The sequence below is a fragment of the Lissotriton vulgaris genome, chromosome 3_1, assembly GCF_964263255.1.
Source record: "Lissotriton vulgaris chromosome 3_1, aLisVul1.2, whole genome shotgun sequence".
Classification (NCBI taxonomy): domain Eukaryota; kingdom Metazoa; phylum Chordata; class Amphibia; order Caudata; family Salamandridae; genus Lissotriton; species Lissotriton vulgaris.
The window spans coordinates 1,424,919,316-1,425,187,286 of NC_141689.1; the positions used below are offsets into that span (position 1 = coordinate 1,424,919,316).

Below are 267,971 nucleotides of genomic sequence, written 5' to 3' on the forward strand. Positions count from 1 at the left end.
CCAGTCCCCAAAGCACTTGGATGAGGTTACCTCAGAAGTCGTGCTGGAGCGAAGTGCTGCTTCTTTCAAGATGGCCGATCCCACATGTCTCGTCGCACCCACGGATCTCAGCTGTGCTGCAGATGTAGGTAGAGGTCGGAGAGGTCTGGGAATCCAGGTCTCGTCGGGCTCTGAAGTCTGGATCCTCGAGGGAAGACGACGAAGGGAAGCCGCTGGACGCTGATGGTGCCTGCTTGTGCAGGGTGGACACTCCTTGCCCACAAGGGAGATTTCTTCAGTCTTCTGTGGAGCAGAACGTCGAAGTCCAGAGTTTCTTCTTGTAAAGTTGTTCAGGATAATCTAATCTGAAATGGGACCAGCTCCTACCTTTATCCTGCTAAGGGGGGCTGTACTACGACTAGGCCCCACCTCTGGGTGGGACCAGGAAGGGGGGTGGTTACACCCCCTACCCTTTGTCCGGTCTTGCACCAGAGCTGGGGCTGGAGATCCCCAGGAACTGGTTTAGACCAGTGTATGCACAGGGACACCTTGTGTGCCCCAGGCATGTCTCATTCCTTTCAGCCCTGTCCTACCCAATACACAAAATCCTGTCTGGGCTGGTGCTAGCACCTCCCAAGGCAGGAAACCCTTTGTCCAAGCCTCCCTCGCTGGAAGGACTCCCAGCAGCAGGAGGTTAGACATGTGTCTGTGGTGGCAGCATCCATTTTGTGATGCTGAGGCTCGAGTTAACTTTAACCGGGGTTCGCAGTTGCATACATGTCGTGTCCTTCTAGAAGGGTGGAATGCTACCCCCGTCGCCAGAATTGGCGAGGGGGTAGTATTCCAATTTGTATGACACCTTACTCGACATGTTTTGATAATGCTATACCAAAGTTAGCAATAACCACAAGGATTATAATGCACTTGAGAGTATATGGTATAGCGTTATCATGGAAACAGCTAAAGGACTTGGTTCCGAAAGCTGTAGACAGGCTCAGCTCATGCCAGAGCACTATCTCACATAATTCCAAGCACTCTGCCTCCAGGATTGTTAAGGCCTGCCATAGGAGTGACTTATAGGAGTATATGTGTCCATTTTAGGGTTAGATATAGGTATACTATATCTAAAGCAAAGGGTGATTACACCACCTTGCCCCAGCTGATTTATCAGCCAGTTGTGTCAGATTTGGATGGCCAGCCAGGGGTGGCATAATACATGCTGCAGCCCCTGATAGGCCCTGAGTGCACCTATGCCCTGGGTACCTAAGGTACACTGTACAGAGGCTGATAAGGTGACTCAGTATCCAATTAGATATGTACCTATAGTACATGGAATCCATTTTACAGTGACAGCAGTGGGCCTGGGGTCCTGAATAGCAGGGCCCCAGGTCAACTAAGTCGAAAAACCAGCTAAACACCAGGCAAAAAGTTGGGGGCAACCATAGTCAGATATCCACCTTCCTACAGTTACTACCCAACTGCAGCACTTATTTCTTGTCTTATCTAACATTGAAGTATAACAGTATGGCCAGTGGAAAACCTAATAGAAAGCCTTTGTTTACACAAGTAGTAGGGAACACTCAACCTTCGGTCAATTCTACTACTGTCCCACAAGATACTGCTTCTATGGACCTTATTTTAAAAGAGATCTCTGCTGTGGGACAACGATTGGGCTCTATAGATGTCAAAATCTCAGATCTTGCGACAGAAATGAAGTTAATAAGGATGGACCTAAACTCTTTTCCAACCAAAGTGGAAACTCTAGATAAATGAACCACCCTTTTGGAAGAAAGATTATATAATGCAGAGAGTTGGGGTCCAGAATATCTGGCATTTAAAACAAAAAGTAATAGATTTGGAAGACAGAGCCCGAAGAAATAATGTTTGGTTTTATGGAATTCCAGAAAAAATGGAAATGAATAATGATGTGAAGAGCTTGCTACTAACCTGGATACCGCGGCTACTGAACATATCTTTTGCGCATCCCCTTGAGTTAGAGAGCTCACAGGATTCGGTCAAGAACTTCAACCCTTGAATCTAGACCTAGACAATAATTGCGTGTCTCCTGCGTTATGAACAGGTCTGTCAAATATTAACAGCTGCTCGTAAACATGGTCCTTACGACTTGGAAGGCCATAAAGTATTGCTGCAAACTTCAATCAAACAATCAGGGGTTTGTATAGTGCACTACTCACCCGTGAGTCTCAAGGCGCTGGGGGGAAGGGCCAGGGCTTCGGATCAGTTGAAGAGCCAGGTCTTGAGGTCCTACCTGAATGTGTGCAGGGTTAAGGAGAGTCTGATGTTCATGGGGAGCTCATTCCAGGTCTTGGCTGCGATGTGGGAGAAGGCTCTCTCACCTGATCTGTTTCTGCGGATGTGGGTGACCTCGGCCAGGGCCAGGTCGGCGGAGCGGAGGTTTCTCTTGGGTACGTGGAAGGATAACCTCTCATTGAGGTATTTGTGTTCGATGTTGTTGAGGGATTTGTAGGCGTGAGTACAAGGCAAGGGGGGGCCCAGAGGCAGCAACGGATCACAGGAGCTGTCAGGGAGAGTGCAGGCCTGTGACCTTACAATGAAACCAATGCAACCAATGCCAAATGAAAAGCATTCCTGCAATTCAGGCCAAGACTTAGGAACCGGAATATTAAATATGGTCTTTTAGAACCTGCTACAATGTGGATCACATTGGATGGGAAATCAAGAGATTACACAGAGCCTGAGGACCTGGTACACTTCCTGGACAGTTTAGATGACCAACACATAAACTTAACAACTCCACCCCTACCGAAACAACTATGAACAGTCAACTGCAATTACAGAATGATCCTTAAAGCCATCGTACTGGTAGATTACACGTCTGTACCTTTAAGAAACAGTCTGACAGAGATAAAGTGGCCCACTGTGTAGAAGTACTCACACAGGAAAATACCAGAGGCAAATCAAGATCACCTCTGAAGTCATTCTTAGTCGTCTTTAGCCTTTTCCATGCGTCAGACGTCTCGGTGGGCGTATGCGAAGGACGGCAAGGGCTGTCAAACTGCGCATGCGTCATTTTTTTGCACACCGCGGCGGACGAAGCGGTTAGATAAAGTATTTGATGCTAAACCTTCCACTGTTGCTTCTTCTACCTAGATGAGTATATATGTTTGCTAAGTGTTAATATAATTTTATTACTGTTTTACTCCAGCTATTACCTCTGATGGATATGATTAATTTCTTTTATTCCTACATTGTTCAATATACCATGTATATCTCATACTGTATTTGTATTTACAAATCTCCTAGATGAACTTTATAACTCAATGGCTTAGTTTTTTTCATAATCTGTTACCACGTGTGGTTGTCTCCCCTGCGGAGTGTGCGTCTTGCATTGAGGTTTAGACCCACCAATGAAAGATATACATTGGTTGATCTGTAGTGTTCTTTTCCTTTCTAGCAGGTATAACGTGTACTTACACCAATTAAAGTTTAGTATTAACAATATTTTGTGATCATATTTGCACATATTGGTTTTAGGTTAATTATACTTTTTTCTCTCGCTTCAGTAATTTTCCATTACATTCCCACATCATTTATCAACCTTCCTTTCCCTTTTTACCCTCTTTGATACATTCTCACACAATGCAAACATACTCTAACATTTTCAATCAGCATCATAACAACTAGTCCTATGCATACATTGTGTCCATCAATGTCAATGGCTTTACTAATTACATTAAAAGGAAGAAAATTCTTTCCTATTTAGCGTCCAATCATACAGATATAGCTCTCATTCAAGAGACACATCTAGCCGGTATAGATTCAGCAAAATTTAAACGAGATTGGGTAGGCCAGATTCTTTACAGCTGCAGACCTCCTTCTCACACGTCAGGAGATCCTATATCACATACTATACTAGAAAATGTGGTGCAGCCATTCTGATACGGAAAACGCTGCAATGTCAAATGCTACAGTCCTGGTCAGATGAAGATGGTCAGTTGATAACAACATATTAGGAGTGGGATCTATTTATGCCCCCTTTGGGAACAAACCTCCTTTTTTCCTTCATCTAAACAGAATTCTAACTGAGACGGGAATTCCCAAAATAGCTCTAGGGGGTGACTGGAATTTTGCCCTGGATGTGATCTTAGACAGAACAGGCCCCCTAGACACAACACATGGCAGAGATAGAGCAATAGTGGAAGACATCCGTGAAGATCATGGGTTGACTGACATTTGGCGTTTACTACATCCTTCAGATAAGGGGTTTACATATCACTCTGCATTACACGATTCCTATTCTAGAATAGTCTATTTCCTTATTTTACATTCGATCATACCACATGTACATGATTGTGAAATTTTTTAAATTGTACTTTCAGATCATGCTCCTATCAGTCTACAGCTTGATACGGGTCTGAATAGCCCTTTTAGGAAACCATGGCGTTTAAACATATCCCGATACAAACTACTGATGGAAAAATCTCAATTACATCCACATTTGTCTACTTATATAAAAGACAACAAAGGTTCAGTTTCTTCTCCACAAATGTTATGGGCAGCTGCAAAAGCCACCATTAGGGGGGCAAATTACGAGAGATACTGCCATAGCCAATAAACGTAGAATAGAACAGACATTTTTAGAAAATGATATCAAAACCCTGACATGCTCATTTCACTAATTCAACCGAAGCTTCCAGATGTAGATTCGAAAAGGCTAAAATGGAGCTTAATACACTATATACTTCGAAAGCAGAATATATGTTATATACACTTAAAGCTCGAAATTACGAACAAGGAGAAAAAGCTGCTCTTTACTAGTTGCACGATTAAAACAGAGAGAAGCTATGACAGCTATTCCAGCTATTTATAATTCTGACGGTAAGCTAATATCTGAGACTAGGGAAATAGCCAATACATTTGCAGATTTTTATGAGAAGGTATATAGCTCAACAGTTGATGATCACCACCACAAACATCAGGAATTTTTTGATAAAATAACACTACCCCGCCTCAATGAACAGGATCAGCTCATACTGGCAGGCACCGTTGGATAAAAACAGAAGCAATAGACGCCCTTTATGAGGCCTATAAAGAAGCAGAGGAAACTGGTAGCCTCTCCTCTCTCACAAATAAAGCTATCATAACGGTCCTTCCCAAACCTGAGAAAGATCCATTATACCGCAGTAACTATCTTCCAATTTCCCTTCTGAATACAGATTCAAAAATATTAGCCACCATTCTTGCCAAAACTCATGCAGAATTCTCAAGTGGGATTCATGTTAGGCAGAAACTCTCGTAACCATCTACGCACTTTGGCTCGCATACTCTGGCTTTCCAAGGATGCTGCAAAAGATAGAGTAGCCTTATCCTTAGATGCCAAGAAGGCCTTTGACCGTATTGAATGGAGCTATATGTTCCGTACAATACATAGGCTGGGATTAGGCAATGAAATGGATATATGAGACACCATCCGCCCAAGTGAATTGTGGGGGTTTTCTTTCCAAGGAACCCGCCAGGGTTGCCCTTTATCACCCCTTTTGTTCGTTCTAGCACTTAAACCGCTGGCTGCGGCAATAAGACAGTGTTTACAAATACCAGGTATTCCTACACCAGCAGGGATCTCAAAAATACTTCTTTATGCAGAAGACATACTGCTCACACTTACTTATCTGCCTACTTCACTCCCGAGACTCATGTCTACCATTTCTTGCTGCTTTATCATTTCTGACTACACAATTAATTGGAATAAGAGTGAAGCTCTCCCATTGTACAGGGCTTCAATGAAAGAAGCTATTTTGGGCTATAATTTTCAATGGTATGTGGACTGCCTGTAGTATTTAGGTATTTATATCAACACAGGTTTAGAACTTGTGATTCAAGATAGCTTAGACCCACTTATTGCCAAAACGAAGTCAGAGTATGAAAATGGTCCCATCTTAACTTGTCTTTTTGGGGTAGAGTACAGGCAGTGAAAATGATTATAGTGCCCTGTTTCACTTATGTTTTAGGAATGTTGCCTTCGACAGTTACAATATCAATATTGCAAAATATTGACAAAGGTATTAAAACCTTTATTTTGGGATCCCTGAGACCTAGACTTAAAATCTCAAAATTGATTGCTCACAGGCGATATGGGGGTCTTAGTTTACCGTGTATTGAGCATTACTACACAACCCTCCATTTATCTCAATTGGTTTATCTGTGGCCCAGACAGGATGATCCCCCACTATGGTTTCTCATTGAAAGACAAACTGTACAGGCAGCTTCAGGTTTGTACATGTTTAACACTCATAAGTCACCTGCTTTACAAACTTCCAACCCTATTATTCAATCAATGCTAAAGGTTTGGATACATGCCACAAACTCCTTAAGAGTAACCCAAGACTGCATTGAAAGGCCCCCATTTGGCATAACGCCGATATTAGAATAGGTAAACAGACTATATCCTGGGATATATGGGAGAGAGCAGCTATTCTAACGTTGGATCACTTACTCACCTTAGAAATGCTTCAGATACAATTTCAACTCCCTACCTGACAAGAGGGTAAATACCTACAATTAAAACAAGCCCTATTTCGTAGACTAGGACCATTTCCTTGGATAGTTGAGGATTCCCCAGTGTTACAATACTTAAACATTGGGTGGAAATTCAAAGGCGCAATCTCTGGATTTTATAATCTCATAGTGCATAAATTACACTCACACCCATTACTAGCATAACTTCATGTCAAATGGTAAGGGTTAATTACTGTAGCTTATTCCAATGAGGAATGGGAGGATCTTAATATGAACATGCATAAGGGAATCAGAGAGGCATGGGCATCCCCGTCCTTTATACACTGTTTTTTCAGCAACCATGGCATGGTCCACATCTTTAGCCCAAACTCTTAGCAGTGGTACAGTATCTACACCCCATTTCTGAGAAATATTGAGTTTTGCTATACTCCATGCCATTGTGACCCATGCCTGTTCAGCTTGTGTGAGGTCTGTTGCTTCCCATTGAGGAGACATAGTGTAGGGGTTGGGAGGATAGTTTTATCACAGGCTCTAGTCAACTGTCTGGTGACATCAGTCCAGTATTGTTGTATGTGCGGGCAGTGCCATATGATTTGTAAGAACGTTCCTGTTTGGTTACAGTGCCGGAGGCAGTGATCATCAGTTTGTCTGCCTAGTTTGTGTAGCAGTGTGGCATCAAAGTATACTCGGTGGAGAATTTTGAGTTGCACCAGGCGAAGCCGCATCGGGATGGCCACATCCCATAGCAAAGACAGCGCCTCCAGACAGTCCTCATCGGGTAGCTCCCCCAGCTCCACCTCCCAGGACGCCCTCAGTCTCAACATTGGATCTGCGCGGTTAATAATCAGCTTCTGAAGATAGCGAAATCTCTCTGTCTGCGCTAACTGGTACTTAGTTTGGAGATCGGAGAACGATGCCTTCTTTCCATTAACCCACAAATCCTCCACTGTGGATATCCCTATCATATCCCACTTATCAAAACCAGCACAGGTGCTAAGTCGTCCCAGAATGTCCGGTTCCCATAGGGGGGTAGCTTTTGTTAGGCGGCCCTGCCATCCCATACGCCTCTGCGCTCCATGCCACACTTCCACAGGGCACGCGTAGGACCAGTCAAATGCAATTTCTTATGGTTCGTATACAGTGCTCTTTTGTAGCCCCCTTTCCCCAGTATCCAGTGGTCTGTGCGAAAGCTGGGGTCGTCATGGCACCCAAAGACCCACTGGTTGATGGCCGTCAGTTGTGAGGCCTGATAGTAGAGGCGCACATCCGGCAGACCTATCCCTCCATCGTACCATCCCATAGTAAGCTTAGCCATGGCAATTCGAGGAGGTCTGTTGCACCACAATAAATCCCGCACTGTAGCTTCAATCTGTGAAAAGTAGGAATCTGGTACCCGGATGGGCGTGTTCTGTAACGCGTACAGAAACCATGGTAGAGCAAGCATTTTAAATAAGGATGCACGCCCCAAGAAGGTAAGGGGGAGCATTTTCCAATGTGTTTCGTCTGAGTGAAACCTCTTCAACGGTTCAAGCAGGTTTCTTTCAAAGAAAAGTGTGGCGTTGGTGGTGATGAAAATTCCTAAGTAACGGAACCCCAGTGAGGCCACAGGAATGTCGTACCCTCGGGGACTCCGGGGTGGTGCTCCCCAGGGGGAAATACATCTGGTACCCGGAGTGCGCAGCAAATATGTGAAAATGTGGAGCGCAAGTAGCGCGATGGCGAAGCGAGATAGAGCAAAATATCATCTGCGTACAGTGATATGCGGTCTTCGTGGTCGTTCGTCCATCGAATGCCTCTAATACCCGGGTCACCCCTTATCCAAACCGCCAGTGGCTCTAGGACCAGGGCAAACAGGAGTGGCGACAACGTGCAGCCTTGCCTTGTGCCCCGACCGAGGGGAAACGGAGCAGACCGGTGATTGTTCACCGAAACATGGGCCAAGGGCTGTGCGTAGAGCAATTTAACCCATCCCATGAATTTGGGATTGAACCCGAAGCGGCCAAGTGCTGCGAACAGGTATTCCCACGGTACCGTATCAAACGCCATTTTGGCGTTGAGTGCCAATAGAACCGCTTCCTCTTCCAGCGTGTGTACCCGGCCTAGTGCACCATGCATACGACATAGACTGCGCACAGTATTCCGTCCTGGCATAAATCCCGACTGATCCGAAAGGATCAAGTTCGTGAGATAGGGGAGTAGGCGATTCGCCAAAATCTTGGCCAAGATCTTGGCCTCTGCTGTAATCAAGGAAATAGGCCTATATGAGGCACATTCATCTATTGGCTTACCAGGTTTGTGGATGACTACTATGATAGCCTCGCGAATATCATTCAGGAGGAGGGCATTATCGTAACTTTCATTATATAAATTCAGTAGATGTGGTACTAGTTTGGAGGCCATGGATTTGAATAGTTCAATCTGGAGGCCATTAGGGCCCATCGCCTTACCCACCCGAATATCCTGAATTGCTTTTCGAATTTCTTCAACTGACAAGTCCATTTCTAAGGCCTCCGTATCTTGCTCCGAGAGGCCAGTCACTTCAATAGTGGCCAGGATTTCTGCCGCTAGTGAAGCTTGAGACTCTTGTGGGCAATCATATATTGTCTTAAAGTGGCTCGCAAAGGCCTCCGCAATATTCCCGAGGGTCCATAATGAGAATATTCTCGGATCCCTTAAAAGCACGCACCCACCACACAGATTGCTTCTTACGTTCCAGCCACGCCAGGAGCTTGCCTGTGCGTTCCCCCTGTTCATATATACGATGTTGGGTGGCCAGAGCACGTCTATTGGCGTCCTCTAGGAGCAGTTGTTTGTAATGCTGCCGTTTAATGTCACGTCTGTGCTGGGTGTTAGGGTCTGGGGCTCTAGAAATATCAGCATCTAGACGGAGGATCTCGGCCTCTAATTCTAAGACTCGTCGGCCACGCTCTGCTCTGTGGCCAACCATCAGTGATAGTGTGCACCCTTTGATTACTGCACCGTAGCAAGATGGCGACTCGACAGAGCCAATATTTTCATGAAAATAGTACTCGGTATCCTTGTGCAAGGTGTCTTTAATATGCAGGACTTTTAGTGCCCAAAGCTGGATCCGTATCGGACCAGGTTGCAGTGGGCGTTGTACGCCAAGTGTAGCCAGCACTGGAGAGTGATCGGACACCCCCCGCGCCAAACATCCAGGGTCGGTGAAGTCATGTATGTGTTGTGCATGTTTAAACAAATAGTCAATCCGAGATTGACTGCTGTGTGCACTAGAATGAAATGTACAGTGTGTGTCATGAGGGTGCAACCATCTCCAGATATCTACCATCCCCAGGACTTCGATAAAGTCTCGTAATTGGGAGCAGTGCGTTGGGTCCTGTCTGGGCGGGGATCTGTCTAGATGACAGTCAATTGTCAGGTTAAAATCACCTCCCATGATTAGGGTGCGCACTGTCAATGTCAGTCTCTGCAGACCCGGTGGAGCATATACAGAAATTACATTCAGAACTCTGCCCTCCCACATGCCCGTGCACGCTGCATACCTGCCCTGTGGATCCATCCAAGTGTCTTGTATTACGTATGGACATCCTTTTCGAAGGAGGAATCCCACCCCTCTGGATCCCGTGGTGAAACCCGGATGCACAATCATACAATACTCCCACCTGTCGAGGGCCTTACACGAGTTACCAATCAGGTGAGTTTCTTGTACTAGTATCTAATCAAGGCCATGGCGGTGGATACACTGTGTCACAATTCCTCTCTTAATTTTGTCCCCTAACCCGTTAACATTCCAGGGGGCAAACCTAAGTCCCTGACCCTTCGCCATTTGTCAAGATGATCGTAGAATGGTATTTGTGGCGACCCCGGGGCATCTCTGATACTCCCCTTCTCCCACAAGTGCGACCCTCTGAGTGTCAATGAGCACCTTATAGTACGGAACCTTCCCTGCTGTCCTGCAAAAATAGAACAAAATCAAGCTGTACATACCTAAGCAATCACTTCGTCCCACTGCATGAAACCCCCCAGAAGCATCCTCCCACCATTGTAAATGCAAATGTACCCCTGAACCACCCAATTCACCCCCCTACCTGCCTCCCTCCTTAGCTTGTATAGAACCACCCACCACCCCCAACATGCAGAGTGCCTGTCGCCCACTCATAAACAACTCCAGGAAACGTGAGCAACCACACTCCCAATCAGCTCGTCTTATCATTTACTCCAGTCCCAGCTCCCGACCCGACCCCTACCCCACCAACAGTGTATCACATAATGTAACTCGTATGGTCCATTTCAGGAGCAGCGCAGTGGTCCCTCGCTCTCTAGTAGTGCCTCGACCAATTCCATCAGAAACAACTGGACCCGTGTAAGATGTACAAGGCTTCTCTAACTAGGGATGATAGAAGCTACTTTTCCCAACAGCAGAGCAATCTTAGGAGTCTAGACCAAACCCGCAGTAAAGTTCTGTCCCTGTATCCCTTCCTGCATCAGAGGTTTAGGCTCTCATACTCTTGAGTATTGCATCTTTTGATATCTGTATTATCCTTTTTGTATTTAGAAATCTGAGAAGTTAATATTTCACAGTAATTTATTGTGTGGCCATAATTTGATTTGTTTATACTCTTTTTTTAATGTATTGTTTATAAACTGACATGCATTTCTCAATAAAAATATACAACAAAAACAAAAAAAACACATGGAATCACCAATCCAGAAACACAATTTACAGGAAAAGCGTATGCACTTTAGCACTAATCAGCAGTGGTAAAGAGCCCAGAGTCATAAAACCAACAAAAACAGGAGACCAAAAAGCCTTAAAGTATGGGGATAACCCCACTGGACAAGCCAAGTATAACAGGTTGCAACCACTGCCATGAAGACCCGAGGTGTAGAAGTGAGACCAAACAGAAGGACTACAAATTGGTAATATGCGGATCCGATCATGAAGCTTAGGAACCTCTGGTGCGACTGCAGAATTGAGATGTGAAAATAAGAACCATAGATGTCGACCAACACCATCCAATCCTCCAATTCCAGTACCAGCTGAAGCGAATTACAGCATCTTTAACTTTTCCTTTTTGAGGAAGCTGTTAAAAACCCTTAAATCTTGAATCGGACGAAGACAAAATAACATCTTTGCCCAGGTCCTGCCCTGGAACAAACTGTACTGTGTCCTTTTGGAGCAAGGATTGAACTTCCTTTTGAAGGATTTTCAGATGATCTTGTGGGAGTGCATCTGGATGGGGAGGAATGAGAGATGGCAGTTGTTGGAAATCATAGGGCATACCTCCTTCCCACAATTTGCAAGACCCAAAGTTCTGAAGTGACTGCCCTCCATGCTTGTGGAAAAGAAGATATTTGTTCTTGAATAGACAGTATGTGCTCCGAAAAGGCGGAATTAGGGCTGCAACCCTGTAGTGGCTGGGGAAGAGGAGGAAGGAAGGGCTAGGACATCTTTTTCTGTGCCACACCCTATGTAATGCCCGAGCTGGTCCTCGAGCCAGCTCCCCCTGTAACAGTGGTATCGTTCTGCAGCGCTTTGCTTTGCTTTGAAAACTGCCTCGTATTCATTGCATACTGTTTGCCTTGATTGCCGCTTTATTTGTATGCACTTTGAATTTACCTGTGTCAATTTCACGCTGATTGCGCGTTTTCCCCCTAGCGCTCCGCTCTGCTCACCCCTCCGCCTCCATTTTGTTTGTTGTGCTCCTCTGTAGCCCGCCCCGCCTCCCAGCTGAGACGCCCTCCCACTGACTACAAACAGCGCTCCACTCCGTGGAAACGCTGTGATTCACTCTTCGCTTTTGGGCTGAGTGGTCGCTCCCCAGCGTGGTATCGTTCTGCAGTGCTTTGCTTTGCTTTGAAAACTGCCTCGTATTCATTGCATACTGTTTGCCTTGATTGCCGCTTTATTTGTATGCACTTTGAATTTACCTGTGTCAATTTCACGCTGATTGCGCGTTTTCCCCCTAGCGCTCCGCTCTGCTCACCCCTCCGCCTCCATTTTGTTTGTTGTGCTCCTCTGTAGCCCGCCCCGCCTCCCAGCTGAGACGCCCTCCCACTGACTACAAACAGCGCTCCACTCCGTGGAAACGCTGTGATTCACTCTTCGCTTTTGGGCTGAGTGGTCGCTCCCCAGCGTGGTATCGTTCTGCAGCGCTTTGCTTTGCTTTGAAAACTGCCTCGTATTCATTGCATACTGTTTGCCTTGATTGCCGCTTTATTTGTATGCACTTTGAATTTACCTGTGTCAATTTCACGCTGATTGCGCGTTTTCCCCCTAGCGCTCCGCTCTGCTCACCCCTCCGCCTCCATTTTGTTTGTTGTGCTCCTCTGTAGCCCGCCCCGCCTCCCAGCTGAGACGCCCTCGCCCCTCCCCCTCCACCATCCATATATGACAGGAGTTCCCGCGCGCAGCATCCACGCGCAGCGACCGCGCCCAATCCGCGCCGAAGGTGCGCCAAAGGTAAGCCCGTCTACGCCCGTCCGCGCCTGGACCGCGCCCAGCGCCAGACCCCCTGCCCCTCGCGCTGCCCTGCCCTCCCGCATTACCTACGATGCCGCCACCCTCCTAACCCTTGACCCCGGTCGCGCCCCCGACTGCGTCCAAGCCGCTCCTGGACACACCCATGGACCTTTCTCCTGCTACTCCTGCAAATTCTCCGGTTCCGCCACCAACTCCGCTACGATCACACCTCAGATTCCCGACCCCACCCACCTACAATGCATCCTGCTCAACACCCGATCGGTCCACAAGGACGCCATTGACCTATGGAACCTACTAGACACCATCTCTCCAGACATCGCCTTCCTAACAGAAACATGGATGAACGCTTCCTCTGCCCCAGACATCACCATCGCCATCCCTGAAGACTATAAGATCACACGCAAGGACCGCACCGGCCACACAGGAGGAGGAATCGCTATCGTCCATAAAAAATCAATCCGCATCTCAACCAGCTCTGACGCCAACCTCGCCAACTCCGAACACCTTCACTTCCAGATCCACATCGACCCCAAGACCACACTCAAAGGCACCCTCCTCTACAGACCACCAGGACCCAGCGCAAAATTCAGTGAAGACATCACGGACTTCATCACTCCACACGCGCTCCCCTCCAAAGACTACATCCTTCTGGGAGACCTCAACTTCCACCTTGAAAAGATCAACGACCGCAACACCACCACCCTCTTGGACAACCTCGCCAACCTCGGACTTAAACAACTGGTCACTTCCCCAACCCACATCGCAGGTCACACACTCGACCCCATCTTCACCTCCAGCAATCATGTCTCCTTCAGCCACACTACGGATCTCCTCTGGACTGACCACAGCTGCGTTCACTTCACCTACAACAAGCCAAAACCCATCAACCACCTCCAACCAACTCTGCAAAGAAACTGGAATAAAATCACCATCGACCAGATCTCCTCATCGCTTCTTCTAAACCCCCCAGCCCACTCTTCCAACCCAGACCAAGCCGCCACCAACTTCACCCTATGGTTATCCAACACCGCCGACACCTTAGCACCACTGAAAAAACGTCAAAACAAACCTGGCAGCAAGAAGGCCTCATGGTTCAACGATGATCTCAAAAAGTCCAAGAAACTCTGCCGCTCCCTTGAAAAGGTCTGGAAAAAAGACCCAACCACCAGCACCAAGGACGCCTTCAAAAACGCCACCCGCACACACCACCAACTAATCCGAAAGGCCAAGAAAACAGCATTCAAGGATCGACTTGACAACAACGCCCACAACAGCAAGGAACTTTTCAACATCGTCAAGGAATTTACCAACCCCTCAGCCAACTCCAACGACATCACCCCCTCTCAAGCCCTCTGCGACTCCCTAGCCTCATTCTTCCACAACAAAATTGCTGACATCCACAACAGCTTCGACAACCAACCCGGAGACCAACCCACCCAACCATATGCTGAACATTCTACCTCCTTGAACACCATCAACGAATGGAACCCAATCTCCACTGAAGACACCATCCGCCTGATGAACTCCATCCACTCAGGATCCCCCACAGACCCATGTCCTCACCACATCTTCAACAAAGCAGACTCCGTCATAGCACCGCACCTCCGAGATGTCATCAACTGCTCCTTCAACTCCGCCACCTTCCCGGAAAGCTGGAAACACGCTGAACTCACCGCCCTTCTGAAAAAACCCACAGCGGACCCCACCGAACTCAAAAATTACCGCCCCATCTCGCTCCTTCCATTCCTGGCCAAAGTAATCAAGAAAGCTGTCAACAACCAGCTCGCCGCTTTCCTCGAAGCCAACAAATCCCTCGACTCCTCACAGTCCGGCTTCCGAGCAAAACACAGCACTGAAACCGCCCTCATCGCAGCAACAGACGACATATCCTCATCCTGCTTCAACATTCTCCGCATGCTCAAAAAAACATTTCGCTGGATCCCCACCGAAACCAGAAAAACAGTCACCCATGCTCTGGTCACGAGCCGACTGGACTACGGAAACACCCTCTATGCAGGTACTACCGCTAAACTCCAGAAGAAACTCCAACGAATCCAAAATGCCTCAGCCAGGATCATATTAGACATCCCGCGCAACGAACACATCTCTGGCCACCTGAAAGACCTCCACTGGCTACCCGTCAATAAGAGGATCACTTTCCGACTGCTAACCCACGCACACAAATCACTCTACGGCATCGGACCAGAATGCCTCAACTCACGACTGTCTTTGTACACCCCCTCCCGCCAACTACGCTCCTCCAGCCAAGCCCTCGCCACTGTACCTCGCATCATCAAGACCACCATGGGAGGCAGATCCTTCTCATACCTGGCTGCTAAAACATGGAACTCACTCCCCACTTACCTTCGCCTCACCCAGAACCACCTAGCCTTCAGAAAGCAACTTAAAACGTGGATATTTGACAAGTAATCCTCCTCCCCTCCCTAAGCGCCTTGAGACCCTCTGGGTATGTAGTGCGCTATATAAATTCTCTGACTTGACTTGACTTGACTCTGCTGCCTTTTTTTGGTGCCTCCTCTGCCTCGTTTTCTGCTCGCTCTGTCCTCTATTTTTCAAGTCAAGTCAAGTCAAGTCAAATAGGCTTTATTTCGACATAAAAATATCTTAAAAAGCGTACATACATGGTAAATTCATTTAAAACATTACTAGATAAAAAGCATAAAAAGCCCTTAATATACTAAGACTCAATGTTTTTTCTACCATTTCTGAAGGGGGAATTATTTAAATTAGCTAAAAAAGAAATAGGCCAGAAACAAACCATATATTAAAATCATAATTAAACAATTTGCCTAAGTCTTTTTGACCGTATTCGCCATACCCAACCTAGGTACTTCGAGGTGGCGCATGCGAAGAATGAACGAGTGTCTGTAAGTAAAATTCGTAGTGCCACATTACAATGTCTGGTGCCCAAGGTGAGGCACATTGGTTTAATCCATTTCATGCGAGGAACCTTGTAGGCAGGGCACTCGAATAACAGATGGGGGACAGATTCACGGCGTTGAGGGCAGAATGGGCACCATGGCGCAGTCTGGTATGGAATTTTCCAGTGGCATGTGAGCTCCATTACAGGGAGAAGACCTACTCTAAATTTGAAGTACAGGGATCTATCCCATGGGGCAGAAATAATGTCCAGATACAATTCTCTGATGGGGACATCTTTAAACTCCACAAAGTTTCTGGTGGACTTACAAGACGTTGAGGAAGAGTTTCTTTTGCTTGCCACCCATGACCAATAGAGTTGTTTTAGCATGGATTTAGGCGGGGCTGACTGTTGGTGCCATGCTTCTTCCAGCCCCAGATTGGCTAGTAGAGCCTTAATGTCCCTTAGCCATTTTATTTTTGCCCAACCTGTGGAATTGATTATCTCCCGTAGGCCATCCGCGTAGCTTGAGAGCTCTGGCACTCTCCAGATGCGGGCCCACAGTAGCAGGGGGCGTAATTTTGCTTGATCTTCAATCGCCCGGCATCCCATGTCCAGTTGCAAGGGTAGAATAGGGACAGAAGGACCGAGAGACATTAGGCTTCTCAGGAAGGCATTCTCAGCTCGGGTTAGCTCTTTCATGTTTGACATCCCCCAGAGCTCTGCCCCATAAAGTGCTGCACTCACTCCTCTGGCCGAGTAAATGTCCAATACTGCCGCTATTGGTCTTGTAGATGCTGCTCTCTGCTCTTTCAACAGGGCCCCAGTCACTCTTTTCAGGCTCAACCACATTTTAGTCAAATGACAGTCCCATTTCATAGACTCCACCAAGCGGATGCCCAGATAGTCAAACATCTTGGTTCTTTCTAGTGCAACGGGCCCCAATGTTGGAGGGGGGCCGAGCTTTTGTGGGGGGTTCAGAATGAGATACTTAGTTTTGTCTGTATTGATACAGAGACCTCTCTGCTTGCAGAAGTTGTCAAATCCGGAGAGAAGCTGCTGGAGGCCCATTGGAGATTTTGACAAAAGTAAAGTATCGTCAGCAAAGAGCAAGGTAGGGATTAAACGACCTGCCAGACGGGGCGCATCTGCTGGTATCTGGGTCAAGAAGTCTACCACCCCATTTACATATAGGGATTGGGGCAAGTACGCAGCCTTGCCGCACACCTCTATTCACCTCTATTCTTGAGGTCTTTTGACCATTTGGCCCCCAGCGTATTTGGGCGTAGTTATTTTCGTGGAACCTCATGATCAGATGGAGCAGGTAGGGTGGCATACCGAGGTCACACAGCACCTTCCACAAGTTGTTTCTAGGCACCAAATCAAAGGCCGTCCGGAGGTCGATGAAGGCCAGATATAAGGTACCCTTCCCAATCGTGACGACCTTCCAGTAGATCATGAGCAGCCTTAGCGATTGTTCTATTGTCCCTGTACCGGCTCTGAACCCAGCCTGAAAGTCCGAGAGTATCTTATTTTCGTCTGCCCACCGCTGGACCCTAGATAAGAGGACCTTACCCGCCACTTTTTGGGAACAATCTATTAAGCTAATCGGTCTATAATTAGCTGGGTCGTCTCTTGAGCCTTTCTTGTGCAGGGGGACCACCTCAGCTGCCATCCAAGAAGCAGGGAGGGGGGCGCCTGCCATAGCTGCGTTCAGTAGCGATGCAATTAGCGTACCCCATTCGCTTATGTCCATGCGGAGAAGGTCGCCTGGTAGGCCATCAGGTCCAGCTGCTTAGCGGGGGACCAGAGATTTTATGGCAGTTTCAGCCTCTTTCCTGGAGAATAAGCTCTCCTCATAGCTGCCATCACCTTGATGGATCTGAGGTAGTGGAAAGTCCATCGCTTCTACAGCAGATGCAGTGTACAGTTTTGAGAAGTGTGAGTGCCACAGATCTTCAGTTATGTTGCATGTAATGACAGTGTCCAAAGGTCTGTGTTTCTTTCGTAACAAGTCCCAAAAGCCTTTTGCATTTTTTTCTGCGCTAGCTGCACGAAGTTCCTGCCAGAAGGCATCTTCCCAGTCTCTCCTGGCTGCCTTTAATACAGATTTGTAGGACTTGCGTTTGGCAGCTATTGCTGATGCATCACCACTCTTTACTGCCAAGATTAGGGCTCTCTTTCCAGCACGGCATGCCGATGAGTACCAGCCTGATTTGCCCTGTCGCTTATCATGGTTTTTGTTTCCCTTAGTGTTTAGTTTAACCATGAACAAGTCCCCTATCGATGTCGAAACCTCGCTAAACATAGCTGAAATCTTGTGCGGGCTAGGAGGATGACTTTCCAAAATTTCAGAAGCTGCAACAATAACGGCTCTGATGCAGGATAGTTTTTCTTCATCAATAGCCACTTTGTCCCATTTTAAACGTCTGAGGCAATTTGAGGGGACCACCCCCCCCCGATGACCTCTGCTCAGCTGCGTCAGGAGCTCCAAGAAATGAGCCGCTGTCCCTCCACCAACGTTTTAAGGACAATGAAAGTGCATTGTGATCACTTTCCAAGGAAGGCAAAACTATCATGTCCTCCATGTAGGCCCACAAAGGAAAGTTTAAGAGGATATAATCTATCCTAGATGAGTGACCCACCCTATTATACGTGTGTGCCCCCTCTAGGTCTGACCGTGTTCTCCCGTTGGCTGCTCTCAAGCCATACTCTAGTGTGAGGGAATTCAATTGGACGATTTTAGGTGTCCATCTTTTGACAATTGGAAGATCGAGGGACGGAACGCCTCTCCTTGAATCTTCGTCATGCAGGTCCAAGGATTCATCGGCCATCAAGGGCTCGAATGGGCAGTTAAAGTCCCCCATCACCAAAATTAGAGAGTCTCCACGGCACTCCCCAAGGCTGCTTCCAGAGCCATGAGGGTTGGTGACGAGGCCCTCCCTGAAACCCCTCGTGTGTAAATATTAAAAATCTCCAGCTTCTCAACTTTATTTGGGCATTTTGCTGTGAGCCACATCAAATCTGGTGATTTTTGGGGATGATGATGTACTCGCTATCCTAGTGATATGTCGACCCAGACTAAGAGACCTCCAAATGGACGCCCTCTTCCTGATACTGGGATACCTGCCGGGACAGAGAAGGTAGCATATCCTACTCTGTGCCTTGGTTCCACACACCACGTTTCTTGGAATGCGCAGACTGCGTGGGGCTCAGTGAGCGCCACCCAATCCGGGGCATCCAACTTATTATTTAAGCCTGCCACATTCCAGCTGATAGCCTTCAGGGTAGGGCGAATCGGAGACCCAGCACATCCAGCGTCCCCACCCGGGGCCCCTGAGATTTCTACTCCTTCCATGGGCTCAGTGAACTCAGTCCGACAGCCTAAGGGAGAGGGGGTGAGGGAGGTGGGCGTGGGTTGGGACGCAGGGGGGGTAGCTAATGTCGGGGAGACCCTCCCAGCTGTGCATGGTACAATAACCTTAGGTGAGGGGGCTTTTAATACCGCTTGATCGCCAAGTCACCAACCCCATCCCTGGGGTGGGGCCGCTTGAGTCGGCGTCCATGCCCTAGCTCTAGCATCCAGGGTTGGATAATGGGGGTACCATGCACCTCTACCCCCATCCGGCAAAAACTTCTTAAACCCAGGTGACGGGAGAGGACGATAGAAGTACCCCAGGTCCCTAGTTTGTATGTCGCAGAAGTTGTGTAGCGACTGCTGGCTGCAGATCATACCTGCTGCTCTAGGATCGCTGAAATTAATCAGCACGCAGTCCCCAGTTAAATCCTTGCGTCTGTTGCCAATCCACCCCACACGGCGGACATAGGCTATTCTGCCATCAATATGCCCTGGAAGGGGTCTATTTGCTCTAAGCCAGGAGAGGGTCTTGTGTTTGAGGTCAGAATACAACTCACAAGAACCCTCTTCAAGCTCCGGGACCCCCGTGAGGATTACCACATACGGTTTGCACCCCGGGGGGAGGCTAGCATTGGGTGTATATGTTTTTGCCCTGCCTGATGATAATTTAGCTGGAGATTTAGCTAAGGGTTTAGGCGCAGCCTGACTGCCAGAAATGGGAATAGATGGAATTATATTTCCATTCGGCGCAGTTGGCGCATTTTCTGCTACTTTAGGGGTTGACGCCGTAGGCTCAGGATTGGGAGCAAAGTTAACCTTGGGGGGCCTTCGGTGCTTGGGTATTGGGTTTTTTCCTTTGGGGGCCCGAACTGGGTGTAAGATTAGGGGTTTGTGGAGCGGGGCTGGTTCCAATGTTAGATTGTAGTGTCTGTGGGGCCTCCCCAAGTACAGGCACTTTTTGACGAGACATTGGCTCCGAGGGTACTAGAGTAACAGCACCACTCCTTGACCCTCCATTGTCTTCACCCTGCATCTTGGAGTGAAATTTAACCAGTGATTTCACAGCGTAGAAATTATCCAACATTGATTGCTCAAGGGTGGCTAATTTTCGTGTGAGACAGTCGATCTTATCTGCAAGGGGCATCACCACAGACCTGATTAGGCTCTCAACATCTAGGGGTGGGGTAGCGATGTCAGTGTGCACAGCCTGGGGAACTGGGGTGGTGCTAAGAGACGCTGACGGGCCTGATATGCCTGGCGGGCAAACAGGACCCTTGGGTAGTGTAACTCTAGTGTGGGTGGTAGTGGTTTTTGGGTGTAGAATGTGATTTGAGGAGGTGCCCCCTTTGGTCACATTGTGCCTACTTACTTTGCTGTGTGGTTTTTGAGAGCCCCCCCTGCGAGGGCTAACAGGGCGCTTTCTCTTCCTGTGTGCAGCTAGTCCTGGTGCTGGTTTCCCTGATGGGGTAGTTTCTGAAGCCGCTACTAGGGAGGTACTAACTTCAATAGGTGCGGCTATGGGGGGAGGGTTTAAAGCTTCGTTGGGCGTGACAGAAGGACTTTGGGCATTGTTGATCTCACGATCAAGTTCATAGTTTTGGGCCCCCAGCAAAGGATCAATTGGATCAGGTGGGTTTGGGTATGTTGAGTCATGAGCGATGTCCAGTGCAATGGTCGATACCCTTTCTAGGCTTGCCCTGATCCGACTCACCCTCTCGTCGATGTCCGGAGAGTCAGTTACCACCAATGGTGTAGTTGGTACGTTTACTGGACTAGGGGCTAGGGCAAGGGCGCCCAGGGATGAGCGCTTGTGTGATAGGCCCTTGGAGTCCCGGGATAGTCTTCGTTCAGCTAGGATTATCTCCTTTTCTACAACGGAGACAGCCCGAGTTATAAATTGATCCATTGTACCTATGACTACGTCTCCCGCAGCTTTCCTAGATTTGCTTGCTCTAGTGCCTGTGGCCATGCTCCCGTAATTCCCGTGCCCGTTTAGCAGAGCCAAGAGATATGGCCCGGCCCGGCCTCTTCTGGCCCCTGATGGCCAAAGATGGTCCCGCCCTTGTCCCGGGCTTCTCCTGCGATGCTCCCGCGTGCTCCCGCACAGCGGGGAAGGGGCGTCCCTTTATGGGGGCGTGAAGCGAGGGGTGGGAGGGGCAACAGGTCAGCAGGTGTGCCGGGAAGCAGGGGCTCCTGGTTAGGAGAGTCCCTGCAGCGGCGCTGATGGTGTGAGCTGGATCCCTGCTCCCTCGAGTCCTCCAGTAGGCTGTGAGCAAACGTGCTCCCAACAGCCACTCAAGCCCAGAACTGCGACGCGGCACCCGCGGAGCGGGTGCGGCTAGTTGTTAGCAAAAACGGCTACAGCAGTAGCAACAGCGACCACCGGAAAATGCCGGTAAGCCCTCGGCGTGTTTGTGTCCCACTGGAGTGAGGAGTTCCGCTGCTTTTCACCCTCTGAGCGAGGGGTGGGAGGGGCAACAGGTCAGCAGGTGTGCCGGGAAGCAGGGGCTCCTGGTTAGGAGAGTCCCTGCAGCGGCGCTGATGGTGCGAGCTGGATCCCTGCTCCCTCGAGTCCTCCAGTAGGCTGTGAGCAAACGTGCTCCCAACAGCCACTCAAGCCCAGAACTGCGACGCTGCACCTCTATTTTTGCCTTCCTCCGCTCCTTTCAGTCCACTTTTCTGCCTCTACCTTTACTGCTTGTTTCTGCCTCTATTTTCACCCTCTGCCTGTTTTTGCTTTTTCTGCTTGTGTCTGCCCCTGCTTTTTTCTTTTTCTGCCTCTAAGTTCTGCCTTTTTTCAGCTCGTCTCAGCCCCCATCCCAGTTTCCCTCCTCTCACCACCCAGCACCCCATCCTCCCACAGGACCTACTTAATGGATGCTGTAGTGCAACCCCATAGAGCAGGTATTCAGTCTAACTCCGTCTGTGATAGTTTCTTGTCTAGCCTGCCCGCAGTCAGTCACCCTCTGCAGCCTTTTGTGGTGCCTCTGCTCCCTCTGCCCTCTATTTTTGCCTTTCTCTGCTCCTTTCCGCCTGCTTTTTTGCCACTCTTGGCTCGTTTCTGCCTTTATTGCTTGCTTCTGTCTCTATTTTGAACCTCGTTCTACTTTTTTGCCTTTTTCTGCTGGTTTCTGCCTCTGCTTTTTCTTTTTTCTGCTCGTTCTACCTCTAAGTGCTGCATGTTCTCCTCGCCTCCTCCCGCTACCCAGCGCCCTGCCCTCCCCCGGGACCTACTTAATGGAAGTTGTAAAGCGACCCCATTGAGCAGGTCCTCATGCCAGCTCCCACAGTGATATTCTCCTGTCCAGTCTGCCCGTAGTCTGCCACCCTCTGCTGCCTTTCATTGGTACCGCCTCTGCTTATTTTTCTGCTCGCTCTGGCCTCTATTTTCGCCTTACTCTGCTCCTTTCTACCCGATTTTTTGCCTCTCTCGGCTGCTTTCTTCTGCATCTATTTTTGGCCTCTCTAGCTGCTCTTTTCTGCTTCATTTTTTATCTCAGCCTCTGCTTTTACTGCTTGCTTCTGCCTCTATTTTTGGCCTCTCTGCTCCTTTCTGCCATTTTTTTTCTGCTAGTTTCAGATTTTTCCTATTTTCTGCCTCTTAGTTCAGCCTTATCTGCTTGCCTCAAGCCCCTTTCTGTCGATTGCCACCTAACAGTTTCCCTCCACCCAGTGTCCCGCTCACCCCCAGAACCTACTTAATGGAGGTGGCCGTGCCAGCGGCGCGCCAAAGGCAAGCCTGTCCGCACCTGGACCACGCCCAATGGCAGGACCCCAGGTCCATCCACTGCTACACCCCGAGTAACTTCGGGCCCTGGACCCTGCAACAAAAACTGCTTCAAGTCCTCTCCACGATCAACCAAAGGACCCTTCATTGCCACCACTGTCGCTTCCGGTACACTGGACCACTGGCACGCACCGGACCCCATGCCTCTTCTGCCCTGAGGGCCAGGAATCACTCCAGTGCATCCTTCCCAACACTCACTCTCTCTGCAAATACGCCACAGAAATCTGGGACACCATCAACACCCTCAATCACTTCACCTTCATCACTGAAAAGCGGCTCAAACCCTCCTCACACCAGACGTCATCATTGGCCACAAGATGATACACCGGGACCACAGCAAAATAGCGGTGGCAGTGCCATAATTTTCCAGGAAACCGTCTATTGCACCGTCAACCACCTAACGCCTCGCATGGAACACCTCAACTTCCAACTACAAATCAACGCTAAGAACACAGCAAGAGGCACCCTCACCTACAGACCCCAGGGACCCCGAACTGTCTTTCGTGACACAACCGCCAATCTCACCGCCCCTCTTGCCATCAACTCAGACCACTATATCCTGCTCTGAAAGCTCAATTTCCATGTCGATGACCCCAAAGACATCATCTCTATATCCTTGCTGCAGAACCTCAAGAACATTAGCCTCACACAACTAGTCACCGAACCCACGCACGAAGCCGGACACACTCAACATCATCTTTACTTCCAGCAACAGAATCAAATTTACTAACGCCGCAAAACACCTCCACAAAGCACCACATGCAGTCCATGCAATGTACTAGGGCACCATACAACATGAAACTTCGGGTCTCGACCACGCAGTTCAGAACTTTTCCACCTGGATCAACAATTGGGCAGACAGGATTGCCCCGATGAAACTCGCAAAAGCTAACAAGCATGCAAAACTAGCCGGATGGTACACCCCAGAGCTCAGAACCACTAAGAGCAACTGCTACTGACTAGATGAGATGGCGCATCACCAAGGACCTCTCTGATAGAGCTGCCTTCAACAAATACTACCAACAGATCAAGGAAGTCAATAGAGCATCGACTCACAGCAAACCACATGAAGGAACTCTTCAGAATTACTGAGGAATTCTCGAACCAGTCAGACACAAAATACATCATCCACCCCTCCCAAGAACTTTGAAATACCCTCTCAGACTACTTCCACAGCAAGATTGCCACCATTTAAAACTTCGATACTCCACCAACCACCGTACACTATCGCAATCAGATAACACCCACCTCGGAGCAATCCCAATCAGCACAAAACTCATCAGCATCCTCCGCACCTCCAACTCCACAGCAAACTTCCCAGACAGATGGGAACACGCAGGTCTGCCCACTTTTAAGAAGGCCCTCCACCGACCTGAGCAAACCCAAAAATTACCAACTCATCACCCTTCTCCCTGACCCAAAGTACTTGAGAAAGCCATCAGCCAACAGCTCTCAGAATACCTGCAACTCAATCCCCTACTAGACGCATCACAATTCGGATTCCACGCTAACCACAGCACCGAGACCGTGCTGATTGCTGCCACAGATGACAAACAAATCCTCCTCGACTGAAAAAACTGTGACCATGATCTCCTCGTACTCTTCTGCGTTCAACACCATACCCCACCACACCCTCGACAGACTCCACAACATCAGCATATAGTAAACCGCCCTCAAGTGGATCACCTCCTTCCTCTCAGGACGCACAGAGGATCGGATTGCCTCCCTTCACCGTGGCACTCAGGGACATCAGATGCAGCATACCCCAAGGATCATCCCTTAGCCCCACCCTTATCAACATCTACATGTTCGCCTTGCAAACGTCATTAGATCCCACAGAATCAATGATCTCATATGCAGACAACACCCAACGCATTCTCTCACTCACAGAGGACCCCTCCAACACCAAAATCAACTTCTGCAACACCATGACTAACTAAGCCAAATGGATGATGGACAGCTGCCTCAAACTCAACTCCGACAAAATGAAGTACTGATCTTTGGGAAGAACACCTCGGCATGGGACCACAGCTGGTGGCCAGCAAAACCTGGACCAACACCCATGCACAAAACCTAAGCATCATTCTCAACTGCTAAGTAACGATGAAGCAAGTCAACACAGTTGCCTCCTCTTGCTCCCACATCCTTCGCAAGCTCTGCAGAATCTTCAGATAGAACCCAATCAACACAAAAATGACAGTCCAGGCATCTTGATTATTTGTTTGTATAAGCTTTATTCGAGACAATTCTCATAAAAGCACATAAAATCAAAACAGTTATACAATAATACATTATTACAGAGTAAAAAATTAATTAAACATGGAGTACAGCTCATACTACATTTACATATAAAAACCATTTGTAGCAGATAATATTACATGAATCATTATTAAAAGGAATACCTGGTTACCTGCTTCCCCCCATGGACCGTCGTCTAATTGCCCATGCCCAACCCAGGTATTTAGCTACCCCGATGACTATCGAATCCTGAGTTGTTGTACGTAAGATTCTTAGAGCCACTGCACTGTCTCGTGTCCCCAGGTTTTTACATACCGGCGAGAGCCATTTTCTCCTCGGATTTGCGTAAGCTTGACATACGAAAAGGAAATGGCCTATGCTCTCCTCGGCATTTTCGCATGCTGGACATAAGTTATTGGTGGGTCTATGCCAACCAGATGTCAGTTTCTTAAGGGGGATAGATCCTGATCTTAACTGAAAGACAAGTTTCCTGTCCATTGGTACCGTGATATTATCCCAGTAACTTTCTAGGGCAGGAAGAATTTTTGTCTCCAGAAAGCGACCAGACATAGAGTCGGCCCTGGTATCTTTCAGCATCTTACCACCCACCCAATCCCAATATTGTTCTTTGAGGGCTTCTTTGCTAGGGAAGATTTCTCCCTCAGGGTTGTTCCAAAGATTTGAGAACCCTAAATTTACTAGCATGGACTTCAGATGTTTTAGCCATTTTATCTTATGGAAGATATCTTCCTTGATTATCCATAGAAAACCCTCCGCATATTGTCTTATTTCTGGAGTCGTCCAAAGGCGTCTCCAGTAAAGGACTGGGCGCAATCGGGCTCTGTCTACAATGGTACGTCTACCTAGCTCCAAAAACAATGGGATTAAGGGGGTGCTCTGTGGGAGTCCTGTAATCCCTCGCATGAACTTGTTCTCGGAAGTCTGGAGAGCCGCTAGACTATCCCAAGTACATAACTCTGCGCCATATAATGTGGCACCCAAAACCTTCGCGTCATACACTATTAGTGTGGGTTTTATAGGTTTTGTTTTGGATGTGCGGTGTTCCCCCCTTAAAGCACCTGAAAGCTGCTGGTGCTTTAAGACCACTTTATCCACATGATGCGTCCAGCCAATGCCCTATGCGATCTGTACACCCAGATACGTAAATTCCGTGACAATATCTAACCTACTGCTGTTTAAGGTTACCTTGGGGTAGTTCCTGCGTCCTGGGGAATAGGCCATTAGTTTTGTTTTTCCCACATTTACCTCTAGCCCATGCTCTGTGCAAAAAGCATCAAAAATGTTTAATGCACGTTGCAGCCCCATGGGGGTCTTAGACAAGATAAGAGTGTCGTCGGCGAACATCAGGATCGGAACCCTGGTGTCCGCTAACGATGGGGCGTCTACACTAGCCTTCAGCATTCTCTCGACAATTCCGTTAATGAATAACGAGAAAAGTAAAGGGGCCATGGAACAGCCTTGTCGGACACCCCTTTCCACTGGGAAGTCCGCTGTTGTCTCCCCACTTCCACCCCACTGGACTCTAGCGAAGTTGGATTTGTGCAATCGCATGATTAATGTTAACAGATCAGCAGGAATCCCCAACTTTTGCAGAACCAACCATAGCTTAAACCGGGGGACTAGGTAGAACGCTGCCCGCAGGTCGACGAACGCGACATACAGGCAGCCCCTTCCCAGTACAACGGTCTTCCACTGCAATATGGTGAAGCGGAAGACCTGTTCAATGGTACTGGTTGCTCGCCTGAATCCCGCTTGGTATGGAGAAAGGGCATTGTTGTCTTCAACCCAGTCCATAAGCTGGTTTGTTACCATTCTCCCAACTACTTTCTGTATGGTGGCTATTAAGCTTATAGGCCTGTAATTAGCAGGTAGTGAACGGTCACCCTTCTTGTGGATGGGGATAATGGTTGCACCTTTCCAGAGATCTGAGACCACTTCCCCCTTCGCTAGGGCATTTGCTACAAGGAGGGTATATCTCGCCCATCTAGTCATATCATATTTAAAAATGTCAGGGGGAATACCGTCTAGACCTGGCGCCCTCCCACATTTCACGGAGCCAATGGCAATTTCCGCTTCTCTAAGGGAGAACAGATCGTCGGTTGCATAAACCGGTGTTATATTATCAGCTGCCACGGGATGGTTAACTTCCGCATACTGTGGTCTAAAATAATCAACCCAAGCTTCCTCTGCTACATTATTATCTGGCTTCGCAGGACCAGCTCCACTGCCCCACTTGATAATTTTCCAAAATGACCAGGAGTCTTTGTTATCAGAGGCCTCTTTTAGTTCGGCCCAGTGATCTTCATCCCATTTCTTTTTGGCACGATAGATGGCCATTTTGTACAGTTTCCTATTCTTTATCACTGCAGCGCGGTCCCTATTCCTTATGGCTTGTCCCAGGTCTAGTCGTGCTGATCTACAATTACTATCAAACCACCTTCCCACTTCTTTAGATTTCTTCCCATTCCTTTTTTTAATGAAGAAACATGGTCTCAGGAGGGAGAATAACTTATTGTGGATTTCGGTGATACTACTATCCCCTGGAACCACTGGAACCGCGGCTTCCATCGCGGAAATCGCACTATCAACCACGTTATTGATGTAAGTCATAGTGGCCTCATTTGCCAGTACCTTGGGCCATTTTAACCTGGTTCATCATTACTCATAACAGGGGTTTCATCGTATGTCTCTAGAGGGTTACCCGCATCAGTATTCCACCACCTATGAGTCACACAGAGGGGGTTGTGGTCACTTTCAACCCGGGGCCTAACAGTCATATCAACAACCCCTTTCCACAGCTGGAGACTACACAATATGTAGTCGATTCGACTCCTGTTGATACCATTGTCAAATGTGTAGCTGCCCTCCTTGTCCCCAGGTGTCCTCCCATTCAGTGCTCTTAAACCATGTTCCATACAAATTCCATTCAGTAATAAGATCTCTTTTGTCCATCTCTTTACAGGTTTTAGGCATAGAGATGGTACTCCCCAGAGATTATCCTCTTGACTCTCCAAGAGGTCATTTGTGCAGTCCAAAGGTTCAAAAGTCCTGTTGAGGTCCCCTACAATTATCGTTACACTTTCCTGGGACTTGGCCTCTATGGCAGTAGACAACAGCTCAATAGTGGGTAAACTGGTTACATTGTTACCTCTCACGTAGACATTATACAAATCTATTGGTTGACCCTTGGCTACGGAGATTCTTAATACTTGCAAATCACTGTTTCCCAGGTCCAACATTTTGATGTTGATGTGCAGGTCCTGTCTAACCCAAACAGTTAGGCCTCCCTTGGGCCGCCCTCTTCCCCCTTTTAAAGCTGGTATAAAATAGTTCAAATAACCAAAACAAAAGAGGGGATCACAAGCCCAGGTTTCTTGGAAACAGCAGATGTCATACCCACGTATAAAGTTCACCCAAGATTGGGAATCCAACTTACTGGCCAACCCGGCAACATTCCAAGATAAAAGCGTACCAATGCTAGCATCTGGCCCATCTCGAGTGTTAGTGAATGGGAACACTTGGGGTAACATTGGGCTTTCAGTAGAATTAGTCAGCCTTTCTAGGTCATCTATTGGATCGACAGTCGTATTAACTGTCGCTGGGTATGTTATCATGACATTTGTATTTAGGATTCCCAGTCTAAAACCACCTTCTTCAGCCAAACTCCCCGTCTCGATATTATTGACCGATAGGTTTGTAACAATAGTATTACCATAGACATCACATAGCCCTTTTGGCTCGTTGTTATTCCCACCTATACTATCTATGCTGGTTTGTCAGTATCCCCATCCCGGGTCCTGCCATCCTACAAGAGAGTTGTAATATGTGTATGTGGTATGATTATGACCAACAGGAGGAGGTGGTAAGGGATTGACTGGCCATGATACAGTAGGGGGAATAAGGGGTTCATTGAGTAAACTGGTCGTTACACTAGTGGGTCGGGGGTAGAAAAAGGTAAGGTCTACAATTCCGATACCTCCCTTGGTTGTTCCCCATCCCTGCCTTGTTATCCATCCCGCCACCCTTGGATCTTGAAAATTGACCACTATACAATCCCCACCCAAGGTTTTTGGTGTATATCCCATCCAATCTATTCTCCTTACCCCTATGATTAGCCCGTCGATATCGCCAGGCAGAGGACGGTTTTCCTTTAACCAGTGCATGATCTTGTTTTTGAGCATCTGGAAAGTTTCTCTCTGGCCTGGGGGTAGTGGTGGTACATTTATAAGAACTGCTACATAGGGGAAGGAGTCTGGGGTGAGATTAATTGGGGGTTTTCTGTGAGGTGGCTTTGCCAAGGGCGGTGGGATAGATTTGGGAACTTGGGGGACATGTTGGGGCACAGGCTTCAGCGCCTGTTGTTTGTTATTTATTTGGGACGGTACTGGAGTTTTACCTACCAACGGACATACATTAGCCCTATTCCCTCCCACCGGAATGTTCGGAGCTATCTGCGTGTTATTAATTACATTTGCAGTTGTTGGTACTTTGCCCGCTTGGTGACGCGCTGTAGCCTCAGCACTCGTTACGGTTGGTGGATTTTGTGTCAGGGGAATTTTGGGCTGTGTAGGGTGTATTACAGTCGACTGAGGTAAGTCAGGACCAACGTTCACTCTCTCAGTTCTATCTGAGGATTTTACAATGGCTTTAGATGTAGGTTTGCTATATTTGGAAGGTAAAGGAGAGCTATTTCGGGGGTTACTTCCCTTATCCTGGGTAACAGGGTTATTAAGGACCTGAGAGTTTGTGCTTGCTTCCACCCTATTCGCTTTAATCAGTGATTTTGTAGAATAGAAATTGTCTAATGTTATCTGTTCAAAATGGTTTAGCCTATCTGCAAGCTTAGCAATTCTATCCTCAATAGGGGTGAGTAGCGATCTAAACAATTTTTCCAATTCAGGGAGTACATTTACAAGTGATAGCACCTTTTCTTTACATGGTACAATGGAGTCTGTACAAGGATTGACTTCTTTGTCCTGGCTATTCAAGGAGACAAGATTAATGGGTGTGACACTTTCTGTACTTTGAATGTCTTCGATAACTACCTCTCCAATGTTCACGGGTTTATGTAACTTCCTGAGATTTTGTGGGGGTTTGACCACCTTTTTACATTTTCCTGCAGATGCTGGTCGTTTCCTTTTGGACCCGATTTTGGGTTGGGCCAATGTAACCTGAACACCAGAGTCAGGGAGCGGTGTTAGTTGGGTTTTGCTACCACAGGGATTATTTAATTTGGTCACATCATCCTTGTTTAGTTTTAGGGCCTGAACCTCAAGATGTTCATTTGCAACTGGGAGGTTCACTGATGACAGGGGAGTTACCAGGGTGGGGTAAGCTATATTTGTAAACTTATCCGTTGAATTCTTAAGTATTTCAATTGATAATCTACGCTCTGCGCGCTTCTCTGCCAAGGTTAACTCTTTGTCTATTGACAGTGAACGGTTAAAGAAGAATTTGTCTAAGGGGCCGATTGCCAGTGGACCAGACTCTACAGGAGGAGTTATTAAGTGGCTACTTACAGAGTTTGTTGATGTGGACATTGCTATGTTAATCCCTAATCAAATCCAATGTTTCTATGCCACTTACTGGAGGAGATGCTATATGTTACTGATAAGGGGGGTGGCCCAGCCCGGCCTCCTTCGGCCCCGGACGGCCACAGACGGTCCCGCCCTTGTCCCGGGCTTCTCCTGGCGCTCCCGCGCAGCGGGAATACTAGTAGCTTAATAAGGAGTATTAACACAATAGGTGGAAGGGGTAGGAGGGGTCGGGGAGAGCGGCCCAGGTGTAGGTGTTCAGGGCTGGCGGGCGCTCCTGGGAAATGCAGTCCCAAAGGAGCTCACGCACTCGCTCGCAGCCCCGAGAAAGTACTTCCCTCAGTATCCCCTTCGAGGTGCAGCAGGCAAACACTCCTCACGCAGCGGGACCCGCGGAGCGGGTTCCGCAAGAAGTAGGCTGGTGGCAGGCAAATCCAGACGGGTAAAAGCAACAACAGCAAGGCGTCCCACTCGCCGACTCAGCGAGAGCAGTTAATAAGGACTCGGTGGAAGGGTAGGAGGGGTCGGGGAGAGCGGCCCAGGTGTAGGTGTTCAGGGCTGGCGGGCGCTCCTGGGAAATGCAGTCCCAAAGGAGCTCACGCACTCGCTCGCAGCCCCGAGAAAGTACTTCCCTCAGTATCCCCTTCGAGGTGCAGCAGGCAAACACTCCTCACGCAGCGGGACCCGCGGAGCGGGTTCCGCAAGAAGTAGGCTGGTGGCAGGCAAATCCAGACGGGTAAAAGCAACAACAGCAAGGCGTCCCACTCGCCGACTCAGCGAGAGCAGTTAATAAGGACTCGGTGGAAGGGTAGGAGGGGTCGGGGAGAGCGGCCCAGGTGTAGGTGTTCAGGGCTGGCGGGCGCTCCTGGGAAATGCAGTCCCAAAGGAGCTCACGCACTCGCTCGCAGCCCCGAGAAAGTACTTCCCTCAGTATCCCCTTCGAGGTGCAGCAGGCAAACACTCCTCACGCAGCGGGACCCGCGGAGCGGGTTCCGCAAGAAGTAGGCTGGTGGCAGGCAAATCCAGACGGGTAAAAGCAACAACAGCAAGGCGTCCCACTCGCCGACTCAGCGAGAGCAGTTAATAAGGACTCGGTGGAAGGGTAGGAGGGGTCGGGGAGAGCGGCCCAGGTGTAGGTGTTCAGGGCTGGCGGGCGCTCCTGGGAAATGCAGTCCCAAAGGAGCTCACGCACTCGCTCGCAGCCCCGAGAAAGTACTTTCCTCAGTATCCCCTTCGAGGTGCAGCAGGCAAACACTCCTCACGCAGCGGGACCCGCGGAGCGGGTTCCGCAAGAAGTAGGCTGGTGGCAGGCAAATCCAGACGGGTAAAAGCAACAACAGCAAGGCGTCTTGATTATGGCAACACGCTCGATTCCAGATTCTCCATGCACTTCAAGAGACTCCAGACCATACAGAAAACCACAGACAAACTCATACTGGACCTCCCCAGACAGATCCACATCACCCTTCACCTCAAAAACCTCCACCTGCTACCCTTCCAGAAGAGATACCAGTTCAAGATCCTCAGACCCGCAAAACCTTAGGTAACTTCAACTGATAGTTTAAAGTGCTCAATTTTTTCTCAATTTGGTAGAGAACTATAAATCTCGGTTGAAACTTCCTGACCCCTTTTAGCCTAAGATTCTTGGTGTTTAACCAGACTTGATCGACAACTTGTAACTCAGGTTCTTTCCTTCTTTTCTGATCAGCATAGTGCTTATAATTTGCCTTGGCCTTAGTTAAATTCTCTGTGGCTAAACTATGGACCCTTGTCATGTGTTCTACCAAATTTGTAACTGCAGGTACATCCACCTCCTGAAAACTTAATGAGTGAGATGGATGTCTTCCCGTATTTTAGTAAAAGGGAGAATAACCTGTAGAAACATTTCTTGAGTTGTTATGTGCAAACTCTGCTGCCCACAAATAGTCCGGCCAATCTCCCTCCTGATCTAGCAAACATAATCTCAGGTACTGTTCTAATTCCTGATTGGTCCTCTCCATTTGACCATCGGATTCCGGATGATAACTAGTGGATTATCTAGTCTCAATATTCAATCTTTTGGTGAAAGTCTTCCAAAAATGGGACAAGAATTGAGTTCTCCAGTCTGATATTAAAACCTTGGGAACTCCATGAGCTCGAACAATATTTTGACTAAAGGTACATGCAAGAGTTTTAGCTGTGTGCACCCCTTTTAAAGGTACAAAATGGGCCATTTTAGTAAAGGCATCCACACACACCAGTATCGTGTCAAAACCATGACTAGAAGGTAAGTCCACTATCAAATCTAGTGTGACCGTATGCCAGGGATAGGGGGGTGAGGGCAAGGGTTGTAATAACCCTCATGGGCCTCGCCGCTCATTCTTTCCTTTAGCACAAATCTCACATGTGGCTACATATTGACGAACATCCTTAATCACATCTGGCCACCAAAAACGTTGTCTCACTAAATCTTCTGTCTTAGTTATGCCTTTATGTCCTGCCAGTATACTATGATGACACTCTTTTAATGCCTTTTGTTGCATATCAAGCGTGGGTAGGAAAAGTGCTCCATCATGATGCGGTAGTCCTTGTCTAAGTTCCCTCCTCGAATCCTCCTTCAGCCAGTCGCACAAGTTACTACTTGTGTAACGATATATCTGTAAGAGACATTAGTTAGTGATAGATTCCTTACCTTAGAATATCCCCAGATGTCAGACTGGATCCGGAATTTTTTGCGTAGCAATACCCCTGCGCGTCGGTAGGCGTTATCCGCGGCTCCGCGTCCATCGTCGGCGTCGTTAGCGCCGGAATGGCGTCGTCGGAGTACTTAGATGCCGCCCATGCGCGCTGACGTCAGTTCTGATGCACAGTTTTTCCACGCCAGATACGAAGAGCCATGATAGAACCAACACTGGTGCCATGAAACTAGGGCCCTGAAAGGGGATGACCTTAACCCTAGATATCGGTTCGCAGAATGGGGAGGATGGATGGGTTGGTAAGGAATCTATCACTAACTAATGTCTCTTACAGATATATCGTTACACAAGTAGTAACTTGTGCATCTGAAAGAGACACGTTAGTGATAGATTCCTTACCTTAGAATAGATACCCCAGCAATACCAACCCCGGTGGTGGGTCTGCGAACCAATAATCACACCAGAAAGTCCTGGAGGACGGAACGGCCAAAGAAGCCATCCCTCCGGACTTGGCTGTCCAGGAAGTAGTGTCTTGCAAACGTGTGCAGCGAGGCACACGTAGCTGCCTGGCAAATGTCCTGCAAGGGCACCCCCCGGCCCAGGGCAGTTGTAGTCGCCTTGGCCCGAGTAGAATGAGCCCGCAATCCAACAGGGGGCTCCTTTTTGGCCAAGGAGTAGCATGCCTGGATACACAAGATGATCCACCGCGAGATGGTCCGCTTGTGCACCGCCTTTCCCTTCTTTGCGCCCACGTAACCAACAAAGAGTTGGTCATCCACCCGGAACTGGCGTGTGCGTTCCAGATAATAGGAGAGCGCACGTTTTGGGTCCAGACGGTGGAGCCTCTCTTCCTCTTTCGAGGGATGCGGAGGCGGAAAGAAGGTGGGCATGGTAATGGACTGCCCGATGTGGAAGGCCGTGACAACCTTGGGCAGGAAAGAGGGTCTCGTCCGCAACACAACCTTGTCCGGATGGACAGAGAGGAAAGGAGGTGTAGAAGAAAGAGCCTGGAGCTCACTCACTCTCCTGGCAGAGGTGATGGCCACCAGGAAAGCAGTCTTCAAAGTAAGAAGACGGAGACGACAGTTATGGAGCGGCTCAAAGGGAGCACACATTAGATAAGTAAGTACAAGATTCAAGTCCCACTGGGGCATCACGAAGGGAACAGGAGGGAAGATATGAGTGATGCCCTTCAAGAATCTGTTGACAATGGGGGACTTGAACAAAGAAGGCTGATCAGGTAGCCTTAGGATGGCGGAAAGGGCAGAAAGGTAGCCATTGAGAGGGTCCAGAGCAGAGCCCTGCTGGGCAAGAGAAAGAATGAAGAGAAGAACCTTAGAGAGAGGGGCAGAGAGAGGATCCACGGCCTTTCCTGTGCATCATACCACAAATATGTTCCACCTGCAGGCGTATACCGACTTTGTGGAGGGACACCTGGCTGCCAAAATGACATCACAGACTTCGGGAGGCAAGTCAAATGGCCTCAACTGCCGCCGCTCAATCTCCAAGCTTGTAGGTGGAGACTGGACAGGTTCGGGTGCAGAACCGTCCCCTGCTGTTGCGACAGAAAGTCCTCCAGACAAAGAGGCAGACGAATCGGGGGATAGACTGACATGCTGAGTAGCTCGGGATACCAGTATCTTCGTGCCACAGACCAGAGCCACAAGAATAACCTGGGCCCGGTCGCGCCTGATCTTCTTCAGCACTCTGGGCAGAAGTGGTATAGGCGGAAAGGCATACAATAGACCGCAACTCCACTCACGGCGAAAAGCGTCTCCGAGCGAGTGCCGCCTTGGAAATTCCAACGTGCAGAACTGATGACATTGTGCGTTCTCTTCTGTGGCGAATAGATCTAACCAAGGCTCTCCCCATTGCTGAAAGAGGCCTTGCGCCACGTCCGAGTTCAGACGCCATTCGTGATCCATCATGCACCGACGGCTGAGTTCGTCCGCCCTGGCATTCAGAGAACCTGCCAGGTGTTGAACCACCAGGGTCACGCCCTGATGTTCCAGCCACTGCCAGAGGCGGAGAGCCTCCTGGCATAGGGTCCACGACCCCACCCTGCCCTGTTTGTTGCAGTACCAAATGGCGGTGGTGTTGTCCGTGAACACCTGCACTACACTCCCTCGGACAGAGGGGAGGAATGCCTTCAGTGCTAGTCGGATCGCCCGCAGCTCCAAAAGGTTGATATGGAGCCGGGACTCCGCCGGAGACCAGAGGCCTCTGATCTCTGCCTCTCCCATGTGGCCTCCCCAGCCCTGGAGGGACGCGTCCGTAACAACCACGTGCTCCGGGTGTGGTAGGGAGAGGGATCTGCCACTGACCCAAACGCGGTCCGTGAGCCACCACTGCAACTGTCTTGCAGTGCCCTCCGAGATCAAGACATGATCGGACAAGTTGCCCTGATGCTGGGCCCACTGAAACTTCAGGTCCCACTGCAGAGCCCGCATCCGCCACCGGGCGTGATGCACCAGAAGGATGCAGGAGGCCATCAGCCCCAGAAGTCGCAGCGTCAACCTGACCGAGACTCGGGATAAAGGCTAAAAGATCAGAATCAGAGCCTGAATATCCCGAGCCCGCTGTTCGGGAGGATAAACCCGAAACTGCGCCGAGTCTAGAACTGCTCCGATGAAGAAGAGCTTCTGAGAGGGACACAGGTGCGACTTCGGAACGTTGATGGAGAACCCCAGCAAGTGCAGGAGGTCGGCCGTAGTCTGGAGGTGGCTGACGACTGTCTGGGGCGAGCCCGCCTTCAACAACCAGTCGTCGAGGTAGGGGAAGACTGACACCCCTAACCTGCGCAGATGAGCTGCGACCACCGCCATCACCTTCGTGAACACCCGTGGGGCGCTGGTAAGGCCGAAGTTGAGCACGGTAAACTGAAAGTGCTTGTGGCTACCGTGAACCGCAGGTAACGCCGGTGGGCCGGCAGGACGGGGATGTCAAAATAAGCGTCCTGCAAGTCCAACGCTACCAGCCAGTCTCCAGGGTCCAGGGCAGCTAAGACCTGAGCCAAAGTCAGCATCTTGATCTTCTCCTTCCGGAGGAAGCCGTTGACGTTCCGTAGGTCCAAGATAGGGCGTAGGCCCCCTTTGCCCTTCTTGGGTACCAGAAAGTAGTGGGAGTAACAACCATACCCTACTTCTGGCCCAGGAACGCGCTCGATGGCCCCCTTGGCCAAGAGGGCCGTGACTTCCTCTTGCAGAAGTTGCAAGTGATCCCCCGACACGCGGTAGAATTGCGGTGGCATGGCTGGAGGGGTCGCCTCGAAGGGGAGGGAGTAGCCCCTTCGGACGATCTGCAGCACCCACCTGTCCGATGTGACAGTGCGCCAGCGGGAGAGGTGATGGCAAACCCTGCCCCCACTGGCGTCACATGGGCCTGAAAACTCAGACTAGGAAGGTTTTGAGGCAGGTGTTGCGGAGGGAGGTGTGGACTAGCCTCGCCGTTGTCCCCGACCGCAGCCACCGCGCTGTTGAACATTCTGCGGTGCGTGGCTGGCAGCACGTGTGGGGGCGCCCCTTCCGTGGCCACGAAAGGAGCGAAAGGCACCCGTTTGCTGGCGTGTGGCCGAGAGGCCCAAGGACTTGGCCGTAGCCCTGGAGTCCTTAAAACGCTCAAGCGCATGGTCTGCCTTGTCGCCAAAGAGGCGACGGCCATCGAACGGCATGTCCAGAAGTGTAGCCTGGACATCGGCCGAACAGTTGGCGGATCTCAACCAGGCGTGGCGTCGAACCGCCACCATCGTTGCCATCGCCCTGCCCAGTGAGTCCGTGGTATCCAGCCCACACCGGATGGAATATTGCGCTGCATCTCGGCCCTCCACAAGGGCTTGGGCGAGTTTAGCCTGGACCTCCTCCGGACATTGTGGCAGCACGTCGCCCGGGGCTGGGCGGTAGCGTCTGGCCATAACAATAGCAAAGCTCTCGCACACAACAAGCAAGGTATAACAATGGTAGTTAAACAGTAAAAAGCATTGTAAGTCTAGAGCCAAATAACATGACAGTTGCAATTTCGTAAACTTTCTTGAAGATGGGTATATATTTAATGGTTCCACAACCAGCCGGCACGTGTTTCGTCGTGTGGGAACAACTCACAACGACTCTTCAGGGCTGGGAAAAAAAACATAAGAGGATGTGTATGGAACATTTGATCAACATCAGAGTATAAACACATTTTTTGAGAATGATTTTACATTATTCTAGCTGATTCATTCACTGATGGACCCGGGTAAAAACGACTAGTGAACGGGGTGAAGTGCTGCACGATAGAGACAGCTATATCCCACGAACCATGCATAGAGAGAATTCATCAAAAGTGAACAAAGTGGTGATTGGGAGAAAAAAGATATTGGTAGTAAAACAGTGACATGTGTCCAAACATATTATTTCTCCTATCAAGACCCGTTGGTCCTCATCATTACTGTGGGATATTGTTGCCTATTATCATAGATGTAGTATTTCATTATAACAGCGAGACAAGAACGCCACCAAAGGTCTCCTTCGAGCGCGTGGTTTACACAATGTGAAATCATAGTGACTCATTTGTGGAGTGAATACATGCAAGCCCAGGTGAATACATCATTGAAAACAGTTTATTGGTGTGTGGGCAAGAAGCCTACCTGAAGACACAAGCTACACTCATGTAGGTCTGGAGGGGAAATTATCGAATGAATTTGATATCTGTGGTAGAAATGAAGAAAAGACATCAAAGGGGACGGGGATTAAAAGACGTGGAGCAAAAGGGCAGAGAAGAAGCACCAGTGAGAAGCTAAGAGAATGAAAGAATATGTATTCATTGGTTATCCATGTCTCTGTAATGACATGGACAAAACACCCGTATGACTAGGTGTTTGGCTAGTATACAAAAGGCATGTGTGCACGCCCAATAAATATCACCATAAGGGATAGTTGTTAATAACCGTCCCGGGCGTGCGCATAAGTTAACGGCAAGGAAAAGAACACAGAATCAAGTAGGATAATGGAGTTCTAAGTGTGGTAGCAATTTGTTTTATAGATGAACAAATGAGGGGGCATATGCAAGTCAAATAGAACTAGCAGTCTGACGTGAGCCCCATTCTCTGCTTTGTGTTGACGTGCTGTAGGGTTCTCAACTCACCGTCAAATCAGAATAACAATTGTAGAGGCTTGATTAATATATTCCATTTGGTAGTATAGCGATGATAAGCACATAGAGTAAAAGTGCTGTACAGGCCGTGCTAAAAGGAAAAAAGAACTGTGTGTTACGGTATTATAGCCTAATTGCGAAGAAACAACTCATGGTGCGACATTAACTCAATCTCTCCCGTAATTACTATATAATTAGGTTTTAGTACCTTGATAAGTGTGTATATTAAGCCCAAAACCAGGAGGGGGTCCACCGACAGGTTCCTTATCATGCGGATACGGCTTGAATCGGGAAATATCTGCCGGAAAAAAGAGCCGACAAATAACCGGCATTAATGATAATGTGAGATCAATATAGTCGTTGAAGGTCAAATCCTCCAGAACTATAATTTGTAGCTACATTTATTTCGCTTACCAGCAGCGTGGCATCCATCCTATTTTGGTTCCCGGTCGCCATTTTCCAACAACGGACACGTGACCGGAAGGCGGAAGGGAATTTATGCGTTTGTTCACATAACAACTAGACCGTGACTGTCATTAGCATACGCCGCCATGGTATGGATTCCGAGTTGCCTCCTATCGAGTCCCCAGGCGGCCTGAGAAATAATACTTAAAAAGGACTCATAATTTACTTGAAGTCAGATCTGATGGAATAATCATCCTCCAAGGAGGTTTAGAATGATTGAGATGGAAATATGCCAGAACAGGTTGTTGATTATAAGATTAAGATGTGTTTGTTCACATACAGACTAGAACGTGATTATCAGTAGCATAAAAACCGCCAAGGTCTGGATCCCGAGTTGCCGCGTATCAAAATCCCAGGCGGCCAGAGAAATAATTGTTGTTAGTAAAAGAAGGAGTCGTAATTTACTAAGATCAAGAATATACGAGTGATTAGATGCCTATAGAGAAGCATCGGGTATGTAACCGAAGATGTGATATAAACGCACCTCCAAGTCGTTTCGTGACTTTCACATATTCTTATAGAGAACAATTGATCCGAAGCTTAATAAATTACAGAATCGTTCAAGTTCAATATTTCAAATTCACGAATATTACATCCTGTGGTGGTGAATACAATGCACGACCTAGTTTAAACATTATCATTCATAAACAGTGTAATCACATATGGTATCACAAATATTAAACCGACATGTTATGTGAACAACACATTTTTTGACTGTTTTAACCCCATGGCTGCTCAGCATATTCCCCTGCTGTGCTGAGATTTTCAAAATCCCATGCTTCATGACGAGCTGGGCTCGGCATCAGCGTGCGAGGAGGCTACTGTATGACGAGCCCAGCTCGTCATGAGCGTGGAAGGGGTTAAGCTCCCCAATTACGAGATTAGGTTCAGGGTAATGTCTGTACTATATCCAAATACAGTCTATATAATGTAACAAAGACCCCCTTATGATAGTAACATCACATTTCAGTCACCCAGGAAAAATTGTAATTCCGGGTCAAAGTTGAGCCCGTGTTCTATGCAGTGTAAGCGCATGATCAACATAGCTTCCTTTCGTCTCAGTGTAAGTTCGCGATTGCCACCTCTGATGTTTAGTGGAATCACATCAATACCATAGAAACGCACTTTGATTTCGTCCTCTATAGGTTGGCATTCTGCAATGTGCAATGCCAGTGGATATTTAGGGTCTCTTTTTTGTATCGCTCTGATATGTTCTGCCATTCTGTCCTTGAGAGCCCTGATAGTACTGCCTACATAATATTTTCCACAAGGGCACTCTATAATGTAGACAACAAATTTGGTCATACATGTAATGTACTGTTTGATGTTATATGTAACCTTGTCAAATCCTGTGAACGTTTTAGTCCCATGTTTACCCTATCTGCACATAGAGCAGAAGCCACATCTAAAGAAACCTGTGCTGAGTTTCGTCATCCAATTTTGGGCAGTGGTGTTGCGGGGAACCGTGGGACTCAGTCTACTCCTTAATGTTTGTCCTTTCTTATATGTAATTGCTGGCTAGTCAGGAATCCATTCTTTTATGGTAGAATCTGGTTTTAACAGGTTCCAGTGTTTGTTAAAACTTTTCCTCACCGTATGGTGTAATGCGTTATACTCTGTGATGAGTCTCACCATATTGTTGGAGGATTTAACATCTGAGCGTTTCCTGAGAGAATCTGGTCTATTGGTTCGTCTGACTCTCTTTCCCGCTCGTTTTATGGTTACCTCAGAGTATCCTCTTTTTGAAAACCTGTCATTCATGTTTGCGATGCAGTTAAATTCAGTTTGCTCGCTGCAATTGCGTCTAGCTCTAAGGAATTCGCCATATGGGATCGATTGTATTTGGTGTAGTGGATGCGAACTGGACGCGTGGAGAATAGCATTGCAAGAGGTCGGTTTCCTATAGAGTTTGCTGTTTAGTATATCATTTTTTATTTTTTTTGAAAACCTTTATTAAACAAATGCACAGTACACAGCGTCTGCCTACAACCCGAACGGGCCGGCCGCTATGACATCAAAGTGAATTATGAACCACAATAAATTGCAAAAAAAAAATCAAAAGTCGATGCAGTACGGTGTATCAGCATAGACATCATATAGAGGATAAGGATGGTTCAATTTTGTAATTTTGTTGAAATTCAAACAAACAACAGAGACACTCACATGGTGGCTACAATGGTATAGAGACAAAATATCGACTCCAAAATATCGACTGGACATAATATCGAGTTTTAAATATAGACTGGACAAAATATCGACTGGACATAATATCGACTACAAAAATATCGTTTTTCAGGTAAGTGAAGTAATATCGACTGTATAAAATATAGATAGCAAAAATATCGATTTTTTAATAATATATAATATTTTATAGTGTATTTTTATGTAATAATATGTGTGAATAGTGTGTATTAATGTTATAAAATATTTTATTACATGAATTTTGTTTTGATAATAATTGCGTAATGTAATTCTGTAGCGGGTTGTGGGTTTATAGGGGAATAGGGTGGGAAGTAATTTAATAATAATTAATTAATTAATATATGTTGTTAATATTTTTAATTAATAATTAATTGATAATTAATTAATATTAATTAGTTAATTAATTAATATAATTTTGAATATATTTTGTATTAGTAAATAATTGTTAATTAATTAATTGTAATTAGTTAATTACATTAATTAGAGTACATTTTTTATATATATAATTTTGTGTTATTTTTAAGTAATTAATTTTGAAAAAATAATATTAATTATTACAATAATTACACCCAATGTTCTAATATATTTACTTTATTGTTATTGTTAATTAATAATTAATTGGTAATTAAATAATATTGATAAATTTTGGGTAAAGGAGCATTTTTAGGGTTCAGGGTCAGTTTTCAGTTCATGGGTAAAGGGGTATTTTTAGGGTTCAGGGTCAGTTTTCAGTTCATGGGTAAAGGGGTATTTTTTAGGGTTCAGGGTCAGTTTTCAGTTCATGGGTAAAGGGGTATTTTTAGGGTTCAGGGTCAGTTTTCAGTTCATGGGTAAAGGGGTATTTTTAGGGTTCAGGGTCAGTTTTCAGGTCATGGGTAAAGGGGTATTTTTAGGGTTCAGGGTCAGTTTTCAGTTCATGGGTAAAGGGGTATTTTTAGGGTTCAGGGTCAGTTTTCAGTTCATGGGTAAAGGGGTATTTTTAGGGTTCAGGGTCAGTTTTCAGTTCATGGGTAAAGGGGTATTTTTAGGGTTCAGGGTCAGTTTTCAGTTTTTGGGTAAAGGGGTATTTTTAGGGTTCAGGGTCAGTTTTCAGTTTTTGGGTAAAGGGGCATTTTTAGGGTTCAGGGTCAGTTTTCAGTTTTTGGGTAAAGGGGTATTTTTAGGGTTCAGGGTCAGTTTTGGGTTTTTGGGTAAAGGGGTATTTTTAGGGTTCAGGGTCAGTTTTGGGTTTTTGGGTAAAGGGGTATTTTTAGGGTTCAGGGTCAACAAATAAGATTTTAAAAAATTATTTTTATTATTTTCTTTTATTATTGTATTATTATAATTTAATTTAAGTCGTTTTAAGTATATTTTAGTAATTAAAATTTAATATTAATTTAATTTAACACTGTTTTTAATAAAGTCGATATTTTTTACATCTATATTTTTGTTAACGATATTTTGTACTCGATATTTTTGTACTTACCTGTTTGTAGATACAAACTCGATATTTTGACTGTCGATATTTTGTCCACGATATTTTGGCAAGTCGATATTTTGTCAGTCGATATTATTTCAGTGATCCGGCTACAATATCCAGTTCATGGGGGGGTAGGGACAGGGGAATTAATATAAGAGAATGGGACCAGTTCTGCAGGGGGCAGGGAGACAGCGAAAGGAATGTTGAAGAAATGGATGCTGATCAAAGGGAACGCCAATTACGGAGATGAGGGAATAGTTTCAGTATAATCAAGTGGCGGGGTACAAATGTCTCCACGGTATTCATTCCACTGTGCCCAGATCCTACCCCGTTTCTTAGGACGACCTCGAGCCTCATAGACTGTCTTTTCCCGAAACATGCAGCAGTCCATGCTATCTTTCCAGGCATTTACTCCCGGTGGTCTGTGGGAGCCCCAAAGTTGCGCTATGTCTCTTTTAGCAATCATGTTGCCTAGGGTGACCCAGAAGGTTTGGGCGGTCGTACAATCCGTGGGTTCCCACACGTTAAGCAGGCAGCGTATCGCCTCAGGAAGGAGGGGGACCCCAGTAACTCGCCCCATCACATCATGCACCCTAGACCAAAAGGCGGAAATAACCGGACATTCCCACAAAATATGAAGAAAGGTGCCATTCATTCCACAGCCACGCCGACACAGTCCATCAGTTGCGAGCCCCATCCGTACCAGACGCACACCAGTCACACATACTCGGTGGAGGATCTTCAGTTGTACAAACCGAAGCTGAGCTGGAATTGCCACCTCCTTGGGAGAGGAAATCGCCATTTGCCAGTCTTCGTCATCTAATTCGAGGCCATCCGTCACCCAGGAGGCCCGAAGTTTCACTAGAAGGTCCGCCCTAGTGTTAATGAGCTTTTTGTAGATTAAAGAAATCGTGCTTTCCGGGACATGGCCATCCATAATACGGTCTTCCAGCAGGGATGACTGGGGAATGTCCGTCCCCGGGGGGAAGGTTGTGAGCAGGGCGTGTCGTACCTGGAGGTAGCAAAAGTATTCCTTGTCGTCCAGTTGATATTCTAACTTCAGGGCCTCAAAGGACTTGACTGTGCCTTTGGCCCAAAGATCCTCCACCTTGCTAATACCAATCATAGCCCATCTATCAAACCCTTTCCTACGCCACAGGTTACCCAGCCGCTCAGAATCATACAGCGGGGTCATGCGCGTCAATCTATCACTCCAACCCGTAGCCACAGTCGCGTCCTTCCAGGCACGCACGGCACACCTCGTCGGGCCAGTCAGAAGCATGAGCGGTGGCTTCGAATATAAAGCTCTGTTAAAGTTGCCGCCCGGCAGTAGGAATTTATCCATGGTGAAAGCAGGAGTGGGCCCTGGAGAATACGTCACATGGTTGATCGCACTCAAGTGCGAGGCCCAATAATAACGCCTGATATCAGGCAAAGCTATACCGCCGTCATACCATGGAAGCGTAAGTTTCGATAGGGAGATACGGGCCCGCCCGTCCCAAATTAACTGCCTCTGAAGGCCTTCCACCTCACGGAAATAACGGGAGGGAACAGGATCGAAGAAATTCTGTAAGGCATATAAAAACCTGGGGAGGGACATCATTTTAAAAAGTGCCGCTCGTCCCAGCGGGGATAAAGGCAAATCACGCCACCTTCGTACATCCTGCTTGAGGCGACGAAGGGGAGCATAGAGATTACGGTCATAGCGAACGGAGAAGTCCATAGAAATAAAAATCCCCAAATATTTAAAGCCATCCGCAGCCACTTGAATCGGAAATCTACGGGGTAGCGGAGGCAGTACCCCCGCTATAACATAGACACATGATTTGGTCCAGTTAATAACAAGCCCGGAGTTCTTTCCGAAGGAGGTGAGAACATCGAAGAGCACGTTGAGAGACTTCTGGGGTGAAATGAAATAAAGAAGCATATCGTCTGCGTATAACGAGACGCGATCCTCCAGATCCGGTGTCCACTGGATCCCTTTTATCGAGGGCTCCCAACGGAGCAGCGCAGCGAGGGGTTCCAACGCCAATGCGAAGAGAAGTGTAGAGAGCGGGCACCCCTGACGGGTGCCACGCCCCAGTGGAAACGATGCAGAAGCTCTGCCATTTACTACAACCTGGGCTAGTGGCTGTTCATACAGAAGCCGCACCCATGCAATGAAACCGGGACCAAAACCAAACTTAGAAAGGGCAGCCCATAAGTACGGCCACTCAATGGTGTCAAAAGCCATTGTGGCGTCCAAGGACGCCACTACTGCGGGTTCAGAGAGAGTTTCAGTTCTCGCGAGGACACTGTGGAGCCTGCGGAGATTGAGAGCCGTATTCCTGTGGGGGGATAAAACCGGACTGATCCGGATGGGTCAAGTCACAAATCACTGATAATAAACGATTAGCTAGAACTTCCGCCAGGATCTTAGGCTCAGCGTGAAGCAATGAAATGGGGCGATACGAGGCACAACGGTCACGGGGTTTGCCGTCCTTATGAATGACCACTTTGGTAGCCAGGCGCTGTTCGGGGGGAAGGAGGCCCTCTTCGAACGCATCAAGAAACATAGTATGCAAATAGGCGGCCATTTTGTCCGGTCGCAGTTTGTAAAGTTCAATAGGCAAACCGTTGGGTCCCATCGCTTTACCCGCTCGCAGGGATCTAATGGCGATGGCAATCTCATCTACAGTGAACGGCGCCTCCAGAGCCAATCTATCCTCCTCCGACACACAAGGGAGTGCGATGTCGCGTAAAAGCAAACAGGAATCAGCCTCATCACGATCACTCACAGACCTGTATACTGTTCGGAAATGGTCCACAAAACATTCAACAATCTCGCCCGGGTCAATCACACTTTCTCCCGTTTTGCGGATTATTTCCGGCACCACTCGATTCAGTCTATCAGCTTTGTCCAACCACGCCAGGAGCTTACTAGCTTTATCACCCACATCATATAAACGACCCAACTGATTCATACGCATCGCCTTAGCAGCGCCAGTGACCAGGGCTCTATAGTCTGCCTGTTTCAGCTCCAGGGAATGTAAGAGCGCAGGTGTATCATCTCTACCCAACCCAATTTCGAGTTCTGTTATTTCGGCCTCAAGAGCTGACACAGCTTCCCTCCTCGCCTTCCTCTCGGCAGCAATAACGGACAGCACGGAGCCCCGTATGACAGTTTTGAAGGCCTCCCACAGAATCGTAGGGGAAGAGACCGATCCCTCATTCTCATCAAAATAGCAATCGATCGCCTTAACCAAGTTTGAACGAAGCTGAGGATTCCGAAAATGCCAGGGAGGAATAGGAGGGACCCTACAGCCTGAAAAGCCGCCCACCGAGACCTCAAGTAACAGAGGGGAATGGTCAGAAATACCCCTAGGGAGATGTCGAATCCCACTAACCAAGGAGGAATTGGCAATTAACATCAAAAAGTAATCAATTCTTGAGAGGCTTCCATGTGCACCGGAGTGAAAAGTGTACTGAGTTTGTGTGGGGTGTAACATCCGCCAAACATCCACCAGCCCAAAGGTCTCAAGCAAGTCAGTCAGCCACATCTGGGGCAATGGGAGAACCCTGGGGGGCAGCCGGTCACACTCGCCAGAAATTACAGAATTAAAATCCCCACCCATAATCAGGAGACCTTCTGGAAGCCCTAGAAGAGTCCTACCAAGGTCAGCATAAGTGGTGGCCTGCAGTCCCGGGGGGATATAAACAGCAACAAGTACAACCAACCTCCCCTCCCATCTCCCGGAAACAGCAGCATATCGGCCCCGACCGTCGAGGGTGACATCATCAATTGTGAGGGCCAAAGAGGATTTCACCATTATGCCAACCCCCCGGGAGCCGGATGTAAAGCCAGCGTGAGCCACAAGTCGGTAACCTCGGCGATCAAGAGCTTTGCAAGCATTCCCTATCAAGTGGGTTTCTTGGAGGAAAACAACATCTGGGGAATGGCGTCTAATGAATTGAAGCACAATACCACGTTTAATCCTGTCTCCCAAACCATTAACGTTCCAAGATAGCACTTTCATGTCACCCCCCCCCCATTCCAGTGTGACTCCCATACCACCACCACCCAAAACTTCAGAGCAAGGATACGTATAAGCGATAAAGTACCATGTGAGAAAGAACATAGAACACAAAAACAACCAAACCCCCCCCCCCACCCCCAACCAAGAACCCCGTTACAACACCCCCCACCCTGCACCCCTGCTGACTCATGAGCCACCCCAAACTGCAGTGTGCCTGTTGCCCCTTCCAAAAATCTACACAAAGAACCCCTGAGGAGGAAGGGAGAGACTATCCCAACCCGCCCCACCCTTGGGCCTAAAAGTGAAGTATGCAAAAATACTCTGCAGTTAATTACGACCCAGAATCGGACCCCAGGACCCAAAGTCATTCTTGCGCCGATGCACCTTTGTCCGCGCCTCCGGGGCCTCTGCTCTCGGTGTCGTTCTTCGGCAATGAATCCAGCCAGTCACTAACACTGTCCGGTTGATCAAAAAAGAAAGCACGTTCTCTGTACTCAATACGTAGACGAGCAGGGAACAACATCGCATATTTGAGTCCCATGTCTCTCAGGCGGCGCTTCACTCCCAAGAATCCAGATCGTTGCCGCTGCACCTGAGGAGTAAAGTCAGGGTAGATGGAAATGGAGCTGTTCTCAAATTTCAGCGGGCCATGTCTACGAGAGGCCTGGAGAATGGCGTCCCTGTCCCGAAAGTGAAATAGCCTAGCAATATTAGGCCGTGGGGGGGCCCCCGGTTTGACTTGTCCGCCTGGGAAGCGGTACGCACGCTCCACCGCAAAGAATTTACTAAGGCCTGCGGGAGCAAGTTTGCCAACAATCAGCTCCTCGACCAGTAGATCGATCGAGGCAGCACCGCTGTCCTCCGGCACCCCGACCAGGCGAATGTTGTTCCGTCGGGCCCGGTTATCATACTCCTCCATACGTCTGGTCAAAAGATCATGTGATGACCGGAGATTCCCGATCTCCGATTGTGCTTCCGCCATGTCGGTAACCAGACTGGTAGCCTTAAGGTCCAATGCCTTGACCCTCTCATTAGTTTTAGCCAGATCTGCTCGAATGAGAGCGACATCGACCGCCACCGTGTCTATCTTGGACACAATGGCATCATATTGTTGACCCATATCCCCCTTGAGTCCTGAAATGGCGGCCATTAGATCTTGAAGGGACACCTCCGATGCAGCCACCGGGTCCGTCCGCACGTCCTCAGTACCTCGGCCAGCAGCGCGGGGGAGCCTCTTGGCTGTGTATAACGGTCTATCACGTTAGTCTGGACCGATCCCCCACGGTTGGTGACCTTCCTGCGCTTCTCCAGCTCTGGCTTCGTCGCCATGTTGGAATCGGCACCTCGTTGGGTCTTCCTGGTCGCGATAAGATGGCAGCGACCCTCTGGACTCCAAAGCCACACTTTCGTGGAAAATTACAGATCGCCGGCCAAAGACTTGGTCAGACGTATAGCTGGTCTGACCACCAGAGTCAGGAATGCAATGTAGATCCTCGGCAATCTGTTCGGCAGGGAAACAGAAACCGAAAGTGAAAGTAGCGACACCACCGGTAGAGCAAATGCCAGGCGACCGTTGTTGTTGAATTACTGCTCGGCCATTCCAAGCAGCAGAGTCCCCGGTCCCGTCCGGGGCTAGGCCTGAAAACTTAGGACGGTGTAAATTGGGTTCCCGAAGTCCGATCTCGGCCCGGAAAAGTGTAGCAGCACCAGGACGAGGAGTACTTCAAAAGCCCATCGAAGTAACCAGGATATCAGAAGGATAGATCAAGAAGGGCAGCGCGGGTCTCGGGAGCCCTCTGCTCACGCGACCATCTTGGATGCCCGCGTAGCTCCTCCCCCTAGTATATCATTTTTAACATAGAATTCTAGGTCTAGGAATTCTATAATATTCTTGCTGTATTGCATAGTAAATCTGATCTCCCAAGTATTACTATTAAGGTATTCAAAAAAGTGTTGTAATGATTCATCAGAACCAGACCACAGTAAGATACAATCGTCAATGTATCGGCCCCAATACACAATGGAGTCGATATATTGAGATCCCTTAGTTCCCCAAATGAGGTCCGACTCCAGTGCTCCCATAAAGAGGTTGGCAAAGGAGGGGGAGAATTTTGAACCCATAGCCACACCCCTTTTTTGTTGGTACCATTTACGGTCAAATAGGAAAAAATTGTTGGTAAGGATAAGGTCCATCATGGCTAGTAGCATGTTGGTATGTGCCCAAAGAGAGGCAGGTCTGTTGGATAGTATTTTGTTCATTGCTTCCGTACCCAACTTGGGGTTGACACTAGTGTACAGTGACACCACATCCATTGTAAACAATGTGGTGCCCTGTTGCCACTCCATGTCTGTCATTATGCTTAGTATATGGTTTGAATCTTGTATGTATGAGGGCAAATTTTACACAAGTGGTCCCAAAAAAAGGTCCACATATTCTGCTAACCTTTCTGTGGGGACCACTATCCCTGAGACTATAGGTCTGCCCGGAGGGAAAGGGAGATCTTTATGTATCTTAGGTAGTGTGTACAACCAGGGGAAGGATGGTCTGGATACTTTGAGGTAAAGGTACTCATCATTATTCAAAAGCCCAGATTCTTTCCAATTCAATAGTTTTTCATTAATTAGCAATTTCAGAGGACCCATGGGGTTCTGAGATAATTGTTCATAACAAGAGTCATCGCTCAACTGATTATGAATCTCATCATTGTAGTCTATGAGATTCATAACCACGATGTTGCCTCCTTTGTCTGCTACTCTGATGATAATGTTGGGGTTGTTACTCAAAATTGAAAGTGCTATGCGTTCACCCTTGGTAAGGTTGTCTTTGTATTTGAAAGTTGCATCTAGATTCTTTGTGTTAATTTTGTTAAGATCCTCTAGGATGTTTCTATGAAAGTTATCTATAGCGTTACCCCCTGGCAACGTGGGGGTTGTGAGAAGTTGGCCTGATATGCAGTGCTCACTATTCTAGTGATCACTATGTATCAGTCCAAACAACCCTTATGGTGATTAGTTGTAAGTCAACCGATAGACCAGCTATCCTAGTAGCGTGGATACGAGCAGTCTTCGGGCTAAACTCTAGAGGGCGTGTTAAGCCAGCTGTTATACCATCACATATACCCCTTGAACACCAAGTGAAAGGACACCACACAAGTGTTATGAAAATAAACAGTGTATTTATTTAGATCACAACAGCCCTGTACTCTTTATGAGGACAGGGTACTAAGCACACAACAAAACTCTTACGAAAATACTTTAAGTTGCACAATTTACACAAATGCGCGAGGGGCACGGAAAACCATATACTATGGAAGTGGAATGCGAAATTACTAGCAGGTAAGTACTGTACTAATAGGCTTTGGAATCGCTAGGACTACGTTACTGAACCATCAGATTACTAGTAGGAGGCCTAGGGGACTCGGGTGCAGAGTGTGCACTATCACGCGGGATGCGGGACAAAGTCTATGGAGGCAAGTAAAAGCAAAGTTAGTGTTCTCAGGCGAACCCGATAAGGTAGGTCAAAAACGACAGTGACTCTGGACCCTTGGATAGTGAGGCTATGCTGGGGCACCGAAATGCCGAAGTTACCTAGCCCAGGGGCTGCGGCTGCATAGGTCTGTAGAGAGGTCGGGAATACTCGTTGACGAACCAGGAGCCTGAAGAAAGGAGTTGCTGGCAGGCGACCAGTGAAGATTGTTCGAAGTGATCCAAGCCTGGATCGAAGATGGATGATACCTGAAAGCAGAGGGGACCAAGTTCGTGACCACTAGCCAGTGATCAGATGGCACCAGGAGGGCACCGGATGGTAGTCACCTCGACCAGGTGAGTGGGCGATGCTGGGCTCTGCAGTCTCACGGACCAGGAGGCGTTGTCGGCAACCAGGATGGAGGTGCGAGCTGTCCCACGATGGTTGATGCTGTCGACGTCGCTGGACCCAGGATTGGGGCAACAAGTCTTGGCAAATTCAAGCCCACGCGGTGGACCTAAAATGGCGTCTGGAGTGGACCAGGAGGGTCCGGGGTGCTCCTCTTTTGGAAGGGAGCAAGGACCAGTCTGGAGCAACCAGACTAGCAGTGGTGATGTAGTCGGTCGTCGTCGGGAAGGCCACAAGCCAGCGGGCTAGTAGCCAGACAACGCGGTGAGCAACAAAAAGCAGAAGGGCCCCACACAGATCTCGTGGATGCTGGGGGGCTGGACTTCAGGTGCTGGAGCTGCTCAGGGTCGGGGCTTCTCGGACCCCAAAGCACTCACCAGAGGATCCCTCGGCGGTCGTGCTGGATAGAATTCGTGCAGTTCTGATGATGGCCGGTCCCTCAAGGTCTCGTCGCACCTACGGTTCTCAGCTTAGCTGTAGAGGTAGGTAGAGGTCAGAGGTGCCAGGGAAGTCGGGTCTCGTCGAGCTGGTCAGTCGGATTCCGGAGGAAGGACGTGCAGCAAACCGCAGAGTTCTTAGATGGTGCCTGCGGATGCAGGGTGACTATTCCTTAGCCACAAAGGAGAAATCTTGAGAAGAAGTCGAGAGTTCCTTTCGTAGAAAGTAGTTTCTTGATTCAAAGATGATCTAATTTGGAAGGGTCCCCGCTCCTGCCTTTATCCTAAAGAAAGGGGTGGGTACGCGACTAGGTCCTGCCCTAGGGGTGGGACCAGGAAGGGGGGTGGTTACACCCCTCTCCCATGCCGGACTTTCCCCAGGCCAGGGGCTGGTGTGCCCCTGGAACTGGTTCTAGCCGGCAGATGCGTAGTGAGCACCGGGGTGCCACTTGCAGTCACCTTCCTGTAAAGCCCTGCCTACCCAGGATACACAAAACCCTGTCTGGGATGGTGCTAGCACTGCCCTTGACAGGAAACCCTTTGTCCAAGCTCCCCTCACTGGAAGGACTCCCAGCTGCAGGGGGTCAGACTCGTGTCTGTGGTGGCAGCATCCATTTTGTGATGCTGAGGCTCGAGTTAACTTTAACCGGGGTTCACAGTTACATACATGTTGTGTCCCTCTAGAAGGGTGGAATGCTAACCCCGTCACCAGAATTGGCGAGGGGTTAGTATTCCAATTCGTATGACACCTTACTCGACATGTTTTGATAAAGCGATACCAAAGATAGCATTTAACCGCGAGGATTATAATGCACTTAAGAGTATATGGTATGCGTTATCATGGAACAGCTATTAGGACTTGGTTCCGCAAGCTGCAAACGGGCTCAGCTCATGCCAGAGCACCATCTCACACGATTCCAAGCACTCTGCCTTCAGGATTGTCAAGGCCTGCCATAGGAGTGACTGATAGGAATCCGTGTGCCCATTTTAGGGTTAGATATAGGTATATTATATCTAAAGCAAAGGGTGATTACACCACCTTGCCCCAGCTGTCGTGCAGCCAGTTGTGTCAGATTTAGATGGCCAGACAGGGGTGGCATAATACATGCTTCAGCCCCTGGTAGGCCCTGGGTACACCTATGCCCTGAGTTACAGGGTCTGAGAAGGTGGCCCAGTACCAATTGGAAACGTACCTAAGGTACATGGAATCCATTTTAGAGAGAGAGCAGTAGGCCTGGGGTCCTGATTGGCAGGGTCCCAGGCCAACTAAGTCAGAAAACCAGCAAAACACCAGGCAAAAAGTTGGGGGCAACCATAGTCAGGTGTCCACCTTCCTACACAACCCCCCCCCCCCCCAAACGGAAGGAGATAAGGCTATCCTTGACCAGGTAAGCCTATATTGCCTGAGTGGCCATATGAGGTGCTACATGCACTGGCATGGTTACCCCCTGTATCATGGTCCACTAAGCAACCCCTCACCCTAAGGGTATCTGAGGGTCTCCACCATAGGGAATCACTACCTGTGGTGTGCTTTGCCAAATTAAAAGGCTGGTGTGGGAATGGAGTACTGAAGTGAGACTCCACTACTGTTGGGCTCAACTTCCTCCAATCACTATCCACCATATGTGCCTTTCTTTCCAGTACTGAGTGGCTATGAGCTCTCAGGGTCTACCTCAGGCTACCTAAAGCTGGAGGCCGAGTCCCTCTTTTTGGCTTACTGGAGGGACAGGTCAGGTTTGGGGTTTTTAGGCCCCAGGTTTGGCTGTGCCCAGCAGTGTCCAGCTGTGGGAGTTCCCCACCTAAGTTTAAGGGGGATCCCTCAGGAGTTTGTTTTATTTTCACTTGGCTAGAACTACTAGGTTCAGTGATCCAAATCTGCTGATTGGGGATTTTTGGACAGGGGGCCCTTTGGGGTCCACCACTGGCCTCCCTGACCTTTACAGCCCTGGGCTGATGGAGGCAGGGTTGAGAGGTGCAGGCTACCTGCTCCAGACTGGGTCCCACCTGGGAAGGGTCCACTGTCATCAGGGGCTCTGTCAGGCTAGGCCTGACTACCTCTGGGGCAGTTCCTTCAACAGGGGTAGAGTCAGTTCCCTGAGGATGCTGGCTCTCACCTAGTGTCTGGGAGGGGGAAGACTTTTCTTCCTCCTCAATGCTCTCAGTTTGGGTGGAGTGATCCATTGTTTCAGGCTTCACAACCCCACTATCTGTCTGAGTAGAGGCTGAGACCATTTCAACCTTGCCAACCTTTTCAGGAGGGCTCTCAGTCTGTGTTTGGGCTGTGACTGTCACAGCCCTCCTATCCTGTTCAGGAAAGTCTGTCTGAGCCTGGGCAGTGGCTACCACTGCTCTTCCAACCTTTTCAGGGAGGAATGGTGCTTGGACTGGGGCTGTAGCTATTACTGCCCCACTAACCTTTCTGGGTAGGCCTATCATCCTGGAGTGAGTTTCTTGCTCCACCTCAGCCCATGCTGAGAGTTCCAGGTCATTCCCCAGTAAGCAATCTACAGGTAGGTTATCTGTCACTGCCACTCTCATGGGCCCTGTGACATTACCCCAACTGAGCTCGACTACTGCCATGGGATGCCTTTTTTTCACTCCATGAACATCTGTCACCTGATAAAGAAAACCAGGGGTCAGTTGAGCAGAGGGGACCAGATGGTCAATCACCATGGTGATGCTGGCCCCTGTGTCTCTGTATGCCTCAACCTTCTGACCATTGATAAAGGGCTCTTGTCTATACTTTCCCAAAATGTGGGAACCAGTAGTGAAGTTGGCAAACCCCATGCCAGTCTCACAGACAAGAGTGTTGTTAGGGGACCTGGCTAGGCCATAGTCCACCTGGTTTCCCAAAGTAATGCCCACCACATTCTTGGGGGCACTATCACCACCTGGGGGATTACCACTAGTGGTAACAGGCGGTCTGGGAGTATTACCTGGGGGTATGTTCTCCTTATTGTTGTTGGCCTTGGGACAACTGCTGTCAGTTTTGTAATGGCCTACCTGTTTGCAGGTATGACAATAAGGTTTCTTTTGGGTTTTGGGAGAAGTTTGGGACCCACCCTTTTCAGAGGAATTTTGGGGCCCTGTGGTTTGATCAGAAGATTTATTCCCACCCTTCTCTTGAGGCTTGGTTGATTCCTTCTTTTGGTCACCACCCTGGTTCTTAGGCCTGACCCTGGTTCTGACCCATTTGTCTGCCCTCTTACCCAATTCTTGTGGAGAGGTCAGATCAGAGTCTATCAGGTGTTGGTGTAATAACTGGTTCTGACAATTACTTAAGATTTGCTCTCTCATAATTAGATTGTACAATCCTTTAGAATCAGTAACCTTACTTCCCAGTAGCCAGCCTTCAAAAGCCTTAGTGGCACTATCAAGAAAGTCAGTCCAATCCTGAGACTGAGTTTTCTGGGTGTCTCTGAACATCAACCTGTACTGTTCAGTGGTTAAACCAAACCCATCAACCAGTGTATTCTTCAGGACTTGGTAATTGTTAGCATCCTCAGCTCTAGTAGTGAGGAGCTTATCTCTACCTCTGCCTTCAAAGGAGAGCCACAAGATAGCTGCCCACTGACTCTGGGGGACACACTGTACAGTGCAAGCCCTCTCCAAAACAGTCATCCATTTGTGGATGTCATCACCTTGTTTAAAGGGGGGCACTATCTTACTCAGGTGTCTAGTGTCTAAACTCCTGTCTTTTTCTCTTGGGAGAATGCTGCCACCAGTGGGGTCTAGCCCACACAATCTTTGCTCTCTAGCAAAGGCAAGCCTCTCTTTGGCCAGGGCAAGTTCTTCCCTTTCAATCCTCAGATTGGCTTTCCTCATCTTAGCTTCATGCTCCCTTCTCTTAGGGGATGACATCCCTCTATGAGAAGAGGTCTGAGAGCCATTGATTTGAATGGATCTGTTAGAGCCTCTGGATAGAGACCTAACTCGTCCACTCCCAATGTTAAGTCTGCCTGAGAGTGGCCCTGGGGGTCCCCCAAATCCAGTCTCATGCCTACTTAAGTTGGTCCTAGTGAGTCTACTGACTTCTACCTGACCTTTGTCTGCCTCCTGCCCTGACAACTCATCCTCATCCTCAGCATCATCTGCCTCCTGGAGGGGATGGTCATGGTTATCAAAGGGACCCTGTAAGGTGGGCATATTCCCTTCTGGATGAGAAGGATCTGTGTTAGCAGCCTTCCTAGCATCATAAGTCTCTAAGAGACCAATCAGAAAAGGAATGGTAGGGTTTGAACCCTGTCCTAGTTTCCTGGAGGGACACACTTGTCTCATCTCCTGGAAGCTAAGTGCAGCATATCTGGAAGGGACCTGTGGAGGGCCCACAACCACGAGAGGGGTCTCTGAAGACTCTCCGAGGTTAGACATGCTTCTAGTGTGGTGTAAGTGATGCACCTACCTACACTGTTTGTTTGCCTACTGATCCCTTGCTAAGAGTTGTAGCCAAGGTGTGCTAAGCCTTGAGGAGCTACAACAGCTGGTTCAGTAGAACTCAGAGTATTCTAAGCTAAGTTATATGTACCTGGAGTACTTATGTGATCTTTCCCAAGATATTCTTAGGATACGTGTGGTAAAACAACAGCAAGCTCAAATCCCAACCGCTGCTCACCAATGTGAGAAGTTGGCCTGATATGCAGTGCTCACTATTCTAGTGATCACTATGTATCAGTCCAAACAACCCTTATGGTGATTAGTTGTAAGTCAACCGATAGACCAGCTATCCTAGTAGCGTGGATACGAGCAGTCTTCGGGCTAAACTCTAGAGGGCGTGTTAAGCCAGCTGTTATACCATCACATATACCCCTTGAACACCAAGTGAAAGGACACCACACAAGTGTTATGAAAATAAACAGTGTATTTATTTAGATCACAACAGCCCTGTACTCTTTATGAGGACAGGGTACTAAGCACACAACAAAACTCTTACGAAAATACTTTAAGTTGCACAATTTACACAAATGCCCTAGGGGCACGGAAAACCATATACTATGGAAGATGAATGCGAAATTACTAGCAGGTAAGTACTGTACTAATAGGCTTTGGAATCGCTAGGACTACGTTACTGAACCTTCAGATTACTAGTAGGAGGCCTAGGGGACTCGGGTGCAGAGTGTGCACTCTCACACGGGATGCGGGACAAAGTCTATGGAGGCTAGTTAAAGCAAAGTTAGTGTTCTCGGGCGAACCCGATAAGGTAGGTTGAAAACGACAGTGACTCTGGACCCTTGGATAGTGAGGCTATGCTGGGGCACCGAAATGCCGAAGTTACCTAGCCCAGGGGCTGCGGCTGCATAGGTCTGTAGAGACGTCGGGAATCCTCGTTGACGAACCAGGAGCCTGAAGAAAGGAGTTGCTGGCAGGCGACCAGTGAAGATTGTTCAAAGTGATCCAAGCCTGGATCGAAGATGGATGATACCTGAAAGTAGAGGGGACCAAGTTCGTGACCACTAGCCAGTGATCAGATGGCACCAGGAGGGCACCGGATGGTAGTCACCTCGACCAGGTGAGTGGGCGACGCTGGGCTCTGCAGTCTCACGGACCAGGATGGAGGTGCGAGCTGTCCCACGATGGTTGATGCTGTCGACGTCGCTGGACCCAGGATTGGGGCAACAAGTCTTGGCAAATTCAAGCCCACGCGGTGGACCTAAAATGGCATCTGGAGTGGACCAGGAGGGTCCGGGGTGCTCCTCTTTTGGAAGGGAGCAAGGGCCAGTCTGGAGCAACCAGACTAGCAGTGGTGATGTCGTCGGTCGTCGTCGGGAAGGCCACAAGCCAGCGGGCTAGTAGCCAGACAACGCGGTGAGCAACAAAAAGCAGAAGGGCCCCACGCAGATCTCGTGGATGCTGGGGGGGCTGGACTTCGGTGCTGGAGCTGCTCAGGGTCGGGGCTTCTCGGACCCCAAAGCACTCACCAGAGGATCCCTCGGCGGTCGTGCTGGATAGAAGTCGTGCAGTTCTGATGATGGCCGGTCCCTCGAGGTCTCGTCGCACCTACGGTTCTCAGCTTAGCTGTAGAGGTAGGTAGAGGTCAGAGGTGCCAGGGAAGCCGGGTCTCATCGAGCTGGTCAGTCGGATTCCGGAGGAAGGACGTGCAGCAAACCGCAGAGTTCTTAGATGGTGCCTGCGGATGCAGGGTGACTACTCCTTAGCCACAAGGGAGAAATCTTGAGAAGAAGTCGAGAGTTCCTTTCGTAGAAAGTAGTTTCTTGATTCAAAGATGATCTAATTTGGAAGGGTCCCCGCTCCTGCCTTTATCCTAAAGAAAGGGGTGGGTACGCGACTAGGTCCTGCCCTAGGGGTGGGACCAGGAAGGGGGGTGGTTACACCCCTCTCCCATGCCGGACTTTCCCCAGGCCAGGGGCTGGTGTGCCCCTGGAACTGGTTCTAGCCGGCAGATGCATAGTGAGCACCGGGGTGCCACTTGCAGTCACCTTCCTGTAAAGCCCTGACTACCCAGGATACACAAAACCCTGTCTGGGATGGTGCTAGCACCGCCCCTGACAGGAAACCCTTTGTCCAAGCTACCCTCGCTGGAAGGACTCCCAGCTGCAGGGGGTCAGACTCGTGTCTGTGGTGGCAGCATCCATTTTGTGATGCTGAGGCTCGAGTTAACTTTAACCGGGTTCACAGTTACATACATGTCGTGTCCTCTAGAAGGGTGGAATGCTAACCCCGTCGCCAGAATTGGCGAGGGGTTAGTATTCCAATTCGTATGACACCTTACTCGACATGTTTTGATAAAGCAATACCAAAGATAGCATTTAACCGCGAGGATTATAATGCACTTAAGAGTATATGGTATGTGTTATCATGGAACAGCTATTAGGACTTGGTTCCGCAAGCTGCAAACGGGCTCAGCTCATGCCAGAGCACCATCTCACACGATTCCAAGCACTCTGCCTTCAGGATTGTCAAGGCCTGCCATAGGAGTGACAAAATGTTTTTTTAATTTTAAATTACGCACAAATTTGAAAACATCGATTTTCATTTGGCAAACATCACCTGTGGAATGGGGATTGAAACTAAGGCCCTTGCTGAGTAAGGAGATCATGTCCGCAGTTAATTGAAAAGAGGAGAGGTTGATAACCTGTACTTCTTGGTTGGCTGTCATCAGTTCCTCATTGTCCCTGATCTCAATTTCTTGCAGTAGTCTTCGTTGGTTCCTACGCCTGCCCCTGTGGGTTTTGGGTCTTGTGCGTTTCTTGGGGGTGGTATCCTGTTGCCTTTCCTGATGCGCTGCATTTCTAAAAAAAAAGCTGAGCGTGTGGTATCAGTGCTGTCTGTTAGTTCAGTCTCTGGCTCACTGCGTCCTGCTGTACTTAGAGAAGTCGTGCTGGATGTAATTGAGCTATTGGTGGTGGATCTACCTGCTTGTGACCCTTGTTTGTTGCTGGGGATCATGGAATCATATTTGTGCGCGTAGGTAAAAACTCTACCGTCCCTGTAGTCAGCATCATCCCTTTTTATTTGGCGTGCCTTTCTATTTTTAATCTCAGCCTGATGTTTCAAAAGGATCTCATCAAGTAAGGTGTAATTTTTGACTGTAGCCTCTGGTAAATTGAGGTCTTTAATCTCCTGTTCTAAGATAGAAATCTCGGTCTGTAATTTTGTTGTTTTCCGTTCTGCACTTTCACTTTAGATGTCCATTAATACCATGGAATTATGATTAAGAGAGTCTTCCCATTTGATCATAAGATCCGTATCAAGGTCGTCGTATGTAGGGAAGACTTGGGAACGTAGTCCCCTAGGTAATTGTTTAAGCCCTATGTATTGTTTCAAGGTGATTCCATCCCACCAACGAGAATTGTCTTGTTTTTTGAGTTTTTCAAGCTTGATAAACTTGTCTCTAAGACCTTCTTTACGTGGCGGACCCGTACTCGCTGATGCTTGATGAGTGGGCATGCCCTTGGCCAGGTTCTCAAAAAGTTCTGCAGCTGCCTTGGCTCTGGCCATGGGTAAGTCCAACAAGGTTATATCAGTTGGATAATTATAATCTAGGAAAATCTATAGGAACAAACGTGGAGGCGCCCTAACTGAGTCACGAATGAAATACAGCAAGTGGGGTGTTTAGTATTCTCAGGGAGAGAAGGCGCACTACCTAATGTATACGTTCAGTGTGAATCCTTAGCTAAAAATGGCTTGGTGCGGAAGAGCAAGCAGAAAAGACCCCTTAACCGTTCAAAATAGGTCTGAAGACAGACCTACAGGAAATAACAATAGCAAAGCTCTCGCACACAACAAGCAAGGTATAACAATGGTAGTTAGACAGTAAAAAGCATTGTAAGTCTAGAGCCAAATAACATGACAGTTGCAATTTCATAAACTTTCTTGAAGACGGGTATATATTTAATGGTTCCACAACCAGCCGACACGTGTTTCGTCGTGTGGGAACAACTCACAACGACTCTTCAGGGCTGGGAAAAAAAACATAAGAGGATGTGTATGGAACATTTGATCAACATCAGCGTATAAACACATTTTTTGAGAATAATTTTACATTATTCTAGCTGATTCATGCACTGATGGACCGGGGGTAAAAACGACTAGTGAACGGGGTGAAGTGCTGCACGATAGAGACAGCTATATCCCACGAACCACGCATAGAGATAATTCGTCAAAAGTGAACAGAGTGGTGGTTGGGAGAAAAAAGATATTGGTAGTGAAACAGTGACATGTGTCCAAACATATTATTTCTCCTATCAAGACCCGTTGGTCCTCATCATTACTGTGGGATATTGTTGCCTATTATCATAGATGTAGTATTTCATTATAACAGCGAGACAAGAACGCCACCAAAGGTCTCCTTCGAGCGCGTGGTTTACACAATGTGAAATCATAGTGACTCATTTGTGGAATGAATACATGCAAGCCCAGGTGAATACATCATTGAAAACAGTTTATTGGTGTGTGGGCAAGAAGCCTACCTGAAGACGCAACCTACACTCATGTAGGTCTGGAGGGGAAATTATCGAATGAATTTGATATCTGTGGTAGAAATGAAGAAAAGACATCGAAGGGGACAGGGATTAAAAGACGTGGAGCAAAAGGGCAGAGAAGAAGCACCAGTGAGAAGCTAAGAGAATGAAAGAATATGTATTCATTGGTTATCCATGTCTCTGTAATGACATGGACAAAACACCCGTATGACTAGGTATTTGGCTAGTATACAAAAGGCATGTGTGCACGCCCAATAAATATCACCATAAGGGATAGTTGATTATAACCGTCCCGGTCGTGCGCATATGTTAACGGCAAGGAAAAGAACACTGAATCAAGTAGGATAATGGAGTTTTAAGTGTGGTAGCAATTTGTTTTATAGATGAACAAATAAAGGGCATATGCAAGTCAAATAGAACTAGCAGTCTGTCGTGAGCCCCATTCTCTGCTTTGTATTGACGTGCTGTAGGGTTCTCAACTCACCGTCAAATCAGAATAACAATTGTAGAGGCTTGATTAATATATTCCATTTGGTAGTATAGCGATGATAAGCACATAGAGTAAAGGTGCTGTACAGGCCGTGCTAAAAGGAAAAAAGAACTGTGTGTTACGGTATTATAGCCTAATTGCGAAGAAACAACTCATGGTGCGTCATTAACTCAATCTCTCCCGTAATTACTATATAATTAGGTTTTAGTACCTTAATAAGTGTGTATATTAAGCCCAAAAGCGGGAGGGGATCCACCAACAGGTTCCTTATCATGCGGGTACGGCTTGAATCAGGAAATATCTGCCGGAAAAAAGAGCAGACAAATTACCGGCATTAATGATAATGTGAGATCAATATAGTTGTTGAAGGTCAAATCCTCCAGAACTATCATTTGTAGCTACATTTATTTCGCTTACCAGCAGTGTGGCATCCCTCCTCTTTTGGTTTCCGGTCGCCGTTTTCCAACAACGGACACGTGACCGGAAGGCGGAAGGGAATTTATGTGTATGTTCACATAACAACTAGACCGTGACTGTCATTAGCATACGCCGCCATGGTATGGATTCCGAGTTGCCTCGTATCGAGTCCCCAAGCGGCCAGAGAAATAATACTTAAAAAGGACTCATAATTTACTTGAAGTCAGATCTGATAGAATAATCATCCTCCAAGGAGGTTTAGAATGATTGAGATGGAAATATGCCAGAACAGGTTGGTTATTATAAGATCAAGATGTGTTTGTTCATATACAGACTAGAACGTGATTATCAGTAGCATAAAAACCGCCAAGGTCTGGATCTCGAATTGCCTCGTATCAAAATCCCAGGCGGCCAGAGAAATAATCGTTGTTAGTAAAAGAAGGAGTCATAATTTACTAAGATCAAGAATATACGAGTGATTAGATGCCTATAGAGAAGCATCGGGTATGTAACCGAAGATGTGATATAAACCCACCTCCAAGTGGTTTCGTGACTTTCACATATTCTTATAGAGAACCATTGATCTGAAGCTTAATAAATTACATAATCGTTCAAGTTTAATATTTCAAAATCATGAATATTACATCCTGTGGTGGTGAATACAATGCACGACCTAGTTTAAACATTATCATTCATAAACAGTGTAATCACATATGGTATCACAAATATTAAACCGACATGTTATGTGAACAACACATTTTTTGAGTGATTTAAGCTCCCCAATTACGAGATTAGGTTCAGGGTAATGTCTGTACTATATCCAAATACAGTCTATATAATGCACCAAAGACACCCTTATGATAGTAACATCACAATTCAGTCACACAGGAAAAATTGTAATTCCGGGTCAAAGTTGAGCCCGTGTTCTATGCAGTGTAAGTGCATGATCCACATAGCTTCCTTTCGTCTCAGTGTAAGTTCGCGATTGCCACCTAGATGTTTAGTGGAATCACATCAATACCATAGAAGCGCACTTTGATTTCATCCTCCATATGTTGGCATTCTGCAATGTGCAATGCCACTGGATATTTAGGGTCTCTTTTTTGTATCGCTCTCATATGTTCTGCCATTCTGTCCTTGAGAGCCCTGATAGTACTGCCTACATAATATTTGCCACAAGGGCATTCTATAATGTAGATACAAATTTGGTCATACATGTAATGTTCTGTTTGATGTTATATGTAACCTTGTCAAATCCTGTGAACATTTTAGTCCCATGTTTACCCCATCTGCACATAGAGCAGAAGCCACATCTAAAGAAACCTGTGCTGAGTTTCGTCATCCAATTTTGGGCAGTGGTGTTGCGGGGAACCGTGGGACTCAGTCTACTCCTTAATGTTTGTCCTTTCTTATATGTAATTGCTGGCTTGTCAGGAATCCATTCTTTTATGGTAGAATCTGTTTTTAACAGGTTCCAGTGTTTGTTAAAACTTTTCCTCACAGTGTGGTGTAATGCGTTATACTCTGTGATGAGTCTCACCATATTGTTGGAGGATTTAACATCCGAGCGTTTCCTGAGACAATCTGGTCTATTGGTTCGTCTGACTCTCTTTTCCGCTCGTTTTATGGTTACCTCAGAGTATCCTCTTTTTGAAAACCTGTCATTCATGTTTGCGATCAGTTGTTAAATTCAGTTTGCTCGCTGCAATTGCGTCTAGCTCTAAGGAATTCGCCATATGGGATCAATGGTATTTGGTGTAGTGGATGCGTCCGACCCTGTTTCTATCCACAGGCGGACCTGTGGCGGGCTTGGACCAAGTGCCCACAAAAACGTCACACAAGGCCTCATTGAACGGCAGTAGAGGCTCACTGGAGCATGCCTGTGGTTTGAGTACCTCAGTGAGGAGGTTAGTACTCACGGCCGCGACGGGGTGCTCGAGGTTTAAGTCCTTGGCCGCCCTCGTCAACACTACACTTTAAGCAGCCCCCTCCTCCGAAGCCACGGTGGGAGGGGAGACAAATCCAGTGTCTGGCGAAGTGTCAATACCACTGGCCTCCCCAAGCTCATATGTCCAGTCCTCTTGAGACTGGCACTCCAGTGCCAGAGGGGCCTCAGACCCCTCCCAGTCACCCTCATCACCCGTCTCCTTTAAAACAGGTGCAACAGACGGGGCCTCCTCATGGAAATAAAAATCTCCAAAGGCCGTCGGAAGCGGCACCCAGCGGCGCGGTTCCGGCGCCAGAGTCGGACCGAAGGGAAGATTGGGGATAGCATCCACAGTGGGCGCCGGGGGCGACACCCGCGGGGCCGGCGCCGGTGAGATCGACCGGCGACGACCCGGATCCGGAAGCGGATCCGGTGAGGTCCTGCGGCGCCGGGACCGAAGTCGACAGCAGCGTCGGGTCCGAGGCACCCGACCCGCTAGGGCCTCCAGGCAGGAGGCGCCGCGGAACCCGACTGAGGAGGGAGGGACCTCATGGGCATGAGGTACCGCTCGATCTCCTGCGGCGACGCGCCGTTCCCAGGGACCCGAAGGTGTGGGGCAGGCGGCGACGCTAGCGACTCCGTCGGAGCCACGTGGGTGGGGTCACCTGAACCCCCGGCCGCATCTTCCGAGCGTCGGGGTGGGTCGGAGGAACGATGATGTCTCTCCGACGTCTCATGCCTTCTACCTGAGGACTTGGATCCTGACGACCGATGTCCACTCCCGGAGCTGCGATGACTCCGACTCCGACCCCGCGACCGGTCCCTCGACCTCCCGTGGGACCGGGACATGGAAGGGTGCGGGGCCGACTGAAGGAGCTTGAGTCGCTTGCGGGACCGCTCCCGCCTAGCTTTAGACGTCAGGGCCGGGCAGTCGGAGCAGGTGCGGTCGTCGTGGTCGAGGCCTAAACACTTCAGGCACTGGCGATGGGAGTCGGTAACCGACATCAGTCGGTCGCACTTCGAGCAGGGTTTGAACCCGGGCATTCCTACCGGCACCGTTAGAGTCGAGGACTCGAGGAGAGAAATGATCAAAAAGATCAAAAGTTTAGTCAAAAAAATGACTAGGGGTAGAGCTTCTCTGGACCTGCGCTAGCTGGCACGGAAAAAAAAAGAACTGACGTCAGCGCGCATGGGCGGCGTCTAAGTACTCCGACTACGTCATTCCGGCGCTATCGACGCCAATGATGGACGCGGAGCCGCGGACGATGCCTACCGACGCGCAGGGGTATTGCTACGCAAAAATTTCCGGATCCAGTCTGATGCCTGGGGATATTCTAAGGTAAGGAGTCTATCACTAACGTGTCTCTTTCAGATCTTCATTTCTTCTGTGGTCATTCCATCTTGATTGTCCATTTCACTAGAAGTTTCTTGTAAAATTGCTTCAAGTACCCTGTCTGCTGGAATAATCGCTTGATCTGTAATTTCTTCCATAATTCCTTCAGTGCCCAATCGAGATAAGGCATATGCCTTACCATTTTGTGCTCCAGGATGATAGGTAATGGCAAAGTCATATTCAGAGAAATACAAAGACCAGCGCAACTGCCTAGGTGTCAGAGTTCTTGCTGACTTCAAGAATTTCAAGATTCGATGATCAGTATAAACTGTGACCACATGTTTTGCACCCATTAAATAGTGCCTCCATTCTTTAAATGCATCCTTGATGGCTAGCAACTCTTTCTCTGTGATGCTATAGTTGACTTCCGCTGCTGTCAATTTTCTTGAACGAAAGGCCACAGGATGCAACTGTCCCGTCGTCTTGTGTCTCTGACAACACTCCTCACAACGCCAGATTTGATGCGTCTGTCTCGACAAAGAATGGCTCGGCCGGGTCCGGGTGCAGTAATATAGGTGCAGTGGTGAAATCTTTCTTCAGATGTACAAATGCTTCTTCAGCTTCGCATGTCCAATTAAACTGAGCTCCTTACTTTAACAGTTTGGTTATGGAAATCAATTTCTTGGAAAAATCTAGGATGAATCTCCCATAAAAATTGGCAAATCCAATAAAACTCTGAACCTCTTTTACTGACTTAGGGGACTTCCATTCAATCACGGCCCTGATCTTATTTTTGTCCATAGTGATTCCTTCAGGTGCCAACACAAACCCCAAAAACTCCACGGTGGAAACATTAAAGGCACATTTCTCTAATTTAACAAATAAACTGTTTTCACTCAATTTTCGCAAAACCTTCTTGGCATGTGGAGAAGTGTGGCTCAGGGGTTAGAGGCGGCAGACCCGGAAACTGATATCGGCCCTGGACCAGGGTTCAATTCCCCGCCTCGGCGGGTCTTGGGCTAAAAATTCCAGTGACTCGATAATTCTCGCTCCGGTGCCTTCTCGACTCATGGGTTCACACTCTGCGACTCTGGGCAATAGCTTGCTTAATCTCCACAACGGCCCCTCGCGGTGGGATGCCTGGCTTTCACCTTGTGGATACCCTGCTGGGGTTATCTCACAGGGGAATACCAGGACGGGTTCCCTAAGCAAGCGCCGTGAAACCCACTGCGGGTAGCTGTGCGCTATATAAGCTCAAATACATTTACATTTACATGTTCTTCATGTTCTTTCTCCGAGTTTGAATACATTAGTATATCATCTATGTATACTATTGCATAATGATCAATACACTCCAACACATCGTTGATAAAATGCTGAAAGGCTGCGGGAGCATTACATAAACCATAGGGCATTACTTGATATTCATAGAGCCCATGCTTGGTTCTAAATGCCGTCTTCCATTCATCTCCTTCTCTAATCCTGACAAGATGATAAGCCCCTCTCAGATCTAATTTGATGTAGATTTTTGCTCCTTTAACCTGATCCACAAGTACAGCAATCAAGGGCAGAGGGTATTGGTTCTTGATGGTTATTCGATTAATAGCTCTATAATCGATGCATGTTCTCAATTCCCCACTCTTCTTCGGAATAAAACATGGGGGGAAGAGACCGGAGATTGGGACGGCCTAATGAATCCATTCTTAAGGTATTCTTCTAGATACTTCTTCAAATGCTCATCTTCTCGTTCAGTCAACGCATAAATTCTGCTGCAAGGGAGAGTGGTACCTGGTTCCAAATCGATTTTGTAGTCAAATTCTCTGTGTGGAGGAAGTTTTTTGGCTTTTTCATTAAAAACCTCTTGAAACTCAGAATACTCTTCAGGCAGAGTTACTGTATCTATCACATAAATTGTGATAGATAGCCCTCTGCGACTCCCTAGCTTCATTCTTCCACAACAAAATTGCAGACATCCACAACAGCTTCGACAACCAACCCGGAGACCAACCCACCCAACCATCTGCTGGACCTTCACCCCCCTCGAACATCCTTAATGACTGGAACCCAATCTCCACTGAGGACACCATCCGCCTGATGAACTCCATCCACTCAGGATCCCCCACAGACCCTTGCCCTCACCACATCTTCAACAAAGCAGACTCCATCATAGCACCGCACCTCCGAGACGTCATCAACTGCTCCTTCAACTCCGCCACCTTCCCGGAAAGCTGGAAACACGCTGAACTCAGCGCCCTTCTGAAAAAACCCACAGCGGACCCCACTGAACTCAAAAATTACCGCCCCATCTCGCTCCTTCCATTCCCGGCCAAAGTCATCAAAAAAGCTGTCAACAACCAGCTCGCCGCCTTCCTCGAAGCCAACAAATCCCTCGACTCCTCACAGTCCGGCTTCCGAGCAAAACACAGCACTGAGACCGCCCTCATCGCAGCAACAGACGACATTCGAACTCTACTGGACAATGGAGACACAGTCGCCCTCATCCTCCTCGACCTCTCCGCAGCCTTCGACACAGTCTGCCATAGCACCCTTCTACAGCGCCTCAGAAACATCGGAATCCAAGGAAAAGCACTAGAATGGATCACCTCGTTCCTCACCGGAAGAACACAGAGAGTCCGCCTTCCACCATTCAAGTCAGAGGCCACTGAAGTCATCTGCGGCGTACCACGAGGATCTTCACTCAGCCCCACCCTCTTCAACGTGTACATGAGCCCCCTCGCGGTCATCGCACGCCAACACAACCTCAACATCATCTCCTACGCGGATGACACTCAACTGATCCTATCACTCACCAATGACCCTAGCACCGCCAAAACTAACCTACACGAAGGAATGAAAGAAGTAGCCGAATGGATGAAACACAGCCGTCTGAAACTGAACTCAGATAAAACAGAAGCCCTCATCTTAGGTACCTCCCCCTCCGCATGGGACGACTCTTGGTGGCCAGAAGCCCTTGGAAAAGCACCCATCCCGACAGACCACGCACGGAACCTGGGCGTCATCCTGGATTCCTCACTATCAATGAACAGACAAGTCAACGCCGTCTCCTCATCCTGCTTCAACATTCTTCGCATGCTCAAAAAAACATTTTGTTGGATCCCCACCGAAACTAGGAAAACGGTCACCCACGCTCTGGTCACGAGCCGACTGGACTATGGAAACACCCTCTACGCCGGGACTACCGCTAAACTCCAGAAAAGACTCCAACGAATCCAAAACGCCTCAGCCAGGCTCATATTAGACATCCCACGTAAAGAACATATCTCTGGTCACCTGAAAAACCTCCACTGGCTTCCCGTCAATAAGAGGATCACTTTCCGGCTCCTAACCCACGCACACAAAGCACTCTACGAAATCGGACCAGAATGCCTCAACACACGACTGTCCTTCTACACCCCCTCCCGCCAGCTACGATCATCCAACCAAGCCCTTGCCACTGTACCTCGCATCAACAAAACCACCATGGGAGGTAGATCCTTCTCCTACCTGGCAGCTAAAACCTGGAACTCACTTCCCACTTACCTTCGCCTTACCCAGAACCACCTAGCATTCAGAAAGCAACTTAAAACGTGGATTTTCGACAAGTAATTCCCCACCCCCCCTCTAGCGCCTTGAGACCCTCTGGGTATGTAGTGCGCTATACAAATTCTCTGACTTGACTTGACTTGACTCACTTAAATAGAACGCTGATGATTTCTCAAGATCATTCTGACCTTTTTTGTGACAATTCTCTTCCCAGTATTTGGAATTTAAAGTGATGGTTCGTGCCCCCCAATCTATGGTAGGGTTATGTTCCGTCAACGAAGGAAGACCCAATATTCGTTGGAATCGTGGAGCATCAATTAAGTTGGACTGTAGAATCTCTAGATGCTCTTCTTTAGTTTCCAACTCCACTGGTTCGGTATGACTTACTATGGGTCCAGACGAGAGATTTGTACCGTGTACTGCTCGAACGGCTTCACTTTTCTCCTTCTTAATTGACATCAATCCAATCTTATCAGCAAATTTCAAATCGCAAAAATGGCCTGTTGCTCCTGAATCTATCATCACTGTTACTGATTTCAAAATCTTCTCTCTAAATCACAAGGTCATCATTAACACTAAATGCGGAGATGTGGATTGTAAGGTATTTGCCAAGGTGTGGTTGTCTGGAGTTGTCTTCAGATCTGCAACCACCAGTCCAACTCCTTTTACTAGTGGTGCAAGGCGCTTTCCGCCGATGTTGACTTGGGCTTCTTTGGACAATTTCGCACAAAATGTCCACTACCTCCACAGTAAAGACATTGCTTATTTATTCTTCGTTTCTCTTTTTCTTCCTTGGAAGAGGACCCGAATTGCTCCTTTTTGCATGGGTTCTCCATTTCTAATTGAGTCATTCTCCTTATTAGCTTCATTCCGGACTATCAAATCTTGGCACACTGGGGCGATAATCCCTTCTCCCCTCTCCTTTTCTTTTGCTCTGACGAAAATCAATCTCTAACACTAGATCAATTAGTGCTGAAATTTCTGTGGGTGGATTTTGGCTCCTGCGCCAAGGCATCCTTTAATTCATCCTTTAGCCCACGATAAAACACCGCTGCTGGTTTATTTTCTGACCATTCTGTCTCCACCACTAATGTGTTTAATTGGGCCAAATAAGCAACCAAATCACGATTGCCCTCTCTTATTTCCAGCAACTTATTGTCTGTAGCTTGTGAGACCCTTCTTCTGTCAAATATCCGCAGAAATTCTTTCTTGAATTCATCCAGATCACATAAGATTGGATAATTCCTGGTGACCAGATGCATTGACCAAGATACTGCATCTCCACTTAAATACGACAAAATAAATGCCACTCTAGATTGTGCATCAGGAAAAACTGAAGGTCGGCACATGAAATGTAAAGTACATTGTGTTAAAAACACTTGAGCTTTCTGTGGATCCCCCAAATCGCTCTGGTGGTGCCAGAGGAATCACCGGGGATAAAGTGTGTATAACTTGGGCGGTAATTTTAGGTTGGGGACCCAGAACCTCTCCTGAATTCTCTTCAGAAGTAGCGGAATATCTGAAACTAGGACTGGAGACTAAATTACTCATCTTTTGGGTCAAGTCTGTTGTTTCCTTTCTAAGTTCTCTATTCTCTTCCCAAACTGAAACCAAATCCCTTTGGATTCCCTCTAAAATTTCTCCGAACTTCTTCAAATGTAAACCTTTCGTTATTCTGCTCAGGTGCTGATTATTTTGTGGGCACTTCACTCTGCCAGAGTCACTGTCTGAATGTGCCCTTCCCAAACTCACAAGAGCAGAATGTCGCAAGTTCCCATTTCACTCCTAAATCCACCCAGCTGCACACAATTATAGTATGAAAGCTGACTGAGTTCCACGGGGGAAAGGGGATGGGACAGAGAAGAGACTGCCACACTGCGCCTGAGTTTTCTCTTCAGTTTTAACTCTGGCGTCTGTCTTCTGAGATCTTTTCTGGCTAGCTGTTGTTATAGCTGCAAAAGAAACACAATTATATACAATTCTATCCCTAGAAATCTAGTAATGTTTTATTTACTATTGAATGCTGTACCTTAAACACCTACCCGCCTTTAGTGTGACCTATGCTCCTCTTCTTATGTGACTGTCTTTTCTTTCTTTTTTCTCCATGTGCTGTAACTAAATGTATTAAAAATTGTTACCTTTTAATTTGTCTCTTGTCTAACCTTAATGCTTATCTTTTATTTCTACAGGTTCTCTACCTAGCAAGTTACTGCTTCTGCCCTTGTTGGACTCCTTGTGGCAAGTATTGTATATCGTTGCTTCACCTGTAGTGTATGCTCTCTGTTTATTCTTCTTGCAAACAATAATAAATAATTGACTTGTAAATCTCTACTCTAGTGTTGCGTTAGTTACTGTTAGACCTGACATCATTGGCTTGAGTCTCTTCTCCTTTTTTTCTGTTTGCCTTCACTGTTTACGATGTTTTTGCTGGTATACTGCTTTGGGCACTGTGCCACTGCTGATCAGTGCCACAGTGCGAGTGCTCCCTATGTTAAATTACTGTATTGATTGAATTCCATGTTTAGCTTATTTGGTTTACTGTCAGTCCCTAGTCTAGTGCACCAGGAGTGCCAGGGCTTGTAAATACAAATGCTGCTCGTGGGCTTGCAGCACATGTTGTGCCACCCACAAGAGCGGCATAGTAAAAGTATGTCTACAGGTCTGCCATTGCTAGACCTATGTGCAGTCTGGTACTGTCACGCTGACTGCGCAAGTACACCTATTTGCCAGTCCCCAAACCTTCCCTTAACTTCATGTTAGTCACCCCTATGGTAGGCCTGAGGGCAGGGCGCATTGTAAGCATAAGGTAGGACAAGCCTGACCAAGTTGGCATGTCCTAATAGTGAATTACAGCCATATTCGTTTTTCACTATTGTAAGGTAACCTGCTCTCCGTTAGTTAGAATGGGCTGCCAGGATTATTAATGCTATAATCCTAGCTGGCTCGGGGAGCATGGTGCAATGTCGAGTTTGGTATCCCTGAACTCGGGGTTTAATCACGCATCCATTTGTATGGATGGTTTTTGGACTCTGGGTTTGAAAATAGCACTTTTAGAAAGTAGCTATTTTCTTGTCTAACTATTTCTGGTTTCTGCTGGTTTGGGGTGTGTGTGACAGGAGCTGGGTGGCTCCAGAGGTCTGAGTGAGTCAGTGTGGGATGAGTGGGACATTTGCATTGAGAGTAGGGGGAGAGTAGTTCCTGATAGCCTGCCCTGCCTGATACAATGCTGGCTCCACCTCCTGCCAGGCGACTGATGGCTCTGTGCCTGCCAAGGACGATCCTGGCTCCACCTCCTGCCAGGAGGCCGATAGCTCTGCTCCTGCCAGTGACAATGCTGGCTCCACCTCCTGCTGGGCGTCTGAGGACCCAGCCCTGCTCAGTGAATAGGCCAGGTGCCTCTGCCTGGCTTCACCCACAACAGACCCAGGATGTTGGGAAATTCCCCTGCATGGACAAAGGGATCAAAGCCAAAAAGGGGTATAAGAGAAGGTCCCCTGAACCAAAAATTTAGATCACTTCTGACAAGGAAACCTGAACCAAGGACAAGAAGCCTGCTGATCCAAGGACTTGCCTACCCCTTCTGCCAGTGTGCTGTTTGCTGGGGGGAATCCTGCATTGCTTCTTTATTTTTGCCAAGGAACCAGGAGAGGGGAACTGTGTGTGTACTCTCAGCCTTTGCTAAGAAAATCTCCAAGGGCTGGAAGAGTGCCAGCCTCCTGTTGAAGTCACAGGGCTAAAGGACTTCATCTGCTAAAAGTGCTTGTTGCTGGAACTTGAGAATCCAGCACCTCTGAAAGAAACCAGCAATCTCGACGCCGACTGACGTCGCCGAATCCAGCTCGACATCGTGAGTAACGGCTCCAGTGTCCCGCTTCCTCGACGCCGGCCGCCGGGCCCTATCGATGCCAGCAGCAACGCCAGTGAGTAGTGAGTTCGGCTCCAGCTCCAAGGGACCTCGTGTCTGCACCGCTGCTGATCGCATCGACTTCGTGCCCTCTCGACGCCGTGAGCGCTGCTCACTCTTGCAACTTCATCATCGACGACGACGACGTATCCTGCTTCACCTCGTGAGTGCTGCTCCTGCCTGACATCTGTCGACACCGTTGCAGGTCGCCCCGACTCCGAGGCCGGATCGACGCCAAAGACGCGACGCCGGACATCTCGACGCCGCTGATCATCGTGTGCTTCGCTTTTCAAAGGTACTGTGTTGTGGGGGTCTGTGCGACTCCGGGCTCGACGTAGCGCTCCTCGCGGTCGATGCCGAACCTTTGGATTAACTTTACCTCGACGTCGTGTGACTCCCGTGTGGGTTACATTGTTGCCAAGAACTGTGATTTTAATGAAGAAGAGTTACTTTTGTTACTAAAGACTTTGTGCTAAGAAGAAACTACACTTGAACTATTATTTTTCCTTCCAAGAGTATTTATAAGATTGTGGTATATTTTTGTCGTTATTTGGTCTTGTGCTAAGCCTTATATAAAAATACTTATTTTTATAATACTACTGTGTCGTGTCCATTTGTAGTGTATTCACTTTATTACTGTATGTGGTCATAAATGCTTAACACACAGCCTCTGAGATAAGCCTGTCTGCTCTGCCAAGCTACCAAGGGGGTGAGCAGGGGTTATCAAAGGGTGTGATCCCCTTGCCCTGACTAGAAAAGGTGTGTCCCTATTTGTCAGAAGTGCATACCTCTGCCAACTAGAGACAGCCGGTTCTAAAGGTTACTAAGATTAGAAATGCCTTATCATCTACGGAGCTTCCGAAGGGAGAGTTATTGTGCTGCTCAACTAACCAATAAACTCCTCACTCAATTCTTAACCCAAGAAACTTGCTGCCAGAAACTATTATATCACTTGTGCTGACTCTAATTACAGTTCTAATGTTGCCGTTTTTTCACTGTGAGCATGCTTGAATTTGAAACACAATCATCTTCTGAAATAGCCTTGGGTTAATTCACCACAGAGACTATGTGCGCATGCCTGTAAATATCCACTGAAACGGTCTTACTTGAATATCCAAATACTCCTCCTCGGAACCAAACTCCAGCAATCTTTTCCAAAAGACGGGAAGTGCGACGCGTAGTTTCCCTAAATAATATCCAGCACTTCAAAACGGCACGTCCTCTTCTCCTCGCTACTCAGGTGAAATGTGCCCCTCAACGGACGCTTCACCTGTTTCTTCGTGATTGGCTTCATCAACTGGAAAGCTAACCTGTCTTCCCAATGTGAGTCTTTTAGCTGCCATCTTGATGGAAGTATGTATTGTCTTCCTAAATATTCTGCATCTATTTTTATATAAATATGTGGTTAATTCCGGTTGATTTTTACCGTCATGTAGTGTTTCTTTTGATTTCTTGGTTTTCTCACGTTTGTGATCCTGACAATATCATGAACAAAGCCTGAATTTTGGAACCAGGATTTTCTTCGCTGGGAAACTGAAGTCCCCCATAGCTCTTGCCACTGAGTCTGCAGTGTCAAGGCTGTTTTGTATGCCCTGCTTTGCAGCAGCATGACCATTTATGATCTCCAGGAAATGGGTCTGCTTGACAGGTTAGGGTCGACAGCCTAAGAGACCGACCAAGCATGCAGATATCTACCCACAAGGAATGAGGTTTTTATTGATTTGAGAGCAATACTTCTACCTGAAAATACCTTTTTTGTATATTGTTAAACTTATGTGACTCCTGGTCAGTTGGTGTGGATGGACATTTTCTGGTAGTCAATGTTGAAGAATAAGAACCTTGTACTACCTGGCTTTCTGGAGATGGATGGTTGAAAAGAAGTCAGAGTCCCCAGGGACATGTTTGTAATGACAAGCTGTCTTGCCTGGATACAGCTGTAGATGTTACTCTCCAATGGCTAAGATAGGCTCAGTCACGTTTTCATTGAAAGGAAGAAGGGTTTTGAAGAGTGAGAGGTAGGATGCAGCACTTCTGTAAGGATATTAGATTTGACTTCAATTGATGGAAATTGCAGGTCAAACATTTTTGCTGTTTTGATCACTACAATGTGATATGATGTCATCTAAGGTGGAGGAAAACACCCACTCCAGGGAATTAATCAATGACACTTGCATCCTTCAAAGTCTGGGTACATCATGTTATGTTCTCAGCTCCTTCTAAAAAAGGTACATCCTCAATGGAGAACTTCACCCCACAAAAAGCTATTTTTCTACAAACTGTTGTACTTCCCTCATATAATAAGGCATAAGAGGCAGGGATTCTGGTTGTGGCAGGGCTGATGGATACTCTGGCAGAGTTTTTTGCAGTGTCGATAGTTTCGTTTGTCACCAGGGAACTGTTTTCTGATGCTCAAGAAGATGTATCTAGAATAAGTGGCAGAAACAACTTCTGACTTTGTTAGCATCGCAAACATTCAGTTTAAAGACGCCCAGTGGACTTGAGGCAATGGCAGGAAGAAAATGAAGGGTGCCGGCTAGTAGGGTGCCAGAAAACCTCTCAGGAAATATGGAATTCGTGTAAACACAAGAAGGGGTGGGGAGAACAAAGATGATATTCCCCCCTTATGCTCCGCCCTGAGCGTAGCCACGCTCAGGGTGTTTTGTAAGCAGACCCGGTGATGAAGCATGCCACACACTTATGTGTGTGAGTGAGGGCAGTTTTCAAACAGATTTGTTTTTGTCTATCTGATTGTGGTTTGCTACACGGGTATATATCATCTTTGTTCTCCCCACCCCTTTTTGAGTTTACATATTGCGTCAGGGGGTTCGGGGTGGTGGAGTTTGATTATTGTTTGACCCTCTCCCCTTGTATGTGAGTAATATGGAATTCGTCCCATGGGGCCGGTTAAGCAGTCCAGAGTGGATCATAGCCTTGTTGAAGATACTGAACATGTCATTCAAGAACAGTGATGGATCAGTCACAAGTGTTGGAAACTCTGGGTACGAGTGTTCAAACTGGGGCCTTGGAATCAGTGACACAAGTGGAACACTGGCTGGTGTGGATGCCGGGCCAGATGGAGCCGCTTGCGCCATACCCGCTGAAGTCACTACAGTCAAGGGAGAGCTGGGAGCAAGATTAGATTCAACGGGTTGCTCTTAGTCGCAGATGAGAGGTTTGAGGCTTCAGTGACTTGTTTCTTTAAGAGTAACATCTGAATTAGTGCTCTCTTTCTCATGTTTTCTCTTAAATCACTGAGGAATGAGTTGAGATTTTGATCTTTTAACAAGATTTACAATGTCCCCAACGTTCATTACACACTCTGGTCATATTGATCTTGGCTTCTCCTTCCTGGGGCATGTTGGGGTTAATTTTTTGACAGGATTCACAAGTGTCAACAATATGGCTGGGCACAAGGCACCACAGATAGACGGAGTGGGGCCCGTGATCAACATTATTATTATTATTATTATATTTATTTTTGTAGAGTGCAACAGCTACCCTAAGATTTCCCGGCGCTAAAGTGAAACTGAAACAAGTAATAAGGAGGGATAGTGAGTTAATGAAAATCAAGTTATTGGTTGAACAACCATGTTTTCAGATTCTTACGGAATTGCAAATAGCATTCATTTGTGCGAAGATGAATTGGAAGGGAGTTCCACAATGTGGGGGCCAGATAGGAGAAGGCGCGACCTCCCTGTCTGACTCGATTTATCCTAGGTACCTGGAACTTATGTTGGGTCGAGGAACGTAGGGTTCTAGGGGGGGTGTATTGCTGGACCAGAGAGCTCAAATAGGCAGGAGCCTTACCAGCCTTGATTCTATGCATAAAGCATAGAGCTTTAAATTTTGCTCGTTGTTCAATACGGAGCCAATGGAGACTCCGTAGACAAGATGACGTAGGGGATCTTTTTGGTAACATACATATCAGTCTCGCAGCTTCATTTTGTACTGTTTGCAGTTTCTTTGTAACATCCTTGCATGCTCCCAGGTATAATATGTTGCCGTAGTCCAGCCTAGATGTAATTAGGGCTTGGACTACGGTTTTTAGTGTGTTTTGTGGGAGCATCCACCTGATTTTCTTAAGCCACTTGAGTATGGTAAAACACGTGGCGGCCACTCTATCAGCTTGTTGTTTCATGGACAGGTTTTCATCAAAAATTATGCCCAGATTGCAAGCGGATTTAGAAGGGGTGGGTGTGGGTCCCATCTGGGATGGCCAATGTTGTGGGCCCCACAAGGAGGCTTGTTTTCCAAACAGCAATAGTTCAGTTTTTCCTCCGTTGAGTTTTAACTTATTCTCAAACATCCAGTTGGCAATGTTGTTAAGGCCAGAGTGGAGGGAGGACGGGTTGGAATTTGCATTTGCCGAGAGTGAATAAACAATCTGGGTGTCGTAAGCATAAGAGTCGATCGACAACCCAGATTGTTCGGCTAAGCTAGCAAGGGGACTGACCTATAGATTGAATAGTAAGGGGCTGAGTATTGAGCCCTGGGGAACTCCATAAGGTTGGTGGTGGGGTTTGGAGGAGGATGTAGCAGAGAAGACTTGAAAAGTTCTCTCCGAGAGAAAACTTTTAAGCCATGCCAGGGCCGGTCCCGTGATGCCATAGGTCCGCAAGGTGTTGAGGAGGATGGTGTGGGAGACCGTGTCAAACGCGGCACTAAGGTCGAGTAATATAAGTGCCACGGTCTCCCCATCATCAACTTGCCGGCGTATGGTTTCAGAGACCCCGGGTAGGGTAGATTCAGTTGAAAAACCTGCCCTAAAACCGGATTGGGATGTGTGAAGGAGGTGATTGGATTCTGTGAAATGGGTGAGTTGGGAAACAATATGTTTCTCAAGGATTTTGGAAAATAAAGGTAACAGCGAGATTGGGCGGAAGTTGGAAGGGTCGTTTGGATCAGCATTGGCTTTTTTAAGAAGAGGTGAGACCATAGCATGTTTCCATGCTTTAGGGACTTCAGCCTCTCTCAAGGAAGTGTTAAGAAGTTCTAAGATGAGCGTAAGGGAATGAGTGTTGAGTGAACGGAGGATTTGAGGGGGGAAAGGGTCGAGGGGTGAACCTGATTTAATAGTTGTTATAATTTCTTGTAGTGAAAGTAGGGTAAGGGGGACCCAATTTACTAGGTGCTGGGGGTGAGCATCTAGAGAAGAGTGTGGTTCTTCAGATTTGGACAGGCTTACTGACTTTACACAGCTTGAATCTGTATTGTTTCAGCAGAGACAAACTGAAGAAAACTGCCCCTAACAAGATTTTGTTTACCTGCGTGCTGATTTGTGTGAAGACGCCGTATTCCGCAAAGTTCGGGTGGAGACAAGCGGCCGGAGCTGCCCTTTCCAATGCGACGAGTACGGCTCAAAGTTGGAGGCGGAGTCCCGGCTTCAGGCGGAGTGCGCTGGCGGAGCGAAGCAGGGAAGCTATGGCGCCGAAAACAAAGACTGGGGTGAAAGCAGCGGCAGCCCGGAAGAAAGCAGAGATGGAGGACGTGGAATCAGGCAAGGTGGTGACACCGCGAAAGATACGGACACCTCCACCTCCATCAGAGCCGCAAAGAAATCAAAGCAAACTGCCGCAAGGACCAGTCAGGCAACAACGTCAATCGCTGATCTCCTAACCCGAACCGGTAATGAGAAGGGAGCTAGAACACGGGCCGAGACTGATGCAGGGGGAGCGCCCGACGGTCATGAGATCTCGGACCAGTGGCAGGAGCCAAGCCTAGGGGTGGTGCAGGGCTCTCTATCAGGAAACGAAATGAGAGCTGATCGGGACGCAACCCATACCCAGGTGAACGCCATCTCCACACCTCCCTTGACAGCGGAGTCAGCGGCATCAGTAACTAATGTAGCAGGCCTGGGAGTCTCACTTGGTAGGGAAGGGTCAGCTACGGCCCCAATGACTGATGAGGAAAACCTGGAAACTATACAACCAGATAATGGAGACAGACTGGAAAGAGGAAATTGGAAATCCAGGTCCCTTTGATGGTCTGAGCAGTAGGGAGACTCTGGATGAAGACCCCAGGGAATGCTTCTTTTCCGTCTCTGATGGAGCAGAGTGGTATGAGGAGAGGAGCTCACTATCAGGCGACAGTAATTCGGAGACGGAGAATGACCCCGAACAAGCACTCCCGGGACAGCCATAAGACATAATATGTCAGCAAAAAAGAAAGGGAAACCTCAACAAGATCTAAGCTGGGACCACTCCTCCGCAATGCCACTCCAGGGCAGTCCTAATGTGGAAACCTCTACAACTCAACCCCCGCTCCTGGAAGTAATTCATCAGGCGATCCTAGCCCACAGGGAAGAGGCTCGCCAGGATAGCTGCAAATCACAGGCGGCAATGAGAAAAATGCAGGGCGTTGTGCGTAAATTATCTAAAGCCTGTGTTAATGTGGGGTATAGGGTCACAAACCTCGAGGAGAGAATTGTTGCAACAGAGTCAGAGGCGGCGGCAGCTACCAGCAAAGTGGAGTCTCAAAGTGCCCAGGTTATTGATATTCAGTGGAACCTGGAGGACATGGAGAACAGGCTCAGAAGAAACAATCTAAGGGTGCTGGGAGTCCCGGGGGGGGGGGGACTTCAGAGCTTTTATGATTAAGCTACTCAAATCTGCCTTCCCGGAACTCTCAGGTTGGAACTGGGCGGGAGAAGTCCAGAGGACGCACAGAACTCCGTTCAAAGCACGCAACAATACAAGAGAAGGTGATAAACCCAAGGCAATCTTAATTTTTCTGGGGAATTTTATCTTGCGACAAGCTATAGCGGAAAAAGCACAACCAGATGCAAAAAGGTCGAGCGATGGGATTACGTTCTTTGTTCGCCCCGATTACTGCCACACCACGGTGAAGAGGCGCTGGAGAGTGAGGCAGCCGATTCAACCTTTTCAGGCTAAAAAAGTTCAAGTACACCCCATAAACCCAGCGCAACTCAAGATAATAAATGAAGGACGGACACTGTACTTTTCCTCGGAATTGAATGCACAAGAATACCTGGACACTCTGGGTAGTTGAAAAGATGTTTTTCTTTTACCCTAGGAAGGGGGTGAGGAGCTTGATTAGATCCATGCACTGATTCTCTCTGTCTCTCCCTCTTCCTTTGGTTTCGTTTTCTTCCCTTATCTTTGGTTTCTTTTGTGTTTGGTCACCGATCTAGGGTATTATGCTGATGTAAATGTGTTAAGGGGGGTTTGGTGGGTATTAGTAGGAGCTCGTGGGAAATTCCTCACTGTGACTGCTGCATGCGTCCCATGCACAGACCAAGGTCTGAGCACTTCAAGGGAGGGTGCAGGGGCCAGGGAAAGGTGGAAAGGGGGTGGGGCAGAGGGGTGGTGTGGGGGCTCTAAGGGCCAGGGGAGGGGTAGGGGGGTTCAAGGTGGCGGGGGAGAAAATGTAAAAAAAGATTCTCTGGCACAAAATAATTCTATTTTTAGATGTGTATTGTTCATCAAGAAAATTGTTCATCAAGAATGGAACTTGACTGCGATATGCACTCTTGGTGGTTAAAAAAGAAGGAATATAGAAAATTGACAAAACTTAGTATATGCTCTCTGAATATTGGGGGTTAAACAATTGGAAAAAGAGGGGCAGGTTGGCTGTATTTGTTAAAACAGCAGATAGAGGTCCTGTGTTTGCAGGAAACGCATCTGCCATGGGGGGAAAAAGCACCTGTTGAATATTAGGGGTACGAGATTTTGTTGTGTACATTGCAGACCTCTACAGTTAAGGGGGGGTGGCTATCTTAGGAAAGGTAGGATTAGGGGGGGTAAAGCGCGCCAGGGCAGATACATTAGGGAGATCAATACTGATCGAAATGGGTATAGGTGTCACCATTTGCGGGGTAAATGGATCTAATCAGGACAACCCGGAGGTCTTTGAATTTCTAGAAAAGGAGCTGGTTGGTTGGCCCACCCCAATGGTGCTATGTGGGGATCTTAATATTTCAGCAGACTTTGTAAATAGAAATGTATATTCAGGTAGGAAGCCTAGGGTGTTTTGTGCCCTCTCCTCGTTGATGCAATCACAGGGGCTAATAGATGTATGGGGAAATAAGGAGCCTAGCAATCCCGGATTCACCTATTACTCTTGTCCATTCCAGAAGTATACGAAATTGGACTATTTTATGATTTCAATTACGGAGATAAGTAAGGTGAAGATACGGAAATTGCCAAAAATATTGTCAAACCATAACCCGCATATTCTGAACCACGAGTGTATAATGCCAGATAGAAAATATAGGCCCTGGACTTTCGAGAGGAAGCTAATAGCAGATAGTATCTTTGTGGCACATATTAAGAAATGGACGCAGAGATACTTTGATGCAAATCGATTTAGTGCCTCAAGAAATAGTGTGTGGGATGCTTACAAGGCAGCATTTCGGGTGGAAGTCATCAGCTTCGTTGCTCAATCTAGGAAAGTAAGCTCCTTAGAGAGGCAGCTGCTCCTAGGCCAACTGATAGAAGCTGAGGAGCAACATGGGAAGGATAGTACGCAGGGTAAAGAAGGGAAAAAGCCTGTTAAAAATAAGTACCATAAAAGCAGAAATTCACAATCAAATGGCTAAGAAGGCTGCCTCTGATTATCAAGTACACAGAGGCCGATTATATGAGACGGGAGAGCAGGCTGGAAGGGTACTCGCACTACGTATTAGGCAGGCCACCGCTAAAAACATAATAACCAGAATTCAAGAACAGGGCCAGGGTTATGACGAACCCCAGGATATCCTGAAGGTTTTTAAAAACTATTATCAAAATCTATATCAGGAAGATTCAGTCCTAGAAATACCACAGGGAGTGTTGGGGGAGGAAGGTATTAAATTGGATCAAGAGGAGAGGGAAACCTTGGAAAAAGATTTGTCTATGGGTGAAATATTGGAAGCACTACACGAACTGGCCCCTGGGAAAGCATCAGGGCCTGACGGTATCCCTTAAGAAGTATACAAGTGCGTGTCGGATGAGATAGCCCCAATGCTTCTATATTTGTTTAATGGGATAATGAATATGGGTAAAATACCGGAAACATGGAGAGAGACAAATATAGTGGTCTTTCATAAGAAGGGGAAACCAAAAGAAAATCCCGGATCCTATAGACCCAGTTCCCTTATAAATGCGGATAAGATCTACTCAAAAATCCTGGCAAAACGTTTGGGGAGGATCATTGGGGGTCTGGTCTCTCCCTGGCAGCATGATTTTGTTCCAGGCCGGGGAACTACCGACCATATCAGACGAGCAATATCTCTGTTTGATGTCCATGCTGCCGGGGAGGGGGGGATGGCAATGATCCTCCTAGACGCAGAGAAGGCATTCAATCATGTCAGGTGGGAATATCTGTGGGGGGTGCTCGAAACAAGAGGGTTAAGAGTAAGGTTCCAGACTGCTATAAAAGCCATGTATTCTGACCCAGTTGCCAAAAATCCAACTGATCAGTGAAAGCTCAGAGAAAATACATATAACAAGGGGGACAAGACAGGGCTGTCCCTGCTCACCCATCTTGTTCCCATTGATACAGCGGATACTTGGCGATACAGCGATAAAGCCAGTCATTACAAACGGACTAGAAACCAAACTTTTGGCATATGCCGATCTGGCAGTTATCACTATGGAACCACACTCCACTCTACAGGCATTTGTTGGAATTACCAAGGTATATGGGGGGTATTCAGGATATAGGGAAAACCCAAGTGATATGTTCCCAGAATAATATGGTTGAATCTTATTCTAGGTATGTTAGCTCGGCAGTGTATCTAGGAATAGTGATTAATGCCTCACCCAAGCTTATTATTAGGGATAATTTTACTCCAGTACTGAATTTGATGGAGGTGGAGCGCAAAAGAATGGATTCATTACATTTGTCAGTAGTAGGGAGGTCCAACGTCCTGAAGATGACAATGTTTCCCAAAATGTTATATATTGTAATGTAATGTAACACATACTTATTGAGCGCAGCTGTCACCCAAAGGGTATCCTGGCGCTTTGACCAAAACACTACCTACATGTGACAAGCTTTACACAGCCCTTGGGAAGAGATGACTTTTAGGATCCTTTTTGAAAGAGAACAAGTCCTGCCTGCTCCTCAAAGACAGCGGTAAGGAATTCCAAAGTTTGGCGGCCGTAAAGCCGAAAGAGCGTCCGCCCATCCTCACCCTTTTTACCCTAGGAACTGTCACTAAGAATGCCAAAGAGGACCTCAGGGTTCTAGCGGCTGAGTACCAGGAAGAGAGATCTTGCAACATCACTGGACCCAAACCGTGCAGAGCTCTGAAGACCAGGCAGGAAGCCTTAAAACAGATCCGTTGCTGAACAGGCAACCAGTGAAGATCCGAAAGTGCAAGGGAAGAGGAAGCAGAACGTGGACGGGAAAGGGCCAGCTTAGCTGCCATATTTTGAACCGCTGCAGCTTCAAGACCAAGATATTAGGGGCTCCTAGAAGCAGTGCGTTACAGTAGTCTAACCTACTGAGGATGATACTACGCACTACTTCAATCCTTTTTTTCTTTCATTTTTTTTTTTATTGTCCTCATATTCGCCCTTGGTGACCATATGGTAACGAGAAGATATGGGAGATGACAGAGACACTGACCCAGATTTACTGGTAGGGGATAATACTGGTACAGGCCGGGATACCCCGCAGTGCACTACATCAACCCTTTAATCGTCACTTGGTACCATCTAGGCTAACGTTCTGCAGTATAATACCCACTTTCGTATCCGAAGCCGCCCTTGTAGGGTATGTATAGCAGAAAGGGGCCAAACAGAGGCCCCTCCAAGCAGCGTAATCATAGGACATGGGGGGAAGAAAAAAAACCCATGATGATCTAATCCATGATTACCAATTCAATAGTAGCCAAAATCTCTTATTTTGGTTCCCAGCCCTAATCATGTCCAATTTTGACGTCTGTAGCATGGAAGAACATAAGTTACTTAACTGTAAACTGTGGTTCTCCAGTATTGGTGTCTTTCATAGATTCACATGCTTGAATATTCCCCGTCATCGAAGTGGGAGTCCCACGGTACATAAAATAGCAGTAATATATGCATGTATATATGAGAAATATTATAAATAAAATATACATACATATAATGCAATAAAAATGTAAACTTAAAAAAGTACCATAGAACAGAATAGGCCCATTGAAAAGCCCAAGGGAGAATTCACTTTAGTAACTTATAGGAGTCATTATGTGTTGGTCCACATTCCAGCCAATCAGGCTGTAGCCTCCTCTAGAACCTTCTCCTCAGAAGCCCAAGTCCTCAGATTTTCGTAGCACAAGTAAGTATAAATGCTTGAGGAGAAGAGAGCCTCTGAGGGGAGGATGGGAGGGTCGCATGTGAATCTATGAAAGACACCAATACTGGAGAACCACAGTTTACAGGTAAGTAACTTATTTTCTTCTCCAGTATTAGGGGTGTCTTTCATAGATTCACATGCTTGAATAAGAATAGAAAGCAGTAAAACATACATTAGTCATAAAGGAAGATACAAATTAAGTTTAGGCATAACTTATCACTTAATAAGCATTAAAAAACCAAAACATGACAATACCTTTATGACTGGAGGCGGGTAGCAACAGAGGCTCACCTTTATTGAAAAAGATTCCGCAGCACCGCTTGACCCACTGCCGCATCCGCGGCATCTGTTGATTGCAGGCAGTAGTGCTTCGTGAAAATATGGCTGCTGGACCAAGTAGCAGCTCTGCAGATTTGTTTTAGAGGTACCCCCGCAAAGAGGGCAGCAGAAGTTGACACAGCTCTCGTGGAATGAGCTCAAGCAGGAGCAGGAAGGGGCTTGCCAGCCCGTTGATGACAATAGGATATGGCAGACGATATCCATCTGGTGATAGTCTGTTTAGTTACGGGTTGTCCTTTGCATACTGGGCCATATGCAACAAACAATTGATCAGACTTTCTGAAGGCAGCTGTGCGTTGAATGTAAAACTTAAGACAGCGCTTCACATCCAGAGTGTGTAAGGAGCGCTCCACTGCAGATTGAGGTGCAGGGAAGAAAGTCTTAAGAACAATAGGTTCATTGAGATGAGTCACTGGGAACCTTAGGAATAAAACTGGGATTTGTTCTCAAGGTAACAGCCTCGTTGGAAAATTTCAAAAACGGTGGCTGTATAGTAAAGGCTTGAATGTCGCTGACGCGTCTAGAAGAGGTCAGAGCAAGTAACAGAGCCACTTTCCACGTGAGGAACTTCAGATTGGATGGGCTCGAATGGAGGCAAAAGCAGCTGAGACAGAACAAGGTTGAGTCGCCATGAAGGTGGAGGCCGACGGATTGGAGGAAACATCCTAAAAAGGCCTTTGAAGAACTGTCTTATGATCCTGGAAGAGTACAAAGATGTTATGCCATCATGACGGAAACGAGAGATAGCAGCCAGAAAAAACCTTAAGGGTGGAGTGAGATAGTCCTGATTTTGCTAGCGACAAAAAGAATGGCAAAATTTGTTCTGGCTGAGCACGCATGGGATCTAGTGATCTAGTGGAACACCAAGCGCAGAAACGCTTCCATTTCAGCTGGTAAGTTTTGACAGTAGATTGTGCTCGAGCATTTGATAGCACTGCCCTACAATCCTTGTCGATATTCATGTGTGCAAATTCATAGTACTCAGGTTCCAAGCATGAAGTTGAAGGTACGCTGGATCCGGATGGCATACTTGACCTTGATGCATTGTGAGAAGATGTGGCAGAGGATGCAACCGTATCGGTGGTGTCAGAGAGAATAGGAGGAGATCTGAGAACCAAGGACGTCTCGGCCACTTGGGTGCGATCAGGATCATCCGACATGGTTGGAATCTCATTCTGTGTAACAGACGTGGAATGAGCGGCAGAGGAGGGAATGCATAACTGAAGGCGTTCGACCAATTTATGGAAAAGGCATTCCCACTCGACTCCTTGTGTGGATGCCGGCTCGCAAACTTTAGACATTTCCTGTTGAGAACAGTTGCAAAGAGATCCAACTGCGGTCGGCCCCACTGTCGGAAGATGTAATCCAATGTTGGTTGGTGGAGTTCCCATTCGTGGTTGTCCGAGAGGGCTCTGCTGAGCGCGTCCGCCAGCACATTGGCCACACCTGGTACATGGATAGCTTGGAGATGTATTTGACGTTGTAGAGCCCAGTCCCAAATTTCCTGTGCCAGCTGTGATAGCACGAGAGATCTTGTGCCGCCCTGTTTGTTGATGTAGTGCATGCTGGTGGTATTGTCTGTCTTCACCAACAATGTCTGTCCCTGCACTACTCTTTGAAAGGACTTCAAGGCCAAGAAAATCGCCAGTAGTTCTAAGCGATTTATGTGCCAAGTGCGCTGAGACGCCGTCCACTTGCCTCTCACGGACATTCCGTCGAGATGAGCACCCTAACCTTTTAGGGAGGCGTCTGTCGTCAGTGTCAGTGTTGGTTGTTCGTCCTTGAATGAACGACCTGTCGCTATATTTGGAGGATGAGCCCACCACTCCAAAGCTCTTTGCATGCGGGACGTTAGATGAATCTTGTCCTCGAACGACCCTGATACCTGCTTCCACTGGCTGTCGAGTTCTTCCTGAAGGACTCTCATGTGCAGTCTGCAGTTGGGAATCAGTTGAATGCACGAGGAAGCCATGCCGAGGAATGACTTGTACATTCGGACAGAAACGTACTGTCTTGACTGCAGGAACTGAACTTTCTGCAACATTCTGCTCTGACGTTCCTGTGAAACAAACACTTGCCCTAGCCGAGAATCGAGCGAGGCTCCTAGAAAATCTCGTTGTTGAGAAGGGTGAAAGTGTGACTTCAGGCAATTGATGGAGAAACCTAAAGTTTCGAACAGGGATATGCAGACTTGTGTGTGTTCTTGTGTCAGTTGGAAAGTCCTGGCTTTTATGAGGCAATCGTCCAGATACGGATAAAACTGGATGCTCTGTAAGCGCAGGTAAGCGGCCACCGGGGCTAGGATCTTGGTAAATACCCTCGGTGCCGATCGAAGGCCGAATGGAAGGACCTTGAATTGATAATGAAATTGGCCGACTGTAAAACGAAGGTATTTCCTGTGCCTGGTGTGAATAGGCACATGGAAATATGCATCTTGAAGGTCTATTGTCGAAAAGAACTCTCCTGGAATGAGGAAATTCAAGATTTGAAGCAGGGTTAGCATCTGAAAAGTCTTGGACGCGATGAACTTGTTTAGAGCCCTCAGATCCAAGATGGGGCGCCACTCTCCTGATTTTTTCTTCACTAGAAAGAAACGGGAGTAGAATCCCTTGCCGCGTTGACATTGCGGTACCAATTCTATGGCTCCCTTCCTGATCAGAAGCTGCACCTGGGCCAACAGTTCCTTGAAATGGGGAGAAGGTGGGCCCGAAGGTGGGCGAGCGGGGGGAAATTTCGTAAATTCCAGGGTGTGTCCTTTTAAAACTACATCCAAGACCCATCGGTCGTTGGTGATGTTCGACCAATTGCAGAAGAATTTCGAGATTCGACCTCCAAGATGCACAATCCTCTCACTGTTTTTTGCTGGTGTTCGCACCACCTCTGTAGTTGGACTTCCGCTGGTAAGGTCTGGAGGTGGATGAACGATTTTGGGACTGATAGGATCCTCTTTGTCTGTTGTCGTAAGTGTATCCTCTATATTGGCCCGTGCCTCGAAAAGTAGAGGTTCCTCCTCCTCTACCACGTGCCCCACGAAATGGCCTCTTTCTGTATTGAAGAGTTGTTAAGGACTTTGCTGTGTCCGTGTCCTTTTTGATGAGTTCTAAGGCATCATCAACGTGCTTACCAAACAGAGACTCGCCATCGTAGGGCAAATCAAGCACTCTGGATTGAACTTCCGGACGGAAGGTTGTTGACTTTAGCCAGCCTTGGCGACGCAAAACTGCAGCACCCGCCAATTGTCGGAATCCAGTAGAGGCTATGTCGACGGCACAGTCGATAATTTCCGTTGAAATCTTTTCTCCCTCGAGAATGATGGCCTGTGCTTCCTCCCGGATGGAGTCGGGCATTTGGGGAAGTAGACCAGCGATCTCGGACCACATTTGACGGTCGTATCGACCCAGAATGGCTAAGGCGTTGGAAGCTCTTACCGTTGTCGCTGCCATTCTGGTAAATTTCTTACCAATTGAGTCCAATTTGCGGCCATCCTGATCCGGGGGGGAAGTCAGGGGTATGGCTGGATTTCGAGACCTTTTTTGTGCCGCCTGAGTGATCACTGAGTCTGCTTTAGGCTGTGAAACTAAGCAGGCCGGGGAAGTAGGCGGCGCTTTATATTTTTTGTCCAGTCTAGGTAGAACGGCTGGAATGGAGTTAGGACGTTCCATCAACTTCAGACCCTCTTCCCATATGTGGTCAATAATAGGAATGGTATGAGTTTGGCGTTGAGGCAAGTCTTTGAAGTCATACAGAAAACATTCTGCTTGCTGCGTTTCTAACGTTAGGTGGAACCTCTTTGCTGCACGAACCATAAGGCTGTGGAAACTTGCGATATCCACTGGTGGCGAAGTTCTTGGTGATGTTGGTGGAGTAGAGGGTGTCTGTGCCCTATAATTGTCCCAATCCTGCATTTCCTCATCATCAGTGTCATTATCTCCAGTGTTTGGTGGAGTTTGACCCTCATTATCTGTATCAGGAGCAGCACCTAAAGGAGACGTAGGTGCAACAGTCGCTTGAGCTCGAGGCCTAGGTGCTGGAGACTGTGGTTGAGGCACTGGAGACGGAGGGCGTGGAGCTGGAGCCTGGGACCGCTGCACTTGGGGTGCTGGGGAAGGCGGCAGCGATGGTGGAAATCTACGATTGTAGTCATCCAGCATATGTTGTAGGTTTTTCACCATAGACATAGGAATTTGTGTAAAGCGTTCGTAATTTGGTTGTTGTGTGCTATCCAATGGAAAAAGGACATTCCCATCTTCGACGGTATTATCCGCATACTCATCCTCATCGCTGTAGTCCTGACACTTTGTGTAAATCCGATGGACTGGTTGCTGGTTGATAAAGTTGATCCACTTCTGAATCATTTCCAGATTCTTCTGCTCCAGATTGAAATAATTTCTCCGGAGGTTGCGATCCACTCCTAATAGGACTTAACTGTATAAGTGGGACAGACTTGAGGGACGAAGTAGAAACCACTTTGAAGGTGGTAGCAGATTGTAGTGGTTGCTGTGTCGTCGACGAGAGTTGCATAGCTTTAACACCCTCTAGTTGTTTTTTTGTTGGCGCCACTGCATCCGGCGTAGGAATTTTAATTTTGGTAGACGATGATTTTTTGGTCGTCGACGAGGCCGTCGACGAGGCCGTCAATAGAATCGCAGTCTTTGCTGTCGACGAGGAAGTCGTCGGCGGAGCAGCCGTCGACGGGGGGGTTCATCGTCTGCGTCGATGGTATCGTCGACGGGGCTGTCGTCGACGAGGATCCGGTCGTCGACGATGAAGCCTTGGTCTTCGTCGACGGGAGAGCCGTCGACGATGGATGCGTCGACGGTGGTTTCTTCGTCGACGGTTTGATTGACGAGTTCATAATAATGGATGAGATGGGTCTCACCTCCTGGCTGCTCGTCGACGAGATGATCATCGTCGTGGCAGAGCTAGTCGACATGGAAGAAGTAGTCGTCGACGTGGAAAATGCCAAAACAGACTTCGTAGACGCTGAAGACGTCGACGGACGCGTCGACGAGCCCGTCGACGAGCCAATGCCCGTTTTAGAAACGGAGGGCATGGTCTTGGGACGAGACGCCAGAGAACCAGGTCCCGTAGGCGCGCCCTGAAGCAAGTCTTGTGAGGAGACATCCTTGGAAGATCCCAACTTTTTACTCTTCTTAAGAAAAGGAGAGGGGACTTCAGTCTCAGACCCACGCTTCTGAGAGGTTTTCGAAAAACCAGATGACATACTCTCAGCATCGGACACAATGTTATCAGATGATTTCAACTTCTGTAGCCACAGAAGGAGACGAGTCTCTCTGTCCCTCAAAGTCTTAGGAGGAAATTTGCGACAGAGTCTGCAGGTAGAGACTACATGGTCCGGATAAAGACAGTAAATACACTTACTGTGTGGATCCTCATGAAAAAGGCGAAGTTTCCCACAGGATGGACAAGCCTTGAACAGAGTTTTCTTTGAAGAAGACATTTTGAAGAAAAAATATGAAGAAACTTGAAGAAACTGAGCAGAGCTCAGGGAGACTCCCTTCACACGACGTGCGGTAGAAAATCTGAGGATTTGGGCTTCTGAGGAGAAGGTTCTAGAGGAGGCTACAGCCTGATTGGCTGGAATGTGGACCAACACATAATGACTCCTATAAGTTACTAAAGTGAATTCTCCCTTGGGCTTTTCAATGGGCCTATTCTGTTCTATGGTACTTTTTTAAGTTTACATTTTTATTGCATTATATGTATGTATATTTTATTTATAATATTTCTCATATATACATGCATATATTACTGCTATTTTATGTACCGTGGGACTCCCACTTCGACGACGGGGAATATTCAAGCATGTGAATCTATGAAAGACACCCCTAATACTGGAGAAGCACGCCACTCTGTAAAGAGAGGAGGTGTCTTATCTTTCCAACGTTTGCAAAAAAAAATGTACGGAGCAATAACATGCATGTCGCAGTGGTTTTGTTGACAAAAGCGTCCAACTGAAGGCTGGGCCCAAACATGACACCCAGGTTACGTGCGGACTCACCAGCCGCCCCAGTGCCTAGAGTGGAAGCAGGCCAAAACTCCTCAGGTAGAGGACGAGGCAACCGATCCAAAGAACAATGGAGAACCTCCGTTTTCGATCCATTAAACTGGAGCGAATTCTGGCGCAGCCAGTCCGCTGTAGATGTCATGCAACGATGAAATGTTTCCCTAGAAAGAGCATCCCCGCCTTCAAAAGAGAAAATAAGTTGAGTGTCATCGGCATAATTGATGACCGATATGCCGAATGACTTGATCAATCTGATCAACGGGCGAAGATAAAAGTTAAATAGGATCGGGCTGATTGCCGAGCCCTGATTCACTTTTTTAACAGCTGACTGAAAAGGCGGCAGGGCCACGGCTAGTTGCCTATTGCAAAGATAGGAGGTCAACCAGTCCAAGGCCTGGCCGGTCACCCCGGCCTTCTGCAGCCTGCTTAATAGCACATCATGGTCAACCGTGTCGAACGCGGCGACATGTCGAGCAGCACAAGAAATGCCGCTCTTCCCATGTCGACACGCGAACGTAGGGCATCCAAAACGGCCACCAAAGCTGACTCAGTGCCGTGGGCCGGCCAAAAGCCAAATTGGGCCACGTCCAGACAGGTGTTGGATTCAAGGAAGCTAGACAGGACCTTTGTGACCAATTTCTCCAATATTTTTACAGAGAAAGGTAGGAGCGAGATGGGCCTGTAATTCGCCGGGCACAAAGGATCCAAGGTGGCTTTTTTTAGCAGGGGTGAGACCACTGCGAGCTTCCAGCTGTCTGGAACCGTGGCCGTAACGAGGGACTAGCAACAGATGGAATGAAGCGGGGAAAACAGCTTCGCCTGGAACAACTTATGGGGTAACAGATCTAATGGAGATCCGGAAGACATGCTGTTAGCCAGCAGACAGAAATCCTCCAAGGAAAGAGTAGGAAAGCAAGTCAGCTGGGGCTGTGCTACCTCCTCCCTGAAAGCATCAAAGGCCGCTATGCTAACAAAGTACGAGGAGGGAGGAAGTGGAGAGCTAATTGGACTAGAAACCGAAAGCCCATTCAGAATATTCCTGATTTTTTCCTCAGAGGCTAAGGAGTCACATAACTCCTGGGAAGCCGGAATGGCGTTCGAGACACAGGCAGGATTAGATAGATTGTTGACTATTTTGAACAAAGTTTGAGACTTGTTCACTGCCTTGGCCAAAGTATCCTCCAGGTACTTCGCTTTAGCACCCCTGATCAGCATTTTGTAGTCCTGAAGAGATTTTTTATAAAGCAATTTATCTGGTTCAGAATAGTGCCTTCTCCAAGCTCTCTCCGCCTGTTTACAGCGTAGTTTCTGTTGGAGGTCATTGGAAAACCAGGGAGTGACCCTCATAGGCTTGTGTTTTGCCTTACGCAGAGGAACCACCTTATCCAGTGATTCCAGAATCTGCTGGCATAGAGCAGAATAACTTTCCTCCACATTCTCCCCCAAGGTAAAAGCCCTAGGAAGTAGTGTGGGTAGACTGGAACACCTCAGGATCCGCGACCATTGCCGACTAAACTTAGGTTTACCAGGGCCGCTATTGTTCAACGAGCCCGCTGGCAGAAGAATAAAAAGTGGATCAGCACATGGTCCGTCCAGCATTGATCCACTATCTCCTTAATCGAGACCTGCGAATCATTCGCAAAAACCATGTCCAAGATGTGACCTTTTACATGGGTAGGGGAGAGCACCAGCTGCGTAAGATGTACATTACTGCAAGCCTGGCAGAGTTCTCGGTAGGCGAGGTCATGAGGACCATTAGGCCATAAATTAAAATTGCCCAAAACTAAGAACCTGGCACGTGAGTTAGACAAATCATAAATAAGATCTATCAGTTCCTGAGGGGGTGGCACAGCACTGCCGGGAGGTCTATAACAGAGTAGCCCAGCGACCAGTACACCACTCTGGCCTTTTAGGGAAACCCCCAAAAGTTCGAAGCCAGTAACCCCTTTGACTTCAAGCTGTGAGAGGGCGAGTGAGACCCTACTCCACCACCTCTCCCATTTGCTCGCGGATTATGCTTAATCGTATAGCCCGGGGGACAAGCCCATCCGGGCTCTACTCCACTATCCGCCCTTGTCCAAGTTTCGGTCAAAAAAAGTACGTTTCGTGCCATTCCCTTTTTAATAGAGGAAAAATGTATTAAATCTATAGAAGCAACATTCATGAATTTCTTACGGCAGTACGGGAAAGTCAGACGGTCGATAAAATTTATGTCCCTCCCACAGGAAATGGGAGGCTTGGGGGCCCCCAATATAAGGTGCTATCACTGGGCCTGTCTGTTAACTCAAATGGCAGTTTTATTTGACCCGGATGGGAATAAACCTAATGCTGTGTATAGGAATGGAAACCTCCCCATGATTTATAAATTGCTACTAGGACGGGAGGCGACAGGGGTCTTATTAAGGACAGAGAGGCGGTACTATAGGAAAATGAGGTACAAGACAATGGATAGTGTCTGGGGGCTCTGGAAATTAATCCAAAAACTGTTAGGAATTCCTAATATCAATTATTATACCCCTTTGTGGAACTCAGGATTATTCCCAAAAATATGCATCGATGGTATGTGGAAATACTGGGAGCGGCAGGGGATCTTAACAGTTGGAGATATCATGGAAGGAAAAAAAGTTAGAAGCCTGGGGGACAAGCAAAAGAGGTTTAACATGGACAGTAATCAAGACTTTAAATATGCCCAGGTTGTCCATACAATTAAAGCAAAAAGACCACGTATTGAATCAGGGAAAAGATGTAGCATATTGGATTATTTGAAAAAGGGAGGTTGCAGGATCAAATTTATTTATAAAGTTTTATTAGACGGGATCCAAGATGATATGGAAATAAATTAAGTCTCTTGGGCCACAAAATTAGAAGATACAGATGTGGATTTAGATAAAGCTTTGTACCTGGATAAAAGGCTATTGCGCTCCTCCAATTTAAAAGCCCAACATTTTAAAACACTTTTTAATTTATACTATACACCTGCTAAATTGTTTGACTTGGGTAAAAGGGAAGACAACAGTTGTCCTAGATGCTCGAAAGGGCCGGCTGATCTCATACATATGTTTTATACATGTGATAAGTTGGGCGCAATCAAAAGGGAGATCGAGTTATTCTGGGAGGGGCTGCTAGGCATTAAGATTTGCTTATCCCCAACTCAAATGATTTTTTGGAAGTGAAAGTAAGCTAGCCCTAAAACATGATAGAAGCCTTGGTTTTTATATCCGTTGCAGTTCTCCGCATTCTTATCTCAGCCGCATGGAATGATACTGACGTCCCGTCCTTCCAGATGTGGCTGTCCAGACTTCTGGGTATACACAATCTGGAGGCTGCTCTACACGAGCTCATGGGTAGGAATAAACGTGAGATGGGGCTAAAGATTTGGGCACCAGTTAAAAACTGGAGGAGTGCAAGGATGCAGCATTAAAATAAATTATATCCGAGCCTTTCCTTTTAAGAATGTATTTTATGTGTATTTATTATATTATGATCATGGATTAATTTGGAAACTATGAATACGTTTTTATTGTGCTTCTCTCCTTTTATACGATCAGTAGTAATATTGTTGAATAATATCTGATTTTACCCTTTGTTTTGGATGATCCTGTGCCATTTGAAATCTCAATAAAATAAATAAAAAAATAAAAAACAAAATAAAAAAAACAAGATAAAACAAACAAATTGGCAAACAATTCTCTTGAAGAGCTCCGAATTGTGTTGACTGTGTGGAAAAAGGGAAAGACTTAGCATGCCGCCAGGAGTGCTTGATGGATCCAGGGAAGTCACAGGGCACCGCAAGCAATTATGTGGTGAGCCAGTGCCCCCTACTGAATGAGAGAGCTAGCTATCGAAATGTTTCTGGATCCATATGGATGCCTGAGATATTCAAAAGATGAGAAACCTCAAGGTAGAAGTATGCATCAGAATTATAATTTACTATCACCATTAAGCAAAGGGTGGGCAACATTACACCAGAAATGGCTGCCACTGTCAGAAGACCCCTGTATGCCTTTAGGGATCAAATGATGGGAACTCCCAAACACTGTCTGCCAGACAGGAAACACTTAAATACTGAAACATATATGATGTGGTATGACTGTTCTCACAGTCAGGCACACACTTGTGCACACAAATACACATGTGCACACTCTGCACCCATCAGTAGTACGAGAGCCTGTCCTATGTATATGCCTACAACAGGTTTTTAACCCTGAAGGTTTCAGAAGCTACCTAATTTTTTTTTTTAAGCAGACAGCAAATATTCTGGAGGTTTCAGACCCCTAAAAACCTGTGTCAGCTTGTGTGGCACCTTTTATAAGGTTGCTACATCGCTTAAGTTGATGATATTGCCAACTCTTGCACTAGAAAAGTGTGCTGCTGAAAATCTATATTCAGTCTGAGGCCTTGGAAGAGTTTCAAGATTAGGAATCTGTGCTAAGTCCTATCCACTAAGAATGAGATCCCAATAACCAGTTCCGAAGATCCCGGACTACAACAAAATAAAACCAGAGAGAAGCAGCATGCATCTGTGTGAACTAAATTGCAGGCGAAAACACCCCCAGTCAACATTTGAGAACATTTTTGGTGCTGAATGTTCCACTACTTGCAATCACATAAGGAAATGGTTAGGGCGAACTATTACACCTCAAAAACGTTCTGTTGTTGCTTTTCACGTTTTTTTTTCATACACAAATGTATAGTATAACATTTTCATATTGTGTGTTTGAAAAATTTTTTTTTACCAGTTAGCAACAGCCAGTCAAATTGTGCCCCAGATTGCAGTGAGCAGAGTCCAGGAAGTGGTCAGACAGACTAGTGCTGTCTCTCTTCCCAAAACAAAAGTTGCTTAAAAAACGAAACTATTTTTCCTTTCTGTGATTACTGTATTAGCATGTGGTTGTTACAGTTTAAAATTGCAGTCTTTACCTGCCTGTGATTGCATATTTTATCACCCGGTTTGCGTTTTAAACTTGTGGTATTCCCTGCCCACGATTGCTTGCATTTAACGGGTGGAATTGTGAGATTTGCTTTCCAACCTCTGTAGTTTGTCCCTCTCATTCCTTGGTGACAAATTTGTTTCCCTCCAAATTTCTCCTTTGCTCTGTGCTAAGACCTGTGTGTTAAAACAGTGCACCCCCAGCCACCATTTTGTGTTCACAAGCCAGTGAGGACCCCCCCCCCCCCGCAACAGGGATATTCTAAATAAGAGGGTGCTTCTGTGAGCTGTTTAAACTGTATTTACTTGGGCCTGTGCACTCGTTTTTTGTCCAGCAGGGGGAGTAAAGTTTTATTCAAACAGTATTGTTAGATTTCGCGTTAGTGAAGCCTTTTCCTGCAGAAGTCTAAAGTGTGGATTGAGCCTGTCTGCCTCCTAGGAGATTCTGAACAGGAGAAGCAGCTCCCCAGCCCCCACCCCCAGGCCAGCAGACCATTGGCTATTCAGCTACCAGGCAGGTCTGAGCCCTCCTCTCACACCTGCCCAGGCCCCTTAAGGCCTTGCTGGGTGCACCCCAAATCATTCTCCTCCATCTTGTGAATTGCAGCCTACCTGTGCCCCAGATTGCAGTGAGCAGAGTCCAGGAAGTGGTAAGGAGAGACTAGTGCTGTCTCTTCCCAAAACAAAAGTAGTTTAAAACAAGCATTTACAATGCAATGGTCTCGGCATCATTAAAGGTAGAGCTATTGGCATTGCTCATGACATTTCTTTTTTTTTCTTTAAAATCATAAATAAATGGCATTGTTGTTTACATTGCCAATACACAGCACTCTGCACTCAACAGCACACAGCACTCAACAGCACACAGCACTCTGCACTCAACAGCACTCTGCACTCAACAGCACACAGCACTCTGCACTCAACAGCACACAGCACTCAAAAGCACACAGCACTCTGCACTCAAAAGCACACAGCACTCTGCACTCAAAAGCACACAGCACTCTGCACTCACTACTCTGCACTGCACTCACTACTCGGCACACTACTCTGCACTGCACTCACTACTCTGCACACTGCACTCACTACTCTGCACACTGCACTCACTACTCTGCACACTGCACTCACTACTCTTCACTCACTACTCTGCACTCACTACTCTGCACTCACTACTCTCACTCTGCACTGCACTCACTACTCTGCACTGCACTCACTACTCTGCACTGCACTCACTACTCTGCACTGCACTCACTACTCTGCACTCACTACTCTGCACTCTGCACTCACTACTCTGCACACTGCACTCACTACTCTGCACACTGCACTCACTACTCTGCACACTGCACTCACTACTCTGCACACTGCACTCACTACTCTGCACACTGCACTCACTACTCTCACACAGATCCATAGTCAAATGAGCCACCCAAGTTTTTAGCAGAATTTAACACTGTGAGCACGAGCAACACTACTATAACATCTGGCAAGCGAATAACATACCAGCCTAAACGTTTTATTTTTCATGATCAAGCACAAAAGACGTGATCGCATCTGCAGTAAGTTTTTTTAGGTTTAAAGCCAAAAAAAATCCTTACTCGTGAACCTTGAACTGTTTACTCACAATTAAAGTAATGGTTCTGTGCAAATACTCTTTAAAATAGTACATATGTATTTGTGCCATTGACAATCATTCTTGTAATCACATCTGTAGCGTGTGTATGCTTTTTCATAACCACTGCCATGCCTCCCACACACTGAGTGAGGGTGTCTTCCTGCACTAGAGCCTGTCAATAGCGACTGTTACTTTTCTCTAGCTATTTGGGAAGAAGCTGCACCCGCCCCTCGGAAATTACCTGAAAGAAGAGTACAGGTGGATTAGGAACTTGCCGAACGCTTTAATATGCCACCTCTCACGATAGACGGCCCCATGGCTCCGGCCTATGCAGGCCGAGACCTAATTCAGGAATTCATAACATCGGCCTCTTTGCTTTGTTCTCTTGTACAGCTCTAAACCAGACTTCAGTACAAGGATATTTCCTTCCAGCAGATAACACACTTTGCATTTAGGACGCATTTCCCCTTTTAATAAGAATTTGTTGAAAGTGCGGCGTACCAATCTCCGGCCGGTCAAACCACACATTATCTGGGGCACATGTGCATACTTCACCCGATTAAGCTGCGTCTGTGCATACTTCACAATAAAACGCTTTCAGAAGGAAATGAAACAAAGGCATAGAAGGTGTGCAGTGCCAGGCGGTGACTGGTGCCTTAACTGGGCTCCGGGTTCAAAGTCCTCGCCGCGGGGCGCACCGCTCCCTATCGTCTCTGGTGTCAGGCCGAGAACCAAAGTGACAGAGCGAATGAAAGATGACGCATCTTATACTTCAATCGAAAGCAAGACCGAAATAGGGATGGGCGCAAATTTGTTTTGAGCAAAGGTTGCAAATGCCCGTTTCTTTGAAGTTTGTGAAGTTTCCCAACTTTCGTTTATCTTTGCCTGTGCAAACTTGTGCTGCTTATTGCATGATAATTTTCACAATACTGCAGATAATTACCATTGTACTAAAACTCAGCCAGATAAAAAACCAGTGCAAGCTGAGAGAGCATCCTAAATGCCCCCGGAATCCCGCCGCGGCCGCCCCGGAAGTCAGGCACGGTCGCCTGTGACGGGGGCGGGGCCACGTCCAGACCGGAAGAGGAGGCAGGCGGAGTCAAATGCGTCTCGCGCCCGGGGCTCCTCTGAGCGGTGTGGAGCCCCGGGCCCGCGCCAGCAGGAGGTTGGGCGCCGCGTGCTGAGAGCAGAGTCCCCGACATTGGCCAGGTAAGTTCCAAAAGGCTGGGGGGGCTTGGTGCACTTGTGTGTGTGCGTGTATGCTCGTGTGTGTATGTTTGTGTGCGACGGTGACAGCGGGGGAGGGAGGGCCTCGGTGCACGTGTGTGTGTGTGCGCGTGTGTGTGTATGTGTCAGGGGGGGTGTCTCTGTATGTATGTATGTGCATGCATGGGCGCTTGTGTGTGTGTATGCGCATGCGTGTGTGGTGCTTGAGCTTCCCAGGAGACAGCGCCTGGCCACAGCGCGCGTTCCCGTTTCAAATCGGCTCCAAGGATGCGCGCGGCCGGAACTGTCTCCTGGGAAGCACACTCGCTAACAAAAGATCTCGGCGGAGACGCGCTTCCGCGCGGCTAGCCGAGACCTAAAAACGATTTTCCTTTTCTGTGATTACTGTCTTTGCATGTGGTTGTTACAGTTTAAAGTTGCAGTTTTGACCTGCCTGTGATTGCATATTTTATCACCTGTTATGTGTTTTAAACTTGTGGTTTTCCCTGCCCATGATTGCTTGCATTTAACGTGTTGAATTGTGGGATTTGCAGTCCAACCTCTGTAGTTTGTCCCTCTCATTCTTTGGTGACAAATATTTTGCTTCCAAATTTCTCCTTTGCTCTGTGCTAAGACCTTTCTGTTAAAACAGTGCACCCCAGCCACCATTTTGTGTTCACAAGCCAGTAAGGCCAGCCCCCCTGCCCCCCCCACCTCCCCAGCAACAGGGATATTCTACATCAGAGTGTGCTTCTGTGAGCTGTTTAAACTGTTTTTACTGGGCCCTGTGCACTTCCTTTTTTGGCCAGCAAGGATGGGGGGGGGGGGAGGTTAACGTTTCATTCAAACAGTATTGTTAGATTTCGAGTTAGTGAAGCATTTTCATGCAGAAGTCCAAAGTGTGGATTGAGCATGTCTGTCTCCTAGGAGATTCTGAACAGGAGAAGCAAACCTTATCTGAGGTTGCTGGGACCTTATATGGTCTGCTAGTTGTTGGCACATGCGTACACTGATTGGTGGTTGGATCTGTTGTTTCTATTGGGTAAGGGTTAATTTCCTCATTGGTTGGGTATTTGAGGGTTCTGATTGGTTTCTGGGTCTGTGATTCAATCATTGTAGGGTTGGGGCTAGGGTTAGGATTTCAATTGGAAGTAGGGACTAGGGCTACCTGTACCATTGGCCGCTTGGACTTGGGTTGGGACTACTGGTAGGGCTAAGGCCTTTATTGGACGTAGAGATCAGGGTTTTTGAACTGATTGGGTGCTTGCACTAGGGCTAAGATTGGCAGTAAGGTCCTGGTCTCCTATTGGTTCTAGATTTTAGGGCTAGTGTGATTGGATTGTGTTAGGGCTAGGGTTCCCATTGGCTGAAGGGGTCACCTGATTACTAGGGCTACACAAGGCCAGGGTTAGTGCGTCTCAGTCCAGGCATCGAAGCTCAGGGCGGAGAGGACAAGGGTAGTTGCCTGTTTGAGCCTGTTCAGGAGTAGGGCCAGAAATGCTGCCCTTTTCCTCATTTCTCTTCCTACTGCTAAGAACTAAAAAAAAAAAAAAAAAAACGTTCCCGCTTTTATCCCTCCACTATCCTTTTCAATCACAATTAAACTAACATGTTCACTTCTCAAATTCCATATTCAACTATACTAATACAATGCCCAAATAACTGAATACCATATCTACTACTCAAATTACTTCATATTTATACTATACTAATTTTAAACACAAATCCTTTATGGGTTCTGGAGTGGCGTGCTACTCGCCAGAAAAGCGCTTCAACACCCATCAGGGGTAACAAGTGCTATATGAATGCTAATCTTTCTTCCCCTTTTTTCCCTCCGCTATCGCTCTCACTCCAAGTAACAGACTAATATCCACCACTGAAATTACCATATTTCACCATATTGATTCACCACTAATTCTTTATAGGCTTCCGGAATAGCGTGCGTCAACAAGCGATAAATAAATACAAACCTTTGTCCTCCTCTATCCTTCTGCTATCATTTCATATCCAAATAAGTGACTAACCTATCCAGCACCTAAAATGCACTTGCATGTTTCACTATACTAATTCAACACTAATCCTCTATGGGTCAAGGAGTAGCGTGCTGCCCGCCGAAGAAGCGCTTTGACGCCTGGTCAGGGGTAGTAAGCGCTATCTAAATGCAATTACAATACAATACAATGCATTATCTGCATCGGGGCTGGAAAATAAGGGAACATCCAGAGAAAATGATCAACTTTCTGTTGTGAGACAGAGCGAGACGGACATCATGTTCCTGAATTGGCTATGCGGGCTACATTTTGAGGAAGGTTTCGAAATTACGTGAGATTTGGCTTTTTTGTTGCTACCGTAGCTCAGCGCTCTGTGCTGCAGAATTCCGAGACCACTGCTCAAACTTATTTCATAAATGCCATATGAGTTTTATGTGGCTTGCCCTTTTAACAGTCTTACAACATGATCGCAAAGTGTACAAGACCAGGCCCGCAAGCCAGTCAACCAGCTCTTAAATTGCAAACGTTTAACACTTGCAATAAAACATGTATAGATATACTTGCTTGCATGTGGGATCAAAAAACTGTATCAAAAGGGGCAGAAACAAAAACACAATGAGGACTTATATTAGTTAAAATTAGTGACAACGTTTTCGTACATCTTCGGAAGGTAGTATTGCTTATTTTCAGCTTTGGAACACATTTCTTGAGTCTCCTTGGACACAAGTGATTTTTCAAAAGACCCAAATTTAGTAAAAAGAACAGCTCATGCGAAAAAATAACAACTAACAAAAATGTATTAAATAACTTGTTTTAATACTTTAGAACTATAGCTTTCAATAAAGGATCAAAACAATATTTTAACAATTTATTTTGTACAAAAAGTAGCAGTATTTGACACAGCAATATCTGCTACACTCAGACAGTGCACATTCTGAACCTTTGCATACATTTTGAATTGTAGGCTAAATAAGCATTGATCAAAATGCTGCAAACCAAAAACTCGCTTTTCTTTAAAAAAAAAAAGTTAAAAATTAGATATCAAGTCTCGTTAATATTGCTTTCATCATTGTTGACTGAAAAAACAACCCCATAACTTTATACAGGATTAAAAAAAATATATTAACAAATCCCAAGAACAGGCTGCTACAACACTGCCGTACAGTCAAACAATCATATCCAAATCTTTGCGTACTTAATAGCAGCATTATTTTCAATGAACTGTGTGCAACTAAACATAAGAAATATCAAAGAAATTCAGGACTTACTACAATCTGGAAAGGAGAGAAAACAAGATGAAAACATTGAGTAAATGAAAAGGTAGGAAAATTTACAAATATGTACATCAGTTTCCCATTCGAGCCCCAACAAGAACGTTAACTTATGTTAACATTGTGCATTATTTTATATTTTTGGGCGGACAAAATTTCTACTTCATGGTATACTGCATGCGTGTGAAACAAAGGGTCAGAAGATATTTATCTACACAAGTATTTTTTTTTTAAGGTAGACAGCTGAAAAATAAATGTGTCACTTTGTAAACACACACAGACATAGTTGTACTTTTTTGCAGCCAGTGCAATATGTGCATTATCTTCTGTATCTTCCCCTGTCTCTATCTCTGTCCCTGTCCCTGTCCCTTATCCGCTCTCGTTCTCTTTCTCGGTCACGTCCTCGGTCACGTTCTCTCTCTCTTCTGTTTTCTCGCTCTCTGGGTCGTTCACGCTCTCTTTCTCGTTCTCTTTCCCGAGGTCGGCTCCTTCTTCCACTAACGACTGCTTGTGTACGCCTTAAAAAGTCATCCACTCTCATGTCATAGTCGTGCTTAAAAAGAAAAAAACATGTCAAATCAGACAAAAGCTTGTTACTTAATAAAAGTGTGGTTCTGAGACTATAAACCTTTCTAAACAGAGGAGAAAATGAACAATGTTGCATTACATTTCATAATAGGCTGTCAACTGTTGCTGGGCTGTTTGAATGTCATAAGGAGGAAAGTGGATAGAACCCAAGAGAATGTTTTTCTTTTTCAAGGAATATCAGATGGTAATTAAGGCAATGCATTCAACCGGGATTATTTCTGTTGGTTAAAGGATGTCTTCTCTCAATTGAATACAATCTTACTTAATCCAATGACACTTCATTATGTAGTAAAAAGTTATGAACTGTAAAACTGATTTTAAAATGTCACACTAAGAGACTGTCAAACCTAACCTTTTGCTTTCCATGTAAGTGAGAAATGTATTTAGTAGCATACAAGCAGAAGGTGCAGTCACTGAAAATTATATGAACCTCGTGTTTCTAGACTATTACCTACATATGCCGAGTTATACCACAGATCGTTTAATAAATGCAACAGTCCTGTAATTAAATAGATCTTGAAGTCACATTTCTGTTTAGCACTAGAACATTCAGGCTGTACCGTGCAATTCAGATCCAATACCTATGAAAATAAAGAATGATGGTCGATTTAAAAACCAACATAAGGAAAATTCTTGAACAGCCGAACATGTTCCTAAATAAGATACAGACGAAACAATTGAAGTGTAATCAACCTCTCTAAACATGAACAGAGAAACTGTAACAATTTCACAGCTTCAGTATGTTTACAGTAGATTTAGGGACTCCACAATATACAAGTTTAAATGTGCATACTAATAATAGGCACACTATCTTTGCTACAAATAAACAAATCTACGCTTGCATCAACATCAATAAATCAGGCTCATTAATAAGCAAGTAAAAGGTATAGATGTATTGCCCTGACTCTTGAATAAGGGAAGAGGGAATACAAGTATGCTGGTAGAGAAAATTAAGGCACTGGCAGTTCTGCTGCTACCCGTCTAAGCATCAATGAAGAACAGGAGCCAACTACACCTGTAGAAAATCGATAAAATGGAGGATGGAAAATGGACACTACCAATCTGAAAGTAACTCCCATTATCATGTTGAAGGGTGCAAGAGATAACCAGATTCACATGCTACTAATTGCACCCCTAAGGAGCAGCAACTGTGGTGTAGTCAGATGCAATCAGTCAATACTACTTAAAAATAGTAACAGAAAAATCTTCTCATAGCAGCTAATTTAGATCCTTCTTAGCTGGTACCTGCAAACTACAAATGCATTCATAGCGCAACGACCCCAAAATTCCATGAAAAGGAATTAAAGCATGACCAAGAATACCTTAGATAGGCTCTCCAAAAGCAGTATTTCAATGTTTTATTTTCTGATGCCTTTAATGAGTCCTGATCATTTGCTTTATAATTTTTGCTAGTGACAACAAATTGACTGTACTGCGTTTTACACACAAATATTGATCACACGTTTTACATAATCAAACATCTGCAGCATAATATGCAGATCTTAACCACAAACTGACTTTTTATTAAATGTTAAAAGCTATAGACATTTTGCTATAGCTAACTTTTTTTCCTTCAGTTGCTTAATGTCAGAGCCACTGGAATTATGTGGCAGGGGAGGGCCAAATGATATGGCAGGGTTGAGTAGATTATGCGGCAAGAAAAAAATGATGTGGCGTGATGTAGTACATTTTGTAATAGCATTACTTTGTCTTTTTTTTTTTTACACTTGTTAATACTGTCTGGGCATTGGTTGCAACTCAGCACCAGTTTAATATATATGAAAAAAACAACAGCAATAAGCAAAAGAAAGGTGCCCAGCCAACTTTTGCAAAGGGCCTTTACAGCATGATGACATGTCGCTGCATTTTTAATAACATCTGAACCGTTGGAGCTAGAAACAATGTGTTTGTTAAAATATAAAGATTAGGCAACAGATGCTAGATTATGTGGCAAATCCATAATTATGCACACAAATAAAACACTATGGCCACACAGTCGCTTAATTCCAGTGGCCCTGATTAAAGTACTCAGCAATTTCAAGAAACATTCAGGTCTATTTTGTATCACTGCTCAGATCTATTTTGTATCACTGCATGTGAACTATCCCATGAGGCAATATCTAATGCTGCATAATTCAGTCGCCCATGACAATTAATTTGGCCCTGACCTGCTACTGAATTCAAATGGCTCTAACTAGGCTTTAATTAAAACACAGAGGCAGCTAATTAATAAACATCTGACTAGCATGTTGATTCAGTGTCCATTTGAGTCTGATTGCAAGCCTGCCTTTTGAAAAGTGTCAGCATTTTACAGGATTACATGTTTATGTCATTCAATGTTGATAATGTTGGCACATAAATACTGCAAAATGTCCACTTTTGCAAACATCAAGTACAGGGGACTTATAACTGTTCTGAAACGCCATGCATATTCAATTTCACACAGGGTTGACTTTCAAATGTTAACATAGGTCATCATTACCTTGAACAAACGAAAGGTCACTCAAAGGTTAAATCACCAAGTACGGAACAACTAAATCCAGACACTAAATGTTCCACACATACTTCAGCGGTGATCAAGTTTTAGGTGATGCCACACTGAAAATATAACTCTCCATTATAAAACACTAAAAAAATAAATAAAAAAAAAATAAAAAAAAAGATTCTGACCATACGACTATCAGTTTCTTCACTGCTTGCGCTGACCAATTTATAGTGTAAATTAATTTGGCTCATGGATAAAATTACCATGATTCTCAAGATAAATTCAGCCACAAAATTGAGGCAAACGTTTTAGGACTGCCAGTTTGTTAAAAAAGCCTTAAATCAAAATATGTACAATTTATTTCTGCAGTCCTTTTGTTGACACTCCATAAAGTACAACGTTAACAGAAGGCCTTTGTGCGCTCCCTTTCCTGCTGCTCCCTTGTGACTATCAACAAGCAAAGTTAAGAAAAGCTACTCTAAATGTTTTATCGCACAAGTTACTACTTGTGTAACGATATATCTGTAAGAGACATTAGTTAGTGATAGATTCCTTACCTTAGAATATCCCCAGGCGTCAGACTGGATCCGGAAACTTTTGCGTAGCAATACCCCTGCGCGCTGGTAGGCGTCGTCTGCGGCTCCGCGTCCGTCGTCGTGAGCGCCGGGATGACGTCGGAGTACTTAGACGGCGCCCATGCGCGCTGACGTCAGTTCTGATAACAGCTTTTCCACGCCAGATACGCAGAGCCATGATAGAACTAACACTGGTGCCATGAAACTAGGGCCCTGAAAGGGGATGACCTTAACCCTAGATATCGGTTCGCAGAACGGGGAGGATGGGTGGGCGGTAAGGAATCTATCACTAACTAATGTCTCTTACAGATATATCGTTACACAAGTAGTAACTTGTGCATCTGAAAGAGACACGTTAGTGATAGATTCCTTACCTTAGAATAGATACCCCAGCAATACCAACCCCGGTGGTGGGTCTGCGAACCAATATCACACCAGAAAGTCCTAGAGGACGGAACGGCCAAAGAAGCCATCCCTCCGGACTTGACTGTCCAGGCAGTAGTGTCTTGCGAACGTGTGCAGCGAGGCCCACGTGGCTGCCTGACAGATGTCCTGCAGGGGGACACCGCGGCCCAGGGCAGTTGTCGTTGCCGTGGCCCGAGTGGAGTGAGCCCGCAATCCAGCCGGGGGCTCCTTCCTCGCCATGGAGTAACATGCTTGGATACACAAGATGATCCACCGAGAGATGGTCCTCTTGTGCACAGCCTTACCCTTCTTTGCGCCCACGTAACCAACAAAGAGTTGGTCATCCACCCGGAATTGGCGTGTGCGATCTAAGTAGTAGGAGAGCGCACGTTTTGGATCCAGACGGTGGAGCCTCTCCTCCTCTTTCGAGGGATGCGGAGGCGGAAAGAAGGTGGGCAAAGTGATGGACTGCCCGGTGTGGAAGGCCGTGACAACCTTGGGCAGAAAGGAAGGTCGTGTACGTAACACCACCTTATCAGGATGAACAGACAGGAAAGGTGGAGAAGAAGAAAGAGCCTGGAGCTCACTCACCCTCCTGGCAGAGGTGATGGCAACCAGGAAGGCCGTCTTTAGAGTAAGGAGACAAAGAGGGCAGTTATGAAGCGGCTCAAAGGGAGCACACATCAGATAGGTGAGAACCAGATTCAAGTCCCACTGGGGCATCACGAAGGGAACAGGAGGGAACATGTGCGTGATGCCCTTCAGAAATCTACTCACAATAGGGGACTTGAATAAAGAAGGCTGATCTGGTAGCCTCAAGAAGGCTGATAGAGCAGAAAGGTACCCTTTAAGAGTGCCCAGAGCAGAGCCCTGCTGGGCAAGGGAAAGAAGAAAGAGCAGCACTTCCGAAAGGGGTGCAGAGAGAGGATCCACAGCCTTTGCTGTGCACCATGCCACAAATCTGTTCCACCGGCAGGCGTATACCGACTTTGTGGAGGGACGCCTGGCTGCCAGAATGATATCACAGACTTCGGGAGGCAAGTCAAATGGCCTCAACTGCCGCCGCTCAATCTCCAAGCTTGTAGGTGGAGACTGGACAGGTTCGGGTGCAGGACCGTCCCCTGCTGCTGCGACAGAAGGTCCTCCCGAAGAGGCAGACGAATCGGGGGATCGACTGACATGCTGAGTAGCTCGGGATACCAGTATCTTCGTGCCCAGTCCGGAGCCACAAGGACGACCTGGGCCCGGTCGCGCCTGATCTTCTTCAGCACTCTGGGCAGAAGTGGTATAGGCGGAAAGGCGTACAACAGACCGCAGCTCCACTCGCGACGAAAAGCGTCTCCGAGCGAGTGCCGCCTTGGAAACTCTAACGCGCAGAACTGCTGACATTGCGCGTTCTCTTCTGTGGCGAATAGATCTAACCAAGGCTCTCCCCACTGTCGAAAGAGACCTTGCGCCACGTCCGAGTTCAGACGCCATTCGTGATCCATCATGCACCGGCGGCTGAGTTCGTCCGCCCTGGCATTCAGAGAGCCTGCCAGGTGTTGAACCACCAGGGTCACGCCCTGATGTTCCAGCCACTGCCAGAGGCGCAGAGCCTCCTGGCAGAGGGTCCACGACCCCACACCGCCCTGTTTGTTGCAGTACCACATGGCGGTGGTGTTGTCGGTGAACACTTGCACTACGCTCCCCTTGACAGAGGGGAGGAATGCCTTCAGTGCAAGACGAATTGCCCGCAGCTCCAGAAGGTTGATGTGGAGCCGGGACTCCGCCGGAGACAAGAGGCCTCTGATCTCCGCCTCTCCCATGTGGCCTCCCCAGCCCTGGAGGGACGCGTCCGTCACAACTACGTGCTCCGGCTGGGGTAGGGAGAGGGGTCTGCCACTGACCCAGTCGCGGTCCGTGAGCCACCACTGCAGTTGCTTCGCAGTGCCCTCTGAGATCAGGACATGATCGGACAGGTTGCCCTGATGCTGGGCCCACTGAAACTTCAGGTCCCACTGCAGAGCCCGCATCCGCCACCTGGCGTGACGCACCAGAAGGATGCAGGAGGCCATCAGCCCCAGAAGCCGCAGCGTCAACCTGACCGAGACCCGGGATAACGGCCTGAAGACAGGAATCAGAGCCTGAATATCCCGAACCCGCTGTTCGGGTGGGTAAACCCGAAACTGCGCCGAGTCGAGAACCGCTCCGATGAAGAGGAGCTTTTGAGAGGGACACAGGTGTGACTTCGGCACATTGATGGAGAACCCCAGCAAGTGCAGGAGGTCGGCCGTAGTCTGGAGGTGGCTGACGACTGACTGGGGCGAGCCCGCCTTCAACAACCAGTCGTCGAGGTAGGGGAAGACTGATACCCCCTGCCTGCGCAGATGGGCTGCGACCACCGCCATCACCTTCGTGAACACCCGTGGGGCGCTGGCAAGGCCGAAGGGGAGCACGGTAAACTGAAAGTGCTCTTGGCCTACCATGAACCGTAGGTAACGCCGGTGGGCCGGCAGGACGGGGATGTGGAAATAAGCGTCCTGCAAGTCCAACGCTACCATCCAGTCTCCCGGGTCCAGGGCAGCCAGGACCTGAGCCAAAGTGAGCATCTTGAACTTCTCCGTCCGGAGGAAGCCGTTGACGTTCCGCAGATCCAAGATAGGGCGTAGGCCCCCTTTGCCCTTCTTGGGTACCAGAAAGTAGTGGGAGTAACAACCACGTCCTACTTCTGGCCCAGGACCGCGCTCAATGGCCCTCTTGGCCAAGAGGGCCGAAACCTCCTCTTGCAGAAGTTGCAAGTGATCCCCCGACACACGGTGGTATTGAGGTGGCATGGATGGAGGGGAAGACTCGAAGGGGAGGGAGAAACCCCTTCGGACAATTTGCAGCACCCACCTGTCTGAAGTGACTGCATGCCAGTGGGAGAGGTGATGGCGAACCCTGCCTCCCACAGGCGTCACATGGGCCTGAAAACTCGGAAGGTTTTGAGGCTGGGGCTGCTGAGGGAGGTGTGGACTGGCCTCGCCGCTGGCCCCGACCACCGCCACGGCGGTTCCCACGTCCGCCACCGCGTTGCTGAACATTCTGCGGCGCGTGGCTGACGGTCCGTGGTGGGGCGCCCCTTCCGTGGCCACGAAAGGAGCGAAAGGCACCCGATTGCTGGCGTGGGGCCGTAAGGCCCAAGGACTTGGCCGTGGCCCTGGAGTCCTTGAAACGTTCCAGCGCATGGTCTGCCTTGTCGCCGAAGAGGCGACGGCCATCAAACGGCATGTCCAGGAGGGTGGCCTGGACATCGGCCGAGAAGTTGGCGGACCTCAACCAGGCGTGGCGTCGAACCGCCACCGTCGTTGCCATCGCCCTGCCCAGTGAGTCCGTGGTATCCAGCCCACACCGGATAGAAAAGCGTGCCGCATCTCGGCCGTCCGCAAGGGTTTGGCTGAGTTTAGCCCTGACCTCCTCAGGGCATTGTGGCAGCACCTCCGCAACCGTGTCCCACAGAGTGTGGGTGTAGCGGCCCAAGAGACAGTTGGTGTTCACAGACCGTAGCCCTAGGCTCACAGACGAGAAGACCTTCTTCCTGAACTGCTCATATCTCTTGGATTCCCTGTCGGGCGGGGCCGACGGGAATGCGGTTTGGGAGTTAGAGGCCTGGATGACCAGGCTCTCGGGGGTGGGATGGGCGGACAAAAAGCATGGGTTGCCCGGTGCCGGGCGGTAGCGTCTGGCCACGTTCCTGTCCACAGGGGGGCCTGTGGCGGGCTTGGACCAAGTGCCCAACAGAACGTCACACAAGGCCTCATTGAACGGCAGGAGGGGCTCCGCGGAGCCGGACTGCTGTTTGAGGACCTCAGTGAGGAGATTAGTCCTCACGGCCGCGACGGGGAGCTGAAGGTTTAAGGCCTTAGCTGCCTTCGTCAACACTACGCTGTAAGCAGAACCCGCCTCCGAAGCCACAGTCGGGGGCGACGTAAATCCAGTGTCTGGCGAGGTGTCAATACCACTGGCCTCCCCAAGCTCATATGTCCAGTCCTGATGCGACTGGCAATCACGTGCCAGAGGGTCCTCGGACCCCTCCCATTGCTCCTCGTCACCTGGCTCCTGGAGACCAGGATTAACAGCCAGGGCCTCCTCGTGGAGATAGAAGTCTCCAAAGGCCGATGGAATCGGCGCCCAGCGGCGCCCCTCCGACTCCTGAGTAGGACCGTAGGAAACATTGGGGTCGGCAACCACATCGGCTGCCGGGGACGACACCTGAAGGGACGGCGCCGGCGAGGTCGTAAGGTCGACCGGCGAGGTCCCGGATCCGGATCCAGCGAGGTCGCGCGGCGCCGGGACCGAAGTCGCCAGCGGCGCCGGGCCCGAAGCGCCCGACCCGGAAGGACCTCCAGACGGAGCCGATCGGCCCGAAGGCGCCACGGGAACCGACTGAGGAGGGAGGGCCCTCATGGCCATGAGGTACCTCTTGACCTCCTCCTGCGACGCGCCGTGCCCAGGGACCCGAAGGTGTGGGGCAGGCGGCGACGCTTGCGACTCCCGCGGAGCCGCGTGGGCGGTGTCGCCCGAGTCCCCGGCCGCATCGAGCGAGCGTCGGGGCGGGTCGGAGGACCGATGGTGTCGCTCCGACCTCTCATGCCTCTTACCTGAGGACTTGGAACCAGACGATCGGTGTCCACTTCCGGAACGTCGATGACTCCGACCTCGCGACCTGTCCCTCGACCTCCTGTGGGACCGGGACCGGGACCTGGAGCGGCGCGGGGCCGAGTGCCTCAGATCGAGACGCTTGCGGGACCGCTCCCGCCTAGCCTTCGACGTCAGGGCCCGGCATGAGTCGGACGCACTTCGAACAAGGCTTGAACCCGGGCATCCCTGGCACCGATAGTCGAGACAGTCGACTAAAGAGAAGATCAAAAAGGATCAAAATTTCAGTCAAAAAGTGACTGGGGGTAGAGCTTCTTCCGGATCTGCGCTAGCTGGCGCGGAAAAAAGAAGAACTGACGTCAGCGCGCATGGGCGCCGTCTAAGTACTCCGACGACGTCATCCCGGCGCTCACGACGCAGACGACGGACGCGGAGCCGCAGACGACGCCTACCAGCGCGCAGGGGTATTGCTACGCAAAAGTTTCCGGATCCAGTCTGACGCCTGGGGATATTCTAAGGTAAGGAATCTATCACTAACGTGTCTCTTTCAGATAATTCCTTCAGATCTCTATTGGTTAAGTCAACGTATCCCATGTACTTTTAGAAACCAACTTCATACTTCAGAGGAAAACATTTTCTAGTGCTTTGAGAACTCATAACAGGACGATGCTCAAAATGTAAGCTATGCTTTATCCATTATGGAGCATCAATGAGAGAACCGAAGTAAAATATTAACATTAATTTAATAAATAACGATACTGAATCAGGTATTGGAGAATTATATAGCTACATGGATATACCTGTTTTGCATACTGTGAGCTGTTGAAATGGAAATCTTCATGTTGCCTGCTGTGGCCCCCCTGTACCTAGACGTACAGATTATGAAAAAGAATTTAGTGGACCACAGAGTCCGTTGCATTCATCAGGACCTATCTTAAACTGAAGCTACTGCAATAATGTGAAGTAATAAAAAAGTGACTACAAATATTAATCTGCGACCTTAGTGGAGATCACCTGGATCCTTTAGGTGTCATCTGATTCCGCAGTTGTTGTATGTCACATTGTAGACAAAGTGGAAGGCTGCGCCTCGCCTGGCAACGGCTCAGGATACGAGGGAAGCACCGCTCTGTCCGTCGGTACCTCGCCGCCTTCCTCTGGGCCGATGGGGAGGCCACAGTCTATATGTTGACGAATATATGACTCTCGTGGATTAAAAAATTTACTTTGATGAACTTGCAGCAGCAACTGAACTTTATTACTGTTGATTAACTTTGAGGTTGTTACCTCATTTGGAGCACCACAGGATTTAGGGTGGGAAGCCCCCACTTTCTCCTGCCATTTGCCACTAATTGCAGAAACATGTTGACCAATACATCTGGGTGAATATTTGTTTAATTTACCCCACTGCTTTTTAACATTGGAGGAGCAGGCATAACATGGAATAAAGACATTTTTTTGCCCTCTCACCCAATTTTAGTTTCACTTTTCACTCTCACCACATGCACTGCACATTCAGTCACTCTCACTCTTGTTTCCAGCTTCAAAATAGCCTGTGAGACCCAGACCATACAGGACGGCATTAGTAACATCAGAGATTCAACATCCCCTCTACTGTGCTGTTCCTAACAAATGGCTATACAGGAATCCCAAATGATGAAGGGCGGTTCCGAGTGGTGACTGATGGGTACCCTGTTAAGGCTCACAAGGTGCCTACCTAACCTTACAAACACATAGATGTAAGTACACTCACATACTGTTAGTAGTACCACATTTTTGTTTAGACCCAGTGACATAATTTGTACTTCTAGCATACATTACAGTACCATTTTCTCCACCGGGGAGGAGGGCGGGCGCTTATGACTATAACAGAGATACCCCTACTACAGAACTGGAGTTACAGGTAAGAAACTACTCCTTCTGTAGTAGGGGGTCTCTGTGTATAGTCATAATCTAGTGAATAGAATGGCAAGCCCATCCCAACAAACTAACCGGCGGTGGAGAAAAATAGATACCACTACTGTGCAAACAGATTTCTTAACGAAGCCTGCCCAACCTGCGCATCTGCTCTGGCATCAGAGTCCAGACAGTAATGCTTAGCAAAGGTATGGACCGACTTCCACGTGGCAGCCCTGCAGATCTCTGCAATGGGAACATTACGTAGCAAAGCCGTTGTAGCCGCTTTGCCCCTGGTGAAATGTGCCTTAAGCTTACCCCCTAAAGTCTTATTAGCCTTCTGGTAACATAACTGGATACAGGATACAATCCACCTAGGACTGTTTAGAGGTAGCAAGACCAGTCCTGACCGACCCATAGTTGACAAACAGTTGGTCTGACCTACGAATATCCTTGGTCTTATCCAGACAGAATTTCAATACCCTTCTCACATCCAGGGAATGAAGAGACCTTTCCACTGGAGCGGAAGGGTTCTGGAAAAACGTAGGTAAAGTTATAGTCTGATTAACATGAAAATCAGAGATCACCTTTGGAAGGAACTTAGGGTGAGTACACATCACAACCTTAGCAGCATGAAAAAGAGTATAAGGTTCTTTTTTCAAAATTTTTATTGACAGATCATAATTACAGTACAGTGTATATACAGCGAGGGTAGTACAGCTGTTCAAACAACGCAGTTATGGTTACATTGGGCGTATCTTAGGAACATGGTGCTGGGCTGTTTTGTGCCCCTTCGCGGTGAGCTGACTGGCGAGTTATGGCGATTTACAGTACTACCCCCAGGTAGGAAAGGAAGAAAGATAGAAAGAAAAGTATAAGGTTCTTGACAACATAATGCCTGAATCTCACTCACCCTTGGGGCCGATGTAATGGCCACAAGGAAAGCCGCCCTCCACGATAAGTGCTGCAGTGAAGTCTTATGAATGGTTTCAAAAGGTTCTTTCATCAATCTGGACAGCACCAGATTAAACTCCCAGGAAGAAATGCGTTACTTACCTGTAACAGCAGTTATCCAGTATTGGTGTCTTTCATAGATTCACATGCCTGAATCATTCCCCGTCGTCGAGACGGGAGCCTCCGGTAAATAAAAAAGTAATGTCCATAGACATACATAGAGAGAAAGGGTCCAAGGGTCTCCCCTTAGCAGCCTTTCCTTGTCCTTATGTAAAAAGGACCAAACTGACCTAGTCAGCCAATCAGCTCCGACCTCCCTCTAGAACCTTCCCGGGAGGAGCCTCAGTCCCTCAGATTTTCGTACGCACCCAGCTAGGTTTGGCGTAATATAGTTCCGAGAGGGAGGTGAGTCCTTCCCGGGGAGGCGGGAGGGTTGCATGTGAATCTATGAAAGACACCAATACTGGATAACTGCTGTTACAGGTAAGTAACGCATTTCTTATCCAGTATTAGGGGTGTCTTTCATAGATTCACATGCCTGAATCAGAGTAGCTAGCAATCACAGTAGCACATTTGTAAAACAGAGTTGCTCTGCCGTCATAGTAGATAATGCATATAATATCATACAATAAAGAGACAGCTTAGATAGAATATCATCAGAGCAATAATGTGCATACCTGGAAGGCGGGATGTAGGAAGGCTCACCTTACTGAAAGAGATGGCGAAGCACCGCCTGGCCCACTGCCGCATCCTTCTGGAGTTCGATATCCAGGCAGTAGTGTCTGGAGAAAGTATGCGGTGACTTCCAGGTCGCCGCCCTGCAGATGTCCAGGATTGGCACTCCTGCAAACAGCGCCGCTGACGTGGACATCGCCCTGGTGGAATGAGCGGTAACATGATCATTCAGAGGCCGGCCGGCCTGTTCGTGGCAGAAGGAAATCGCCGAGGAGATCCATCTGGATATGCTTTGCTTCGTGAGTGGTAGGCCCATTCTTGGCCTGCTGTATGCCACGAACAGCTGTGAGGATTTCCTTAGATCCTTAGTCTTCTCCAGGTAGAACTTCAGGCACCTCATAAGGTCCAAAGAATGCAGTGACCTTTCCGCTGCTGTGGAAGGGTTGGCGAAGAAAGATCTAAGGACCAAAGGTTCGTTGAGATGGAAGTCCGACGGTACCTTTGGAATGAACTTAGGGTTTGGTCGCAGTATCACCCTATCATGTCTGAATTGTAGATAAGGTTCTTGAATGGACAAGGCTTGCAGCTCGCTAACCCTTCTGGCCGAAGTTAGAGCGAGCAAGAGTGCAGTTTTCCATGAAAGGTGTTGAAGCGATGCCCTGTGAATGGGTTCAAACGGGTGTCGCATGAGCTGGTTGAGTACCAGGTTAAGCTGCCAGGTGGGGGGTACCTTCCGAGGCCTCGGGAAGGATCTGTATAGTCCTTTGAGGAATTGTTTACTAGCCGACTAGACCACAGAGAAGGTCCTGTGATCGTTCTGGTGAACCTCGAGATTGCTGCCAGGTGGACTTTGATGGACGCATGCGCCAGTCCCGACTGGGCCAAATGCAGGAGGTATGGTAGTATTTGTTCTGGTGTGATGGTGAGTGGCCGTAAGCCCTGTTCCGAGCACCATATGCAGAACCTCTTCCATTTGAGACAGTAGGTCTTGTTCGTACTGTCCGCTCTTGCTTTGGCTAGCACATCCCTGCAGTCTTGTGGGATATTCAGGCCCCCGAATTCTCTGTGCTCAGGAGCCAGGCTGATAATTTGAGCGATTGGAGGTTCGGGTGTTGCACTTGCCCGTTGGACATCGTCAGTAGGGCTGGGTGTTGGTTCAGTCGGATCGGTGATTTGATGGATAGTCGAAGCAGATCCGAGAACCAGTGTTGCCTCGGCCAGGACGGGGCGATCAGGATCAGGGTGCATGGTTCCGCTTTCATTTTCCTCAGGAGCCGTGAAATCATCGGGAATGGAGGAAAGGCGTATGCAAAGACGCTGTACCATCCGATGGAGAACGCATTTCCTAGTGATCCTGGTTGGGGATGCCAACTTGCGTAGCACGGGCATTTTGCGTTCCTCCTGGTGGCAAAGAGGTCGATGTTTGGGACTCCCCAAAGAGAGAAGATGTGAGTGAGGGCGCTGTCCGATAGTTCCCACTCGTGGGAGAGGGAGTTTTGCCTGCTCAGGGCGTCCGCGATGGTATTGTCCCTTCCCGGCACGTATTCCGCTTTGAGTTGGATGTCGTGTAGTACCAGCCAGTTCCAGATCGTCTGTGATTCGCGTGAGAGCGAGAGTGAACGCGTTCCCCCTTGTTTGTTCAAATAGTGCATCGTCGTGGTGTTGTCCGTCCTGACGAGCACTGGGGATTTCTGGATGCGGGGTAGGAAGGCTTGTAGAGCCAGAAACACTGCTCTCAGCTCCAAGAGGTTGATATGGAGCAATTGCTCTTGAGAGTCCCATTTGCCGCTGATCTGTAGGTCCTGGAGCACCGCGCCCCATCCCTCTAGGGAGGCGTCTGTTGTTATCACCAGCGGTGATGCTGGGAGGAGAAACGGTAAGCCCACCATCAGATTGTGACGACTTGTCCACCATTGTAGAGCTTTTGAAATCTTCGGTGTGATCCGAAGGATGTCTTCGAATGAGCCAGTGCTTTGGGTCCATTGGCTCGCGAGTGCCTCCTGCAAGGGCCGCATTGTGAGCCTGCAGTGCGGTATGAGGAGTATGCAGGAAGACATCATCCCCAGGAGGGAGGAGTAAGTCCGAACTTTCAGGTGCTTTTTCTTTGCCACAGCCGTGGCCAGAGATAAGATCCTGTCCGCTCTTTCTTTTGAGGGGAAGGCCTTCGTGCAGCCTGTGTCTAACATGGCCCCTAGGAAGGTAATTTTTGTTGCGGGCACCATGCATGATTTCTTGATATTGAGCGTCAATCCCAGATTTTGAAAGAGATTGGTGCAGGCGTTGGAGGACGTGACCGCGTCCCCAGGTGAGGGTGCTTTCACCAGCCAGTCGTCTAGGTAGGGGAAGACTTGGTGGCCCAGTTGGCGCAGGAATGCCGCCACAGGCGCAAGGCATTTCGTGAATATGCGCGGTGCGGACTTGAGGCCGAACGGCAGTACTTTGAACTGATAGTGACGGTCCGCCACCTCGAATCTTAGGAACTTCCGGTGAGTTTTGAGGATAGGGATGTGGTAGTATGCATCCTGGAGATCCATAAAATCTCCTTTCTCTAGAATGCCCAGGATTTCCTGAATTGTCACCATCCTGAATGATTGGCTTCGTAGGAAGGTGTTGAGCCCCCGGAGATCCAGGATGGGTCTCCACTTGTTTTCTTTTTGTTGTACAAGAAAGAAGTGGGAGTAAAATCCTTTCCCCCTCGAGGATGCCGGAACCCTTTCGATTGCTCCTTTTTGTAGCATTGTCGAAAGTTCCTTTAGAAGCAGGCGTGGATGTTTGTGTGTCCGTCTGCGTGGAGGGGTATTGGGAGGGATGGAGGTGAACTCGAGAGAGTGGCCAAATCGAATAATTTGAAGAACCCACCGGTCCGTGGTGATGTACTGCCAATTGTGAAGGAAATGGGTCAGCTTTCCTCCAATTTGAAAGGACGGAGATGGTGTTCGGACTGGCTGGAGTAGGTGGTCACTGGCGGCCGCCAGCGCCCCTTTTGGTGTTTTTACCTCTGTAGGACGATCTTCCGAATGAGGACTGTCTGCCCTGTTGTTGCTTGCTTTGGTACTGGCCTTTTTGATTGTACGAGAATGAGGACGAGGACCTGTTTTGATATGAGCCTCGATAGGAGGATTGACCCCTGGGCTTGTTGCCCCGAAAGGACTGGTTTCTGAACTGTAGAGATCCCAGGGCCCTTGCCGTGTCTGTGTCCTTTTTAATGGCCTGTAGGGCCTCGTCGACCTGTACTCCAAACAGGTGCTGGCCGTCGAAGGGCATGTCTAGAACCTTTGCCTGAACTTCTTGGCGGAATGAAGTGGCTTTGAGCCATCCCTGTCGTCTCAGTACAGCCGCTCCCGCAAGTTGACGGAAGCCTGTCATGGCTGCGTCGATAGCACAGTCTATGAGCTCCGCTGCAGAAGATTGACCCTCCACGAGGAGCGCTTTCACCTCACCCTGGACGTCATCAGGTAGTTCCTTTATGTAAGGGGCAATGTCCTCCCATAATTGTCGATTGTAACGCCCTAGCAAGGCAATGGAGTTGGCCACCTTGATGGACATGGCCGATGTGGAAGTGAAGCGCTTGCCTATCGTGTCCAGTTTCCTGCCCTCTTTGTCCGGGGGAGCGGACAGTGGTGATGAAGGGTTGCGGGAGTTTTTCTGGGCCGCCTGCGTCACTACCGAGTCCGGTTTGGGGTGACCATTTAGGCAAGCCGCTGCAGTGAGTGGTGCCCTGTATTTTTTATCAAGGCGTGGGACCACCGCTGGCACAGAAGCAGGAGTGAGCATTAGCTTCTTTCCCTGTTCCCACAAAAAGTCTATGATTGGAACAGCTTTTGCAGATTTTTGAGGCTGTTCCTTGAAGTCGTGGAGGAAACAGTCCGTTTCCGTGGATTCCACCACCATGTGGAATCTCTTCGCCGCTCTCTCCACCAGCTTGTGGAAACCCGCAATGTCCACCGGTGGGGAGTCCGCTTGGCGTGGTTGTGGTGAAGCTGGGGATGATGTAATATATTCGTCCTCATCAGCCTGGTCCGAGTGGTCTGAGTGAACCTCCTGGACCTCTCCTTCCTCCAGTTCTTCCTCTTCCTCTTCTTCGTCCGAAGAGACCACCACTTGAGGATGAACATCCTGGTGGGGTTGATGGTGAGGATGAGGGCGTTCCGGTGCGGACACGTGAACATGCACTGGAGGTGTCTGATCTTCTTTGTCCCCTGGTGCGGGACTCTCAGGTGCTTGACCGCCTTTGCTAGGCTCCGGAAAGCGCCGCTTGTAGTCTTGCACAAGAAGTTTCAAGTCATCCACCAGGGTCGCCGGCAGGCATATCATGGGGGTGACTTCGGTGTGGACACTGGCTTGGACCGAGTGTTCCTGATATGTGAATTCGTCCTGTTCCTCATCAGTGCTTTGGCATTTTATGTGAAGGTCTGTGAGTGAAGTAGCGGGATTCAGATGGTCATCCTCTTCGGATTCCTCGCTTTGGAAAATTTCTTGAGGTGGTTGTTTTTCCACCTTGCTAGGAGACGTCGTTTCCGGGGTAATTATTGACTTGCCCTGTTTGGTAGACTGAATGGTAGAGCTTGTAGTCGTCGAGGGGGCCGTCGACGGTGGTAGCATCATGTACGGCGTCTCCACCAGCTTTGATTTTTTCCATGTTTCGTTCGTCGTCGAATCGCCCGTCGACGGTGTCGTCGTCGAGCCCGTCGTCGACGGTGTCTTCGTCGACGGTGTCTTCGTCGACGGTGTCTTCGTCGACGGTGTCTTCGTCGACGGGCTCGTCGCCGACGAGCCGGGCGTCGACGAGGTCTTCGTCGACGGAGGGGTGGACGAAGGGATCTTGGTCGTCGACGACTGCGCAGCCGTCGTCGTCATCGACGGTGCCTTCGTAGACGATTGTCTCGTCGACGAGTCTCTCGTCGACACTCTCGTCAACGACGGTTTTGACGACGATGTGCTCGTCGCTGTTGACGGCGTCGTCGACGGTGTAGTCTTCGTGGTCGACATGGTCAGGGGAATAATTGAAGAAACAGGCCTACCTGTAGATGAAGAGGAAGTAGTCATCGTCGTTGAAGCTGAGGGCGACGATGCCGATGTGGTAGACACCGTGGTTTTTACTGAAGTAGTCCTCTGGCTTTGTCTGGAGGACGGAGCAGGCATTTTGAAGGTTTTATCTTCCTTCGCCGACACTGAGGATGACGCCGATCTCGCCTCAGAAGACTTTTTGTGAGTCTTCGCAGGAGGAGTGTCTGAGTGGCCCGGGGAAGCGTCCCTTGGCCTCTTGCTCGAGACAGCAGAAGTTCTGGAAACGCTGCTCACAGAGGACTCTGGATTGTCCCTGTTCTTAAGCCTGTCCAGCCAGATCAGAAGGCGACCTTCTCTGTCTCTCACGGTCTTTTTGGGAAAAGACCGACAGATTGCGCATTTTTCCGAATTATGATCCGGGTAAAGGCAATACAGGCACAGGTCGTGTTTGTCATCCACATGAATCCTTTTCTTGCTGCAGGAAGAGCAGGCCCTGAACAGGGCTTTCTTCCCCGAGTCAGACATGAAAAAGGCAGTATAAACACACACTTACTTCAGGGGTAGTGTGTTGAGGAAGTCCTTGAAGAGTTTTTAGGTTCAGAGAAACTTCCAAGAGAGTTTGTTGATTTTTAGAATAATCCTGAGGAGAGCTCAGGCTGGAGACTCCCTAGCACAACGTGCGGTAGAAAATCTGAGGGACTGAGGCTCCTCCCGGGAAGGTTCTAGAGGGAGGTCGGAGCTGATTGGCTGACTAGGTCAGTTTGGTCCTTTTTACATAAGGACAAGGAAAGGCTGCTAAGGGGAGACCCTTGGACCCTTTCTCTCTATGTATGTCTATGGACATTACTTTTTTATTTACCGGAGGCTCCCGTCTCGACGACGGGGAATGATTCAGGCATGTGAATCTATGAAAGACACCCCTAATACTGGATAAGGTGATGGACTCTGAACAGGAGGAAAAACTTTCTTCAATCCTTCCAAAAAATCCTTAATCACAGGAACCTGGAAAAAGGAAGTCTGATAAGGACATTTCCTGTACGCAGTTAACGCTGCGATGTGAACCTTAATAGACTGAAAATGAAGACCAGACTGAGCCAAATGCAGGAGATATGGAAGGACCACATCTTCCTTGCATGTCGGATCATAGTTCTTGGAAGTACACCAGATGCAGAACCTCTTCCACTTGTAGGCATAAGACGTCCAAGTGGAAGGCTGCTTAGCCTTCTCGAGAATGTTCATATTGCACTCAGGAGCCATGCCGCCAAACTCAACGATGAGAGGTTGGGGTGCACCATCTGCCCCCGAACTTCATGAGAAGGTCCGGCCAACACGGCAGTCGTAGGTGAGGCTGAAGAGACCAGTGGAGCAGATCCGTGAACCACCACTGTCGGGGCCACTCGAGAGCAATGAGGATCATCCGTGCTCTGGACCGGGACAGCTTGATGAGCACCGCCGGAATCAGGGGAATGGGTGGAAAAGGGTACAGAAAGCTGTTCGACCAGCTGATCCATAGCACATTCCCCAGAGTCCCCGGTTGGTAATACCTGGAGGTGAAGTCTCTGCATTTTCTATTTTCGGCAGTGGCGAACAGATCTACGTATGGAGTGCCCCACCTTTCGAAGATGTCTCCTAGTACCTCATCGTTCAGAACCCACTAACTGTTTTCTTGCACGAGTCTGCCGAGTGCGTCCGCCTGAGCATTCTGCACACCTGGCAGATGGGTGGCCGTTATCGTCAGTCCTCTGGCTAGCAGCCAGTGCCAGATCGCCTGCGCTTCCTGAGTCAGCGTGCGCGATCTCGAGCCTCCCTGCTTGTTGAGGTAATACATTGTGGTCGTATCGTCCGTCTGCACAAGCAAGGAGTTGGTCTGAAGGACGGATGAAAGGCTTTCAGTGCCAAGTGAACCACTCTTAGTTCCAGGAAATTGATGTGGTACGTGGATTCCGCTGGGGACCACAGTCCCTGAATCTGTAGCTGGTCTGAATGCGCTCCCCACCCGAGAAGCATCCGTGACGATAGTCTGTCTCGGAATGCCCTTGTGGAATGGAACCCCCTTGAGGAGATTCTCAGCTGAACACCACCATTACAGGGACTGTAGGCAGCCTGATCCTGTCGTCCCAGCTCCCCTGCTTCTGGTCCCACTGATCCTCCAGACCTTCCTGCAGCGGCCTCATGTGGAGCCGAGCATGTGGTGTGAGGAAGATGCAAGAGGCCATCGACCCCAGTAGAGAAGACACCGTCCTCACTGTCGTAGATGGAACCGCCATGAGAGCCTGAGCCTTCCGAAGGATCGATAAGCGTCTGTCTTTAGAAGGAGACACGCTTGCTGAAAGAGTATCAATGGAGGCCCCCAAGTACTGTAGGCACTGGACAGGAGTCGGAACAGACTTGGACATGTTTATGCGCAACCCCAGTTGGTTCAGCAGAACGACCGTCCTGTTGAAGTGCAATCGCGCTTCCTGGAAGGTGGAGGCTTTGATCAGCCAGTTGTCCAGGTACGGATAGACAAACACCTTGTTCTTTCTTAGGTGCGCTGCCACCACCGCCATGCACTTTGAGAAAGTCCTGGGAGCAGACTTCAGTCCAAACGGTAGTATGGTGTATTGATAGTGATTGGTGCCGACCAGGAACCGGAGGTACTTCCGATTTTTCCATGCAATGGGCACACGAAAGTACGCATCTTGCAGTTCTATTGTGCAAAGCCAGTCTCCCCTCTGCAGCTGAGGATAATTCTGGTGCAAAGACAGCATGCAAACCTTTTCTCTGCAAATCCATTTGTTTGCTTGTCGCAAATCCAGAATGGGCCTGAACTCGTTCTTGTCTTTCTTGCGTACCAGAAAGAACCGTGAGTAAAGACCCTTTCCCCTTTGAGACAGAGGGACATCTTCTAAAACCCTTTTTCTTAACAGGGTATCAGCCTCCACTTGGAGTTCGCGCAGTTGGAACTGTGAGCAAACCGGTGGAATAGCTGGAGGCGGGCTGACGAAACGAAGACTGTATCCATTGCAAGCAATATTTAGCACCCACTTGTCCGGAGTAATTTTTCTCCACTCTGCCAAGTGATTTTGTATGCTTTCCCCGACCGGAGCGGGTAACGGATGAGGAGGAAGTAACACCACAGGGCCTAGACCCGGCCGGGCCTTTAGGCGTCGCTGAGGCTTGCTGGCCGCCCCTGCCCTCTGGCGCTTCTGGAAGGGCCTTCGCTGGTACTGCTGCTGCTGTTGTTGCTGGCCAGCTTGACGACCTTGGCCTCTTCCCTGGGCACCAAAACGTCTCTGGAAGGGACGGAAGGCCCTCTTCTGCTCTTTCGGCTTTTCCAACCCGACAGCCGTCAGGGTTTTCGCCTCCGCCTTCACGCGGGCCATCTCATCATCCGCATGCTTCCCAAAGAGCGTCGAGCCAGAGAACGGTAGATTGGCGACTCTCTGTTGTGCCTCTGGTTTCAGCGATGTTAGGCACAACCAGGCATGGCGTCTTTCATTAATCCCGCGGCAGTATCCATGAGCCACCAAGAGAGGAATCTGCAGCTGAGCTGATAACCTAGTTGGATACCATCATGCCCTCTGATGATTTCCTGGAAGTCCTCCCTCCTGTCCCTAGGAAGGTGTTCCAAAAAGTGCTGCAGTGACTCCCATAAAGACCGGTCATACCGACCCAAGAGAGCCGTGGCACTAGCGGCTTTCATGGACGTAGCCGCCGTACCGCAGATTTTTTGTCCTGCTGAATCAAGCAGGCGGCTCTCCTTATCCGGAGGCACCGTCGATGACGGGGCAGTAGCGTGCTGCTTCCTGGCCGCAGTGACGATCACCGAATCCGGTGCCGGGTCCGATCAAAAGAAACGCCGGATGGGAGTCTGGGGCCCTATACTTTTTCTGCAGCGTGGAAGGAGCGGACTTTGATGACGCCGGAGTCAAGAAGAGCTCCATCGCCGGTTCCTCCAGCCCCGGCAACAAGGGTCGAGACAGCTGCTGCTTGTGTAGGGGCTCGATAATCACAGACTTAGACGGTGTGGGAACTGTCACATTGATCCCCAGCTTCGCTGCCCCTCTCAGTAACACCTCTTGGAACGAGACTATGTCATCGACCGGCGACACCCACGTATGGGGGGAATCCGATAATGTGGGTGAGTACTCCCTGACGCTGGAAGAGTCCGTATGACGGGTGGTGACGCATAGACCGCATCGACGAGCAACGGTCACTCATTGACCGGTGTCTCCGTCTGGATCGTGACCTAGACCTCCTAGGCCTCGGGCGCTCCACTGGCCGTAAAGGAGGCAGCAACTGCGGAGGCAGAACCGGAACAAACTATTGCGGAGGCCTCGTAGGCGTTGACGGGTGGTTGGGCAGATATAAGAGACCGCGGAGCAGGCCGCGGTGGAGGAGGGGGAGGTTGATGAGGGGGAACCGGAGGAGGAGGTATAGGAGGACGAAGAGGGGTCTCCTTAGGTAACGGAGGAGGCGTAGGAGTCCTGGGCCTCGAAGGTGAGTAGGCCTGAGAGTATTCAGAGTCCGAAGACCTCATCATTCTCCTCTTTTTCTTCTGCGCAGGCCTTGACGAAGATGTCCTAGAGGCCTACCTTTTGGAGGCTGAGCGCCGGCGCCGCCACTACCGTGGGCTCTTAGATGCAGAAGACAGGTTTACCACAGAGGCAGAGGGCACAGTCCTGGCCCTTGATCGCCCCCTCGACGCCAACCTATCTCTCCTTGACATCGATCTCTTATTCAACGTAGAACGTCTCTACGTCGACTCTCGTCTCTTCGACGTCGACTCTCTTTTCCTCAACGTCGAACGCCGATGTCGCCTCGACGGCGAATGGCGGCAGCGCCTCGACGGCTAGCGCCGGTGCCTCTTGGACCCATCTCGGCGTCTATGTCCTTAACGTCGACCTCGTCCAAGGTCTCGACGTCAGTCCCCTCGACGTCGAAGTCGCTTCCCCCCCAGAGCCCTGGGACGACGAGGAGCAGATGGTGGTCATCCCTCTCGACGCCGAGGCCATCTACGTTGACCTGTGCCTTTTTCTGGCCTTATCTTGACTGGGGGGCCCCCCAGAGGCCGAAGCACGGGCAGAGGACGAAGTCTCTACATGCCCAGACCCACCTTGGTCCTTGTGTCTCCTTACCTCCAGGCCTTGGAGTCGAATTTTCTCCCTGTCCCTAAGGGTCCTTTTGGAGAAAGATTGGCAAATCTCACAATCTTCAGAGACATGAGATGATGGTAGACAGAGGATACACACTTTGTGAGAGTCTGACTTAGCTTTCTTCATGGAACACTCAGGGCACTTGTCGAACAAAGCTGGCATATTCGACAGAAAAAATGGCCAAAACTGGCCAAAAACCCCAGCAGAAGGAAGAAGAAGCAGTCAGACGTCGAGTGAAACCCTCACAACACTTGAAAAGTGCCAAAAAAATGAAAAATACCCAAAAAGGGAGAGCTCAATGCAGTCCTGCATAGACACTTAAGAGAAAATTAAAGACAATAATGCAGCCTGTACCTAAAAAGGCTACACTGTCCAGTACTTCAACTAGAAATGCCAAGGATATAACACCAATAACACAATCAACACAATCTGTCAAGTTTCACCCATAGAGAAACTTTCCCCTCACCAAATCCTTGGAATGATAGAGAGGAAGGCAAGGACAGACAAGCCTGCCATTATTTGTCTGGAAAAGGGATACCGTGCCTTTAAGGAACTCTCTGGAGACCACCGGTATCCCAGCATGCTCAGCCCCTGCTTAGACGACCTTGGCTTTTCGTGTGCCTGGGAGTCCTTTTTGAAGGTTCCGCCGCCCCTGGATGCAGCTGCGGCCGTCAAAATTTTCGGCACTAGTGCTCCTTTCCTGGACTTAGACTAGTTTTCTTATCGATCTCCACGACCGTGAAGTCATCTGGTCCCTTGGCGATGTTGTCCTCTTTGTCACTGGAGAGGCCCAAGTCCCGCAGCGACGGAGGTTGGCCTTTTCCTTGCATGCTGTGGTTGGCTATCCTCTGCCTCTCTCTAATCCCGAGAGAGGTGAAGACGGAGCAGGCGTTCCAATCCTTGCTTTCGTGGTCAACCGGCAGGCAGAGGTTGCAAACCGGATGCTGGTCCTTCGGCGCGTACTTGTGGTGGCAATTGCAGCAGAATTTGAATAGGGTCTTGGCCATTCCTGCGCTCAGGGGGCCCCTTGTGTGCGCATTCTCCGTTGGACGTCGAAGTATTCGAAGTTCTCCTCCTCCTTCATCGTCCCGGCTCAGTGGTCTTGTTCCTGGATGTATTCTCCAAACTTTTTCGGTACATTTCAACTTATTCCTTCTTTTCTCTAAAAACTCTGGAACCTCTTGGTGACAATCCAGACCCAACGTGGAAAAAAAGAATCTGAAGATGGCGCCCAAAGGTGGGAGCTTCCGCAGGAAGGGTGCCGACATCACAGGAAGCACAGGAAGTACTCCAGAAGGTGGGACGTAGACGCCCACCTGGGCTACGGAAAAAAAATTGTAAATAGAAAGAAAAGACTACAATTCCGGACCCACAGACTACAATTCCGGACCCAACCACTAGACCGCAGAATAATGCACAGCATAGTGAATCCAGCAAGATTCACGTTGCAAAACTAATACAATGTGTGTGTGTATTTGGGGGGTTGGGGGGGGGGGGGTACTGTAGGAAGGGGAGGTGCGGCGTTTGAAACTAAGCAGATAGTGGCAATCAGGGAAAGCGTGCTGATTAAAGAAATCAACTGCACTCCGGTGGAAATCTACAAAGGGAAGCCCAGCTGGGGCAGAGTTCCTTGCAGGTCAGTCTCATAAGCAGCCATGTTTTAGGCATAGTTCAGATTTCCAGGGTGGTTGTAGGGCCTTCTCTTGTCAGTGGATCTGAGCATTCCCCTGATCCCCTCTCTGGATATCTCCTGAGCTTGGCACTGCGGAAGGGGTTCCCTATCTGCCGATGGCAAGTCACTGTCAGTGGGCTGAATATTGCTCAAGCTTTGCTTGGTGGCTAAGGCCTGTCCATTCAGGGCTCTGAACATTGTCGAGTTTTGCCCTGGTGGTTTCCTCCTTGGCTCTGAATCACTCGTAGTAGAGCTGCCTCTTCCTGCTGCACCCTTCTGACTCACAGCCTAAGAAGGACAGCACAGCTATCAGGCCTGCTTTACAGGGCGCTTCCAACTCCACTACGTTCTCCACCTGTGTACATTAGATGTAATTAAAAAACATTGAAAATGCAATAGGTCTCGCCTTTGATTAAGTTAAAAGTCATCTGCTTTATTATTATTATTATATAGCAAAGCAAATGGCTTTAACTTAATAAAAGGCGAGACCTATTGCATTTTTTATGCTTTTCTTTTTTAGTGGTCCAGATGGGCATCGACATACCACCATTTGGTATCCTTCGTTACGTAGATGTGCTTCCTCCAGAAGCTCCCACCTTTGGTGCCCATCTTCAGGTCTTTTTTTTCTTGTATCTTTTAAATTCTTTCTCCAGTTTAAATCCCTTTCCTCCCGTCTCATCTTTCTGATGGAGAAGGGTGGGATCGCTAGTGAATCCAGAAAGTCTTCAAGCTGCAAAACTACACCAACAGTTAAGAAACTATACGTTTTGCAGCGTGAATCTTTCTGGATTCACTATGCTGTGCATTGACTTTGTAGTGGTTTGTAGTTATTGTGGCGGCTGGGTGAAAGTTGAGCCCTGGTTCTGAATGTGTTGTCCCATTTATGCTTCCTTGTTAATTTGAATATCTACGCAGTAGTGCTTAGTGAACGTGTGCGCTGAAGACCATGTTGCGGCTTGGCAAATGTCTTGAATAGGTGTGTTTGCTAGAAACGCAATTGTTGCGCCTCTCTTCCCTGTTGAGTGAGCATGAGCTGCTCCTTGTAACTGTTGCCCTGCTTGTTCGTGGCAGAGTTGTATGGTTTGTGCAAACCACCGTGCAATGGTATTTTTGGTAACTGGTCGTCTCATAAACTGCTGGCAAAGGATACAAATAACTGCTTTGTCTTTCTGCACTCCTTTGTCCGTTCTATGTAGTGCATTACTGCCCTCCTGGAGTCTAGTGTGTGTAGCGCCCTTTCTGTGTTTGTGGTTGTTTTTTGGATAAAAACTTGGTATTTGAATTGTCTGATTGATGTGGAATCGTGACACCACCTTTGGCATGAAATGCGGGTCTGTTCGCATTACAATCCTATCATTGTGTATTTGTAGGGAGGGCTCTTAAGTGTTAGCACTTGCAGTTCACTCACTCTTCGTAGTGAATCGATAGCTACTAAGAAAGCTGTCTTTAGCGTGAGCATGTGCAGTGTAGCTTTGTGAATAGGCTCAAAGGGTACTTTTATCAATTGAGTTAACACTACGTTGAGGTTCCATGCCAGTGCTGGCATCCTGTTTGGAGGTACGATTCTATTTGCCCCTTCTAGAAATCTTTTTACTAATTGGGCGGTGAAGAAACTCTTTCCTGTTTCTCCTCTTGTGTAAGCCACTATCGCCGCTAAGCGCACCCTTAGGGATGTGTAGTTTAGTTTACTTTATAGTAGATGCATTAAGTATTTGAGTACTGTTGATTCCTTTGTAATTTTGCTTTGTGATTTCTCCCTAATGCACCATTCGGAGAATTTTTTCCACTTTGCTACGTAGCACTTTCTTGTGGTAGGTCTCCTTACCTTCCTGAGCACCGCCATTGTGCTTGCTGGTAGTTTAAGGTGTGCAAATTCTAGGTCTTCAGGAGCAATGCTGCTAGGCTAAGGCACTCTGGCTCTGGGTGCAGCACCCTGCTGTTCTGCATGTTAACAGGTCCCTTCTTTTTGGGAATGTGTGTGCTGGTGCTTGTGCCATTTCCACTATGTCAACAGTGTTTACTCCTGCTGCTTTAACACACTCTGAATGCTCCGCAAGATCTACAGATGGATCCCTGCCGAAACCAGGAGAACGGTCACCCAAGCACGCAGCAGCAGGCGGGAGTACGGCAACGTCTTCTACACAGGAACCAAAACTACACTCCAGAAGAGACTCCAACGCATACAAAACGCCTTTGCACGCCTCATCCTCGGACTCCCTCGCCAGAGCCACATCACCACCCTCGTAAGAGATCTGCACTGGCTCCCGGTCAACAAGAGGATCACCTTTGAACTCCTCACCCACGCTCACAAAGCACTCCACAACACCGGACCAGCATACCTCAACGAACGACTGTCTTTCAACACCCCGAACCGCCAGATTGCTCCGCCGACCTCACCTCACACATCTGCCAAACAACGACCAGCGGCAGGTCATTCTCCTACCTCGCTGCAAACACATGGAACACCCTCACCTCCCACCTGCAGCAGACCCAGGACCAGCTGACTATCAGGAGAATCATAAAGACCTGGCTGTTCGAACAATAGCTGCCTCCCCTAGCGTCTTGAGAACCTCACGGTTGAGTAGTGCACTCTACAAATGGTTGATTGATACTATTTGTGAGAACCAGGACTGTCTGGCCCACTGAGGTGCTTTTAGTATTAGCGTCATGTTGCTGATCCTGCATTTGTTGAGTACCCTGTGCATCAGTGGTATCGAGCGAAAATCGTATGCAAATGTCTTTGACCAACTTATCCATAGCGCATTCCCTTGGGACCGATGTTCCGGTTGTCTGGATGCGAAGTGTTGGCATTTTGGTGTGTTGAAAATAGGTCTATTTGCAGTGTACCCCATTTCTGGGATAGTTTCTCTATTTCCTGTTGGTGGGGCTCCCATTCGTGGGAGGCAGACGACTGCCTGCTGAGTGTCTGCTTCCCATTGTCCTTCCCTGGGAGATGTATTGCTGGTAGGTCTATTCTTAGTGGAATGGCCCATGTAAATATTTCCTGTGCTAGTCCCGATAGTGCCACTGAATGTGTTCCTCCTTGTTTGTTGATGTACAACATGGCGATTGTGTTGTCTGTTTGGATCAACACCCTGTTTCCGTACAGCTCCTTCTGGAAGACTTTTAAGGCTAGGAACACTGTTTTTAGCTCTAGGTAGTTGATGTGTGTGACCGCATCGCGCTGCGTCCATAACCCCTTCACCTTGAGTTTGTTCATGCGTGCGCCCCACCCTAGCTGGGAGGCATCTGTTGTGATGGTCACTGCTGGAGTTGGCTGTGTGACAGATTTCCCCTGTGATAGGTTTTCCTTGTTCCACCATGCTACTTCCTGATGCACTGCGTGTGATAACCACTGGATCTTCCCAACTCCCTGTTGCCTCTGACCATTGCTGCTGTATCCATTCCTGAAACCGGTCTCATGTAGAGGCGAATATTTGGGACCAGGTGTAGGCATGACGCCATCATTCCCATTAGCTTGCTCACTGTCTTCACTGTCAGAGCTTGCCCCTTGTGGTAAAGACGTGTCTCCTTCAGTATTGCCAAAGTTCTCTTTGTGCTGGGGTACATCTTGCCCTGTATGGTGTTAATTTCTGCCCCAAAGAATATCTTCACCTGTTCCGGCTCTATTGACAACTTTCCCCAATGGATTGAAAACCCCAGTTGGATTAGCATTTTTATCACCTGCTGATGTGTTGCTCGCATTGGCTGTAAGACTTTGCCTTTACTAGCCAGTCGCCGAGTTAGGGGTATACACTTATTCTTTGTCTCCTTAGGTGCGCTGTTACTGCTGCTAGGAATTTTGTAAACACCCTAGGAGCTGATTTGAGCCTGAATGCGAGCATTGTGAACTGGTAGTGTTTGTGTCCTTTGTTGATGGGGATGTGTAAGTACACGTCCTTTAAGTCTATAGTTGCCATGTAATCCCCTTCCTGCACCTGGGGTATTACTTCTTGCAGAGCTGTAATTTTGAATCTTTGTGTCCTTATGAACTTGTTTAAGATCCTTATGTCCAGGATAGGCCTTAGCGTTTCGTCCACTTTCAGTACGAGGAAGTAGTTCGAATAACCCACTTGTTGCTTTCCTTGTACTGTACTATCTCTATTGCCTCCTTGTTGAGCAGTTCCTGTGCCTTTTGTAGTAAGAATGAAAGTTCTTTTGCCGAGTGCACCTTGTTTGTAGGTTGTTTTAGTAGTTCTATACAGTAGCCGTACTGTATGAGGTTTAGTATCCATTTGTCCATTGTTACCTTCCATTCCTGGAGGAAGTTCCTTATTCTGCCTCCTACTGGTGTTATATGTTCGGGGAACTGTTTGTTTTGTGAAATCTGGAGAGTTAGAAGAAGGCAATGCGGTGGAATGGAACTACACGCGTTTCGGCCAGTGGCCTTCGTCAGGTAACCGTCATTCGCATGTTACAAACATGGTAATGTGCAACAAAGACATCCGTAGTATATAGTGGTGCTTCACTTAAGTATTCCCCAAAACTATTGTTCCTGATGACAATGTTTCATTTATACTTATAGAATTCTTTTATAAGTCCTTGTAGTTAGTGGATTTCTGCGTACTGGATAGGATTTTTTATTCTTCAGGGGAAATAACTGATGATTTTTCCTAATTTTACTGCTGTGTGTCGACCTTTCAAAATGCCTTGATTTGGTTGCAGGGGACTCGTTCTTTTATCGCAACATTCTTATTTCTTGTTTGAAGCCAAAACCACCCGTCTAGTTGTTTCTCACTCAATAGAATGGTCTGTATTTTCAATCTTGTCAGTCGGTTTGTCTTCACTTTTATATGGCTTTTCGTAACACGGGGGTTCTCTTCTGGCATCAGCTTGTCTTCACATCTGAATATTCTGAGCTGGTACTGCCAGTTCAGCTGCTGCTGGCCCTGGCCATTTCCCTGATAACCTTGTTGGAAGGTTTGGTGCAAGGTACTCTGTTGGTTGCCTCCCCTTCCATTTGGCCTGCCTGCTGGACGGCTCTGTTGCGTCCAAGGCCGACTTTAAACATGTGTTTGTCATGTTTTTCCCCTCCTCCATCAGGTGGGTTGCCCTTTGCTGGTACTGATCCGGTAGGTGCTTCAGGAGTTGCCCTACTTCCTCCAAGTGTTGGTATACATGTCTGTTGATTAGGGCTTTAAGTTGGAGATGCACCATTGAATTGCCACACTCCGTTCTACTTTCCTCCCCGTGAGGTCCATTCTCCAACTCTCCTTGTCAGGAGGTGGTCCGGCATTTGTGGGCACATTGGCCCATTTCCTAGCTGTTGCAGTAATTATTGCATCAGCTTGCACTGATCCCTGAATGTATGCAGGGTCCTTCGAGGAGTGCGTGTACTTCTTTTCTGTTCTCAGGGTCACTGATTTACATACAGCTGGCTCTCTGAAAGCCCCTTTGCCCTGGTCTAGCACACTAGGGAGCATGGGTAGGAATGGGCTCCTTGTTTGTGTAGGTAAAAGTCTCCAGGAGAACACAAGCTTTGGGCTTCTCCTCCTCCAATATTACTCCATATGTCTATGCAGCACTCTTGAACACCATATTATAGATCCCTATATAGTCTGGTGGTGAAGTCCTCGAAGGGTATGTGTCTTCCTCTGGTATTTGGCAAGAATAATTCTTACGGGGTAACCCAGTATCCCTGAGAACCTGGGCAATACAATACTAGTTTCAACAATGGTTCCTTCGGGTTTACCAACAATTGCTTTAGGTCATGCGATCGTCTACCACAGTAGTCAAAACATAACTTTGTTAATTATTATGCAACGTTAATTACCTTTATATCTAAGGTGTCAGTCAAAAATGAAAAATAACTGAATAATTAAAATCACCCTGACCCTTTTTCTTGGTTTGGTTTTGCATTCTAAAGGTAATTAACGTAGCATAATAATTAACAAAGTTATGTTTCGACTACTGTGGTAGACGATCGCATGACCTAAAGCAATTGTTGGTAAACCCGAAGGAACCATTGTTGAAACTACTATTCCTCTGGTATTTCGGCATCGAGGTCATGCCACTAAGTCTTGGGTCTCTGAGGACATAGAGTCCTGGTAGGTTCGCTGTTACTCCTCGCCTTCTCCCTCAAAGTAGTACCAGGCCTCTTCCTCGTGTTCTTCGACTGGTTCAGGCGTTTTCGGCGGTTCAGGGTCTTCGAAGCCCCTTCCGACCTCCGCTGTGGGCTTCGGCAGGATGGTGTACTGGCTCATCTGGTCGAAGTACACTTTCCACTGCAAGATGCTCGCCATTTCAACCTCGAGCCTCCTCTTCTTCCTCTCCACCTTGGCAGCTTGTTCAGCGTGGAGCGCTTGGAGGTTGTCGAAGTAGTTGTTGAGCCTTCTTTTCTCTGCATCGAGGAGTCTTTTTCGGGGGCTTCCTTCGATGACCTTGATTTTTTATGGGTTTTCGCCGTCTGGGAGTCTTTTTTTAATGAGCCGCTGGGCTGTTTGTCCCTGGGTGCTGTTGCTTTAGTTGAGTGCTTCAATGGCAATGCTCCCTTTGAAGACTTTGTTTCACTCTTTCGAGTGTCGGTCGAGTGTCTGGGGGTCGTCAATTCTTACCTCCTGCGACGTTTTCTTTTGAACTTTAACAGTGCAGTACTCTAGTCCTTCGGCGATGTTGTCCTCCTCTCCACTGGAGAGGCCCAAGTGTCGGAGCAATGGGGGTGGCCCCTGCATGGTGTAGTTCTCGCTTCTCTGCCTCTCCTACTCTGAGGGTCTTGGTTGTGAACGCCGAGCATGTGTTGCAGTCCTCGCTGTTGTGGTCGAGTGGCAGGCAGAGGTTGCAGATTGGATGCTGGTCCTTCTGGGTGTACTTGTGGTGGCAATTGGTGCAAAACTTGAAGGGAGTAAATAAAGACCACAATTCCATACCCAACCACTAGATGGTGGAATAATGCACAGCATAGTGAATCAAGAAAGATTCACCCTGCAAAAATGAATGCATTCAAGCCATCATTCCTAGCAGTTTCCTTACTGTCCTCACTGTCAGAGCTTGCCCTTTGTGTCTCCTTCATTAGTGCTAATGTGTTTTTCCTACTCGAGAATACCTTCCCTAGTACTGTGTTGATTTCTGCCCCAAATAACAGCTTTATTTGTTCTGGTTGTGGTGAAGATTTGTCCCAGTGTATTGAGAAACCAAGTTGAACCAGTGTCTGTATGACTTGCTGTATATACTTTTTGCAGAGATTGTATGAGCTTGCTCTTACTAACCAGTCGTCCAGGTAAACATGAATTCCTTGCCTTCTTAGGTGGGGAGCAACAGCAGCTAGGCATTTTGTGAAGACTCTTGGTGCCGATTTCAGTCCCAATGCTAGCACCTTGATTTGGTAGTGTGTTCTGTTGATCACAAATCTTAGTAGACCTTTGTGTTTTCTGTTCATGGGAATGTGCAAGTATGCATCCTTTAAGTCTATAGTTGCCATGTAGTGTCCTATTTGTATCTGAGGTATTAACTCTTTCAAAGTTGTCATTTTGAATTGGAGTCTTTTTTGTTGAGGAACATTAGGTCTAGTATTGGGTGTAAAGTTCTGTATACCTTTAGAATGAGGAAGTGTGTGCTTTGCATGTGGCAGGTTCTTTAAAGGCTTCCTTACCCTGGTCCAGTACACTTGGCAGCACAGGAAGGAATTGACTCCTTGTCTGGGTAGGCAGCAAGGTTTTTAGTAGAAAGCATGATTGGGGCTTTTATTCTTCCAATTGCATTCCATAAGTGTCTGCTGCTTTCTTTATGACTTGGTTGAAATCCCAATGTCATCTGGTGGTTAAGGCCTCGATAGATATGTATCCACCACTTCTTTTGATTCGGTGTCGAGATCTTGCCACTGTAGGTCTTGAGCCTCCGCTGTTGGCGAACCTTCATAGGTTTGTCCTCGTCATCACCTACGGCTTCGAAGTAGTATTCTTCTTAGTCTTCTTCAACAGGTTCTGGGGTTGTTGGCGGCTGTAGTTCATTGACCTTTTTTAACGGTCAAACTTTCTGCGGAATTCTGAATTTCAGTTTTTTGTCGAAATCTTTCTTGCGTTGCAAGGTACTTGCAATTTCGGCTTCAAGCCTCTTCCTTTTCTTTTGCATATGAGACGTGCATCCTTCGGCGACAAGATTTTCCGCCGTTCGTTTTGAGCTTGACGCAGCCGGCAAAACTTGTTTAACCCTCTCTTTTTTGACGTAGAAGAGTCCTTTTCGTGACTGTCTTTCGAAGTCTTCGTTTTTTATAGGGTTTTTGCAGTCTCTGAGACCTTGTCGAAGGAACCGACGGACTGTTTGTCCTTGGACGCGCTTGCGTCCGTCGAATGCTTCAGAGCCTAGGCTTTTTTTGAGGACTTAAAATCACTCTTTTGTGTGTCGCCTTAATTTTTCGAAGTCGTGGTTCTCTTTCCTCTTTTGGCATTTTCTTTTCGATGACTGGGACGTGCGTGTCCTCTTCGCCTTCAGGCCCTTCTGCGACGTTGCCCTCCGCTTCGCTGGAGAGGCCCAGGTCTCGAAGTGATGGTGGTGGCCCTTGACCCTGCATATTTTAATTTGCTCTTCTCTGTCTCGCTCTTACCCTCAAAGTTTTTGGGGAGAAAGCCGAGCAAATATTGCAGTTGGTGGTCCGGTGGGAGGCAAAGTTTGCAGACCAGATGCTGATCCTTCTGTGAGTACTTGTAGTGACAATTGCTGCAGAACTTGAATGGTGCCTTGTCCATTACAGAGCACAGGGAGCACATTCTTCGTGTTGTTGAAGTCTTCTCCTGTTCTGTAGATTGTTTTCATCCATTCTTCTCTTTAATCTTCATGAGCTCCTTCCGTATCTATCCAGACCTAAAGGCAGAAAAAAAGAATCTGAAGATGGCGACCAAAGGTGGGAGCTTCAGGAGTAAGCACGTCAATGTCAGAGGGACACCAAATAGTGGTATGTAGACGCCCACCAACGAAAAAAAGAGTAGAAATACCACAATTCTGGACCCAACCACTAGATGGCGGAATAATGCACAACATGTGAATCCAGAAAAGATTCACGCTGCAAAACTATTTCACTGCTTTCTTTAGGGTTAAGAACCCCAACTCCGCCTTATGCATTTGTATTCAAATGGTCCTGGTATCAGCTGTGAGCGTACCGTGTTCAGGTTCCACACTTGCATCGGTGCAGTCTTGGTATCATTCTTTGATCCCTTCAGTAATATTGCTACTACCAGTAGTGTGAATAGACTGTACCCTGTTCTTCTGGTGGATGAGACTATGGCTGCCAGGGGGACCCTTAAGTGATGTGTAGGTCAGGCCGTGCAGGTGGGTGAGATCTGTTCGCACTGTGCAGTGCTAGGCCCTTGTTTCTAGTTTTCCGTGGTCCATGGACCAGCAGATGGGTTATATCTTATCTACTTGGCCATATAGCACTTCCTAGTGCTTGGCTTTCTAGCCTCCTTCAAGATCTCCATTTGCTTGTGGGGCAGCTGCAGGTTCCAGATTCTAGGCATCAAAGAGCCACCCTATTAGGTTGAAGCAGGCTGGTTCAGGATGACACTCCTTTTTGCATTAACAGGTCTTGTGTCACTTTGGTATGACTTGTCCTCTGGACATCTCTAGCAAGTCCACATCTGTCTGGCAATGAGTAGGAGTGATGTCCCTGGCTGACTCGCCTTGCCCAATACCCTTGGAATCAGGGAAATCAATGCAAAAGTGTATGCAAACCTTTTTGACCAGTCACTCAACAGGACATTCCCCTTGGACTGGTGATGTGGAAATCTGGACCTGAACTCTTCTCATTTTGCGTTTTCTGGACTTGAGAATGGGTCTATTCTTGGTGTGCCCCAGCGTCTGAAGAGAATGTCCAGTATTTCCTGCTTTATATCCCATTTGTAAGATGTGTTATGCCTGCTTAATCAGATTGTCTGTTTTGCTTCCCTGGATGGTGTATTACAAGGGCCGCTTATTTCCATATATCCTGCACTAGTCCCGACATTGGGAATGACTTTGTTCCCTGCATCATATTGCATGTTTGGATAAGCACTGTCTGCACACTCATGTGCCTGGAATACCTTACAAACTAGGAAAAGGGTCTTTAGTTCCAGATAGATTATGTGCTTAAAGGCATCCACTGGGCTCCACAGTCCCCCTACCTTCAGATTGTCCATGTGTGCTCTCCAGGTCTTTTGGGGTGCATCCGTGGTTATGGTCACCCTGGAAATAAGTGATTTGAAAAGTATCCCCATTCTTGCATTCATTGGTTTTAACTATTCTATTTCCATTTGAACCCTTGCTGTGACAACCACTAGATCGTGCAACCTCATTGTGGCTTGTGACCATTTGTTGCAGAGCCATCCTTGTATGGGTCACATATGCAGTCTTTCTTGCATTATGAGGAGATACATTGATGCCAAGAAGCCCATCAATTTCATGACGCTCTCTCTGGGACTAGATATGCAACTGTTCTTGAGTTCAGTGTCACTCCTTAGGAACACCTTCACCTACTTCGGGTATGGTGATAATTTCTTGTGGTTTAAGGTGACCCGGGGCATTGTGGTGTGGTGATGACTGTTTGCATGTCTTGGTCATATTTTCATTTTGAGTTTGCCTTCACGAGACAATACTCCAGGTAGATGTGCATACCTTGTCTTCTCAGGTGTGCTGCACTGCCAGCAATGTATTTAGTACACACCACTGGTGCTGTTATGCACAAGGGTAGCACCCTGAACGAGAAATTAATTTTATCCAGAATGAATCGGAGGTACTTTGTGCCTGTGGTTCATTGGTATGTGTTGGGAGGCGTCCTTTGTGTAAGCGGGCCACAATTTATCTTCCTTAAAAGTGGGATAAATTCTTGTTGCATTGTCATTTTGCAGTGTTGAGTTCGTATGTACTTTTTGTTTTAGATAGCTGAGGTCTAGAATAAGTTTCAAAGTCAAGTTTTGTTGTGGTGCCAGGATGTATCCTTGGTGGACTCTCTCTAGGGCTCATTTTTTGAAAAGTTCCTTCACCTCTTCTTGCAACTGTATGAGATCCTGTATTCTTGAAGGTTTTTATCTTTGAAGGGAACATGTGGCACTGATCTGGTGCGTTCTATGCATTAACCATGTCTTATGATCCTATTGTCTGAGGTGACTGACCTAGACTCCAGGAGGAATGCTCCTAAATTACCACTCAGCTGGCCTTATGCGGTAAAAGCGTGGGCAAAGGAGTCACTTGCTTGGTGGTTCCCCCTTTGCAGGTTGACCTCTTACTCTGGGTTTCCAGTGAAAGGGCTGACTCGCTAAGTGTTACCAATGTTGCTGAGCAGGCTGGTCTGTGGTTTGCTGTGGGCTGGCAAGAAACCTGCAGTGCCCTGCATGTTCGGAGGTTCCACCTCTCCAGAAGGATCCTCTCAATTGCAAGGTACCCATGCTGTTTTGATCTATTTGCTGGAGTGCTCGTTTAAGGCAGTCCCGAAAAGGGCCTCACCTGTGACAGGAATCTGCACCATTGCCTTGAATTCAGAGACCCTGAGCAATGCATTTCTGCAATGCCAGAGGGTGGTGCCCATGCACATCTGCCTGCTAGCGGTATCTGCTGTGCTCAGTGCCGATTTGAGGAAGGTGCTACAATGATCTTGCCCTCTTCCATCACTGCCATTGCCACTGAGGAGTGCACTGGAATTCACAAAGCTCTATTGTGTTGCAGCTTCCCTTTCCATTTTCCTGCTCAATAGGTCCATGCTTTTGCTCTCCTTCTCTGGTGGTCATCCAGTTGATGTCACTATGATGACATCTGCCGGTACTTTCCCTTTAATATATTGGGGATCTTGAGTGGAATGCTTATATATTTTCTCCACTTAAGGAGTAACTTTGCTTAGCTGTGCCTGGTTCTTGAAAGCTTCCTTACCCTGGCCCAGTAGGCTTGGAAGCTTTAGTAGGTACCGATTTGCTTTGTGATAGCATCAGGGTAGGAAGCATGATTACGCAGGCTCCTCCTCGAGCTGGACCCGATACAGGTCTGCCACTCTGTTGATCAGCCCATTGTCCATAGACCAGTCGTCTGGGGGCGAGGGCCCCGAGGAATAGATGCAGACACCCTTCTTGGCGGTTTCCGAGTGGGGTACTACCATTCTCTGTTGGCCCTCCCTCTCCTTGTGGTTTTGTCTTACTCATAATCGAAGAGGTCTTCTTTCTCCTATTCATGCGACTCCTGCATAGAGGGCACCTCTATGTCGGATAGGTCATCTTCCAATTCTCTAGACTATTTTGTGGGAATGCAGAATGCCTGCAAGGAGTCAAACTCCTTTTTGCGCAGGAATCACTGCTTCGTACTACTGTCTTTCTCTCAACCTTGTTATATTCCCAAGTTAGGCACATGTAGCGAAGCAGCTTATTTCTTACATTGTCCTCACAAATAACATCTCCAGTTGTGACCTTTTGCACACATTTGCAAGCACGACAATGTTGGACTAGTTTCTCTGAAATTAAACTTGTTTTTACATCTATCTTTGCACATTATCACAACGCCCTGAACATCATGTACAAGGTCTCAATTTGCACTAAGTACAAATGTCATCATTATCTTCATCCATGGGGCGATGGGGCTATCTATATAACCTAACATCACTTATCTATGCGCACATTGCAAGGCTGCTTCTAGTATAAAAGATGAGCATCCTCAGATTAGTAGAGGAAGCACTTCTGCTGACAAAGGGTCCTTGCATGCTGAGAAATCAACACACAGCAGTCCAACATCTTGTGAGGGGTGTCGAGTTCGTGACCAAGAGTGGGTCCTTCACTCTATCCTATCAGGTAATGGGGTAAGATCGTCCCTTGGGGTGATTTTTGGCGCTACACCTACACACACTAGGTACGCTTAGACTTTGGTTCGGATAGTAGCAGTACACTAGCTTACCACCTTGTTTATATGCCTGCATATATACATTGTTTAGCAAGATAGAACTATATCTACTATTTACGCTTTAGGTGCTTGTAATCACGTTATCTGCTTCTGTCTATTAATCATTGCAGCACACGTATTTTATGCAAGAATAACGCTGGTTCAATAATTATTGAAAATGCCCCACTGTGTATTCTCTGTATATTTCTCCGAGAGTAAGTAAGCATGAGTGACTGAACAAAAAGTTCTGTACTGTTTCCATGATCCCTGAGGGATCATGGAAACAGTAGGTTCCTCTCTAGTAGTTCCTCTCTAGGTTCTGGTTGCACAGCCCGTGGAACCACGGTCGTTACTATGAGTGCCGGAGCAGGAGGTCGAACAGGTGAAGGAGGGCGCTCCTGCTGTGGAATAGGTGGAGTTGGAAACCTGCTCCTGTAAACCTGCAACATCAGTTGTAAGTCCGATATTAGAGACGATGGCATGGCCACCATGTCCTGCCCTAAGGTTGGAGGAGGTGTGCTTTGTTGGACATATTGTTGTTCATAATGCTCCTCAGTGTCCGTATCCTGACACTTCACATTTTAGTCCGAGAGACTGTAGGCATCCCCATATGGATTCTCATCCTCATCGTCAGACTCCTCATCAAACAACATAGTTGGGAGTAAGGGTGTTGCTCTTCTAGGAGAAGTAATCTCCGGAGTGATCTGCTGCTTTCGCATGGAAATGTGTATTTTCTGAATCGTCGACGGAGTTATCGTCTAAGGAACCGCCGATGGAACCGTCGACGGAGGATGGATCGTCGACGGAGCTTTCATCGACGGCGGATGGATCGTCGACGGAGCTTTCATTGTCGACGGTGGATTGATCGTCAACGGCGTAGTCTTCATCGTCGAAGCAGCCGTCGACACCACTCTCGTCATGATCGCAGACGTCTAGAACACAGCTATTGTAGACTAGCAGGAAGGCACCATAAACGTCGACGATGGTATCAATGGAGTCGACGTCGACAGAGCTACAGTCGACGGTCCTGTCGACGGAGCCACAATAGAAATCAAGGCTTTCTGAGAAGAAGTCGTCTGCGTACCTGTCGATTTCGTCGACGGACGCTGCTTCTTGTCAGGTTTTCCATCCTGAGAGGCAGCAGCCAATTTCTTGCTCTCCTTCACTTTTAGAGATGGTTGTGAAGGAACAGAAACATCCTTTTTTTATTTTTTTGGCTGTGTCCACCTCAGCAGCCTGTCCCAGCCTCTCCTTTTCACCTCGGTGAGGAGATTTAATGGGACTAGCCCTCTCAGACCTATCAGATCTTTTGTTGGGCTTTGACAGGGATTTCTGAAGAAGTAGAGGGAGGTGACCTACCCCTCTTTCTGGACCTTCTGGAAGATGAAGCAGATGAAGAGTCCTCCTCATCCGAAGACAGCACTTCCTTCTGTGACTTCATTTTCTGTAGCCAAGTTAGTAATCGGCCCTCTCTGTCTCTCAATGTCTTTGTAGAAAAAGTCCTACAGATTTTGCAATCTGTGGCCTTGTGGTCTGGATACAAGCAATAGATACAATCATCATGCTTGTCCTCCACAAAAAGTCTATTTTTTGCACAGGTAGCACAGGCCCTGAAGCACAAGTTACTACTTGTGTAACGATATATCTGTAAGAGACATTAGTTAGTGATAGATTCCTTACCTTAGAATATCCCCAGGCGTCAGACTGGATCCGGAAACTTTTGCGTAGCAATACCCCTGCGCGCCGGTAGGCGTCTTCTGCGGCTCCGCGTCCGTCGTCTGCGTCGTGAGCGCCGGGATAACGTCGTCGGAGTACTTAAACGGCGCCCATGCGCGCTGACGTCAGTTCTGACACACAGCTTTTCCGCGCCAGATACGCAGAGCCATGATAGAACTAAAACACTGGTGCCATGAAACTAGGGCCCTGAAAGGGGATGACCTTAACCCTAGATATCGGTTCGCAGAACGGGGAGGATGGGTGGGTCGGTAAGGAATCTATCACTAACTAATGTCTCTTACAGATATATCGTTACACAAGTAGTAACTTGTGCATCTGAAAGAGACACGTTAGTGATAGATTCCTTACCTTAGAATAGATACCCCAGCAATACCAACCCCGGTGGTGGGTCTGCGAACCAATATCACACCAGAAAGTCCTGGAGGACGGAACGGCCAAAGAAGCCATCCCTCCGGACTAGACTGTCCAGGCAGTAGTGCCTTGCGAACGTGTGCAGCGAGGCCCATGCAGCTGCCTGGCAAATGTCCTGCAGGGGGACACCGCGGCCCAGGGCAGTTGTCGTTGCCGTGGCCCGAGTGGAGTGAGCCCGCAATCCAGCCGGGGGCTCCTTCCTCGCCATGGAGTAACATGCTTGGATACACAAGATGATCCACCTAGAGATGGTCCTCTTGTGCACAGCCTTACCCTTCTTTGCGCCCACGTAACCAACAAAGAGTTGGTCATCCACCCGGAATTGGCGTGTGCGATCTAGGTAGTAGGAGAGCGCACGTTTTGGATCCAGACGGTGGAGCCTCTCTTCCTCCTTCGAGGGATGCGGAGGCGGAAAGAAAGTGGGCAAGGTAATGGACTGCCCGATGTGGAAGGCCGTAACAACCTTGGGCAGAAAGGAAGGTCGTGTACATAACACCACCTTGTCAGGATGAACAGACAGGAAAGGTGGAGAAGAAGAAAGAGCCTGGAGCTCACTCACTCTCCTGGCAGAGGTGATGGCAACCAGGAAGGCAGTTTTCAGAGTAAGGAGACGAAGAGGACAGTTATGCAGTGGCTCAAAGGGAGCACACATCAGATAAGTGAGAACAAGATTCAAGTCCCACTGGGGCATCACGAAGGGAACAGGAGGGAACATGTGCGTGATGCCCTTCAGAAATCTACTTACAATAGGGGACTTGAATAAAGAAGGCTGATCTGGTAGCCTCAAGAAGGCTGATAGAGCAGAAAGGTACCCTTTAAGAGTGCCCAGAGCAGAGCCCTGCTGGGCAAGGGAAAGAAGAAAGAGCAGCACTTCCGAAAGGGGTGCCGAGAGAGGATCCACAGCCTTTGCTGTGCACCATGCCACAAATCTGTTCCACCGGCAGGCGTATACAGACTTTGTGGAGGGACGCCTGGCTGCCAGAATGATATCACAGACTTCAGGAGGCAAGTCAAATGGCCTCAACTGCCGCCGCTCAATCTCCAAGCTTGTAGGTGGAGACTGGACAGGTTCGGGTGCAGGACCGTCCCCTGCTGCTGCGACAGAAGGTCCTCCCGAAGAGGCAGACGAATCGGGGGATCGACTGACATGCTGAGTAGCTCGGGATACCAGTATCTTCGTGCCCAGTCCGGAGCCACAAGGATGACCTGGGCCCGGTCGCGCCTGATCTTCTTCAGCACTCTGGGCAGAAGTGGTATAGGCGGAAAGGCGTACAACAGACCGCAGCTCCACTCGCGACGAAAAGCGTCTCCGAGCGAGTGCCGCCTTGGAAATTCCAACGCGCAGAACTGATGACATTGCGCGTTCTCTTCTGTGGCGAATAGATCTAACCAAGGCTCTCCCCACTGCCGAAAGAGACCTTGCGCCACGTCCGAGTTCAGACGCCATTCGTGATCCATCATGCACCGGCGGCTGAGTTCGTCCGCCCTGGCATTCAGAGAGCCTGCCAGGTGTTGAACCACCAGGGTCACGCCCTGATGTTCCAGCCACTGCCAGAGGCGCAGAGCCTCCTGGCAGAGGGTCCACGACCCCACCCCGCCTTGCTTGTTGCAGTACCACATGGCGGTGGTGTTGTCGGTGAACACTTGCACTACGCTCCCCCGGACAGAGGGGAGGAATGCCTTCAGTGCTAGACGAATCGCCCGCAGCTCCAGAAGGTTGATATGAAGCCGGGACTCCGCCGGAGACCAGAGGCCTCTGATCTCCGCCTCTCCCATGTGGCCTCCCCAGCCCTGGAGGGACGCGTCCGTCACAACTACGTGCTCCGGTCGGGGTAGGGAGAGGGGTCTGCCACTGACCCAGTCGCGGTCCGTGAGCCACCACTGCAGTTGTCTCGCAGTGCCCTCTGAGATCAGGACATGATCGGACAGGTTGCCCTGATGCTGGGCCCACTGAAACTTCAGGTCCCACTGCAGAGCCCGCATCCGCCACCTGGCGTGACGCACCAGAAGGATGCAGGAGGCCATCAGCCCCAGAAGCCGCAGCGTCAACCTGACCGAGACCCGGGATAACGGCTGGAAGACGGGAACCAGAGCCTGAATATCCCTAACCCGCTGCTCGGGTGGGTAAACCCGAAACTGCGCCGAGTCGAGAACCGCTCCGATGAAGAGGAGCTTCTGAGAGGGACACAGGTGTGACTTCGGCACATTGATGGAGAACCCCAGCAAGTGCAGGAGGTCGGCCGTAGTCTGGAGGTGGCTGACGACTGTCTGGGGCGAGCCCGCCTTCAACAACCAGTCGTCGAGGTAGGGGAAGACTGATATCCCCTGCCTGCGCAGATGGGCTGCGACCACCGCCATCACCTTCGTGAACACCCGTGGGGCGCTGGTAAGGCCGAAGGGGAGCACGGTAAACTGAAAGTGCTCTTGGCCTACCGTGAACCGCAGGTAACGCCGGTGGGCCGGCAGGACGGGGATGTGGAAATAGGCGTTCTGCAAGTCCATTGCTACCATCCAGTCTCCTGGGTCCAGGGCAGCCAGGACCTGAGCCAAAGTGAGCATCTTGAACTTCTCCGTCCGGAGGACGCCGTTGACGTTCCGCAGATCCAAGATAGGGCGTAGGCCCCCTTTGCCCTTCTTGGGTACCAGAAAGTAGTGGGAGTAACAACCACGTCCTACTTCTGGCCCAGGAACGCGCTCGATGGCCCTCTTGGCCAAGAGGGCCGAAACCTCCTCTTGCAGAAGTTGCAAGTGATCCCCCGACACACGGTGGTATTGAGGTGGCATGGATGGAGGGGATGACTCGAAGGGGAGGGAGAAGCCCCTTCGGACAATTTGCAGCACCCACCTGTCCGAAGTGACTGTATGCCAGTGGGAGAGGTGATGGCGAACCCTGCCTCCCACATGCGTCACATGGGCCTGAAAACTCAGACTAGGAAGGTTTTGAGGCAGGGGCTGCTGAGGGAGGTGTGGACTGGCCTCGCCGCTGGCCCCGACCACCGCCACGGCGGTTCCCACGTCCGCCACCGCGTTGTTGTACATTCTGCGGCGCGTGGCTGACGGTACGTGGTGGGGCGCCCCTTCCGTGGCCACAAAAGGAGCGAAAGGCACCCGATTGCTGGCGTGGGGCCGTAAGGCCCAAGGACTTGGCCGTGGCCCTGGAGTCCTTGAAACGTTCCAGCGCATGGTCTGCCTTGTCGCCGAAGAGGCGACGGCCATCAAACGGCATGTCCAGGAGGGTGGCCTGGACATCGGCCGAGAAGTTGGCTGACCTCAACCAGGCGTGGCGTCGAACCGCCACCGTCGTTGCCATCGCCCTGCCCAGTGAGTCCGTAGTATCCAGCCCACACCGGATAGAAAAGCGTGCTGCATCTCGGCCGTCCGCCAGGGCTTGGCTGAGTTTAGCCTGGACCTCCTCCGGGCATCTAGGCAGCACCTCCGCAACCGTGTCCCACAGGGTGTGGGTGTAGCGGCCCAAGAGACAGGCGGTGTTCACAGACCGCAGCCCTAAGCTCACAGACGAGAAAACCTTCTTCCCGAACTGTTCATATCTCTTGGATTCCCTGTCGGGCGGGGCCGACGGGAATGCGGTTTGGGAGTTTGAGGCCTGGATGACCAGACTCTCTGGGGTGGGATGGGTGGACAAAAAGCATGGGTCGCCCGGTGCCGGGCGGTAGCGTCTGGCCACGTTCCTGTCCACAGGGGGGCCTGTGGCGGGCTTGGACCAAGTGCCCAGAAGAACGTCACACAAGGCCTCATTGAACGGCAGGAGGGGCTCCGCGGAGCCTGACTGCTGTTTGAGGACCTCGGTGAGGAGATTAGTCCTCACGGCCGCGACGGGGAGCTGAAGGTTTAAGGCCTTAGCTGCCTTCGTCAACACTACGCTGTAAGCAGAACCCGCCTCCGAAGCCACAGTCGGGGGCGACGTAAATCCAGTGTCTGGCGAGGTGTCAATACCACTGGCCTCCTCAAGCTCATATGTCCAGTCCTGCTGCGACTGGCAATCACGTGCCAGAGGGTCCTCGGACCCCTCCCATTGCTCCTCGTCACCTGGCTCCTGGAGACCAGGATTAACAGCCAGGGCCTCCTCGTGGAGATAAAAGTCTCCAAAGGCCGACGGAATCGGCGCCCAGCGGCGCCCTTCCGACTCCTGAGTAGGACCGTAGGAAACATTGGGGGTGGCAACCACATCGGCTGCCGGGGACGACACCTGAAGGGACGGCGCCGGCGAGGTCTTAAGGTCGACCGGCGAGGTCCCGGATCCGGAGGCGGATCCGGATCCAGCGAGGTTGTGCGGCGCCGGGACCGAAGTCGCCAGCGGCGCCGGGGCCGAAGCGCCCGACCCGGAAGGACCTCCAGACGGAACCGATCGGCCCGAAGGCGCCACAGGAACCGACTGAGGAGGGAGGGCCCTCATGGCCATGAGGTACCTCTCGACCTCCTCCTGCGACGCGATGTGCCCAGGGACCCGAAGGTGTGGGGCAGGCGGCGACGCTTGCGACTCCCGCGGAGCCGCGTGGGCGGTGTCGCCCGAGTCCCCGGCCGCATCGTGCGAGCGTCGGGGCGGGTCGGAGGATCGATGGTGTCGCTCCGACCTCTCATGCCTCTTACCTGAGGACTTGGAACCAGACGATCGGTGTCCACTCCCGGAACGTCGATGACTCCGACCTCGCGACCTGTCCCTCGACCTCCCGTGGGACCGGGACCGGGACCTGGAGCGGCGCCGACTGCCTCAGCTCGAGACGCTTGCGGGACCGCTCCCGCCTAGCCTTCGACGTCAGGGCCCGGCAGTCGGAGCAGGATCGATCGTCGTGGTCGAGGCCTAAGCACTTCAGGCACCGGCGATGGGGGTCCGTGACCGACATGAGTCGGCCGCACTTCGAACAAGGCTTGAACCCGGGCATCCCTGGCACCGATAGTCGAGATAGTCGACTAAAGAGAAGATCAAAAGGATCAAAAATTTTCAGTCAAAAAGTGACTGGGGGTAGAGCTTCTTCCGGATCTGCGCTAGCTGGCGCGGAAAAAAGAAGCACTGACGTCAGCGCGCATGGGCGCCGTCTAAGTACTCCGACGACGTCATCCCGGTGCTCACGATGCCGACGACGGACGCGGAGCCGCAGACGACTCCTACCGGCGCGCAGGGGTATTGCTACGCAAAAGTTTCCGGATCCAGTCTGACGCCTGGGGATATTCTAAGGTAAGGAATCTATCACTAACGTGTCTCTTTCAGATCAAAGCCTTCTTTTCCTTGTCCGACATAATAATTTTCTGAAGTAATTTGTAGAAGAATTGAAGTTGAAAGATAGAAAACTGAGCAGAGCTCAGTGGAGACTCCCTAGCACAACGTGCAGTAGAAAAATCTGAGGCTCTGGCTCTCTCAGGAATGTGCTAAGGGGTGAGGCTATTCTGATTGGTTGTTGCAGAAAGTTTGGGCTCTTTTACACAAAGAGGGTGATGGGCTACAAAATGAGATGAGGCCTAGGCCTGGTTTTGTCTTTTGTACCTATGTTATGATATTTTTTATTTACTGAGGCTCCCATTTCGACGACGGGGAATGATACAAAGCATGGGAATCTAAGAAAGTTCCAATACTGGGGTAACTTTTTGACGTTACTGGGGAATTGATCGACCCCTAGTAAAGCGTCAAGGGCTGACGGGGTTGCCAGAGCCGATAGTATTTCCTGCATCTCCCTGGCTTAGGGTTCCGTCGCTCATGCTATTAATCTATACTGCATTTCTGCTGGCTGAACACTAGATTTTACTGACCACCGGTATTCGTTCACCAAATGGGATTGCCCTCTGCCTCTCTGGGTAGCCTCATTTTGGTACTCCACTGCTGGCTTAACAGTGCCTCCAATGGGATTGTCATTAGTTGTTTCTAGGTAGACTGTATAGTAGTCCACACCTGGTGTTTTAACTGTGCCTGCAGTAGGATGGTCTTGGTAAAATGCATGATCGAACCCTTGATAGTTTAGCAGTGCCTCCAACCGATGGCATGATCCAACCCTTGATGGTTTAGCAGTGCCTTCAACCGTATGTCGTCCCCCGGAGGTATGAAACAATGCCTCCAATGGCATGATTCTATGTTACTCCTGGGCAGATGTCACATAGTACCACATTGTTGGTTTAACAGTGCCTCCAATGGGATGAAATTATGTCACTCTTGTGTAGACTCCTTATAGTTCTACCTTCTAATTGTAAAAAATAAAAGAAAAAGCCTGGTTTACAATTTTAAACCATAAACTGTTTAGACAGGTGCCCAAAGGGACTACAGTGAGCACAAAGGGTAGAATCTAAACAGTCTACTTAAAAGCCTAAAAAAACTATTAGCCTGCACTAAAGCATTCTTTTTAAATAGACAGATAAGTATGCGACTAACCTACACCATTGTGAGCTTATTAAGAAAATACTGTGGGGCTTGGGTTCTGATAGCTACTTACTATTGGTTGGCTTTTGTCACTGATTAGCTGCCTCCTTATTCGTGTCATAGCTTGTCAATATTTACTATTTCTATTTATTGGCTGGTGTCTATGCTTCCACTATTTGCTTTTCAAGCACTACTTTTTCCTTTTTAATCACTCTCCCTTATCTAATTCTTTATCCGTGTGCTTCTCCCCATCCCCAGCATGCTGGTTCACTCTTGCCCTCCCCCATCAGTTGCTTTCTCGCAAGAGTGTTTCTACGTTGCTCTTGCCTGTCTTCTGCTCTTCACCCCACTAGCACGTGCTGCTTCCGCCCACCTGAGGCTACCTTCTGTTGCCCGTTGCTTCTTCTCCCCAGCCTAACTTCCGTGCTGTTTACTTTACGTCCTCACCTTCATAGTTTCCCACTATTTATCATTCTCATCCGTGTCCCAGTGTTGCTACCCATGCCCACACATAAAAAAAATGAAAAAAGAATGCTTTTGCTTTTTTTTGCCAATCCAACTGGGTTAAGAAAATAAAGGGAAATAAAGTGGCTGTGCCATTTTGCAGGTGTGCACAGATGTGTTGCATGCATCTATGAAATATTGTGACCTGTGACACCATCGGCGTTCGCACCCCAACCGTCTTATTTATCCATGATGCACAGCATCGGAGATGGAATACAGCATTGCTAAACATCACTGACAAAGACAAGGTCTCAGAGATAGATAACTATAAATTATGACAATGCTAATTAAATAGAGGTCTAGCAAGTGATACAAAACCACTGTCAAACAGGTCCGAAGCGCTTTTTCTGTATTAAAAAACAGATCACTTAGGCCTTAGAAAGTCTTGCTTAATCGACATTTTGACACTTCTTATACGAGAAAGCTCTTGGTGCTGGTTACATTTGTAGTAAACAGGTTTTCCATAAGTGTTCGGTTATAGCAGACCACTTTAAACTTAACTCGATGTCACGCTCCAGCATCTACTTGTCTTTAAAAATTTCACCACTATAAAGCATTAGGTTTCAGCATCCTACTGGATGTCGTTTAGGGAGTGGTGCAGGATTTGGACACTTGGTTTTGAAGTATGCTCAAGGCTTCACTGTGCATTCAGTCATTGCTCAGAATATGACAAAACCATACCTCCGACATGACTTGTTTTCTAGCACCATTGGAAGGAAATACACCTTAATATACTGAGAAATCAATGCAAGGTTGGACCCTTTTGAGGTTGAGGTCTCTTGGTAAAAAGAAATAATGAAGCAACACGTGGACCTAAACCATAAACAATATAACTGAAAAAATAAGCACATTCCCTTATATGGCACATGGGCAGACAGATCCACACATTTTAGCCAGAAAAACTATACAATCAACCTTTAATAAAAGATAGCACAGTCATTTTGCCCAAAAGCAAAGTTTTACTCCTGCTTCTAGATGGGACTGAAAAACCAGGTACACGAGCTTGTGACAACCACTAAACCAGGAAATATACCGGAATATGCAGGTAAATGACATTAACAAGTAGTTCTTTATGAGGAGAAAGCCTGTGCATTATGTCATTGCTTCAGCAAAGGTGGTATTCCTCTGGAGATACAAGTCTTGAGTAATAAGGTAACTGGCCCTCTGAGTACATGAATAATATAAGCTAACCCTAAGGTTTCTGCACTCTGTTTTCTCAAGGACAAACAAATATGAGAGAATTGTCGGGAATGCCCTTAGTAACACCCTCAAAACTCAAACTTTCTATAATGCAAAAGGAATGGAAGGTTTCAAGCTTGACCGCGGAGGTTTTAGTGTAAAGATCTCAATATTGTTTCATGTAGTTGAGGGATTTAACTGCTACTAACCACAGGCGGGTGGCTCAATGCTGCTAACCACTTGTTGGTGGTCTCTGAGAGCTTTAAGTTGGAAATAGATATGGGGTGATTAGTGCTTTTATAGTGCAATTCTGTGGCACCTGCATTCAAAAGGATTGCATCTGGCATTCCCATCAAGCTAGAAGCGATCTAGCACACGTGGGGCTAAGGATGGTGATCCAGACCTACACTGGACTGGGCTTCAAAACATCTGAGTAAACATAACCCAATCTATGAAACTGCTCAAGCAGCAATTACCTTTGCAGAAGTGTTCGCCTTATTAATTCCTCACAGCAAACAGACCTGACAGTGTCTTATCTTTAAGGGTGACCGTGTCATTTCACTATGGAGGGGCACTCTTCAAGAACAGTTGATAATGCATATTTTGATCAAGTTCTTTTTTAACCAAATTATTTTAGTCCTAGAAAGGAATATGCTTCTTACCAGTATGCATCTGTTCTTGGCATGTAGAGCTGCAGAATCGTACACTTAGCAATAGATCGCCACCTGGTGTTGGGCTCGGATGATTGCAGGTTGTCTTCTTGGAAGAAGTCTTTGTAGTCACGAGATAGGTGACTCCTCTCTTGGAAAATACTGCGCATGGTCATCGACTCCATCCTCAGATTGTTTTTCGCCATGATGGGAAAAGGAGTTAGTAGAAGTAAAGAGAAAAGGATGTCCAGGGCGTGTACGATTCTGCAGCTCTACATGCCAAGAACAGATGCATACTGGTAAGTAGCATATTCCGGTGGAGCATATGAGCTGCAGATCGTACACTAAGCATCGATTGTGCAGCAGTGTCTCCCCTAGCGGTGGTCGCTTGTATCCGTTGCAGCATACTGAAATATGTGTTTTAAGAACAGCTTGGCCTACTGCAGCTTGGCTTGCACAGCAACACAATAGTGTTTAGTGAAGGTGTGTATTGTAGACCATGTTGCTTCCTTGCATATGTCCTCTAGTGGTATAATTCCTAAGAAAGCCATAGAGGCTCCTAGCTTGCGAGTGGAGTGCGCTCTAGGAGGAACAGTTAGTGTACGTTTAGGTTTTTGATAGTATATTTGTATACACTTTACAATCCACCTGGCAATTCCTCCTTTAGAGATGGGATTGCCCTTGTGTGGGGGAGAGAAAGATACAAATAGTTGTTTTGTCTTTCTGAAGGATTTAGTCCTGTCTGTTTAGTATAACAGAGCTCTTCCAACATCTAAGGTGTTAGAAGAGCTGGTAACTCTACTGATTGGTTAAGGTGAAAAGGGGTAATGACTTTTGGCAGGAATTTAGGATTAGGCCTAAAAACCACTTTGTTAGGATGTATCTGAAAAAATGGTTCTTGTATCGTGAAAGCTTGTATTTCACTAACTCTTCTAAGAGAGGTGATGGCAACAAGGAAAGCAGTTTTCCATGTTAGGACTTACGACTCACATTTGTGTAAAGGCTCGAAAGGGGGTCCCATAAGTCTTGTAAGGACCACGTTTAGGTTCCACACTGGAGCAGGTGGTAACCTAGGTGGAATCATTCGTTTTAATCCCTCCATAAATGCTTTGATTGCAGGTACTCTAAATAGAGATAGATGTTGTATATTCTGTAAATAGGCTGCAATTGCTGCTAGATGTAGGCGTATGGAAGAGTAAGCCAAATTTGACCTTTGTAGGTGTAGAAGGTAGCAAATAATATTTTCGATGGAAACATTCAGTGGATCAATGTGATTATTGTTACAATATATCGCAAATCTTTTCCACTTAGCGGCATTACATGCTCTGGTAGTGGGTATTCTAGCTTCTTTAATTATGTTCATACAGTCTGGTGGTAGGTTTAAGTAACCGAACTCTAAGACTTCAGGAGCCAGATCACCAAATTCAGTTGGCTTGGGTCTGGGTGTCTTATTTCTCCATGGTTCTGTGTTAACAGGGATGGCGTGAGCCATAATTTCTGATGTGGAACCAGTGAGAAATCTAGTAGTGTGGTGAAACACGGCGGACGTGCCCATGTGGGAGCCACTAGTATTAATTTGAGAGACTTGTCTGAGCTTGCGTACTACTAGTGGAATGAGTGGGATAGGCGGAAAAGCGTACGCAAATCTGCCTGACCAGTTCATCCATATTGCATTCCCCTCCTACCGTGGGTGTGGAAACCTGGCGGTGAAGGTTAGGCATTTTGCATTTTCGTGGGTGGCAAACAGATCTATCTGTGGATGCACTCACCTTTGGAAGAATGGTTGAAGTACTTGTGGGTGTATCTCCCATTTGTGAATCTGTTGTGACTGACGACTCAACAGATCTGCTATCTGATTGTGAATTCCTGGAAGGTGTTCTACTGTCAGGTGTATGTTCTGAGGAATGGCCCATCTCCAAATAATTTTCTGTGCAAGCTGGGACAGTTGGAGAGTGTCCCCTCCCCTGTTTTTGTATATAATACATGACTGTCATATTGTCCGTCCGGATTAAGACAGCTTTGTTTCGTACTTGTAACGTTTTGAGTGCTAGAAAAATTGCTAGCAACTCTAGTTGGTTAATATGGAACTGTTTCGGTTGCTTGTTCCATTGGCCTTGTGTCGTGTAATGCAAGAGATGGGCTCCCCATCCTGTGAGGAATGCATCTGTTGTGAGCACTATCTGTGGAACAGGGTCTAGGAACGGCCGTCCCTTTGTCAAGTTTTTGGTGTTCAACCATTGGAGAGAGCGATATGTACGGCTGTCACAAACACCAAGCCTGTGAGCTGACCTTGAGCCGGATTCCACTGTTGTGCTAGACATTCTTGTAATGGTTGCATTTGCAGTCTCGCGTGAGGAACTATAAAGATGCAAGACACCATCATGCCTATTAGTCTCATGAACACTCTGGCTTGGAGAGACTGCTGGTGTTGAAAAAGGGAGACTAATGTCTGACTGCTCTGTATCCTGGCTTGACTGGGATACGCTAGAGCTGTAGATGTGTCTATGGTAGCTCCTAGATATTGATGAACGTGCGAAGGCTCTAGGTGCGACTTGGTGTAGTTTATTTTAAACCCTAAGTCGTGCAATGTCTAAATTGTTTGTTTTGTGTGTTGTACACACTGGTTGAACGATTTTGCTTTTATGAGCCACGTCGAGGTAAGGGAAGACATGTATCTGTTGTCTTCTGAGATGTGCTGCTACTACTGCTAAGCACTTTGTAAACACTCGTGGTGCTGTTGTGACCCCGAATGGAAGGACTTTGAACTGATAGTGCTGTCCTTGTATGACAAACCTTAGATACTTCCTGTGCGCAGGACGTATAGGAACATGAAAATAGGCGTCCTTTAGGTCTAGTGTTGATAAAAAGTCTCCCTGTTGTAGTAGTGGGAGTACTTGTTGTAGAGTGATCATGTGAAAATGATCTGATTGTATGTAACGGTTGAGGGGCCTGAGGTCGAGAATTGGTCTTAGTGTCCCGTCCTTTTTGGGAATTAGGAAGTACAGGGAGTAAACTCCTGTTCCCCGTTCCTCTAAAGGAACTACTTGAATAGCATACTTTTGTAGAAGTGCTAGAACTTCCTGTTGAAGCAGATTTATATGTTCTGTGGACATTGGACGCTGCCTGGGTTGGATGTTTGGGGGGGTTGCTGTGAGTTCTAGGCAGTACCCATGTTGGATAATCTGTCTTACCCACCTGTCTGTTGTGATGGAATTCCAGACAGGTAGGAACTGTGATAGTCTGCCCCCCACAGGAGTGGAATGCTGTAGGGGAGGCAGAGGGAAGTCACTGTTTGGGAGTGGAAGAGGAGCGGTTGTTGTTATTAACTCTACCTCTTCCCTTATTATTGTTGCCTCTGTATCCTCATCTAATGTAGCCTTTGTTAGAAGAGGTCTGTGTGTGCGTCTTAAAAGATGATGTTGTGTCTGCTCCGGTCTGCTTGGAGCCTCCTCTATAAAAGGAGCGGCGAAAAGAACTTCTAGTCTGTGCGGATTGTAATGCACCCATAGACTTAGCTGTGTCCGTGTCTTTCTTCAACGTTTCTAGTGTGTCTACTTCCGGCCCGAACAACTGGTTCTGATTGAAGGGCTGGTTCAAGATGGTAGTCTGAACCTCTGGTTTGAAACCTGAAATGCGTAACCACGCATGACGTCTCAGTATGACACTAGTGTTGACTGCTCTGGATGCTGTGTCAGCTACATCAAGTGCATATTTAATTGAGGCATTGGATATCAATTTGCCTTCTTGTAAGAGCTCTGCTGCCTGATCTTTGTATTGATCTGGGAGGTGCTCCATGAGTTTTTCTAACTGGTCGTTGTGAGCCCTGTCATAGCGTGAGAGTAAGGCTTATGTGTTTGCTATGCGCCATATGTTTGTTACCTGTGCAGCAATCCGTTTCCCTGACGCATCAATAACTTTAGATTCTTTGTTAGGCGGGGAGTGTCACCAGAGGTCTGGGAATTGGCTCTTTTACGTGCATTAGACACTACCAAAGAGTCTAGTGGCAGATGTCCCTTTATATAGACTGGATCAGATGGTGCTGGTCTATACTTTTTTTCTATTCTGGGATTTAACACCCTACATCGTACCGGATCTTTAAATATGTCTGGAGCATGTTTAATGACTCCTTTGATCACAGGTAGTATTTGTGTAGACCTTTGTGACTGCTCAAAAGTGTCCAGTAAAAAATCCTCATCAATGGCATCAGAGTGCATTGGAACTCCATGGTAAAGGGCAGCTCTATTTAAAAGATGATTAATCCCAATACTATCTTATGGAGGGGAAGGTTTTGTTGGGTAGTACTGAGGATCAGGAATGTCTGGCGCATTGTGTGGTGGAAAACCATATATGTTGTCATCCTTAGGATATTCTGGATTGACATCCTCATCTAAAGGGTATGCGTGTGGCTCTGGTACGTCATTCCCCCCACCTAGATCATACTCCTCGTCAGTGTGGTGTGATGATGCAGGAGATTGAACAGGAGAAGCTATAGGTTCAAAATAAGGAGGGATAGAAGAGGAAGAAGGTGAAGGAGAGGAAGGGTGCATTGGAGAAGTTGCATAATCCTTTTTGGCAGGAACCACAGGTGGAAGTGGTGTGTCTGCTGGTCTTTTCTTGTAAGGAATTGCTTCCACATATCCAGTTTTTTGGTTGATATGGACCTTTTTCTGTTTAGGATCTGGTCTAAACAGTTCTTCCTCTTCTACAGTCTTTTTCGGAGTCAATTTTTTCGGTGCCGATAGTGGCTGTATAGTGTTCTTTGCTTTAGGAGGAGTTATGGAGTCCTGTGGCAAATTCTTCGGTGCCGAAGGTGGTTTAGGCTCAGAAGGCTTTTTAGGCGTGTCTGTATCAGGAATTGGAGTCTTCGGTACCGATGTTGGAGATTTCGGCGTGGAGACAGGTTTTGTTGGGCCTGTGGCGCCGGACTCTGGCTTTCCATCTTTATTTTTGGAACCGGAAGGTTTCGGACTCGAAGCTTTCGGATCCGGTACAGTTTTTGGCTGCGGCGCTGATGTATCTTTTGGCGTGGGTGCCGAAGGGTCTTTCTCTTTGGGCACCAAAAGGCGTTTTGGCTTCAGTGTCGAAGAGTCCTTCGGTGTCGAAGGATGTTTCGGTGCCAATGGAGGAGGTGGAATTGGCACAGGTTTATTTGGTGCAGAGGCACCGGAAGGTATAGTCTTTATCCTCGGAGCCGAACCGGAAGGCGGGGCGTCAGAGAGTAGATTTCAGTCTCGACTGGGCCCCATGGGCGGAGTGCCGACCACTGCCTTTGTCTTGGGTAGTGTATGTTGTGCGGGGGCAGGGGTACTCACGGGCTGTCGAGATGGAATCGAGTCGTCCAAGTCCTCTGCCCCCGATATGACCTGAAGATCAGGCGAGTCTTCCTCAGCGACGAGTGGAGCCTCGTCCTCAGATATCTTCGAGTGGATCTTTGTCCCCTGAGACGTCCCCTCTGATCTCCTCCTCAAAAATTGCCTCCGGTGCTGGCGCTGATCTCCTCATTTCGTGTCGACGGGCCCTCCGATCCCGAATGGTCTTCGATCGGAAGGAGGCACAGGCTGTACAGGTCGACTCGTCGTGTTCCGGCGATAGAGGTTGCACACCTCGTGATGAGGGAATTTAGCTCGACATACCTGGCATCGCTTGAATGGAGTTCTGTCCATGATGCGTAGGCCGTACGGCGCCGATAGGCCCAACGGCCCGCGTATACGCACCGGAATGTAGCTGGTGATGTCGAAAAAGTCTACTCGATGTCGAAAAAGTTTATACAAAGTTTCACGCTTCAAAGTTGCTGAAAAAGTCTTTTCCAGCTGGAGCGGAAAACTTTCATCCGAACCCAGTGGCGGAAAAAAACAATCTGAGGATGGAGTCGATGACCATGCGCAGTATTGTCCAAGGGAGTCACCTATCTCGTGACTACAAAGACTTCTTCCAAGAAGACAACAACCTGCAATCATCCGAGCCCAACACCAGGTGGCGAACTATTGGTAAGTGTACGATCTGCAGCTCATATGCCTCAAACATATGAATAATACATTAGCAACACATTAAAGGGTTTAGAAATGCCAATTTTAGCAGTTTTTTAGGTCGAGGACCGAAGGCTGCGTTTGCACAGTCTCCGGTGGGAGATTTTATGTTTTTAGGTATGGGAGCTTGAACCCGCCTCTCTCCTCCATTGGCTGGCTTCCTAAACGGAGGCCAGCCATTGGAAGAGAGGGGCGTCACTCAGTTCAAGCCCCGTCTCATTCGTTTTCGGGGGCTTGTTTTTTGCGTTCTTTGTACCTGTGACGTCATCCGTCACTCAGAACGCCAAATACACGCCCCGCGATTCCGAAATTCAGAGCTTTGCGGCCGCCATTTTGTTTGTTTTTTGTTTGCACAGCACAGTCACAGGCCGCGCGCCCCAGCGGAGCTGCTGACTTCACCTTGAAAAAATCCCAATGTGCTCCAGGCTGCCACCTTGATGCATCCACATTTCATTCAGGTAATGGGCAGCTATTTTAGGATACCCTCCTGCTTCATGTACCCCCTGATTGAGGGAGACGGACAGGGAAGGTTGGAATGAACTGCTCGTCTTGCCAGCTGAAAGGCTCAGCTCCCTGAAAGTTCTCGGTGTCCTTTCGTTTGTCTTCGCTCGGAGCGGGCCCTCAAGGTGACATCTGGTCCGCCCCACCGGCTCTGCGGCAGCGACTCGCCTATGAGCCCCAGCACCGACCTGCCAGTCGGGCTCCCCGGATGTGGATCGAGCGCTGTGCCAGGCTTCCCACCTGCTCTCCTGGGCCCGAAGGCGCCTTGAAGCCTTGTTCATCTAGGCGGCACCACACTGTTGCCAGGCTTCAAACCTCCGATTGGCAGTCTTCTGGTATTTGACCAGCTTGTCTTGCTTTTGGTTTTGCCCAGTTCTTCTCGTGGAGACTTTATTCCCGGCGTGGGTATATTTCGGATGACACGCGCTGCTGCGTATCTCCGCTCGTACCTTTGACCAGCCCGTGGGTTTCAGGATAATTTTTTTATAGAATTTCTGTTGTGACCGCCACCGACCCTCCGTTTTCTTTAAACTGGATTTATTTCCAAGATTTCCAGGGGAATGCACGATCGCTAATAGCCACCCCTCAGCCCCTGACACAGATCGGCCCAGGGTCCCAGGGAGTGCCCGGACCCCCTCGTCACTTCAGTGGATATCAGGCCGGGGCGGGAAGGCTGGCAGAAGGCTCGCTATCTCAGAGGAAACATTGCTTCCGCGGAGTCCACCATGTTGCCCTCTGGAGGAATATATGCAATGAAGAAGAGGAAAAAGCCTGTGCAAAAGAGGTAGGTGAAGTTTACTCTCCGTCCAAAACCCGCTGTCGCCTCTCATGAGATACGTGCCACAGCAAGTGTCCGTGAGAATCAGCCCCTCTGTGTGTTCAGACCCCCTAAACACCCAGCATTGCAGGTCTCAGCGGAAACCCTTTCTCCGCGTGGACAGAATCCGACTGAAAATTATTCGAAAAATAAGTCTCCATCTTGAAAATAGAATATTTCAAAGGATCCCCACATCTCTCAACAAGTGGTAAAATATGGCATAGGCCTGTCCCTACTGTTGTAACACAACATTATGTTGTTATTCCTTGACCCCTTTCCACATTCCTAGCGGTGTATAGGACCTGATGTTTCTCATAGCACCAGGCTCTTCAGCCTTTTTCAGTGCCTACTCTCTGCCCATTGACACGGTGTCTTTACTACTGTACCACTATCTCGTCCCTTGGGCGGTAATGTGTTTTTTTTTTTATTGCTGTTGCCCCTAGAACCGATGTCCCTGGATCCTGATTTCTTTTGCCATGGGGGTTGTCTCCCTTTTGACTATGCTTTGCTGTCTTTTGGCACAGGTCTGTCACTTGGCCATCAGTATCTGCCGCTTGAGCAAGTTTCCCTGTCCTTGGTTAGTTGTTTCGTCATCACTTGACTATGGGGATTCTCTCATCTTGCGTATGTTCTGCTGTCATCTGCTTCTAGTCTTTTAGTCTCTTGCCCATGGAGTTGTCTGTTTCTGGACCATGTCCCAGTTTCCTGGGCTTTGTTGTGCTTCACCATGGACGACTCAGTCTCTTGATGGCCCTTGGTCTTGTAGTCGCTGAGCATGGCTCCTTCTTGGACCTGCTTGTGATCTGGGGTTTTGTGCCTCTGTGACCTGCTTGTGATCCGGGTTTTTGTGTTGCTCTCCTGCCCCTGCCCCCTCCTTGGTTATGCTTGTTGTGCTGTTTTTCTTGCCTTCTGCCCCCTGATTGTGCCGTTTTTCGTGCCTTCTGCCCCCTGATTGTGCCATTTTTCTTGCCTCTTCCCTCGTTGGTTGTGCTTGTTTGTGATCCTGCTTGTGCCTCTGCGCCCTGCTTGTGATCTGGTTTTTGTGCCTCTGTTACCTGCTTGTGATCCGGGTTTTTGTGCCTCTGTTCCCTGCTTGTGATCCGGGTTTTTGTGCTTCTGTGACCTGCTTGTGATCCCGGGTTTTGTGTTGCTCTCCTGCCCCCCGCGTTGGTTGTGCGTGCTGTCCTGACCCCCCCCCATTCCTTGGTTATGCTTGTTGTGCCGCTTTTCTTGCCTTCTGCCCCCTGATTGTGCCATTTTTCTTGCCTTCAGCCCCCTGATTGTGCAGTTTTTCTTCCCTCGTTGGTTGTGCTTGTTTGTGATGCAGCTTGTGCCTCTGCGCCCTGCTTGTGCCTCTGCGCCCTGCTTGTGCCTCTGCGCCCTGCTTGTGCCTCTGCGCCCTGCTTGTGATACAGGTTTTTGTGCCTCTGTGACCTGCTTGTGATCCAGGTTTTTGTGTTGCTCTCCTGCCCTCCCCTCGTTTGTTGTGCGTGCTGTGTTTGTGTGTGGCTCTGTGTGGATAGCTTTTATTGTAGGTGGCTATGTGTGGATAGCTTTTTTTGAAGGTGGCTCAATGAGTGGATAGCGTTTTTTGTAGGTGGCTCTATGTGTGAGTGGCTCTGTCTGTGTGAGGGTGGCTCTGTGTAGGTGGCTCTATGTGAATGACTGTGTGGGTGTAAATGCAATAGCGAGCGATTAGGCTATTGGCATTGTAAATCACAATGCAATTTATTTAACGATTAAGCTATTGGCAATGTAAATGACAATGCCATTTATTTATGATTAAAAAAAAAAGTCATGAGCAATGCCAATAGCTCTACCTTTAATAATGCAGAGACCATTGCATTTTAAATGCTTGTCTTACGAGCCACCAAGATCCTTGAGTCCTATTCACAGACAAGTCATAAGCAATGCCAATAGCTCTACCTTTAATAATGCAGAGACCATTGCATTTTAAATGCTTGTCCTACGAGCCACCAAGATCCTCGAGTACTATTCACAGACCCAAAACGTTTGTACATACCATGGAAATTTACACAGCAAACAAAAACGAACTTCTAATCAAACTACCATGGTACCTTCCAATTGCATTTTAAAATGGAGAGCCAGTTTATCTTGCGAATAAACTAAAAAACTTTTGGAATTTAAGAGCTTGAGACAAAACAGTCGAAAAAGGTTAAAGGAAAAAAAACTGAAGTAAACAAAAAAAGATAGCAGGAAAAACGAGCAGTTTATCATTGAAATGCCACCAAGATGCTCAGACACCAGGCTGTAGTAGCCGATGTACAACATTCCAGGTTCTTTCTACCTCAGAGTTTGGAAGCCTTACAAAATCAGAGCTCTGGTAAAGTGCTATGGCTTAACATGTTTTCTAAGGTTATACCACCCCAGGAATGATTATATGCTGAAGAAACAGTCCAGCTGAATCACTATCAAATTGCCTTATATCATACTACCACAAGTAACCAAAAAGCATTATACACAACAAAAGAGCTCAAACAAGACAACCACATCACAGTAAACAGACTTTTCTATAGTTTAAACTTACAACTCGTTTGTCTCTGTATCTTGCATCGTGCTGTACTGGATGGTGCGCAGAATAAGGTGGGTGAGCCTGAGGTGGTGGTGCATGATGCGGATAGTATGGATGATGTTGTGGCTGTTCCATTCCAGGATATGGAGGCTAAAAGAAAAATAATATACTATATATACACACAAACATAAGGTTGACAGACTTTTCTCTTTGTTAAGCCAAGTAATCAGCATTTATTTTCCAAAATTGCAGATTTTATATCTATAATAGTTCCAACAGGAACTATTATTGACAGAAAAGGATGTGAATAAGAACAAATAAGACACTCCTATCAATTTTTTCTCTCTACAAAGGTCCACTAATTGAGGGCCCAAATTCAGAGATGCTAAGTGTGCATTAGTAACCAGAAACAATGTTACTTCTTATTCCTGATGTACTGTATGCATCATTTGCGGCCTACTCTCAAAACATACTTGAGCACAAGTTTATAATGTTACTAAGGCTTTCAGAATCAATGTTGAAATTCACTTTGCTCCTAATTCCATCTGTACAATAATAAACTACCAAATATTGGGAAAACTAGCGATGGGGTTGTTTTTATGGACCCATTTAGTGGTTAAGTCGAACTAGACTGGGTCAAAATGCCCAGAGGGCAGAAAAAGGGTTATTGATGGGCCACAGCAAGGGTACCAGGACCAAGCTGCATGCAGTAAGAGCTTCAGACTGATTTAAACTTTACCCTATTTTAAGTGAAATATAAGAAATACAGTATAAAGAAACTTCAGTGTCCATAATCTGATAACATTGCCCACTGCGGACCCCATCCTTTATGCCTAACTGTTAGCACAGTTTTTTTAAACCTGATGCAAATGAGTCTGAGGAAAAACGCCAATGGATAGATAACAATGAGGTCAATTTAGAGTGGCCAATCTGGTGGAGGCTGCGGAGACGTCCTATAGCAATAACCTTGCGCACCAGGTGTGCTGCATAGGGAAAAGACTGTGCGTATCATTAAATTTAACTAATATGAATTCCACCTTTGTTTATTTAAATATAGCTTTGTTAGTATTTATGAGAGATCTTACACTTGTTAGGAAAGTTAGTAACATTTAAAGATGGGTACACAGCCTTTAGCTGAAAAATAAATATTTTTAAGGTACATCATGTATGGGTACTTCGTGTTTAGATTCGATAGTGGTCATGATTTGGACCCAAACATTGTGTAGATTAGATTCACTCTGTCCTGACAACTTGCCCATTGATCTTTACTGACTCCACAATGGCAAGAAACAGGTCTACCTTTTAAACTCCTGGGTTACCAGGGATCATTTCCTTCAATCTACACCCAGGAACCTACACCTGCACTTCACAGATGACATTGGAACACAAAATATCCGATAAAGAGCCCCAGAACCCCCACCCACCCCCGGGCATTGCAGCACCAGCCCGACAAGGAGCAAGCCCGATGATTAAGCATAAGACCCATTTGAGTGTCGGAGGGCCCTAGTTCCAAAAAGGAACCATCCTCCCACTTTTGGTTCCCATATATCTGAACTCATATCTCCCCTCTTACGAACTGCACACAGTTTCTTGTTACTATAAAGAAATTACACCAGAACTGAAATGTAATAAGTTACTACAGTTGAGGTCTAACGTTAGTACATGCTACCAACAGCAGAGGGGAAGACAGGTCAGACTAAAAAACATAATTAACGCAGCTCTTTTCTGCTTTCTCTAACTGTAGATTGAGAAGAAAAGAGATATCCATGCTAAAATGTTTTTTTCATCCACTCCCTGGGTAATTATAGGAAAGGTTGAATCTTTCTGCATGTTTCTACTGCGCATTTTTTTGTTTAAATCACTAACTTTTATTAAATTACTTCTAATATTTTTTTGCAACTAATAGCTAACAATTTTTTTAGATGTGCTTAATTTTGCACTGAGATTCTATTTGTATTCTTCATGTTTGCAAACACTCACTCTTAGTTTGAAAGAGCTACACACCAAGGATTTAAGAGGTTTGTTGGAAAGGTGATGGTATGACCATGTATTATAAGAATAAAGTACCTCTCAATCAATCAATCATAGACTTTATTCGATTGTTCATAGAAAAACATCATAAAAGTATACAGAGTAAAACATGGCATGCATGAATTATCACAAGATAGGGAAGTACAGGACATAGCAAAACATGGACTAGCAGCAAAAAGGGTTAGAATAGACAATGTTAAAAACCCATACTTTTTCTAACCGAGATTGATTTTAAAATAAAGGTTGCGATAAAAAAGCATATATCCGGAGTTGCAAGTGCAAATAGGAATCTCATAGCATTACCAGTTGTAGACACAGAATATTTCTTGAACAATGGTTTGAGGTAGAAAATGCGCAAAGGTTTGTACAGGGGACATATTAACAAAGTAACAAAGTGCAATGTGCTTTGCTTACTTATTCCATCACAGGGACATGGGGTGGCAGAATAAATTTTCATCCTTGGAAATGCCACTAGGTTATGCACAATACCTAGTCTCAGCCTTGTAAGGACATATTGATGGGGCAGTCTGGTGATAACCATTGTGTAAAGTAATGCCCAAATAGCAAAAATTATTCACAACCTTGATGCGGTTTTCCTTGAAATAAAACGATCTAAGTTGGTTTACCTTCTTGCCGCATGCCATGATGAAAGTTTTGGAGTTATTAATTTTTGATTTCTTCCCCTGTATAAAATCATAAAAGCAATTCATAAGTTTCTGGAGGCCTAGGGGGTTCTTGAGAGTAAAACGGAGTCGTCTGCGTAAAGCAGCACCGGAATAGATTGTCCTTCAGCTTGCGGGGCATCAGCTTGCACATTTTTCAGTTCTTGCTCAATGGAGTTTATGAAAAGGGAAAAAAGCAGCGGGGCCAGGACACAACCCTGTCTAATACCAGATTCAACCCTGATCTTCCTCGTACATTCCGCCTCAGGACCGTAGCGAATCTGGGCAGATAAATTGATGTAAAGTCTGGCCAGAAAATGAATAATCGCAGCCGGTGCACCCATTTCGAGTAGGGTTGACCACAACAAGGTGTGGTCAACCAGATCGAAGGCGCTAGAGAGGTCCGCAAAACAGAGAAACAATGAGCCCTGTTTGACTTTAGTGTATTTTACTATTAGGAGATCTAAATTAATACACTGCTCTATAGTGACAAGGCCCTTCCTGAAGCCATATTGGGAGACAGCAAGGATGTTATTGCTTTCGGCCCATTCCTCCAAATGTAGCAATAAGACCCTGCTCATAATTTTTAGTGAGGAATCCAGAAAGGAGATAGAGAAGAGGCCAAGAACTACCGCCCTATCTCCCTTCTTGTAGATTGGTATGATTACAGATTCACTCCAAGTTGAGGGGGTAGTATCGTTGACAGCAGCGTTAAATACTTGGGTCAGTAGGGGGCTCCACAAGGCCAGATCCGTTTTATAAAAATCAATCGGGACCCCATCTGGACCTGGGGCTTTCCCCCCTTTGCTTTTACTGATTGCCATGTCAACTTCTAGAAGGGTAATCCCCAACGGCTATGTAGGATATGGTAGGGTTATTACGGTAGCTATCCTGGACCTCCCCGTTTGGATAAAAAATCCCGCTAAAATGTAGAACCCAGCTATCCTCGCTAACTTGTGCGGTAAGGACTGGGAATTCCTCCTTCTGGAGGAATGGACTGTTAACAGTACTCCAGAACAGTTTGCTATCCCGTAGGGCTGCTGCCTTGGTCAGGTCTTCCCATGCTTGTTCTCTTAGTTCCTGTTGCACAAGTTACTACTTGTGTAACGATATATCTGTAAGAGACATTAGTTAGTGATAGATTCCTTACCTTAGAATATCCCCAGGCGTCAGACTGGATCCGGAAACTTTTGCGTAGCAATACCCCTGCGCGCCGGTAGGCGTCGTCTGCGGCTCCGCGTCCGTCGTCGGCGTCGTGAGCGCCGGGATGACGTCGGAGTACTTAGACGGCGCCCATGCGCGCTGACGTCAGTTCTGACACACAGCTTTTCCGCGCCAGAGACGCAGAGCCATGATAGAACCAACACTGGTGCCATGAAACTAGGGCCCTGAAAGGGGATGACCTTAACCCTAGATATCGGTTCGCAGAACGGGGAGGATGGGTGGGTCGGTAAGGAATCTATCACTAACTAATGTCTCTTACAGATATATCGTTACACAAGTAGTAACTTGTGCATCTGAAAGAGACACGTTAGTGATAGATTCCTTACCTTAGAATAGATACCCCAGCAATACCAACCCCGGTGGTGGGTCTGCGAACCAATATCACACCAGAAAGTCCTGGAGGACGGAACGGCCAAAGAAGCCATCCCTCCGGACTTGACTGTCCAGGCAGTAGTGTCTTGCGAACGTGTGCAGCGAGGCCCACGTAGCTGCCTGGCAAATGTCCTGCAGGGGGACACCGCGGCCCAGGGCAGTTGTCGTTGCCGTGGCCCGAGTGGAGTGAGCCCGCAATCCAGCCGGGGGCTCCTTCCTCGCCATGGAGTAACATGCTTGGATACACAAGATGATCCACCGAGAGATGGTCCTCTTGTGCACAGCCTTACCCTTCTTTGCGCCCACGTAACCAACAAAGAGTTGGTCATCCACCCGGAATTGGCGTGTGCGATCTAGGTAGAAGGAGAGCGCACGTTTTGGATCCAGACGGTGGAGCCTCTCTTCCTCCTTCGAGGGATGCGGAGGCGGAAAGAAAGTTGGCAAGGTAATGGACTGCCCGATGTGGAAGGCCGTAACAACCTTGGGCAGAAAGGAAGGTCGTGTACGTAACACCACCTTGTCAGGATGAACAGACAGGAAAGGTGGAGAAGAAGAAAGAGCCTGGAGCTCACTCACTCTCCTGGCAGAGGTGATGGCAACCAGGAAGGCAGTCTTTAGAGTAAGGAGACGAAGAGGACAGTTATGCAGTGGCTCAAAGGGAGCACACATCAGATAAGTGAGAACAAGATTCAAGTCCCACTGGGGCATCACGAAGGGAACAGGAGGGAACATGTGCGTGATGCCCTTCAGAAATCTACTTACAATAGGGGACTTGAATAAAGAAGGCTGATCTGGTAGCCTCAAGAAGGCTGATAGAGCAGAAAGGTACCCTTTAAGAGTGCCCAGAGCAGAGCCCTGCTGGGCAAGGGAAAGAAGAAAGAGCAGCACTTCCGAAAGGGGTGCCGAGAGAGGATCCACAGCCTTTGCTGTGCACCGTGCGACAAATCTGTCCCACCGGCAGGCGTATACCGACTTTGTGGAGGGACGCCTGGCTGCCAGAATGAAATCAAAGACTTAAGGAGGCAAGTCAAATGGCCTCAAATGCCGCCGCTCAATCTCCAAGCTCGTAGGTGGAGACTGGACATGTTCGGGTGCAGGACCGTCCCCTGCTGCTGCGACAGAAGGTCCTCCCGAAGAGGCAGACGAATCGGGGGATCGACTGACATGCTGAGTAGCTCGGGATACCAGTATCTTCGTGCCCAGTCCGGAGCCACAAGGATGACCTGGGCCCTATCGCGCCTGATCTTCTTCAGCACTCTGGGCAGAAGTGGTATAGGCGGAAAGGCGTACAACAGACCGCAGCTCCACTCGCGACGAAAAGCGTCTCCGAGCGAGTGCCGCCTTGGAAATTCCAACGCGCAGAACTGATGACATTGCGCGTTCTCTTCTGTGGCGAATAGATCTAACCAAGGCTCTCCCCACTGCCGAAAGAGACCTTGCGCCACGTCCGAGTTCAGACGCCATTCGTGATCCATCATGCACCGGCGGCTGAGTTCGTCCGCCCTGGCATTCAGAGAGCCTGCCAGGTGTTGAACCACCAGGGTCACGCCCTGATGTTCCAGCCACTGCCAGAGGCGCAGAGCCTCCTGGCAGAGGGTCCACGACCCCACCCCTCCTTGCTTGTTGCAGTACCACATGGCGGTGGTGTTGTCGGTGAACACTTGCACTACGCTCCCCCGGACAGAGGGGAGGAATGCCTTCAGTGCTAGACGAATCGCCCGCAGCTCCAGAAGGTTGATATGGAGCCGGGACTCCGCCGGAGACCAGAGGCCTCTGATCTCCGCCTCTCCACATGTGGCCTCCCCAGCCCTGGAGGGACGCGTCCGTCACAACTACGTGCTCCGGTTGGGGTAGGGAGAGGGGTCGGCCACTGACCCAGTCGCGGTCCGTGAGCCACCACTGCAGTTGTCTCGCAGTGCCCTCCGAGATCAGGACATGATCGGACAGGTTGCCCTGATGCTGGGCCCACTGAAACTTCAGGTCCCACTGCAGAGCCCGCATCCGCCACCTGGCGTGACGCACCAGAAGGATGCAGGAGGCCATCAGTCCCAGAAACCGCAGCGTCAACCTGACCGAGACCCGGGATAACCGCTAGAAGATGGGAACCAGAGCCTGAATATCCCGAACCCGCTGCTCGGGTGGGTAAACCCGAACCTGCGCCGAGTCGAGAACCGCTCCGATGAAGAGGAGCTTCTGAGAGGGACACAGGTGTGACTTCGGCACATTGATGGAGAACCCCAGCAAGTGCAGGAGGTCGGCCGTAGTCTGGAGGTGGCTGACGACTGTCTGGGGCGAGCCCGCCTTCAACAACCAGTCGTCGAGGTAGGGGAAGACTGATACCCCCTGCCTGCGCAGATGGGCTGCGACCACCGCCATCACCTTCGTGAACACCCGTGGGGCGCTGGTAAGGCCGAAGGGGAGCACGGTAAACTGAAAGTGCTCTTGGCCTACCGTGAACCGCAGGTAACGCCGGTGGGCCGGCAGGACGGGGATGTGGAAATAGGCGTCCTGCAAGTCCAACGCTACCATCCAGTCTCCTGGGTCCAGGGCAGCCAGGACCTGAGCCAAAGTGAGCATCTTTAACTTCTCCGTCCGGAGGAAGCCGTTGACGTTCCGCAGATCCAAGATAGGGCGTAGGCCCCCTTTGCCCTTCTTGGGTACCAGAAAGTAGTGGGAGTAACAACCACGTCCTACTTCTGGCCCAGGAACGCGCTCGATGGCCCTCTTGGCCAAGAGGGCCGAAACCACCTCTCGCAGAAGTTGCAAGTGATCCCCCGACACACGGTGGTATTGAGGTGGCATGGATGGAGGGGATGACTCGAAGGGGAGGGAGAAGCCCCTTCGGACAATTTGCAGCACCCACCTGTCCGAAGTGACTGTATGCCAGTGGGAGAGGTGATGGCGAACCCTGCCTCCCACAGGCGTCACATGGGCCTGAAAACTCAGACTAGGAAGGTTTTGAGACAGGGGCTGCTGAGGGAGGTGTGGACTGGCCTCGCCGCTGTCCCCGACCACCGCCACGGCGGTTCCCACGTCCGCCACCGCGTTGCTGTACAGTCTGCGGCGCGTGGCTGACGGTACGTGGTGGGGCGCCCCTTCCGTGGCCACGAAAGGAGCGAAAGGCACCCGATTGCTGGCGTGGGGCCGTAAGGCCCAAGGACTTGGCCGTGGCCCTGGAGTCCTTGAAACGTTCCAGCGCATGGTCTGCCTTGTCGCCGAAGAGGCGACGGCCATCAAACGGCATGTCCAGGAGGGTGGCCTGGACATCGGCCGAGAAATTGGCGGACCTCAACCAGGCGTGGCGTCGAACCGCCACCGTCGTTGCCATCGCCCTGCCCAGTGAGTCCGTAGTATCCAGCCCACACCGGATAGAAAAGCGTGCTGCATCTCGGCCGTCCGCCAGGGCTTGGCTGAGTTTAGCCTGGACCTCCTCCGGGCATCTAGGCAGCACCTCCGCAACCGTGTCACACAGGGTGTGGGTGTAGCGGCCCAAGAGACAGGCGGTTTTCACAGACCGCAGCCCTAAGCTCACAGACGAGAAAACCTTCTTCCCGAACTGTTCATATCTCTTGGATTCCCAGTCGGGCGGGGCCGACGGGAATGCGGTTTGGGAGTTTGAGGCCTGGATGACCAGACTCTCGGGGGTGGGATGGGTGGACAAAAAGCATGGGTCGCCCGGTGCCGGGCGGTAGCGTCTGGCCACGTTCCTGTCCACAGGGGGGCCTGTGGCGGGCTTGGACCAAGTGCCCAGAAGAACGTCACACAAGGCCTCATTGAACGGCAGGAGGGGCTCCGCGGAGCCTGACTGCTGTTTGAGGACCTCGGTGAGGAGATTAGTCCTCACGGCCGCGACGGGGAGCTGAAGGTTTAAGGCCTTAGCTGCCTTCGTCAACACTACACTGTAAGCAGAACCCGCCTCCGAAGCCACAGTCGGGGGCGACGTAAATCCAGTGTCTGGCGAGGTGTCAATACCACTGGCCTCCCCAAGCTCATATGTCCAGTCCTGGTGCGACTGGCAATCACGTACCAGAGGGTCCTCGGACCCCTCCCATTGCTCCTCGTCACCCGGCTCCTGGAGACCAGGATCAACAGCCAGGGCCTGCTCGTGGAGATAAAAGTCTCCAAAGGCCGACGGAATCGGCGCCCAGCGGCGCCCTTCCGACTCGTGAGTAGGACCGTAGGAAACATTGGGGGCGGCAACCACATCAGCTGCCGGGGACGACACCTGAAGGGACGGCGCCGGCGAGGTTGTAAGGTCGACCGGCGAGGCCCCGGATCCGGAGCCGGATCCAGCGAGGTCGTGCGGCGCCGGGACCGAAGTCGCCAGCGGCGCCGGGGCCGAAGCACCCGACGTCGTCGGGGCCGAAGCGCCCGACCCGGAAGGACACCCAGACGGAACCGATCGGCCCGAAGGCGCCACAGGAACCGACTGAGGAGGGAGGGCCCTCATGGCCATGAGGTACCTCTCGACCTCCTCCTGCGACGCGCCGTGCCCAGGGACCCGAAGGTGTGGGGCAGGCGGCGACGCTTGCGACTCCCGCGGAGCCGCGTGGGCGGTGTCGCCCGAGTCCCCGGCCGCATCGTGCGAGCGTCGGGGGGGGTCGGAGGATCGATGGTGTCGCTCCGACCTCTCATGCCTCTTACCTGAGGACTTGGAACCAGACGATCGGTGTCCACTCCCGGAACGTCGATGACTCCGACCTCGCGACCTGTCCCTCGACCTCCCGTGGGACCGGGACCTGGAGTGGCGCGGGGCCGACTGCCTCAGCTCGAGACGCTTGCGGGACCGCTCCCGCCTAGCCTTCGACGTCAGGGCCCGGCAGTCGGAGCAGGATCGATCGCCGTGGTCGAGGCCTAAGCACTTCAGGCACCGGCGATGGGGGTCCGTGACCGACATGAGTCGGCCGCACTTTGAACAAGGCTTGAACCCGGGCATCCCTGGCACCGATAGTCGAGATAGTCGACTAAAGAGAAGATCAAAAAGGATCAAAATTTCAGTCAAAAAGTGACTGGGGGTAGAGCTTCTTCCGGATCTGCGCTAGCTGGCGCGGAAAAAAGAAGAACTGACGTCAGCGCGCATGGGCGCCGTCTAAGTACTCTGACGACGTCATCCCGGCGCTCACGACGCCGACGACGGACGCGGAGCCGCAGACGACGCCTACCGGCGTGCAGGGGTATTGCTACGCAAAAGTTTCCGGATCCAGTCTGACGCCTGGGGATATTCTAAGGTAAGGAATCTATCACTAACGTGTCTCTTTCAGATTCCTACGCTTCAGTTCAAGTTTATGTGTAGCCCTCAGATGTTCAACAGCATCCCTGTCTCTCGGGTGGTTAGATAGTGCCTTCTTAAGATCTTGTAGCGCGGACGTGCACGCTCTATCAAACCAACCTAACGTGGCCCGCTTAGTTATGCCCTTAGTAATGGTAAGTGATTTTTTAATTATAATACGAAGTTCCTCGAAATCAGCTATAATGCAACTTGGGGTGGCATCAACTTCGAGGCATTGAGATATCACTTTAGTACCAGCTCCCACAATTTTTCGTAGTAATTTATCAGATTTAGCTCCGCACCATTTGATCCGGATACCGTTTTGCCTACATGGGGTAATCTCATCTACAATCTTACCGACAAATTGGTTTTTAGGACCCCATTTGAGGATTGACATCGTTAAGGCGTTATGGTCGCTAATACCAAAATCCACGATAATCGGGACCGTACAGAGTGGAGCGATCTGTGTCGATATCAACAGGTAGTCAATAACAGATGCAATATTCCTCCCTGTGAAGGTCGGGACAATATTACCATCTTTATCCAGGGCGGGTTGGTGGATGTCCAGATCGTGCTTTAACAGGAGGGTATTAAGGGAGTCACAATAAGGAGTATGGGAGAAATGAGCCAGATTCTCCCCATTATCCCCATCAAACCCGCATGCGTTAGTGTAGGAATACGGACAGGATCTGATATTAAAGCCCCCCCCCCCCCCCGATAATATCTAATGGTTTGTGGGTATCATTACAGATTTTATTTATAGCTGATTCGAGTTAGTCTACAACAAGGGTACTTGTGGGGTCAAATGTGTTGTTATAATGATTGATCAGCAGGATGTTCCGGCCCCCACTATTTTCTAACTTCAGTATTTGGGAGTGTGAACCAACAGTGGAGTAAGATCTTACACGTACTGGGAAATGCACAGACGACAAAATCAACAGGCCACCTTTTGCCCTACCCATGCCAGATTCTTGTGCTGGGCAGTTATAGGAGACAAAGCCGTCATAGTGAATATCATTAGTAGACCAGGTCTCCTGTAGGCAGAGGATATCAAACCCTGAGATAGATTCCCTCCAGCCCAGGGCTGACACCCTCTGTCGCCACCCGGCAATATGCCAGCTCGCCATTAAATAACCTGAGGGACTAGATGTCAATACCGGTTCTGTGTGTACGGGGTTGGGAGAGGGGACTGTTCTAGCGCACCCAGCTTCTGACAAACCCGGGGTGGAGGGTGGATATCCGCCATCTCAGCATGCAGAGGGGGAACCAAGGGCAACATTTCTAGTGTTAAAGGAGTTACCAGACATTCATCCGGACATATGACATTGCCCGCGACTTCCCCGTCCACTATATCATTAACCATCTCAGGTGGAGGGGGCACTAGGATGCGTTTTTTCGGTAGTCAATCGACTCCCTCTAGGCCGCTATACCGGTTAGTCAGAAAAGGGATTGTACTGTGGGGTGTATTGGGGCGGCATAGCTGGTCTTGTTTCATAATATCTTTGTCTACCCCTCCGTTCAACCCTAGTCCAGTCATACCTTCCTTTGTAGTGGGTTGAAACAAGTTACTTACCTGTAACTTTAGTTCTCCAGTATTGGTAACTTTCATAGATTCCCATTGCTTGTATCATTCCCCGTCGTCGGAATGGGAGCCTCGGTAATAATAAATATATATATATATATAGATAAATACACCATAATAGGTGTAAAAAGGTAAAAAATTAGGCCTAGGCCTCATTATCTTTTGCAGCCTATTGCTGTCATTATGTAAAAGGACCCAAAGTCCCCTCAGCAACCAATCAGATCAGCCTCACCCTGTAGAACCTTCCTGAGCAAGCTCAGAGCCTCAGATTTTCGTAGCCGTTGCTTTGCCACATAATCACCTAGCCCTAAAGTGAGCTTTCCCAGGGGAGGCGGGTGGGCGCATGGGAATCTATGAAAGTTACCAATACTGGAGAACTAAAGTTACAGGTAAGTAACTTGTTTCTTACTCCAGTATTGGAACTTTCATAGATTCCCATTGCTTGTATCAGAGTAGATAGCAGTTAGCATACCTCAAACATTTCGTGTACAGCATAGAATCATTATACGCTACTGACATCACAGATTATAACAACTATAAAGCAGTACAAAGCATAATAAACGAAATGTTTGAAAAAACAGGAGGAGGGAAGAGAGGAAAGCTCACCTCTTATTGGAAGAGATTTCTCAGGACTGCCTGTCCTACAGCCGAATCCTCCTTTGCAGCCGCCTCCAGGCAGTAATGTCTCGTGAAGGAGTGCGTACTGCTCCAGGTGGCTGCTCTGCAAATGTCCTTTATGGATACTCCAGCAAACAGCGCCGCTGATGCTGAGACCGACCTTGTGGAATGTGCCTTCACCTGTCCTTGTAAAGGTTTGCCTGCCGCCTGGTGGCAGAACCGGATCGCACTAGTTATCCATCTTGATATCCCTTGTTTCGACAAAGGAGATCCTTTCCTTGGAGCTCCAAAAGCCACAAACAGTTGGGGTGTCTTTCGAAATCCAGCTGTGCGTTGTATATAGAATTTCAAACATCTCTGAACATCCAGAGAATGAAGTGTCCTCTCAGCCTGGGTTGAAGGCCGAGGAAAAAAAGATTTCAAAATCACTGGCTCGTTGAGATGAAAGTCTGTCGGTACCTTCGGAATGAACTTGGGGTTCATCCGTAGGATCACTGTATCATTCCTGAACTGTAAGAAGGGTTCCTTGATGGTTAAAGCCTGAAGCTCTCCTACTCTCCTTGCAGAGGTGAGTGCCAAAAGAAGCGCCACTTTCCATGATAGGAACTTCAGGTCCGCTTTATGTACTGGCTCAAATGGCGGTCTCATTAGCTGGGCCAGGACCACATTCAAGTGCCACACCGGAGGTGGGGGCCTAACTGGCGGGAACACTCTAAACAGTCCTTTCAGGAATTGTTTGATTACTCTCGCTGATAATAGAGAGGGACCCGATCTTGTTCTCCTATACCTGGAAATAGCTGCCAAGTGCACCTTGATAGAAGCATGAGCCAGACCTGCATGCGCCAACGAAAGAATATAAGGTAAGAGTTGATGCGGAGCTGACGAGAAAGGATGTACTTTTTCTCTCTGACACCACACATGGAACCTCTTCCATTTCGCTCTATATGTCTTATTAGTGCTAGGGGCTCGTGCCTGTGCCAAGATGGTCCTGCATTCTTCTGGAATGTTCAAATCCTTAAACTCTCTGTATTCAGGAGCCACGCCGCCAACTGCAGCGAGCTCGGGTTCGGGTGAAGAACCTGGCCGTTGTACATAGAGAGAAGTGTCAGTTTGGGTTGCAGATGAATGGGCGTTGTTTCTGATAGAAGAAGCAGCTCCGTGTACCAAAATTGGCGAGCCCAGGCAGGCGCTATTAGTATCATCCTGCACCTGTCCATCTTGAGTTTCTTGAGGACTCGAGGAATGAGGGGAAATGGCGGAAAGGCGTAAACAAACGCGCCTGACCAGGACATCAAAAGGGCATTCCCCAGTGACCCTCGATGGTGTTCCCTGCTTGCGTAACACCGGCATTTCTTGTTCTCCGGTGTTGCAAACAGGTCGATCGCTGGGGTCCCCCAACGGGAGAAGATGTCCCTGATCACTGCGTCTTCCAATTCCCACTCGTGCGAGACTGCTCTCAGTCGGCTTAGCGTATCCGCCCTCGTGTTGCACACTCCTGGAAGGTGTTCTGCTACGAGTGTGATGCCCTGCGCTATCGCCCATTTCCACAGCATTTGGGCTTCCTGTGAAAGCAGTGGCGATCTTGTGCCTCCCTGCTTGTTGACGTAATGCATTGCGGTGGTGTTGTCCGTCCGCACCAGGATTGCTGAATCTGTAATCCTTGGGAGGAAAGCCAACATTGCCAGCCGAATAGCTCTTAGCTCCAGAACGTTGATATGTAGATGACGTTCTTCCGGAGACCAGTGACCACTGACCTGGAGGTCTTGCATGACCGCTCCCCAACCTTGAAGAGAAGCGTCCGTGGTAATGACCTGAGGTGCCCTTGCAGCCTTGAAACTGAGTCCCACAGTGAGGTGAGATCTTTCCATCCACCATGAAACCGACCGTTTCATCCGCTGGGTTATCGTCACCCTGTCGTCGAACGAACCTTCCACCTGTCTCCACTGAAGGTCCAGCTCCTCCTGCAGGGGGCGCATTCGCAGTCTGCAATGCGGAATCAATTGAATACAGGATGCCATCGACCCTAGAAGAGATTTGTACATCCTGACTGTCATCCAACTTCTCCTTTGACAACGGGTGGCTGACGATATGAGTTTCATCTGTCTCTCTTCCGATGGGAAGGCCTTGCACTCCTGAGTATTGAGTATCGCTCCCAAGAACTTCACCGTACTTGCAGGCTGAAGAACTGATTTTCCCTTGTTGAGTTGTAAACCCAGATGAATAAAGAGGTTCAAGCACGTGTCCACTGCCTTTGATGCCTCTTGCAAGCTTGGGGCCTTCAGCAGCCAGTCGTCTAAGTACGGGAATACTTCCAGCGACTGTCTTCTCAGAAATGCCGCTACCGGTGCCAGCACCTTTGTGAATATCCGAGGAGCGGACTTTAGTCCAAATGGGAGCACCATGAACTGGAAGTGACTCTTGCCCACTGTAAAGCGAAGGAAACGTCTGTGAGCTGGATGGATCGGGATATGAAAATAGGCATCTTCCAGGTCTAAAGTTGCCATATAGTCGCCTGGGTTCAAGAGGCGCAATATGTCCTGGAGCGAAATCATCCGAAACGATAGCTTCGTGAGATAGGTGTTGAGCTCCCTCAAGTCCAGGATAGGACGCCACTTCTGTTTTGTTTTTCGGATCAGAAAAAATCTTGAATAGAAACCTTCTCCCCTTTGTGATAGGGGAACACGCTGGATCGCCCCTTTTTGAAGCATTTGTTGAGCTTCCTCTTGAAGAAGGTTCAGATGGTTGGAAGTAGCGGCGTGGGGAGCTCTTGTAGGTGGAAAGTCCTGGAATTCTAGAGTATGCCCATTTCGGATGATATTTAATACCCACTGATCCGATGTAATCTCTTCCCAGCTGCTCAGATGTTGTGATATCCTGCCGCCCACTGGAGACCCCAGAAGCGGAGGAACAGTTGGCAGAGTCGGGGGGCCGCTATTGACGCTTGCCAGCGTCCTTGCCCTGACGCCCCTGTCGTCCACGAGCGTTCTGGCGAGAGAAAGACTGGGATTGCGACTGCCGCTGATAGTATTGACTGCCGTACTGGGGCCTGTAAGACTGCGACTGCTGTGAATATCGCTGTTGCTGATAACCTCCTCTAGGTGAAGAGAAACCTCTTCCTCGTGCTCCACGGAACGGAGTCTTTCTATATTGCAGGTTCCCCAGAGCCCTTGCTGTCTCTGTGTCCTTCTTTATACCCTGTAGGGTATCGTCGACATGTTTCCCAAACAGCATGTCCCCGTCGAACGGCAAATCCAAAATCCTATTCTGGACCTCTGGCCTGAAGTATGTAGCTCTCAGCCATCCTTGTCGCCGAAGAACCGCTGCACTGCCTAGGGCACGGAAAGAGGTGGTGGCGATGTCCATAGCGCAGTCAATCAGTTCCGACGAGGAACGTTGTCCCTCTTCCAGAAGCTTCTGTGCTTCCGCTCTTTGGTCCTCCGCTAGCAGATTTACATAGTGAGCCACATCACTCCACATCTAGCGGTCGTACCTTGCTAGGATCGCCAAGGCATTCGCCGCTCTGACCAGCAAGCTAGCCATCGACGAAAAACGCTTCCCAGCGTTGTCCAACCTTCTACCCTCCTTATCCGGCGGCGTCGTGAGGGTGGCCGAAGGATTCCGCGACTTCTTCTGTGCCGCCTGCGATATGACCGAGTCAGGTCTAGGTTGTCCAATCAAACAGGCGGGACTGTCATCTGGAGCTTTATATTTCTTCTCCAAGCGCGGAAGAGTTGGAATGACCGTCGCTGGGGTCTGCATCACTTTCTTCCCCTCTTCCCATATGTGCTCCACAATGGGAATCGAGCGCACGGCCTTACGGTATGCCTCTTTGAAATCGTATAGAAAACAATCTGTAGATGTTGTCGGCATCGCTAACTTAAAGCGCGCTGTGGCTCTTTCCATCAGGCTGAAGAAACCTCCTACATCAGCCGGAGGGGAATCGACCGGGTCTGGCACTGGTGAAGCCGGATCCGGAGCAATATATTGGTTCCACTCACTTTCCTGGTCTTGAACTTGGTCTCGCCCCGTTTCATCCTCATCCGAGGTATCCACTTGGACCTGCGGAGGATATGCCCTCTCATGTTCCTCCTGTGTAGGCCGCACTGACTGCGCTGCCACCACCTGCGGTTGAACCTGTGCTTGACCTTCCACATGTTGCAACCCCTTCTTGCTCCTATACTCCTCCAGCATTGCCCTTAAGTCTGTCAAAAGACTCATAGGCATCGATACCACGCCCTGCTGTGGTTGGGTATCTTGGTATGCAACCTGTCTCTCTGGCCGCTGTTCCTTTTGATAATAATATTCCTCATCCAAATCCGAATCATGGTATTTCAGATTCAGTTGTGATGGACTGTAAGCGTCCCCATACATCTCATTTTCCTCTTCTGAGTAGTCATCTTCATCCAACAAAAGGGGTGGAGGTAATGATGGTACCTTCCTTGGAGAAGTCATATCTGGAGTTATCCTCCTCCTCCTGTTGTTTTCTGGCGCTCCTGTCGTCAACGGCGTTGAAAACAAATCCACCGTCTGAATCGTCGTCGACGGGACCGTCGACGAGAGTCCCCTCACCGTCGACGGCATCGTCGACGGAACCATCATCGTCGCCGGGTCCACCGTCAACGGGGTCGTCGACGGAACTGTCATCGTCGACGGGTCCATCGTCGACGGGCTCGTCGACGGAGCTGTCGTCGTCGACGGGCTCGTCGTCCTCGTCGACGGGATCGTCGTCATCGAAATTGCCACAGTCGACGGAATAGTCATCGTCGACGGGATGGTCTTCGTCGACGTGGTGGTAACCGTCGACGTGGTCATCGTCGACGACGCCGTCGTCGAACCGGTCTTCGTCGACGGAATCGACATCGAGGTCCTCGTCGACGCTCTCGTCGTCGTCCTCGTCGTCGTTGGGTGGCTCGTCGACGACTGAGGAGACAAAATCACCTCAGATGCTTTAGAGTCCTTTTTGACCCCTGTAGAGGCCTCTACAGTCGGTTTTTTGACGGACTTGGCTACTTTAACCTGGTGGGAAGGCCCAGCCGAGCTCTCCTCAGGTTTAGCCTTTTGCACCTGCAGTGCCTGCCTTTCCCTCTCCTTTCCACTCACGTGAGGAGATTCGATAGGCCCTGGCTTGCCAGACCTATCAGAGGTCACACGCACAGCCTTTAAGGGGGGTACAGTTGAAGTGTCCACAGACGATCCGCCCCTCTTCAAAGAAGTCTTTGACGATGTTGATCTGGCATCTTCCTCATCACCAGACACTACTTCCTCCCTCCTTTCCAACTTCCTGAGCCACAGAAGTAGCCGTCCTTCACGATCACGGAGGGTTTTAACAGACATTCTCCTGCATATACTACACTTATCGACATTGTGGTCTGGGTATAGACAGTAAATACAGTCTTGATGTTGATCCTCTGTATAAAGTCGTTTTTTGCCACAAGTGGCACAAGACCTGAAAAGGCTCTTCTTTTCCTTATCAGCCATGACTAAAGCTGAAAGAAATCCTTAAAGAAAACTGTTTAAACAGTACCTCAAGTTGAAGTTAGAGCAGAACTCTAAGGAGACTCCCTGTCACCAACGAAGCGGTAGAAAATCTGAGGCTCTGAGCTTGCTCAGGAAGGTTCTACAGGGTGAGGCTGATCTGATTGGTTGCTGAGGGGACTTTGGGTCCTTTTACATAATGACAGCAATAGGCTGCAAAAGATAATGAGGCCTAGGCCTAATTTTTTACCTTTTTACACCTATTATGGTGTATTTATCTATATATATATATATATTTATTATTACCGAGGCTCCCATTCCGACGACGGGGAATGATACAAGCAATGGGAATCTATGAAAGTTCCAATACTGGAGTAAACATTGTTAGGTGGGAACAAGGACACTGGGAGGGTCTGAATGGCCAAGTCAAAAGACCTATTAAATCCTGCACAAATATGGGATACCGTACGGGGGTCTCTGAAGCTGACCGTAATGCAGTCTCCATTAACCCCTTCAGTGCTGATGACAAAGCCAGCTCGTCATGGGTGTTACCTGCCCTGTGCTTATGACGAGCTGGCTTTGTCATGAACAATGGGATTTCAAAGGATCCAGCGGGAAAACCCATAGCACCCAAGGTGTTAATAGACTTGGCCGTCTTACCTATCCATGGTACCCTCCTTACCATAATGATTTCATTGTGGAGATGGGCCGGGAGGGGTCTGTTCCAATTGAGCCACTTAACGACTTTACCTTTCAAGGAGCTAAAGGTTTCGGTTTCCCCTGTTTCCAGGGGAGGAGCTCCAGCTAAAACTACCATATTGGTTAGCTTCCGGGGGGAGATCGGGCCGGCGTATTCTAAGGGCTCTAAGTTCTTTGGTTGGGGACCCTTGTATCCCATCGGCCATTGTTCCGGAGGGATTAGACCTACAGGGTTGGTGACCAGGGAGTTGATGTGAGGGTGCATTGTTATCCTAGCTAGGAGGTTGATGAACCATTGGGGGGCCTGTGCAGGGCAAATGGGGTGTTGGGTCACAGTTGCTGGTTGTGTGACTGGGATGGTGGGAACAGTTTGTAGGGTACTCGAGCTATTGGATTTAGTGGAGTTAGCTAGGATGGTGGCAGTGGCTTTCTCGATATTAGACAATCTAAGATCCAACCTTTCCAATTTGGCCTCTAAGGGAAATAGGATTAATTTAAATAGGGCGGCTATACTTTCGATAGAGACCTCTCTACTAGAGGGGGCTGTTTGCAGGGTGGTATGGGGAGGGGTGGGGTCGTGATGTAACTTGGCTGTTTTTGAAGACCTTCCAGCTTTTTTATCTTTCTTGTTATATGATCGTTTCCGTTTCATAATAGCCCCTTCCCTAACCCCTAGAATTAATAGAGCTCTCTTCATGAACAGAAACAGTGCTAACATTATTAGTATCAAGAACTTGGTTAATTTTGGGTAAAATTTTCACCAAAATGTCAAGGTCCACTGGTGGCAGATTAGCTGCACCAGGGGCGCGGGGGGGGGGGGGGGGGGTTGGTTAGCCAACACGGGAGTAGCATTGTCAACATGTCTCTCTGGTGTTTTGGCATTAGCCAATATCCCCAGGGATGATCTTTTGATAGACATCAATTCTTTGGACAGGCGTTTCTCGAGAATGTTGCACAAATTACTACTTGTGTAACGATATATGATAAATTCCTTATCTTAGAATATCCCCAGGCGTCAGACTGGATCCGGAAACTTTTGCGTAGCAGTACCCTTGCGCGTCGGTAGGCGTCTGCGGCTCCGCGTCCGTCGTCGGCACCGTGATGACGTCGGAGTACTTAGACACTGCCTCCGCGTGCTGACGTCAGTTCCTAGACACAGCTTTTCCGCGCCAGAAGCGCAGAGCCATGCCAAAAACCAACACTGGTGCCATGAAACTAGGGCCCTGAAAGGGGATGACCTTAACCCTAGATATCGGTTCGCAGAACGGGGAGGATGGGTGGGTGGGTCGGTAAGGATTCTATCACTAACTAATGTCTCTTACAGATATATCGTTACACAATTAGTAACTTGTGCATCTGAAAGAGACACGTTTGTGATAGATTCCTTACCTTAGAATAGATACCCCAGCAATACCAACCCCGTGGTGGTGGGTCTGCGAATCAATAATCACACCAGAAAGTCCTGGAGGACGGAACGGCCAAAGAAGTCATCCCTCCGGACTTGGCTGTCCAGGAAGTAGTGTCTTGCAAACGTGTGCAGCGAGGCCCACGTAGCTGCCTAGCAAATGTCCTGCAAGGGCACCCCCCGGCCCAGGGCAGTTGTAGTCGCCTAGGCCCAAGTAGAATGAGCCCGCAGTCCAACAGGGGGCTCCTTTTTGGCCAAGGAGTAGCATGCCTGGATACACAAGATGATCCACCGCGAGATGGTCCGCTTGTGCACCGCCTTTCCCTTCATTGCGCCCACGTAACCAACAAAGAGTTGGTCATCCACCGGAACTGGCGTGTGCGTTCCAGATAATAGGAGAGCGCACGTTTTGGGTCCAGACGGTGGAGCCTCTCTTCCTCTTTCGAGGGAGGCGGAAAGAAGGTGGGCAAGGTAATGGACTGCCCAATGTGGAATGCTGTGACAACCTTGGGCAGGAAAGAGGTTCTCGTCAGCAACACAACCTTGTCCGGATGGACAGAGAGGAAAGGAGGTGTAGAAGAAAGAGCCTGGAGCTCACTCACTCTCCTGGCAGAGGTGATGGCCACCAGGAAAGCAGTCTTCAAAGTAAGAAGACGGAGACAACAGTTATGGAGCGGCTCAAAGGGAGCACACATTAGATAAGTACAAGATTCAAGTCCCACTGGGGCATCACAAAGGGAACAGGAGGGAAGATATGAGTGATGCCCTTCAAGAATCTGTTGACAATGGGGGACTTGAACAAAGAAGGCTGATCAGGTAGCCTTAGGAAGGCAGAAAGGGCAGAAAGGTAGCCATTGAGAGTGCCCAGAGCAGAGCCCTGCTGGGCAAGAGAAAGAATGAAGAGAAGAACCTCAGAGAGAGGATCCACAGCCTTTCCTGTGCATCATACCACAAATATGTTCCACCTGCAGGCGTATACCGACTTTGTGGAGGGACACCTGGCTGCCAGAATGACATCACAGACTTCGGGAGGCAAGTCAAATGGCCTCAACTGCCGCCACCTGTTGCTGCCTTTTAGTAACTTTTGAGGAAATCATTTTTTTGTTAAAATTAGCAGATTAAGCGGCAGATGATGGATTATGTGGCAAATGCGGCAAATCTATAATATGCTAAAATCGCTGTGGCCCCACAATCACAATTCCAGTGGACCTTGGTATAATAGCTGTAATGCATGGGCTGCAAATTTATTGCAGAGCATTAGAGGAAACCCATACTATATTTCTTGGGATGCTGATAGCTTGGCATTTACAGCTGCATGCAACTGGAGGTAGCTGAACATCATTCATAATAATTAAAACATACGTACGTTTTTTAGGTCTCTAACCGTTAGGTAGCTACATATATAATGTCGAGCTGCTTTAGTGAATAATAAATACATGCACTATAATAAATTATGAAACCTCCATGCAAAAGTCTGTGTGAAACCGGAGAGCCACATAATTAAATTGTGGTTGGTGCAGTGGAGAATAGTGATTTATGTATTTTTCGTGCTATGAAGCAACTGCCTTTTGACAGAAAGCACTGTGAATATGTAAGTCTTTATTTTATACTTGCATTACACACAGTATAAACTTCCAAAATATAGGGGCTTATTTATAAGCCCCTTGTGCTGCCGGTGTCATTTTTTATGATGCTCTGGTTGCACAAAGTGCAGACGCATATCTACGAGGCCACGCAAATTCACTTTGCGTGGCTTTTCAAGGCCTCCTAGATATGGTATAAAGCAACGCAGCCCAAGGTCAATGCGTTGCCTCACACTGCGTAAGGGGGGTTTCTATGGGTTTTGACATTCCCAGATTTACAACAAATCTGTAAATCTGAGGATGCATCACAACTGTACGCTGCCCCAGGGGATGCGTAACAAGTAGAAGTATCTTTAGTTCGCTTTAATTGTTTTCAAAAGCCTCCATGGGTTCTTTATGTGCAGAAAGGACTGCCTTCTTGCAACAACAACAAAAAATCCTGCCAATAATGCAGACACCCTTGCACCATGGTGCAAGAGAGTCTGCATTGGTGCTACGCACCAAATTGTGTGTCGGCAGAAAGGACAGGGGAGCACAGTACTTATAAATCTATTCTATTCCTGCTCTTTCAAATTGGCATAGGGCAGTGCAGCAAAAAATACTTGCGGAGCTGCCCTACACCATTTCATTGTAAATGAGGCCCATAGATTAATAATATTCAGACCCTATGTAATGCAATTTTTTTTACATAACTGTCACTTCAACAAATTCTCAGGGATAGTAAGCACTATGTAAATACGACAATCTCTTAATCTCCCCGGGTCCAACAATAAAAAAATGAGGAATGTGTCCTCATGTAATGCAATTGGTGCTTTGTAAAGTGCTCCGATACCCGATTCGGGTCAAGTTTGCGATATATAAAACTGTAAAATAAATATTAAAAGCAAGCACTTCACAACTCAGTTTAATCTGTGCTCTACCACTCAAAAAAGTCAAGTGTTTTGATCAATTGAATGCAACTGCACTCTCCTGAGAAATCAAAGCCAGGCAGACATCTGAACACACCTTTTTGACAGTGTGCTGCTAGTTAATCTGCAAATCCATTACATTTGCAGATTAACTCATTGCACACATGTGCATTTATTACACAGGCCAGCAACACACTGGTAGAAAGGTGTCTTTAGCTGACTACGATTCCCCAGCACAGGAGATTCCTGGAATTAACTGTCTAGGCTGTTTTATCAAATCAAGAGCGCAACCCCCTTCCCCTGCCTCCACAGCCCCCCTGGGGGTTACGGCCCACAGAGTGAAGTTTACCAGTAAGCAAACTAACCATGAAACCTCACAATGTGCTGCTCAGAATCACATATCAATTGTGGAAGACTAGTAAAGCTGAAGCCCACGCTGATGGTGTGAATGCACTACTGGAGCAGACATTTGTTAACACCTAATATATCGCGAGTGCAGGTCGCTGCCCTCAGCCACGCCCACTCTTACGTTTTATTGGCATCAACCCCAGTATTGACGCCAAGAGCATGTTCGATATGGCTTTGTAATCAATTCTAGGAGGAACACAATTTCAACCTGAAAAATACTCTAATTAACAGACACACTGTAGAGTCAAAATCCTCTGATGCAGAAGTGAAATTATTCAGGATTATAATACGCACCATTCCTTGCCAAGGTGGAGGTGGTCCCATGTTCTGAAATTCCCTCACATAATCATTGTAAGACTAAAATGCAAACAGATGAAGTTCAGTACAATAGAAGAGCAACGCAATGAAAACACTGCACAATTGACATTTGAAGCCTATGTCTTACCCCATTCAGGAACACATCTCGTCGTACTCCAGTAAATCGTCTGTAGAGAATAAGAAATTTTAATTAAAGGTGTGCAACTGTCAATAGAACCCTAGCTGTAATTAATTTAATTTAATTTGGACTTCTGTCCACCACCACCATGCAAGCCAAATGATCTTAAGGAAGATACTGTTTGTAGACCTTAATTTTACTTTGCCTCATTCTGACACTTTACATTTAGGGAGCTACACTCTGCCTGAGAATTCAAGGCAGATCAAAATCCCTTTCTATGCTGAGCTCTGATACTACAGACAGAAGAAACATCACTACATAACTTGTTTATAATAATCCCTTCAATTCTCTGTGAGGCACTTTTTGAGCCTTTTCAGATTGGTTTCAAATCAAAACAGTATTTGTAATAGCCCTGACGTGCTGAAATAGTCCCATTTGCTTTTGCTCATCACATAGCAGCGCTGAATGATTGTCGATCTAGACAATACAAATGATGACAGAGCTCATAGTGGACCTGCCACAGCTCCCCAAATAGGGAAACTCAAAATTTCTAGGCCTTCATAACTTCACTTTAGTAGAGACCTCCAACCACCACTGTATTTCCTGGACTCTGACACCGTATTTCCAAATTAGGTATCGAGATGTATGTTCCCCACCTATTTTTGGACTCAGATGCATGAGAACTTTGAAGAGAGACTTGTTTTTGTGCAACATTGCACAGGTCAACAATATCTCTAGGACCAAGTGTCAACTGAAATTCATAGCATACTCATCATATGACCGTAGACACAATTAAATCATGCATGAGCAACCCAATGAATGAATTTGCAAAGAAGACACTAAGGCCATCTGGGAAACACAAAACAAAGAGGATGCGCTGTATTTTAAAGAGTGAACGAAGACTTAACAGATTTGATTCAGAAGAACAGACTTCTAAAATAAATAAGGCCACATTTTTCAACCCTGACCACTGGAAGAAAAGACTGGTGTCTTCGCAGTGTTCAGACTAGCAGATTCGTCATTTATCCCCTCTGCAATCCTCCAGCTGTCCTCCAGTGTAGACCCGTCAATATGCCGGAGACGTCGATCTTCTCAAGTTTTACATATTCCTTTACTGCTAAAATGGGTTCCCCACTATGTGCTTTACTAATTCCCTCACACTGCTTGAATTTGCAGCATATGTCACATTTCCATCTGTCTATTTCAACCACTGTGGATAGTTAGGAGTAATTCTAACTTATGTACTTTCTTTTCCTTCTCCATTAAGAAAATGTTCACAGCTCTCCTTGCCACCAAGTTTCACATGATTGGTAATTTACAAATGTATCCTTTTTTCACAAAGTATACATTTTACTCATTTGTACAATACATTAACACATATTAAATAATACATTCAAATATTAACTAGACTACATTCCTGAATCAATTAAACATTACTTACCTATCTACTTCTTGATAGCGTGGATCCTTGACATACCCTGTTCAAATATTAAGCAGGTTTGAAAATTAACAATGCCATGCCACTTTCAACAAATCAATTTTAAATTCCAAGAAAGTACGCCATTTTCCCTATGGGGTGACTGGCTATATGCCTTTCTGAAAAATCTGAATGCCAGTGAAACATGTATATTTGCTTTGCATTGATGTGCAGTTATTTAGCTGTCCGTTTAAACTGCAAGATATCTTATGGGGAACATAGACATGGCCCTGCCATTTATTACCATGCAGCGTTACTTTTGCAAATTATATATTCTCAACTATACCCTCTTTAAGGTAGAATGCACTTCACATATCTGTTTATTCCTTTAACATAAGAAAACCATGATGCTTTTTAAACACTTACAAGGGTGCTCCTTCCAGATGCTTGAAAGGCTTCACTCACATTAATTTTATTCTGCTGTTCAGTATCTAAAATAATGTAGCAGATTAAATGCACTAACATCGAAGGATAATCTGCAGACCTTATGACCAACTGTTCATTCTCTGCATGCCTTACAGCCGTTCTTTAACCCCCAACAAGAAAGATGGCATCCCAACTAGGATGCAACGGAAGGTATTTAATTCAATAGCTGTACTGGTGATTGACAACGTGATCCTTAAAAAAAACCCACCTATCTACATTACCTAAAAATTTCCAGCCCAGAAATCAAAAGTACAGGAGATTTTGACTCTTGGTGGACGAGCTTAAAGATTCAGCACAAGCAACTGCTTATGGGTCCCACCCAAAATGACTGAAGGTATACAACTTTTCCTTTTAATAGTTATTAGTACCTTTATATATTCTTCTACCCTGAAGGCGTATCAAGTCATAACTGACACATTTGAAAAGAGGTGCAACAAACAGGAGTAATTCCTAACCAGTTATGTGCTCAACTAATCAAGCATACAGACTGTCATCCGGGTTCAGATGACAGTTTATTGCAAACTTATTCAAAGATCAAGTAGACACCATGCCAATCATCTCCTGCAAAAGCTATCCATAAAGGCAGTGCAGAGCCAATATGCCCCTTGTACAGTTTATTAATACATGGCTATCCATGTGGAAATCGACTTATGGCCAGTCTTTGCAACATGTCTCCACTCCCCTAGACTGTCAATCAGAAGGCTGCCCAATGAATACATTTCAATAAAAATCCAATAGCACCGTAAGAAGGAAATATGGTTTAATCTAGCAAAATCTAAGTCACTTTGACCCTGGAAAACAAAGTGAATAGCAAACATGCAAATAAAACTGTTTCCTACAGACAGTTACTTTCTTCACAAGTTTTGTAGATCTTAAAGGTATGATAAGTGACAGGTCATAGCCTCTGAATAGGCTCAAAAGACAATGGCAACAAATGAACCAGCATTAAGATGATGTTCTACTGTGATTTCAGTCACAGGAGGAAAAGCATTTACCACTAATGGCATTGAACAAAAGGCTCATCACATTTCCTCAAAGTATGAACACACCAGCAGATATGGTGACAACAAAAATTGCCATTTATGGCGATCTTAATATTCAAATTTTATTACAATTTGCATGATCTGTTTTCTTCTTTTAATGTTTTTCCTGCAAAGGACTATGTCAAGGGTTCACACTGGCAAACACTCCATAGCAAGTTGTTGAAATGGATCTACAAGTTCAATCGCACTAGCTGCAAAGCCTCTACTATTAGCTTTCTCCTGGCATCCACAAACCTCAACATAAATATCGGGAGGAGGTGGAAAATCATGAGATAGTAATGCCCGGACACCAGGATCACATCTCCTGAAACCATTCACTCACAAGGAGCGGCTTTGCCAAATTAGCAGCCTTAACATGAAGGTCCACTGGAGATTGGCCAATGCAAATGCAACAGTGCTTTCCTGAATATGTGCAAAGAAAATATTCTCCCACACTAGCAGAGACACTGAATGCATGGCAGTGGTATGGGCTTTCACCAAAAAGCTGTCTGCTTTGCACCAGGGTAGCAAAGAGATTAGTCAATCTGGTCACCGAAAGCTAAAACTGATGTGGGGGTTGCCTTTCGGTTTCAAACCCAAGGCATCTGGCATACAACTATTCCAGAAGCTGCTCCCGATCTATTAAAAAGGAATCTGCTCCCGATCTATTAAAAAGGAATCTATCACTACCCCAAACCTCACATTGTTCAAGTAATGGTGTTTTTTATCAGGATCTTGGTCTGCATGTACCTACATCTCCACAAATATTGTGCCTATTCAGCCTGGCTGTCATTAAATAGGTCAACTACCTTTGATGTTGTGACAAATGACTTAAGTAATTACTGCAGAATCCTCATGACTTGTGTTTTTGTCCCAAAAATAAATTCTAAATTTGGGAGGCCTGTTAGGCAGCATTCCTTGTATTCTGTACACGTCATTTTAGCTAAGGATACTGTGCGTGGTTTAGAGCTGACCAATGGAACAAGATCAAAAAGATAATCCCATTGCTTGCAAAAAGCAATATACCAAGAGGTGGTGACAATGGAAACAACACTATTCTTAGCAGTGATGAGTGTCCTATGCACATATTAGTGTCCCTTGTTCAACGTGAAGCAACAGCCTCTGACTGGTCAAGGCAGTTATTAAGTGAATGAACATCCACTGTAACTATTATGGGATGAGAGGTCAGTCTTGACAAATTAAACTATATCCAGCTCTGAAAAAACGGGATTAATATTTTTTAAGAGAAACAAACCCAAACTGAATGGGGATTATTTCCTCGATTTCATTAAAGCAATCACTTATTTTACCGTCAAATTCTTTAAACTATCCCCAAAGTCCATGTCAACCAACTGCACTAATAAACAGAGATACATTGGACAGTTGAAGATCAATGTGAACTCCGAGATCTGGAGGTAGGCAATAATAAATGCATTGTAGTGAACATGTGATTTTTTTTTATCCCAGCACACCATAAGTTTGAGTGGACCCTAAATGTATAGCATAATCCAGCTAAACTCAAGGGACTGAGCAGGTAGCAATCCTTATATCAACCAAATTAATGATTAGGTGAGAACAAGCAGTTAAACACCCAAAACATGTGGCAAGGTTTGAGGTTGGATCAAGGACTGAAAGAAAGGATGAAATACTGTCGAGTCGGCGGCAATAAAGTTAATTAAGTCCAATGATCTTTAGATAAGGAGGCTAAGAAAGGGGCCAAGTTTCACTGGCTTAAATCCATTCACAGCTTTTCTGTAGCAGAGTGAAAGCAAAGTAAATGGATTGCATCTCCCCACGTCAGAATCAAATCCATTCCCACAAACATCTAAAATAGGATAGTTTAAAATCAATGAAGATGTAGCCATGTTTGGCTAAATATCATTTTAGAAATTCATCATCACTAACTCAATTCAACATGATCTCGAGAAAGGCAATTATACAGTAAAGCATGGCAAAAAAATATCCCCCACATACACAATGAATCTACTCAAATCATGCTTTTTAAACATGTTATCTTCATAATTATAAAGATATTAACCTGGCCTCTGATGAAAGTCAGGGGGATAGTCAATCCTTGGTTTCTTTCGGTTATGGATATCGTACTCTTCGGGTCGATGCCTATATAAATTAGACATTGGAAGTGAGCCTGTGCATAAATAGTTTCACAATACATAAAAAGACACCACCTATTGTAATAACCCACACAATGAATACAGGGTTTGCTACGCTGCTCTTTCAGCATATTTCATGCCAGGTTCTTCCTCAAAGTGTTTACAATGTTAACAAAAAGTATCTTTTCTACTAAGCATATTTTGAGATCTTTTATCACATAGGAGTCTTAAGTCATTCAAACTCAGAATAAGTCAACAATAATGCCACATGTTAAATGTTTCCATTAACAATTTAAAAACTTTAATGGATTGTAATCCCAGAGATTTTCAGCAAAGGGCTTTCCAGCAAAGTGCAAATTCTAACAAATTATCAGGCAAATATTATTCAAAGGAATGACGCAGAGAGGATCACACGATAAACTGATGGAGTAGACAAAAAAAACTTGTCATACACTAAAAGCATGCCTTCTAATCATATTCAAATTGTACACACTGAAGTATTTCTGAAATGTATTCCTAGTCTTCTTGCAAAGAACTGTCATTTGACCAACATATACCTGCTGAATTAAAGTGTACTCAGTCAATCTCTAGACATAATCGCCTCAACTACAAAAATCAACGAGCAATGTTTTGACAATAACATTCAAATACCAGTCTCCAAAATGCGAGGACTGATTTTGGAATAGTAAATCTTTTAAGCAGAACACTGTGGAATAGGCTTATTATTTTGTTGGTATTTCTCAAGAATTACGACCTAGAATCAGTTACCTGTGGAGAAAGTGCTACCTGCGGAAATTAACCAATTTGTCAAAATCAATACTTGTTGTACCACCTAAACTAGTTCATTCTGCTTCCAACTTAAAGCAGTTCTCTCAGTGTCACATCCAGGTAGAACTATACGATCACCTATATCGCTATGAAACACACTTAGAAGCTATGCTGTGATTATTTAAAACAGTGTGTCACTTAGGAAATCGTTGTAGCCCCAAAAAAAAGCGGGGAGCATTCAAATGCATTTACTCTGTGTATTGGGACTCTTCCTCTATGAAATTTTGATCTCATTCTAACAGAACTACACTGCGAAAATAAATGCAATTTATAACTTAAAGTTAAACCATGCACTACATTTGCAGACTGACTGTGCTATCTTTATGTATAGATCTTGCTAGGGAGATGACCTCAAAGAAGGAGGTAATGGTACAATAGCAACTGCAGTCATCGAAACAAGTTTAAAAAGGCAAACAGTGATTAATACTAGGAACTAAGTACAGATTATGAAGCACTACTTGTACATTTAGATTTACAATTTACCAGAGAAATAAGAAAACCACATTACTGTCTAATACCACATGCTGTTCTCCAGGCACATTACTAACTATTCAGACACTTTCAAACAACCACCAACGTGCATGCAAATCTAATCAGATTGCCTCATGTGGGTTTGTGGAAAGCTAGTCTGGTGGCTTAGTGAATTAATGCAACCACTGTAGGGGGCCTGTGTTAGAACTCATGGTCACAGATTCAAACCCTGGTGGGTCCACGCAGCCTTTCATCCTTCTGATGGCGATAAAGAGTACCATTGAGCTGGGTAACAAACACCTATTATTCAGTGCCAAGATATCCTTGGGTGAATGTGCGCTTTACAAATGCACGTTCTGTTATGTTAACTAGATACAAAGAACTCTAGCAATCACATACATTTTTGGCAAAAAAGCATATACTTGTTTTGATTTGGCCAATTGCTTAATTGTGGGAATCAACGTAGCTAAAGTACTCAGCTAATGCAATAGCAGTATCTTATGAACAAAGACCAACTCTCGAGCTAAACACCTATTTGTTGCAAAATGTAGGTTTTAAAGTATTTCAGTATTGCACTGTCACTGCAAAACACTTTGCTGAATTGACTGGACAAGTTAATGTGTTAACTGGGTGACTAAGTTTTACAGAAAATATGACAGGAGAAAATAATTTGAACACTATGTAAGGGTAGATTTAAGAAAACTTATTCCAACTTGCATTCAAACAAATGTTATGCAGCAATCCTTTCTACTTTGTTATGGAGGTTTTATTTATGTGTGTAAGAAGAGTAAAGAAATAAATACTGGGCGTTCATACAGTTACATCCTGCAATAAAAAAACGTGTGGCATTTCGGTCTAGAACCGTTTTTGAATGGCTACCAGTGCTACTGATTAAAGGCTCCCCTGTGATAAAGGACTTCAATGAACATGATAATTCGGTACATGCCTAGTGAAAACTGACTATACTCTGAATGAACTGAACACTAGATCAAGCTAATGCAGGTTATTAATTTGGTTGCATGGCTGACATTAGATTCCCTCCTCCCCACACAAATGCCAACTGCACCCAAGAAATTTATTTAGCCGACTTAATAATCAGAAGATACAAAGCAGAGGCATTAATATCAGTTCAGATTAAGAGAATAAAAGCTGGTGTAAAGAAGAAACATACCGCTTTCCTGTTGATTTGAGAGTGCACTTACGACCGGTATAAAATATGACAGTAAAAGTTCATTAAAAAGTCCAACTAATGGTTTTAAGCTGTAAGCCTTGCATAAAGGGAGGCCCCAGAAGGCTCGAGGTGTGGTGGTGTTTAAGTATATTTTGCAGTCCATTGCAAAACAAGGTGAAAAAACTTCATGTGAAAATACTTTTGTGCTGTGGAAAACCTGTTAGCTTAAAACGTCAAGACATCTTGGTGCTCAGTCCATATTAGGGGGCTATGACAGGTTTCCTCCTACCTTTCAAAGTCCTTTTTTAGCTCAAAGAAATTGGGGTTCTTGTGCCGCTTTTTTTTTTTTAAACCTACCACCGACATATCCATGAATTGGAAACTTAACCCAAGGCTGCATCTCGTCAAACCACATAAGCAACAGTCTTTAGCATAAGAATTATCTGAATTCAAAATGGCTACAAGGGAAGGGCTTGGATGAAAGGCTTAGCAGTTCTTGTAAGACTTCTCCAATTCTGCATGTTTAACCCCCATTTTGCAGGTCAAAGCTGTTAAGTTCATAATGCAGTGATCAATCACCGTGTCGATCCTCTAACTCAGTCCACAGGCACTGACAGCATCTGGAAGGGTCGTACAGACACAGCAACAGACATTCTTTTTGGTTTGTTGCCGGGTCTCCATGGCCTACTTGACCACCTCTGGGAAAAACCTATTCTTTTCAGAAGCTCAGCAAGATGTGTGTATTCACTGTTGCAACCCGCTTTGAGAACATTTGGAAATAGGTTTAAACACATCACGGTGAAACTATTTTCAACAGTCCCAATAATGCTCCTCTTGAATACAAAATAACTTTAAAAAAATGCTCCCCAATACGAGGCATCATCTTCTGTAAAATTATTAGAGATCCTTTATATAAGTCCCAAATCTGATTAGGGTATTCCAGTGATACACCTGAAAAAAAAGGCTTTTAAACAATAAATTAACATTTTTTCTCTCTGCATGAATACACTACTCCCTAATCAAAACATGAAGCCAATCTATGGACTTTAACAATAAAATATATTAACTTCGATTTTTAAAAGCTAGTCTAAGAAATCACTCCATTCTGCGAGACCCTCATTTTTGTCTTGAGAAATAAAAGACTTATGAAGAAGGGACAGCAGGAAGACAAGTCGAAATCCTCAATAAAGCCACAAACTGGTCCATGCAGCTTGATGTGAGGATTTTTTCATGCTCTTCGTCATCGCAGGAAAATGGTGATTCGTACTCTTCCATCATGTTATTCCGATACATGCGCTTACTATCAGTCCAAAGAACGTTTCTAACCTTCCCACGTCCCGCACTGGTTCTCGACGTGAAGGACGGCCTCTTGTTCGTGGCTGAGAGTTAGCTCTTCTTTTATGACGTAATTTATTAATGACCGGATACAAGTCAATACTTTCATCGGGAGGGAAAAGAAGGCAAAGCTGGGTTCCACATGCATTTTCAATTTCCTAAAACAGTCAATGAAAATGTAGATTAAAAAAATGGATGCTACTCAATTAAAACCATCTACAAATATTGAAATATCAACTCACGGAGAGTGTCTTTGAATAATTTTACGAAACTGAGGTTAGCAATGCAAACAGAATTGCATAATTCTAAGTCTGAACATGTAGATATTTCACAAGTTAAAAAGGGCATACTGTGTACAAACCATTAACCAAAAACAAGGTTTAAGTCTTATACCAGCTGATACTTTTGATGATTTTAACTGCATTCAAACTTTGGGAGGACAGCCTTACTCCACACCAGACATTGGCAAAACCAAATGATCGAGTTTTTGTTTAAAATAGAAGTGCTTTTTCACAAATATCAATTGTGTATGTATGGTGGGGAGTAATAATGACTAGGTGAATGTGAGAATGAGTCAAAGGTAGACAAATGGGCAACCGAGCACACAAATACAGGGACATACCTGCCTATAATCCTGAGCTCAAATAAGTGAATTCACAATGCTGGTTAAAGAATTTATTTCCAAACTACTCCGGCAAATTTTCAGCTTTCACAATAAGTACAGAGAAACTGAAACACAGTCTGTTAAATTTGTTACACGAACTACCTTCACTATTGCCCAACTATAAAATACTAATTCCATGCACGAACACCGCTTCAGGTCACTGATCCTGAAACTGCAAAGAAAGTGTGGTAGGAAATTAATTTGGCTGACCAAATACTATACTGTATTAAAACAATACTTTAACCAATTAGCATAACGACTGCAATGACATTAAATGTAGCAGCAAGGAAGGAAAGCAGTATAGTATGGAAGAAAGCTTAGAGAGAAATCACAGAAATGTGTGTGCCCCATTAAGAGATCTGGTAAACTGTGATCTAGTTATGTGTAAGGACATGAAAGCTCCTATCACATGACAAGATACATACACAATGGAAACTGCTGTAACTATCATAAACAGAGGAGCTAATGACACGTGAAAAACTGATACGGCCTGCTACCTCCTGGATACACAAATGTAATAGATTACAGCTCTGGTCAATTTACAGATTACAGCTCTGGTCAATTTATACAATCAATTAAATATACTAAAAGTTCAAGAAAGAGTTTCATGGATATCCTCAGTATGAAGTGTGCAGTTACTCGTACAGTGTAGGAGGACATAACCACCGTTAAAGCATTAGCTTTCAGCAGAGCTGGAACAAGTTTCAGACTGAGGGTGCTGCTATCAATGTTACATCACTGAAGTAAGTGGGATTGTGAAAAACAGGCATCACATCAAGAGTAGCAAATGAGCCACAAACATTTAGGAGGAGAAAAGTAAACATGTAATATTTAGCGTGGTGTGGAGGCACACTAAGTTACGGAGGCCATATTGTTCACTGGAACGGCTACTAAATTTGCATAGGTATGCAATTTCACTGCTAAAATGATATAGCCCACAAATGTGTAGAAATTTAGATTTGGCAATATTTATCCTTCGAGCCTCACTAAGTGTCTTGATTTGTTTTGATCCGATAAAAAGGAATAGTTTCTGTCATGTAACTCCAGTTCTGTAGTAGGGGTATCTCTGTTATAGTCATAATCTAATGAATAGTCCCGCCCATGTGCGTGGACCCCGGAGCAATAAAAAATAATCTCTTAAAATGTCGAAAAAATGCAGAACTGCACAGACACTTAAGAGAGAATTTAAAGACATATAATGCAGCCTATAACCAGGCTACACTGTCCAGTACTTCAACTAGAAATTCCACCAAAAATCCACAAACAGCAAAGCCTGTCCAGATTTCCGTTGCCTTCAGCAAAAACCCTCTGGAATGATAGAGAGGAAGACATGGACAGACAAGCCCCATAGGCTGCCATTATGTGGCTCAAAACAGGATACTGTGCCTTTAAGAGAACTTTCCAGAACTTCACAGTATCCCAGAATGCACTGCAGGTCCCTTTTACTTTCAGTTCTTTTTGAAGGCGTAACACGCCAGACCTGTAGCATTCCGTACATGAATCTCTCTCCACCGGGGAGGAGGGCGGGCGCTTATGACTATAACAGAGATACCCCTACTATAGAACTGGAGTTACAGGACAGAAACTACTCATTCTGTAGTAGGGGATCTCTGTGTATAGTCATAATCTAGTGAATAGAATGGCAAGCCCATCCCCACACCAAAGCGGCGGTGGAGAAAAGAAATCAACACTACTATTGTGCGAACAGATTTCGCAGCGAAGCCTCCCCAACCTGAGCGTCTGCCCTGGCATCAGTGTCCAGGCAGTAATGCTTAGCAAAGGTATGAACCGACTTCCAAGTGGCGGCCTTGCAAATTTCTGCAATCGGCACATTACGGAGCAAGGCTGTCGTGGCAGCTTTGCCCCTGGTGGAATGAGCCTTAATGCTTACCTCCTAAGGTCTTATTAGCTTTCTGGTAACACAGTTGTATGCAGGACACAATCCACCTACAGATGGACTGCTTAGAGGTCGCAAGACCCGTCCTGACCGATCCATAATTGATAAACAATTGGTCTGACCTACGAATACCTTTGGTCTTATCCAGATAACATTTCAACACCCTCCTAACATCCAGGGAATGTAAAGACCTTTCCGCTGGAGATGAAGGGTTCTGAAAAAACGTAGGCAAAGTTATAGTCTGGTTGACATGAAAATCAGAAATAACCTTGGGAAGAAATTTAGGGTGAGTACGCATAACAACCTTAGCAGCATGAAATACAGTATAAGGTTCTTGGCAACACAACGCCTGAATTTCACTCACCCTGCGGGCCGATGTAATGGCCACGAGGAACGCCGCCTTCCAGGACAGGTGCTGCAACGAAGCCTTATGAATGGGTTCAAAAGGCTCCTTCATCAATCTGGGCAGCACCACATTCAATTCCCATGAAGGCGAAGGAAGCCTGACCGGAGGGAACACTTTCTTCAAGCCTTCCAAAAAATCTTTTATCACAGGGATCTGGAAGATGGAAGTCTGTAAAGGGCTTTTCCTGTAGGCAGTCAATGCAGCGAGAGGAACCTTAATGGAATGAACATTAAGGCCAGACCCCGCCAAATGTAGAAGATAAGGAAGGATGACATCTTCCTTGCACGTCGTAGGGTGAAAGTTCTTGGACACACACCAGACACAAAACCTCTTCCACTTGTAAGCATAAGATGTCCGGGTGGAAGGTCGCTTAGACTCCTTCAGTATGTCTATGCAATCTTCAGGCAGATTCAAATGGCCACTCAGGAGCCATGCCGCCAAACTCAAGGACGAGAGGTTGGGGTGCAACATCTGCCCTCCGAACTTCGTGAGAAGATCCGGCCTGCATGGCAGCCGTATGTCCGGAAGGAGAGACCGGTGTAGAAGGTCCGTGAACCACCACTGCCTGGGCCATTCCGGGGCAATCAGGATCATCCGTGCCCTGGACCGGGACAGCTTGATGAGCACCGCTGGAATCGGGGGAATGGGCGGAAAAGCGTAAACAAAGCTATTCGACCAGTTGATCCAGAGTGCATTCCCCAGCGTCCCTTGCTGGTAGTACCTGGAGGCGAAGTCTCGGCATTTGCTGTTTTCGGCAGTGGCGAACAGATCTACGTCTGGAGTCCCCCACCTTTCGAAGACTTCTCCTAGTACGTCGTCGTTTATGACCCATTCGTGGTTTTCCTGAATCAGTCTGCTCAGTGCGTCTGCCTGAACATTCTGTACACCTGGTAGATGGGTAGCCGTTATCGTCAATCCTCTGGCCAGAAGCCAGTGCCAGATAGTCTGCGCCTCCCGAGACAGGGTGCGCGATCTCGACCCCCCTCTGCTTGTTGAGGTAATACATCGCGGTCGTATTGTCCGTCTGTACAAGCAGAGAGTTGGTCTGGAAGGACGGATGAAAGGCCGTCAGCGCCAAGCGAACAGCTCTGAGTTCCAGGAAATTGGGGTGGAGATGTTATGCAAGGTCACAAAGTAATTCCAACAGCTTATGTATATTTGTAAATTGGTGTACAGTATTGAGTGGTGTGTGTGTTTAATAAATGTACTCTTACTTTTAGAAAACAAAGTACAGACTGGACTATCAATTTTTGAGTGTTATTTTTGGCACACCTGCAAATGGCGATTACTAGCCCACACCACCTCCCTTGAGTAAGCCTCAGACTGCTCTGCAACGCTACCCTCTGAGAGTCAGGCGCTGCCCTAGGGTGTTTGGTTCCCAGTGAAGGACAAATGTGTCATGTTATTTGTGCAGGCCTCACAGATGCTGCCTCGTTTTCCAATATTAAAATATTAGCACGCAAGTAATGGCAGCCTGGTTGGGGAGTGCAGGCGGGGAGGGAAGCCTGTGGGAGGGAAGCCAAATGGTAGGATTCCATTGTTCGATACAGTTTCGAAGCATAGCACCAGAACAAGCAGCAATAGAGAGGTGGTGGGGGCAGGGTGAAGAGTTAAGGGGTAGGGAGAGACGGCACGGGCTGGTGGGAGGAGAAATGTGAGTGAGTCACTGCCTGGCGGCCTTGAAAAGTGAAGTGAATAATTAGGGGAGGAGAAATGCCAGAGGCCGGCCGAGCGCACGCTGGGGGAGCCTTATGAAGTCATGCGAGGCTTAGACAACAAGGCAGGAGGCAGGCAGAAGGCTTGGGCATGTGCTCGTGCATGAGCAATACAAAATAGTAATACACCAAAAAGTAGCTGAACAAAACAGAATGCCCATGACAGAACACACAACGAGTACACTAACAACATAAAAAATCACAATGGAGTGGAGCGAGATCTCTGCGTGGAATTCGGGGAAGCCCCCACTTGAGATTGTAACACAGCCCTGTGCGGTTTCCATGTTTGCAGTACATTTCCAGCAATGAAGGACTCTGTATAAACGCTGCATGTTTGGCTGCTGCTCTTTAGCCACGCCCATGTCCCGCCAGCCTCTAAGGTGCCGACCATAACAATGGAGTGGAGCGAGATCTCTGCGTGGAATACGGGGAATCCCCCACTTGAGATTGTAACACAGCCCTGTGCGGTTTCCATGTTTGCAGTACATTTCCAGCAATAAAGGACTCTGTATAAACGCTGCGTGTTTGGCTGCCGCTCTTTAGCCACGCCCATGTTCCGCCAGCCTCTAAGGTGCCGACCGGGAGAGGATATGGCACATGGGCCTGAGCTTCCGGCTTTGGAATTGAGAAGCTGCTTTTGGAAACTCCATTGAACGTCCTGTGATTCTGCGCAAGTCACTTGCTCTCCCCGTGCCTACAAAAATGAACGTGTCCTTGTGTGATGTAACTGTTGCTCTATAAAGCGCTCAAATGCCTTTGGGTTGGGTTCGGGCTATGAACGTGTCCTTGTGTGATGTAACTGTTGCTCTATAAAGCGCTCCAATGCCTTTGGGTCGGGTTCGGGCTATGAGTGGAAGAGGGGAAGTGAGTAAACCTGTAAGCCTGTGGGAGGGAAGCCTGTGAGAGGCTGATGCCTTTGATGTGAGACCAAGGGGGAGTAGAAATGCGAGTCACGGCCTGCGGCCGTGAAAAGTAAAGTGAATAATTAGGGGAGGAGAACTGGCAGAGGCCGGCCGAGCGCACGCTGGGGAAGCCTGTGGGAGGGAGGCTGATGCCTTTCATGTGGTGAAATGCGCGTGCTTGTGGTCACGTGATTCACGTGAACTGTTGGAAATCCGCTTTTGGGGAGCCTTGGGTTTAAGTCTTGGTTTGACGGCATTATACTCGCATATTCATTCCTGCGGAATGGAATAGGCGAGACCTAAAAAGGGTCCCCAACAGGGCCCGGTACTTTCCCTCCCTTGGAGGCCTTCAAGGCATTGATGACCTCCAGATGTGTAAAAGTTGAGTTGATGGGATAGGTTTGGTCTTCACAATTGGGCCCCCCCCCCCCATATTATCAGGTTGCTCAAAATTGATATTTAGTGGGGTCCCGAATACTCCAGAAAAATTATTCATCCAAGTTTTAGCATCGATTGCTACTTCTATTTTTGGGGCGACATCATTTACGTTTGTAAGGAAGGGGGATTTAACCACCCTCCAAAAGGTGGTACTGTCATTTATGGTACAGTTCATGTGCAGTTGGTCCCATAGTTCATTTTTTAAATCCGTTTAGCGCCTTTTTAGGGCAGCATTATAATCCTTTCTTAGCCTAACTATTTCCTCTTTTGGACGATGAGGTTTATGGAGTGCAGATTTTAATTTAGTATAAGCTTTTGTGCGCGCCGTATTAAACCACCCTTTTTTGGAGTTACCTTTATCATTTATTTTGCAGAATAATTCCTCTTGTACGATCTTAGTTATATTTATATAACTTGACAGTATGTTCACGTAGGAGGAATCCGGATTGAGTCATATTTCAATTAAGGGCAGTGCTCGTTTGACCACATTCGCTGTTGTAATGGGTGGGTCAATTTTTGCTCCACTTTATTGTGAAGCCATTTCATCTATCTAATGTCAAAGTCTGTTTCAGAAGACTTAGTGAATTAGGCTTCTCTGGGGCGTTTGGGAGTAAGAGAGAAAAACTATTAGGAAAATGATCGCTTACAGGATTATTAATTGTAGCGAAATTTAGAATGTTGGGACCCAGAGCCTGAGAGACAAGTATAAAATCAATTATGCTGGAATAACCCCTTCCGTTAAAGGTAGAAGAAAATGGGACTGGGGGGCTAATAATTCATTGGCAAAGCCCATCTCCATAACAGTAAGTATTTCAATCATGCGGCTGCCAGTATTGGTATGGGAGAAGTGTTATATTATTCCCACCCTCATCCTGGATTCCGCACTTTTTACTGTTGTTTTTACAGAGCAATATATTAAAATTCTCCGCCCCATATCAAGTTAAACGTAATATTTGAATAATTATTCCGCAAGTCTTGAAGATAAGAAAAAATATTATTTAAAATAGGAATTACATCTATTGAATTAAGATTATTGTAAAAATTTACCAGGAAATAAGTCAGTGTCTTGCCTACAGTTATCTTGAGAATTTGATAGTTAGTCTCTCGTCTCAAGATGACTATTTTCTCAGGTATAATGTTATTTAAAATATAAATAGTTAGACCCCCCTTTTGGCCTTCCTGAAACAGAAGGGAGGGCTTTCCAGAAATAGGTCCTGCATCCCTCAAGATGTAATGGAGTACAGGACCAAGTCTCTTGAAGGCATACAATATCGTGATTCCTCACCTCTTCTAGCCAGGAGTCAATTGTCAATTTGGATCGCAGCCCTGCAACGTTCCAAAAGGCAATATCAAGAGTTGTGGTTTTTAGTGTGGATTGGGCACCCAGAGATTGAGAAAATTGCTGTGAGATAACTTTGGGTATTGTCGCTTTTGGTTCGCTATCTGCGACATTTGACTGAAACCCTGCATTAACCGAGACTATTGGCACAGCAGGCAATGGCTGGATTTGCTCCGTTAGATTAGCTGCATTCAGGACATCACAGGGGTACACTAAAGCGTTAGTTAACAGGTGGGTCGAAGACTGATTAGTATGACCGAGTGAGATGCCCTCGTTCGGTTTAGGGGCAACTTCCAGTCATTCGTTATCATCCAAACCTGAAAGGACATTAAACCGGTTGTATAAAGGAGTGGGCTGAAATTGGTTTTCGTGGGTGGGTGGATTGAATGGGTTTCTCCATGTAAGGGTTCTTGGATAATGTTTGAGGAGGATAGAAATAACCTAGCGGCATGATATTGATCCAGGCAGGATCGATAAAATGGTTTGCACCTTTCCTCAGAATTTCATTTACAAGTAATGGTGATGCAAAGGTCATTACAATGCAATCTCCTGTCAGCGTTTTTTCCCTAGAACCCACCCATTGAACACTCCTAATCATCTTAAACTCTTGAAATAAATTTCTATTCATGTCCACCCTTGTACTTAACCAATGTAAAGATTTATTTTTTAATCACAACCATGATTCCTCTACTGTATTGTGATTTTTTGGTACATTGCCCAATACGATTACGTAGGTCGTGGCTTCTGGTGGGAGATCCAAATGACAAATCGGTAGAAAATGAACTTCTCAGGGGTGGTGTATTTAGATAGGATTGCTGATGCATGTTAAGAGTGGCAATTGGATGCGAATGAGATGTCTTATTGTGTATGGTTGTTGGCCATCTATTCTGATCCAATATGTTAGTTGTTAGGAGGTTATGAGCCCATTTGTCTTTATTTGCATTGGCTCTACTTCCGTTATTATCACTATTATCTGTGTTATTTGTTGGATCCCAAGTTGCAATTACCGAGGTTGGTGGAGGGTTTGAATTTACCACAAATGTACTAGTCTGAGTGGCGGTTTTATCATGGTCCTTTAAATTTTGCAGAGTTTGGGGCGCTTCTGCTACTTGTTGTATTGGATTGGTGCCAAGGAGATCTATATTCGCCATTCTTGACGAGAGCTGACCTAACCTTACCCGAACGTAGAGATCCAGTTGTTCTATTAGGGATACCAAATTTCTTACATCTGTTTGGATTGCTGGGCTGGTGTTAGACGTGCCCTTTTGGGTAGGTTGCGGCCTTTGCTGCCCTGGTCGTTTTTTCCCCTGCATAGTGCTTTAATGATTTTTTCCCATTTGGCTGAGGGTGTATTTGAATTTGAGGTAAATCTTTTTTCCTTAGGGGTACTTGGGTTTCACATTGGTAGGGATTATTTGACTTCTTTTGTGGTGGTTGGATTGGATAATCACTTACGACTATCTCATTGTGAGTTAATTGGATACAGCCGTTATGCGAGTCTTCCACCAGATTCCCCGGAATTAGTACATCTTTTTCTTTTAGTGGCGCGGAATCAAGGCTTAGCCTAGAAGAGGTCCCTTCTATTGATTCCTCAACTGATAGTATCTGTTTGTCCAAGACACCTACGGCTCCTGTCAGATAGGTCAGTAGGGTTTGCTGCGAGTCAGAAATCAACTTTTTGCCCCATGGGCATTTGGGACTGATTCATTATTCTTTTCCCCATGATGTGGGTCACAAATTATCCAAAATTCTACAGTTAGAGCTGTTGGTGAAAACTAAACTGAGACTTTTTGTTAAGTAAGGAGAAAACACACTAATCTAGACAGTCTAGGGGATTGAAAGCGAAAAAAAAAACAAGAGGGAGGGCCCGGCCCAGCCACAGCCGGTCAGTGACGGGCCCGCCTTTGGCCCCGGCTTCGCCCGGGCGAGCCCGCGCGCGTCCCGATGAGTGGGAGCCCGCATTCAATTTAAAGTTGTGCACCTCTCGCGAGACCACGCTGCCCTCTGGATGGTGTAGTTGGGAAAGCGTGCGGTCCGCGGGTCACAGGAGGCGCGACGAGCAGGCACCCCCTCAAAAGGACAAACAGGCCCCCAGGAGTGGCGAAAATAAGGAGCAGCAACGCAGGTAGAGGCGGTGGCAAAGTCACAGGTCTGAGTTTTCACTGTAAGTGTCCTGCTGCGCGGGAGCCCGCATTCAATTTAAAGGTCCCGGGGGGGCAGGGCAACTGCTGCGCACCTCTCGCGAGACCTCTCTGCACTCAAAAACCTTTTCAGATTTCAAGTTTGTTCCCCCTACAAAACTGCTCCTTGATCTTGTGAAGAACTTCACTAGAAAGGTCCAAATGGTTGATTGCTAAATAGTTTCCCTTTTGTAAGCAGATTACACACTCTACAGTGCTCCTCGTGCACTTTTTGTAAGTGTGCTTGGATAGAGTGATCTTGCATCACAAGCTCTATAAGTTGTTCTACAACTCTTTTCAGGACCATACTTCCAAATTCTGGAATGTCACCTGGGGTCCTCAACTCGGTTTATATTTGGTATGTCTGCCTAAAGAATGGTCACTTGAAAAGCTTGATATATAGCCGCAGCATTTGTTGGAAAATGTTTTTTTTTCACACTTGCCACGTGGTTCTTCAACGCAGGATATATGGCTTTCTCATGACATTTTATACCATTTTAGTACTTTCTCCGGTCTCATTTATTCTCTCTCATTGACCAGGGCAGTGCTAAAATAGTGGCCAGCTCTGGCAAATGATTGTGTCGCCCCTCTCAAGCATCTACTAACTGCCTATATAGCATGACGTAAGTCAGAAAAATATTGCCAAAGCCAGTCAAGTAATGATTTCACAAATGTACTACGTCGGGGCAGCCTCAATAGATGGGCTGAATTTATCAATGACTTTTTTTCATCAACTTTCATGTCTTCTTTTGCTTTGGTTAATGTTCCATTCCACCTTACTCTCCTTATAGTTAGATCTTTTTTGAAAATAGCTAATCAACTTATGCAAAGGTTTGTGCATACATTTAATTGCTGTATTGGAAATCTTCAGCACAGTAGATTAAAATACACTGAGACTGCTAGCTTTAAATTTAGCTAGAGAGTAGGTAAACATCTAATGTTTTGATCACATGTAATTTCATTGTCAATTTTCTATTTAAAAGATTTGTTGAAGTGCCCCAGATAACTGGTAATACAAACAAACTCACCTGACCATCACGTCCTATCTTCACTGGTTTATTCTCATTCCAAGGATTGCTAAGGTGAGATGATTTGGTGAAGGGTAATTCTCGCCTAAGTAGCAGTAAACATAAAAGGTTAGCGTGGTTACTCTAACAGGTTTGATTATTTGTTCTGTTGAGCATGATTTTGGTTATAATGATTTTCAATTACGAACGTACCAAATTCAGAAACTAGGTTAATAATGAAAAGCACAAGCGTAACTTCCTTAACCTGGTTATCTGTTTTATTTCTCTTGATTGGTCTTGTCTGTATAGTTTAAGTGTTTTTTCGTTAGCTGCTATAATTCCCTTTTATTTGCAACTGAGCAACTCGTGTTACATCTGCCTGATGTTTTGTGGTCACTATCAACAGCAACATCTCTTCCTGTAGATCGTAGTGCGCATGGGCATCAACTTCATCTTCAGATTGTTTTTCGCCATTGGGGAAATAATGGAGTTGTAGGAGTACAGAAAAAGATATCCATGTCTTGTGTACCTATTTAAGATATTACTGTAACAGATATAGGTAGCCGGGGAGGCGGGTGGGCGTGTGTGGCTCTGCAGCCTTACATGCCAAGAACAGGTACATTCTGGTAAGTAGCGTTTTCCGTTCGAGGCTGCAGACCACACACTAGTGCATTGATTGCATAGCAGTTTTCTCCCTTAGCAGCGACCACCAGTATCTGCTGCAGTAGTTTGGAATAATGTCTTAAGTACAGCCTGGCCCACACTAGGTTGTTGTTTTGCTTGCACAACTACACAGTAGTGTTTTGTAAATGTGTGCAATGTAGACCATGTAGCTGCTTTACAGATATCATCTAGGGGTATATTTCCTAGGAATGCCATAGATGCCCCTATTTCACGGGTGGAATGAGCCCTAGGGGGAATGAATAGAGTGCGTTTTGCTTTTTGGTAACACATTTAACACCTTGACTGCTAAGGCAATTCCCGCTGGGTGCTGAGCTCATATGAATACCATTGTTTCATGACGAGCTCAGCTCGTCATAAGCACATGACCAGTGTACTGCATGACGAGCTGAGCTCGTCATGAGCAGCGAAGGGGTTAAATGCATTCAACGATCCACCTTGCAATCCCAGATTATGAAATTGAATTACCTTTATGTAGAGGAGAAAAAGGACACAAACAATTGTTTTGTTTTACGAAATGGCTTTGTCCTATCAATGTAGTAGAGGAGCGCTCTTTTTAATCAAATGTATGAAGAGCTCTTTCCACAACTGTTTGTGGTTGAGAAAAGAACACTGGCAACTCAATAGATTGGTTAAGGTGGAACAGTGAAATTACTTTTGGAAGGAATTTCGGATTTGTTTTAAGAACCACTTTGTTGTGATGGAGCTGTATGAATGGTTCTTGAATTGTTAATGCCTGGATCTATATTACTCTTCTGAGTGAGGTAATCACAACTAAAAAAGCAAGTTTCCATGTAAGGAACTGTAATTCACACTTATACAATGGTTCAAATGGAGGACCCATAGGTCTAGTGAGACAATATTTGAAATCCATACCAGGAAGGGTGGTATTCTGGGAGGAATTATTATTTTGTGTCTTTCCATATAAGCTTTGTTTGGCAGGTACTCTAAATAATGACAAATGTCTGTTTTGAAGGTAGGCTGCTATATAGCAGCAAGATGTAACCTGATTGAGGAGTACGCTAAACACACCTCGCCCACAAATTCGCTCATCCATCGAATGCCACCCCACTCACTATTACCGTAGAACCCTCCACTAACGCTAGCATATCCCACCCCCCCCATCCCCAGCTCGCCATCCAGCTCCCTACTCAACAACCCGCCCACGGCCCTCATCTCCAACGCTAGCCCCATTCCTCCGCTGGACTTGATCTTAACCACCCTCCTACAGTTCAAAGACGAGCTCCACACCATCAAAGAACTTCTCCTCACACCCCCCAGACAACCCCGACCTACAACCACCACTTCCGTATCCAACAAACGCCACACCTTCCCCACAGGCCCTCGCATTCAACTCTCTCCGCGTTGGCCCACTATCCCCGCTTGCAACAACACCCACCGCCCCCGCTGCGCTCTCAACTCCTTGTCGGACCACGACTTGGACACCTTCCTCCGCTTTTTTGGCCCAGGTCCGGTAAAACACACAACGTCCACACAACTCCCCATACCCACAATTCTCACAAATCCCATTAGGCACCCAACTCTAAGTAACAGAAGCTCCGTCCCCAACAATCTCAGAAAAATCCCCCTCTCTCTAGAACACTCGTCCACCCTTCTCACCCCCAGACTCAAATGCATCCTACTCAACTGCAGATCGGCCCAGAGGCACTCCTCCGACATTGCAGATCTCGTCACATCAATGGATCTTGACCTAACCATTTTGACTGAAACGTGGCTAACTGAAGCTTCTACACCTATTCAGGGGTGGGGAATTCCTATCTCCCGACGCCCGAGACATCTAGATGTCTAAGGAGGGCAAGAGGTTTTAATTTGTATTTTGTCCAAAGGACAAGTAGACATTCTTATCTGTAATCCGATACCCTGCCTTTCAACCCGATTTGTCACAGCCATGTTAATAAGTAGCTCTGAGCAGTTTATTGGCAGTGTAAGGGTCAATTCAAAAGCTGGGGCCTGCACTTTAATTTCCCCAGCACAGAAGAACAACATGATAAAGTAGAACTCAATGTTGCAGCCAGCTCCAAAGTCTCATATGGCTCCCTGGCCCCCCCTGTTCCTTTTATTTTCTTTGAGCATGAGACAAACATCGTGCTTCTGCAGCCTCAGAACACTCACAGCACTGGCATGTAAGAGGCTGCTTTATCTGCCTCTTGGCCCCTTGCTCTGACCTGAACTGTATGACCCCTGCCTTTTAATCTCTGCTCCACTCTTGGGCCTCATACAGCGCTTGTGCACACCCTTCTTTTCAATTTGCTTTTCCTGTACACTTCCTACTTTGCTTTTCCTGTACACCTTATGTTTCACCCGGTGCCTAAACCTGCTAATCCCACCCCACCACCCTCCACCGCCCTCTCTGACAGCGCTTACCCGCTCCCCATGGCCTCTCATAACTTACGTCATCCAGGGCCTACATTAAAGCTCATACGTTTCTCCAGGAGGCTTTCATGCAGGCCTAAGGCCACCCCCATTTCTATCCTTGCACTAGGCCCTCATCTCACTTTGTGCATGCAACAGGGGCATTTTGAACACACTGCCGTAGCAACTACAGCAGCTATGGAGTTCTTGATGGGCCTCTTCAGTCTGCAGGTCCGCACACAAAACCCCATAATGGATTTAAAAGGGGTGGGTGGGTGGGTGACTGGGTGAGTGAGTGATAGGGTGGATGAATAGATGCATGGATGAATGAGTGAAAGGGTGGATGGATAAATAGATGCATGGATGAATGAGTGAGAGGGTGGATGGATAGGTGCATGAGTGGAGTGAAAGGGTGGATGGATAGATGCATGGATGAATGAGTGAAATGATGGATATAAGGATGGATGCGTGAAAGAATGGATGGATAAGTGCAAGGGTGAATGAAGGGATGGATGAGTGAATGGATGGGGTGAAAGTGGATGGCTGAATGAAAGGGTGGATTAATGGGTGAGAGATAGAGTACATGAATGGATGGCTGGGTGGATGGATGGTTGGGTAGATGAATTAGTGGGTGGGTAGGTGGCTGAGTGGAAGGGTTGATGGGTGGAAGGGTTGATGGATGGATGGGTGGATAGTTGAGTGTAAAGGTGGATGGAGGGATAATGAAAGGGTGGATGGAGGGATAATGAAAGGGTGGATGGATATATGAGCGAAACAGAAGATGGATGGGGCGAATGGATGGATGGATGAGAGGAAACAAATGGAGGAAGTAAAAGGGTGGAAGGATATAGGAGTGAAAAGGAAGATGGACGGATGAGTGAAAGGATGGATGAGGGATCAGTGAAAGGGTGGATTAATATGAGCGAAAAGGAGGATGAGTGGGGTGGAAGGATGGATGGATGAGCAAAAGGATGGATGAGCGAAAGGAAGGCAGGATGGATGAGTTTGAGCGATAGGTTTAGAGATGGAAGGATAGGTTTGAACAGTGGCTTCGTAAATGCCCCACTTTAGGAGCTACTGTAGAGATGGTGCTCTTGATGGGCCTCTTCTGTCTGCAGCCTGATAGACAAAGGCTCATAATTAATGTGAAAGGGTGGGTGTGAGTGAAAGGATGGATGGGTAGATGTGCGGGTGAAAGGATGAGTTAGTGCAAGTGTGGCTGGCTAAATGGATGGATGAATGAGTGACAGGGATGGTGGATGGACAAAAGGATGTTATAATGAAGGAAAAGGTGGATGGATGGATGGGTTACAGGTTGTATGGATTAGGGAGCGAAAGGATGGATAAGTGTAAAGGATAAATGGATGGATGAGTGGAAGGATGGATGGAAAAGTGAAAGGGATGGTGGATAGATGGATGAGCGAAAGGATGGACAGATGTCTGAAATGGTTAGGTTGGAGATGGATGGGTAGGTTTGGATATGGATGACCGGATAGACTGACGAATCAACAGATGGACAAACATATTGGTGAAAGTCTAATAGATGAAAGAATGAATGGATGACAATGTAAAGGTGAAATGCTAGATATCAGTGGGTGAAAGGATGAATGGATAGCTGCTTATATGGAAGAGGCAAAGCAATTCTAGAGAGGATTCCAATGATTTTATTCGCTTGCTTGGTGGCATAAGAGCTTTGGATCAAAGTGGGGAATATTTTAATTTTCTGGTTACTCACTTGGCCTGCTCTATGCTCCTTTCTCTACCTGGGGATTATCAGGTAGGCGTGGTGCTGTTTGCCAGCGCGTTCTTACTAGACAGTCAGTATTTGTTCTCATAAAGGCCACATTGCCATAGAAATTCCTAGCACTGAACAAAACTACTTTGTAAAAGAGCAAAATGCTGTCACACACAATGAAGCCAGCCGATAGATAGGAAGAGAAAGCATTTTAATAAAAACAAAAGGTCTTGGTTAACTCAGATTGAATTAGGGGCTCAAACGTTAAATAAAGTCACAAAAGTACACCCATGATATATGTCCTTATATTAATGCAGATTTACGTTTTTCATGAATTCGCATGAATTTCCGCAAGTAGGCCAGGAAACCGTAATCCTAGAAAATATTTGTGAATTGCATTTTAGCATGAGAAAAGATGAATGTGCCCCAGTGGTAATCTATTGAGTGTTTACAAGTTCACTTTTTCTCCAACCCCATTTTTTCCAACCCTGGAAGAAACTTTACTTCTGCCATAGTCAGCGGTAAATTTCAACCTCTCAGTATGGGAAAAGATTAGAGAAGAGCTGGTGAAAACCCCAAAAGTCAAATCCTTCTATAGTATTAGCCTGATGTTAACCAGAGAGGCTATTATCAGAGCTCTTCTATTTTTTTTTTTTTAAATATATTTTTATTGCAGAGTTATAAACCACAGGATACAATTAGTCAGCCAGTTCACTCGTGACATCCCCCCGTTCAGTAGTAAAACACAGATCGTACACAGCCATTCAGCCCGCATCCCGGAGGCCGGGCGGCATAATACTCCACTCAAGAGGAAAACATCACGGTGCACGTCCCATAGGGACCATGGTTGATATGTCGTTTTACGTATCTGCTTTTACCCCCCCACCCTCAACACTGCTCCCGTCGGCCATCCCAGTGGTAATCAGTGGTACCGCCCCTGTCGGGACCTGCCCCAGGTGCTGTATGTCTATCCTGCCTGGCCGCTCCCCCCAGCCATTCCTCACTCCACACAGTACCCCACCAACCTATTAATTCCAAGGTGCCCTGGCGGGCCACCATCCATGTGGCTTCCGACCCACCCCAAACTCCCATTAACCAACCCCCCTAAACCCCCCCCCCCCCCCCCCGGCAACTGCTAAGGTGTATGCCTCGTCCCGACAAGTTGGATGGATCCATTACAGTGCGGGTTATGATACTGTTTGTGTTCGCCCCGTGGTGTCCACCGGCCTAAGTCTCACCGTCCTCATCTTCCACCATAGAATCACGCAAGGCCTGCACCACTAACTCCCATGCACGTGCCGCATCCAATGCCTTCTCATTCCCCATCTTGACGGCCTGCTTCATCCGGAGCACACTCTCGCAGCCAGACCACCGCAGCAATTCATTCTTCCATCTACGCAGTGAGGGTCCCCCCCTGGACTTCCAATGCCACGATATTTCCCTTTGCGCCAATATCAGGCCCAGATCAATGAATTTGCTCGTCACCTTGGTGTGTTTGGTGTGCGGGAACCAGAGCAGCAGGCATGCCGCCATATCGAATTCCACCTCCCTATCAGTCACTTCGTTCAGGAGGTCCCCCACCTCCGCCCAGTAGGCCTCCAATCAGAGCTCTTCTAGAATGAGATTGCGACCATTATTTTACGGCGCACTACTTGGCACGAAATGGACAAGTGGATTTTGTTACAGGACAAGTAGATTTATGAAGCTACTTGTCCCATGGACAAGTACATATTTCATTAAATTCCACACCCCTGCTATTATGGACATACTAGTTCCCCCCCCCCCATTACCAAATCATTAGACTCGACAGGACCGGCAAGACGGGTGGGGGAATCGCATGCATTTTCAGGAGCAACCTCTCCGTTACGAAAGGCACTTCACCCTCCCTCACGTCCTGTGAACTCTTCTGTCTCGATATCTCCAGCGAGGGCAAGCCAGTATGTGCTTTACATCTTATCTATCACCCGCCTGGGGACAACCTCATCTTCACCCAACAACTCATGGACACGATCACATCCAACGCTGGTCGGCAGATCACTCAAATCTACTTGGGTGACTTTAATCTCCACTGGAACGATCAGAAAGACGCAGTGGTGAACAGTCTCAAAACCTTCCTTAACGCGCTCAACCTCACCCAAATATGTAACAGCCCAACACACGACAAAGGCTCCATACTTGATCTCATCATCGCCAATGAGAACTCTACCCAACTGGGGGCAATCCAACTTTGTGACTGGTCTGACCACCACATCATCACATTCTTCATCAATGAAAAAGTCAAACCTACCCCGGCTCAGCCCTCCAAATCCAAGATTTGGAAAAGCGACATGAAGAATCTTAACCCCAACTCCCTGCCTCCCCACCTATCCAGTCGCCTCCTTCCCCCTTCTGGTGCCTCTGATGTTCAATCACTGACTGACCACTACCTTGACTCTATGAACTCAATAATTAATGAAGCCGCCCCATTGCAACTAAAGAGAGTCTCCACCAAGATCTCGAACCCTTGGTATGACGGCAGACTCAATGAAGACAGGCGTGCTATGCGAATGGCAGAGCGCACTTGGAGATCTGATCCCTCATCGCTGCATTGCAAAACTCTTAAGAACAAGAGAAATGCCTACTTTAGGAAAATCAAGCGTGCAAAATCTGACTTCTTCAGCCTCCAGTTGGACCAAGCAAAAAACCGACCAAGAAAACTGTTCGAACTAGTCAAAATTCAAACCTAGACACAACCCTTACTATCAAACAACACAACAAACGACATCCCACACTGTGAAGACTTTTCTGCTTTCTTTAAGCAAAAGTCCGACAACATAAGATGTGACCTCCTCATTGATGTAAGCCGATACCCTAGCCACATCAAAATGTCTAACAACCAACCTACAAATAACACATCTTGGACGTCCTTCAACACCTACTCTGAAGAAGCAATACACAAACTGCTTGGCACCTTGAAGCCCTCTAATCACATCACAGACCCCCTACCTGCTAATGCTGTAAAAGACCTCACCCCCGTACTCCTCCCACTCTGGACTAAAATAATTAACAGCTCCCTACAACAAGGTTGGCACCTTGAAGCCCTCTAATCACATCACAGACCCCCTACCTGCTAATGCTGTAAAAGACCTCACCCCCGTACTCCTCCCACTCTGGACTAAAATAATTAACAGCTCCCTACAACAAGGTCTCATCCCAGACTCCCTCAAGGTGGGGTAAGTCACGCCCATACTCAAGAAACCTACAATTGACCCGTCAGACCTAAACAATTACCGACCTATCACATATATCCCCACTTAGGCCAAACTGCTGGAAAAATGTGTGCAGCTCCAACTAACAAAACACATTGACCAGTTCGACCTCCTCAACCCTCATCAATCAGGCTTCCGAGCGAAACATAGCACGGAAACGGCCATGACACACATAATTGAAGACGCCCTCCAAATCCTTGATCGCAATGATTCCTGCCTCCTCATCCTCCTGGACCTCTCCTCAGCATTTGACACGGTCAAACATGAGAACCTATTGGAGCTGCTAAACACTAGAATGGGTCTATCAGGGACTGTGCTCAAATGGTTCACTTCCTTCCTACATAACCGGTCTCAGAAGATCAAGATCAACAATGTGCTCTCCTCACCTGTGCCAGTAGATTTAGGCGTCCCACAAGGATCTTCCCTCTAACCCACGTTGTTCAACCTCGTCATGGAACCACTCACCACCTTGCTCCAAGCATCCAATGTACACTTCCATATGTATGCCGATGACACTCAACTTTACCTAAAGGTACAATCCCCGGAAGATATCAAACTTCTGAACTACACACTTAGAAACACCCAATCGTGGTTGGCCGACAATCACCTCAAACTAAATGCTCTGAAAACTGAGTTCCTTCTGATAATCACCCCCTGCGAAAATTACCACCACTCAAATCTGGCTCAATCACCCTTGCTCATTCCACCATCAGGATTCAAGCAAGCCGGGCCGAAGACGGCTGAAATGCCAGAAACCGGTCCCCGGTAGCTTGTTTCCTTCCCAGTGAAAGAATTGGCTTGGTAGTTTGGTTTGCCCTGTTCCCATGATACACTGGGCCAGGGACAGACTAATTTGCATATAGCCAGGTTCCGAGCTGGGATGGTGTAGTGAGCTAAAAAACGGTGTTGGATTAAGCCCTGATCTCTTGACTGGGTGAGAGTATTCTGCTTAATTCAGAAACTCAGTCCATCGCCACCCCCTGTTGTTTAATTATTTTGTCCACCATAAGCGTGGAAGGGTATACTCAGACATGAGTCCCTTGCTCATTGCACCATCAGGATTCAAGCAAGCCGGGCCGAAGACGGCTGAAATGCCAGAAACCGGTCCCCGGTAGCTTGTTTCCTTCCCAGTGAAAGAATTGGCTTGGTAGTTTGGTTTGCCCTGTTCCCATGATACACTGGGCCAGGGACAGACTAATTTGCATATAGCCAGGTTCTGAGCTGGGATGATCTCTTGACTGGGTGAGAGTATTCTGCTTAATTCAGAAACTCTGTCCATCACCACCCCCTGTTTAATTATTCAATCACCTAACAGCACTCAATGTCCGACCCACCATCGTGGATTCTGCGAAATCCTTAGGTATCACACTTGACGCAAAGCTCAATATGCAACAGCACATTAGCAAAGCAACGAAAGGATCTAATTTCCAAATCAACACATTGAGGAAACTTAAACCCTTCCTCCCAGTCAAAGATTTCCAAACTACTGTACAAGCCCTAGTCATCCCCCGCATAGACTATGGAATTGTGGCCCTCAGCGGACTCCCTCTAGCAACAACCGCACCCCTAAGAGCCTCCTTGAATGCTGCCGCGAGACTCATCGCTGGCGCAAGAAAACACTCTCATATATCCCCTGACTTGAAATCTCTGAAATGGCTTTCCTTTGAAGCCAGAATACAGCTGAAAATTGCCGTTATGACACACTCGGCCATACACCACAAGGCACCCAACTACCTCACTCAAAAGTTGACTATATCAGGAGGTTCAAGATCCAATAGAAGTACAAAAAGTCTACTCCTGAAACCTCGCAGATTCCGGAAGGAAAAAACTTACAAACGCTCCTTCTCAGGAATGGCACCCAGGATCTGGAATGCACTCCCTCCTGAAACACGGCTTATCTCCTCCACAGCATTCTTTAACCCCTTCCACGCTGATGACGAGCTGGGCTCGTCATGGCGTAGCCTCCTCGCACGCTGATGACGAGCCCAGCTCGTCACATAACATGCGATTTAAAAAATCTCAGCGTGCGAGCGGAATTCCGCTAGCGCGCATGAGGTTAAAGAGAGGTGAAAGCCATCCTTATGGCCAAGTTCACGTGATCTTTATTGTTGTTTGATCAGAGACTTTGCTCCGCTTTGCTAACATTGGTTACTTGATTGTCTAATGACCTCATATTCTTATATGATTGCGATCCTATTATGCTACTCACTTACTACCTATTACTACACTGTGCATATTAGTCTATTGAATCACCCCCTAGATGCCCCTACCCATAGTTCTCTGTAACTCTTAGTAAATGATATAAGATATCCTTATAGCCTAAGCTCTCCTGTTCTCTATTTTAACTGGATCAAACACTCGGCACCGTCTTATATTATTGTCTATTTTGAGTTTCTATTTTGAGTGTTTATTGGTACTTCCGGATCTCTATTGTAGCTGGATCAAAGACCCTGCACCGTCTTATATTATTTTTTATATGATTGTTTACGGGTATCTTTTCAGCACATGACTGCTATCCGATTATGCTATTGATTACTAGACTGTACCCAATATTATGTTTAGTCACCCTCCTGTTGCCCCCAGTTTGTGTGAAGCGCTCTGATATCTGCAAAGATCTTGTTTGCGCTATATAAAACTTTGAATGAATAAATAAATAAACATCTTTGTAGATGGAGAAGGTAGCATATGAAGTTTTGGATAGAAACATCTAATGGGTTAGTGTTGTTATTTGTGCAATACACAACAAACCTTTTCCACTTGACTGCAAAGCATGTTTTAGTGGTGGGGCGTCTCGTTTCTTTCATGACATTCATGCAATCTGGTGGAAGATTGAGGTATCCAAATTCTAGGACCTCAGGAGCCAAATCGTTAGGTTGAGCTACATTGGGGCTGGATGCATCATCTCTCCATGCTTCTGTGTCAGTAGATGTGGAGAGGTTTAATTTTTGATGCAGTACTACTGAGAGTTCTAGTAGTGTGGTGTACCACGGTTGTCTTGCCCACGTTGGTGCTATGAGAATCAATGTGAGGGAATGTTGCTGTAGCTTGCGTACCACTAACGGAATTAGTGGGAGATGTGGAAAAGCGTACGCAAATTTGTTTGACCAGCTCATCCATATCGCATTGCCTTTGGAATATGGGTGTGGCTAGCTGGCAGCGAAGCTTGGGCATTTGTAGTTGCGGTGTGCGGCGAACAGATCTATCTCTGGTTGGCCCCACTTGTGAAAGAAAGGTTGAAGAATTTGAGGATGAAGTTCCCACTCGTGTTTCTGTTGTCTTTGACGACTTAACAGATCTGCAACTTGATTGTGAACTCCTGGTAGATGTTCTGCTAACCAAGATTTTTTGAGGAATGGCCCACCTCCATATGCTCTGCGCCAGCCGGGAGAGCTGTAAGGAGTGTGTTCCTCCCTGTTTTTGGATGTACTACATTGCTGTCATATTGTCTGTACGGTCTAGTACAGCCTTGTGTGATAGGTAATGTTGAAACGATTTTAGACCTAGAAAAATTGCTAGCAACTCCAGAAGATTTATGTGGAGTAGCTTTTGTTGCGCTCCCCATCCTGTGAGAGATGAGTCTGTGGTTAGCACCACTTGTGAAACAGGCTCTATGAACGGCCGGCCCTTGGAAAGGTTTTTGGTGTTCCACCACTGCAGAGAGCGATGTGTCCGGCGTCCGGTCATCCACCATTACCAGATCTGTTATTTGTTGTTGAGCCTGATCCCACTGACTTCCTAAGCATCATTCCGATTAACTGCATGAACACTCGAGCTGGTAGCGAGTGTTGTGGCTGGAATTCTTTGTATAAGAGCTTGCATACTTTGTATCCTTGTTGGATTTGGGGATGGAATTGCTTTGGAGGCATCTATTGTGGAACCCAGATACTGTTGAGACAGGGATGGTTGAAGATGTGACATCTTTTGATTTACTGTGAATCCTAGCTTGTGTAACAGGCAGATGGTCTGATGCGTGTGCTGTACAGATTGGTGGTACGACTTGGATTTTATTAACTAGTCGTCTAGATATGGGAAGATATGAATATTGTCAACGCTCCGTCCATCATTTCCTTTGGTTTTTCTTTGTTCGCCATAAGTTGGCAGGGTATGCTCAGACGTGAGTCCCTTGCTCACTTTGCCACTGGATTCAAGCAAGCCAGGCTGAAGGCTGAAATGCCAGAAACCGGTCCTCGGTAGCTTGTTTCCGGTCCAGGGAAGGCATGGCTTGGCAGTTCGGGCTGGACTGTTCCCATGAAGGCACAGGGTCAGACTGATTTGCATATGGCCATGTCTGAACTGGGGTGGCAGAGTGGGCTAAAGAACAGTGATGGATTAAACCCAGATCAGTTGACTGGGGGTGAGTGCTTGTATTGTCAACGCTCCGTCCATCATTTCCTTAGGTTTTTCTTAGTGGTTACGGTAGCCCTTAAGGGCGCATGATCAGAGATCCCCCGCAAATATTTGGCATTCGAAAACCTTCCCATGGTGGCCCTGGGCATCAGGAAATAGTCTATTCTAGAGAACATGTGCGAATGTGAATAAAAAGAGAAGCCCTGTTTCTGCTCATTAAGTGTCTGCCATGCATCCGTCAATTCCAAGGCCTGCACAAAGCCCTCTAGTTTCCCTCTTGTGGCCTACCCTTCCGGTTTGGCACTCATTCTGTCTAATGTGTATTTTGTACAAGATTAAAGTCTTCTTCTGTGATTGTAAAGGCTCTAGGAAAACTCGCCAGGAGCTTCCACACTTTTTGTAGGCTCTGTTCGGTTGCCCCACAGATCCTCCGTGGTTTCTCCCCAACAAGTGAACTCTGAAGATTTCGTAAAATGCCAGGCACAGTAGTTAAGCCAATGATCCTAATGTACTAAGCCGCTTAACAAAAGGGATCCCTAATCGACAATTTGTGAACAGCTACCATCATTCTCCAACCCAAAGTGGAGTAGCCTTTGCAGCAATGCGAATCTTACAGCCCGATTAACTGCTCAAAGTTGATATCAAAATTCTAGCAATAGTACCAGCTGGCAGGTTTCGCACACCTGTGGCCGACCTGGTCTATTTGACCAAACTGGTTTTATGCCCGGTCACTAAACCAGACAATCTGGGAATACTCCATAATAATATAGAGCAGGAATATGCAGGGGGAATTCTAGGCAGGGTTATTCTTGGATGGCAACAAGACATTTGAGTCAGTCGAACGGCCTTTTGGGTTTCTGTTCTTCAAATGATGGGATTTGGGCCCAGTTACATCGCTTGAATTAAGGTACTGTATCAAAGACCCTATGCTAGAATAAAAGTTGATAGGTGGCTGGCTTGAAGCTTCCCTATAGGGAGACGCATGAGTGCCCACTCCTGCTGATGCTCTCCGCCTTGGCAATAGAGCCACTGGCGACCCTTATGAGGAAAGATACCTGAATTTGAGGCAGGACTAGGGCCTCGGGAGGGGAAGAACAAATTTTATTATATCGGGTGATTTTGCTTTATGGGATCTGCACTGACCAATATGTAGCCCGAATTTGTGAAATTTTCCCAATATTTGGGGTGCTCTTGGGATATGCAATTAATCTGGAGAAGTCACTCCTGTTCCCAACGGGGAAGGTGTTGGAGTCAAGTGGGCCAGCTGCAATTGCTGATACGGGTGGGGCCCAATAGTTTTAAGCATCTAGAAAAATGTATAACCAGTGAACCCATCCTCCCATGCTCAGGGCAAACTTGAACCATTACTTCAGAGAATGGGCAGAGGCGTGAAATATTGGAGCACTCTGCTGTTGTCGTTGCTGGGCAGAGCAGCCATGTATAAAATGATAGCCCGCCCCAGCACGTAAGGCAGAACTGTTCGTATAATAAACTACCGAAAAAAAATCCCCACAAATAGACAGCCTGTTGAGGACACTGCTCTGGTACGAGCACAGCCCTGTAATGCGATGCAAACCCTACAATGTTCTAAATACAATGGAGGTATAGCATTGCCTAATCTGCAAAAATATCACGAAGCTGCACAGGTTGGAGTGGTGAATTATTGGGTGTATACAGATGGAGATTGCGGAGCAGTGCGACTGGGCGGATAGGTTACCATAGCTGTATGCATGTGCTGTACGGGGGTCACTTACATGTACTAGCAAATCCGGCAACATACACTGTTTTTGGACATATGACATTTCTTACTAAGGGAGATAAACTGGGACAAGAGACTCCTGCCCGACACACCGCTCTGGGAAGGTACCAGACTGCGACAAGTGACCAGTCTTAAGAGCTTCCTGGAGTAGGACAGGATAGGCCTCACCACAGTGGTTGAGGTGTGGGATGCTAATGGGGTTGTCCCATTTGAACATTTGCAGAGAGAGTATCAATTGTCGTCCAAGCAGTGGCTCCAGTACAGGCAGTTCAGACATGCCCAGATTTGCAGCATAAACAAAGATGAGGAAACTCAGGAGGACTTTTCATTAGAGAGGAGGCTATTTTCCCTTTGACCTGCAAAAATAGGTGAGGATGGCCCTCCTAACATCCAAAATGGACTATTGCAACTCCCTTTATCTAGGGGCTTCCAAATATCGGCCCAAAAAATGGAAGTCTCTTCAGAACGCTGTAGCGCGGACAATTCTGAAAATTCCTAAATTCAATCCTGTATTCCATTTATTGCATGATCTACACTGGCTGCCTGTGGAAAAGAGGGTGTCTTTTAAAGGCACTGTGCCTTATGCACAAGGCGCTATACAAGACTGTCCCGTCGTATTTTGAAGAACGGTTCACCAGGTACGTACCCAGCAGGAATCTTAGATCTAGCTCTGCAGTTATGGTTATGGTCCCAAGAGTCAAATGAGCCAACCTGGGTGGCAGAACGCTAGCCTACCAGGGGAGAAAACTATGGAACTCTCACCCGGCTCTCCGCGCACAGCCGGCACTGCAGGTATTTAGGAAGCAGCTGAAGACTTGGCTGTTTCCACTGTAAATTAGGGAGGTCACCTGGTTTTTCTTCTCTCCATCCCCCTTAAACCTCGGACTCCCTCCCTCTAGTCTGGATCTGCCCAGCGCTAAGACACCCTCAGGTAATGAACACTCTATAAAATCATTTCATTCATTCGCTCGTGAGGGTACAGAATAAACTCATCATTGACAGTGTACAGAGACAAAATACACAAGGGCCACTACTCCTCAAAGATAGATGGGATCACAATATTAGTGAGACAGATCATAACTCGCAGGATGTGCTAAGCTTCCTAGCTGAAGGGGCCAGTGAGGCTAACTTTAGAGTGCTGCAAAGGATATTACACCTGAACACTACTACCCAAAATTAGGAAGTCTGAAAATTCCTGGTCTGTCTGTGGGTGTGGAAATGAGGGAACCTTTCTCCATACTTGGTGGCACTGTCCAGAGTGACGCCCATTCTGTTAACGAATTACCAAATCCTTGGAAGGGGCGGCAGGAGTTAATATTGATTTGTCTCCATGAAGATCATAGTTGGGGATCGGGAAACCCTAGCACCTCACAAGATACCAGAAGATTTTGGCATCTTATGATGGCAAAAGAGGGCTGTTGCACATAAGTGGGGGGGGGGGGGGGGGGGGGTGACAGTGCTGCAGAGCCGGAAATTGGATAAAGGTATGGCACATTTTAAAACCGAGAAGGTGGTCTATAAGGGCAGGGGCTGTAAGAAGTAGTACGAGAAAATCTGGGGGGCCTGGGATACAGGTGACAGAGGAATAGATGGGTTAATACAAGTTAGTAAGCCAGAAGTATCATGTGAGATGGGGGTAGGAGGAATAAAAAGGGTGGCATATATGGAACCAGATATAGGATATGAGACTAATTAAGCCCATGTAGTAGGCGAATCCATTAGGACCGAGGATGAAGGGGAGGGAAAGGATGGGTGGAATTTACTGTTGGATACTGATATGCTGAATAATTGCTCAAACACCTTAAATTAAAAAAAGGAATTTTGAAATGTTCATTAAATGATCCCTTTGTCCACGCTTCAACTCATAGTGCATACTCAGGGCCACTGAAATTATGTGATTATACAGCTGCTGCGTTTTTCACATAATTATGGATCTCAAGTATTTGCCACAAAATCCACTATCTGTTGCATAATCTGCAGATTTTAAGAAAATACGTTTCTAGCTCAAACGGTTCAAAAGTTAATAAAAACGCGTCAACGCTTGTTACCGCACAATGGAAGGCCATTTGCAAAAGTTGACTTGTCAACTTTGTTTATTGCTATATTCAAATGGTAAATTGTTAACAATGAGGTGTAACCTATGCAAAGAGTGTTAACAAGTGTAAAAATTACAAAATAATGAAATACTATCACAAAATGTGCTGCATTATCTTTTCTTGTTGGATAATTTAGTCACCTCTGCGGCATAATCTGGCATTTGCCTGCCACATAATTCCAGTGGCCCAGTCTATATCAAGGATCACAAGGGCTTAGTGGGTTTCCATATCTACTTACTGGTGGATTTATCAAGCTTGTTTAAGCAGGTGACAATGGTTTATCAAGATGGCACGGGTAGAACAAGTTAACTGAAAAGAAAGACAGCCAAAATGGTGTCTTATACTATTTGGTCACTGTGGAGGATAGTAATTGCTGGACAGGATTGCTTAGGTTTCCTTAATGTCATGGATTTGTAGTTTGTGATTGTTTTCATTTGTTGAGGTTTTGAAACAGCAAAAAAGAGGCAAATTCCTCATCACCTTGTCCTTAATGGAATTGAAAACTCTTAAAGCTAGAAATGTCTATCAATAACAGAAATAAGAAAACTTGAGACCTGACTTACCAGTCAAATAAATCATCAGTGAGTTAAAAAACAAACCAGTAAACGAAGACATTAATACCTTAAAATACATCAATAAATGCCTCATAATTTCTAAAACTTTTCAACAATATTTGACATTCCCAAGTCACAAAATAGCATATCAGTATTGCAATTAGCTTCTAAGACGTAATTTGTCATCTTTGTGCTGCTGAAATATCACGGTAAATAAAAGCTATATTTTCAAACACGTTTTCCAATTTAGACTTCTTTGTGGAACGATACTTAACAAGCCATCTTTTTGCCGCTCTTCATTTTAGATATTAGTTACATTTTTACCCACAGTCTACCCTTAGTGGCACTATACATCCTCATGCCTCAACTTCAAATCAAGCAAAGAACTGGCCTTTGTTAACCTCTTGCTTGCCGCACTAATCTTCCAATTGGTACCAACTTTTACCAGGCACTGGGAAGTAACTGCCCTATCCACAGATTTCCTTTCTAACCTCATAACCAAAAATTTCGAGAGGCCCCTCATGAGCAGTACAAAAACTATTCAAAAACATGTAATGTTTACCAGAAAGTACGCAAACAGCATGCAAGGAATTCTATTCAATATATTGTCATTTACTACAGCAAAAACCTACGCCATGTCTTTACATACAAGTAAAAAAAAATCATTTAAAGCTAGTGTCAGAAACTGCTAAAAAAAAGCACAAAAAAACAAAACCAAGCAGTCTCTTATTTTCTACAACTTGATAAAAATGAACAAATCAAACAATGGGAAACTCAATACATTAGTAAATCATACCTGCAAATCCAGTCTATTTTAAAGACACCTCCGAGCATCTTTGCATTCATACCCGGTGGCAGTACCCAGTGAATGGGAGAGCCACCATGATGTGATTCAGACGATAGTCTTGCAAATCCTACAAAAAAAGCAAACGTTAACATTTTCGTGCACATCATTCCGGGATAAAATAAAACAATCAAAATGAGTGGTAAACGACTATACCTTGAAAGTGACCACTTTCCCTCACAGAAAATATCAAAATCACACTTCTTGCTGATCTGAAAGCAGCATTCAATTTCTTCTCATTTACTGGCAAAGTTGACCAGACACCCTAGAAACATAGCAAAATTACACATAACTCAATCTCGAAGTGTGGGTTAGGCACGTAAGTAAGCAAACATGGAAGGGAGGCAAGACTAAATGAGAATACACCACAGAGCAGGGAGCGCATAGCAAGTGCTGTCAAAGAAGGGGGGGGCGGCATGACAATTTGATTGATTTAATAATAATAGGACAACTTAAAGATGCAAGAGTAATGGAGCTATGGGGGGGGGAGGAGGGGGGGGGGTGTCATAAAACCCAATTGGGAACGAGAGTTGTGCTGCAGAGGGGAACATGAAGGATACCAGTCGAAACTTCTTGCACAGAGGAATGAAATCTGTCAACAAACAAGTCTCCAGTGCACTTAAAGGAGGCTGTGAGGCACAGATATCACAGTGGGTGTGTTCCATAATCCGCTGCCCCCTGTGAGGCAGTGGCCCCCCCTGTTTTGCGCATGCGCATATTACGGCCGATGACGTAGTACCACGCCCACCATCATTCCGTGTCATCATCATTGCGCATGCTCTATTCGAACATGGCTCGCGTCTCGGGCAGAAAGCGCCCGCGGGGTCCTTGTGCCGACCTCTGTACACAGCCCGTCTCCGTACCCCCCACCTGCAGGCCAGTATTGCCCCGCATTAAAGCTGCTACATATTTATTTAAAATGTACGTGTTAAACAAATTCCATTTCTGACAGCTCTCAGCATATCCCCAGTAAGTGTCCTCAATTCTTTAGCCTTTCCTTGCTATCGGTCCATCTGATCGGCCTCACTCGGACTTCTTCACAGACCCCTCTCCCTTTCCTGCTGTAATCAAATCTCCATCATAGATGGTGATTAACATGGCATTAATTAAAATGAATTTAGAAGTGTTCCAGCCTCGGTCACCGCCCCGGGCTGCTGGCGGCTCGAGGCTGTGAACAATGTTGGCACAAGGACCCCGCGGGCACTCTCTGCCCTTCTCCGCCCCGTGACGTAGGGGGTGCAGCCACTCAGGGGGATACAGTGACTCTCGGAACAGGTGCATGACATTGGATTTTTTTGTTGCAATGGAAACATTAAATAGTTATGAAAAGCAGAGTAAAAACATTGGCGTGGGAAATACTTACTCTACTAATCACTCGAAGTCAGAGAAAATATCAAGGTATCTTGAGCCTCAGACTCAAAAAGCCCAACTCATTTTATCTCACTGCAAATGTGTTAATCTCATCAACATATGAGTGACTATGGCCACCTTGGACCACCAGCTACGAGAAGGTTCAGCAAGTACATCTGAATATCTTGCAATATCAAAGTCTAATTTCTGTCTTTGATAGTGGTCTTTATGCAATCTAGTAGTTCCAATTGTGCGCTCACTGCTCGAGGGCACCATGGTCTGTAATCAATCTACAGTTCACAGTGAAAAAAAAATTGAATGGACCATCCCCCAACATAACTTGTAAGATTACGTTTTGGGAAAGGGGCCCAAACATTAAAATGTGTGAAAATGATACAGGAAATGACATGCTGTCTCGGGCTGCTATTAATTCTTGCATGTATAAACTGAAATTTCACCTGGCTTTAACCAATTAAGTAATAATCACAATGGGATTAGGTTAATTTCAAACTAAGTAATTAAGTATGTACCTTAGCTTTCGACAGTGAAACATTCTCATGGTTGTTACTCTTGATAAGAAAAAATCTGGCATCTTGAATTATATATTTTAGCTTACTGGTTTGAGCTGAAAAACAAAGCAAACAAAAAATGACAATTGCATTTTTAACACTACAAAATGTACTCTAAACATACTACATTACAGTAACATATGTAAATACCACGAAGTGAGCAGAAAAAATACTAATGCAGTTATTTATTGCTAAGTCACTATGCAACATAAAATACGTAAATATTTGATATTCATGTATTTACATAAATGTACAGCAGTACTGTGACATCAAATTAAAGTGGCATTTAGGAGGGCTTATTCGCAAATTATAATCATTATAACAAGCAATATGCGAGGCTGTGTTTTGTTCCTAACATTATCGCTGTATAAGGGTCATAACTTGCAATTTGACCATTGGACTAGTCTAATGTGTGCAAGTGCATCTTTCAGCACATTTGCTCTACATAAGGCATTATTACAGTGCCATATTTATTTTCACTTCCATGGAATAGAGAGAAACATATGCACACATGAAAAAACAAGTATAAAGTGATAGCAAGTATACTAATGGATTTGCCTTTTGATAAAGGCTAAGGCAGAACCCATCCACCTGAAGTGTACCCTACTCAGATCGTACATTCTAAAAATACACACTGCAGATGGATACCTGCAACAACAGCTTTTCTGTTAATTTCAGACCTAATATAGCGCAAAAAACAATGACTGCAAAACCAGCTGTTGATTAGGCACAGAGAAATTGAATTTTAAAGTCACTCTAGGGGCACAACACAATTCAAATATTGAAAAAATATTACTATTATACTAGACAAAATTAATGATAATGGACTAACTTCCCACCTTATTTTAATTAAGATAGTTCAAATGAAAAAAAGCTAATTTTACCTTTTTCCACAGCACGTACAGCAGAGGATAATTTTTCATGCTTCTTTACAGAACCTGTATATGGTAAAAGTACATTTCGATTAAGCATTAGCAGATATTAGACTCAGTTTGTAAAGTAATAACTCGTTTAGGAGGAAAAAAATCAACATTACGCTTACCCACACACACAAACCAGAGCCTGCTGAACGCGTACAACTGTTTCACAGTTCTGACAATTCATTGCTAAAATTAACTTCCAAGACCAAAAATAAATAATTCCCTAGTGCAATCCAAGGATTTTCAAGTGCATAGGCAAAAGCTTTCCATTTGTCTGTTTAAGAGACCCTTTTTGAAAAATGGGGAAAAAATAAAATGGCAGACACATAAAAAATGTGTATCATAAATAAGATGTAGAGATTCATGACTGTGGAAATCAGTATAAGTATCTATAAAAGTAAAGAGTACCTGCATAGGATTCTGATGCAGAACTTCCACTTCTATCAAACACAATTGGAGAAATAGATCTAGCCCTTTTCCTTTCCTTCTTTTTCTGATCTAGAAAATGTGAAAAGATAATTTAAATTCTTCACTTTGAACAAAGTTTGTTGGGGGTTTAGATTACCCAGACACGCTCCAGGTTATTGCTGCTACTCCTTTCAGCCACCCGAGGGCTTTAAACTAACATGGCACATTCCCACCATATCCCAGTTATAAAGCAATAAGGCTAAAAAACACTGAGCTGGAAATAAAAAGCACCCTTCAGAATATGCTTAATGTTAAAACAGATTGTTTTTGCTGATGGTTATCTGACAATTCCTTTCACTTTAATATATTCTAAATCACACTTAAAGACCACCAAGTTGGAAGCGTAAAATCCAATCAAAGAAAGGTGTCAAATGTACAGTCAACCAAGGGTCAGAACATGTTATCAGTTTTCAGAGCATATTATCAAGTGGTTTTAGTTGTCCATGTACAAAAAATCTGCTACGCTTCTGAGCCAGAAAGCCTCAGCATTACTTATATAGTCAACCTGGAGACATGTCAATAGGTCAGCACCAGATCCACATGATTAGATGCAATGATCTTTGACCATCAGACTGAAAACAACCCCATATTGAATAGAACCCTACAAAGCAACCATAGGGAACTGAGGTATCCATTGAACAGAGCTATGCCACTTTAAATCTAGTTCAACACTCAGTACACCAAAGACTGAATTTCCAGGCCCTTAGGAAAAACATAGATACACTCAATAGCAAGCAGCAATTAATTTTGCTTATAGGATCACAGAGATAACAGAACACATTTTCCTGCAACAAAGCAAGTTAATGACATCAACTGGGAAAAGATAAAAGCTGATCCTGGTCTAAAATACAATCGCTTGATCTTGCTTGTCCAAAATTCAATTGCTTGATTCAACAACAGTGTTGTGTCTTATTTACCAAGAGAACCAAAGGTCCTGGAAGAGGGCAAATACTACAATGCAGGGTTACAAATACAAAGGAAGATTCTATTGGACGCTTTATGCTGCAAGGTTTCTTAGTGTTAGATGTTTTAAGTATTTAGCAACCACAACAGCATTTGAAGTCTGTTTTCAATTAGGTCTATCTACAACTGTTTTTTTGCTGTTATCCCATTTACTATAAGTGACAATTTCCAACCAAAAGTGCCTCCCTTAGATTTAAACCATAAAAACGATTAAAATAGCAATTGTAGCTTGAAAGGCAATCTTGCAAAACATATGCACATTGGCAGCCTGGGAACGTAAGCGGAGTGAAAAATCCAGAACATAAAAACTAAAAACTGTCCTTTACATCTAACAGTCTGTGTGTGTGGGCAGCTCGCCTATATAAATTCAATTTTTTTGTAGCTTTCTATAAGATTTTACATTGATAAGTATAGACAAACAGATTGAACGATGTTTTAAAACTTACCAGGGTCAACACAGGGCAATTTACTCAATTAAAGAAAAGGGTGAGTTCGAGGTCCACTCTTCAATTAAATATAACCAGTATACTTGCATAAATGACCAAATTTACCATTCTCTGTTCAGACACAATTGTTCAAATATCTAAGGGAACAATTCCATGCAAGTCAGTTCATCTGAAATAGAATCTAAGGCCTGATGGAGCAAGTTGTTGAAATATGCAAGACAAATATATAATTCAGCTAATTAAATCAGAACCAGAGATTCTTAAGGAGGTTATATATCCAATGAACTGGTTTTATAAATTTGTCTTCTATTTCACACCCATCAGCTTTTATTTTTCTCGCAATTACCATGTCTCCATAATCACTTTAGAAGTCTTTGCCACATTGCAGGCAGTACTAAAGTCAGAGCATTAGGCCATTTCAGGCCTGTTCCATCAGTTGCTTTTACTAATAATCTATTTTTTACTTTTATTTTTGAGTTTGTTTACTCCTCCTGGCCTCAAGTTGGAAGGTGGTATGGGGTATGCATGTTATACTTTATTCCAAAAAACAATCTCTTAAGCATAAATGTAGTCAGTAAGTGGTCTCCTTTTATCGCTATTTATGCCCTGGTGGGTCCTAACCTTGGAGAGATGGCTTTGTACTGCGCCCCAGTTGCTGCATTATTCTTCCCTGTTGGAAACACCTCCATTTATTTTGAAAACATATTCCCCACACCAGCAAATATTTAAATCCTTTCACTGAGAAGCAACATGCATCTAGGCATTCATCACCCCATGTGCAATATCAGAGGGTCCCTGCTCCAGTCTTGTAAGGGAAAGGAACATACTGCGTGGGGACATAGGCATCTATCTCATCCTGGTAGGCCCATACTCTCTTCATTATTTGGCTCGCATCCATTATCAATCCTCCCTCTATGTTCATCTGGTTTTGCAGACCATTGTGCAGCCACGGCCGGTAGTAGGTGTAACTGCAGGGCGGTGACGTGGGTAGGGTGGGGGGTTGTAATGTATGGATTACGGACTATAACAGGTAAGTAAACATATAAATAAATAAAACTGATTTCGTTGTGTGCACTGCATCGCATTTGGTGATGCAGCGCACACAACGAAATTCGGCTCCGCGTCCGTCGTCCGCAGCGCCGGAATGATGGCGGAGTACTTAGACGCCGCCCATGCGCGCTGACGTCAGTTCTGATACACAGCTTTTCCGCGCCAGATACGCAGAGCCATGATAGAACCAACACTGGTGCCATGAAACTAGGGCCCTGAAAGGGGATGACCTTAACGCTAGATATCGGTTCGCAGAACGGGGAGGACGGGTGGGTCGGTAAGGAATCTATCACTAACTAATGTCTCTTACAGATATATCGTTACACAAGTAGTAACTTGTGCATCTGAAAGAGACACGTTAGTGATAGATTTCTTACCTTAGAATAGATAGCCCAGCAATACCAACCCCGGTGGTGGGTCTACGAACCAATAATCACACCAGAAAGTCCTGGAGGACAGAACGGCTAAAGAACCATCCCTCCGGACTTGGCTGTCCAGGCAATAGTGTCTTGCAAACGTGTGCAGCAAGGCCCACGTAGCTGCCTGGCAAATGTCCTGCAAAGGCACTCCTCGGCCCAGGGCATTGGTAGTCGCCATGGCCCGAGTGGAATGAGCCCTTAGTCCAACAGGGGGTTCCTTTTTAGCCAAGGAGTAACACGCCTGGATACACAAGATGATCCATCGCAAGATGGTCCGCTTGTGCAGCGCCTTTCCCTTCTTAGCGCCCACGTAACCAACAAAGAGTTGGTTATCCACCCGGAACTGGCGTGTGCGATTCAGATAGTACGAAAGCGCACGGTTTAGGTCCCGACGGTGGAGCCTCTCTTTCGAGGGATGCGGAAAGAAGGTGGGCAAGGTAATGGACTGCCGTGACAACCTGGGCAGGAAAGAGGGTCTCGCACGCAACACAACCTTGTCCGGATGGACAGAGAGGAAAGGAGGTGTAGAAGAAAGAGCCTGGAGCTCACTCACTCTCCTGGCAGAAGTGATGTCAACCAGGAAAGCAGTCTTCAAAGTAAGAAGACGGAGAGGGCAGTTATGGAGCGGCTCAAAGGGAGCACACATTAGGTAAGTACAAGATTCAAGTCCCACTGGGGCATCACGAAAGGAACAGGAGGAAACAGGTGTATGATGCCCTTCAAAAACCTATTTACAATTGGGGGCTTGAATAAGGAAGGCTGATCAGGCAGCCTTAAGAAGGCAGAAAGGGCAGAAAGGTAGCCCTTGATAGTGCCCAGAGCTGAGCCCTGCTGGGCAAGAGAAAGAAGGAAGAGGAGAACCTCAGAAAGGAGTGCTGAGAGTGGATCCATAGCCTTTGCTGTGCACCATGCCACAAATCTGTTCCACCTGCAGGCGTATACCGACTTTGTGGAGGGACGCCTGGCTGCCAGAATGACATTACAGACTTCGGGAGGCAAGTCAAATGGCCTCGACTGTCGCCGCTCAATCTCTAAGCTTGTAGGTGGAGACTGGACAGGTTCGGGTGGAGGACCGTCCCCTGCTGCTGCGACAGAAGGTCCTCCCGTAGAGGCAGACGAATCGGGGGATCGACTGACATGCTGAGTAGCTCGGGATACCAGTATCTTCATGCCCAGTCCGGAGCCACAAGGATAACCTGGGCCCGGTCGCTCCTGATCTTCTTCAGCACTCTGGGCAGAAGTGGTATAGGCGGAGAGGTGTGCAATAGACCGCAACTCCACTCGTGACGAAAAGCGTCTCCGAGCGAGTGCCGCCTTGGAAATTCCGATGCACAGAACTGATGACATTGCGCGTTCTCTTCTGTGGCGAATAGATCTAACCAAGGCTCTCCCCACTGCTGAAAGAGGCCTTGCGCCACGTCAGAGTTCAGACGCCATTTGTGATCCATCATGCACCGACGGCTGAGTTCGTCCGCCCTGGCATTCAGAGAACCTGCCAGGTGTTGAACCACCAGTGCCAGAGGCGGAGAGCCTCCTGGCATAGGGTCCACGACCCCACCCCGCCCTGTTTGTTGCAGTACCACATGGCGGTGGTGTTGTCCGTGAACACCTGCAAAACACTCCACCGGACAGAGGGGAGGAATGCCTTCAGTGCAAGTCGGATCGCCCGCAGCTCCAGAAGGTTGATGTGGACCTGGGATTCCGCCGGAGACCAGAGACCTCTGATCTCCGCCTCTCCAATGTGGACCACCCAGCCCAGGAGGGACGCGTCCGTCATAACTACGTGCTCCGGGTGGGGTAGGGATCTGCCACTGACCCAATCGCCGTCTGTGAGCCACCACTGCAACTGTCTTGCAGTGCCCTCCGAGATGAAGACATGGTCGGACAAGTTGCCCTGATGCTGGGCCCACTGAAACTTCAGGTCCCACTGCAGAGCCCGCATCCGCCACCGGGCGTGATGCACCAGAAGGATGCAGGAGGCCATCAGCCCCAGCGTCAACCTGACCGAGACTCGGGATAAAGGCTGAAAGATCCGAATCAGAGTCTGAATATCCCAAACTCGCTGTTCGGGAGGATAAACCCGAAACTGCGCTAAGTCCAGAACCGCTCCAATGAAGAGGAGCTTCTGAGAGGGACACAGGTGTGACTTCGGCACGTTGATGGAGAACCCCAGCAGGTGCAGGAGATCGGCCGTAGTCTGGAGGTGGCTGACGACTGTCTGGGGTGAGCCCGCCTTCAACAACCAGTCGTCGAGGTAGGGGAAGACTGACACCCCTAACCTGCGCAGATGGGCTGCGACCACCGCCATCACTTTCGTGAACACCCGTGGGGCGCTGGTAAGGCCGAAGGGGAGCACGGTAAATTGAAAGTGCTCGTGGCCTACCATGAACCGGAGGTAACGCCGGTGGGCCGGCAGGACGGGGATGTGAAAATAAGCGTCCTGCAAGTCCAACGCTACCATCCAGTCTCCGGGGTCCAGGGCAGCTGACTTCCTCTTACAGAAGTTGCAAGTGATCCCCCGACACGCGGTGGAATTGCGGTGGCATGGCTGGAGGGGTCGCCTCGAAGGGGAGGGAGTAGCCCCTTCGGACGATTTGCAGCACCCACCTGTCCGACGTGACAGTGCGCCAGTGGAAGAGGTGATGGTGAACCCTGCCCCCCACTGGTGTCACATGGGCCTGAAAGCACGGACTAGGAGGGTTTTGAGGCAGGTGCTGCGGGGGAAGGTGTGGACTGGCCTCACCGTTGTCCCCGACCGCCGCTACGGCAGTTTCCACGGCCGCCACCGCGCTGTTGAACATTCTGCGGCGCGTGGCTGGCAGCACGTGTGGGGGCGCCCCTTCCGTGGCCACGAAAGGAGCGAAAGGCACCCGTTTGCTGGCGTGGGGCCGAGAGGCCCAAGGACTTGGCCATAGCCCTGGAGTCCTTAAAAACGCTCAAGCGCATGGTCTGCCTTGTCGCCAAAGATACGACGGCCATCGAACGGCATGTCCAGAAGAGTGGCCTGGACATCGGCCGAAAAGTTGGCGGACCTCAACCAGGCGTGGCATCGAACCGCCATCGTCGTTGCCATCGCCCTGCCCAGTGAGTCCGTGGTATCCAGCCCACACCGGATGGAATACCGCGCTGCATCTCGACCCTCCGCAAGGGCTTGGGTGAGTTTTGCCCGGGCCTCCTCCGGACATTGTGGCAGCACGTCCGCAACCGTGTCCCACAGGGTGTGGGTGTAGCGGCCCAAGAGGCATGCAGTATTGACTGAGGTACCGCTCGATCTCCTCAGGCGTCGCGCCATGCCCAGGGACCCAAAGGTGAGGGGCAGGTGGCGACGTCCGCGACTCCGTCGAAGCCGCGTGGGTGGTATCAACCGAACCCCCGGCCGCATCGCTTGAGCGTCGGGGTGGGTCGGAGGAACGATGATGTCTCTCCGACCTCTCATGCCTCTTACCTGAGGACTTGGATCCTGACGACCGATGTCCACTCCCCGAGCTGCGAGGGCTCAGACCCCGCGACCGGACCCATCAACCTCCTGTGGGACCGGGAGCGGCGCGGGCCGACTGCCGGAGGTCCAGTCGCTTGCGGGACCGCTCCCACCTAGCTCAGCAGGTGCGGTTGTCGAGGCCTAAACACTTGAGACACCGGCGATGGGGGTCGGTAACCGACATCAGTCGGTCGCACTTGGAACAGGGTTTAAACCCGGGCATCTCTACCGGCACCGTTGGAGTCGAAGGCTCAAGTAGAGAAATGATCAAAAAGTTTAGTCAAAAAAGACTAAGGGGTAGAGCTTCTCCGGATCTGCGCTAGTTGGCGTGGAAAAAAGAAGAACTGACGTCAGCGCACATGGGCGGCGTTTAAGTACTCAGATGACGTCATTCTGGCGCTAACAACGCGGACGCGGACGACGCCTGCCGGCGAGCAGGGGTATTGCTAAGCAAAATTTTCCGGATCCAGTCTGACGCCTGGGGATATTCTAAGGTAAGGAATCTATCACTAACTTGTCTCTTTCAGATATGCTTTCATTTAATGCTGTGTCAGCAATGGCATCATATTTGGCTAACTTAGTATTAGCTCCTGTGTATGCGTCACATTTTATTACCGCTATCCTGGTGTATAATAGTATTGCTTTTAACAAGATCCTTACTAAAGGACCATTTTTAATAAGGCGCCCTGCTTCTGTTATGCATCCGTGGTACTTCCACAGCTGGCCACAAATAAGAACTGCAAAGCATAATGTGAGTCAGTTTAAATGTTAACAGTTTTACCCTGGCCTAGTATTCATGCTTTTGTCACAGCACAGCCTCTTCCTCCAGTCTTACATGCTCCCACAGCAGAGCTATCCCTCAGGTTACAAAGCCTCTTTCCTCCAGTCTTGCAGGCTCCCACAGCAGAGCTCTCCCCCAGGTTACTCGTCCTCATTTTATCTAGTGGAGCAAGCATGCTCTTTGCCCAGCTCCCCTCTCCTGTCTTAGTCTCACAGCAGAGCTTTTCCTCAGGTTACACAACACTTCTAATTCGGAAAATATATTTAGGTACTTCACATAATTAAAAGTGCATTAATTCATAAATCCATCCCAGGAATCTGAGCGATTGGTGCTCTGTGCTCTTTTGTGAATGTCACCAGTAAATTATTTAATTGCCTCAAATTGTAAAGCGCTCTCTATCCTTCGGGATCAAGTTTGCGCTATATAAAACTTCATAAACAAACAAAAAAAATAATAATTCAGGCTTGCAACTAAATGCACCAACATGTATCTGGTTCCAAAAGAGGCACAAGCATCAAACCCCTGGGTACTTTGTTCAAGGGGTGATAAATGTGTCCATGGGGTGAAGTGTGGCGCGGCTGACTCTGGAGCTCGTTGTTCGATCCCCGGCAGCAGCTCAGAATCACGTGACTCTGGGCAATAGCTCGCTTAATTTCCCCAACTGCCACTGCCACTTGGATACCCTTAGGGGTGACAAGTCTCGCTTTACAAAACTGAAATTATTATAATAAATATTTTAAGATGGCTGCCTTCAAAGGTCCCACTGCGGGAGGAAGAAACCCTTTCAAATATTATGTTAATTTTCATAACCACATTCACAGTAGAGTTCAACCAAAATGGGATCCTCAAACCAAGGTCAGTGAAAGCACTGAAGCAGAACGTATTTCTAAGGCAAACTAGAACAACTTGGTGGAAAATTAATGCAAACGGCTAAATTTAATGGGAAGACTACATCGATGACCAAGAGTAAGACAGTCAGTATATACTAAAGTATATACAAGAGGTCTTGACTGCTCGACCTAAAAAATGAACTTAAGCTCTTTGTTCTACTCTGTCGACAGTCCCCCTGTGGAGCATTTTGTCAGACATGTGAGTGGAACAGTATCTAGTAGATTTCTTGAGGCAAAACCACAATAATATTACGGCTAGTGTGAGATATAGGCCAGGTGGTACACAGCAGTCTTTAATTTGCCACGGGGCATGCAACAGGGCTGTGTGATGGCCTTGTTCCTGTTTCTCTGTGCATTAATGGGTTGGAGAAGCGGGTGGTGGACCTGCGAGTAGGTAGCCATAGCGTCCCTGCTTTAATCTATGCCGACGACACATTCTTGACCATCAGGAATGCAAATGGGCTGCAGCGCTTACTGGACTGTTTCTCTAAATACATGCCAAGTCTTGATTTTAGGGTGAACCACTCAAAAACCCATTTCATGGTCTATGAGGCAAAACGAAAAGAAACCAGTCTTCACAGCGTGCAGAGTATGTGCTGTTCCTACATTCACTTATTTAGGGGTTCTCTTTGACAATTGTCTTACATGGAGATCTTTGAAGATTAGAAGAGTGGTCCCCTTTTCAAAAACGGTGGAGGCAGTGTTCAACTTTGCCAGTATACGCAGTGTTTTACTTTGCCAGTAGACTGGGAAAATAGCCTGTCAAGGAACTTATAGTCATCTATAAGTCCAAATGTTTTGTGGTTCTTCATATGGGTCTGGGCCATTGGTGACTAAGGGGGCTTGAATACTGTAGAGAATGGCTTACTTAAGAGGCTGCTCTCTTTCACCCCTAGCACAAGTTCATTTATTTGCCACCTTGAGGCTGGGCTAGGCTTTATTGAAGATTTTATACAAATGCAGCCTCTGTTACTGTGGCTACCTTAGAAGCACAGTCCTTACAGTGCTATCCTTGCAGATGGTTTGCACCGGGACCGCTGCATGGGCATTCCCTGGTTAAAGTTTATCCATCAAACATCCCAGAGCGTGAAATTCGATTAAGTGTTTAGGAGCCTAAGCACTCTCAAAGTAAGCTTTGCTGAAGACCACATTTTTATCCCCCTGTGGAGACCACAGGCTACAAAGGAAGGTCCAGATATATGCTGAGATCCCGACTAACCAAGATACTGCTCCATACTTAATGCGAGTGGTGAATCGAATTCAACTGTTTTAGCTGGCATAGCACTGTTCACTTCTTGGTGGCCTCTGAGATCAAATGCCTCTATTTCAAGAGCTTACCTGTTTGCCCCTGTGATGGCCATTCGACCCAAAGCATGCTGCATTTTAAATTATTTTGCACAGAGCATCTGAACCAATCAAACACTCACACTCAGTCAACAGATTTGGGTTTAATCAATCACTGTTCTTTAGCCCAGTCCCTCACAACCCCCTTTTGTACCTCTTTGTTCGCCATAAGTTGGCAGGGTATGCTCAGACGTGAGTCCCTTGCTCACTTTGCCACTGGATTCAAGCAAGCCTGGCTGAAGACGGCTGTAATGCCAGAAACCGGTCCTAGGAAGCTTGTTTCCGGTCCATGAGGCACAGGATCAGACTGATTTGCATAAGGCCATGTCTGAACTGGGGTGGCAGAGTGGGCTAAAGAACGGTGATGGATTAAACCCAGATCTGTCTTTGTTCGCCATAAGTTGGCAGGGTATGCTCAGACGTGAGTCCCTTGCTCACTTTACCACTGGATTCAAGCAAGCCTGGCTGAAGACGGCTGTAATGCCAGAAACCGGTCCTAGGAAGCTTGTTTCCGGTCCACGGAAGGCATGGCTCGGCAGTTCGAGCTGGACTGTTCCCATGAGGCACAGGATCAGACTGATTTGCATAGGGCCATGTCTGAACTGGGGTGGCAGAGTGGGCTAAAGAACGGTGATGGATTAAACCCAGATATGTTGACTGGGTGTGAATAGTTCAGATGCTCCGTCCATCACCACCCCCTTTTGTAACTGGAATATACTGACCACTTTTTGCCATTTCAGAGGCTAAAATCGATTAAACTCATTTCATGGTCTGGTTCTGGACTGTGCGTAAAGTACTCCAGACAGATATAGACTTTCTACGCTTGAGACCAGCACTTCGCTCTCCTGGTGCTTGATTTGGCTTGTTTCATCCTTGTTTAGGTAAAGTAACTTATAAAAATAAGATAACCACCTACGAGGATCCCGCCAGATTGAAGTCCTTTCTCTGACCTGCAAGACAGACACTATGGATAGATCTGAATCCTCTAAATCAAACCTTTTCAAGTTCTCATTGATGGTCTCAGTCACTCAAATAAAAAAAATCTTTGTTAACCATGTTGTAACTCAGTTATATTTCTGTGCTTTAGAATTATTGTAGTTATTGCTCTGACACTTTCTCCCACAGGTACTGTACTCTAATTTGCACCTGTCTCATGCGCTGCAATCCTCCTTGGGCCCCATCCACTTGAGTTCGGACGTGTTACTATTACCACCCCCCCCCCTTCAAAAAAAATTATTCTTAGGAATTTTTAGGTATGATTTACTCTCTCTCTCATTAGTGCTCTTTTCCCACTCCGTATAACTATTTTACTACTCTCCCTTACCCTTTATTTTTCTTACTGTCCCTTTTTAATTGCTCACCTGATTGTCTGACTTGAGCCTTTTCTTTGTATTTTTAATATGTCTCAAAAAATTGTATCTTGGAATGTCGCAGGTTTAAATTCTCCAATGAAGCGCCAAAGTGTCTCGACCCATTTGTCAAAACAAGGGGCCAGCATAGAATAGGTGGCCGGAATTGCAGCGAGTCCCGTCTGTGTTATGAGCAGGCCGGTGGCCGCGATGTTCCTGGGTCCAGGGGCGAGGGCAGTGAATGAGTAATCTGGAAAGAGGATTGCTAAGGCAGGGGTGGGTTGGGAAGGACAGCGCCTGAGTAAATCTGAGCGGCTGGGTGCAACGAAGGCTCGATGTGGTCGGACGGCTCGCAGTAAATGGGAGCAAGGAGCTGCCATCGCGGCCGCCGGCCTGCTCATAACAGACGGGACTCGCTGCAATTCCGGCCACCCACCTAGACTACTCAGCAGCCCGCCTTTATATGTACAAGCACTTCCTGAACCCGACAACCCTGTCCTGAAGACGATCCCGACTCACGGGAATCGAAACGCCGTCGACATCATAGCGCAACTCTATGGCGCATCAAACGTTTTTGGCTCCTGAAAAATGTTGAAATTATGACTAAAGTGACTAAAACTAAGTCTTGCTGAGCCAACACTGTATATTTCTTTGTCACCTTGCGCCGTTCACGTTCAGCACTTGCATCATCACCTTTCACCAATTGTATATATCACTATTCACCAAGTGCCTTCGGGTTGTCACATGATTCCCTCTGTGCAGTGCTGCCTAACTATTTCCATGTGGAACGCCCTTTTTGAATTGGTGAATTACAAGCTCTTAAACAGCATGAGTCTCCTTGTTTCTTTCTTATGTAATGATGACTGCATACATCATTGAACTGCCTTAAATTGATACCTGTTGGGAATTGTTTCTTATACACAAACTCTACACTTTATGCAGCATCAAAACATTCAGGCTGCAATGGCAGTAGTGCATATTTGTGGTGAGAGGTCTCCGTGGGTGGCACAATACATGCTGCAGCCCTCAGAGGCCTATCTCTAACTACCGTGCCCTTGGTACGATAGGTACCCCCTTACAAGGGACATACAGGTGGGCCAAAGTTGTGCCAATTGTGGTAACAATGGTATAGTTTAGGGAAAATAACAGTCCCTGGAAACTTGATTGGCAGGGACCAAGGGCACACTCAGTCCAAGTGCATCAGAAATCGGGTAAAGTGTGGGGATGGGTGGGTTACTGCAATAGAAACCCACTTTCCTACACCTCCCACTTATCGCAGCCTTTAGAAGCAATCGACAGACGCTGAGAAGGCGTTTGACCAAGTCTATTGGCCTTTTATCTTTCATATCCTCAAATGGTTGGGATTTGGGCCAAAAATGAACTATAGATCTCACTTTTTAACACATCCCCTCGAGCAGCAATTTTTTAAAATGGCCTTGACTCTTCATGCTTTACTTTGGGTAGAGCTGTTTGACAGGTATGTCCCTTTTCACCCTTTTTTTAATTTGGCTTAAGAACCTCTCTCTAAAATATGGCAGAACCAGGATGTTCAAGGTGTTAATTACAACAGTCAACAGCTTAAACTAGCAGTGTATGCTGATGACGTCTGATTACTCACAACCCTAATCATGACGTTTTAAACTATGTTACCCCATACACTTCGGTATCCAGTTATAAACTGAACAATGGTAAATGCGAAATATTAATCTTGACTAAATGTACGTTTGAACAGGGCTTTTTTGCTTCTAACTTTTGTGGAGGGCTCAGCATATTAAATATAAATAGCTTGACTTGTGGTTCACTCGATCTATTAAAACTTCCATATCAGTGAGCATAGAAAAACATATCCATAAATTAACTGCATTAACTAGTAGATGGCACCCTTTATACCTCTCTTAGTGTGGCCACATTGATACTATTAACCCTTTCGATGCTGATGACGAGCTCAGCTCGTCATCACCCACGGGTGTCGTGTGCTGATGACGAGCTGAGCTCGTCATAACTGCAGCAAAAGAGCAATTTGCAGCACAGGGGAAAAATCCCCGCAGCAGCCATGTGGTTAAGATTATGCTAGTACCTATTATTCTATATACTGCCTCTAATAGACCATTACCTACATAGCTTAAAACCTTTACAAAATGTATTCAATACTTTGACTTCCTTGGAACTATAAAATACCTCATGCCCTAAATTGGAGGGTGGTGTAAACATCCTTGATTTTTTCAAATACCAGGAGGCTTTTTTATTAGGACAACCTGCTTACTAGATTATCAGACTCTCCAACCAATTGTCCTTTTAGGTTGATATTGAAAGCAACTCTTTCAGCCTTCTCTTTTTAAAAATGTGTCATTCACTTGCAAACCACAAGCGCTTTCCACTCCTATTCTTAAATATTCCTGTAAGCTAGAACCTATACCATCCTATCCTCCCTACTGATCCTCACACTTTCTTTTCTTAGCTCTACCAATTGACATAATAGGTTCATACAAATTAATAATAAGCCCATCTACTGCAAATCTAGGATAAAAGGCCAAATTTAGGTCAATCAGCTCTTTGATCATAACACATTGTTTGCACAAGCTCAAAATATTTGACATCTCACTTTTTCAACATAAATTTCTTATTTTACTAAACGTCATCCATTGCTTGAGCTCAATTTCAATCTTGCCCTCAATCTGCTTAAACCCTTTGTTAACAGCCTACATGCTATTCTAACTACAGCTCCTAAAACTTTTACTATTTATGACCATTTCCATTCCTTTGCTACGGAGACAAAACAAGCAGAGGTATATTGGGAACAAGATTTAGGGAACACTTGATCTGTAATCTTTTGGAAAGAAATTTGGGCAAAACTTTAAAAATCTTCTAGAGCAGCAAATACCACACAAACACGTTTCTGTATATACAGACTCCTATCTCCTGTGATTTAGCACAAGCTTTACCTAGTCCCTCTGGACACGCTTGCTAGTTTTCTCAGAACCCTCAGTTTGAAAAAATGTAATCTTCACATGCCCAGTATTTCATGATTTCTGGCTACAGGTTTGGAATCAGATTAACTCACTGTTCCACTCTACAGTATCGATCTCTATTACCAATATTCTCTTAGGAAGTTTATCTGATGATTGGGTCACAAACATTTGATTTATGAATATTAGACTTACTACTAGTAGTTGTGTTTCAACAAATTAAAAACAATCTTTCCAAATTATCTTTCCAAGCATGGTGGTATGCAGTTTGTCATAACTATAGACTAGATACCACCTACATACATGCTTCACCACTTGCTTTGAGACGTTTAACTTTGTGGTCCCAAACAAAAAAATGTTAGACGACCAAACAAAATTGCCTTTTGCACGCACACCTGACCAACAAGAGGTTCTTCAACCTCCTTGGCTTCCCTTTTGCGGATATCACTGCCTTATTTTGCTCAGTAATGCTTTTTTACACTGTACTAAATGTTTTTATGTAAGCAACAGACTGCTCGTAGTCTAAACCATGAATACCTCCCTACCTTCACGAACTCTGTATTATGTTTAATCGTTTCAATTGTATGCTTACTTTGAACTGTAATGCACCTTCTACTTGTGTTTTAACTCATCCATACTAAATGTACTTTTAAACTTAAAAAAATAAATACACACTACTGAAACAACGTAATTGTCGCAAGTAGTACTGTACTTGTACACAAGAATGGGTGTAAAATGAATCCAGAGAGGATTTTATAACTCGTCACTTTGGGTTTATAGAATACACCCATTACTGCATAATGAACAACCTCAAAACACAGATGGGGAAAAGAGAGGTGAAAAGATGGCCCAGACCTGCAAATTTTAACCCCTTCGATGCGGATCAGCTACCGCGCTCGTATGCTATTTTAAAAACGCCGCACACAACGGGAAAAGCCGCCGCAGCGATGCGGTTAAGAACTTTGCACAGAGAGGAAGTAGTACAAGAGTTGTCAAGACTGTGCAAATGTACTCATGTCTTGGGCAAAAAGTTAAAAAATAATGGGTTGATCAGGACCACCTATGAAAACATTTTAAACCATAAGTCGGAGGTATGGACGTCATTTGGGAGTAGTCAGTGGTTTCACCTGTGACCTCTAACTTGCTACCAGCTACTCCTAGGACTTTATTTGCGACCCCAGGCCTCAGAGTGGACAAAACAGTCACCTCCTCTGAGGCCTGGGGGTCACAAAGTACGTGCCAGGAGTAGCAGAGAACAAGCTAGAGGTCACAATTGCGACCCTGACTACTCCCAAATGATGTGCATGCAAAGAAGGTGCAGAATACAAGTAAGAGTAACTGTTATTTACTGCTGCTCACAGCCCCGAAACACAATCTCAACTCTCATATTGACCAGCTACATTTTGACTACTTCCATAGGTAAAAGCTGGAGACAACTTTATCAGTAAGGAGAAGGGAGTGCCCTCTAATACTACTAGACTACCATTAAGCCTCCTCACCTGGTAATACTAATGACTGAAGTCAGATATTTGAAAAAGGGCTAGTCTACAATCTCTAGCAGCAGAAGACGTGGCCTATAACCATGATGAGTGGTCTCAATCTTTTCTATACTATGCCTAGTAGTGCTCTTTTGAAAGTAGTTTAAGCTATTTTTATTCCACTGAAGCTGGTAGGGGTCGAGTATTCTTCCGCTTTAGACACAGAACATCAGACCTCCCTTAAGAAGTAGTAGTAGTAGCAGGGTGCCTCTTCAGAAGCAGGTGTTGATTATCCTTCACAGTTCTACTTATCAAGAAGCCAGATCAATAGTGTACATAAGCACTATTAATGCAACACATCACACAGTGTCTCTTTGAACCTTACCATTTCCCTTTCAAGGGAACCCTTAGCAAAGCAGACTACTAATTAAGTTTCCTAAAACAAAAACTTAGACCCAGCCCGAGTTTAGTTAATCGTGAAAGTGATTTCTCAGTCACTAACAGAAAAGGAAAATAGTGCTTCGGACCTGTATTATGTGATTAAGAATTATACGTGCTTCCTATTGTGACCTGCCATCAGCTAATCAAGGTATTATGATATCAAATTGCAAAGAGCATAGCAGCTCTTTTTAGCGTGAAGCCACCTACCGGGAGATGGAAAGGACTATTGATCAATTTACTTTTTAATAAGTAACAGTTTTCTTTAGACAGCTCATCAATCGTCAGTCAACTAAAATTAAACACCAATTATAAAAAAATACATTTCGGTTTTGGTGTAGTTTCCTCTATTTGTACATTGATGACTTCGCAAAGCACCGTTACCATTAGATTCCTAGGATCTACAAAGTACTATTTCAGTGAAAAACTACTTACCAGAAACATCGGACCCAGAGCCGGACCGAACTGAATCCCCATCTGTGAAAGATCCAGAATCAGAGTCAGAATCTGTTGCTTCACTTCTGGTATCATAGTCGTTCCCCTCCCTCTGCTCTCTCTCTTGCACATATTGGGCCTCTTCACCATCATCTTCATCCCCATTTTCGTCTTCCAATCCTTCATTCTCATTATTGCTACCCGGATCTTCATCAGATGATCCACTGCTACCAGAATCTAGGTCTGAACCATAATCCTCTGAATCTCCTGCTTTGGAGGAATGGCTTGACCGGCTTGCCCTTCTCTCCATATCCTGCCTGTTCTGCGGCTGCGTTAAGAGAAAGTGAACAGAAAACGAAAAACCACTCAATATCCACTCGACGTAAAGAAGGCTTGCAAGTAAACTTAGCATGCTTCCAACTTAACGCCACAACTGTCTTTTCAGAGCTATGCCATTTTATGGTGCTATCATTTTTTTTGTTTATTGTGCATTTGGACGCTCCATGAGCGGTATCTTACTTAAAATAGTGGTAATGCATAATTCTGTCACCTCAGATGATCCATCTGGAGTGATGGACTTGGTCCTTCTATCTGCTTCTCGTTTCCTTGAGCCACTCTTGTCGGGATGACTTTTATAAGGTTCCCTGGACCCAGTATTTGCAACACGGCTCTTCCTGTCTCTATCAGGATGCTTACTCCTTTCAGGCCGATGAAACTCATCACGTTTATATTCAACATGTTTCCCTTTGGTACTGGAGCTTCGCCTACCACTGTTGCTAGCCGACGAACTGACCGACCTCTGGGGTGGCTGCCTTGACGAGTGTGCAGATGGCCTCTGCCTCTTGATTTCTGTTGATTCTGATCGGTCGCTTTTTCTTTTGGCTCCTAGAGAAACAAGAGTGGCTATGAGCTTTCTGTTGAGCATCACAGAGTAACATTAAATATTTATGCCATCAGGTCTCATTTTTTTTCTAAATGTAAACATTTTCCTACCCACCTACCCGACTGCCTCAAATACCGACAGAGACACAATTAACATCGCAGCTGAAAAAGATTTACCCAACTTTAATTACTCCCAAAAAATCCAGTAAATATATCCTTCACATTTTTAGGTAATGTGAAAAATAAATAGATTCCATTGACTTAAGTATGAGCATGTGAATGTCAAAATTAAATTGATTTTCGAAGCATGCTGCCACTAAGCAATCATGCCTTCCAAAAATATATTGTGCCAACTCAGGAAGGAAACTAAATAGCTGTGTGTGCTTTGCAATGCATGGTACAGACATTGCTGTGAATATTTGCAACTTATTGTTACAACTCAAAAGCAAAATTTCACCTTTTTTCTCATTCACGTCCTGTTCACTTTCCGGGTTGTACAACTCATCATCATGATCAGGAGCTTCAGTCAAAATGTCATCCAAGACATTATGTTCACCATCTGAAATTACACAAAACATTAACAAAGTAATTTCTTTGAATAAATAAGTGCCATTTTTTATGTAAAATGTTATCATTCTGTAGTTTAAATGTTTAACCACTTAGTCATGCTCTCGGAGTGCCATATGCTTACAGGCGGTTGACCAATACAATTAAATGATTAAGTTAAAATAGTCCACATGATACAACAGAAAACATCCAAGATCAAAATACTGTAAAGATATCTGAGAATATTTTAGGAGTGTGCAAAGGGGGAATGTGAAATGTTTTCTAAGCACAAAGCACGCTATGCAAAAATGTCCCACTAACATGGATAGTGCACATAACTAAAAACATCTGGGACGTGACAGAAGTAGATGTATAGGTGTGAAAAAGTTTAATTAGCAGATTTAGAAGTGCAAAGATTAATGAACACTGTCCCTGGAAAGACCAACAGATCTGCTATCATCTCTGGCCTAGCACGTGAAGATAGAGGAGTTATCAGATGGGATGAACTATCTGTGCCCCAAAACTTAGTGTTGAAATGAAAGGACTTATTTCCACACCCAGCATTACGTCAGTCCATATCGCGAACCACCCGAAAACATACAATATGTTTTATGTACATCAAATGAAACACTCTTTCTAATAGTGCAAATACACCCAAAACTGAAAGGTCTGAAAAGAAAAAAAAATTAGAATGTCCTAGTGCATGTACAAAGAGTAAAGTGGCCTCTACAGCAAAAATTGTTCACTTAGGGAATGTGTGTTGCTATGACCAGAAAGCAGCATATATGTTTAATCTACTTCAAACTGTTTTTGCTGTCAGTAAATTGACAGACACGCTAGAGAACACAGAAATCACGATCTGGATGGATACACACCCTACAAAAGAGCATCGGAGTACAGAGCAGTAGAGGGAGGAGAACAGGGTTGGATAGATTCCCAAAAATGGGGATGAGGTGGAAGCTGGAAGAGAAGGTAAAAACTAAAAAAAAAAAGTACTATTAAAGGGGGAAGAAACGACGTGACAGGAAGGTTGAAGGGAAAAAGCAGTAAGCAAGAGTTCTCCTCTTAATACCGTTATCATATAAAACTTATCCGGAAAGAGAACATCAGCACAAACAAATCCTCCAAAGTACTGATTTTGACGAGAGACACTGATGGTCATAAACAGGGTGTGGCGTATTTCCATAAATGACAGCTCTGAAAGGCATATGATTATTTTTGGAATACAGGTCTCGTAACCAGAGGCACGGAGAGAACAAAGGTAATAAATAGATACGGTGTAGGTAGGGTACTTCACAGAGTAAAGCATCACTTCAACAGTTCTGCCATACCTAAATTAAATAAAAAGGTTTTTAAAAAACTGTTCTGACAGCAATATTTTAAGCGCACAAGAGTGAATGATCACCAACAAAAGTGAACTGGCATAAGTATTAGATTTAATTAATCACAACCTAATTCTAACATTTTAATTTTAATATCTGCATGTCACACGTAAGGTACCAGTTATGTGAGCTTTCTTTCTCAACCTGCAATAATTAAACCGTTTTCAATGTATATTCGCTAGCACACCAACAAGAACACAATCAGTGACAAGAAAAGAATTTATAGATTTTCCGTATGTTCAAAAACAACGTACTCTGGCAAAACTGTGCTACAGAATCAGCGAGAAAAAATAAGTTAATGATCAATAACAGAGTGATTAGGGTATGCCATTGCACAAATTGGTGAATAGTTCTCACCCCAATCAAAGTAGACAAATTGTCTTAACGAAATGTATTGACAACGTGCAGTCAATGTGAGGACTATTTTATGGAAGTAGTGAAATTGCTAAAGGTTGACACTCGTGGCAGAGCAGACACCAGGTATAGGTTAAACGTTCAAATTACAGAATTTAAACAAAAGCGAAACGTCAGAACGTAGTACATTTTTACCTAAATCTTTATTTTAAAATGCATATCAACTTAATTTAAAACAAAGTTGTTTTTCCCTTTGTATAGATCCCAATCTATATCAATCCTATCTATAAACATATATACATATTCAGGATCCACGGATCCTCCACCCCATAACGCAATTTAGGACATTCTATTGCCACTGATTCAGAAACAATCTGCTCCACACCCTTCTCTCTTCGGCTCTAGAAGAGGCGAGTGTTTTGGCAAATCTCAATCAACGCTATTCCTCCACAGGGGGAAGAGACATGCTCTGTTTTACCCTAGCCGATACATCTCCGGAAAGAGTGCCTCCACCCCACACTTAAATGCAAATGAAAGTTCTAGGCATCAGAGTGAACAGGTGGTCTTGCTTTTTTTCCAATTCATTTTTACTGCTAGAATATTTGCTTTGGGTAAATGCGGACCCAGGGGCTATTTTAATATGTTCTTATATGCATATGAGCCGTTTGAATGTGGTGCAGCATAGGTAGTACATTATGTGATCATCGTTGGTAGCCATGGGTTAAGCATGTGGCCAGCCAAAGGGTAATACTGTCAGATTTCCTTTACCCTAAATGATAATGAAGTGCGATGCCCTTTTAGCAAAATAAGAGGTGAAATAACTAGATGGCAGTACTGTCCCCACTAATGCCTGAAAGTACTAATGCATGCATGACTTGGCATACAAAACCTATTCTGTGACATGAATACATTAATCTTTTTTTTTCTTTTCAAAAAGCATATTTAATGCACCTTGATTATGCAGCTCTGGACACTGAGGCAGCGATTTAGAGTGGCATAGGGGCACTTGCAATTGGTGCACTGCCTAGTGAAGAAGCAGGAATGAGCCACGGTTTAAGTGAGGGAATTCTAGTTTCTGAAAAGCAGAAGAAATCCACTGGTGTATTCTTGTGAGGCAGGACTGCAAAGTGGCAATCAATAACAGATGGGTGTAATCCACACAAATAGTGAACTACAACACAGTGAGGTGAAAGCTCACAGATGTCATGCACGGGGTTAAATAGCACTGATGATGGGGTGGTACCTTTAAGAATCCTGCAAGTAAGGGGCTGGGGGAGGGTCGTAGTTTCAATTAATATAAATTGAGATCTTTCCAAAGGGAAAAAAGAAAGCCAGTGCAGTATTTCTCTGAATAAATAAAAAAATATGTCCAAAGTGTCAATAAGTGCTTTATTTCCGACGTTATCAAAGGCCGCTGAGATACCAAGAAATGCCAGAAGGCAGATGTTACCTTCCTTTACGAAGCGAAGGGCGTCATCCAGCACCTGCAAGGCCATCCGCATCTCTGTCGGTAACCTGACTGATATGAGCAAAGAAGGGTTTGTGGGTTAGTCTGACTTTGTAGCTGGAATGAAGCTTTTTTGCAATAATGTTTCAAATTATGACTACTTTGGTGACTGGTCTCTAGATAGGAAGATTGTAATAATCTAAAAGGGTTAAAAAGATGGTTCATGACAACATGAGATCGTGTATTCTCTTTGCTGTGCGTTGAAATTTAGGTATGCGAAAGCAAACAGATTTGCATGAGTTGTGGCATCACCAGCGACTGACATCGATAGAGTTTATCAATAGGGGCTTCTTAGGAAAAGGATGCAACAAGGGATACATGTGAGGAGAAACAGTTTTCGGCACAATAAAATCATACACGGTACGTTCTAATGAAAAAGTAAATCATGTGCCCACCAACAATTTCGCCAAGAAATCTACCCCGCCTCCTGCCCCAAATACATGATGCATGAATCCCTTCAACTTGTAAACAATGAGGCGGCCTAGTCAAATGGGCTTTGCAGGATGAGTGTTTCAATTATGATCCAATATTTCAATGTGTGTTCTGCAATAAAAACCGAGATACGGGCTACTAATCAAACCCCTTCCCCAACAACAGAATATTGGGATCAGTCTTCGTTTGAAAATGTCTTGTTGAGAGCAAAGATCGTACTCACCAGAGGCATGTATCTAGTTACACATTCCTCTGCTGAAAAGTGCATTTGAGAATAAGGTGGAGTCAATGGTATTACTCCGGACTTTTTGCTGCCTGTGGCTTACATTACATTATGGACGATGTGCAATATTTTAGTGCGACTTATGGGGGGCTTAGTTGTGGAAAAACTATAACCGGACTATGTTTGAGTCACTCACCAAGGAGCACAACAAAGGCCGTATTTAAAAGTAAAATCTTCACACCCTTAAAGAAAAATGTGAGAATAGATAAAATACAAGTGCGCTGCATCGACCCTGGGGGAGGTTGCTAGCCAGCAAACGTTAATTACGTACAAAAACACTTGGAATGCACCTGTGTCTAATGAATCCCAGGGGGACAAAATCTGCACAAAGGAACCGTGTTTTCTTCGCATCATCTGGCAGCGCCACCTTTATTATAAACAATGTGAAGGAGGAGGGGTGCAGTGCAGTGACAGTGACAGCGTAACACTTGAGCAGTTGGGGCGATGTGGTTTGGAGGCATAAACCATCACTCCTAACCCGCCCTGATTTAGAGAGAGTGGCTGTCCTTGGACTCCATCACCCTCCAAAGAACATTTCTCTCATGGAATACAACGACATCACCCTCCCTATTACGTTTCACCTTCATTTATTTCTAGCACATCATCTTTCAAAAACTGCTCGATCTCGGATCCCATTGGTGACAAACAAGGTCTAGACGTATAGGTCCATATGAGCGTGCTATGACGGCCAGCTGATAAGGAAGGGCATACCGGAGACATTAAGTGATGCTGACAGGGGGGCAGTGATGGCGGCCCAGGCATGGATGCTATGGCCGGTGGCTGCAGTGCAATGGCACAATGCAGCGATGAAAGGGGCCACACTTTGAGGGATAGTCCTTAAAGTCATATGCCCTTATAAGGATAACCGAGAACCCCCTCTCACCCTTCTCTTCCCTGCTGTCGTCGGCCATCCTCTCCCGGCCTCCCCCACGATCCCTGCGCCTCTCCCGGCCGCCACTCGCAGAAGTAAAGGGCTCGCCCCCGCGCTTCCGGACGCGGGTTTCTCGCTCCCCTGCCGTGGCGGCGCTCGGGCGGTGCCGCGCCGGAGAAGAGGTGGGCGGGGCGCGCGCTCGGAGGCTACGGAGTGGTCGGTCCCTCGTCTCGGTCTCGCAGACACGGTAGCGTGGCAGCCGCTCTTGATGAAGTGTGAGTTCCTAAGATGGCGGCGCGTGCCCCCTCCGGTTCTTTATCTCTTCTGCACAGCGCCACGTTCCCGGCATGCACCGCGAGGGCGTTTTTTCTTCTGTGTGGTGGCGCCTTCCGCTTTTTTCCACTAGAAGGTTGTACTTTTACTTCAACTCCTCCCCCTATTTTTATTCGTCACACAAATTACAATGCGGCTCTCCAAGACAGCTACCTGGCGGCCTCGAATCGCCATCTGGAGCGTCAGAGAAACATGGCCAACAAAACAAAGATGCCAAAGTTTCCACCTGTGCACATCACTGTATTGTAAATTCTTAGGCTTTACTGTTTCAGATTCTTGAGTGTTCCGCCGAATGGGCATCGTTCATGCTGTATCCTGGCTTTTTTTTTACAGCATGGCCGGTAGTATAACAGGCCCGGTTCTAGAGGGTGGGCCGGGTGCCAATGTGAAAACGTGGTCATGCCAATGGTGACTCTGTGTATTTGTGACTTATGTTCAATAGTAGAGTGAATTGGTGAACTATAGAGTGTACGTGTGGTTGAGTGAATCTATTGTGACATGTATTAATATCTTTTATTACTTTTTGGTGCACTTGTCCATCTGAACAAGGAATTAGTGAAAATAGTAAGTCTATACACTGGCCGTAGAGAAAGTGGAGTGGTATTGTGAAAGGAGTGTAGCTGTGTTTGAAAAGGCGGTATTCCCATGTGACATAAGTGATAATGCGAGATAACTAGATAGCATAATATTGCTAAACAAAATTTCATCTGTAAACACACATAGTCAGATACTTATTGCCGCTCATCATTTACTTCCCTATTTAAGCATATCATTGCAGTTACTTTACTACGTAATACCTTTAGGTTTAATAATTACATAAAAGTAGCCGGTTGGCTCATTAGAGTGGTTTGCGAAATGCAGTTATTACTCTACAAGATACATTCAGATTTTCTAAATAATCAACGTTGTGTGTTCGCAGGTATGTGTGGTTCAGTGATTAGACCTACGTGGTGTGTGAAAGGAGACAGTCAGTGGCTAGAATTAGTGAGGTGATTAAATATGTCAGCTAGGTAAGTATACACGAGAAGACAAAAGAGGAACTGGTTGTATCGGGTGTTCTCAAGGAATCGGAGGGGCTGTGTAATTATAAGTCCTTGGTATCATACATGATACACAACGTTGATTATTTAGAAAATCTGAATGTATCTTGTAGAGTAATAACGCTTTCCGGGTCTGCACTGCCCTTCTTCCTGCGTGAACAGAGGATTCCCGGGCTGAGAGCCTGCTGCTGTGCCTGACTTGTGTGCTTTTCCTCGCCGGACCCGCTGCGCGGGTCCCGCTTCGCTGGGAGGAGTGCTGGATTCAACTGGTGTCTGCTTTGGGTGCTGGTGAGGAGCAAAGGCGGAGAGCTGCAGGGCTGCGAGCAAGCAGGGACTCCAACTACCAGGAGTCCCTGCACGGCCAATAGTCTACACCTGGCCCGCTCTCCCTGCAAGCCCCGCCCCCCAGCGAGTCACCACCCTTATAACTCCAACACCGGCCACCGCTGCGCGGGAGCGCGCGGGAGCGACCGGGAGAAGCCCGGGACAAGGGGACCGTCTTAGGCCGTCAGTGGCCGAAGGAGGCCGGGCTGGGCCCCCTCTCTTGATTTCTTTTCGTGCCACAACCAAGGTAATGCCCTCGCCCATACACCGGGATACCCCCTCAAGGGAGGGAGCCTCTAGCTCCGGGACTCTGGATAACTATTTCAAGTCCAACAAAGGTGAGGTGGACACGGACGGTTCACTTGAGAAACGCAGGGCGGAGCGGAGGCGCTCCATTGAATCTATGAAAAACAGGCCCTTGATTGACATTAGCCCATGCCCTACTACCCAAGAGGGAGGAGCGCTACCCAGCAGTCCAAACATTTTGTCTCTAGAGGATTTTCCTCTCTTGTTAAGGGAAATCCCCCCCACTTCAGGGATAGTACCTGTGCAAAACGTAGAGCCAGTCCCCCTAGAGATTTTTCAATCACCTGTCATCCTGGTAACTCAAACTCCATCTATCCAAGTGGCCAATAAGAGCAAGCCCAAAATAAAGGTAGCGGTGGAGCTACATAGGCCCCCACCCAGCAAACGTGCTCGGAAAACAACGGGAGGGCGGGGGAAACCCAAAATATCCCATTTGGATTTTGGCAAGAAACGGCCAAATATTGCTCAACCGGGGAAGCACACGGAGATGGTGCCTCCTTCCAAGCTCTCAAATACCGGTACCAATGCCACCACCAAAGATCAAGAGGGCACTACGCCAAATCCAATTAATCCACTCTCTGCCAAGGGGAACATTGAATTCCTACTCCGCTCCCTTTTACAGCCAATCACCGACAGTTTAAAAAAAGTCGAGATTAGGCTCACCTTACTAGAAACCTCTCTCACCACCCTGAGCACTCTAGTAAGTAAGCAGATCAAGCCAGTGGAAATCCCTCCCCTGACTGCGGAACCTTCCAAAGAAGACTTGGCAAATATTGCCAGCAGAGCCCCCCCTAGAAGCATGCCATCTGCCCCCCCGCTCCAACCCCTTATGGCCATTCAAACCCAGGCACGGCACAACAATCAAAGCACCAGACCCACCCATCTAGTGGACTCAACCCCACACAGCTCACAAATAGAGCCCTCTGGAACGCATCAAGGCCAGGTCAATGTTCCCTCACCCACGCCCGTTTGTCCAACTCCTAGACCACGGAGGCCAGATCTTCCACCAGAGGCCAATAGATTAATGGTGGTTTTAGCGGGTGCCCCTCACCTAAGATCAGGGGAAAATGAGGATTACCAGTCTCTCAAGAAAAAGGTAATCAAATGGCTTAATTGGAACCGACCCCTGCCTCCCCAATATAATAACGAAATCATCATGGTAAGAAGGGTTCCATGGTTAGGGAAGACTAGGAAAACTATAGTGGGGGACTGTATTATGGTAACCTTCAAGGATCCAGGCACGGTCCGACACATTTGCAGAGGAAGGAACCGTTCCCTAGATTCCACCATACAGACCCTCCCAGTTTCTTTCTTCTTCCCCCCGATTCCTAAACGCCAGGCCCCAATGTATGATGACTGGACAAGGGTGGAACATAGACCCAATCACAATGGCCCTGTACAACGCCCTTATTTTCAGCCACCAGATACACCTTTCTGTGATTTCAATCGCTTCAACTGCCTGGACGGCTTGGATGGGGTCGACTGACTTTCTGCTTGTAAGACAGCGGCAGGGGTTTCGATCCCCCTTGGGTCGCTCGAGCATTTTATTTCTTCCCCCGGCCCAAGCTCTGGCCCACTGAACGATCCATCTGCCATAGATCACGGCAGAATTGAATTCTCTCACCTAGTCACTGATGGAGAAGTTCTTGCTGAGGGGATAACTTTGGCTCCCCTCCATGCGGGCGAGGGGGACAGGGGTTCAATGGTGCCGCATGTAACCTATGTTGCCCCCGCTTCAGGCCTTGCAACACAGGAGGAGCCAGGCCCGACTTCTTCCAACCTTTGCACTTTGACATCACCCACTCCTGAACATTTGAGGATAATCTCCTGGAACATCGCGGGACTAGCAAACAAACTGGAAGAGCCGACCTGGGAAAACTATATAGAAACTGGCGACATATGCATGTTTCAGGAAACTTGGGCTAGAGAGGACTTCGGACACAAAGGCTACACATCATTCTTTATTCCAGCCAGGTGGGAAGGTAAAGGCCGCCCCTCAGGGGGCCTCGTGATATGGGTTGCTGCTCATCTGGGCTGTGTGGCATCACGGCTCCCATGCAACTCCGATGACATCCTGGTGGTCTCATTGACATGGCCAAACAAAGCAAACCTCTTGCTGGTTAACATCTATTCACGGCCGATGGGAAAGGCAAAAGAATCACCGACTTTTAATGAACTCTCGAATTTTTTATCTGAACTGTCGACTGATTCATACTATGTGGTGGGTGGGGACTTTAATTCTCACTATGAGCCACTCCCCGGCCTCCAAGAAGGGTTCTTATCGGATGAAGAAGCTAGGTGGGCAGTACCAGGGGTTGATGTTCCATCCCCGAAGGCCTGGACCCCATTGGCGCTGCAAATCACTGCCCTTACCCTAAGGTACGGACTTAGAGCGTGTAATGGGAGAGTTAACTCGGACACACCAGGCAAAAATACCTACAACCGCCGGGGAAGAGAGTCACACCTGGACTATGTTCTGGTCCAACTAGCAAGGTGGTCTACTATACAAGATTTTAGGGTAATAGACAGGCTGGACAGCGATCATAATTCCCTTGAGTTAGACCTTGTTCATCCAGCACCCCAGGGCTTAGCGACCCAGGAAGTAGGGAACCACCCCACGCTTCTCATAGATAGCAGCAGGAGAAGACTCAGGTGGGAGCAAATGGTCACAAAAAAGGACAAACTGCCAAGGCTCTATGCAGAGATTACCCCTATCCTGGTAATTGTGGGGGACCTTGATAGCGTAGCGAGTGAAACAGACATAAGGAGTAAACTGTCTGATGCCCACAATGAGCTTATAAAAATCGCGGCACCCCACTTCACATGTAAAGTCCGGAAGACAAGAGAGAGGTGCCATGGCAGAACTCAATGGTACAATGTGGCCTGTAGACGGGCCAAAACAGAACTCCTTGGAGTAATAAAGGAGGGCAAAGGAGGGGAACGCCTTAAGCAATGCAGGCATGCCTACAAGAAACTTCTCGCCCAGGCTAAAATAGAATGGGAGGAAAGCCAGTGGGAAGAACTCACCAAGGCCCTAGCAGTGCAAGACCAACGCCTGTTTTGGAGAATGGTGAACGGGGGATCAGGGAGCTTACATACGGCTGTGGAGCCTAACATAGCTCCTGGAGTGTGGCAGGTCCACTTCCAGTCCTTATATAGCGCTGAGTCCGGAGAACTCCCTGCGGTGATCGAACCAGAGAGGCAGGGCTCTCAGGCGGATCAAATAACACTGAGTGAGGTCACTGCTGCCATTTCAGGCCTGGCTTCGGGGAAGGCCCCTGGGCTGGACGGGCTACCGGGAGACCTGTACAAGCAGGAGCCCACCGTCTGGGCGCCCTACCTCGCTGCTCTCTTTAATGGCATTCTCGGTGGGATGGAAATCCCTAGTACTTGGCTGGGGGCTGAGGTGGTCCCGATTTACAAAAAGGGATCCCCCCTCCTCCCAGCCAACTACAGACCAATTAGCCTGATCGACGTAGCGCAGAAGTTGTTCGGCAGGGTCCTCCTGAATAGGCTTCAGGAATGGATCGAGGAGGCAGGTGCCCTCAGTCCATATCAGGCAGGCTTTAGGAAAGGGGTATCGACTGTGGACCAGGTTTTCAGATTGAACCTGGTCTACTGGAAGACAGTGAGGTTCGAGGGTGGCAGTCTCTACACGATTTTCGTGGACCTACGAGCCGCCTTCGACCTCGTGCCCAGGGGAAAACTATGGGTCATTCTAGCAGGGATGGGCGTACCACCAGACATCTTATTGACCTTACAGAGGCTGCATCACAACAATTATGCGCAGGTAAGGTGTGGGAGGTCGGGGGAGTTGACTGAGAGATTCCCCGTGGGCAGGGGGGTAAGACAGGGTTGTGTGCTGGCGCCGACCCTGTTTTGCCTCTTTGTCAACGGGGTAGTCGCTCATCTGAACGCCACTGACTACACAGATGCCCCCAAACTAAATGGCAACAGTGGGCCCGCAATAATGTTTGCGGACGACACGCTGTTGGTATCCAAAACTCCCATGGGCATCCAAAGGATACTTGATGCCTTTGTGGCCTTCTGTCAGGACAGAGGATTGGAAATCAATGCCATGAAAACCAAATACATGGTATTGAATCCAAGCCCCAAACAGCGCCCGAATCCACTGCTGGGAGCAGCACGGCTGGAAAGAGTAGCCACGTTTGAATATCTCGGCGTGACACTCAACGAAAATATGACCTGGGGGACCCATCAAACCAGGGCCAACCTTAAATTAGTACAAATCACCGGGGGTATCTCCCGGATGATGACTGGCTCGACTTATCGCCCATTGGGGGCCCTAATTCAGATATATAAAGCACAAGCCAGGGGGGCGATCTTGTACGGGGCTGAATTGTGGGGCCATACTCCATGTCAGAATCTGTCAGTCACGGAAAACAGATTCGTAAGGCAAATTACCGCACTTCCTCCCAGCACCCCACTTCTCCCTTTGAGGCTTGATTTAGGGCTACGGCCTCTCGCCGACGAGATAAGTCTAAGACCCATAGCCTTCTGGCGCAGGCTTTGGAGCAGTGACGATCTCGCCGACTATAGGGCGGAACTGGCCGAAATATTAAAACACCCCAAGGCGCTTAGTATCCCCTGGGTCCAAAATATCCAGTCAGTGTGCACAGATCTGGGGCTCCCCGAATTGTGGAATAAACCAGCAGATACAGCACCCAGAATCTCTAAGAGATTTCTGGCGAATCTGTATCATGAACACAAAAGGGAAAGGGCTTTAGCTACCCAGACAGAGGGGTCCCTTTCCTCTAAATTCCTGCAAAACAAGGACCTTTACGCATTTGAAAAGGCTTTTGATCCTATATACCCCGTTCTCACTAGAAAGTTATTTCTCCAGTGGAGATACGGCACACTGCCTTTGCGCTCCTTTTCTAGTACCTGGTCGCAAGTCCCTTCCACCAAGTACTGTCCCCTTTGTGTTGACAAAGAGGAAAATGACTTGCATGTGATTTTTTTCTGCCCAGCATATATGGCAGCCAGAAAGTACTGGCTGCTGCCTTTGATCAAGAACTTGGGTGGCAGGGAATACATGCCTATGTATAGGATTCTAAAATGTGATGTTTCCGGCCCAATTGTTTTTGCGCTTGCCAAATTTTTTACAAATGTGTGGTATACACGTAATCGTCTTTTAAAAGATGTGGGGTAGACTGTTGAATTCCTTTATTTTTAACAGTGTTAATAATGTTTGATGTGGATTTTAAATTATGTACTGATGTTTTATCAAATCTGATACAATTATGTGATTTTTAAATTTATGTGTATCTTTTATGACCAAATGGTCGAAATAAAGATTGAAAATGAAATGAAAATATGATTTGTCACTTACTTACTTAATGTCCATAAAACTACAGGCGCAGTTTTATAAAACATATTTTTCGTTATATTATACACCGTATAAAATTGCTAAATGGGGGACGGGTAAAGGCACTACCTGCCCACGATGTGCGCTTCCCGCTGCAGACAGTGTTCATATGTTCGCCACATGTAATATTCTAACAAACGTTATAAATTAAATATCTGTGTTTCTTTCGGACATTACCCATGCTAGGATTAACATAACAACTGAAGAGGTTATGCTGGGCATCTCTAATAAAGAACGTCCTTGACAGGTTCAAGGGCTGATTTTCATGGCAATGGCTATCTTTCGACTGTGTGTCGCATCAGCCTGGCTCGATCCCACTCCACCATCCTTTTCTCAATGGAAGGCTAGATTACTCGCAACATATAGTCTCGAAGTCGCCATTTATAAACAAAAGGGGCGTAATATTCGGAATAGAGGCATGAAAATTTGGGCACCTCTGCTAGATTGGATTCAGGCGCACTGAATACAGGATTTGAAAAAGCCTTTGATAAAAGCTAAATTCTTTAATCACCAAATAACTCAATCCAACCTTTTTGATAATACTAAATTGTCTCTCATTAAATCATCACAGAAGGAAATGTATGATTAAGAGTGTATTGAGTGGTTTTTTTTTTTTTTTTTTTGTCCTCATTTACGTGCATAGCTCCAATCTATCAAAACCAAAGAACCGCCACAGAGCAAAGAAAGAGTGGTCGCGTGCAGTGCTGTCTCAGCTTATAGCTGGTGGGAGAAAGTACATTCGGGAGGGAAGAAGACCAATTCCCCACAGCACAAATCACTGCAGCCAAACATAATCTTTGCTTAGGGATGTGCCTCAGGAGATAGTGTCCAAGTTATCGAGACCCCCATAGCTCCAGGACTGTCAGTCATGGCAGCAAGGATAAGCAATGTACGTGTTAATCATAGGACTTGGGGAAAAAAAAAAAAAAAACCCCAAGTTTATCACTGCTATCCTAGCAAAGCCCAAAAGGCTCTCCTATTGGGGTTACCTGCTCTGGCAAGATCGAGTTTGGAAATTTGAAGAAGTGAGGCTCGCCATTCATGCTCTGTAGGTGGTTGAGCGTCTTTCCAATGCCTACATATCTCCCTACGGGCCGCTAGAATGGAGTAGAATATTAGATTAGTTGCGGCATTGCGGATTTTACTCCTGAGACCAAATATAACTAAAGCAAGGTCTATGGAGATATGTTCACCCAGAAGTTGAGAGAGCTTATTACCAATGGCTTCCCAATAACCGGATAGGTTTGGGCATTCATAAAACATATGGGTGTCTGATGCTGCGATTAACCCACATCTTGGACATGAGACTGGGCCAGTTAAAGAAAACTTAGTCAACCTCTGAGGGGAATAGTATGCCCTGTGTATAGTAAATAGATGGTTTCTACGAAGCCATGCAGGTTTAACTAAATCCCAGAGCATTGAGCAAGAAGCTAACCAAAGTTCTTCAACATCTACACCTGGCATAAGTTCAGCCCATAATGACGTCGGTAGATGAAAGTTGGCATCTATTTCATCGATTATTTTGTTATACCAACATGAAATTTCTTTTTTAACAGCTGGGCTGTCCAAGAGGCAAGTTACCAAGTCGCTGTTGCCACCTATAGGCAACTTTCTAACCCGTGCTGGCTGCTCTTTGTATGACTGTAACCAGCTAGAGATCTGAATATACTTAAATCTCGAAAATCTTGTGCCTACTCTATTTATTAGATAGTCCCATGGAAGTAATGTCCCATCCATAAACAGGTCATCCCATTTATTTATGCCCGCCTCTATTAGTGGGTTAGTAAGGGCATCTGTTGTCCATGAGGGGGGGATGGGTAGACTCCATATAGGAGCCCTCCCAGAGTAGTATCCAACATTTGTCGCATGCCTCACTTTATACCAAGTATATGCAATCCCTTGTAGAACTTTCAGTTTTATTTTTTTGAAAAATTTGGGGTCACCAAACTTAAACAAAAAAGCTGATTGGTCTACTCCTTCACATTCAAGTAACGTTGAAAAAAGAAGGCCCAGCCCTGTTAATGTAGGGGTTTTAAGTAGCATACGGGTGTGCGTAAGCTGAAACGCCCATGCATAAATTTGGAGATCTGGGCCAGCTAACCCTCCCTTCTCCCTCCGTCGCCTGATTTTTTTCCACGAAATTCTTGGGCTCTTACTATTCCAAATAAAGCTGGTAATCGCGCTCTGTAGCTTTGCAATCAATTTTGAATCAAAAAAAAGTGGAATAGAGTTAAACAAAAAAGAAACTTTAGGTAAGATACTCATCTTCACTAGGTTAACCTTTCCCAAAACAGTGAGAGGAAGATGTGACCAGTCTCTCATATGTTTCCGGCACTCTGCGGCTATTTTATTGAAGTTAAGTGAAGCTATCAAATTAATGTCTTTAACTATATTGATCCCCAGGTACCGAAATTGGGTTTTGGATGTCCCATTATTGCCAATTGAATTACTATTCCAAGACATAGACTCTGTCTTTTGGGCATTAATCTCATACCCAGAGACTTTACCAAATTCCACAGCCTGGTCAATTATTTCCGGGTATGCCTCATCATAGTTCGTTGTGAAAATCATAATGTCGTCTGCGTAAAGTGCAACTTTTTTGTTCCAACCACCAAAAATAAAAGGTTTAATAAGTATGCTGTCTCTTAAGGATTGGGCAAAGGGTTCGATATATACATCGAAAAGAAGGGGCGACAGGGGACAACCCTGCCTAGTTCCCCTCGTGACCCTGAAAGTCTCAGTCAAACCCCCGTTTATCAAAAGTGAGGCAGATGGGCACCTATATAACAAATTCAACGTTCTCCGAAATCTGTCCCCCACATTGAACTTCCTCAAGGCCTCCGACAGGTATAACCAATTCACCCTGTCGAAGGCCTTGGTTGCATCCAACGTGAGGACATCCAAGGGGATTACTTCCTTTATAGCGATGTCTATAGAGCCTAATAATTCATACGTAAGCTCACAAAGCTGTCTCCCCTTTATAAACCCTTTTTGGTTATGTGCGATAATATCTGGCGCCACCCGACCCAACCGTTTTGCCAATATGGTGGCAAAGATTTTATAATCGGCGTTTAATATAGAAATGGGCCGATATGAACCGCAGTCTGTAGGGGGTTTGCCGGGCTTCAGAATAAGAGTTATGGAGGCATTGTCCCATGATTCAGGTGGTATTTCGCCGTATCTTAGAATTTGATTAAAAAGAATAACTAGAATTGGAGAGACCTGAGCGATAAGTTTTTTATATATTTCGCTTGGCAGGCCGTCAGTGCCAGTAGCCTTTCCTCCCTTTGCTTTCTTTATTGCCTCTTCTACCTCTGTAATAGTTATCTCCTCATCCAAAGAGTGGCTCTGTTCTGGTGTTAGGGATGGTAGAGAGATACCTTCTAGCCAACTCGTGATGTCATTCTGGGTAACATTTAGGTCGTCCGTATAAATGGCTTGAAAGAAATTTCTAAAAACTGCTCTGATTTCATCATCTCTCGAAAAGGTGCCCTCCGGGGATATAACAGACGAGATGTTGTTGCGAACCCGGTCAGATTTAGTTTTCCAGGCGAGTAATTTCCCTGCTCCCTCCCCATATTGGAAATGCGAAAGCTTACTTGCCTCCCATCTCTGAAGGACACGTTTCTCTAAAACTGCTGATAGTGAGTGCTTTAGTCTGTCCAACTCAGCGTGTTTTCCAGCGAGGCCGTTATCATTACCGTTGTCGATTACACCTGTATTATCTATATCGGCCTGTACTACTAAAATGTTGTTTTCGATAGCGGTTACTTCCTCTGCATATTGCCTTCTTCTATAGGCGACTTTGTTTTTAATAAGACCTCTCAATGTACATTTAAATGCATCCCATAGATTTCCTATTGGAGTTGTACCTTTATTAGTATTAAAGAAGTAGCAAGTTTCTGACTGTAGAAATTCGATATCCTCTGTTGTTGCTAGTAGAGACCTATCAAAGGACCACATTCTTGTTGGAGGTGCCATGCCCAAATTTAGTTCTAACACAATTGCGGAGTGGTCAGAGAGATGCATTGGATTATAATGTATTGAGGTAATATTGTCAGCCAGAACTCTACTAGCAAGAATAAAATAAATTCTTGATTTGTGTCTGTATTTAGAGTTCCTGAATGAGAAGACTTGCCTCAGGCCTTCCCTAAACCGCCAAATGTCGATAAAGTCGTACTGGTTCATTAAGCCTAATAAGCACGATCTAGATTTAGAGGTGGTTTTTTGTCTACTGTTAGGGGATTTATCTAAAAGTGGATCTAAAGTGATGTTAAAATCCCCAGCTATAATCACCGGATCAGGGAAATTTAGCAAGTGACTGAAGAGGGTTTTCAATACAGAGGGGTCATCGATGTTTGGACCATAGTAGCCCACTAATGTTACCTTCCTTTCTCCTAACTCAACTGCTGCAATGACCCAGCGCCCTCCAGAATCCACTTTTTGTTGTTTTATCTTAAACCTTACTGATTTTTTAAAGAAGATCGAGACCCCCCGTATGTTAGAACCTTGTGTTGTAGAAATGGAGGATTCTATCCATCTATTCCTTTGGACCAGGTCGTGTATCTCACTTTCTGTTAGGTGTGTCTCCTGGAGGATAATGATCCCCGCATCAGTATCACGAAGATATTGCATAATTTTATTCGCTCGGGGCTTGGTGCGGAGACCATTAACATTCCAGGATAATAATTTGAGTTTACTCATTATGTTGTGGTTTTGCGTTGCTTGGTAAAACAGACTGTAGGACTAGTGAAGTGTATGACTGCTTGGATAGATTCATGTTATCTGAGATGAGATGAATATAAAACCTTGTATCCACACACTTAATTAAACACAAAGAAAGGAGCTCTTCTATGAAAATGTGCCTATGCCCCACCCCCCCCCGTGCCCCGCCCTCCCCCCCTGGGAAAACCCTGTACTCACCACCCGGAAGAGTTTCCGGAAGTAGTGCCCCTAGCTCTTCCCCGTCTCGACCCTGTGTGCCTCTACTATATTTAGTGTGAACTCGCCATTAAAAGTTCTGCACATCTTATGGGCAAATACTATTCTTGTGTGAAAGTCTTAGTGAATTGCTTTGTTTGTGTTTTTTTTTTTTTTTTTTTTTTTTTTTCATCTTTATCTGTTATTTATTATTTATTTATTTTTTCTTTTTTTATAGATACATCTTTTTTTTTTTTTTCCTTTTTCACCTTTTTACCCTAATCCGTTTTGTAGTTTTTTTCTCCTTCTTTTTTCTGGTAATTCAATGTTTGATACCATTCCAATTTTTACCAAGACTTTTGTGCACAGGCATTCAGAACTGTTGGTGCTATTGGTGCTATTATTATGCTTTTTCAGCTCCTCAAATTTTTTTACTCCCTCTGTTTCCTGTTACCAAAAGATAGTAGGAGGTCGTCGGCTGCTTGCACTGATGTATCTATAAATTCAATGTTTGATACCATTCCAATTTTTAACAAGACTTTTGTGCACAGGCATTCAGAACTGTTGGTGCTATTGGTGCTATTATTATGCGTTTTCAGCTCCTCAAATTTTTTACTCCCTCTGTTTCCTGTTACCAAAAGATAGTAGGAGGTCGTCGGCTGCTTGCACTGATCTAATGTTGTACATTTTGTTATCTAACATTATCTTGAGCGATGCAGGGAAGCCCATCTGTACCGTAGCACCAAATTTGCGAAAAGCATCCATTCTCCGGCCTAACTCCCACTGTTTGTCTAACGTGAACCGGGACAAATCTGAACGAATCTGAAAGTTAAACCCTTTATATGTTTGTGATTTGAGCCTAAGCGCTTGGTTTAGAATATGCTCCTTCAAAGAGTAGGTATGAAAGTTTACCAGAATTTTCCTGGGTTTAGACCGCTGTGGGTTGAGTCTGAAAGGATCCCGGTGTATGCGCTGTATGTCCGTTGCTAACTCCTCAGTAGAATGGGACAGATTTAAGGTTTCCTTTAATAAAGTAATTATAAAACTCTTGATGTCTGTACTTTCACTTCCTTCTGGAACATTCAAAATGCGTATGTTGTTACGCCTCGCATTATTTTCTAATGTTTCCATTCTATCCGACAGAGCTTGATCATCTCTTTTCAGTCTAGTAATATCTTCGGCAGCGCCCTCGGCCCTCATCGTTATTTGGCCCACAGTTTCCTCCAAAGCTTGGGTTCTCAGTGACAAGGTGACTATTCTTTCGTCAAGAGATTCGCAGAAACTCCTTATCTCTCTTTGATTAGAGGCAGACTCAGCAAAGCCTTGTTTAATCTCCGCTGATAAAGCTGTGAACATTGATTGTATTGAGGCCATAGAAATAGGTTCTGAGGATGAGGATGAGGATGACCCTGCCACTCCACTTGATTCTTGAACAATTGTAGGTGGCTCGGGTGGTTCAGAAAATATGCCAGCCTCAAAATTATCTTCCATATTGGCAGGATCAATGCTAATAACATCACTGGTAAGAGCACTAGCTGCTTGTGATAGAGAGGGAGGTACTGCTTCACCTTCACCTACTTCCCTTGTCAAATCAAGGTTTTGTATAGCTGGGTCGACTAAATCTACGGTGTTTTCAATCATCAGATTCTCTACGTTAGGTGCGGCAGATGAAGCCTCTTCTAGTCTTGTTATGTGGGAGAGGTCGGAGTTAAGGGATTGAGGCTGAAGTTCTGAGGAGTTCATAGAGGCAAACTCTATGCCCTCTATCACAGGAGGCAGAGCCTGCCCGCTGCCTGCCATGATCTCTGCACCTGGCAAAGTTTCCGTGATGTTGTTGCTGTGTTGCGGATGTTCTTTACCAATACTCAATATCTGGGGGACCACCTTAAAATATGAGCGCAGAGATGGGGTTATTTTGGATGCAGAGTTCGTGGAGGATTTAGCTTTAACTTTAGCTTTACTGCGCCCCCTACCCCTTTTTGCTTTAACCTCAGTTGACAGATAAGAGGATGTATCCCGACCAGCGTTTAAGTTTGGAGAGTTTGGAGAAACTAAAAGAGAGCTTTTCCCAAACTCAAAAACCTCCCTACCAGCCTCCTCCTCCGATACTTGTGGCACTTGTGGCGCACCTTTAGCTCTCTTTTTACGGGGTATGCTAGATGTATTAACCCCCAACACGCCCTTTACTGCAACCTTACCTCTTAGCTTCCTAGCAGTATGTAACAATAGAAATACCTGTCCTCATGGTGGGTGGGGAGGGGGGGAACCAGGGCTATAAATAATATGTTGTAAAAACCTGTAATTAAAAAAAGAATAAAAAAATAGAGCTATAGTTAGAACTTCCTCAGTCTTTCATTATTCTAATGTTGCTAAAAAGATTTAGCTTGTGCAGATATACATTTTTATTAGTATAGCCAACCCACCAACCATTAGGGTATGCTTTAAATCCAGAGTTTGTGCTTCTCCAGACCATACCCTTTTAGAATATATTGCCCACCAGTATGGATGACACAAGTCCTACACTTTCTAATACTCATTGGCTTATGCGACATTCCCTATAGACTGATTTACCTACTTGTATCATTCATTATCTCTGTATAATGTGTGTGTGATGTGAAGTACTGTGACACCCTACACTGATATGAGTAGCGCTATACAACAAATGAAATGCATATGAGAGAGGGGCTACAGAGGGTTGAAGAGCACTGTTGAAGGGTGGTAGTAATGGTATCTACGGATGAAGAGGTAATTGGTGGGGCGCCAAACAAGACTTTCGCATTAGTGCTAAAGCCGGCCCTGTCATGCCCTTTCGGTTTTTGTTTATTTAATTAGCTGTCAGGTCATGAGTGCACAGACTGTTTGGTCGGCCCTCTGGGGCTGCCCAAACTAGTCATGCCCACTCTGTCTTTCTCCATACAGGCTGCATTGGCTGCAATGCAGCCTGCATAGAGAACATGGCCTCCACATAAGGCCCTGGCTGGGCGGTGTCCCGACCAATCACAACACTGCTTGCAGTGTTGTGATTGGCTTTGGGGAGGGAGCCAGGCTGCCTGCATCTTGTTCTTACCAGAGCCAGGAGAGCAGGAGCCGAGAAGACGTGGGTCCCAGCCAACGGAAAGGTAAGCTATATTTTTTAATAATATTTATTCTTAAACACCACCCGCGTGCCCCCACCCCGCGTGAACCCCCTGCCCCATCTCCCTTGCCCCATGAGTCATGCCGGCCGCAAGTGCCGCAGTGGCCCACCCTAATGCACCATTGGCCCACCCAAATAAAAATTCCTGGAGCCGGGCCTGTAGTATAATGTCTCGGCTGGTACAAAAGCGTTGGCGAAACCTATAGGTCTCGCCTATGTGAGAGCTATTGGCTTTGGCAATATGTTTTAGCCATGTTGTACACCAGTGTGGCTGCTGTTAAAGCATGGCTAAATGTTAGTGGGGTAGGATACATTGGAGTGGGAAGACTGGGTGAGTGGAATGGGGTAGAATGGGGTAGAATGGAGTGGGGTAGATTGGGATAGAGTGGAGTGGGAGAAAGTGATAGAGAGAGGACTCATTTATCTGGCCGTCGGAGGCCCTCAGCAACTCTGATTTTCTACTGGCTAGTGCCGGGTGCAGCTTCGCTGGCGTTCTATCTGCTGAAGGAACAAGGGCCAGCATCCTGACGCCATAAAGGTGGCAGGACAAACCACAGCGCAGGGCTCATTTACGGGGCCATAGGAGGCCCTCATCAACTCTCTTATTTCCTGCCAGTGCAGGTTTCAGCTTCACTGGGTTGGGACTCGCCCCAACTGTGTTCTTTCTGCTTAAGGAGGCAGGGCCAGCCTTCCAATACCATAAAGGCGGCAGGACAACCCGCAGTGTGGGATGCGCGTGGTCGTGCCCGGCAGAGCCTGAAGAGGCTAGACTGGGCCACTCCCCTGACGGTCGTCATCTGAGGTATTGACATCGATATCAAGCCAAACATTTGGGGGCAGATTTACAAGGTCTGCGCATCTCTGCAAATCAGCAGGGATGAGCCAGAACACTTGCGACACGCAAAACCACCCGTGTGCCACCACTGATGCGCCGCATTTACAATGCAACCATTAAAGAAATGGGGTAACCCAAAAGTACTGGACCTGGGTATCAAATTGATAACAACATACAATGGTCCGAGACCTATAACTTGATATAAATGAAATGAATCAAACCTTAATTGATTAGAGAGCATATACTATTTATCACTGCTCAACCCAACTGATGAAGAAACATAAGAATTGGCAACAACAACACCACGGTCCAAGAATATATGCAATATTTTAATCTATTGTCATATATAACATTTGTATTGCAAATTACAAATTTTTATGTATTTTTTGAATTTTTATATATACATCTAGAATTTACAATGCAGCGCGCCGTGGGGCATGGATGGGTAGATGCGTGTCGCATCCCCTGACGGAAATGCGGCACATTGACGCTGCTCTAGCAAGGCTCAGGGGTGCCCTATGCCTTACATGCTGCGTCACCCCCTACGCCTGCTTCAAGCAGGCGCAGGGTTTTGACCCAGCATGGCCATAAAAGTGACTCAGTGAAATCTTGTAGATTTCACTGCGTCACTTGTACGAGGCGTACCTGCGAGGGAACGCCCACTCTGCACCAGAAAGCCCACATGAAACCTGACACAGGTTTCATGTGGCGCAGTGGTTTACAACGTGACGCTTCTCCCTAGATGCGTCACATAGTAAATACGGCGCAACATGGCGCATGGTTTACACCGCTGCTGCGTCACAGAAGTGACGCTACGGCGGCGTAAATGTGTCGCAAGGGGCTTGTAAATATTCCCCTTTGTAACTTGCTATATAACGTTTATTTGCTCAGGTTTATCCTGTTGAGCTTATCTCTGTACCTGAATTTAGCACTGATACTTTTGTAGTAGGTAGGCCTGACAATTTGCATGCCTTGTGCTTATAGGTGTGTAGGCGGTTAACTCTGGAGTGTCTCCATTTTGGTCTACTTACAGAGTAAAAAGGACATTTTGTATTGTTTTGAGGTATGGTTGGGCAAACTCCTTTATATTTTATACAGAGGTAGACCACCTGGACTAGGGCCCCTGTGGTAAGGAAGGACAGGATTTAATAGTATTGTGTTCACATGTTTTCCTTGCTTCCTAACCTGAAGGTCTGTGAGTGGACTAGCATATTTAATCTAGGTACATATTCATCAATATAGGGAAAAGAAGCATAGCTGGTGTAATACATGGGAAGAGCAATGCGATAAAGAATACTGCAATTGCAGGGATTTGACTAGGCTGGAAATTGCCCCGTTACGTCTGGATGTCATGTTGTCAAAATATCAGCTATAAATATTATCCTAGGCGAAAGACAGTGACAGGGAAATGCGAATTCAGACGTATTACCGTTGGACTGTACAACCATGGATCTTAATAAAGGGCAGGTGGGGTGACAAAATGCCCGGAAGCATAGCAAAGTAGTCTTAACATCTACCTCCAGCTCCATTCTTTTTCAATTCCATTTTAAAGCCAGAAACTAATAACATTCATGGTGCTTCGGATTATTTGGGGAAAACGAATAGAAAGGGCTAATGTAACACAAGAGGATACTCCCACCTTCCCTAGAATGCATCCCTTATACCGTTATACTAAAGGATGTGTCTAGGCTACCAAATGAGGGCAAAGAGGATAATGAAACTCTGTTGAATTGACCAGCGCACTGGATAAAGTTAAACTCAGGTTGGATTGGAGACTTGTCGCAGGAGGTAGTACTTTAGGAGAGTGCCCTGTTTGGGAATCCACCCTAACCAAAATGTAGAATACTGTGTTATGAATTTTCGCAGGCCCTTTATAGTGGTGAAATTATTACAGTTCTTGTCGCAGGGGTCCCCTCACTCAAGTAAAATTAAAGTATTTTCTTTGGGCTATTTATTTAGATCATTAACCTATAGTAGGTCACATCTTTCTACTACTGAACCTGCCTGCAGTCATCAATGGATTCAACCTCTTAAGAGTCTCACAACAGGGTAATCAGCAGGCTTTGAATTATATATTTCTTCTCCCATTACTATTACAAATAGATACACTCCTTTATCTCATTTAGAGGAGCAGGATTAACGTGATCTTAACCGCCAAAAAAGAGAGAGTTACCCAAATAACCAGAAAGGACTGGGTGATACAAGTAGTGAACAAAAGTGATTCCTCTCTGTGTTCCTCAATTCAAGCTATTCTATATTCAAGACCTTCTCAGACAGTGTCAATAAAAAACTACACATATAATTTCAACAGCAACACATAAAAATTCAAATGTTATCTTAATTTTATTTTCTTAAAAACAGGCTCATTGCCTAAATTCAAAGATTTTTATACAGAATACATAAAATGCATTAATTCTTCATAGTGCTTTCATTAAAAAAGATCATTGTATCCTCCTATTCCAATTGATACATGTACCATACAGTACCTACTCTTGAATCTAGCACAAAAACAATATTTACACAAAATTTCTTTACAAATTGTAAAACACCAAAAAAAAAGGAGTCCTTATGTCGACGCGTTTCGGTGTCCTGTTGTGATTGTATCAACACCTTCCTCAGGACAGAACAATATTAAAACAACATATCTTCCATCTGGAAATAAATACATATAATTAATACCTCATAATTTTTATGTGTTCTCTCAACCTAATTAAATATATGTGAGTCTGCTGTCAAGGTAAAAAAAAATCTTACATTCAGTGTTTTTCTTTCTACTGTACTTTTTGGCTGACCAATGATAGACTTATGGTCCTTCTTTCAGGAGTTCAGAGAGACGTCCTCCTATTGTTCTAAAATATAATATAAAGTAGGGATTTATTGTTACTGTGTTGGTCAACCATATCCCAATCCCCTTTCCCTTTTATTGATACAATTAGTAACGCACTTACTTCGTGCAGACCATTGTTATCTATTCCCATTTATTTCAATGAACAGGTAGATCATCTTTTTCTTATTCCTGTTGTTCTTATTCCTGTTGAAGACTGTTGTACGGTGCGGTGTTCTTTTCAATTCACCTACATCCGTCCTGTGCCTCCTCTTTGTGTGGGTCAAATAGTATTTCTAGGCGCCTATTATAATAAGATAATGTTATTATGAGCCTATTTGATCTCGTGACTCTCTTTCTTCGTTAGGACATTAAAAAAAAAAATAGTTTTTTCTATTCTCACATAACATCCTGGCCTGGGTTACTATGTCCCCATTATTGACTCACTTAATTTTCAGGCAGTGGTAATTCACTACTATTAATAGTATGCTCTATTACCACAATTCCCAACTCATGAACTCACTTCTTCTAAGTTAATTGTGCTCTACCTAATATCGCTACAGGACTCTATTATTAACATGTCAACCATTAACGTGAGAGCCATTCCTCTCATTTATCTCCACTATTTCATCAGGCACCGTTTTTAAAATACCCCCATCCTTTAGGATTGTCAATCGTGGCTGACGGTGATATCAAAAGGGTACATTTACATGCAAGTACTAGATTGTTCCACATTTCAAAAGTTAAAAAATCCCTCAGTTTTCCAATCGACATTATGTCTAGTTTAAGCCCTTAAATGTAAGCGACCTTCCCCCATGGCCGGCCTTCGATAACCGTATGTCTAGTTGAAGCCCTTAAGTGTAAGCGACCTTCCCCCATGGCCGGCCCTCGATAACCGCATCAGTTCGGCATATTCCCTACCTCTAGGTCGCAACGAACGTCTACTTCCTCCGTCTCCTGGGTTTCCTCTGATATGGGTACAATGGTTTAACTGAACCAATATATACACAGAGGCTTGCCTCTTAATTACATAATTGGCGTCTCTTAACCTTTTTTAATGGGATAGTTAGCTATTGCCCCACCATATTTGTAGTTCCAAATTTGTAGTTCTTAAGGTAGTTCCGCACCACGTGACTTATTCTCGTAAGGAAAGTCTCGAGATACATGTATATTTAACTATTACCCCGCCATATGTGTAGTTTTTCGGGTAGTTCCGCACCACGTGACTTATTTTCCAAAGGAAAGTCTCAAGATACATGTATGATTTAGGAACTAATGTACTCGCCCGCCATTGTTGTAGTTTGTTCATAAATTCTTAGCGATACAGCATGTGCGAACGATTATTTTTATATAATTTTACGAACGCATATTGCCAATATTGATATCTCTACTACCCTTACCTTTGAAATTCTTTAACACCTTGGCTGCTAGGGGGGTTTCCCCTCCTGTGCTGATAATGTTTGAATACTATAGTTTCATGACAAGGTCAACTCGTCAAACGCACAGCGCAGGTAACACCCATGACGAGCTGACCTTGTCATGAGCATGGAAGGGGTTAAGGCAGGGTTATATTAGGTATCCATTCCTAGGTGTTCACTTCACATAAATGGCTCATATTTTGATAACATTTCTGACCCGATAATGGCTGCCATGTTTCTAGTTTTTTATCTCTATATCTGTCACGATATTACGTGTTACAAAAAATACATTATTGCATCCAAAGCGTATTGTCATACTCATATTCCGATGGTGCATTCTATACATCTAAGCCCCAACATCTGTAGAAATTGGCAAGAAACAGCTTTGCCATTGATATTGCACTTGTTTGGTATTTGGACATTCTAAACCGTGCTCATCATATTGGAGCATTCTTACAGCTTACAACAGAGACCTGTCATCCCATAGATACTTTATCGATGTTATATCAGTGGGATGAATCATTTTATACTCATATTTGTATTTCTTTCTCATCTCAAAATACTAACAGTTTGACAATACATCTCCGCAACAAAGACACTCATATATGAGCTGTGCACTCTATACATAAATGCTCCTATACAATCAAAAATCGATATTACAAACATTAGTGTCATAGATCATTAGGCATGGAAAAAGTCCATTTCATTTACTTCTAAACATCATATCATTATTGCAGCTAGGGGTGGGATTAGAATAATAGTACAATCCACAAATGTTACACATGGTATCATTATATCGTTATACATTTCTTTGGTCATTTTATTTAATCATTATTTCCCACTCCTCCCTACTATTAAGTCCCTGGTGATAGGTTTTGAACTTAGACATAAAAAACTGTTCTCTCTGTTCACGTTTTTTCTCCATGTCTCCACCATGTCCAGATATTTTGATTTTTTCTAAAATGCACCATTTTAACTCATCTTCTCCATGGTTATTTGAGATCCAGTGTTCTACTAAGGTTGCGTTCTTTTTATGGTTTTTAAGGGCTGATCGATGTTTGGTCAGCCGCAAGCGCATTTCGCTTCCTGTTTCTCCAACATACCCCTTAGAGCAAGGGCAAATAATCAAATATATTATATTTGCAGTTCTACAGTTAACATGTTCATTAATATAGTGGGTGATTCCATTCAGTTCTACTCTATCTGATTTTACAATATTTTTACAATGAGTACAGGTGCCACAGGATAAATTGCCTCTGATGGTACTCCCATCGTTAATACTTTTTTGATGACCTTGTCTGGGCTCTCTATAAGTTTGCACCAAATGGTTTCTGATCGTCTTGTTCCGCCTATAGGCATAAGTGGGTTTCTACAGGGGTGTAGTGCCAGATTTATTTAATATCGACCAATTCTTATTAATCAAATAATGTTTTGAAGTAAATGAAATGGACTGTTTCCATGCCTAATGATCTATGACACTAATGTTTGTAATATCGATTTTTGATTGTATAGGATCATTTATGTATAGAGTGCACAGCTCATATATGGGTGTAACAATAAGTCTTTGTTGCGGAGATGTATTGTCAAACTGCTAGTATTTTGAGATGAGAAAGAAATACAAATATGAGTAAAGAATGATTCATCCCACTGATATAACATCGATAAAATATCTATGGGATGACAGGTCTCTGTTGTAAGCTGTAAGAATGCTCCAATATGATGAACACGGTTTAGAATATCCAAATACCGAACAAGTGCAATATCAATGGCAAAGCTGTTTCTTGCCAATTTCTACATATGTTGGGGCTTAGATGTATAGAATGCACCATCAGAATATAAGCATGACAATAGTCTTTGGATGCAATAATGTATTTTTTGTAACACGTATTATCGTGACAGATGTAGAGATAAAAAACTAGAAACATGGCCGCAGTTATCGGGTCAGAAATGTTATCAACATATGAGCCATTTATGTGAAATGAACACTTAGGAATGGATACCTAATATAACCCTGCCTTAAACAATTTCAAAGGTAAGGGTAGTAGAGATATCAATATTGGCAATATGCATTCGTAAAATTATATAAAAATAATCGTTCGCACATGCTGTATCGCTAAGAATTTATGAACAAACTACAAAAATGGCGGGCGAGTACATTAGTTCCTAAATCATACATGTATCTCAAGACTTTCCTTAGGAAAATAAGTCACGTGGTGCGGAACTACCCGAAAAACTACACATATGGCGGGGTAATAGTTAAATATACATGTATCTCGAGACTTTCCTTACGAGAATAAGTCACGTGGTGTGGAACTACCTTAAAAACTACAAATTTGGAACTACATATATGGCGGGGCAATAGCTAATTATCCCATTAAAAAAGGTTAAGAGATGCCAATTATGTAATTAAGAGGCGAGCCTCTGTGTATATATTGGTTCGGTTAAACCAGGGGTACTCATAGTACGGCCCGCGGGCCTGTGGCGGCCCGACAAGCCTTTCCTGGCGGCCCGCGGACCCCCGAGACATCATACCTGTGTTTTACATTTTTTTTTTAAAGTGTCTGCAGAAGCGCGAGAGACTCTGCTGCTCTGTGGGAGCTGACGGCCGGGCGATCCTAGCAATGGCTAAAGCTGCAGAGGCCTAAGAAGAGGTGAAATACAAAGGCCACATTAACATGCAAATGGTCTTTTAAAGACCTGTTAAGAGCGCGGGTGCGGCTGTGAGTGTGTGTGCGCCCCGGCTGGCACACAGGCAGGGTGAGATGACAGAGGGTGACAGAGGGAATGGGAGGGAAAGAGAGGGGGAGGGGGACGGAGAGGGAGTGAGTGAGAGGGAGTGAGTGAGTGAGAGGGAGTGAGTGAGTGAGAGGTAGTGAGTGAGTGAGAGGTAGTGAGAGAGTGAGAGGTGAGTGAGAGGGAGTGAGTGAGAGAGAGGGAGTGAATGAGAGGGAGTGAGTGAGTGAGTGAGAGGGAGTGAGTGAGTGAGAGGTAGTGAGAGAGTGAGAGGGAGTGAGTGAGTGGGAGGGAGGGAGGGAGTGAGAGAGAGGGAGGAGTGAGAGGAGGGAGTGAGTGAGTGAGGGAGTGAGAGGGAGAGAGTGAGAGAGAGGGAGTGAGCGAGTGAGAGGGAGTGAGGGGGAGCGAGAGGGAAGTAGTGGAAGGGAGTGAGAGGGAGGAGTGAGGGAAAGAGTGAGTGAGAGGGAGGTGTGAGTGAGAGGGAAGGAGTGGAAGGGAGGGAGTTAGAGGGAGGGAGTGAGTGGGAGTGAGGGAGGGAGTGAGTGAGTGAGTGAGAGGGCGTGAATGAGTGTGTGGGAGGGAGGGAGGGAGGGAGACGGAGGAGCAAGTCAGTGAGAGGGAGGGAGGGAGGGAGTGAGTGAGTGAGAGGGAGGGAGAGGGAGGGAGTGAGAGAGAGGGAGTGAGAGGGGAGGAGTGGGAGGGTGGGAGTGAGAGGGAGGAGGAGGAGGGTGGGAGTGAGGGAGTGGGAGTGAGGGAATGGGAGTGAGAGGGGAGGGAGTGGGAGTGAGGGAGTGGGAGTGAGGGAGTGGAGTGAGGAGGGATGGAGTGAGTGAGGATAGGGATGGAGTGAGTGGGATGGAGTAGAGGGATGGAGTGAGTGAGAGGGATGGAGTGAGTGAGTGAGAGGGATGGAGTGAGTGAGTGAGAGGGATGAGTGAGTGAGTGAGCGGGATGGAGTGAGTGAGTGAGAGGGATGGCAGTGAGTGAGTGGGAGGGAGGGAGTGAATGAGTGGGAGGGAGGGAGTGAGTGAGTGGAATAGTGTGAGTGAGAGGGGTGGAGTGAGTGAGAGGGATGGAGTGAGTGAGAGGGATGGAGTGAGTGAGAGGGGGTGAGTGAGGTAGAGGGAGTGAGTTAGGTAGAGGGAGTGAGTGAGTGAGAGGGAGGGAGGGAGTGAGAGGGAGGGAGGGAGTGAGAGGGAGTGAGGGGAGTGAGAGGGAAGGAGTGGAAGGGAGTGAGAGGGAGGTAGTGAGGGAGTGAGTGAGAGGGAGTGAGTGAGAGGGAGTGAGAGGGAAGGAGTGGGAGGGGGAGGGATGAGGAGGGAGTGAGTGGGAGTCGAGGGAGGGAGTGAGTGAGTGAGAGGGGAGTGAGAGGGAAGGAGTGGGAGGGAGGGAGTGAGGGAGGGAGTGAGTGGGAGTGAGGGAGTGAGTGAGTGAGTGAGAGGGCGTGAGTGAGTGAGTGGGAGGGAGGGAGGGTGAGAGGAGGAGTGAGTGAGGGAGGGAGTGATGAGTGGGAGGGAGGGAGTGAGTGAGTGGAATAGAATGAGTGAGAGGGAAGGAGTGAGTGAGAGGGATGGATGAGTGAGAGGATGAGGTGAGGGAGGTGGTGGAGTAGTGGAGGTGACAGGGAGTGGTTAGGT

At 46.9% G+C, this 267,971-nt stretch overlaps 1 protein-coding gene across 9 annotated transcripts; it reads right to left on the reverse strand.

Moving 5' to 3' along the window:
• Positions 1–99,747: 99,747 nt before the first annotated feature.
• Positions 99,748–243,457, reverse strand: YTHDC1 (YTH N6-methyladenosine RNA binding protein C1). 9 transcript variants are annotated; one of them, XM_086961904.1, is made up of 19 exons: positions 243,089–243,457; positions 241,434–241,502; positions 238,159–238,260; positions 237,370–237,704; positions 236,820–237,147; positions 220,723–220,812; positions 220,279–220,332; positions 219,356–219,450; positions 217,632–217,740; positions 217,428–217,545; positions 199,860–199,944; positions 189,282–189,448; positions 185,413–185,492; positions 181,891–181,927; positions 180,459–180,498; positions 180,308–180,370; positions 157,793–157,927; positions 109,695–109,760; positions 99,748–100,774 (listed from the first exon to the last, which is right to left on the reverse strand). In XM_086961904.1, exons 1-19 carry the CDS (start codon positions 243,114–243,116, stop codon positions 100,541–100,543), a joined length of 2,235 nt encoding a protein of 744 aa, XP_086818030.1. In that variant the 5' UTR covers positions 243,117–243,457; the 3' UTR covers positions 99,748–100,540. The 9 variants fall into 9 exon arrangements, 8 of the variants coding, with proteins under 8 accessions (XP_086818030.1, XP_086818035.1, XP_086818031.1 ...); XM_086961909.1 differs by lacking the exon at positions 220,723–220,812; XM_086961905.1 differs by lacking the exon at positions 109,695–109,760.
• Between the last annotated feature and the right edge of the window lie 24,514 nt (positions 243,458–267,971).

Coding starts and splice junctions, on each gene's coding strand:
- YTHDC1 (XM_086961904.1), bottom strand. CDS start 243,116: ATGGCCGACGACAGCAGGGAAGAGAAGG. Junction 219,451..220,278: donor TGTACGTGCTGTGGAAAAAG/GTAAAATTAGCT, acceptor TTTGTTTTTCAG/CTCAAACCAGTAAGCTAAAA. Junction 180,499..181,890: donor CGCTATCAAGAAGTAGATAG/GTAAGTAATGTT, acceptor TATTCTCTACAG/ACGATTTACTGGAGTACGAC.